This window comes from Ochotona curzoniae, unplaced genomic scaffold (genome assembly GCF_017591425.1).
Source record: "Ochotona curzoniae isolate NIBS_2020 unplaced genomic scaffold, NIBS_Ocur_1.0 scaffold_2453, whole genome shotgun sequence".
Taxonomy (NCBI): domain Eukaryota; kingdom Metazoa; phylum Chordata; class Mammalia; order Lagomorpha; family Ochotonidae; genus Ochotona; species Ochotona curzoniae.
Window position 1 is genome coordinate 10513157 of NW_024467094.1, and position 259128 is coordinate 10772284.

Below are 259128 nucleotides of genomic sequence, written 5' to 3' on the forward strand. Positions count from 1 at the left end.
AAACAAGCAGGGAGCTGGATGGGAAGTGGAGCAGCCAGGACATGAATCAGCTCCTATATGGGATCCCAGTGCTGGCAGATGGAGTATCAGCCTGTTGAACCACTGAATCAGCCCCTCAATCTTTAAAAAAAAAAAAAAGGCTGTGTTTGGGTGGCAGTTGAGTTCTAGGTCTGCCACATGCCGGATGTGTTACCATCGAGTGAATTGAGTGAGTTTCTAAACTTCTCAAGCCCCAGTGTGCTCCTCCAAAACCTGAACCAAACACCAAAGGTGCGTCAGGAAGTTGTCTGGGGGATTAAAGTCAGAAACTGTATGAAAACACAGTAAAATCAGTGATCACCATCTTAACACCATCTTTTTGAGATTGGTTGGTCCCCACTAGGACTTTAAGTGCGTCATTTTGTTTACTTCCGACACTAACCCTAGGTGTTTTCACAGATGAGGCAATTGAAGCTTAGAGGTCAGTCACTGGTTCTAAGTCACATCCATAACAACTGGACGAGCACACTTGCCCCTGGACCATGTCCGTGTAGTCCATAGTACACCAAGCTGCTCTGGGAGAGCATGGAGAGCCGGGACCCCACTGTGAAAGAAGGACAAGGTCTATACTGTGTTGGGCAATTAGGACTTGAGTGGGAGTATGACGTGGAATGGGGGCTGGACGGCCTCTCTCCAAGTTCTGCTTGTGCCTCTTGTCACAGAACCCTCTGTTTCCAAGGACCTGGCCTAGTGTGGTGTGACATCCCTGGGGACCCCACAGGCCCTCCCGCGTCCAAGTGGGCCTTCCACTGCCTCTTGGAAAACCGTGATCGGTCCCCACCAGACGCTCCCAGGAGCTCCCACTAACAAACGCCTGGGAAAACATGCTGTTTCCCTGAAGCCCTCACTAAGAAGCTGAGGTGGAGGAAAGCTGCCCCCACTACTCCTTTTTCCCCTCCAGGCCTGGGCAAGTCTGGGTAAATGTGGACATCTGCTTCTCTCTGCACAGAATTCTTGTTAGGGCCAAGAACGAGGAAGAACGAGGCCCTCGGTTTGGAGCTTGCCATCTCGCCTCGCCGCCACCATGAGCTGCGTGGGCACCCCTGGGGTTCCTCATCTTCAAGTGATAGGTGGGATGAATAACTTCTCCCAGCACCCCCTCCACTCCCTGCACTCCCCATGGGACTAATGTCAAGGTTCAATAATGGGTTGAATGTGAGGCCTTTTAGAGAACCTGGGAAGCAACACAAAGCCATGAAGAATCAGCACTGAGCTCATTAAACTGAAAACGACAATTGCTTATTGGTTTGTGGCTCCCCAAACCCCCACCCGTAAGAGGGCTGATCGTTCAGGTCCCCAGAGGGTGACGCCACTGTGGGCAGGGCCCCACCACAGCACTCTGATCTCATCTCTCCTTCACTCGTGTTCTTATACACCGTATCCCCTGGCTGTCTGGGGCCAGGGCCTGCACAGCTCCTCACCCTCTTCGTTTCTCTTCAACAGAAACCTTGCCAGCTCCTGTATCTGTGGCAAGGTAAGTGGGCATTAGGACCTCCATACTGACTCTCTTCGCGGAGCCATTCATGTCCCCTATTTCCGATGATTCATTAGAGAAGGAGAATCTTGCACAGGGTGACACGTCAAATAGACATAAAACAAGGGCTCTTCTATGTCAGAGTTCGTTGTCAACGGGTGAGTTCTCTAGGGGAAGACTGCCTTCTTTTTCCAATAGAGCAAATGTGAGGCCATACACAGAACCCGACTTGCCAGCCTTGTGCAGTTCCCAGGAAACACCCTCAAACCAGATTCCTACAGAGGGTCTGGCTGGGTCTCCCTGATCAAATTCCTAAAGGGGTCTCATGGGAAGGAGGGACCCAGGAGCTAGCTGTTAACACCCTCAGGAAGGGTAGCCCAGAGCTCATAATGGACGCTGGAGAATGGTCCTTGAGGATAGCGTCTTCAGTTCAGGTCATCGTTGTGACCTGGTGAAAGACACATTTCTTGGCTGTATAGATGGGGGCTCATCCTTAGACTCCAGGTGGAAATTTCTAAGACATCTCTGTGGGGTGGAGTCTTCCCCTAACTTATTTATTCACAGGGTCTACCCCTTCTAATTGCCAAATTCCTCCTAGTTGCTCTGGGAAGACACAGGTCAGAGAATGAGTTGTTTTAACTGGTGTCATTTCTGGTCCCAGGACTGCTCTATAAACACAGAGAGCTGAGATGCTCCCTTGTCTATCCCTTCAAGTCCCATCAGTTTTCATCTTCTTGCACAAATTCCAGCTCTTCCAGAAAACCATTGGCAATATGGTGTTCACTTACCCTGACATCTTGTCCCTGCTCTTGTTATCCTGGCTTCAAGTTCACTTTAAAAAAAAAAAAAAAAACTTCTGGAATAATAAGTAGCTACTGTATGCAAGTTGGGGTGACAAGCATTGAGAACGCAAAGCTGAATCTGCCTCCATCTGTCCTGAAGCCACTGGCAGTGGAGCACGGGAGGTTTGTTCTACAGGGGAGTGAATGTAGGCAGGGATGAGCCAGAGGGAAGTAATGAGGCACACCGTTAAGTTGCTGTAAGGACTGAGCAGGGAGGAGTGTGGGATCCACAAGAACCAGAGAGACTTTCAGAGAGGAGGAACATTCTAGTTGAATCTTTAAGAACTAAAGTCCTTGGAAGTTAGTGAGTGAATGCTGCAGGCAAAATGGCCAGTTTCAGCAAAAATTAGAGAGGTAAAGAGTTGAAGGACGAAAAACCTGATAGCTCAACTTAACACAGACTAGAGCGAGCAGGTAGGGGTAGCCTAAATATTCTATAACTATTTTGCTCCTACTTGAAGGTCAATTCACATAGTGCTTGTCTGTGACTAGACCTAGAGGATGTCACAAGAGAAGTCACTGATGTTCAGAATTTTGGGCAGACACCCCAATTTCCACCCATGTGGGATCCGTCACACAGCCACAGAGACCTGATTTGTGATTCTGGCTTTGAACCTCTCATCAACTACCCCTACATGTCTTTGGTTGCTCCTGCATTTTACTTGCATCCAGAACATGAACCTGTGCAGCAAAGGGAGTTCTACATGATAAAGAGCAGTCACACAAGGGCTGAAGGAGGCGGCTGGACCAACATGCTGGCTTCCAAGTACAATTCAAACAGGAACCTAGGACAGGCACGCCAAAGACTTGCAAGAGAACCTGAAATTGCAGTTTCTGTGTTCGTCGCTATTTCGTGCACAATCTGTGATGGTTAGAAAAACTGTTAAAAGGAGGAGAAACCCGTGTTCTTGTTCTGAGAGATAGGGAAGAAGAGTGAGGATCATGATGGCAGTAGGGAGGAGGGGAGAAAGAGTGCACCACAGGCTGGGGAAAGCCACAAGTTGCAAACTGGCTTCCTGTGGGCACCAGGGAAAGCAGTGGCCCAGAGACACTGAGAAGCAGCTTCAGGGACCTGGAGTCCTGTGATTGTTGGCAAATCTGAATCCAGCAGACAAGTCAGAGGAGGAGAAAATCTGGAGTAAATTCTGTGGCTATTGGGAAGTAGAGCCAAGAGATGCAGGTAACAACTGTAACCATGACCAATTGCAAAGGACCCGCATGCTTTACAAAGGGAGCCACTTAAGACTGGCATGTGGGCAGAGCCACCAAGGCTTCTGCTCAGAGAGCACCCAGAATAGCTCCAGAGAACTGCATAAGGGCCTGGACTGGTTTGCTTTCTTAATATTTAAGAAACATTGACAAGAAAGACTATGTAGGCCAAGGCATCTGCTCAGAGGGCACCCAAGACAGCTACAGAAAGAATTGCAGAAGGACCCAGGCTGGCTTTCTTAATATTTTCTTAATATTTAAGAAACAGTGACAAGGGAGACTGCACAGGATGCAGACATTACAGACAGCGGGTTTCCCAATTCCCTCTTGAGTGTCCAGAAGTGCCCCGTAGCGATTTGCCTGGATAGACACATGAGTTGCTGATGTTATCAGAGGAATTCTTTGATAACTTCATGGTTATTCAGAAGTTAGCACACACGCATGAACACACACACACATACACAATGGAAGACAGGTACGTTTTAAATATATTTAGCAACTTACTTCTGACCCCAACAATGCCATCTTAACAATGTTCCACCTTAGTTTCTCCATGAATAAAGACCTTCTTCAAGATTTCAAGAAACTTGATCCTTCTTTGACTAATGACACTGCGTTCAGGGGATGCCAAATGCAGTTATGAGCTCAGAGACACCCCTAGTGTGGGTAGAGGGTGAAGGTACCAAGCTCACTCGGAATCAATGATTGGCAGTTGATTATTTCCCCGGATGTGGCTTCCCCCGTGGTAACTCACGGTCTGCATTCTAGATGGGAAATTGGCACTGTGCCTTGGGTTTAAAGTATTTTCCATTATTTTGGAAAGATCTTTTAAAATACAGCCGCCTGATTATCACTCATTTGACTTATCTAGATTTTAAAACTGTGTAAATAGAAGCATGCCACATAGTCATAAGCAAAGCTGTGGTCTTTGAATCTGTTCATAATGATCGTAGGGACAGCACATATTCCTAAAGAATGCATCCCTACGCTCTCTGCTTCTGAGGACCATTGCTTTAGACACCATGTGGAGGGATCTTCCACATGTGGGTGGTGCTATTTGTCCTTTTGTGCCTGACTCATTTGAATTCACATAGACACCTCAAGTTTCACCCATGCTGTTGATAGTGATAAATCACTTTCCTTCGAAGGCTCAAGAGTGCTCCCTTGCGTCTGTATACCACCTTTTCCTTGCCTATTAATCTGTCGACGCCACTTGAATTGATTCCATAACTTGGCTCTTGTATACAGTGTTGCAATGATTGTGGGACCAGGGTAATATTCTCAACATAATGATTTGATGGCCGGATCATATAGTGGTTTCTTTTTTGGGGTCTTGAAGACTCAGCAGTTTTCCAGAACAGCTGTGCTAATTGGCATTCCTGGAACAATGTACACCTATCTCCTGTTGGCCACATCTTCAACAACACTTTTTATCTTCTGCCTTGTTAGTAGCTTATTCAGACAGATGTGAGATGACAATTCATATTGATTTTCGTTTGCATTTCCATACTTCTTAGTGATAGAGGGCATTCTCCATGTGTCTGGATTTATGGAGTAAGGCTGCATTTCAATTTTTATGTTCCATTCTGAGTATTCATTTGAACTGTTAGCATGACTTTTTCCAAACTCTGCAGCTATAGGGCCTTGCTAGGAGGGTCTCATGTTGATGCAGGAAGTAAGAGAAGAAAGGATTTATGTACCTTTCATGAGGAGAATGGAAATTAAGGTAGTGGTGACATCAGGCAGCTCCCAGGGGAGTCAGGGAAGGACACTGAAAGGCAGGCAGAGATGGAGTTTAAACTGAGGAGATGCAGCCAGAAATTATCCGCAAGAACACTTAGGAATTTACTCAGGTGTGCATTTGAAAGTGAGTCATGATGTTCTTACTAAACAACTAACTTGGGAGAAAGCTGATCCATTCCCCATGGAATGTCTCACTACAGGGACTAATGGAACCAGCATCTGGGGCCAATGGAACAGCCATTACTGAGTTTGTCCTGCTGGGCTTGGTGGAGACTCCAGACCTGTGGCCACTTGTCTTCGTTCTCTTCCTCCTGGCCTACCTGGTCACAGTGGGGGGCAACCTCAGCATCCTGGCTGCCATCCTGACAGAGCCCAAACTCCACACCCCCATGTACTTCTTCCTGGGCAACCTGTCTGTGCTCGATGTCGGCTGCATCAGTGTCACCGTCCCCTCCATGCTGGGCCGCCTTGTGTCCCACAAGCGCCATGTTCCTTATGGAGCCTGCCTCTCCCAGCTCTTCTTCTTCCACCTGCTGGCTGGTGTGGACTGCTTCCTGTTGACAGCTATGGCTTATGACCGGTTCCTGGCCATCTGTCATCCCCTCACCTATAGCACTCGAATGAGCCAGACTGTCCAGAGGACATTGGTGGCTGTGTCCTGGACCTGCGCCTTTTCCAATGCACTGACCCATACTGTGGCCCTATCCACCCTGAACTTCTGTGGCCCCAATGTGATCAATCACTTCTACTGCGACCTCCCACAGCTCTTCCAGCTCTCCTGTTCCAGCACCCAACTCAACGAGTTGTTGCTCTTCGGTCTGGGCATCCTCATGGCAGGTGCACCTGTGGTTCTCATCATCACCTCCTATGCCCATGTGGTGGCTGCGGTCCTGCGCATCCGTTCTGCTGAGGGCAGGAAGAAGGCCTTCTCCACCTGCGGCTCCCACCTCACCGTCGTAGGCATCTTCTACGGAACAGGTGTCTTCAGCTACATGCGACTAGGTTCAGTGGAGGCTTCAGATAAGGACAAGGGGATTGGCATTCTCAACACTGTCATCAGCCCCATGCTGAATCCCCTGATCTACAGCCTGAGGAACCCTGACGTACAGGGAGCCCTGTGGAGGGTGCTCCCAGGGAGCAAACACTAGCAGGAGGAAGGGAGACAGCATAGCAGGTGGGCCCCAGCCCTCCTACATCCTTGAGCAAAGAGACTCTTGCTCAGAAATAAGATCTTTGCTCCTCAAGGAAGCTCTCTCTAGCCAGGGATGGGCACATTTTATAGACAGAGTCTTGACACTTCCCAGTTCAGAGGGGGGCGAACTAGTACAGTGAAACTAAAGACACTGATTTCTAGTATCCTGTCTACATTGCAAGATTCAATATTTCTTTTTTGAGCAATGGAGAATTGTATTCCCTTTGAGGCATCTTTTTTTTTCCATTTAATGATTTGCTTTTGTTTATTTAAAAAGTGAGAGAGGAGAATCTTCCATTTATTGGTTTGTTCCCCAAGCACCTGCAACCCATGTGGCTTGGCCAGGCTAAAGTCAGGAGTCCAGAACTCTAAGTCTTCTCCACAAGTGGTGGAGACTCCAGTATCTGGTGGTCACTTGCTGCCCCCGCAAGATGGGCGTTAGCAGAAATTGGATCAGAAACCAAGTAGCTGACATTTGACCTGGTACTCTGATGTAAGAGTCTGAGGCTTAACCCACTGAACTACCATCCCTCCTCATCTTCTTTTTTTTTTTAGTATTTATTGATTTTTTTTTTTTTTTTGGAAAGGCAGATTGTAGAGAGAAGGAGAGACAGAGAGAAAGATCTTCCATCCACTGGTTCACTCCCCAAGTAGCCACAATAGCTGGAGCTGAGCCTAGCCAAAGCCAGGAGCCAGGAACTTCTTCTGGGTCTCCCATATTGGTGCAGGGTCCCAAGGCTTTGGGTCATCCTCAACTGCCTCCCCAGGCCACAAGCAGGGAGCTGGTTGGGAAGAGGAGCAGCCTGGATGCCCATATGGGATCCTGGTGCCTGCAAAGTGATGATTTAATCACTAGGCCATGCACTGGACCCTCCTCATCTTCTTTTTTTCCAGCATAAAGAATTCATTAAATTAAAATTATTTAAATTATAAACGTTTATAAAATGCAGCCAAAACAAAATTTTACTAGAAGAAAGTTGAAGTCAAAACTTTCACTCTTGCTGTCTCACTTGCTTCTCCAGAAATAATTACTTTTAAGAGTTTGAAGCTTATCCTTCCAGCTTTTTCATACATCAATCAACACATTATGTTGTTTTTATACTATTCATGTAAGTCAATGTTTCACTATAAATATGTTTACATATCTTTTGTATCAACAGGGCTATGTTATGTATGTGTTTTGTTCATTACAGTACATGGTACGCTCTTGCAGTCATTGTCCAAAAACTTACTCTCCATTTTATTGAATGCCAAGCATTTCTTTATTAGCAGTGCAGAATTTAATGGCCACTTTCCTTTTGATGGAGTTTTATTGTTTTGGATTTGCTATAAATAGAACTTAATAATACTAGAGATTGCCAGCAAACCACTAGGAACTAGAATGGGGTTGGAAGGGCTCCCCTATGGGTTTCAGAGATTCCTCTACATGCTCCTACCAACCCCTTAAGTGCATGGCCCCAGGTCCAGAGCAAAGAGGTAATCCTTTTCCTTTTAAGCCACTAGCTGGTGGTGGGTAACTATGGCAGTCCTAGAACATGAATGTGACTAGTTGGCATAGACTCTGCGCTAGTGAAAAGCACTGTGTGTGTGGTTAATTGCACAGGTCATATGAAATCATCTTGCAAAGAGCACCTGCATCACCAGGATTTGTTTCAGCCAGACCTGTGTTGGCACTGCCTGTCCAACACACCATAATCTGGCTCGAGGCTCACAGATCAGACTATTAAGATGATGCAAGGGGTTTTTAGCAACTTCACAGAAAATGTGCATTATGAAAACCCACGCCTGTACTTATCTTTTAATCCCATTTTTCAAGAACTTTCTTGAATTGTTCTCATTTACACCCAGGTACAAAATCCACTTGAGGCTGGTTTGTTTTGTTTTGATCTCTCTAGTATTGCGGTGCAACTCCATATCAGTTGTTTTCTGCTTCTATCTAAGAATTATCTAGGAATGTATATTTAACTTCCATGTGAATTTTACTGATTTTTAGCTTCTGCTACCATTTTGAATATAGCATTTATATATTTTTATATTTTCAAATGCTACTGAGCAATGAAAGCTCCAACATACATCTAGTATTTCTTTACATGGGAGCCCTAGAGGCCATTAATGTGAGTCTAATACGAAGGAGGGTGGTCAGTTTTCCACAGAGCCAAAGTTATGATTCTTTGCAGTGAGAGCAAGTAGCCGATATAATGGAAGACCAAGAAAATTCCACCGGAGGTTGCAGCTCAAGTTGGTCCTAATGTCATGGACAGAGCTTCAGGGATGGAGCAGAGGTTGCTCTCACTGAGATGTGAATGTCCTGGTCTCATCCTTGGCGCAAAGTCCCTGGTCATCACAGACATTAGAAGCTAAAAAATAAGCCATTCAGATGAAAAGAGGTTAATTGGAAGGTCGTGGAATATTTCTTCTTCTCTCTATAACTCTGAGATAAATAAATAAGTTTTTAAACAAAACAAAATAAAAGCCCATGGTATAGTGTCAAGTATATAACAAACACATGATAATATCATGGTTATTGTGATCATCCTACTAGGAACTTTACGCATGCACCCCATCTAATTGCACCCAGAATCCCTCAGAAGCAGGATTATGCTCATCACATACAAGAGAAAACTAAAGCCGGAAGGATTTGGTGGTTGTTAATGAAGTGAAGGGCAGACACCTCCATGTACAAAGCTCGTGGGCTTCCCCTGGAGACCACACTGCCACTAGGGGGGAACTTCCTGGTGTCAGAAGGACATTTACATCTGAGGATTACACTACCCAACCACTCCAATTTCCTGTTTTTCATCGTCTTTATCACTAGATTTTCAGCTTGCAAGAACCATGCCTGAGACATCACAGTGAGTGGCAATATGCAGCCCCTCCGTCCTGGCTCTTGTTAGCACAGCCTTCTACCCCAACCCTGGAACTCCCTAAACAAGTTTCCTCTGGCCATGGTCCTACAAGGACCTGGTGGGAGAGTCCTTGTGTGAAGTTGGAAAGTGCTTCTCCCAGCTCACCCTCTCCTCCCCAAACCCAACACTGCTTCCCTTACTTGCATTTCTTAGATTGAGGAATCTGATTTTCGCAATCCCTCCACTGCTTGGAGCAGGCATCTACAAGAGCAAAACACTTAGGATCAATTCTAGACTTCACCAAGAGTTCTCTGGGGGACTTTGGAAATGCAGACAGCTCTTCTCCATCCCAACCTCCAAATCAGGGCTGTTTACGTTATCTCCCCTCACTATCCACCTATAGCAATAAGAGGATGGAGATGAGCATGTGGGAAAGCTCTGACATCATTACTGAGGTGTGAGTCCGCTGCCTCACCATCGCAACATTGATTAGGGTTTGTGTTATTTGTCTTTGCCTCTCTCCACCTTCTCCTCCCTCCGCATCCCCAAACACTTTGTGGGACTAATTTCAAGTCCCCAGGAGGATAACACTCCACAGTAAAGCCCCACAACAGAGATAACACTCCACGGTAAAGCCCCACCTGTCTTCACCTGTTTTGCATTTATAGAGCCCCTTTTCACTCCCCATGTAGCTGACTGAGTTAGCACAGCAACGTACAAGCCCTCTCCCATCTCTCTCCAGGAAGCTTTGGCTGGCCTCTGCAGCACGAGAAGGTAAGTCCCTCTCTGGACTCCATGTGTTCCTGTTTAACAGGGAAGGGACTTTAGCTGCTGGTTTCCCAGAGGTGGTGATCAAAGTCTTGCCCCGAGTGACTTGTCAAGTGAGAGGAGGTGCTGAAATCACAGCCCAGGTGCTGAGGCTCCTCCAACCCTCCTTATACCCCTCCCCACCACACAGGCTTTTTAAGAGATTTACTTATTTGTGAATGTCAGAGTTATGGAGGAAGAAGAGAGGCAGAGACAGAAAACAGTCTTCCACCTGCTGCTGGTTCACTCCCCAAACAAACAAACACACTCCACTCCATAACAAAGTCAGGAGTCAAGAACTGCATGCAGGTTTCTCATGCAAGTGCAGGAGTCCGCTTAGGCTCTCCTCTGCTGCTTTCCCAGGGCCACCAATACAGAGCTGGATCCAAGGTGGAACAGATGGGACATGAATTCGTACCCATGCCAATGTGAGGTATAGTTGGTTTTCTGATTCTGTTAGGGGTAAACAGAAGGAGGTTCAGTGTCTGACTTCCCCACCCAGAACCCCATCTTTCCAGGACAGCCTGGCTAGAACCCCAAGACCAGCTGTGGGACAGTAGTCAGTCACAGGGTGATGACAGAAGCCTGGCCTCATCTCGGTTCCCAGGAATGAAGATCTGAAAGAACCACCTTACCAGTGACCATACCTGAGTTCCCACCACACAAAGAACATCCAACTCAGAATGTGGGGGATTTCACATGAGCTTTGCTCCTCGGTTGAGCATGAGATAACAGCAACTGGGAAAGCATGATATTCTGACTACATGACCATGATTTCCTTTTCTATGGCTGGCTTCTTCTGAGTGTAAAGGCCTTTGTGAAGTGTATAGGAAGAGTAATGTGCCAAAGTGTGGGTCACTCCACAGCTGCATTCCATCTCTGCACAAAGGGAAGGAACAGCCATGCTGCACTCAGCTTGCCTGTGGAACTGAGCGCTGCTTCAAATCATATGAATCCTGTCAACCCCAGTGCAAATTCCACTTAGTCACAAAGCTGCTCAGTACTAATGACCTCAGTGATGCCCTGATTATCAGAAATGCTATCAACCATGTATTTATTCATTTCTATATGAAACCATGCATAAAAAATATGGATGCACCCAGACATGAGTCTTGTCCTCCTACAAAGCACTTGCTTTACATACTAATGTTCTTTCTGTAAAACAGGGATTAAATGGAAACACATGCCATGTCCTTGAAACGAAAGGTCCTGTATCATTAAGATTTCATGTATTCCTATTAACTAAAGTTACAGCAATTCTCAACAATTTCTGCTCCTTTTCCAGAAACATGAGCAGGGAGCTGGAGCAAAGCAGCTGGAACTTGAACCAGCACTCCTGTATGGGACGCCAGTATCACAGACAGTGGCTTGACCACTGCACCACAACACAAGCTCCCCAATTTTTTTCTTTTTTGAAGATAGAATTCATAGGTTTATTCATCTGCTTGTCTGGGGAAAGCAATGAATTCTGAGACTCTGTCATGCTCAGATCAGAACCTTTTTTGTTTGTTTCTTTTTTCTGTGCATTATGTCTACCATGATTGCCACAAAGGTTCTTTTAGCTATGAAAGGAAGGATGGCCCAGGATGATCAGCAAAATCTGTCATTTTATCTGAAAATAGAGTACACCATCAGACTTAGAATTGTAGTGCAGCGTAAGGAGTGAAAAAAAAGTCATTACCCAGACAGAAATTAGCAGAGATTTGGGCATATTGGAAATGTTTCTTCTTTGAATAAACAAATTAACTGAAATAACTTCTTATCCTTTGGGAATATAATCTGGCAGGAATTCATGCAATCCAATGGAACAGCCATTGCCGAGTTCGTCCTGCTGGGCTTGGTGGAGACTCCAGACCTGTGGCCACTTGTCTTCGTTCTCTTCCTCCTGGCCTACCTGGTCACAGTGGGGGGCAACCTCAGCATCCTGGCTGCCATCCTGACAGAGCCCAAACTCCACACCCCCATGTACTTCTTCCTGGGCAACCTGTCTGTGCTCGATGTCGGCTGCATCAGTGTCACCGTCCCCTCCATGCTGGGCCGCCTTGTGTCCCACAAGCGCCATGTTCCTTATGGAGCCTGCCTCTCCCAGCTCTTCTTCTTCCACCTGCTGGTTGGTGTGGACTGCTTCCTGTTGACAGCTATGGCCTATGACCGGTTCCTGGCCATCTGTCATCCCCTCACCTATAGCACTCGAATGAGCCAGACTGTCCAGAGGACACTGGTAGCTGTGTCCTGGACCTGTGCCTTTTCGAATGCCCTGACCCATACTGTGGCCCTATCCACCCTGAACTTCTGTGGCCCCAATGTGATCAATCACTTCTACTGCGACCTCCCACAGCTCTTCCAGCTCTCCTGTTCCAGCACCCAACTCAACGAGCACCTGCTCTTTGCTGTGGGTTTCATCATGGCAGGTACCCCCATGGTTCTCATCATCACCTCCTATGCCCATGTGGCGGCTGCGGTCCTGCGCATCCGTTCTGCTGAGGGCAGGAAGAAGGCCTTCTCCACCTGTGGCTCCCACCTCACCGTGGTAGGCATCTTCTATGGTTCAGGTATTTTTAACTACATGCGACTAGGTTCAACCAAGCTTTCAGATAAGGATAAAGCTGTTGGGATTTTCAACACAGTCATCAACCCCATGCTGAACCCACTCATCTACAGCCTCAGGAATCCAGATGTACAAGCTGCCCTCTGGAAGGTGCTTGTGAGGAGGGGCTCTGTGGCTTGAGGGTACATCAGGTGCCCTTTTTTCCCTATGCCTGTATAGACTAAATCCGCAAATGGGCCAGAGCTGCCTCTATCCCTTGAGTATGAGGACTTTCATAACAGGAATCATTTCCCAAACAATATGATCTAGACATTACTTTAAAAGTTCAAAACATGCCAGACCACTGAATATGAAATATCCCTCTAAGTTCTTACTCTTAGTAGCCAGGAATCTGTCAGTTGAGACTATATCTAAGCAAAAATGTAAGTTACATGTGACATTTCACCCAAAACTTCTTGTTACATGAAGAGAAGATGACTCTTCTAGGTTATTGCCTCATCTTGCTTGTCCATTTCCCAGCCTTGTTAATGATCAGTCCTCAGTCAGTTCTCTTTCCTCCAGTTTCCCTTTTCTGTCCCACTGCCCATGCAAATGTGACATTCTCTTTCCTGATTCATTTCCCTAAAACTGTTTTTTTGACTTGGATCTTCCATAAGATTTTGTAAGAATAAAAAAGATTGGAAGAATGAGGTACCAAGACTGAGTAGGACTGAGTAGGAGATGAGAAAGCATGGACCAGCTGGATAAGATGCATTGATGCTGCTCTGAGTGGGAGAGTGGAAATTAGCATATCAGGGACTTTCTTTTTTGCGTTATGCAGCAAGTGCCAGTTGTGGAGCCACCATAGCCAGTTTTGTCATAACAGTAGTCCACCCTCTCTACAGAAAACAGTATTAAAGGCTTTTCTGAAACTGCTGGAAAGTGTGCCTAGGGCGTTTCTTCTGTGGTGTTTCTGGAATGCTGGAAAGAAAAGTCATCACATGGAGAAAGCAGAAGGAAGAATTCTGGGTGCTAGCCAGCTGTGCACCTAAAATGTCATCAGAGTTTGCCCATCCTCCACTCTCTGCCTTCCGAGTCCTGCCTGCTCAAGGTGACAGGACACTGCCCCAGCTAATAAAGCAGCCTCCACCCAGCAGATGCTCAGCCCATTGTCCAGAGGTCTCCACCTGCTGGACATCCTTGACTTCCTGGTCAGAGCTGGATGGACCCGCACCAGAACAAAGCCTGACCATCTACATAACCACCAATTGAATAGACTCATTGTTTTATTTCTAATCCACAATTAATTTCTACTTTGGCTGTCCAAATCACCAAATTGGACAGCAGGGGCCTGATTTTATACATATATATATTTTTTTTTAAATTTTAATTTTATTTCTCTGGTTTTTCTATTTCATCCTTCCTACTAATTTTGGGTTTGGTTTGTCTTTTGTGTTTCCAGGCCGTTGAGATGCATTGTCAGATCATATGGTTGACACCTTCGTAACTTCTTGATGTAGGCGCTGACTTTTATAAACTTCCCTCTTAACACTACTTTTGCTGTATCTCATAAGCTTTGAAATGTTGTGTCATTTTCACTCGTTTCAAGCTATCTTTAAATTTCCATTTTGATTTCTTCTGAGGTCTACTGTGCATTCAAAATATATTGGTCAATTCCTTGTAGTTGCATATTTTCTAAGATTTCTTATTTTATTAATTTCCAGTTTTATTTCATTTAAATCAGAAAATATTCCTGGTGTGATTTTAGTGTTTTAGATTAGTTGACATTATTTTATGGCTTGTACATGGTCTGCCTGATGAGAAGAATGTGTATTTGGCAGCTGGAGATGAAATGTACCATCAACACCAATTAAATTGGTTTAGTCACTAATGAAAATCAGTTCTGTTGTTTCTTCTTAATTATTTGTTTGTCCAGTTGATCTGCCCAGATGTCACAATTCTTGTTATTACCATGGTTCTCATAACAGAATGTACTAGAACTAACCCATCATCCAAAGTTTGGCCTTCCACTTGTGCCTAGCAAGTCCTAGTAATCCTGAGGCTGCCATATGCTAGTGCTTAGCATCAATCCACTTACTCCAAGCAGTTGTAAAGTATCCAGTTTAAGAATCCCACCTAGAAGATACCCTTTCTGGGACTGGTCCCAGGATCAACTTCCTTGGTTGGGTTCTTACCAAAGCATAATCTGAGACAAGAATGTGTGTACGTGGTTTAACAGGGAAGTCACCCAGGGAGAAAGAATGAAGTTACTCATTTTGGAGAAAGACTGATTTATGAAGAGAGTGAGACAGAGAAGGGAGATGGTCCCTTAGCAAGGGGTGGATTACTAAAGTCCTTTCTGGGCAGGCACTTCATTGCAGCAGCTTATAAACAAGTTTTCACACTCATTTCACTTAGAGAAATGTTCAATTCCCAAGTGGTAACATCGTTCCATTAAAACCTAGTTAAAAGATGTGTTTTTGCTGAAGTTAATTCAAAGAAGGGAATAAGTTTCTCCTCCCGAGAGCAACTTCCACCTTCTATTTCCCCCTATGCGCTCAATAACTGACCGTGTTGCCCAGGACCTCATTAAAACACAGCACACGAAAGTAAACAGGGGTCAAATGAGCTCCACTAAAATCCAGTGTTGTATCTGAAGTTCCATCAAGCCATGGAATTCAACCCCATCTGCTATGCATTCGAAACTTCAGGCTTCATTCTGGTCATAACACAACTCTTGCGTTGATGCTAGGCTTCTGAGCACACCATCCATTGTCCATGCTCCAAACATAGCATTGATTTAATCCATCCAAAAACAGGACTTATGCCTGAAATTGTAAGAATAGAGTTCTCTGGAATTAGAACAGGGAGGCAGTGCCTTCTGGAATTGGATGTTCACCAATGGCTTTCATTTTATATGTGTAATATGCATGCAACTTACAAACGTGAGAAAGCACACACATTTGAATGTTACGGAAAGTAGTGTCACTCTGAAGTTATCTCAAGACAAGGTGTTTGTAACTAGCTTAGGCGGAGCTTACAATGTTTGTTTGCAATGGGAACTAAACACCTGGTGCTTCCACACTGGTTTCCTCTCTGAGCTCGTCAACTGACCCTTGAAGAAAGGAGATGGAGCCTTTAGCTAATAGATTCCATCCTCTACTGTTAAATTGCCCACTTCATTTTGGTAATGCAATGGAATTAACTCAGAGGATCCAGAGGAAGGGGCTACACTTTGTTATCTTGCAATGAACAGAGCCCACAGGTAAGTGTCCACCCCAGGAGGGGCTGAAATCAGCAGACAGGCTCAGAATCAGAACACCCATGTCTGTTCCCATGTGTGTAACATGGACACAACAAGCATTCGCATGCTGGTTGTCGAGGGATGGACTGACACATCGCTGAACTGCAGCAATGATGCTGACTTCACAGGTAAGGAGGCTGAACTCCCACAAGACCCAGCACCTCACCCATCAGATCAGCCATGCCTATGATGCTTTCCCTGCTGCACCAGATTTTGGGGAGAACATGGGAGGGGGAGATTAATTATCCAAGGGAATAGGAGGCCACGACACATTCCTCCACTTTCCCACATCTTCTGGGAATCCTTGACCTGCACCAGGGCTTTCAGTTTCTATAGCTCTGATTAGAAAGTCATGTTGGCAGGCAGAAACACTAAGGGAGCCCCAAGACACAGTCCTGGGGGCTTCTCTTAACAAAGCCCCAGGAGGGATAGCATCACCTTCTTGGGGGCTCGTTAGGCGGCTGCTAAAGAAAACATCTTCACCTCATCTCCCATCTGGGACTTCCCCTTCCCCCGAGGCCCATGGAAAATCTGGACAGCAGGTTTATCTCTGATCAGATAATCTGAGTTGACATCTACTTGTCCCCATCAAGAGACCAAGGAGTCCCTGCCCACCTTACATCCAGCACTTATTCCTCCACCTCCTTTAAATGTTTCCAGTCCGTGAAGTTGACTTCCTCTCTGTCCAGGATGTCTTCTGGAACCAGTCATCCTCACACAGATGCTCTTCTCTAAAATTCTGCAGATGTCTGAGCCGCCCTCTTATTTAAGGCATGTTAAGTATTCGTTTGCCATAAGGCAAGTTACTTTTTAAATAGCAATTTAAAAATGAATTTCTTAAATTTATTGTAAAAAGGAATCTAACACATATTCTGTCCTCAGTTTAGAAAAGCAGGGGGCATGAACTTTATGGAGAAATGACATGGACACAAAATAAACAGTCACATGTCAAACAATAATGTCTGGTAGGAGTTTGGGAGGGAGCAGGAGAGATCTGTTTCAGAGAGGAAAAATTTCAAGTCATTTTGAGTCAATTCTACTACCAGCATTTAAGCCGATTCTTGAAATGTAGTTGGAGGGAAGCTCTGCAAGTAGGAAAAAAAAAAAAAAAAGGCAGCACAGGCAGAGACATGGAAAAATCACAGGATTTTAATCTAGTGTTGTTGCTAAAACTGGCCCAAGGGGGAGAATGTGGAGTGTTAACTATGCTTTAAAGTTAAAGAGCTCTTATCTGGCTCCATCGATGTGTCCATTGGCAAAGTATCCAGCGATTGGCAATTTCATCAATGTTCATCAGGCCTGAGGATGATTTCTGCCTTCCCCTGATTCACCTGTTCCTAGAAGTCTAAAGCCATCTTGGAGATCACCCCATCCAAGTTCTCTTTCTTGGTCTGCCCACTGCAGCTTCCCAATGGCCTTAACACACACAAGAGAGACTGCAGAGTGTCGTCCCAGGCACTTGGTCCTCTGGGAAAGCCTCTGGCTAAGGGCAGTGCCATCTCCCCAGCTCCACCCAGAAAGGCAAATTACCTTCCCAAAGAAACCCGTTGGACTGCAGGAAAATTCACCCTGACTCTGAAGACTGGGATAGAAGTGCATGTCCCTGACTGCAGTCGGCTGCCGCTCCCACCCTCTGATGACTCTTGTAACTTCTTCCACCCCCCAGAAATGCCAACTTAATGAGTGGCTTCCCATGACAGAAACCCCATTGGCACCAAGGTCTATGTGCTACCAACAAAATCAGCGCTCTTGCTGGAAGGCCTTGGAACCAGCCTTTCGTCTTTAGTGCTTCCTGGGTAAGTCCAGTGATTATGGGCACTGAGAATTTAATAGGGGGTCAGCCACAACATCTAGCGATAACTTTAATGTCTGTGACTTCTCTGTATGTCAACTTTTAAACCCTTGAAGATTATGCCTTAAACTTGAAGGAACACCAGGAAAGAGCTTGTGGCTACTGGCCCCCATTCAGTGGTGTGGTAGTTAGGTTGGGTGCTTTGAAAAATGCTTAAGTCTGGTCTCCCCTTCATCAGACAGCGGCGGGGAGGGGGGGAGTGTCCAGGCATCACGGTTTTACAGACTCATATTCTAATGTGTAACCAAGTTTGCTACTCACCACGACACTCTTGGTTTCCAGTTGGTGTGTCTCTGCCTCTGCCTCTCTAGTCCATGCTAATTGGCAGCTGTAAAATAGTGTTGACCACCTGTGCCCTTCCATTTTCTGATTCCAGTCTCTTCTATGCCAAGAAGTTACATTACTCTCTCTTAAATCATATTTATTTTAGGGTGTTTTTTTTTAAAGATTTATTTTATTTTTATTGGAAAGGCGGATATACAAAGAGGAGAGACAGAGAGGAAGATCCTCCGGTTGTTTTTTTTTTTTTTTTTATTGGAAAGGCAGATTTACAGAAAGAGGCAGAGATAGAAAGATCTTATACCTGCTGATTTACTTCCCAAGTGGCCACAATGGCCAGAGTTGAGCCAATCCAAAGCCAGGGACCAGGAGCTTCTTCCAGGTATCCCACACAGGTGCAGAATCCCAAGGCTTTATGAAGTCCTTTGCTGCTTTACCAGGCCACAAGCAGGGAGCTGGATGGGAAGCAGAGTGCCCAGGATATGAAAACTGCACCCGTAGGCAAGGATTTAGGCATTAGGCTATTTCACTGGGCCCCATATTTTATTTTTAATTGACATTACAAAAAGCATACATTTTATAGATTGCAATGTGATATTTCAATTCATGTTTAAAATATGTAATGCCTATATCAGGGTAATTCCCATATCTGTTACCTTCAGCATTAATCATTTTTTGTGTTGTAAGCATTCAAAATTTTCCCATACTACCATTTTGAAAACATGAGTATATCAGAAAGTATGTAGAAAATGCAATTAAAAGCTGAGCTCATTTTTGTGCCCCCAAAATTTGAAAATTCACACATACAAGGGGTCTTCAAAAAGTTTTTTTAATTGGCGTTATGACAAACTTACGTTTCAATTAGCAGTAATCGTGCCATAGATAAAGCTCATTGGCTATGATAACTGTCACTGTGCAAAGCTCTAACTTATTTTTTAAATCCGTGTTTCCACAGACTTTCTGAAGAAACTTTTGTACACTCCAGTGTCTGTCTCTGCCGTCACCTTTCTAACCTCCTAACTGTAGCTTTGTGTATGTACCAACCTCCCTACCACAACAGTCCTTTCCGTCTTTAAACTCATTTTTATCTATTTTGAGAGTGATTGAGAGAGCTCCCATCTGCTGTCGCCACCCCCCCCCCCAAAAAAAAATCCATATGGCTGGGATCAAAGCAAGAGCTGGCAAAGCAATCCAGGTCTCGTTCGTGGGAGATAGGAGCCCAGTCGCCTGGGCCATCGCTGCTGCTTCCCGCGGTTTGTATTGGCAAGCTGGAATGCAGAGTTGAAGCCAGCGTGGCACGTCTTACCTACTACACACCCATTCGCTACCTTGCCCTTAGCGAAATTCTAATCCCCTCTTATTCTAGGGGCAATAGAGACATCCATGATGTTTATGCGGAGTTAATATAAAATCTAAAAGAGCCGGTTTCATCTGGCTTTCTCTGTACCCACTTGCTTTCTTGGAAGATGGCTCTTAGATGGCTTCTCCTAGGTCAGTCCTACCAGAGTCAGAAACGAGCGACAGACTCATGGCCAAGCCTCAGAGAATCTGCCTGCGTGGAGCAGCCAGCGCGAGCCATGCCTGGGACTCCAGATTGGATTCTAGGGAGAGGGAGCAGACAGTGCAAATAAAACAAAACAGTTCACTGGCACTGTTACACAAAGTCCAGAGTAACAGTTTAATGACAACAACAAAACAAAGAACTGGCGTCGGAGTGCTCCTTTAGGCAGGGTTCAGGTTCCTGGCTTTGAGCTGGTGTTTCTGATCACAATCCTGAGTACAATTTCTCTGATTCTTACACCTTCCCCTAATCTTTGTTATTTCTAGAAGCCTTTTCGCTTGAGTGATGGCTTGACTATTTTCTAGTTTCACTGAAAATATTAATTTTTCCATATTGGAGCTTGACTGTTGGGCTGAGCTGGCTCTTCACAGAAAAATGAGGAAATTCCATCTAAATCTTACTACAAACAAAATGCTTGCTTTTTCCTTAGTTTCTGCAGCATTCTGATCCTTTGGGTTAGGAGACAATGAGAGGGTGGGAATGGCGGTTGCATTGGGCATTTGAACACAGGGCGAAGACTTTGAGGTGATAGAAACCTCCATGAGTCAAGCACAAAAAGCCAAGTGGAAAAATAGTCACCCAAACATCCGTAAGTTCACACGGCCCTTTGAACACAAACACCTGAAAATGTGTGTGTTGAGTCTGTGAGTGAGACAGCTAACACCCCCTATCCCGGAATGTTTCCTTGCAGGAAGAGCTCATGGGACCAGAAGCCAGAGCCAACAGCTCAGCTCTCACAGAGTTCATCCTCCTGGGCCTAGTGGAACCTGGAAAGCTGGAGTCTCTGCTCTTTGTTCTCTTCCTCCTGATCTACCTGGTCACAGTGGGGGGCAACCTCAGCATCCTGGCTGCCATCCTGGTAGAGCCCAAGCTCCAGACCCCCATGTACTTCTTCCTGGGCAACCTGTCCGTGCTCGATGTCAGCTGCATCAGTGTCACCGTCCCTCCAATGCTGGGCCGCCTTGTATCCCACAAGCGTACAATTTCCTATGATGCCTGCCTCTCCCAGCTCTTCTTCTTCCACTTTCTGGCTGGTGTGGACTGCTTCCTGTTGACAGCTATGGCCTATGACCGGTTCCTGGCCATCTGTCGTCCCCTCACCTACAGCACACACATGAGCCAGACTGTCCAGAGGACACTGGTGGCTGTGTCCTGGACCTGCGCCTTCTCCAATGCACTGATGCACACTATAGTTCTATCCACCCTAAACTTCTGTGGCCCCAATGTGATCAATCACTTCTACTGCGACCTCCCACAGCTCTTCCAGCTCTCCTGCTCCAGCACCCAACTCAACGAGCACCTGCTCTTTAGTATGTGTATCTTCATGGCAGGTGCACCTGTGGTTCTCATCATCACCTCCTACCTAAATGTGGCAGTTGCAGTTCTGCAAATCCGTTCTGCTGAGGGCAGGAAGAAGGCCTTCTCCACCTGCGGCTCTCACCTCACTGTGGTTTGCCTCTTCTATGGGACAGGCATCTTCAATTATGCTCGCTTTGGCTCAGAGGTGGCTTCCGACAAGGACAAAGGGGTTGGGATTTTCAACACAGTCATCAACCCATTGCTGAACCCGCTGATCTACAGCCTCAGGAACTCTGACATTCAGGCCACTCTGAGGAGAGCACTCACAGGGAGACAGTGATAGATGCTTCCTTTTGCATCTTTCCAATGGAGGAAGATTTCTCATGAAGGCAGTGACTAGTTCGGGGAGGGGAGTGGGCAGCAGAGAACCTGTAATCATTTTTCCTATATTCTTTTTTTAAAAAAGATTTTTTTTGTTTATTTGTATTGGAAAGTCAGATATACAGAGAGGAGGAGAGACAGAGAAGATCTTCCATCTGCTGATTCATTCCCCAAGTGAGTGCAACAGCTGGTGCTGAGCCGATCCTAAGCCAGGAGCCCAGAGCTTCTTTCAGGTCTCCCACTCGGGTGCAGAGTCCCAAGGCTTTGGTCCATCCTCAACTGCTTTCCCAGGCCACAAGCAGGGAGCTGGACGGGAAGCAGGGTGGCCAGGAGATGAACCAGTGTCCATATGGGATACCGGCGCATGCAAGGTATGTGAGGACTTAAGCCACTAGGCTACTGTGCTGGGCCCCATTTTCCTATATTCTGAGTCTTGAAGGCAAGTATGACGTATTTGTCCTACAAGAAACCCCTATATAATCCATTCATTTATTCACTCAGAAATGTTTTTGATGGTTTCTTTGATTCAGGAAGTCTCCCAGCACACTGGTGGTACAAAACAAAAGTTCTAGGCAACTCACATGCTACACAAGTAGGGAAGTAAACCAGCAAGTGATTGTTCTGTGACAATGACAAGTACTATAAGAAAGGCAAAAACTTAGGTTTGCCAAGTCAGTACTGCAGAGCAAGCTCCCTGGGGAGTGGCTACTTTGTGTCCCCTTTCTAGATGCGGGGTGTCATTGGCCACCCCGTTTGCCTGAGAGCCAGTGTCGCGTTGGGAAGGGCCGTATGCTTAATCCCAGACTAGTTCCTGAAAACATCAGGGCAATGCTTCCCTCTGGTGTGCATGTGAGAGTCCTTCCAGACCAAAGGGTGTGAACTTTATTTTTAAAAATTATGTATTTGGGCCCAGCGCGATGGCGCAGTGGTTAAGGTCCTCACCTTGCACACCCGGGATCCCATATGGGCGCTGGTTCTAATCCCGGCCACCCTGCTTCCCATCCAGCTCCCTGCCTGTGGCCCAGGAAAACAGTCGAGGACGGCCCAAAGCCTTGGGACCCTGCACCCATGTGGGAGACCTGGGAGAGGCTCCTGGCTTCGGATTGGCATAGCATCGGCCGTTGCGCTCACTTGGGGAGTGAATCAGCAGATGGAAGATCTTCCTCTCTGTCTCTCCTCTCTGTATTTCCACCTTTCCAATAAAAATAAAATAAATCTTTTTAAAGAAAGATTTTTAAAAATTCTGTATTTGTATTTGAAAAGCAGAGTTATAAGAGAAGGAGCGAAACAGAGATCTCTCATTCACGGCTTCACTCCTCAGATGACTACAGCAGCCAGAAACGGACCAGGCTGTTGGGAGTTGGGCACTTGAGAGATGATCTGGGTGCAGGAATCCGAACACCATCTTCCATTGCTTGGGCCATCTTCCATTACTTCCCCCGACACATTCCAGAGTTGAATGGGAAGTGGAGCAGCTGAGTCACGAACCAGCACCCATATGGGATGCCGCCATTGCAGATGGAGACTTAATCTAAGATGATACAACACTGGTCCCGGAAAATTCATTTTTAAACCATGACTGTGATACCATGGATTGTTTTATTCGGCTGTTTGCTTTTCACCTTTAAGACAATTAGCCTCTCCTCTCCACTCCCACAAAAGATTGTGGAATGTTTAGGAGAAAGAGCCACTAAATCAAAGAATCCTTCATGTATGTCCTGCATCTTAACGTCAGAAGGGATCCATCTCCTGCCCTGTCCTCCTCACTTACATGATGTCACTTCCATCACACACATGGCAAAGCCTTTGAAAGAGGAAGTGTCTTCCCCAGGGCTGCCTGCCCTCCGAGAGCAGTGTGCTTCTTCGATGAGCGCACAGGTTGTGCTTCTGTTGGGATTTCCCTCAGTGTGTCCTTAAGTGCAAATATAGATGGTTGTAAAGTATTCACCAGTGTCAGATCTGGTAGTGGAAATGCTCAGGCATTATTTTGCCAAGCACAAAAGCAAGACTCAGGGCCTCTTCCCTGCACCCTAAATCCGATGGTTGAGTGAATCTTTCTTCAAAACGTCACATCTGTTCCTCTGAGACGTTTGCGTGTATGACTGCTCATGTTGGTAGAACCATCCTGTTTTGTGATCTTTGTAATAGAATGCTTTACATGGCATAGATGTTCTGTCTTGTGTGTTTTAAGTGTGGTATAATATCTCACTAAATTAATCAATTCTAACTCATTTAACCAAATCGCTATTGATGCAACTTGGATTTTTTTTTCCAGTGTGGCAATAGTAAATAATGTAGGGACGCATACCCTTACAAAGCTGCTTTTCCAAAGCTATGTCGTTATACAAAACATTCCATTACAGAACTGTGTCAGATCAAAGAAAACTTCAACATAAATTTTGAGGTCCTTAAACACATCTACACACACACACACATACACGTTTGCATTACTTTATGCACTCACTGAGTTGTCATTTGTTATGTTTATCCCCATTGCTTTTATTAAGGATTATAAATAAAAATAAATAAATAAATATCTTTGAGAGGGTACCATAGGGAGTTTATATAAATCGATGTATCATGGGGAGAGGGTTCGGGGAGGAGTGGGAGACATGCTTCCCAGGGCTGCTCCCAGTACCAGCTGCCTTAGTTTGGTTCATACCAAAGCAAAGCTTGAGACAAGACTGTGTGCATGCGGTTTAATCTGGAAATTGTGAGAGCAAGTATCAGCCTGCTGCTTTAGCAGGTGGCCCAGGACAAGACTGATCTATGAAGAGTGGGACACAAAAGGCAGCTAAGTCCCTTACTGAAGTGTGAATTGCTGAAGTCTTCCTGTGCAGAGTAAACAGAATGCCTCCTGGGACAGTGTGAAGAGAAGTGGAGCCTTCACCCCCTGGATCCCATTCCACACTGAGGGGTTGCCATCTTGACTTGAGTCATCTGCCAGAATCAACTTCCCCTTATTCACAATAGCAGAGGATCCCGGGAAAGACGCTATACCTTGTACATTACAAAAACCCACAGGGAAATGTCCACTTCAGTCACTGCTGAAACCAGAAGACAGACCCAGAGTCAATGGCAGTGTCTGCCACCACCTACTAGAAAGAGTCTGGCTTGCTTGGCATGTCATCACAGACACAGAAGAACCCGTCAGTGTGATTGACAGGTAGACTGATATATTGTTGAACCTAGGCTAACAGCCTAAAGATTCTTACTAAAGTGCTCACAGCCATTCTTTCTGGTGGAGTATATGCTCACTTCACAGACAAGGACACTGATACCCCAGTGGGTTTGCTAGCTCACCCACCAGAAGAGCATTTCTGTCCAGAATGTTTTTCCTGATGCAATCAACTTCCCAGGCAGTAGACAGATTCCTCTCTGGGAGAAGGAAAGTTGGGGTGGTAGATATTCATGAGAATAGGACCTAGAGGAAGACATTCCTTAACTCTCCCATATCTTGTGTTCACTAATTTATGACCTTCACAATAACTCCCCATTATTACAGGCCTGACTTTAAAAACAACAACAAAAAAAAAAAAAAAAATGGGACCCCAGCAAGATGGCTCAGTTAGCTAATCCTCCACTTCCAAGCGCCAGGATCGCATATAGGCACTGGTTGGTATCCCGCCTGTTCCATTTCCCATCCAGCTTCCTACTTGTGGCCTGGGAAAGCAGTAGAGGATGGTCCAAAGCCTTAGACCCTGCACTCATTTGGGGAGTAAACCAGCAAGTGGAAGATCTTTCTCTCTCTCCTTCTCTCTGTAAATCTGCCTTCCAACTCAAAATAAATAAATAAGTAAATAAATCTTTTTAAAAAGAAAATCATGTTGGCTGCTGGTGCCATGGCATAGCACACTAAGCCTCTGCCTGTGACACCAGCATCCAATATGGGTGCTTGTTCCTGTCTGCTCCACTTCTCATCCAGCTTCCTGCTTGTGGCCTGGGAAAGCAGCAGAAGGATGGCCCAAGTCCTTGGAACCCTGTACCTGTGTGGGAGACCAGGAAGGAGTTTCTGGCTTCTGGCTTTAGTTCTACTCAGCTCCGGCCATTGTGGCCACTTGGAGTAAACCAGCAGATTGAAGATTCTCTGTCTCTGTCTTTTTGAAATTCTACCTTTCAAATTTTTTTAAATCTTAAAAAAAAGGGGGGGAAAGAAAGAAATCCATGTTGGTCGGCAGGTTCCCACAAATCTTTGTCACAACACAGCTTTCCTACTACTGCTTTCCAGATCACCAGGAGATCCCCAAGACACAGTCCTGGGGGTTCCTTCTAACAAAGCCCCGGGAGGGACAGCATCACCTTCCTCAGGATTCATTAGGCAGCTGCTAAAGAAAACATTTCCATGCCACCTCCCATCTGGGGTTTTCCATTCCCCCGCAGGCCCATGGGAAGTTGGAAGTGGGTTTATCTCTGCTCAGATACCCTGAGTTGACATCGAAGGAAGGAAACCACTCCATGAAGAAGCCCCCATCTAGTCTGCAACTGCACCTGCCACTTCTTAGGGGGCTTAAAGGAGAGGGAGCCACAGTGACGCCATCATTAAAACAGAGCATTAGATCATTGGCCTGTACCGCTGCCCACAGAGCCAGGGCTGGGGCCATCTAAGTACCAGGCTTTGGGGCCATCTGTGTGGAGAACCAGCAACATTTTCTTTCCCTAACCTCTCTCCCCATCCCTCACTTCCTTCCTGGGCTGGCTAATATCCGAGTCCTCCAGAGAAGACTGCAATGAAGATAGCAGCTTGGCCTGCCCTGACTTAGGCCCCTTATTTAGCCCCCTCGGTGCTCTCTGGGTAGACGACTGGTCTCCTAAGCTTCTCATCTTCCTTCTTAGAGACCTCACCTTCCATGTGCATTCCGAGGTGAGTACACTCAGAGACCCATTCTCTGCTCTTGCAAAACAAGGTGCTGCATGGCCATCATCTCCAACATGCCTATATCCAGATGTCCCAGAAAGGGAGTATCCATTTGAGAAAAGATGCTGAGACTGTAACCCACAAGTCCCGGCTCCTTTTTTGGTCCCTTCTGCCCAAGTCTCTCTCTCTCTCTCCTTTCGGATGCGGCCTGCTCTGTCACCTTCAGGAGTGACTAGGAAGGGACTTACCAAGCCCGGTTCTTGACTCTCTCTCCATTGGAGGCATTGTTGAACATTTTCATTGTTGGGAACATAAGGAGTTTGCGTTTCCAGAGTAGGAGGAATCACAGCTCAGTGAAAAGAGCCTCAGAGTGGCTGACTAGGAGGGCTTCTCTTGTGCTCTGGGACAACCCTGTCACACTCTGGATGTCTCTGGGGGAGTCAGATGGCATCCCAGGCTCCCATCACACTTAGCATGTTGCCCTTCTGGCCATCAGGATTAGCCTCAGGCGCTTCTCCTCCTGTCTGTGAGTTACTTGTCTATGGCACCAACCTCCTAAGGGTCTTATGGTTTTGTTGCCATTTACATGAAATCTGTCTGCATTGCACTTGTCCCTCAAGAGACAAAAGACATCTTCAGCACTTGCACTTTGCATCATCAGCACCTCACCATCCAACTCCTTTTCGTCATACTAACCCAAGGCCTCCATTTTCTACTTTTCTGTGTTCACAAGGTCTCCCAGGACCAGTCAGTCTAGCTCACACTGACTGCTCTTCCTCAAAGTCCTGCAGATGTTTGAATCACCCACTTATTTAAAAAATATTAAGGAGTGGTTATGTAAAGTATTATGATAAGTATGACTACTAAAAAATGAATCAAACTTCTGTCGTCAAATTACAGAGAGCAAAGATCTCTCTAGAGAAGGAACTCCCAACAAATAATGTATCCTGGGGGTTTGGGAGGAGGAGGAGAAAAGAGGGATGGGAGATAGAAAGGGAAGGAAGGGAGGAGATCTATTTTAGACAGGAAGGTTTCGGAGAAGAAATTGATTCAGCTGCCAGCATTTGAACCAAGTCTTGAAATTGACAGGCATGTGGAGTTGGAGGGAAGCTATTGCAAGTAGCAAAAAAGCAGTGTGAGCAAAGAGGTAAAAAAAAAAAAAATCACAGGGCTGCAGTCTGACGATGTTGTTAAAAGGGACCCCAAGAGGGAGAATGGGGAGCACTAACCATACTTTATATACGTGTGAACTCATCTATCGCCATTGATTTGTTCATTTGCAAAGCTTCCATCAGTTACCGATTTCATCAATACCAACCAGGCCCAAGGAGGACCTCTTCCTGCTATTAAATCACATGGTTCTTGGATTTAATGATGTCTTAGAGATCACCACATCCGAGTTCTCCTCTAGTTGGTGTCCTTATTGCAATACCCAATGCCCTAAACACACAAGACACACGAATTCTGCGGTACAAGTGCCTTCAAGCACAAGCACACTAGGATTTTACTAGATGAGAGATTGTTAGTTTGTATTCTGGGCTGTGGCCCCTCGTCCTGGGTTCTAACATCACAACCCAGGCTCTACGTCTCTGATTCCTGTCATACCTTCATTTGCTCTTAACCGTTTCTAGAATGCTTCACACCTGAGTTATATTTTTAACTGCTTTCTTGCTTCTCTGAAAATAGAAATGTATCTTTCTTGAAGTCTGCTGATTGGATAGAACTGATTCCTCAGAGGAAAATGTAGGAAATTACATATAAATCTCACTGCATGCAAACAGAAAGTCTACTTTCATCTTAATTCATTTCCTTAAGTATTCTATACCTTGTAGCTAGGAGACAATTAGAGGGCTGGCACAGTGATGGCACTGGGAAGTTAGCTAAGAGCAGGATGAAGGCATTGAGATCATAGAAGAGATCAACAAGAGAGATTTGGTCTGAGTGTGGGAAAACATTCATGAGAATACAGGGACTTCACAATGGGACACAGTGATTGAAGCATTTAAGTTCTTTCATTGAATATGTGGGCTGACACCTCCTCTTCTGGAACATTTCCTTGCAGGAAGAGCTCATGGGACCAGAAGCCAGAGCCAACAGCTCAGCTCTCACAGAGTTCATCCTCCTGGGCCTAGTGGAACCTGGAAAGCTGGAGTCTCTACTCTTTGTTCTTTTCCTCCTGATCTACCTGGTCACAGTCGGGGGCAACCTCAGCATCCTGGCTGCCATCCTGGTAGAGCCCAAGCTCCACACCCCCATGTACTTCTTCCTGGGCAACCTGTCTGTGCTCGATGTCAGCTGCATCAGCGTCACTGTCCCTCCAATGCTGGGCCGCCTTGTGTCCCACAAGCGTACAATTTCCTATGATGCCTGCCTCTCCCAGCTCTTCTTCTTCGACCTGCTGGCTGGTGTGGACTGCTTCCTGTTGACAGCTATGGCTTATGACCGATTCCTGGCCATCTGTCATCCCCTCACCTATAGCACTCGAATGAGCCAGACTGTCCAGAGGACACTGGTGGCTGTGTCCTGGACCTGTGCCTTCTCCAATGCACTGATGCACACTGTGGCCCTATCCACCCTGAACTTCTGTGGCCCCAATGTGATCAATCACTTCTACTGCGACCTCCCACAGCTCTTCCAGCTCTCCTGTTCCAGCACCCAACTCAACGAGTTGCTGCTCTTTGCTGTGGGTTTCATCATGGCGGGTACCCCCATGGTTCTCATCATCACCTCCTACCTAAATGTGGCAGCTGCGGTCCTGCGCATCCGTTCTGCCGAGGGCAGGAAGAAGACCTTCTCCACCTGCGGCTCTCACCTCACTGTGGTTTGCCTCTTCTATGGGACAGGCATCTTCAACTACATGCGACTTGGCTCAGAGGTGGCTTCCGACAAGGACAAAGGGGTTGGGATTTTCAACACAGTCATCAATCCATTGCTGAACCCACTGATCTACAGCCTCAGGAACTCTGACATTCAGGCCATCATAAAGAGGGCCTTTTTGGGCCAGCAATCATCTACCCGATAGGTGACAGAGTTCCTCTTTTCATGCCTTCTCTGGAAGGAATTTTCCCATGAAGATAATAACTGTTTCAAAAATGAGCTATAATCATTCTCCTGTATTCTAATGCTGGAAGGTCAATATTGGGCATGTATTATCTGAGAAAATCTTATCTCATTCATTAATTTGTTCATTCAATAAATGTTTATCAATCATTCCTGTGATCCAAGTATTCTTCTAGGTGGACAACATGCACAATGGTCTCTACACTCATGCAGCGCACATGCAATGCAGGTAGGCAGAGGGAGTGCGCAGTGGTTAGTGCTCCATGTTCCTGCTCAGCTGTGTTAACCTTCCCCAGGGCTGCCTGCCCTCCAAGAGCAGTGTGCTTCTTTGACAAGCGCACAAGTTGTGCTTTGTTAGGATTTTTCTCAATGTGTCCATAAGTGCAAATATGGATGTTTCAAAGTATTCATGAGTGTCAGACCCGGTAGCAGAAGCATGCAGGTATTATTTTGTCAAGTAGAAAAGGAAAGCCCAGCGTCTCTTCCCTGCACCCCAAATCCTACTACTTATGTGAACCTCCTTGGGAAGTCCACATTTGTCCCTCCAGGGATACTTTGCATCTGTGCTATAAACACTTCATGTCAGAAGAACAATCCTGTTTTGTTGTTGTTGTTGTTGATGATGATGATGATGATGATTTCTTTAAAAAATATTTATTTATTTCAAAGTCAGAGTAATACAGAGATATCTTCTATCCACTAATTTTCTGTCAATAGCCACAGCGATCAGAACTGGCCTGATCCAAAGCCAGGAGCTTCTTCCACGTTTCTCATGTGGGTGCAGAGCCCAGGTTCCTGGCCATCTTCTGCTGCTCTCCCAGGTGCATTAGCAGGGAGCTGGATAGGAAGTGGAGCAGCTGGGATTCAAATGAGCACCCATCGTGGATGCCAGCTCACAGGTGATGGCTTTACCCGCTATGCCACAGCCCAGACACCTGTTTTGTACTCTCATTTTCCCTACTCTCAGTGTAATACAATGTTTTACAAGTCAAAGACTAGTGCTTGCTTTGTGTATTTTGAGTGTGGTTATTATAATATGCCATTTAGTATAAAAATTGATGACTTATTTACCAAAACCTCCACTGAAACAATTTAACTTGCTGTCAATTGCTTTGCACCAGTGGATAATGTTATAATGAGCATTTTTATAAGGATGTTGTCATAAATGTGTCTTTTTACAGTCTTAAAGTTGAAACACTGCAGTGTTTCATTAAATATTTTCAGCTTTATGAAAGTAACATTGTTAAAAACTGTTTCCAGGTCTGATGTCCAATCTGCTGTGACGCCTCACAGTTGCCGACTTGTGCACGGGGTGAGAGTAGTTCAGCAAGTTTGCTTTTACATTTTTTAAATGTATTTATTTATTTCAGCAGCACAGAGTGTTCCCCTATGCTGGTTTATCCTCCAAATGCCAAAACCAACTGAGTTAAAGCCCTGAAGCCAGGAGACAGCGACCCAACCCAGGTCTCCCAGGTGGGTGGCAAGACCCAATTGTGTGAACTACCAGCACAGCCTTTTCAAACAAGTGCATTAGCAGGAAGCTCTGTTCCTCATAACACTGAACAGCAGAGCAGCTGAGAATTCAAGTCCAACCTGTATGAAGGTCTAAGTTAATCTACCAGACATCAACATTCATCTGCCTAGGTGAAGGAAATCCAAAACAAGGAATAGAGAATAAAGATATTCATCTCCAGTTATGGATAAGGGGCCACAGTGGGAAATCAATCTTGTTCCACTGGACTTATACCTAAGTCTTTCCAGCTTAGAACTGGCCTCCACATGGGAGGCAATTCTGAATTACAGGATGCTTACTCAATCTGTCTTGAAAAGAATGAAGTGAACTCATTTTAAGGACAATGGCAAATGGAAGTCCCTCATGACAGCATGTGAGTTGGAGAAAATGGGAAGCTAGTGTTGCATTGCAAGGACCGAAGGCCTTCAATCCAAGGTATTGTCGCCTTTCTAAAGGCATTAGCTGTCTCCAGGACATGGCTCTACCACCAAATACTTCATCCCTGCCTGGAGGTGGTCGAGGGATATTATTAAATATAAAGAAATGAAACTCTGGATGTGCTCCACAACCGTCACGGCAAACACCAAGAACAGCTGCACTCCTAAGTGAAGCCCTACGCCTGTGTAGGCTGTAGCAGATACACACAAAACACCCGCATCAGGTACAATGGAACTGATGGACACAAGAGCTACACACTGCTCACCCGTGCTTTAACTTCAAATGTATCTTCTCATTTTAAGTTGTTTGTGGATATTTTTTCCCAAAAGAACATAGACCACCACCATACAATTGAGATCTTTAATGACTATACATATTTTCATAGATCTATTTTTCAATTGGAAAGGGAAATCCTACAGACAGGAGAAGGAAAAGAGAAATCTTTCATCCGCTGGCTCACTCCCCGAATGACCACAATGGCCAGAGCTGAAGCAATCTGAAGCCAAGGACCAGTAACTTCTGAGTTTCACACCCGAGTTCAGGGGCCCAAGTGCTTGAGCCATCCTTCGCTACTTTCCCAGTCCATGGTATGGGCTGGATGAGGAGTGGAGCAGCCAGGAGTAGAACCACCACCCATAGGGGATGTCAGCACTACACGGCAGAGGATTAGCCAGTTGAGCAACCACATTGGCTCCATTAAAAATATTTTTGAATTATAACTTTACTGTGAGAAGTGTTGACTGCACTGACAGTTTCAGGAGTCAGTGGCCCCAAGAGAAAGAACCTTGGCCCCTGAGAAGTCTGCCCAGGGCCTGCTTCATGTCCTTGTTCCTCAGGCTATAGATGAATGGGTTCAGCAGGGGAGTGACCACCGTGTACATGACAGCAGCCGCTGTGTCCTCTTCCACTGAGTTGGAAGAAGAGGATGAGGGACACAGGTAAGCCCTGATCACTGTCCCAAAAAACAGAGCCACAACAGCCAGGTGGGACCCACAGGTGGAGAAAGCCTTGCGCTTCCCCTGGGCAGAGGGGACTCTGAGGATGGTGGCTACGATGCGGCTGTAAGAGGCCAGGATGAGCAGAAATGGGATTAGGATGACAGCACCCCCCAAGAAGAGAAGCACCAGTTCGTTGGCCCGGGTGTCAGAGCAAGCCACCTTCATCAGTGGCCCCAGGTCACAGAAGAAGTCAGGAACGACCTTTGTGGTGCAGAAGGATAGCCGGGAAATGAGAGAGGTATGGGTCGTGGCCACGAGTGTGGTGAGGACCCAGCAGGTTGTCACCAGGAGCACGCAGCGTCGCAGGCTCATGATCACCTTGTAGTGTAGAGGATGGCAAATGGCCACGTAGCGGTCATAGGCCATCGTGGCCAGCAGGAAGATGTCCATGTCCCCAAATGTAAGGAAGAAGTAGAGCTGAGCCAGGCACCCTGCGTAAGAGATGGCCCTGCTGTGGGTGTGGATGCTCGCCAGGGCCTTGGGCACGGTGGTGGAGATGAAGAGGATGTCTGTCCAGGACAAGCTGGCAAGGAAGAAGTACATGGGAGTGTGGAGGCGCTCATCGGTGCTGATGGCCAGGACAATGAGCAGGTTCCCCGCCACGGTGACCACGTACATCCACAGAAACAGCAGGAAGAGGACACGCTGCTGTGCCGGCCGCTCCGAGAGGCCCCAGAGGAGGAACTCAAAGAGGCCAGTCCTGTTCTCTCTCTCCATGGGCCTGGGGTCACAGCAGAAAATCTAAGGTGAGCAGTATGAAACTCTGGGTCAGTGCTTCTCTTTGGGTCTGTTTTGACCACCTGTCATGATGTAGTAAATTTCTATGGAAGCCCACTGAACACATCAGGCTAAGAAGGATGGGAGATGCAATTTAAGAGGATGCAAATGTATTATTTCTTGCCAGAGATCTCAACATTCCTTTCCATCCGAGATATCATTAGCTGAACTCACTGTTTCTTCAGCAGTACTCACTAGGAAATCAAAAATCTTTAATTTATTCCTTCTGCAGAAATTAGAGACCAATTCTGCACCTGATACAGTGCCAGGCAAGCAATACCGTGTGAGCCTTAGCTTCAGAGAGTGTCAAGTCCAAAGGGATTGACAAAACTGCATCTATTATAGTCTAACAAAATTTTTATTCAGATTTCCCCACCTACTCAAATCGCATTCAGATCCCAGGCAAGATATGTTCTGATCCATTTTGTGCTCAAAAGTCAGTTTTCAGAAGATACAAGTTACTATCATCCAGTCTTCTACAAACCAATATTCAAGCAATCCAACACACAAATTCATCAAGATCCACTGTCGACAGACTTCTCCTCTGGGTGAAACAGCAAAGAAGAAATTGTGATCTCAGAATGTGAGAAGCTGGGAAGCGAAGGCCAGCCTGGTCAGACACAGGATCGAAATACAGTGAGAACAGGAATGCTGCTCTACACTTCTGTGCAGCAGGCTGACTGTAGTTGGCAGCAATTTAACTCACATATTGTGTAACAAACTGATAAAGAGGAGATCGAACTTTGAAGTTCCCCAGGAAACGGAAATATTCAAGGAGATGGAAAGGCCAGTTACCTCACTGGATCCTCACACATCATACACACTTAGAGTCCTCACCAGTGTACCCCACACGTATTACAATTAATAAGGGCCAGTTAGAGTTGGAATGAGGAAACAGGCATGGGGGAGTAGCAGGTTAAACGGCTGCTCATGTCTCCCATATCCCAGTTCTGGCTACTGCACTTCTGAACCTGCTTCCTGTTAATCATTGGAGGCCTCACATTACGGCCAAAACACTTAGGTCCCTGCCACCTGTCTGGGAGACCCTGATAGAATTTCAGACTCCTGGCTTGGGCTTGATCCAGCTGTGGCCATTGCAATCATTTGAGGAGTGATCCAGAGGTTGGAAGATCTCTCTTTTTGTATCTCTTGCTCTCTGTCACTCTGCCTTTGAAGTTAATGGAAGCAAATAAATATTAAATAATCATTCAAAAAGCAGAATAATATAAACAGAAGGATGGAGGAGGAAGGAAGAGAGTTCCTCCAGTCACGAATGCATTTCCCAAATGACCAGTCCCGAAAATAAAATAAATCTTTTAGGAGAAAATAAAATATCCGTTAGTTCCATTGTTACTCAACACCTTACTTGGGGACTTACCAGATTAACACCATACAGATCACTCCCGGTCACAGCGGGAAAGGGTTAACATTTTCCAAATCCAGTAGCAAATCCCTGCACCTGGCTGTCACGTCACACAATATAATATGATGCATCTTAACCAGAAACGATTCACTTAAATGTAATCAAACTGCTAGCAACAGAATTCAGTTACTGAAATGCAGGATCTCAAGAATTCACTACGGAGGACAGTGAGTTAAGCAGATGCTTATAATTCCAGCATCCTGCAACAGAGCACCTGTGAGTTCTACATGATGAATCTCCAGTGCAGCTCCCTGTTACTGAACTTGGGAAAGCAGCAGAAGATGGACCTAGTGCTTGAGACACTGCCGCCCATGTGGGGGATTTGGATGGAGTTTCGGGTTTTGGCCTGGCATAGCCCTGGCTTTTGTGGTCATTTGGGGAGTGAACCAGAAGATGGATGGTTTCTGTATGTGTGTCTCCCTCTCTCCCTGTCACTGTCACTTTTCAAATAACTAAAATAAATCTTTCTTTCAAAGAGAGAGAAAAAAGGAAGGAAGGAAGGAAGGAAGGAAGGAAGGAAGGAAGGAAGGAAGGAAGGAAGGAAGAAAGAAAGAAAGAAAGAAAGAAAGAAAGAAAGAAAGAAAGAAAGAAAGAAAGAAAGAAAGAAAGAAAGAAAGAAAGAAAGAAAGAAAGAAAGAAAGAAAGAAAGAAAGAAAGAAAGAAGAGGGAGGAAAAAGAGGAAGGAAGAAAGAGAGAAAGAAAGAAATTCACTATGAGGAAAAGATCAGTCGAGTCCATGGCGGGAGCTCACAGCAGTGCTGTGTGTGGGATCACCAGGGATACAAAACTCAAGGAAAATGAGCTGCTACTGACTAAACAGCAGTCACAGCGGCCAGATGCAATACCAGGTCCTGTAGCCGAGTCCTGCTTTGACAAACCAGATGCTGTGTTTGGTATTAACTGGAGAAATTTGAAAATGGGCCAGTAACAGATAATACTGAAGTTATTAATTGGGCTGATGTAAAAACATACTTTGGATAATGTGCAAAAGTTTTTTTTTAAAGATTTTTTCTTTTTGGAAAGGCAGATATACAGATAGGAGGAGAGACAGAAGGGAAGATCTTCTGTCCGTTGATTCACCCCCAAGTGACCACAATAGTAGGAGCTGAGCCAATCCGATACCAGGAGCCTAGATCCTCTTTTGTGTCTCCCATGCAGGTGCAGGGTCCCAAAGCTTTGAACCATCCTCAACTGCTTTCCCAGGCCACAAGCAGGGAGCTGGATGGCAAGTGGGGCTGCCAGGATTAGAACCAGCGCCCATATAGGATCCTAGCACATTCAAGGTGAGGACTTTAGACACTAGTCTACCACACTGGGCCCAAAAGGGTTTTTTTTTTTTTTTTTAAGAAATATAGGCTGAATATTCAGAGTTGCAATGCCACAGTTATAAGGTATTTTAGCATGAGGAAGCTTGGTCCACTATGTTCTGGCAGCAGGATCTAGTGATCTATTTCAATTCCTAAGCAAGCCTTCCCTCCAACCTGACAGCTACACTTCACATCTGGGAGATCTCTCCCTTCCCTCTGTCCACCGCAATCCACCCCGTCCCTTCTGATCTCTACTCATCTCTGATGTCAACACATCAGAGCCAGCTCCCGAGTCAAGTAAGGCATTGGTCAGTCAGCACCCTGTGCGTACTGCCACCACTGTGACTCCTCAAGGCACCAAACTAAAGGGAAGCACCATGGGGTCTGGTGCTTCGGTTCAGTGGTTAAATCCTCACCTTGTATGTGCTGGGATCCCATATGAGCACCAGTTTGTGTCCCGGCTGCTCCACTTCCCATCCAGTTCCCTGCTTGTGGCCTGGGAAAGCAGTTGAGGACAGCCCAAAGCCTTGGAACCCTGCATTCACATGGGAGGTCTAGAAGAGGGTCCTGGCTCCTGGCTTTGTTTAGGATTCTCTCTGGCCATTGGGGAGTGAATCAACAGATGGGAGATCTTTCCCTCTGTCTCTTCTCCTCTAGGTGAATCTGCCTTTCTAATTAAAATAAATAAATCTTTAAAAAAAGAAAAAGAGAGGCTCCATAAACAGCCCAGGCTTGAGGAACTGCTGGTAGGAACATCACAGGATGCGGCATCTGATATCTCCATTTTATCACCAGAAAACAGAGACCCATGGGAGCGAATGAAGTAGAAAGCAGCTTTCCTGACTTCACAATTGGGTTGAGCCGGGTGGGTGGGGAAGAGCCCTGGAGGGTCCCCAGCGAGGTGCCAAGGGCCGACCACAGGCATGCTCTGACCCAGGGCATGTGGTCAGTAGGCTTCGTCCATTCCTGCTGACCCCTGTGATGCCAACAGGAAAGCACCCGCACCAGAGGAAGGAACTGTGAGGAGAGAAGGCAGTTCTCATTCAATGCCATGATCCCTTCCTGGGAGTACCCGTGTTTCTGAGTTGTCCCTTTCAAGGCGAGAAGATGAAATCCACAGTCACCCGGCATTTCACCTGGGACCTCCTCCATGGGGGAGAGCAGCTGATGAGCTCTGCCACCAGGTAGACCTCCAGCAGAGGGTACCAGACTGCATCCCTCCAGCCATGCTGGTGTGCGATGCCTTCCTTCTCTGTCCACCCCAGCCGGCCAGGATGCCCCACGTACTCTCTGCATCACCTGTTCTTTCTCTGCTCGTCTCTGAAAATGGAGATTCACTAGACATCCTTGAGAATCTTGTCTTTCAGTTGCAACTACTTGTGAAATCTTTTAAAATTCATTTACTTGTCTGTTTATTTGTTTGAATGGCAGAGAGGAGAAGAAAGAGACAAAAAAATCCTCCATCTGTTAGTTCACCCCAAACCCACAAATATCGGCAACAGCCAGGGCTGGGCTCAACGGAAGCCAGGAGTCAGGAGCTTCATCCCTGTCTCCCATGGGGATCTGAGGGACAAGGATGTGCTGCGTCCCGGATGGGCATGAGCAGGATGTTGGGGTCAGAGGCAAAGCCAGCACTCTATGGGCTGCAGGCATTTTAGAGACGCCTTATCCTCTGAGCCAAAGGCTTGCCCTAGAAGGACTTTGAAACTTGCAGCTTTTTCCTCCCAAGCAGTGCAAGTAGCACGACTTCACTAAAAGTTTATTCTCTGCCTGATTCAGGCCCTTCAGAACCAGAGAGCAGTGCTGACTCACCTTAGCATGTGCTCCTCATCCTGCACCTTGACTGTGTGTGGTCTGTGCCTCCTGTCGCGAGCAGGGGTCCCTCAGGGCTGGCGAGAATCCCACCCACCATAAGGCTCACCTTACTGCATCTATCTGCCACAGTCACCATCACCTGTTGCCTCTTCTTTGGTCTTCCGTGCCACTTGATGAAAACCTGCCCAGAACCTCAAAGGTTGCCCTTGCTGGAGCCGAGTAGGACAACAGGTGTGGCCCACCACCCCACCTACAGTCAACGGGCTCTCCCAGCCCCTGCCCCTGCAGCAGCACAGTGGATGGAGGACTGCTGTCCGCTGACATCAGGACACCTGGCCAAATGCCCAAGTCCCGCGACCCCAGATATACGAGAGGACTCAGGCTGTGTATTGATCTCCTGGGGAGCAGGCATCCTGTGGGAAGCTGGGGCTCAGTAATTGCACCATGCTCCATCCACTCTCAGGAGGAGCTTCTTGGAAAGGACATCATCCAGCAGGGTTGGATTCCCTCCAAGGAAAATCAGGAGCTCCCTGTGTCTCGGGCTGAGTTAGTTAGAGAGCTCCCCAACCCCCCCCCCAAAAAAAGCAAATCTTCTTTTGATCCATGAGGCTTGAAATGACCCTCTTTAATGTAAACCACCAAAGGACTCTGCTAATCTTATTTTATTATGTGGATTTCATATGTGAAGGAAAGAACATCTGTAAAATCCTCATCACACTCAGTTCCACTTGGATTTTTTTCCCCTCAGTGTCTTAATGAGGTGATCACTCTAAGCCTGGTTGGGAACTGGGGAAAGGACTGAGCGCAAAACAAGAGACTGAAGAAAATGTGCCAAAGACAGAACATGGGGCTGGGAGGCTGTTGGGGACACTGGGAGCACTGGACACAGCTAAAGGAACAAAGTCAGACTAGGTGCTGCATTGATGGGAATGGACGAGTAAAGGAATTAGCAGTTCAGCTAAAACATGTTGAAGGTGAGATGGAATCAGGAAAAAAAAAAAAGCAGTATTTGGCCAACATTACAATAATCATGGTCGAGAGACGTTCATTACCCCCCACCCGTGTACATCATGCTTTCCAAGTAGTCCGAGCTAGTGTAGCTAGGAAGTGATGTAATAGGAAGAACTGTGACAGACAAAGCTAACTCCTGGGGCATTCCTGGCCCACCTCACAGTGCCCACCCTAGTCCTGGCACTTGGGGGAGTGAACCAGTACCAGGGTGCATTCTCTCCAGCACTCAAAGAAGTCAATAAAATTAATTTGCAGTGCTTCTCCTGTGTTGCTTTCCATTCCTCTCGTTGTGAAATTGTACATGGTAAATTACAGAATATTCATAATATTTAAATTTCCATCAAGAATAAGTGCTTTGAAATATCATCAGTATTTTCATCTAATTTTGCAAATATATATTAAAGAGTAATCTAGTTAAGTATGGCATGTGAAGTTGTACAGTTTTATTCTTATTAAATTTTATTTATCCTTATTGGAAAAGCAGATTTACAGAGAGAAGAGACAGAAAGAGAGATCTTATATCCTCTGATTCCCTCCCCAAGTGGCTGCAACAGCCAGAACTGAACCAATTATAAGCCAGGAGGCAGGAGCTCCTTCCAGGTTACACACGGGTGCAGAGTCCCAAAACTTGATATTATCCCAATCACTCACTAATACTCGAAACTATCAACTAGAGACATTCACAAGTATTCTCTTTTATTTCTTTTGCTTGAAAATCAGAATTAGAAAAAGCAGGGAAGACAGAGCAATCAGCCATCTACTAGTTCACTCCCCAAATGGTCATAATTGTTGGGGGCACTGACAATTTCCTGCCCAGTGATTGGCCCTTTGCCCTGATTGGTGTGACTTGGTGCTGATTGGACAGGTTTGACAGATAAGCGGGGGACTTGGCGGGGGGGAGGGGCTTCAGTGTAACGGACATAACGGTTTTTAATGGAAGATCGGAATAAAGCGCCTTGGAGACTCTCTCTCGAGTGTCGGGTGATTTCTTCCGCGGGACGGGAGACCCCGATACATAATGGCCAGAGCTGACCTGATCCATAGCTAGGAACCAGGAGCTTCTTCTGGGTCTTAAATGTTGGTGCAGGGACTGGCTCAGGCCATTGGCGGGAGCTCATGTACAAGTCGAGCTGGGACCAGAACTTAAGTCCATTTGTGGTAATAGTGTTGCAAATGAAGAACTAGCTTGATATCACAACGTTCCTCCCTACATCCCCCAGCAACCAGATGTTTTCATTAATAACCACCAGGGTACGGTGTGGCGCTTTCAATGTATGATCCATTTGTTTATTCTCAATATTATTATTTCTTTAGGTGTAACCATTTGTTCCCTTAGACTGGTTTCTTTCTGTGAAATTACTAATATTTTGGAACCAGAGCTCCAAGCTCATGCCAACATTTCTCCGTAGTTTTAACTTGCTGGGATTTTTCAAGCTTCAATGCAGAAGGATTTTGAATTCTGTCATAATAGTAATTTATTTTCTGAAATGTCAATGTCACCTAAGTTATCAGCTTGATTCATAATTCTTCGTTTCTTCTTGATTTGTCTATTGTTTCTGGGTCAACTTCATTTCCATCTAAATTTCTCTGTACTCTGCTTTTTATTCGTCACATCTTCAGAACGTGAAGAAAGGACTCTGGGAATGTTTTTGCACCCGTCCTTAACTGGGTCGAGGTTTTTCATCTAATTATTTCAGACAAGGCTGCCGTTCCCTCATTCAGAGAGTATATCACATAGGTCCTTTTGTTTCTAAAAGATATTCAGGCAGAAGGAAATGAGTAGCTGCAAAGAAAGCATCAGATAAAACACCACATCATTTCACAATTTTAGAGAACTTTTAAAAATTTGTATAAACACAGTAGACTTAACCCAATAAAGGTCTTTAAAAAAAGTCAAATTCTGACATACATGACAAAATGCATGAACTGAGGAAGTAAGCCAGACTCAGAAAAACAAACAGCACATGTTGTCTCTAACATCTTGAAGATCATATACAAGGAGAGGGCATTAAAAAACGGGAACAGCTTAGTACTTGGTATGTAATTATAAATATTGCCTTTGCTGAATTATACCACGTATATAAAATGAATGGAATTTAGTTAGAAATTCTGCTAAGTGTTGTTTCAACATATTGATTTTTTGGGGATGAGAAAAAGGTTCTTATAGAAAGATATAGTGATATAGTGAATAAGGACAGGAAATGAGTATCATATGCTTACAATGATACATGTATATGTATGCTTATGTAAAGAAATAATGAGACTTTACCATATCAAATTTGTTGACTTATTTATTTTTATTGAAAAGGCAGATGTACAGAGAGAAAGAAAGACAGAGAGGAAGACTTTCCATTGGCAGATTCATTCCCCAAGTGGCCACAAAGGACAGAGATGAGCTGATTTGCATCAGGAACCAGGAGATTCTTCCAGGTCTCCCACATGGCTGCAGGGTCCCAAGGCTTTGGGATGTCCTCAATGGCTTTCCTAAACCACAAGGGGCAGCTGGAAGGGATCCCATATGTGATCCCATTGCATACAAGGTGAAGACTTTAGCCAAGGCTACTGCACCAGACCCAAATATAGAATTTAAAAATACTCAATAACACCGGGAAAAAATATAAAAGCAACACACACATAAAGCAGGTTACACAAATGTGATGGCCTAGGATCACTAAGAATCCAAAGCAATTTATTCGAGACTTCCTATCTGATTGATAAATTAAAGGAATGTCACAGTACTTGCTATATACTTTTAAGCATGGAGCATGTGTCCAAGCCCTCCTCAGGTCCAACACACATGTCACATCAACCACGCTGGAGCTCAGCCTGCAAGAAGCTCCTGGCACTTGGGTGTACCCACGTCCTGCTAGGTCCCCAGGGTTGGCTCTGAATTGGTGCCAAGCAGCAGGGAGGAAAGAAGGAGCCATGTCCCAACTGAGAGAATGGATCAGGCTGGCCCCGAGCAAAGGCCCTGGAGACTCCCCACAAGCTTCTCGCCCATCCTTCCCTCTGGGAGAGAGATCTCCCCAAAGCTGCCGGCTCTCACAGGGCACTGCTGAGGAGACACGAGCCCCAACGTTTCCTCTGCCTTTGGACACACGCAGCCCTGACAGTGCGCTGTCTCAGCACAGCGCATAACCTGAGGTCTGCTCCCTGCGTGCAGCCGGCCAACACTCACTCGCATCTTCAAGAGCAAGCACGCTGGACGCCTCGTCCTTGGCTCCTGCCCTCCACAGGTTTTACTGGAGAGCTTCTGCTCTGAGGCTCCTAAACTCGGCATTCCTCTTTCCAACACATTCCAGCCCTGCCTTCTCCACCTCAGCAGCAAAGGATCAGGAACCCTCTCTCCAGCACAGCTGTGCCCTGGTGAACGTGAGCACGGCTACACAGGCTGGCTACACACATCACAGCTGTGGCACAGGCATGAAGACCACAGGACACAGACCTCTCTCGGCAGCACTGAGCTGGTTCCACAGGCAGCACTGCACACCCTGAAGAACACTTAGCAACAGCAACAGCATCCTCACCCTGGACCTCCGGGTAAGTAGAAGTACTAGGCTGGTACTTAGCAGGTGCCAGGAACTGCTGAGAGTCACAGAGAGGGATGTTGAGAGAATGAGGATGTTTGCATTGATCAGCCTGCAGAATCTAACATCTCAGGATCTGATGAACAAATACAGACAGAGGGATCGAGAGAGAGAAAGAGAGAGAGAGAGAGAGAGAGAGAGAAAACCTCCCCTCTGTGCATGCTTTGCCTGGAGCTGTGTGCATGCGCACAGGACCAGAGGGAGTAATTCTGATCAGGCTAGCTCAGTCCTCAGCTCTACCTCCTGAAGTCCTCTAGGGTGTGTGACATGTGCTGTGAGCATGTCCATGCAGGCACATTGGCGTAGTGCAGTAACCATCCACTCCCACATTGCATGAGATAACTGCATCAATCTCTGCTCTATATTCTTTGGAAATGCATCATTTAAAAATAATAGGCATAATCACATTTGCACATTATGAAATCATTTTTGGTACAGTAGACAGATATCTTTTTCAGTAAGACTGGTGCCGAGAAGAACAGAGATGAGAGACAGTGTTGCTGGGAAAGCTACACACTGGAGGAAAGTGTGTAGAGTGACTGATCAGTTATTGAATGCTTGTCAGTTCATGGGAAAGAGCTGGTGTCCAGGTAGAGGGTCAAGTGAGACAAGACAGCAGCTGAGGAGGGTGACAGAGAAGGCAGAAGGGAGCGATGAGGCCAGCATAATGCATCCACACCAATCTTCTACCACATCTGGAGGAAAGCAGAGCAAACTAGAGGAGAAGGTCAGGAAGCCAAGGACTGCAAGAGGATGAGGAGGTTCTTCCTCATTGTTGAATTTCTTAGTGAGAAGCAGGTAGCAGCCTGTCTCCTGGACAGAATTCCTGCATAATGTCCAAGCGCCAGCCCACTGACAGACACTATGGAAACAGACAGAGGGAGATGTCGAGTGTTGAGAGTCCCAAACGGAGAGGAGCAACAAGAATTCTAGTTTCCTGTGTGGGTGAACTCTCTGCTTGATCTGGCCCACCCTGAAGAGGGGAGTGAAGGCAGTGACAGACAAGGCATCCAGGAATGTTGCTGGGAGGGTTGGTCTGTGGTCACTGCAAACCAGCACTCCAGTGTCTGAGTTCGCTGTAAATACCTGATACGTGATGGTACAATTACTTGTGCTTCTTTTTCCTTCCTCAACCAGTTCTAATTCTTCTTACCCCTTCATTATCCTAAATGAGTTCTTTCACAATTTGCTAATTCCATGTTTCAAAGAAAACCCTAATATTTCTATGGAGATTACATTGACTTCAGAAACACTTTTGAAGAGAGTATTTTTACAGCATGAAGACTTTCCATTAGCATTATTTAACATTGTTTAATTCTTGCTACTAAAAAACATCTGAATTTTGAAACCAGTTTGAACTTGTTTTGTTAGAATTATGCCTGCATGTAAACAACCAGGGTCACAGGCTTGCTATCTTGTGACCCCACACCCAATATGACCGTGGAAGTTTGTTAGCTAGAGGACACTGCAGCCAATACAACTCCTGCAGATCTCTTGGCTGGAACTTCTACTCACAGAACCTTTAGGTGCAACTACGTTGTCAAAGACTCCAACATGCTCTCCTTTCCTCAGCATGTGTGTGATCCTGCCTTCTCCATCTAAGACTGGAGACTTTGTCTAACTCGTGAATGAATCAATGGATGAAAAAGTATATTTGACATGTAGTTATGATATCGTCAAGAGGCCTCACTAACATCTAGACCATGGAAAGTGGGGTTTAGCCATTTGTTAACTGTTAAATCCTACATGAAGGTTGTGTGTGTGCTGATTGGGGAGCGTGGCCACCTCTGACTCACAGATGGCTCTCTTCTTAGACAAGTCCGTGCCTGGGTGAACCACAGTCTTGTTGCCTCGCAACCTTGAAGACCTCTGCATTTGATATGCTCAGAGGGAGATCTGGCCGATCGCTGGCTGATCACTTGAGTTAAAAGGTGGTGGGTGTGGAAGACAAGAGCAATAACGATCAATTCTGCTTTCATGCTTAAGGAGCCATGAGTAGAGAAAACCAGTCCTCTACCCTGGATTTCATCCTCCTGGGAATCACTGGTCAGCAGGAACAAGAAGACATCTTCTTCATCCTCTTCCTCCTCATTTACCCCATCACATTGATTGGAAACACACTCATCATCCTGGCCATTCGCTCTGACACGCGCCTGCACAACCCCATGTACTTTCTGCTTGCCAACCTCTCCCTTGTTGACATCTTTTTCTCCTCTGTAACCATCCCTAAGATGTTGGCCAATCATCTCCTGGGGAGCAAAGCCATCTCCTTTACAGGATGCCTAACACAGATGTATTTCATGATCGCCCTGGGTAACACCGACAGCTACATCTTGGCTGTGATGGCCTATGACAGGGCTGTAGCCATCAGCCGCCCACTTCATTATACAACAATTATGAGCCCGTGCTCTTGTGTGCTGCTCATTGCTGGGTCTTGGGTGGTTGGAAACACCAATGCTCTCCCTCACACTCTGCTCACAGCACATCTGTCCTTCTGCGGCAACAGGGAAGTGGCCAACTTCTACTGTGACATCACCCCTTTGCTGAAGCTTTCCTGCTCTGACATTAGCTTTAACGTCAAGATGATGTATCTAGGGGTTTGTGTTTTTTCAGCACCATTGCTCTGCATCATTGTCTCCTACATTCGAGTCTTTTCCACAGTCTTATGGGTTCCTTCCACGAAGGGTATCCTGAAAGCTCTCTCGACCTGCGGCTCCCACCTCACAGTCGTCTCTCTGTACTACGGGACAGTCATGGGCATGTATTTCCGCCCCCTGACCACTTACAGCCTGAAGCACGCAGTGATCACTGTGATGTACATGGCAGTGACCCCAATGTTAAATCCTTTCATCTACAGTCTGAGGAACCGGGACATGAAGGCTGCTCTGGGAAAGCTCGTCAGCAAGAGAACCTCGGCCCAGTCACTGTGAGATCACACACGTGACCCTGCAACTGTCCTCAGGAGGCGCCTGGGACTCCTGCTCCAACCTCATCCTTCTGCCAGACGCTGCTGCCTTTGACCGTGCCAGGCTCAAATTCACTTTCTCAGAAAGCTTGTAAGAGTTTGAAATGATTCTAAGAGTATTGATTCTAAGAGTATTCTAAGAGTACTTCTAAGAGTATTGAAATGATCACTAGACTAAAACAACTAACTGAAACTCGCAACAAATACAACCAAAAAACGCACTTCTGGGGAATATATCTAATTATGTGGCACCAAAAAAATGTCATTAAATTGCAATAAAATAAGATAGTGTGTTCCAAGCCTGTTGATGAAGACACCCACATCCCATATCAGAATGCCTGGGCTGATTCTCTCTTCTGCCTTCGAACTTTCATTTCCTGACAGTGTAAACCTGGAGGGGTAATGGTGGTGGCTCATCCATAAGATGGGAGAGCTCTCTCTCCCCCTCTACCACCCTGGTAAATTTAGATTTTTTAAAATATCCAATGGAAGATGATCACAGAATTTAGGACGAGTGTCAATTCAAGAGTTGATAGATCAGAGTAGTTAAACCAAGGATATCATGTGGTTCGATGTAGGTTACAGGTACAGACCTAATTTTTAGGTTAGGGCCTAGCCTGTGAGTGTCTATGCAATTATGATTGCTGGAGACAGAAACACAGCTCAACAGATGCTCCCGAAGGCCAGCTTGACAGGTGGAAGCTCGTCTTGCATCAAGGACTGGATGACAGGGTAAGCTAGAGAATAATAGAGACACACAGGTGGTGCGCAGTAAGGAGCAGGAGAGAGTGTCTAAAGACAGCAGAGAGCATTGGGCAACTTTTGAATTCTTCTGTGAAGTCTTCAGTAGGTGAACGAAGATATGAAGGTCTGTGGTAAAGCTGGCAGGACACAATCCTACTGGAATCAACAAGGACAGTTCTAGACTAGAAGGGACCACCCAGGGGATTCACAGCCTGATTCTAGTCTGAGGAAGAGGCGTCTCGGGGAGAAGGGGGTTCATAGAGGGGGAGGCTCAGCTCCGTGTCTCTCCCGTCATGCATGTCCCCAGTCAAGGCCCCTGGCACCGTGTATTACTGCAGCATTGAAATGGACACTCGACGATTGGTTTTGAAAAACGCGAAACAATGCTCACCACAAGGAAAAAGTGCAAAGCCCTACAAAGGAAATTCAGAAAGGTCACGTAGGTTCGATCTAAGTCACTACAGTTCAAAAATACCTGGGTTGAGTACTTACCACATCATGTATATGATTATTATTTCTTTTAATTTTTAGAATAGTCCTGAAGCATAGAGAGCAATGGTCAACTCTACCATAAATCACAGCTGTCACTTCCCATTTCCTACCTGTGGTTTCCCAGGAAGTCATGGGACGTGGTTGATGATGTGCCATTCACTACAACCTACACAGAAACAAAAAATGATTCTTCCTCTAAAAGCGTGTCTTCTTTCTATCTGAAGAATGGGACAGGAGTGCTGTGTGACCTCTGAGGTCAGCTGCTCACAAAATTCCCAAGGAGCCTAGGGCACGCCGATGGTTCAAGCAAACCTTGGCAGGCCCGCACCTGCTGCGTCAATCGCAGCCGGTTCCTGTCCAAGGGGATAGGAAACGGGCTCCTGTTCCTGAGTGCTCCACTTCTCCCATGCCTGGGACTCAGGTGTTTACACAGACACTGCTGACCTGAGGGTCCAGCACTTCGTAACTCTAACCTCTATTATGTATTAGCTAGTATTGTCACCCCCTTTTCCAGACGGGGAGCCTCAGACCTTGAGAACTCTAAGTTCTGTCCTCAGTTGCACAGTTAGAATCTGTGGTGATGCTGTAATTCAACCTGAGTCAGCTCCAGAACCCAGGCGTTCAGTCCCCTCAGCTCCCACAGAGGCACCGGTTCACACACTGTGGAGTAATGGATAAAGCCATTGTCCACAGCACTGACATCCTAGATGGTTCATGTCCCAGCTGCCCCACTTCCCATCCAGCTCCCTGCTGTGGCCTGGGAAAGCAGTTGAGGACAGGTCAAAACCTTGGGACCCTGCACCCACTTGGGAGACCCAGAAGAAGCTCCTGCCCCCTGGCTTCAGGTCAGCTCAGCTCCAACCATTGCAGCCACGTGAGGAATGACCCAGCAGATGGAAGATATTTCTGTCTCTTCTTCTCTCTATAAATCTGCCTTCCCAATAAAAATAAATAAGTCTTTTTGGGGGGGGCTGGTACTTAAATACTTATGATCCAGGGAGTGAGTTCCCATCTGCTGGTCCACGCCCAACATGTTCACAGCGGCTGAGATCAGCAGCCAAGATCACAACCCAGCCTTGCAGGTGAGTAGCGGCAGCCCAGTTACTTGAGCCATCACCGTCCATGCCTTCCCCAAGCTCTGCATTAGCAGGAGGCGGAGTTAGGAGCCAAACTCAGGCGCTGCGGTATGGGATGCAGGCTTCCCCTCCAGCGTCTCAGCCACAAGACCAGATGCTTTCATTCCCCTTCCCCGGCCGCAGGCTGCTGCAGGTCCTGAACAGCTGTGAATATTCTGAGTGTCCCGTGGCCATGAGCAGTGTCTGGTATCCAGATCCGGGTGATTGGAGAAAGAGGTCAAAACCGCATCCTCCCTAGCCTGGAACCTTACTGTGCTGTACCCATTGGCACATTTTTCATCAGCTTGCTTACCAAACCCAAAGGTTGCAGAATGTAGAGTTAGAAGCAAGGAATCTATGCACTCAGCCACCTGTTGAGTGCAGACTGCTGTGAAAGAACTGCAGAAGTCCCCAGTAGGGACAGGAGCAGGGACACAAGGGAGAACCCTGGCTTCCGTGCGTGACTCCTTACGCGCCCTGCATCTTGTGTGTGTGTTGGGGGAGCAGCGAGGGGCGGACTTGGATGTGGTGACGAACATGCTGGCTGGGACACCTGCCTCCCGGATCTGAGTGCCTGGGATTCAGTTCCAGCTCCACTCCCCAGTTGAGCCTCCTGTTCACGTGCACCCTGGTCGTTGGCAGGCAGAAGCTCAGCACGTCCTTGGGTCCTGCTGCTTGGGTTAAATTCTTAGCTCCTGGGTCATCCTTGGCCATTGTGAGCATTTGGGGAGTGAACAGTGAATGAGAACTCTCTTTCTCTCTGCCTCTCAAATAACTACTTTTAAACATGCTGGCATGTGGTGTAGTGAGTAAAGTTACTGCCTGTGATGCCAGCATCCCATGTGGGCACCAGCTTGACTCCCGGCTGCTCCACTTTGTATCCCAGCTCTTGTGCCTGGGAAAAGCAGCAGAGGACAGCTGGGTTTGAAACCTTCCTGAAGTCAGCTGCTCTGCCCAGCTCTGTTAGCCGGGCACCTGAGACAAAGGGAGGGGAGGAAACTGGACCTTGTCACAGGGTGGGCTCAGAAAACCAAGAGGGGCACCGGCGCCCCACAGCAGAACGCCTGGCTGGCTCCAGCGTCCCAGCAGTGAGGGCTCCTGGCATTGGGCTCCTGCCCCAGGTGGCAGCTGTAATTGAGTTCCTGGCTCCTGGCTTCAGTCACCCCTGAGGGTTGTAACCCACATCTGGGAAGTGAACTCTCCTTGTTTTTACTCTCTCTCTTGTCTATCTCTGGCCTCCCACTCAGACCCACAAATAAATCAGTAAATAAAATCTAAAGCCGCAACAAGACACCCGCCTGAGAGCTCAGTGCGCCACCTCCTGTTTGTTTATTTACTGATTTTGAGAACTCCCGTCCCCTGGTTTGTCCTCCAGATGTCCACCATAACAAAGTCCAGATCTGGAGGCTCAGATCTGGTCTCCTCCCACGTGGGTGGCCATGCCCATGGTCCACCCAACTGCACATGAGCCGGCAGCTGAAAGTGGGAGCGAAACTGGAGCCAGCCCCACAACCTGCCCCATACACCCATTAGAGTCCCCACGCGTCCATCGTTAGGCTAAACGTCCATCCCGGGTCTCCTGTTTGACCAATAACTGATCAATGCTGGAAAATCAAAGCCAGTTTTCGCGCTCCCATCCCAGGAGCAGGCACAAGCCTGGAGACCACGGCGCGCACACACTGCGCTCCGGCAGGTGGCGCGCGCCCTCCAGCGGCGGCCGCGCAGTATTGACACCCCTTCCACACCAGGCTCACCAACCGCACAGGTGTCTCAGGGTATCAACAGAACCAGCTTGCTACAGCCCCTTTTGCTTTCGGTGAACTGGGCTCTGTAGCCCCTCACTGGGGACCTACCAGCTCAACCGTGGACTTATCCACACAGACATACATTAAGAAATACAATAAGAAATGTGTCACCTGGCCTTCTTGAGCCTTAAATGTCTCTGGGACTGAGCGCATTCCTGGTCCTGGACAAACCCCGGTGCATCAGCGAGAGGAAAAGGGAGAAGGCTGGGACACGGTCTGGTACCATCAGAGAGAACCCTCACAGTGACTGATAGAATTATAACCCGTTTCAGCGGCCCGTCATGGAGGGTGGCTCCCAGTCCGCAGGGAGATGGCAAAGTAAGGAACAGTGCTGGCACTGGGAAAAGCCGGTACCCAAGACAGGGCCAGCCCTGAGTGCCCCTGGATCGCGGCATGGCAAGTCGGGGTGCCACGCCGGTGGAGTTTCCTGAGACTCCCTGGGAGTCCCCGACTCTGGGGACAGGAGAGCCACCCGAGGGTGGTGGCGGGAGAAGCCACTGGCCTCCTGGTGCTCCAGGGCCCTGGAGAAGCTGTGTGCACCGGAGAGCGGTGCTGGGAGGGGTGCCCAGGCTGGAGGGGTGCCCAGGCTGGGGGGGTGCCCAGGCTGGAGGGGTGCCCAGGCTGGGGGGTGCCCAGGCTGGGGGGGTGCCCAGGCTGGAGGGGTGCCCAGGCTGGGGGGGGTGCCCAGGCTGGGGGGGTGCTCAGGCTTGGAGGGGTGCCCAGGCTGGAGGGGTGCCCAGGCTGGGGGGGGTGCCCAGGCTGGGGGGGTGCTCAGGCTTGGAGGGGTGCCCAGGCTGGAGGGGTGCCCAGGCTGGGGGGGGATGCCCAGGCTGGAGGGGTGCCCAGGCTGGGGGGGTGCCCAGGCTGGAGGGGTGCCCAGGCTGGGGGGTGCCCAGGCTGGGGGGGTGCCCAGGCTGGGGGGGTGCCCAGGCTGGGGCGGTGCCCAGGCGGGGGGGTGCCCAGGCTGGGGGGGTGCTCAGGCTGGGAGGGGTGCCCAGGCGGGGGGGTGCCCAGGCGGGGAGGTGCCCAGGTTGGGGGGGTGCCTGTGGAGTGCGCACCAAGAGCTCCCAGGACGAGCACACGACCTCCCTCCCACGGTGTCTCGCTGGCGCCCTCTCCTGAAGGCTGAGCGTCATGACAGCCTGCTCTATTCCTCGGAGAGAGGAACTGAAAAGCGAGGTTTGCACCTGCTGCTCTCTCCGATGGTCCAGAACAGCCGGGGCTGGACCGAGACCTGAAGTCAGGAACTCACTGCTGCCCCCCAGGGTGGCTGCCTCAGCAGGAAGCTTGGCTGCCGGTGGGGTCGCCTCTGTCTACTCATGTGAGCTTTTTTGGTACAGGCCTTTCAGCTACTGTTCCTCCACCCCCTCTCTAGCTTCTCGATGGTTTGGCAGGATCATCATTAGCGACTGGGACCGTGTGGCCTGGCAGGGGCGGCCTCAGCTTTGTTCCTCGGGTGCTGGCACGTTGCCCCCAGGCCCACATCACACCTTTCAATGTGATCATTTGCTCTGGTTTGGAGATAGAAGTGGCTCTAAACTTTTATTATTATTATTATTTAATCTTTATTTCCATGTCGTTTTTCATCCCACTCCCCTGTTTCCAGCAGCTTGCTCATTTTCCTCGCAGAGGTCCTGCTGACCCAACACGCCAGTCTAGACAAGCGTCACCCATGTGTATCTTAGGCCTCCTGCATTTAAGCTAGTTCTCTGTTAGTGCTCTCAGGTGTCCCCTTCGTTTTCCCTTGAGATCCTGTGCCTTTCTGGGCCGCGGGTCCCTTCACATCTGTGGTCCTGCAGTGCCCCTAGGTGGGGGGCAGGCATCTCTTGGTCCCCCAGCAGCCTCAGCAGGTGCCAGCCCCCGTCATCCAGCCCAAGTGTACTGGAGGACAGATTTACAAGGAGACTGCAAATGGCGGTTCCCGATCACAGGGCTGCACCAGAACCCACCTCGCTCCCCTGTGCTTACCAAAATCCAGATCTCCAGGCCCATCCATACCAACTGAATTTCCACATCTGGAGTAAGGTCTGAAATCTGCATTTCGCCAGTCTTAATGTCCTTTGTTTTTAAGATGTATCGATTGCAAGGCAGATTATTTTAGAGAGAGACAGAGTGCGTCTTCCATCTGGTTCACTCCCCAAATGGCCGCAATGGCCACAGCAATAGCCTTGGTCATTTCCTGACCACAGACCTGCTGGTGCACCACGAGCCTTTCTGCTTCTCTCCAAAGCTCTTTCTCAACAAAGAATTCCATGTTTATCCACAGCCTTTACAGGTGGGTTATGTTCCCACTGAGATCATTCAAATCACGGGACGTAATTTGTTGTCCCAGATCACAAAAGTCAGTTCCAACAAAGGCTTGTTCTTTGCCTTTAGTTTTTCTTTTTAAGATTTACATATTTATTTGAAAGGTAAAGTTACAGGGAAGGAGAGAAGGACAAAAAAACATCTTCCATCCACTGATTTATTTCCCAAATGGCTATAGCAGCCAAAGCCATGAGTCTGGAACTCCTTATCAGGGTCTTCCACTAGAGCCGTCTTCTGCTGCTTTCTCAGGTACTTTAGCAAGGAGCTGAACTGGATGTGGAACAGCCAGGACTCAAAGATTGGTACCCATCTGGGCTGCTGGCCTTGCAAGCAGTGTCTAAACCCACAGTGCTGGCCCTGCCTTCAAATCTCCTTAGGGGAAAAAAAGCTGGACAAGTATTATTTTAATATTTTTTAATTGGAAAGGTAGATATACAAAGAGAAGAAGATACAGAGAGAAAGATCTCTCATGTGCTGGTTCACCTCCTGTGTGGCCCCAGCGGCTGGAGCTGAGCCGGTCCGAAGCCAGAATCTAGGAGCCTCTTCCAGCCACCCCCCCCGCACACACACACGGGTGAAGGCGAGGACTGAGCCGGTATCCAGCCCAACAGGCATCATTTCTAAACCTTCTTCCAATCAGTGCAAAGCATTCAGCAGAACACGCCCGTCTGGGAGTTCACGGGGGCCAGGAGGAGAGGGCGTTGAGCCATGGGCGTTGAGCCATGGGCATTAGGAACTGAGAAAGTCTGTGAGGAGAAGGAGGAGGCAGGGCTGGCTCATGTCCGTGACCCTGACAGAAGCAGAGGCCAGGCAGTGAAACACTCCAGGGCGTTGTGAGGATGGGGTGGGCTCTGATGGACCCATGCCCAGACCAAAGGGGCGTCGGCAGAGAAAGCAGAGCACGGACAGGTCAATGTCAGGTGTCTAGGGCTTTTGCACAACTCGGAGTAGGTTTCTGAACCTCAATGGCTCATTCAGGAAAAAGGGGAAAAATCACTTTTCAGACCAAAGAAACATCCACAGAGAATATGCAGCCGACCCCTGACCCAACTCCACCCACGCAACCAAGTTCCAACACGGATGAACACAAAATATGTGATTTATTGTCAATTTCTGCAAAGACACATTTAAGCAACAAAATATACATTTGTCAACCTTTTAGAATTTGTTTTATACACTAACAAATACAATGTGCTACCCTAGCAATAAATTAAATGTACACTATTTACATTACATCGACAATAGGGGGTTGTGAGGGGATGCCTACAGATGGCCCCCGCGTGGGCACACAGGGAGGAAAGCCAAGCTGACGGGGTCACCATCACTCCCAAGCCGCAGGGCTCTGCCCCATCCCACAGAGGCAGGTGGTGGACGGCGGGCCCCGGGACCTGGGACAGTTGGCACGCATGCTAAGGGGTGGGCAAGGGACTCTCCCTTCCACGCAGAAAGGTTACGGATACAAAGACAATGGCAAATCATGTCTGGATTTCCAAACAAACATCCCGGACTGAGGCACAGGACTGAACCCCAGCATCCTGCAGCTTTTCACCTTCCTGGGGTTTGTCTCTTTCCGCCCAAGGGGGCCCACAGCCTGGCAGGGCTGGTGGTGAGCCAGGGACCGGCCTTGGGGAAGGATGTCCGTGCCACCACCAGCCAGCCAGCCAGCAGCGGGCATTTGGCTTTGCTAAGCGGTACCTGGAGGCCGTGGGGGGCTTTGGAGGGGCATCGGGCTCAGCCAGTTAGCTTGGTCCCTGCTGCTTTCTGCTAACTTAGACATGAACATGAAAGTAAATGGGCTGGCACCTTATAGGGCTGGGGAAGCGAGAGACACATAAGCTCTTGTTGCCTGAACCCAGGCAATGAACGTGTGAATGGATGAGTCGGCGAGAAAGCAAGTGGGTTCTGTGACCACTTCCCTCGTGGACTTATGCAAAAGGAAGCCGAGGCCCGAGAACGGCACCTTCGCCCCCACCCACGCAACACCTCCTGGGAACCCTCCCACCCCGAGCTTGCTCGGCTCAGGCTGAGTCCCAAACCAATGGCCTCCCTGAAAAACTCCTCCTGGCAAGAAAAAAAAAAAAAAGGAAAAAAGCAGGCACAGAGGCCCCTCCTGCCACCCTTCTCCCTGCCCCAGCATCCTCCCAGCCAGGGCACGAGCCACCAGCTCCACCAGCTGCCCCAAATCCTGGGGACCCCAGGGCGGCAGCGCAGGCATAAACCCTGGGTTGTGGGTCGCTTCCCCTCCATGGAATTGATGCTTCTCGGCTGGATGACGACGTGGCTGTGTGACAGCATGGCTAGATGACGACACGCCAAGGGCGTGGACCCACACGACGGTCCAGAAACATCACCTTCCAACCCTAGCCCAGACACGCCTTCCGGTGCAGGCTCCCGTCTCCAGCTTTTCCGTGGGTGTCTAACCTCAGCGTGGCCGCAGGCACCATGTTGTGGCTTCCCCCATGTGCAGGCAGCCCTCACAGGGGTCACCACAGCAGCTGGGGCACCTCCTGGCTGACTCTGGTCAGCGGGGGCACGGCCTGGGCAAATCTTTGACCCCAGGGCTAGGTGCCATTGTGGACCACAGCAGGCAGGAGAGTGGGGTCCAGAGCGTGGAGGGCACTGCCCTCTAGGACTGCCTGCTCTGGGGCCTGTCCATGACACAGCAGCATGGAGGGACCAGGTTCATCCGTGTTCTGTACCCCCTAGTCTGGGCACTGGACCCCTGGGTGAAGTTACAGGGTGGACTGCCTGGAGGGGATGAGATGACTGAGGGAGGTGGGTGCCCAGAGCAGCCCAGAGGACCCCAATAGCAAACCAGATCTGCAGCCCCCATCGCAGCACTGTTCAGGAGTACACCTGGGCCTTTCAACTCCACCGGGCACAGCCAGTGCTAAGGGGATAGTGGAGGGTACGGGACAGCGTGGGGACAACCTGGAAACCTCTGAGGACCCCAGATCCTGAAGACACTTGGTGCCACCACCAAGCAGCTGTAAATCCACACCACCCAGAGGCCAGTGAGACGGAACTGCTTTAAACACAGCTTGAAAGACCCAGATCCTTGAGAAACCCCACCACCAGGAAGCTGCCGACTCACTCCCAGCAGGGGGCGCCACCGCAGCATGCCGGCGCACCTGCTCAGCTGTCTTGATGAGATGCACCTTCCCCACGTGCAAGCTGTTTCCCAAAAGCCCAAGGCAGAGGCCATTCAGTCACAGACTGGATCCAACAATTTCCATGTGAGCAGGGACACCACCAGCTCTGCTCCCAATGCTTGGGCTAAGAAGCCCTTCCCTGCCCCTAAACTCTCCCACATCAACATTCCGGCTGAGAAGCAGACTCCCAGGCAGCCAGCCCTGCACTTGCTTGGAAATCTTCCTCATCCTCCCATAAAAGCTGGCATCGAGTAGCCTGGGGTGACCCTGAGCGCACTGAGTGTGTCTCCAGGCCCACAGCTGCAGCGGGGAGAGGGGTGGCAGGGATGGACATGTGCAGTGTAGGTGACGGCCCCCCCAGACAGCGAGGGCCCCCATAGATCCACGTGATCCCAACCAGACCTGCCACGCCGTCTCATCCGATGGGTGGGATGAACTAGCCAAGCCCTCCTGCAACTCTCCCTGCCCTGTACCTCAGCTGGCGGAGACCTGTGCTGCAGCCGAGCCCCCAGGCACTGAGGTGCCCTTCTGCCCAGGCACAGGTGCAGCCTGGTCTGTTCTCCCTGAGTTCCTTCTCGCTCCTGGCCTACCAACCCTCCGTGAGAAAAACATCTGCTTGGTGGCAGAGATGACCAGGGGCAGCAGCAGGTGGAGACCGTGGCTGGGCAAGACTGGGAGCTCCCGGCAGCAGGCGAGGACACGCCAGCTCTGCCCACAAGCCCTGCTCCGGGCCATCAGCCTGCACCTGCAGGTGCGTGACAAGTCCTTAGCTGAGAGGCAGATGTGTTTTCTAGAACTCCAGGGAACACAGGAGGGACATGGCTCGTTGTTATCAGGATAGCCTTGAGAGGCTCCTGGGAGAGCAACCCCTCCACTCCCACAGAACGCATCCACAGGGGAGAAAACCCCTGCCCGCCACAGCAAGGCAGGCACTGCCTTGTGCCCACCTCTCACCCAGGGCACGGAACCCTACTGCTGGCCTCTGCTCCGCCTCCCCTGCTACCTCTGTGAGTTCCCCACATTCTGGCTGAGCCTCCGGGCCCCCAACCCCACCTTGCCTAATTCTCTTTTCCTCTGCAGACAGAACAAGATGACAAACAACCTAGACGGATATTGTCCTGGGAGACCAGGAGCAGGGGAGCCCCGAGGAATGAGGCCTTGTTGGGGGCACAGGAAGGCGCTGGCAGGCTGTGCTGGCAAAGGGCCATGGCCGGGTAGGGACACGGGGAACAAGACAGCTAGTCTGGTAGCCAGACCACCAGGGAGGTAGAGGGTCTGAGTTGAGTGGAGTCGTAGACGGCACCCCCAAACTGCTGCACCAGGAGCCTTCCCTGCAAAGACGAGAAGGAGGGAGATGAGGACAATGAGGTTCCCATGCACGGTGCCCATGAAGCCTGAACCTGGGTTCTGTCCACAGAGGCACAGGATGCCACGCAGGGGCTGGAGGAGAAGGCCCATATTTCCACTGCATCCTCAGCCTCTGCCCCACTTGGCTCCAGAGTGGCCTCAGCTGTGGCCACCCCATGGTTGCAACTGTGGCTCAGACCCCTGCATGCCCAGGAGGGGAACAACTAGGGCCTGGCCAGCAGGAGCCCAGGCCTGGATGGTGACAAGGGGACCAGGGCCACCCTCAGGCGGAAGCCACTTGTCCCTTGTCAGGGGCCAAAGGCAGGTGCCGCCCTGGATCTGCCCCTCACAGTAGTTCCCCCTAGCTCTAAGCATGGAGGACGCTGGAGCCTCGGCCAAGGACGAGGACAGAAGGGGCAGCAAGGGGGCATCCCAGGAGCCCCTCTCTGGAGGCCCTGGGCCACTTCCCTGACTGCAGCCAGATCCCACCCGGTGGAAGGGAGACCTGTGCAGTGGGTCTGCCCCTATGCCATCAGGCAGCCTGCTCTGCCAGTACCCAAGGCCGCTGGGCCCTTCTTCCAATCAGCATTGAGGCTTCTGTGTGCACCTGCCCACTGGCAGGGTGTCTCCAGCCACTCTGCGCCCTGTCCCCCAGCTGCCACAGGACACTCTGTCCACCCACCTCGGACAGGCGAAGGACTTCCTCTCTCCCATTAGTGACCCTGTTCCAGAAAAATCCACAAGAGTTGTGAGCACCCAGGCAGCACCGCACTTCCCACAGCAGCCCCTGTGTCCCCGCCCCTCACCAACACCCAGGGGCCAACAGTGTAAGACTCAGACTCGGGCAGGGCCACATCCAAGGGTGTGGCCGTAATGTGGGCCGTGCCACCCCACCCCCAAGTAAATGCCTGCACCACGTGGGGCCCCTCAGCCACCCCAGTCTGACCAGGGCTCTCCTCTCCCTGCCTGCCAATGTGCTGTCCCAGAGCCCAGCAGCTCAGAGCCCTGTTTGGGGGGAAGGAGTGGAATGCAGGCACGGGAAGTCGATGGCGTGCCGTCCATCCCCAGGCCCCGTATCCTTACCGCACTGGAGCTGGCATGGCTGAGCTTATCAAAGCGGAATTTCAGGTTGGATCTTGGGGAGTTTCTGCTTTTGGCATCTGGGGAAAGAAGCCCAAGCACAGGCTAAGAGGGATCTGCCAGCAATGGGGAGCAGGCGGGAGGCGCCCCACTTGTCAGAGCTTGTACATTTCTCGCCATTGGATACAGGCCATTTCTTAAATCTAAGTCATGTAGGCTTCCAAGTAAGTTATAGTCCACAAAAGTAAAAATTCCTAAACTTCATCACTTCCTAGTTGTTTCATTTTGTTTTTCCCTTTCATTTAAGAGGCAGAGAAAGAGAGAGCTCCCACCTGCTGGTTCGTTGCCATGTGGGCACAATGGCTGGGGACGGGCTGGGAACCCAGTGAGGCTCTCCCTCAGGGGTGGCTCGGACCACACGAGCCATCACCACTGCCTCTCGGGGTCTACATTAGCAGGAAGCACAGGTCAGGAGGCAGAGCCAGGCCTCCAGCGTGGGACCCAGGCAGTTCACTGCTAGGTCAAACGCCTCTGCTTATTTTACTACGTATGGCCCCTGGACTGCTGTCCATGTTCCCGTAGCTGCCTGTGCCCGGGACAAGAACACCATGCAATGCTGGCTGCCGCACATACCTCCCCCAGCTCCACTTGCAGAGCCATCACCAGCGAGAGATGGACCAGGATGGGCCGTGACCATGGAAACCAGCAAATACCACTCATCAGGCCTTGGTCCCATGTCTCATAAGCTAGACTTCAGAAACTACTGGGGGAGACAATGTTGCAGATTTCATTTGAAGGCGTGTCAGCAGCCGTCATGCCATGAATAGCACAAAAGTGTGAGCAGTCCCCTGGTGTGTGAAGCTAACAGCCAAGAGGTGACTGAAGCCGGCTGAGTGAATTAAATTCTCTCACCCCCGGGTGTTGGGTGCTCGGAACAGAGAGGGTGTGGCTCAGCAGTTTAGACACCTGCTGGGGACGCCCACGTCAGAGCGCCTGGGGCCCATCACTGCTTCCAGCCACTAGCTCCAGCTTCCTGCCGGCACAGATGCTGAGGCAGCAGGTAACAGTTCCAGAAACAGAGTGCCAGCCACCCACCCGGATTGAGTCCCTGGCTCTCGGTTTCAGCCTTGACCATCGTGGGCATCAGGGGAGCGAATCAGCACATGAGAGCTCCCCCTCCTCGGCCTCTCAAATAAACAAAATGAGTAAGATGCTCAGGAACATAAAAGACACCAGCCTACATTCATGCTGGAACTATTTGTTCTTCACGTGCACCTGACGCTGGCTGCAGTTGATAAAGCTGATTAGGCAGCTATCAATCAAAGCGTTTTGTGAAGATCAGATAAATAGGGTTTAGGCGGCAGAGAATGCTCTGTCACTGGCTCAATGGCACCGTGCCCAGCCACAGCAGGCCCCAGCTGTGGATGCAGGTTCCAGATCCGTGCTTGCCCTCTGCTGGCAGGCGTCTTGACTCCCAACACCCACAACCCTGGCCCACTGTGCCCATCACCCCAGGGGCCATTAGATGGCGCTAGGGAGGGGGAGGCTGGTCCTCCCCCTACACGGGGCAGGTGCCTCCTCCTCTGCGGCTCTGCGGGGGTCACAGAGGTGCCTGGCTGCTGGAACCCTCCCCCCTCCGCCATGGCCTGCTGCCTGATTGCCTCCCCAGCACTCCCCTCACTGCCCCCTTTGTCAGGAATCCCCCCAAGACAGCAGCCGCATCCTCCACTGCATCCGTTCTCAGTTCTGGGCAGCGTTTCTCTCTCCGAACCCTGTCAAGGGGCTGGCTGGCATTGTGGCACAGTGCATTAAGCTAACAGGTTACAACCCTGGCATCCCATGTGAGCACCTGTTCAAGTCTCGGCTGCTCTGCTTCCTATCCAGCTCCTTGCCCATACTCCTGGGAAAGGGGAAGATGATGGCTCAAGTGCTTGGGCCCCTGCCACTCCTGTGGGAGACCTGGTTGGAGATCCAGGTCCCTGGACTGGCCGCGAACAAAGCTCTGCCTGTTGCAATCATTTGGGGAGTGGTACAGCAGTTAGAAGAGCGCTCTCTCTCTCTCTCTCTCTCTCTCTCTCTCTCTCTCTCTCCCTATTGCTCTTTCAAATCAATAAATACACTTTCAAAAAATAAAGAGCCCCTTTGGAGAGTATTCCCAATATTCCCCAGGTCTCCCATGGTCCCGGCCTGTCACTAGCCTGTCCCCTCTCTCTCATGCCTCTCTGTAACTCCAGCTGTACTGGGCCGCTTGCAGTTCCAGAACACCCTGGCCCACACCTCTCCCCAGGCCTTTCCATAGGTTGTTCCCTCCTCCCAGGGTTTGGCCTGTATCACTAGGACCATGAGCAGGTGGTCCTGGCTCATTGATGGGGTACAGACAGAGGACCACCCCAGATCCTCCTCTACCACATTCCCTCTGGCAAATCATTCACCAAATCACTGAACAGGTGCTCAGTTCCCCATGCATAAGGAGAAGGCGAGGACCCGGGTCTCTTGTGATTGACAGATAGAGGGCAAGACCAACGCCTTGGTGCTGAGGCCAGCCCCAGCTGCCCAGGATGACTGCCTGCCAACAGGGGTCAGCGCCCCACCTCGCCCTCCTGACCACCAGACTCCACTGACCCGTGGGACTCCGGCTCATGATGATGGGAATGGTGGCCGACCCCAGGCTGGGGCTCTCGCTGCTCGGGGACGGGCTGTAGACAAACACCTCCTGCTTGAAGGGCGAGGCTGTGGATGGCTGGCTGCTCTGGGGAGAAGAGGCTGGGTGAGCGAAATCAGTCCAGCTACAGCGACCCCTAGAGGATGGCTGTGTCCGGGCAGGTCCATGAGAGGTCCCCACCAGCCCAGGACGACCCCTGCCACCCTGCCCACACCCCTCAGTCTGATGCCTGTGGCTCAGGGAAGAGAGGGGATCTCTCCCAACCACGGACATCAATGGCTAAGCAGCCACCCGTTGCTTCCACCCTGCGCAAGCCGTCTCCACGCCCACCTACCCCACTGTCGCACTCCTCCAGGGCCTCGCCCTCGCCCGCAGCGCTGCTGAAACTGCTGGTGCTGGAGGACGAGCGGGAGATGCTGGCCCGGCCGTTCTCCTTCAACTTGACAAAGGGCCTGTGGGAACGGATGCCGGACCCACAGTCACCCACTGAGACCCCAGGCCCTCCCCGCGCCCTGGGGCAGACAGCAGAGCAGGCCCGGTGCAGGGCCACCCTCCAGCCGGGGTGTTCTAGAAAGCTCTTGGAGTCTAGAGCCGCTCAGTCCCAGCTGGGCTGGTGGGCATCTCGGTCCAGGCCCCAAACGGCTGCAGCCGTCTGCCCCTGCCCTCTTACTTCTCTTTGTTGGGGCAGATTTCTGGAGAGCTGGGGTTGGAGGAGGTTTCAGACTTTATCTCCTGAGAAGAATGTCCGCCGTCCGGGGTCTTAGGGGTGCTGGAGGAGCTGTCACTGGGGAAACACGAATGAGCAATGAGGCCAAGGCGCCAGACCCCAAGCCCCCTTAGACCCACACCCAGGCCCTGGTGGCCACCCACGGGCTCCGCGGGGCACTGTGGGGTCACAGCGCCCCCTTCTGGAGCAAGCCACAGGGACTTCCTTTCCTGCCAGAGCAGTAGATGGGGAAGCGGGGACGGTGGTCTCGAAAGAAGGGGCGGCTCTGAAGTCAGGGGTCAGAGTTCTGGCTTGTCGCTCTGCTGCCCACCACGCAGGCCACCCCTCCCGGCAGCGCTGCAGGGCAGGGCAGCCACGCAAGGAAGGAGCGCAGGCTCCACATGGAAAGGGGACAACGACACCTGCCCTGCAACAGGCGACCACTCCACACACATGGACTCTTGGGCAGTGCCAGGAGGGCCACCCCCATGAGTCAGAGGGTGCTGCAGTAAGATCCCCCTGGACCCATGGGATGAGGTGGCTCTGGCACTACTACTGGAGAAGGAAGCTCCTCGATCCCGTAGGATACACTCGGGCCAGGGTCCAATGCTTCCTCCTCGTGTAATGTATCAAACTTCACTGCCCAGTCCCTTGTCCTGCATGCCACTCAGCTCAGGGCATGGGACCACAGCCCAGGGTCACAGACTGTGAGCTTCTAGAGGTGGGCGTGTTGCTATCATAGCCCTTATCAAAGCGCCCACATCTCATTCACCTGCTCACCAAGCTTAAGAACAAATGGGCTCATCAATTAAAGGATCAGAAAGTAACCAGCCAGAACAGGCAAAACAGACTGCAACATGGGTAGCTGCCTTCCCAAACAGTCCTAGAACATTCTAGAAAGCCAAAGGAAGGTTCCATGCCTGGCAGGCTCTGGGAAGGCTTTTGAAAGTGAGGGCATATGAGTATGTGCTGGGGAATGAGGCAAAGAAAAGCTTTGCTCCTTGCTGGGGAGAAACGCCACGGGGACAGCTTTAGAAACTCCAGGCAGAAAGTGGCCAAGTGGACCTGGGCGAACAAAGAACTGAGCGAGTGGAAAGTGCCTGGAGTAGCAGCTGGGACTGGGGCTGATGTGGGACAGCCATGGCATGGGAGAGCCGGGGGACCCTCGGTTGGGCTGGAGCCGGGGGGCCCTGACATTTACCATCGCGTCCGGCCATCCCCGGGGCCCTCGGAGCCCGTGTGCAGGCGGGGGAAGAGCCCCGAGCGTCGCTTGATGGGGCTCCGCGACTGGTTCTTTGCTGTTGCTGCCACTACTGGAGGCTGCCGAGGAAATGACCAGAGTGAGTGCCTCTGCCCAACCCTTCCCTTCATTCCTGGTCTGCAGATGGCTCCCGGTCTAGAAGGGACCCCCGAAACAGCAAGAGAGCTAGGATAACTGGGAGTAACCCCAGAGGGGTTAAGACCCAAGGCCCCACCACACACAGTCACTTCCTAGCCCAGGTCAGACTCCAGCAGAGATGGATCTGGGGGTGTAGACCTGGCCCATCCAGAAAGCCAGGCTGATTCAGGCAGGGTCTTACAGACTGAGAACCACAAAGCCAGAAAGCCCTTGGAGTGGCCAGGCTCCCCGGAAGAGGACGAGAGGACCACAGAGGCCAGGACACGTTGGCAAGGTAACCCAACAGGCCCCTGGCAGCACGAGGACCAGCCCCAGGGTTCCTACACTGGAATGAGCGAGAAGGGCGGCCACCTACAGGGCCAGGCCCACAGGCGCCGACAGGTGGGGGTCACCAGCTAGAAGGTGTCTGCTGCTCACCAGCACTCGGCTTCACGGTGCGGAGGTGATGGGGACAGCAGGGTGGTGGCAATTCAGGAAGGACAGACGGGACAACCTGACCCTCCTTGCAACCTGCCAGACTGCTAACCTGGGCCCCAGCCATGACCCTGCAACCTGGGACAAAACTCCCTGTGCCCCAACTTCCCTCTGATTCAGAATCCTGTTCATCTTTCAGGACCTCCCAGGAGGAGCAAGGAAATGGTTCTGGAATTATCTGGTGACCGTAAAGAACCATGCGAGGCAAGTCAGAATAGAAATGGTTACCAGGGGACAAGGCCAAAGCCACTTTGCTCCGAACAAGGATCAGTCGCCCAGGCCCTCCTCCTCGCACATACTCCAGGTCAGGCAGACCTTCGCTCATATCCAGCCCCTCGGCAGAGCCGGGGGCCCCACGCAGCAAGTTACTGAACCCCTCGGGTTGCCCGTTTCCTCCCACAGGAGCACCCACTTGGGCAGCTCTCTCGGGAGCAGGGAGGAGCTGGTGCCCAACAGGCTGCATTGGTTACACCTGCTGTGATCAAACACACAGCACGGGTATCCCTCAAGGCCAGAGGCAGCGGGGAGGAGTGGGGAGAGGGAGGGCAGGATGGCACTGCAGCCTTGGCCTCCAGGAAGCTCAGAGGACAGGACAAGTGGGTGCCCAGCCCTGGCCTGGGTATCGCCTACAATGCACACCTCACAAACACCATTTTCACAGGCCAGCAGCTGGGCTCCCTGCAGGCAGCCTAGGTCGTTCTAGCCCAAGGCTGGGAGGGGCTCTCTCTATACCCTGTGAGTTAGTGCCAGGGGGCTTGCTATACTCACCGAGAAGGTGGTCTTGGTGACCTCCATGTTGTTGTGGGTGATGCCCCCGCTGAGGCTGCCCGGGATGCCCCCGCCATGCAGCTTCCTCTGGCTGCCTACCATGGTTTCCATGGAGTGGCTGCGCACCCGGATGGCTCTCTAGGGAGAGATGACCAGGGCCAGGATGACAACCCTGCCCTGTGTGGGGCCTGCACACGCAGGTACTGGCCCATGGAAGAACACACACACACACACACACACACACACACACACACACACACACACACAAAACCATCACTACAGCTTACAGGGTTTCCATTCTCTATCCCATGAGCATGGCCAGAGACCGTGCTCAGATCCATGGACATGGGTTAAGAGTCTGTAAAAATAGATTCAAGTCAGAGTTACACAGAGGCAGGAAGAGTCACAGAAACATCTCTCCGCTGGTTCACACCCTTCAATGCCTGCAACAACTAGAGCCGAGTCAGTCCAAAGCCAGGAGCTTCTTCCAGGTTTCCCACCTGGATGCAAGGAGCCCAGACACTTGGGCCATCTTCCTCTGTTTTTCCAGGCACATTAGCAGGAAACTGGTTCTTAAGCAGAGAAGGCGCTCATAAGGGACTCCAGCATTGTAAGTGGCAGCTTAACCTGCACAGCCACAGCACCGGCGCTAATGGTCATATTCTCATCTTACAGGTGGAACTTGGATAAGCCCAGCAAACCTGTGCAGCTCTGGTCCAGGATCAACACCTTTCTCACCTGTACACTCAGGTGGGATCATGATGGAGATTAAACAGGTGCCTGGGCTTTAACTTTTTTCCAGAAAGTTCTGCTGCCTTCTCTGTGTGTGCATTGGACTGCCCTCTGTTGCCTTCCTAGAGCATGCTCTGTGCAATGCAGATTGCACATGTCTGCAGGGAGCCTGGCCAGGCACCCCTCCCCATCCGTGCACCGAATCATGTGCCCCACTCGTGCTCACGGCAACAAGATGCGCCTCTACCGCCTGCCTCTAGCTGGGCACGGCTGCTGGAGGGAGGGGCTGCTCGCTCTGGCTGGGCACAGGGTCTCCAAGGGCAGGAGCGCCTCTGGCCACACCCCCAGCCTCGTGCTGCCTTAGCCCAGGACAGTGGGGGTCTTTCCCTTGGGTGGGTCCCTGAGCCTGCAGTGGGATGGTCATGGCAGGCAAGTGTTCCTCGGCCCTGAGCAAGTCCCCATGGAGGATGCCCCCAAGCTCCAGGCATCTTCAAAGACAGCACGGGAGTCCTGGGGAAAGGAGTCGTCATCTCTGGTGACCATCAAATCCTTACATCACCCTGAGTGATCCTGGTGGTGCCCATGCAGATGTTACAGTTCCCTATCCCTGAAGGGGGGCTGTGGGATCCCCCCAGGGTCCCTACCAGGCTGCAGCTCCAGGGGTCGCACCACCCCAGATAAGGTGCCCCTGCCCACAGTACCTTGGACCATGCAGAGCCCTTGCCGCCACTAGGGGGCAGGTCAGACCAACACATCACTCTCTAGGCCCTGGGAAGCTGGCAGACAAGGACCCACACAGCTCGCTTCTGCTGTTGCCAGGGCTGTCTGGGTGGCCTCCTCCTCCTCTCTCTCCATTTACCGCTGGAGGGACCGAAGCAGACCTTAGCAGAGTGTGAGGGACAGACGGCACAGCCCAGGGCCAGGTGGTTCCACCTCTGAGCAGAAAAAGGATGCTTGTTCCCTGCCCACCCACCCCCCCCCCCCCCCCCCGCAGGCAGGAAATGAGCAGCTGAGATCTCGTCCAGCCCCGCCTGTGAGGTGAAACTTGGATGAGAAGGAGGAAGTGTGTGCAGCCTGCCTTCCTGTCGTCATCTCAGAACCAGCTCCTCTAACAGGGACCTCAGGGAGGGCTAGGTGGCTGAGGAACCCCAAGAATGCTGACCCCACTCCTCCATCCAGGACCCCCAAAAAGGAATAGCACGGCAGACGGACCCAGACCCGGGGGCCAGACCGAGCATCAGGATCCCTCGAGGGTGGGTGTTGGGCCTAGTGGTGACAACAGCACTTAGCAGTCCCATTCAGGAGGACCTGGGTTCAAGTCCCAGCCTGCCATTCAACTTTGGCCTCCCTGGGAGGCAGCAGTGAGGGCTCCATAAGTAAGGCCTGACCCCAGCTCTGCCTTCTTCCCCGAGCAGTGACGACAGTCCTCCCACAGGACTCGGGGACAGGGCTGCTGTGCCACGCAGCATCAGGGCTGTCTGGCACCCACAGCTGCAAGAACGTAGGGCTGAGAATCCCCCGGGTTACAGGCTCCACCCCAAGCCGTGTGCTTAGGTCTCCAAGCATTTGTGCTCTTAGACATCCCCCTAGGAACCCATCAGACCGTGAGTCAGACACAGGCCAGCAGCCACACCTGTCAGGCCAAGCAGCCTAGGGCACCGCCCTTGAAACCCGCAGGGCTGTGTCCAGCTGCTGGCCTATCCTGACCCGTGGGCACCACAGGCAGCGCCCCCAGCCCACAAGCAAATATTTGAATCAAAAAAAAAAATCACCTCCAAAATGCACTGTGAAGGGGGCAGTGCCATATCAGCATATGTCAGTGGGTGGAGCCTCCCTGTGGCCCCTCGTCAGGCCCAGCCCACTCTCCTGGGTATGGCATCTCGTGGCCTCCCCTCTCCTGGCTGGGCTCCCAGGTCCCTCCCTGGTCCTCTTCTCCATTTCCTATCATGTTCCCCGACCCCCCCACCCACCCCTCTGGCTCACCCCGGCTGTCACTGTCCATGCCTAGGAATCCCGGGCGAGCCTGAACAGGCAGCCCAGAGCTGCCAACCTCCCAACCTCCAGAGAAATCCTGGCAGCTGGCTCCAGCTAGGGCCACCAAGGCCCAGCCCTTGCTGGTGGCAAGCGGCCAACCACAGCCCTGGCCCAGACTTGCGTGGGCGGGGGCTTCCCTGAGTTGGACACTGCTCTCTGTGGGCGTCGAGGGCAGACCCAGACTCAACGTGGCCTCCTGGGTGAGTTGGGACCATTACCAAGTCTTATTTTCCTCCTAGGTAAAACCACCCTTGTCAGCATCAGATGTACAAATGATTATATTCAAACAACTGTGACTTGGCCCTAATAACAGCCTTCCTTCGGGGTGCTGAGGCCACCATGAGGCGCACAGGAGCGTGTGTGTTAACCTCCCGTCTACACAGCAACACTGACCGGGGACACTGCTGAGCTGCTGTGGAATCCCCAGCACCCCACAGTTTTCCAGGCATGACTTCAACCGTGAGAAGCCCTAATCCTTGCCTCCCGAGAACACCCCAGCTCAGAGATAATAAAGACTGTGCTAAGGCCAGGGTCATAGTACACTGGGGTTTTGATTGGATATCAGTAAGGGCTCACACTTCCCTTTCTGAATCATACCTGCCTGTAGCACACCTGGATTGCAACTAGCTTGCTCCCACCCAGGGAGAAGGGTCCCCAGCAGGTCTGATCCCCCGTGTGTAAGGGGCAACCACAGGACCAGCTGGTTCAAATCCCATGCTGAGTGCAAGCGCTGTGTGCAGCAACAAGCACCCAGCCAGCACAGGACAAGGGCCCCAGCTCTGCCCCCAGGCCACTGCAGCAGCTGCCCAGGCCCCCTCTCGAATGCTCCGCGGGACAGAGAGCTCACTGCTCCTCTCAGTAGCTCTTTCTTTCGCAAAGCCAAAAGAGAATGGCCCCGTAGCTGATCAGTGTGTCACTGGTCCAGCCATGTCCTCCAGTGCCAGGCCAGCTGAGCAGTCATCACAGACCCTCCCAAACACACACACACACACACACACACACACACACACACACACACACACACAGTAGCTGCTGAAGATCCCTTGGCCTTGCAACCTGCCTACTGCCCACCTGCCCTGGGCTCCCGGCCACAGAGGGAAGCCGATGGAATCAGTCACATCCCTGCATTGCACCTGCTCCTCTCCCACTGTCCACTCTTGACCCTGCCCTGCCACTCCATCTCCTGGGCCAGCAGAGGATGATCCAGGGCCGAGGACGCGTGTGAAGGATGTTGGAGACAGTGCTGGCTGCATGCCAGCCCCTGGCACTCCTGATGGCCACGGCCTTTGGCTGGCACTGGGCTCTAGGGTTGGGAGTCCAGTGACCTGGGGGCCACTTCCTTTCTCTGCCCACCCCTGTCATGCCTGTGTCCTTACCTTGAAAGACTCCAGGAATCCCCCATGGCCTCCGTTCTCAAACTTGTCCTCCTCAGGGCCCAGCCCCAACATGGCCTGGGTGTGCGTGTGCAGCTCATCATGAAGGTTGTCCAGGAGCGCTGCCCTTGTCCGGTCCTAGGCAGGGGGAGTGGAGGAGCTGGCACCAAAAGCAAGCAGGAGCCTGGGCTTTGTGGGCTCCGGACACTCAGCCAGGGCTACCCACCTTCCAGCTAGCAGACACCAGAAGGAAGGTGCAAGCTCCATGTCCAGACCCTGCTATCACCCCTCTGTCCCTCCTCCATGGCCTCCTGTGACACGCCCCACTCCCCGCCACAGTGCCCCCCTCTGCCCTTTCTCTTCTGCCCTGAGCCCAGCTCTTATGCGCTCTGCTCCAGGTATTCATCCAGGGGCAGGGAGCGCCAATTGACAGAGTCCAGCGGGCACCTCCAGGACAGCTGCCAGACCCCTCAGGGCCAAGTAATGCCCAGCTCTGAATGCATGCAAACGTCCCAGCTGGGACTAACCCTTTCCACACTTCCTTCCTAGTAAAAGGTTCATCAGGAAGCTTGCCTAGAGCCGCCCTTTTGCCCACCAGGTGGCAGCAGTGAGCCTCCTCCGTTCAGGGCTGACCCTCACCACCCACCCAGGACCACCACACTGTACTACCACTGTCGCTTCCGGATCAGCCCCCTGCCCACCAGCCTGGGACACAGGTGCTCAACAGGTGACTGGGGAATGGTGAACCAGGTGGTTTCCGTAAGAAGAAAGGTGAGGCCTGGGGGCTAGGGGGACAAAGACAGAGCTCCCCAGCTTGAACAGCCCCTCGATTAGCTGACCGGCTGGGGAGGCCGAGGGACGCTCACCTCCAGCTTGGCAAACTTGTCTGACTTGCAGCAGGCGTTCTCGGCATTTGTGAGCTTCGTCAGAAGAAACTCCCTAAACTCCGGGCCCTGGAACAGACCAGAGGTGACCAGGTCTCTCCCAGCCTCGGCAGATGCCACCCGGGAATGGGCAAGGCAGACAGGGCTCTGGGCAGAACCCCAGAAGGGTCCCTTCTGACACTGCATTGAGTCACTGCACCAACTTAAAAAGCCGCTCCCCTGCCTGACCTGACCATCCTCCCCACCTCCCCAGTGGCCTCCAGTCATGGGGCCTCTCCTGCCTGCCCAGGCTCCAGGCTGAGCACGGTTTCACAATCCTTCCTTTGGGCCCGTGGACCGGGCCAGACAGCATGAGGTGAGCTGGGAGGAGACCTCCCCGCTAAACCTGGCCAAGGACCTCTCTAAAACCCCCAGCCCCAATTCTACCTGCTCCAACTGCTGCCATGGAACCCTGAAAAGCTGAAGTCCTGGACATGCGGGGCAGAAAAGAAGAGATTCTTACCTTCTGGAAGACAGGCGGGCTGGGCAGAGGCGGGCCAAAGGCAGGGACGTCTTCCCGGGCGGTGACAGACACCTGAACGGAACACAGAATCACACGTGGGTGCAGGCTGGGAGGGAGGGGTAGCAGAGCTTTGGGGGGGGGCCTCTGGGGAACTGTGTTTGTCACTGCTAACCTGTTCATCTTCTGCCTCCTCCCTTCCCCAGAACACAAACACCCAGCGTGCAGCAGGCCCGCAGGCCCCGCCCCAGGAGTGGGGCAGGTAGCAGAGCCCTCTCCATGGTCAACTTGGCCTTCCTGGAGGCCACGAGTAAGTGGAGCAAGATGAACAGACATGAGCTGAGGAGCAGCCTAGGAGCCACTGACAACACACTGCGAGGCCGGTGCAGGGGGTACACCATACCCCGGGCAGTGCAGATGCAAGGCCTGGAAAAGGCATCAGAGTCATGACTATCCCTGTGTACCTGGCAAGGAAATGGGTGCAATAGCCCAGGGCAGTCCCAGCCACACCAATGAGAGGCGCAGACAGAACCTGGGGAGAGGGGAAGTGCAGACTGCACGGGCTCCCCACCCATGCAGGGCGAATGGCAAAGCCAGGAGCCTGGCTCTGGGAGCTGGTCCTCACACAGGCTCCAAGTCGCAGAAGCTCCAGGACCCAGGCTGGAGGGGTAGGGGATGAGGGGACATGGAGGCCCTGGATGGGGTGTAAGTCCCCAGAACAGCAGTGGTATGACAGTTCCTTTATCCCCTTGCTGCAAAGTGCCCTGGTTTCACCTGCTCCCACATTCTGGGAGACTGAGACGCCAACCCCTCCCTTCCCCCAGCGAGTGGCTGCTGTTGATGGCCATGGGGCCCTGGCACGCTGCCAGCCCTCAGCCTGGGAAGGGGGGCAGATGCAGAGTTTGCCAGCCCGGGTGAGCAGGCAGCTGGGAGCCACGCCAAGGAAAAGCCCTGCCAGGGTCCGCAGGGGGAGACAGCGGAGAGTCTGGGTCGGCGCAGGCTTCCGCTCCCCGAGCGCAGCGCTGTCTGCCTGGCCCAATTTGCATTGCCGAGTCAGGACACGCTGAGGTCAGGCACACGTCATCTCGGGCTGGGTTTCAGCTGCAGAACCCAGTTCCCTACCACCCCCCAGTGACTGGTGGCCCACGTCAAGAATTCCAGCCACGAAGCCAGCATCGGGAGCAGGACCCTGGGAGGGCCACAGGGAGACTGCCAACAGTGGCACCTGGGACAAAGGACAGAGGCCAGGCAGTTGCTCCCCTCCCCCACAGTGTGTCTCTGCTGATGGCGGAAGGGACGTTCCAGCTGTCCTTCAGTGCACCTGCGTCCCCCAGCCAGGCAGCCGGGCCTGGGAAACACCAAAGCAGTTCCCCCTCACCATCCCCCATACCCCCTGAACCCATTCCAACAAGGCAACCAGGCTCTGGGGTCCCCTCCTCTTGGGGACGTTGGGGTTGCTTTTGGAAGCAGAGGTTGCCTGCAGACAACCCCACCTTCCTGCTTTGCAAACTGAGCAAGGCCTTAGGGAGCGACAGCAGGGGCATTCAGACTGGGCACGGAAGACGGGAGGGCGCGGAACATGGAGGGCAATGTCCCCTTGCACAAGAGTGGACAGAGTAGTGGGGACTAAATCCCTTCCTGAAAGCACAGCCCGAGCATGGCATCCGGCACACCTGCAGTGAGGACCCCAGGCTGCACAGCACAAACTCCACTGGCTCTGCGGCCTGGCGCCTCACGTGACATCAGTTGGCAGGTGGATTTGCTCACTTATGAAATGGAGCTAAGGAGACCTGGCCTTCCTAGGCCCTTATTAGCCTCAGCTGCCAAGGCCCAGCAGAGCCCCTGGCAGCAGAAAGCATTTTTTCCTGCTGACCGTGCCTTGAAAAGGGCACCTGAGGCAGTTTCCCAAACCATTTCACATGACATCACATTTGCACACACAAGTGCACAGACGCACACACACACACATACCTATGCATGCCCAGGCACACATGTTGTGCACACCCTTTCTAAGCTCCTTCCTTCCTCTCCCACAGCATATCCTGGCTGGAAGGAACTCACAGGTCCTTGACTCAAACTTCCTAGTTTCAAAGAAACCAAGACCCAGAGGAGAAAGGATTTGACCCTGGATCCCACAGCAGTCACAGGCGGACAAGGACCAGAGCCTGAGGCTGCCAAGCCGCCTCTGCGGCCCTACCCTGCACCTTCCGCCTGATCTCTGCCCTTTCCCCATTTCTGACTGCCTGTCTTCCCCAGTGGAAGCTTCCAGATGCCTCACTCAGCCCCTGGGGAAGCCCCACCCTCCTGCAGGGGTCAGCGAAGGTCCTGCATTCACCTGTCCACCCTGGAGATCTAACCAGTCCCCCTTCTAGTCTGCACATTACATGGCCTGCTGCTGGGGGCATGGACAGAGGGCGCTCTGGACAGCGCCTTACGAGGTCCTGGACCCAATCGCAGGCCTTGCCCTCCGACCTGGATGCCTGTTGGGCAGGTGGAGTGCAAGGTTAAAGTCCCACAGCCTGGTAACTCCACATCACCATGGCCCCGCTTCGCTGCTCCTCACCACCTCTCAGGACAGGGCTCAGCCCTGGACTGCAGACTGCAACTTGGGAGACCAGGAAGAAGCTCAGGGCATCACAGCCGGAGCAGGGGATCAGAGTTTCGAGGGTCCCTGCATCCTCTCTGCTCAGCCCTCAGGAGAGTGGGAAAGCCAGTTCTCAGAGGTCTAGTTCCTGGGGGAGTGAAAGCACTCAACGTGACCATCCTTACAGGTGACCCTGAGGGTCTGAGAACCCTGCACCCTCACAGCCCAGGATGACCTTTGCCACCAGCTGCTGAAAGAACCACCTGGTAATTGGCTGCCAGCGCTGCTGCCCCTCCCCTGAGGTTAGAAGGACCTGATGGCCACTGCAGTACACAGCTCCCCTGGCCCTGCCCCAGCCCAGTGCTCTGCACACAGCAGGTGCAGAACCACCTCACACATCGTATTCATCTCTAACAAAGCAGGTGACCCCTCGCCCCATGGCCATCAAGGACACACCCACACCACAGCCACTCAAAACTTCCTCCAGGAAAACGGCCACACAGAGAAACTGGCTCCTTTCAGCAGGGAGGAGCCGTTTTTGCCCTCTAAGTCCCATATTTGACTTTCAGAGTCGATAGGAATGTCAAGCTCAGTATCTCCAGACTGGCCCTCGTCTCCCAAGGACATCCCAGCATCACACATTGCAGCCGTCAGGAGGGGCCCTCGAGGGGCAGCCAGCACACCGCGGCTTGCCTCATCCCCGTCGTGTGTGCTCACTGCCCAGGGACAGTATCCTTGCCTCCCTGTAAGTCTTGGCGTTAAGATCCACCAGCTTGCAGATGGCCGATGGAGACTCACATAAGGACCACGGGGCCAGCCAGGTGCCTCCTGTCACCCTGTACCCCAGGAGCACGCCCCTCACCCTTTCTGCCCTTCCTCCTCTCCCTTCTCCAAGGTCCTGCCACTCTCTTTCACTCCGGCTCTGCTTCCCTTTGGCCAATGGCCCTTCCAGAATCCACACATGGGTGCTCAGGGCTCTCCAGCCCCTGCTCGGAACGGCTGGGAGGCTGTCGAAGGGGCAGCTCTCTCACCAGAGCCCCTGCTTGCTCTGCAACCCCAGAGAGCCCCAGGCCAGAGCACAGCCCGAGGAGGCAGGGAGGATGTGCGAGCGCCAGCGTCATAGCTGAATCTGCACATGCGCGGAGCTGCAGGGGACCCCCTCCAAGCTCTTGTCCTCGGATGAGGTCCTCCTTACCTTGTAGGATGGGATCTCTGTGCCAGAGGCCTCTGCCTGCACAACGATGTAGGCGTGTAAGAAATTGGAGGCGATCATGTCTGGGACAAACGGCGTGTTCTCTTCTTGGAAGATGATGGCCACGATGTCATTCCCAATGTGTCTCTTTCTCTGCAGCTGAACACAAAGCATCCAGGTGGCATAAACCAGCGAGGAACACCCCACAACCAGAACAGACCCACACAGGGAACTCCTCCTCCTGGCTTCACCTCTTACACAGAAACCCTGCGAGCCTGAGACCACACTCTCCAGGCAGCTGTCGTCTTCTCTCTTGGGGAAAGATGCTCACACTTTGCCAAGCTCTGACCCGGGCCCAGACCACTGTACACAGGGGGGCAGCTCTTGCCCTGGCAGAGCAGGTGAAGCCAGGTGGGAACTCTTAGAGGGCCGCCAACTGGCAAGCCCTAATCTGGTTGCTGCACAGACAGTTCTAGATAGCTCTGGGGATGCATAGATTGGTCTAATCAAACAGCAATCCCAGAAGGCTTCCTGGAGGAGGAGATGAGGGTGCTGAGGGTCTTGATGGGAATATGAATGAATAGGGATGAGAAAAGAGCCTCCTACAGGCCACCTGGCTTGGCAGGGGTGGAGCAGAGCTGAGAGGAGGCAGGGTGTAGAGGAGAAACAGCTCTGGGTCAGTGCCCTGTGCTTTGGCACATGATGGCGGCCAGCCACCAAGCACTTCCTGTGGGTCACATGCTGGGCTGCTCACAAACCTACCTTCCAGTGTCCAACCCTCCCTGTGCACCAGTGAGGTGCCCACCCATGTTGCTGCTCCTCCAGGAGGCACGTTGCTGCAGGCAAGCCCTCCACATCAAGTTGCTTGTCCGCCAAGCACCTGCCTAGCACCAAGCATCGCGCCAGGCACTTTTACCAAACCGCCTCACTTCTGCCCCACATGTCCTCCCCTTTTTTAGGGAGAGAAAATTAATATTGACTCAGTCCCCGCCAAGAGCCACGCTTGGTGCCAAGGTATACTTCCCAGCTCAAACACCGAAGACTGAAAAGGCCCTGCAGAAAGGACTTCAGCCTTGGTCGGGCAGCAGGGTAGGGCACCGCAGGGCACAAGACGGCAGGGCATGCACTCTGAGAAAGCCCAGGATGGCACCAGTGGAGTCTGGTCCCACCTGCTTCTGGGCCACACAGGAATGTTTGGGAGGCAGATCAATCACTATTTCCTTCGCCAAGTTCCTACTTTCTTAAGAAGCTGGGCACTATGTTGGCAAGTTTGCATCTGTACTCGGGCCCCAGTCGCAAACACAGAGGTCAGAGTCTGGGCAAAGGCCCAGCTGCCCTTCTGGTTTCCCCAGACACTGGCAAGGGGCAAGTAGTGGGATGGGGCCAGTGGTGTTATAGCCACCAGGAAGTAGCTGCTGCTTGTGGAAGGCTGCATGGCTGTCACAGCCACATGTCCGAGGGACAGCAAGAAAACACTGGAAACCAAGGTCTCATCCAGGCCCTCCCGCCTTGGCTCAGCAAGGACTGGCCAATGGCCCAAAGAGAGGCACGGCTGGAGAGGCGCCTGGGTAAGCTGGGGACAGAGAGGGAGCGGCATTCCTGCAGCCACAGTTTTTACGTAGCAGTGGTTGGAGGGGCTCCACAGTCATCCAGGGGCCTGCACACTCAGGGACTGCCATGAAGGGAGCCTGCCACCTGCCATACACCAGATGAGCCCCGAACTCAGCCCCTGGGGCAGCAGGGGTTGCCATCTCCATCTTACAGACAAGAAAAGTTGAGGGCCCTGGGTCAGCCATCCTGCTTGGAGTCATACCCTGAAGCAGCCTTCTGTGGTCCCATCACCAATTCTAACCCCCATCCTATAGGATCAGGACCCCCAGGCTCTGTTCCCAGCCTGGCCAGGGGAGACCCCCAGGGAGACTCATAACATCGGTTCTCCACCCCTCCCAACCCCGCACCCTAGCCAAGGCCTGGCCTCTGGCCTCTGGCACAGGCCTACTGGGGTGCATCTGGCCTGGGGAAATACAGCAACAGGACAGGTGATTGTTCTATTACAAAAATGGGGAGGGATGCAGCCCCTGGGAGCAGGTTGGGCAGGTCCAGCCTTCACCAGAAGTCCCTGCCAGATGCCCTGAGCTGGTTACCTGCTGGGTGTCTCCCTCAGTAAATGGCAGCTTTGTGGAGACATGAAACATGATTTCTCTGTCCCGGAAGGTTGTATACACCGATTCCACGCCTGTCTGTCCGTGCATCACATCCAGACCTCCACGGAAACTGTGGGTGAAATGGGGCACGAGTGAGGGGAGAAGAGGGTGAGAGGCAGGCAAACTACTCTGACCATCCCTGGGGTTGCACATGGCACAGGTTGGACAGCAGGGGGTCAGCCCATGGGTAAAGCAGCGTCCTCTTGAAGATCTGACCTGGTGTTCTAACCGTGAAGTCATCACTTAATAGGCAAGGGGATGGGTGTCCAATAACTAGACACCCTGTAAGAGATCTATACCCCATAGCCTAGAGCCTGAGTTCAAGTCCCAACTCCTGCTCCTAATTCTAGCTTCCTGCCGGTGCACCCTGTGGCAGGCAGCAGGTGATGGTTCAAGGGGATAGGTCCTTAGATGGAGCACCCAGCTCCTGGATTAAGCCTTACGCAGCCCTAGTATTGCCAGCATTTGGGGAGTAAGCCAGCAGACGGAACACCTCCCTCTGTCTCCGCCTTTCAAATTAAGTAACTTTAATATTAAAAGACAAAGGGCGACTGTCCACATCAAGCCCTGGCTGTGTCCCCTCCACACCGACAGTCACGTGGGAAAGGAGACTGATCACTCACAATCCTGCCTACATGCCATCCCAGGTGCCAGTGTCCTCCCAAGGATGGGCACGGGACTTTGTGCCCTGCAAGACCAAGAGCTGGGACAAGCAGCGGGACCTCCGGAGTCAGCCAGTTCAGGGTGGCAGGTGCTGCATCGCTACACAGCCAGCCCCAGTGGAGATCACGGCGCTCGCGGAAGGCCACTCCTCCAGCCATGTCTCCACAGACAGAAAAGGAGAGAAAGAAGGAACCCCAGGGCTTCTGGGACCTGTCCCCTGCCTTGACAGAAAGCTGGCTGCCCATCCTGCGCCACAGTCGCCAGCAGTGGTGAGCGAAGGCAGGCACAGGATTCTTGGAGAAAACGCAATAGGGGGTGGGCGTGCCAGGGCCTCAACTCTGCCAGGAAACCAGCTCAGCCCAGCGCGACAGCCAGGAGGCCAATCCTGCGCCCTGCTCCAGCCACTGAGTCGGACCAAGACCTCGGGTGTCCACTTCCTCCATCCTCAGAGTCCTTTATCCAAGACAGCAAGAGACAGGATCCAATCTCGGGGCCTCTGGGCCTCATACACTGGACCTTACCTACCCTCAGACCCACACTCTTGCACACTTTAACATCACAGAAGTCAAGCTGTGCCTTCGAACGACGGTGTCTCACCGTCAGTCGGGGTCATCCCCAGTGACAACACCTGTGCCTGTGTGTAGCCGCAGCGGAAGCACCTCCCACCCTCGCTCTGTCTTCACCCTGGTATGATCCTCCTCTCCCTTTGCACAGATGGGGAAACTGAGGTTTACAAAGGCATAGTCACAGAATCACAGAGCTAAAAAAGTGAAGTGGGGTGGCTGGAATTTTAGCCCAGGGATAACTGACTCCACTCAACAGCTATGGCCTTGAAAGGGAGGAAGACTCCACTCAACAGCTACGGCCTTGAAAGGGAGGAAGACGGAGCAAGAGGGAAAAGAAGAATAGATAGGACAGAGGGAAGTAGAGAAAGAGAGCAGACACCGAGCTCCTGCACGCCAGGCCCTGGGCTTGCATGCCGCCATTAGACATTCTTGTTGATCTGGCTGCTGGGCCAGGGGCCAGGGCCGGGGGTGATTCCAGCGCCCTGAGCCACCTGGCTGGCCAAATATGCCCTCTGCCAAGGAAAACCAAGTGCTGAAATTCTCCAGGAAGCAATTCCAATATCCTTTCTGTGCCTCCACAGTATCACAGGCCATCACATGCAGCTTAGGAGATTTGCATCAATGTTAATGACGAGCTGTTCCTTGTGCAGTATCTAAAAATGGGTCATTCTTTCCCCAGAGTTCCGAGGGTTCCTTTCCTTGACTGCCTGGCAGCTAAGTGACAGGGAGGTCAGATTCCTTTCACTCTGTCCGAGCCAAATCTAATCAGGAAGGCACACGGAGAATGCAGAGATGTCCTATCGTGGATCCAAACATCAGTGCCTCCCAAGAGGCCCTGCAGTGGCGGATTATCCGCGGACTTCCGGCTCCCAAGAGGTGCAGGTGAGGGCGTGCCGAGCAGCTACTACAGTCTGGGCTCCCTGGCGCGGGTGGCTCTTCCCAGCTGTCCCAAGGACTCAGCTGTCCACCACCTGCCTTTCCGGAGCCTCATGGACAGAAAGGCAGCTAGGGAGGCGCTGCTGTCATGGAGTGGCATGTGAAGCCGTCACTCACAAGGCCCACATCCCAAAGAGCACTGGTTCAAGTCCCGGCTGCTCCATTTCTAATTCAGCTCCCTGCTAATTGGCCTGAGAAAGCAGCAAACCCTTGGGCCCCTGCCACCTACCTGGTGGAGTTCCAGGCTCCTAGCTTCAGCCCACCACTGGCTATTCCAGCCACTTGGGGGTGAGCCAGTGGATGGAAGATCTCTATCTTTCCCCCTCTCCCCTCCCACCTTTTCTAACGCTCCTGGAGCCAAGGCGGGGCCGCAAACCCACCCTTTGAAGTCCTGCAGCGTGATTGTGTCCCCCAGCAAGTCCAGGAACTCCTTGAAAGCTGGGCTCTCCTCGTTGTTCCCAAAGAGCTCCTCCTCCAGGGTCTGGAAGAGAAACAAATGGGAACAGCAGTCAGGAAAAGCTTACATTTGTCCAGGAATCCCTGACCCCTAGCTTCCTCCGTAACTCCCAAGTTACACTGGCCATAGCGGTCCTCTGCCGAGGAGGGCAGCCACATGGAGGCCACTCAGCAGAGCTGGGTGTTCAAGGCTGCTTATCGAGGTCCTCCTGTTTGAACAAACCTGCTGGTCATTGGAAAAGCCAACTTGAGGCAGAGGTCTCAGCTCCGACGCCAGAACCAGGACCCACACACAGACAACTGAGGAGAGGACTCCCAGCAATGAACTGTCACCAGGAATACAGAGCCCTAGACAGAAGTATGCTGTGATCAGACCACAATGAGATACTGCTTCGCATCCACCAGTGTGGCCGTCACAAAAAGAAAGACACTAGCAAGCATCGTGGAGCTTGGAAAGAATCAGAACTTCGTTTTATACTGGGTGGGAATCACATCAAATGGAATGTTCAGAAGTGGAGGCTTGCCTAGCAGTTAAGGCACCTGCTAGCGGTGTCTGCCCCACTCTGAGTGCGCGGTTCTGGATCCTGACACCAGATCCCTGCTAATGCAGTCCCTGGGAAGCAGCAGGGATGGCTCGATTGGGCTCTTGTCACCCCGTGGGAAAGCCCGGCTCCCACTTTTGGCAGGGCCTGGCACAGCCATTGTAGGCATTTTGTAGGGGGCGCAAACTAGTGAGTGAGGATATGAGGGAACTTTCTCTGCCTCTCAAATAAAATAAATAAATTAATAAACAAATAAAATGGTGCAGCCAGACTGGTTAGTAGTCTAACATAGATTTATCCTACAACCAGTAATTTCAAAATCCACCCAAAAGAGTGCGTGCGACTATAAGCAGCAATGCATTTCAGAACAGCCGAAAAGTGAAGACACGGACACCAAGAGAGCGCTCTCCGTCTGGCCACAAACAGGCCTGAGGTTTTGATCCGTGCTACCACACGGGTGAGCCTTTAAAACCCATCTCAGTGAAAGTGGCCACACAGCAAGGCCGCCCACTAACCACGTGTGATTCCATTGACCAAAGTACACGCTGGAAGTAGATTCGTGGTGACCAAGGAGCCCAGGGCGGAAGAGTTACCGCAGACGGGCACTGCACCGGGTTTCACTGGGGACTGGTGAAATATTCCAGAATTAGACGGCGATGATCACCGACCCACTCGGTGGCCACGTCACAAACCAGCGAGTCGTTCACTTCCTGGGCTATAATTCACATTCTACCGGGAATCACAGATGAGATTCTACATCAATTCAGCTCCTTTAGAAAAAAGGCTGAAATTCAACAGGCAGGACACATTTCCATTAGAAAGAGCCCAAAGACATGGAGGGGCTTTTCGCCCCAGCGGAAACGCAGGTGACAAATAAGTACAGGAAGCCACGTTCCACACCACGAGCCGTGGAGACGTCACGAAGGCCTTAAGGAGAGACCACCAGCATCTATTTGTGTGGCTACAACAGAAACCACATTGGCTGTCGACATGGCACGGAGCGCTGGCTAAGGAAACAGGAGCTTGCACTCCCGCTGAACCCTGCGTAGAAATGTCCCCAGCAGCTTTCCTGGGCTCCTGCCACGCCGACAGCCTCCCAGGCATCCTTCAGTGGGTGCACGGTTACACAGACCCAGGTGCACTTGTGACACAGTGACCACTCAGCAATAAAGAGACCCTGACTATACACCCAAGCACACGGATGGATGTTGCTGAGAAAAAAACAGCCGATCCCAGGGCAGGCGCTCTGTGGCACAGCGCGTGCACCCACCACATGGGAGGCCAGTATCCCACATCAGAGCACGGGTTCAAGTTCTAACGACTTCCCATCCAGCCTCCTGGGAAGGCAGTGGGTAAGGGCCCTTGCCAGCCATGTGGGAAACCCAGATGGAGTTCCAGTCTCCTGGCTTTGGCCAGCTGTTACAGCCATTTGGGGAGTGAACCAGTGAATAAACGATCTCCCTTTCTCTGTCTTTTCCGTCAATAAATGTGTAAAACAGAAACAAAAATAGCCAGTCCCGAAAGGTTAAATGTATACAATGTGTACATGTATATGTAAAGAACATTTTTGATATAACAAAATTACATATAAACAAGTTTTTTCAATAGTAATGCTTTTTGAAATAGGAAAACAGATGAGCAGGCTGCCCATTTAGGGACTGGAAGGGGGAGGAGAGCAGGGAGAGTGTGGGGAGAGCATGCTGCCCCACAGACACAAAGACCCCCTGCAGTGGTAGACTTCCAGCTCTTGACCAGGGAAACTACACTTGCCACAGTCACACAGCAACATGCATAGCCTCCCACACACACGAGCAGGGACAATGTTAGGGAAGCATGTGTCAGGCCTGGACATTGCATCACTGTCCATGCCCTAGCTGTGACATTGTGCACAGCCCAGTGCCAGAGCTTCCTCTGTACCCATCCTTGTGGCCACCTGTGGATCTATAGATGCCTACAAACCAACAGTCTATGGTGGGAAGAGAGCAAAGCTGAAAATAGCAGCGAGCTCTGTACACCGTGTCAGGCTCACAGCACCACCGGCCAGGTCTGATGACCAGCTCGGCCCCCAGCGGCAGGATCCACAGATAGCAGCAGGCTCTGCAGACATCCGTTGAGCCACAGCGACCCACTGCACGCAAGAACATGCCTGTCTGTCCAGGAGCAAGTCCCAGTAGGTGTTTCCGCATTACCTCCCTAACACCTGCCTCACAACAAACAAGACAGACCCCTGGCTTCTGAGCCCTCTTGGGCAGTAGAATCCAGCAGATGCCAACACTTTTATTTCGTTAATTTGTCAGTATTTCTTCTCAGAATCACTCTCCTTTCATAGCAAGTGACACTAGCTTTACAGTTTGAACAGCAATTTATTATTTCTCTTTTTAAATATGTATTGATTTTTATTCGAAAAGCGGCTTTTACAGAGAGGAGAGACAAAGAAGGTCCTTCATCCACTGATTCACCCTCCAAATGGCTGCAAACAGCCAGAGCCGAGCTGATCTGAAGCCAGGAACCAGGAGCTTCTTCTGAATTTCTATCCCACTTCCATTCAAGCTCCCTGATAATGGCCTAGAAAAAAACAATGGAACATGGCCCTGCCTCCCATGCAGAAGACCCAGGTAAAAATCTTAGTGCCTGGCTTCCGCAACCTTGACCATTGCAGCTGGAAGAGTGACCCAACAGACGTCTTTCTCTCTCTTCTTCTCTCTGTAATTCTGCCTTTCAAATAAATAAATAAATATTTTTTTAAAAAATTAAATGAATGCATTAAAGTTTTTCCAAAATCTTTTAAAGTGGCACTCACAGAACACACCCTGTGATAAAGTGCTAAATGTGCTTTACAAATGTATTTGGGGAACACTGCTTCATGATGGGGGTCCACAAACTATGGCCCATGTACCACGCCTGGCCTGCTGCCTCTTGGTTTTTAGGATTTAATTCCTTTTTAAATTATTTGAAAGGCAGAGCGACAGAAAAAGAGGGAGAGAGAGATCTTCCATCAGCGGATGGAATGACCCCCAACCTTTGATAACCAAGACAAAAACAGGAGCCAGGAACTGCCCCCAGATCTGCCACGCTGGTGGCAAGAACTCAGATATTGAGATCTGCCTCCCCTCCCAGGAACATTAGCAGGAACCTGCATCAGAAGCAGGGCACTCCGTCATGTAAGCTGGTATTACACATGGCCACTTAACCCCCTTGCACCCCAGCACCAGCCCCTTTCTACACCTGAAGTTCCACTGGGAAATGTCAGGGTAACCTGTTTACCTGCTACTGGTAGCAGCTTTTACCCTACCAAAGCAGAGCAGAGCTACTGCGATGGACACTCCAAGACCCACCAAGCCTGAAACAAGATGCCATTGGTCCTTTACAGCAAAAGCCAGCTGATCCCTGACCGACAGCACACCAAACCATCCCAACTCTCCGGTAGCATTCCATCTGCCCTGAGTCATGAGGTCTGCATGTGAGTGAGCAGCTGCCTCCCGCCCACACCTGCTATTGGTGAGCCTCGTAATATGAGGGAGATAGTTTGTGTAGCCCATCTGATTATTTTTACTTACTACATTTTAATTTTGCTCAGCACTGCTGACACAATACACTCCCCTCCCTGCCTCCATTAAAGTGTCTTGCTTGTGACATTAGCATTTGTGATAGCCCCAGAACAGTGCGTGTTCTGGGGCCTACATCTCTCTCCCGGGTCATACCCGCTCTGACATCGTGACTGTCATCCACTCTCATTCCGGCCTCAAGCTCCACCGTGAATTCGGGAAAGGCATCGCAGTCCCCTGCAACCCTCATTTGCCATGTCCAGCACACGCGTGGCAGTCAGCAGCACCAAGCAAGCTTATTTATAGCCCAAGGCTGGCACAGGGCTTTTATGCAACACACATTCACATCAAATGCTCTCCAGCTGTAGGTCTGCAAAACCAACAATTTGCCGAATTTTTTTCTTCTAAAAGAAGTTTATCAGAACCCTCAGGACATGCTCCATATTGGGGACCCTGAGATGACATGGAGGGGCATTCCCCATTCCTGGGACTGGGGTGGTTGGGAGGCTTTCCTGCTGTCCCCCTCCCCACCCCCCCAGATATAGGAAGAAGATAAGGAAGGTGTGGAAGTATTGGTCTCACCCACTTTCCCCTAGTCCTCGACCCTTCCCACCCTAATCAACTGTGTAAATATCATCAAAAGTAGAATGGAAAAAAAATTAATGTTTAAGATAAAAGATGTTTGTCTTCCCAGCTTCCTCCTGTCTGCTCCCCACAGCAGCATCAGAAATGTGAACAACATGGATGGTGGATGCTCAGTCGCTGTAATGTTACCAGAACCCAGGATAAGAACATTGCTTTGGCAAATGTTACAAGCAAGAAACTTTAATTGAGTGGTGGTGCTGTGTTCCATCAGCAGTGCTGTGCAAAATGAAAATCTAATATGTGAAAACAATCAGAGTGGCTCCATGAATTGTCTCCCTCATATTATAAGGTTCCCCAGTGCTGGCCTTTCAGATCCCCAACTCTGCCACCTCATTAGAGCATTTTTAAGTGAGCACGTGTCCCCTGTGATCTGACATCTTCAGACACAGAAATCAGTTACCATCTAGCCTAGAAAGATGTCATCCTGCTAAATGTGGCGGATAATACGGGGAAGATGCTACCAACCGGCCACTGGCAGGGACCAACATGCTTCTCCATCAAGAGTTTATGGAATGCGGGGGTAGATACACAAAGAGCAGTGCTGGGCTCTCGGAGCATGTAGAGGCGGGAAGCTATGGAACCTTCTCTCTTGAAAACGAGGTGATATCAGCTTGTGTGGCAGAACAAAGGGAGGCACACAGTGGGAAAGAGGTTGGCATCTCAAGACGCTGAGCTCAGCACACCAGGGTGGGGGATCTTGGAGCTTTCAAGATGCCCCACTCAGGCCACTGGCTCACTGCACCAGTATCTCATGAACACACTCTGAGAAACATCCTCCCAACTGACCGATCCCTAGTCTGTGAGCGCCATGGGATCCAGGGTGAGCAGCTTCAGTAGCAAAACCCAGGAGCCCTGGTACCAGCCAGCTGCCCTGGTGGAAACACTGACAGCATGCCCGATCTCCAGCTGCCGCTATGACATCCCCGCACACACACAGCTGCACAGAGGTGCCCACAGCGGGCTCAGTACACCACTGCGGTTTGGGACAAGAGTAAATCCCCAGCTGGCTCGCCAGGGGTGAGCATGGGAAGAGTGGCCTGTGCTGATCCACTTCTTCCACCTAACCTGATTCTGTAACTGCGAACGCTGCGGCAGCACCCAAGGATGTGCAGGCTGTCTAGTGGGGAGCAGCCTTCCTCCATGAAGACCCTGCCACCTGCGGTCTAGTTCAGACTGTGAGCACTGATGGATATACTGTGCATGTTTAGGAATCTCATTCATGATGCCCACATCATGGCACAGTGGGTTCAGCTGGCAGCCTATCAGAACAGCACCTTGAGCCCCAGCTGCTCCACTTCTCATCCAGCTCCCTGCTAATGTGCCTGAGAAAGCATGTGGGGGTGGAGGAAGGGTTCTTCCTGTAGGTACCAGCATCCCATTCGGGGCCCGGTTTGTGTACAGCTGCTCAACTTCTAATTCAGCTCCCTGGGAAAGCAATGGAAGATGATTCAAGTTCTTGGGCCCCTGCACTCACGTGGGAGACCTGGAAGAGGCTCCTGGCTCCTAACTTCAGATCGGCTCAGCTCTGGCCATTGTGGCCGTTTGAGGAGTGAAATCAGCAGATAGAAGATCCCTCTGTCTCTCCTCTCTAAAATCTGCCTTTCAAATTCAAATAAATACATCATTTTTTTTTAATAAAGAGAAGAAAAAACTGGAAGACAGTGCAAGATAACTGGGTGGGCCTCCACACCCACTTGGGAGACCCAGCTGGAGTTCCAGCCTCCTAGCTTCCAGCCTAGCCCAGCCCTGCTCACTGTCACCACTGGGGAGGTGGAGGATCTCTTTTTCTGCCTCTCTTTCTGCCTTTCAAATAAATAGAATTTGAAAAATAGTTTTAATAATAATAATAAAAAAAAACTTCACTTGGGGTTCCTGTGCTGCAGGTGGAGAGGAAGAGTCCAGGGGAAGGAACCATAGGCTAGAGCTGCCCGGATGGGGTCGTGCACTTACCTGCCTGGCCTTCTGATAAATGACCCCAAATTTAAATGTGTTGTTGACGTCATGCTCATCATAGGACACGATCATCTGGGAGGCCTGGAAAAGGCGGGAAGCAAACCAGGTCAGCGCTGCTGCGGTTCAGGAGCACAAGCAATGCGGGGGGAGCATAACTGCTGGGGCGGAGACCCCAACACACACAGTGGAGGGGAGGGGGAATAACGTGAGATGGTCAGGACGCACCTCCAAGGGGCTCACGCTTCCACCACCCGGGCCTCCCCAACAGCACAACCCCTCAGCATCCATTCCACTCTTGCATTCCAGACATGTGAGCCATGCGTACACTCCTGAGTGGCCCAGCAGGACAAGGGCAGCTGACCTGGGCAAACAGAGCAGCCATACCCCAGGGGTCAGCCACCTGCCTCTGGTCCCACGTTCACCTCTGCCAAGCAGTGTTCATGCAGTTCTGGGGAGTTGCTGTTTCTGCCCAGACTGCAACCCGCATGTTCACAAAAGCCCATTGCACTAAGGAGCACCCCAACACCTGCTTCTCATTCTCTGGGACACTTGCTGGAATTGGAGTCTGGGGCTGGAAACCCCAAACTCCACCTGTGAGTCTCTTGCTTTTTCCCAGGCAGCTCTGAGATAGTGGCTTCCATTCCCTGGGACTGTCTCCTCATCCGTTCAATGGAGCTACATGGTCACAAGGATCCAGTGAGAGCAGGTTAAGAACATGCTTGGCACGGAGCAGCTGTCAGTAACATTGTCACTGAAATCCACACAACGTTCCAGAAAGGCCAGAGCTGAACCAGCGTGTGGGGAGAGAGAAGTTGTGGGTGCCATGCAACCATCCTCTCGGGAGACACAGGGACTTACTTGCAGAAGGGACCAGACAGGACTTACTAACTGGTCACATTGCCACCCACCACACAGGGAAAGGTACTAGGCCATGGCATCCTTCCCAGGAACAATGGTAGCTTTGCAGATTTTAAAAACACATGCATGGGGCCTGGCACAGTAGCCTAGCAGCTAATGTCCTGTCCTTGCACGCGCCGGAATCTGATATGGGCACCGGTTCTAATCCTGGCAGCCCCACTTTCCATCTAGCTCCCTGCTTGAGGTCTGGGAAAGCTGTCAAGTATGGCCCAAAGCCTTAGGACCCTGCACCCGTGTGAGTGAGAGACCCAGAAGAAGCTCCAGGCTCCTGGCTTCAGATTCACTGAGCTCCAGCCATTGCGGCTGTTTGGGGAGCGAATCAACAGACAGAAGATCTTCCTTTCTGTCTCTCCTCCTCTCTGTATATCTGACTTTCCAATATAAATAAATAAATAAATATTTAAAGGCACATGCATGCACCCTCGCCAGATGAGCATCCCAGCTGGACAACCCCGCCTGTCAGCTGTGGAAACCGTGAACACAGAGCTGCTCTTCCTGCAGTACCAGGGCTGGGTCCTTCCAGGTCCCGAGAGAAACACACAAATGAGCATGCCTGGGTGCTATCAGTGGACATGAGTGACCCCGGCTGGGGCAAACCTGCAGTTTCATCAATCCTTCAGCCTTCAGTGTGTGGTTAAGCCTCACTAATTCAGCAGGAACTATGAGGCAGGGAGGTCAGTGTGGATGACAGGGAATGTGCAGGGTAGAGGAGTGGATTACTGGGCAGAATGGACAGGTCTTCAACAGGTGTGGGGGTGGGCAGGGACCGCACAGGAGCAGCACCTGCAGGTGGGTTAGAGCTGCCTCTCAGATGGTCACACCCGGCCGTGATGCTAGCCACAATGAGTCATCATGGGTCTTGGCCAGGCCAGGGCTCTCTCTGCCCCACCAACACATTTTGTTCCTCAGTTCCTGGTTGCCAAAGTCAGGACTCAGAGCAAGCCCAGCAAACCCCAGCCATCCTCAGTTGCTATCCCCAACACTGGTCCCCGCCCCAAGTACAGGAGCACAGTTCAGCCACCATCCCCGCGCCCTGCTGACCCTGCGGCTCCCAGAGAGACAGACAGCACCCTCAGATTTCCTCCCGCAGTGAGCTGCACTGTTCATAGGTGATGGATGTGCTGTCTCCGCCTGATGGCTCTGGAGTGGACTTGTCCTTCCTGCTCCCCTCCCCAACCACTCTGCCAGATCAGAACGAGGGTCAAGTTCAGGTCAGTCCTAAGGAATCAGCTAGTTTGTAAACCAGATGCTGAGCAGGAATGTGGGCGATGTGGAGCTGAGGTCTGGCACCAGCAGCTTAAGGGGCATCAGTCCCTGGCCCCTCACCCGCTCCGTGGTGGGCTGGATCCGCACCTGCCATAGCTGCAGGCAGAATTTGCTGCACCAGCACTGGCCCCAGGGAGTGGCAGCTCCGGCACACCTCCCACTACCACCATCACAGCAGGCCAGAGACCCAGGTCAGACACACGGAGATCTACCACAGAGACTGCATAGGAGCCCACCGTGACACAGACAACCCCTCCCAGAGCCCAGATGTGTGCTGAGCTGCCGAGGATGGGAAGGGCTTTACCTTGGGGTACAGGACAGGGTTGAATTTCAGCCCCACTGCGTCGTCACAGAAGGCCTAGGCAGGGAGAGAACCAAAGGGTCAGGGCCATGATGCAGCACATGACCACAGAGCAGGCTCCCCCACCCACCACCCTGGAAATGCAGCATGGTGGGGGTCCTGGGTTGCAGCAGAAGACACCCAGGGCCCAGCACCTGGCTTCAGATTCTGTCCCTGCTGTTCGCACTCCTCTGCCCAGGGCACTCCGTGGGCCTTTCTGGGTTTCACGATAAAGTGAGGAGAGGGACAAGACAAAGCCTGAGACTTGGCTTCACTCTGACCTAAAGACAAAAAAAAAAAAAAAAAAACACCTCCCCAACCAACTCACCTTCCACCTCCCAGGTGCTCGGCACAGCTCAGCCAGCAACCCTGTTCCCATAGCACTAGGGTCCAACCCAACCCAATCTCAGGAATGACACAGTTCCTAAGCTCTCTGTGTCTTCAGGCAGTGACAGGGTCCCTCCACCTGCAGACAGCTCCTGACTTGAGGGGCTACTCAACTGGCTCAGAGCTCACCTTCTGGTCTTTCTTCCTTCCAGAAGGCTCTCTGGTCAACTGGTCGACCTCAGCCCCTCAGATTCTAACACTTCCTCACCTGGCCCTGTCTTTCCCATTTTCTTTGTCTCCTGCACTAGCAGAGACGAAGGATTATGTCATTTTCAGCAGCCTAGGCAGTAAGGGTGTGTAAGACAGGGTATAGAGACCCCTCTACCACCATCCCATCCATACAAACAAGAATCAAAGATTGTGGTTGCCTCACCCTGCCCAGGACAAGACTGTACCTCGTCCTCTGTGCAGGACAACCCTGGGCAGACCAGGAAGCTGCCAGCTCTCAGGATGGGCATTTTACCTTGGCGATCTGAGGGACGCTGGGTAGCTTGCTCAGTCCAGCCAAGGGGATCCGCTCATGCACTGTCTTCAGCTTGGACCTACACATGTGGACGGGAACACATTAGTGAAGAAGTTGGCTGAGATCACACAAGACAGGAGCACTCGCTTTGGGTCTCCCCAGCACCAGCCCATGTGCTGAGTGGGAGCCAGACCTACTTCCACACCCCCAGGGCCAGGGATATTTAAAGAAGGGGCCTAGATGAGGACTGCCCCCCAAAATACAGGCAATGCAGAAAGCCACCTTCAAGCTCAAGCTCACTGGGAGCTTTGGTTTTTCCACCACAAGTGTGCCATGTTCTCCCAAAGAACTCACTGGGCACCGTTTCTGAATACATTGGGGTTTCACTGGCAAATCGAGCCTTATAAGAAGAAAATCTAACATCTGAAAAATCTGGAATTCCTCCCAAAATAAACGAGACAGGATTGGCTTTATAAAGGATGCACCATGCGACTCTAAAATTAGCCTGTGCCCTGGTTCCCTGAGCACATTATGCAAGTGTGGGATTTTATTGAACATTTTCCTGCCTCTATGAGATCCTGGCTCCCAGTTCTGTGCCTGGGAAGTCAGAGCACTCAGCCCTGTGACGCCACGGCTAAAACCACACTTGCTTATGATGCATTGTTCTTAGTCGCCTATGAAATCTGTGGACATTTTACTCAGACTTCACATTCTCACTCAGATGCAATGCCGGCTTACTCTGTTTTTTTCTCTTTTGTGCTTCTCTGGCCAGGTTTGGGTACTGAGGTGTCATTCCAGCCCCTTTACAGCACTGGGGGACTTCTCAGAAGCAGCTCATCTGACACAGGGCTGCCGGGCCTCCCGGGTGCTGGTGGCACACGGTGGGGTTTTGGCCGGAGGACCTGACTCTCGGGTGGGGAACGCTTGGGCTTTCTCTGGTTCTTGTCTGCATCCGTCATGACAGACACACGGACGCGCTTTCCTGGAGTCCTCGTGGGACGCCTTCATCCCTGCTCCTGGCTGAGTCCCATTCTTCATCGTCGTAATGTTTCCTGCTATCTTTTGTCTGTTTGCCGGAGGAAGTTTTAGCAGAAGACACGTCAGTGTTGCCAGCCTTGCCACGGAGATGGCTTTGTTCAGCTGAGCACCTCCACGTGTTTCAATGTTTGCCCCCGTCTTCCCCAGCTCCTTCTCCAAACCTTAATGTGATTGCTTCCCTCCTTCCAGCTCCTTCAGGGGGTTCTCGGCTCTTCTTTTCCCCACGCCCGGACCTGCGTGCTCACCTACTCGCTTCTTCCTTCCAAGTGAATTTAGAGGTCTCTTTCTTCCTCGCTCGCTCTCTCCCACTTTCTCCGCATCCCACACGTTTTGAGAACTAGCAATTTCGGTGCTGTTAGGTTCTCAACATGTTATTTTTTTTGTAAGATTCTCATGAGTCCATGAGTTCATTAAAACGGCTTTTTATGTTTTCCAAACCTGAAGAGATTTCCTTTTCAGTATTTAAATTGTGGGTTTATAATTGTCTTGTATCCAGGGGTCATAATCGACGTGATATTATTTAAAATGCGTGTATTAAGTGGATGTTAATATTTAAATCACAATCCACGTGTTCTTAACCATGATGTGCTGCTTTCTTTTGTTGAGAGCAGGGATAGACGAAGTGACAATGTGAATTAGGAAAACACTATGCACAAATTTCAAACTTTTTAATTTTATTTCCAATACAATTGGAAAGGCAGATCAGAGAGAGACAGAGAAAAAGATCTTCCACCAAGGCTGAAGCTGAGCCAATCTGAAGCCAGGAACCAGGAGCCATTTCAGAGTCTCCCCCATGGGTGCAGGATCCCAAGGCTTTGGGCCATCCTTCTTTGCTTTCTCAGGCCACCGGCAGGAAGCTGAATAAGAAGTGGGGCAGCCAGGACTTGAATCGGCGCCCATATGGGATCCCGGCACTTACAGGGTAAGGATTTAGCCATTGAGTTATTGCTTCAGGCCTAGATTTCAAAGTTTCATTGCACCAAACTAAACTTACTTTCAATTCCATTTTCCTTGAACTTTGTGAAGGGTTAGAAGGTCAGATTTGTTATCTACATTCTCCGAATCCTCTGCATCCTCACCCTTGGTGTCTGTGTAGCTCTTCGCTTTCTAGGAGAGGTTCCCAAGGTCTCCTGCTAACAGGAGGCTGCTGCCTCTGCTGAAATTCAAGGCCATGTCGCCAAGTACGAGTTCACAACTGTTACAGCAAGGTGAATCACGCTCTTCCCAACGCGTGGTAGCTGAGGCCTCACAAGTCGCCCAGCAAAAGGCTTTTTTTTTTCTAGCCCAGATTCTAAACAAATTTAAAAAAACAACAAGCTCTTATGACTCAAATGACTGTTCCACTGCTGATAGCGATAAACTGGGACTAGATAACGCAATGTGAACTGTGAAGATAAAGTGCTTTCTTTCAACCAATCCCCAGAATTAACCCAACGTAGTTTTCTCTTTCTTCCTCCTCCTATCTTCCTCTTCTTAATTTGAGAGGCAGATTTTTATAGAGAGAGAACAGAGAGAGGGGTTTTCCATCCACTGATTCAGTCTCCAAATGGCCACACCAAGGCTAGGTCAGGCTGAAGCCCAGAGCCAGGGAGCTATCCTGGTTCCCGTGGCTGCAGGGGCCCGAGCCATCCTCTGCTGCTTTCTCAGGTGCATTAGCAGGGTGCTGGATTGGAAGCAGAGTGGCCATAACTCAACTCTGGTGCTCTGAAATGGGATGCAGCTATCCAAAGAGGCAGTTCGCACCACTACACCAACCTTGGAATGATTTTTCATCTATCATTTCATATTTTCTATCCCGTGTTTCCTTTCCTTTTTTGTTTTCTCCTTTCCTGCCTTCAGTTGAACACAGTTGCGAGCTCCTGTTTCGTTCACTATTATTCTTCTTCTTTTCATTTGGTTTGGGAGATTGAGATTGTATATCCAGAGACTGGCATCGTGCACAGTGGATTAAGTCTCTGCCTATGATACCAACATGCCGGAACTTGGTTCCAGTCGTGGCTGCTCTACTTTGGGTCCAGCTCCCTGCTAACACACCTGGGAAAGCAGTGGGGGATGGTCCAAGTGCTTGGGCCCCTGCCACCCACATGAGATGCTTGGATGTTGTTCCAGGATTCTGGCTTCAGCATTGCCCAGCTCTAGCTATTACAGCCATTTGGAGTGTGAACCAACAGACAGAAGACAGATATTCTCTCTCCCTCCCTCTCCTTCCATTTCTCCCTCTCTCTATCACTTTACCTTTGAAATAAATACATCAATGAAAAAAAAATATTGTATTTCTCTTTCAATAGACATTTATGCTTTTTCTCCCAACAAACTCAAATATTGGTAGCAGTCTCCCAAGATGGGTAAAACAGAAATAGTAAGGCATACTTTGCGCACTGAATCATTCCCCTGATCAGGAACTACGCTGCTTTTAGCTCAAACCTGCTCTTAAACATGCCAAAAATTACTTCCTTTCCAGTAAGTCATTAAATGTATCAGCATAATCTACCCATTGCCTCTTCCTTTTCAATCATAATTTCTTTCTGGATTCTCTTCTCTTCTGGCTGAAAAATACCATGCACTGACTCTCTCAGGGACAATCTGTGAGTGCCACACTCTCCCCTCATTAATTTTTTTCAACCTGGAAACCTTTATTTTGCCTTTATACACAGTTCTGGAGATGGAATGTTAGGTTCGTGGGAGGTTTCTTGCTTCCTTGCTGTCCTACTGGTTTCCAGCCCTTACTGAGATTCAGCCCAGAGGTCATGAACACACAAGTAACCTGATTTTCTCCAGTTTCTCAACAGTCTCTGCCATTGGATGCCTCACACAACATGTGTAGCAGTGCTGTCTGGTTTTAGAATTGTGCTTAGGGGCATGGGGTTAAATCCTCACCTCGCATGCGCCAGGTTCCCATATGGGCGCTGGTTCTAATCCGGTAGCCCCACTTCCCATCCAGCTCCCTACTTGAGGCCTGGGAAAGCAGTAGAGGATGGCCCAAAGCCTTGGGACCCTGCACCTACATGGGAAACCCAGAGTAAGCTCCTGGCTTCAGATCGGCTCAGCTCCAGCCACTGCAGCCACTTAGGGAATGAATCAGTAGATGGAAGATCTTTCTCTCTGTCCTTTATCTCTGCACATCTAATTTTCTAATAAAAATAAATAAATTTTTTTAATTGTGTTTAGCAGTATGGGGTGTGTGTGTGTCCAATTCTAACACACCCTCAGCTTTTATCGGGCAATATTTGTCCCCCAGTCTTTCCAGTTTTCCCTTTTGACTCCGGCGAGACAAAAGCTTCAGCCTCTCACTCAGTCACCCACAGATCTTACCTTCTTTCCAGACACTTAATCTCTTTATCTGTGTTGTGTTTCTGGATGAATTCCTTGGGACTGTCTTCCTATTCACAGACTCATGCTTTGACCAGACTAGCCTTTTATCCCCTGCGTTACATTTACTTCAACTACAATCTTTTTAGCATCCAATGATTCCAATAGTCTTTAACAGTTTTTCTTTTATACCCATGCATTCTTGATTCACAACTTATAGATGTCATCATCCTTAATCTCCTGAAGTTCTTACATACATTTACGTCATTTTTGGAGTGTACCAAAATGCATGATTTGCATTTCATCAACAGTGACTCCCTTCTCCCACTTGTTGACATTTTGATCACCTTTCTTAATGTCAGTTTCCACAGGTGTTTTGGAATTTTCCACCTACTCTTTTCTCTATTCTCAGCGCAAGCCACCGTGGTTCGGTTCCCATTGCAGCTGCCAGCTGGCCCAGGAGACTGCACGCTCACCGTTCTGCCTGGTTCGCCACCAGTAACCACCTCCTGGCAGGGCTCACCTTCCTGCTTCCGGCCTGGCCTTTCCTCCAAGCCATTCTCACTCTCTCCAGGGTGATGGTTCTTCAACACACATCTGAGCACAGCCTCCCGCAGACCTCCTGTGACTCGGACAACAAACCCAAGCCCTTGCACACCATCGGCACGTGGCCGGCCTTCTGGTCCTCGCTCCACATGTTGCCCACTCCTCTGAGTGCCTCCTTACCATCTGCCTCTGCAGCAGCTTCATGGACCCTCGATGAGCCATGTCCATTAGATGATGCAGTGTAAGTTTAACCACAGGAATAAGAACATCTGAACCAAGTAGCACGCTTTCTAGGGCCACAGAATGAGATGAGAGCTTCCTCCCCACCAGAGCCCTACCAAAAACTCCAGCATGTGTCAATCCTGCTGGAAAACACCTTGAATGAACAGATCTCCTAAAGTCAAGCAGCCCTGGGCTCTCTGGTGGCTGCGATAACTTGGGTTCCAGTTTCTGGAACTGCTATTTGTTTAGAACACTTACTTCTATATTCATGAGGATATCGGCCCTGAGTCCCCCCCACACTTTGGGGGATCTCATTAGCTTGTTCTTTTCATTTGGATGTTTTCAACATTTGTAAATACACCGGCAATTAGAATAGCAGCTACCAATCATCAGATTGACCAAAATCCAAGTGTTGAATAATACCTTCTATTGGAAGAGGGTTTGCAAAAAATCAGTACTCTCCAACACCACATGTGAAAGTTAAAGATGAGACAGTTCCACAACGGAGAGCCAGCCAGCCATCTCACCTCTGAGAAGCTGTCTGTCCACACAAAGCGACAGTTGGACAAGGTTATTCATTAAGCATTATTTGTGAGAGCAAAAAAATTGACACCTGTCATTAATAGGCAATAACATTTAGTTATCTTACATCCAGGCAATGCCACACTATCCAGCAGTACACACAATTAAGAAACTCCTTGTACACCAACAGGCAAAAATCTCTAACACAGTTTGCCAATGGAAGCAAGTCACAGAACAGCATATTCTATAGACTTCCACGGCCATAAGGAGGAAAGAGAATAGTTACATTATTTAAGCATTTTTTATATTTAGCTTTGTGTGTGAGAAAGTACATGTGTACTTGAGATGATCATGTTGGATCCCAGAATTAAGACTTCTGTTGTTTTTTTTGCTGCATTTTTCTTAACTTTGGTCTGTTAAGATGATTCTGATATAAGCAGGCAACCAAAACCCACTGACCTACTCTGCAGTCCATGTGGGTGAATATTCCACAGGCTCCTAAGCAGAGATCCATTAAAGCATGAAAATTTGATCGTTGGGTATAGAAATAGATACACACAAAGTTGAACAAGCATAATTGATACAAATATTGCTGAGATCATGCATACCTTCTCACTTTTTACCCTAGTCTTCATCTGTCAAGTGATGAAAAGTGTGCTAAGCTCCCCAAGAATTGCATTCTGGGGATTTCTGCACATTTTAATCATTACATACTGTGCATGAGAGTATATGTGTGTGGAATCCTATAATGGATAGTATTTAAAACAGTTCATAAGCCATCTTCCTTGTGAGCTTACACTTTTATGAAAGGACATTAACTCTCTTTATCATCATAATTACTTTATTGTCTTGAATCCTACTAAATTATTACTAATATTATTGCTAATATCATATTACTAAACCTCCATTATTTTTACACTTGCTTGTTATAACTTTTCTAAGCATTCCTTGTTTTTAAAGAATTATGTATTACTATCTACTCAAGAGATTTGTTTATTTGCTCATTTGAAAGGCAATGTTACAGAGAGATAAATTTCTTCCGGCCACTGGTTCACTCCCCAGATGGCTACAGCTGGGGCTGGGACAGGCCAAAACCAGGAGCTTCTTCCAGGTCTCCCACTCGGATGGCAGGGGTCTAAGAACTCGGGCCTTCCTCTGTTGCTTTCCCAGGTACCTTAGCATAGAAAAGAATTGGAAGTGAAGTGCCCATATAGGATATTAGTACTACAGATAGAAACTCAATGTGTTATGCCACAGTGCCATCCTCCCCACCCCCAAGTTACTTCATTAACAAAATACAAATAGAGAGGAGATGGGGAATCTACAAAAGAATACTTACGAGTAGAATTCAGAGGTCAGCATGGTGGCACCCAGGCTAATCCTCCACCTGCAACACCCCCTTCCCATAAAAGCATCAGTGTCCAAGCTGTTTCACTTCTATTTCAGCTCCCTGCTAACAACCTGGGAAAGCAGGGGAAGATGGCCCAGGGCCCTGAGTCCTGGCACCCACGTGGGTGACCCGGAAGAAGCTTCTGGCTCCTGGCTTTGGACCAGATCAATTCCTGCCTTTGTAGTTATTGGGGAGAATGAATTAGCAGGTGAAAGATTTCTCTCTCTCTTTCTCTAACTCAAGTGAAGTAAGTAAATCTTTAAAAAAATAAAATGGCTCATGTACATTTATTTTTATCACACACCTATTTGCACTTCTACCACGTGTCTGTTTATGATTCCTTTCATTTTTGTCTGTTTCTCTATGTGTGTGGAGGTACATTATTCCTTTGTCATTTGGAATGTTTACATCCTACCAGGGTCTGTGAACTGTCAAGTTTTCATCAGCTATGTCTACCCATCAATTTCTTCTCACTGATTTCTCATCACTGAGTGAACCTTTTCATTTGCAGGCTTAAGTCTTCAGTTAGCTTCAGCGTGGGCCCGGCACAATGGCCTAGCAGCTAAAGTCCTCACCTTGAATACACCAGGATCCCATATGGTCACTGGTTCTAATCCCGGCTGCCCCGCTTCCCATTCAGTTCCCTGCTTGTGGCCTGGGAAAGCAGTTAAGGACAGCCCAAAGCCTTGGGATCCTGCACCTGCGTGGAAGGTCTGGAAGAGCTCCTGGCTCCTGGCTTTGGATCAGCACAGCACCAGCCGTCACAGTCACTTGGGGAGCAAATCATCAGATGGAAGAAATTTGTCTTGCCTCCTCTCTATATATATCTGACTTTGCAATAAAAATAAGTAAATCTTAAAAAAAAAAAAAAGAAAGAACCTCAGCGTGCTTCATTCCTGCCCTCCACCCTCCATCATCTCATAATCTCACTCCGAGTTCTGTCTCCCTTCGAATTACGTGACCTCTCCGTGTCAACCTCAACTTTGCACAAAGTGGATTCTTCTCATAGCACTCGAATTCTTTTTGGACAGTTTCAGTTTTCTTATTTTGTCTGTCTTTTCTACCAAAGTGTTTATTTTTTCTAAAGGTTTGCTTAAAAACACACACACACACACACACACACATACACAAAGTTAGAAACCTGCATAGTGATATGACAGGTTAAGCCATTGCTTGCAATGCCACAAGCATCCCGTATCTGTGCTAGTCCCAGCCACTGCACTTCCAAACCAACTCCCTCTTAAGGCAGATGGAAAAACAGCAGAGGATGGCCTAAGTGTGTCTGCCCTCCCACTCTTGTGAGAAGCCTGGATGGATTTCCTGGCCCAGCCCTGGTCATCATAACCATTGGCAAAGTGCACCAGCAGATGGAAGATCTATCCCTCTCTCTCTCTCTTTCTCTCTCTCAAATAAATGAACTATATCTTTAAGGAAAAGAAAAATCACAAAGTTAGTGAATATTTCAATTTGACCTGAATTTCTATAGTAAATCCTATTCAAAATTTTGTGGGTTTTTTTTCTACTTAACTGATTGTTTTTTAGATGTGAAAATTTTCTTTCACAGACATGTGAGGTTTTTTTTTTTTTTCTTCTTTGTATCCAAACTTCAAAAGGAGCTATCTACTCCAACTTGCTATTTGTGGGTGAGTTCTTGGCTACCCCCACAGCCCACACAGCGGCTGCTGGAATCCTCTTCTCAGATCTGGGGCTGGAGAGCTGCTGGTTAGACATGTGTGACTTCAATGAGACAACCCAGAAGTTCACTGGGAATGAGGAAGAAGCAGGATCTGGAGCCGCTGCCAGCGGAGGAATTTTGTCTCAGGATAATTCCTTCTTTGTGTCTGGTCAAGCTGCTAAGCCAGCCAGGGAGCCAGCTTTTCATGCCTGCCTTCCCAGTGTGGCTTGGCAACTGCTCCAAGTACACGATGGGCCTGTCCGGTCTCCCACTGGCCGATGGCTCCTCTCCATCACCCACCTACCCACTGGCTCTCCATGAGGACAGCCACAGCTGAGTGTGCCCTAGGTCTCCCGGGGCAGGGATTTCCAAACAACAAAAGTGGTTCTAGAAAGAAAGACCACCTGCCACTCCAGAAGCTCCAGTTTCATAAACTCCCCCCACACCATCTTGCTTTCTTAAGAGGAACTGGAATTCAACTCTAAGGTAAACCTCACTGCCCCATAAACTACCCCACTTCTCTTCCCCCTCCAAAAAAAAAAAAAATCGGCACATGTTGCATGCCCAGCTTCCCGCTGTGGTGCGGCATTCCAAATCAATCACAAAATTAGAAAAAAGCAGCTTCCATCCTTATGTCCAGAAATCCCTCCCAATCCCAGTCTGACAGTTATTAGGAAAGAAACCAATTTTCTTTTACAGGCTTACCTCGCTAGAAAAGTCTGTTTGGAGATGGGAATCTAAGTATTACCTCCTGGGAAAATTGGCTCCAGCTACTGAATTGACTCCTCTGTGCCTTGTAAATATGATCTCTATCCAGGAGAGCTGCTGTAAAGAAAATTGCTCTCCTGCTTAATAAGAAGCAAAGTGAGACTGGATGTACACCGACCACAGTTCCAGCCCTCTTCATCCATCCTGAGGGAGGATACTGGAACTTTCTGTTCCCTCACATTTTTATAGCCCTCCCACTAAAATATATATATATATTAACATAATATATATATATATTGCTCCTTTCCCCAGATCTCTTCGAAAATGTCTCGTGAGATCCAATAAACCCAAACAGAGCATGACAGGATCCCAAGGCTCCACTAAGCACCTGAACTTGACTTTCTTCCTTGCCTTCTTCGCCACCAGGGCCAGCAATAGTTCAGCCATAAATCCTTTGCGCTCCTGTGCCTATCACCGAAACAACCCTGGTGACACATTTTACAATTCTCCGTTTTCCTCTCTCAGTCAAGCAGAAGAAGCCGTCAGAGAACCAAGACCAACTTTCAGCCACCACTGGCTCCTCAGCACCTGTCACTGCTCCGGGTACGAAGGACATTTGGCAACAGTGCGGGAGTTGAACCAAAGAGAAAGGAGTTCCAGTTCCTGCCATCAAAGAGATCACTATCCAGGAAGGGGGTTCGGCTCTCCACCAGCGCTCCCACTGTGCACCTCGCCCCGTCCCAGGCACACGCCAGCTGCCTTGCGCTCCACCTTCTCTGGGTTGCTGCACTGATGCTACCAGGTACATGTTGGCAAGCCCTCCCCCAGAACATGCAGGCCTGTCTTAGCTTCATGAGCCATGTCCTCGCATTTTGGAAGCCATGGTGCCTTGCAAGACACAGAGAAAGGCAGGGGAGTCAAGGCTTGGTAATCTTGAGAACAGGATGCCATTTTTGGTCGGCTAGCAACCACAACTGGGTCTCCCAGCCTAGCCACATCAGACACAGCCCCGGGACTCCGGCAGGCCTGTCCCCTCTAACACACCCAGATCAGACTTGTCGGACTGGTCCTTCTGCCACCGCCAGCCCCACCTGGAAGAAGCATGGCCTCCCCGTACTGCAGCCCCACCTGAGAATGATGCGAAGGTACTCCATCCCCTCTGCCTCCTCGCACTTGATGGATAGGATGAGGTTCCCCAGGTTGCTGCCTGTGCAGTAGAAGTTCAGGTGATCCTGCAAACCGAAATTAGGGGTGAAGAGGAAGGAGGAGGAGGTCCTCCAGATGTGACCCCCTCTCCTCCACCCACCTTCCTCACCAGGAGAGAAAAGCCCCAACAGTGACATGACCGCTTGCAGTGGCAGCCACCGAGGCCTCAGGCATCATGCTAGGGGCTTAGGATACAAAGACCTCCCTTCATGTGGTTCCGTGCCTAGCACTCCACAAATAAAATTGCCTAGGGTCGCACACCCAGCAAGGGGCAGCTCCAGGCTCAAGCCCCCATCCACCTTGACTTCAGAGCATGAGTCCTTCTTGAGCTCACCTTTCCCAGGGAGTAGCCCCTGGCATTTCAAAGGGCTTCTGAGAGTACAGCGGCCCTGCCACAGGAGGAGCAGCCCTGTGACAGGATTGCATGAGGTCCCGCACCTCATTTTAGCCAAGAGCCAAAAACGCAGCCTCCTGGGGTCCACCCTGACCTGAGGATGCAGCATGGGCTCTGCAGTCTGGGATCTGACCAAGATCCCAGAGGGTTTGGGTGGTGCCGTCTCCTTAGGATACTCCTGCAGAGTTCCAGAAGTGCTCCAGAGGTCTGGCAAAGCTGAAGCTCACTGTTACTTTTAAGCCAGCAAAGACTCACAGCACTTCCCCTGGGCTGAGGACCTGCCACATCTCAGGCTGTGAGGGACCGACTTTGCTTGAGCGGTTAAAACTCCACCCACCCTCCTCATCGCAGACACAAGCCTGTAGGTAACCTCCCTAAAACACAGGCTGGGGCAGGGCCGGCGGAGGCCCCCACTGGGATCCATCACACGGAGCCTCTTGCTTCCCTACAGCTCCTGTGCGCCAGGACAGACACATTCGCCCTCCTCCATGGCTACAACAGAGGCAGAAGGCAAGCAAAGCTAACAGAGGGGAAGATGCCTGCTGCGCCCCCTCCCCTCCCAGGTCCCAATGCCCGGGCCTCACCTTTCCCAGGAAGTGCCTGCGGTAGGCCCTGGCTTCACCTCTGCACTCGAGCTTGTAGCCAAAGGCATTGGGGCTGAGGCTGTCCTCCTCATCCTCCTCGCAGGTGCTGCTGCCCAGGGAGGTCGGGGTGCCCAGATTCTCTGGGTCCTCGATCCAGTAGCCCCCAAACTGGGGCAGGATGATCAGCGGGTACGGGCCTCCCTTCTCCACAACCTGGAGGCAGAGGGAGAGACCCGGCCTGCAACCTGACCTGGGAAACAAAGCTGGGGGTGGGGAGGCAGAGGCCAGCTGTGGGGGTCCCCACTCAAAAAGCTGGGTGCTTGAGGCTAGCATCAGGGATAAGAGCCCCTCTATATCTCTGTGGAAAACCCTGCAGGGTCTGGATAGACACACACTCCCATGTACACCGCCCCCCGCCCCATTTCAACACTGGAAAAGCTGCAATCATGGCGGCAGAGACAGGAAGAGGCCTCAGGTTCCCCAACATGGGTCTGGGCAGGGCCCTGTCCAACCTCACAGCCTCCATTGCCTTCCAGGACCCAGGGCAGAAAGCGGGAGCTCCTACCTCGTCGATGCTGGGGTATGGGATGTAGTCATCCTGCAAGACAAACCAGAAGTCACCCCCATGAGTGCCAGCAGCTCCCAGAGAGTCTGACCACTGTTGGCACACCCCCACCCAGCCTGGGGTAGAGTGCACTGACCGGTCTGGCTGTGGGGGACACATCAGGTGGAAGAACAGCCTGGAGGCAGCTCTGGGACCTGACATCCACTGAGTTCTGAGCTCTTCTTGCTCCAAAATCTCTTTTGGACAGGACCCAGGCAGTGACCTGGCAGTCACCCCTGTCTCACCCAGCACCCTGACCTCCCCATGAACTTGACCTTGAGAGCAGAACCTGAAGTTGAGAGCCTGTTACCCCCAGACACAGGTCAAGTACATGTGCAGGGCAAGATGGGAGGAGCCGGGCCAAGCTACCAAGCCTTGGGTCTCACCCATCTGGCCTGCTCAGCAGCTGCCCAAACAGCACCAAGCCAGAGTCCCTTAAGGTGCAGTCACCAAAAGGCTCTTGGTAATAATAATAATAATAACAACAACAACAACAGATAGGTGTTTAAGCCCAGTGGTTGGCGTGTCCATATCCAACATGGGAGCACTTGGGTCCAGTCCTTGGCTTTAGCTTCCTGCTAATGCAGACCCTGGCAGGTAACAGGCAGTTGCCTGCCAATCATGTGGGAGACCCAGACTGAGTTCTGGCTCCTGGATTTGGCCAAACCTAGCCCTGCCTGGCCACTGTGGGCATTTAAGGAGTGAAGCAGTGGATAAGAAGGTTCTTTTGGGCTCTCGTAAGAAAGAAGACCCCACCTTAGCATGCTGGCAGCCCCTCCACCCTTCCTGCCTTCCTCTCACCAGACGCTGCCCACCCCCATCCCGACCCCTGGCCTCCATCCACCCAGCCAGCCCACCTTATTCTTCTGGGGTCCCGGCTTCTGCTCCTCAAGCTTGATCCCCTGTAGAGACAAGGAGAAGAGGACCATAGGAGAGGCCAAGGCCATCCAAAGGGGCCCATGGTGGCACGAGCTGCCAGCCTGGCCTTGCTGACTGGACCAGGAACAATCCCAGCAATGGCAGCTGGCATCAGCCAGGCCACACCTTGCTGCCATCTGTCTGTCAGTTGCCAGTCCAAGACTGAACATCCAAGCAGCTGGGTGGGTTAGCAGCCATAGCACTAGAGCTCAGCTCTCCAACCGTGCCACGTACCAGCCCTATGATCTTAGGAAAGTCTCAGAAACCTCTAATGAGGCCACGTGCTCATCTGTAAAGTGGACACAAGGCTAAGTGTTGACGATGCTGATGGGCACACATGACAGGCGTGATGGGTAATCACTCTCGAGTACAACGGTCCTCTTGGAGCCTTCCTGTCTTCCACAGGGCCACAGAGCCAGCAGGCTAGGGAAAGACTCAGATCGTTCTGTCACAGCCAGCACTGGGGACCAAGGCCTTTGAACTCCGTCCTCTCCCAGCGTGAGGGGATAGGCCTGGTCCTCACTACACTACAAGCCTCCTTGTGGCGACCTTTAAGATCTTGGAGCCTCCGATGCTGTACCCATCCAGGAGGACTTGAGTACCCACCTCCCATCTCATGGAGCCTGGGGTCAGACACAGCCCCTGGGGCTCAACTACAGGCACAAGCAAGAGTATTCGTTATCCAGCAGCTCTACAGACGGACTCTGCCTGACCTAGGGGGGTGGAAGGAGGTCAGAGATCTTGTTTGCATCAATCAGGCGAAGCTGAGAGAAGCAGCTCCTGTTGCAGAGGGAAACCCAGAAACAGTTGCTGCCTGATTATAACCCAAAGGACTTCCCACTGAGGCCCCAAGAGTCTCCTCCAAAGCTCATGGCACCTTCTCACCAGCAAGGACAATGAAACCCCCAGGAGGAAGGCGTGTGCCTAAGTCACACGGCAAAGGAGCAGCAGGACCTTAGATATGAATCCGGTCACCGCCTACACTGCCTGGTCCCTGGGACCCCTGCCAACAGCTGGGACTGGACACAGCTTCTCTGGAGTTAGCCCGCAGCATCATCCAGAGGGCATGGGAGGGCCCCTCTCCTCGCCCCAACAACAGGTGCTTCTCTCACACCCAGAGGAAGTACCTGGGTGGCCTGGCCAAGTGGGTGGGTGGAGAGGGTCTGATATCAGGAGTTTGTTTTGGGTGTCCTGCGTGAGTCACCCCTGACTGGAACAGCCTCTGAGGCAGAAGAGTAAACGCCATCTCTCCGCCTCCCCCTACACACACACAGCTTCTGCTGGCTCTGCGCCCTCTCCCTTCCTCCTGGGCAACAGGTATCACCACCCTTCTCTCTTCTGCCCCCAGAAAAAACTGAGGCTCAGACCACCCTGGGTGGCCCGGAACCCAGCCTCGTGGGGTCCCTCTTGTTCCATAAGGAGTATGTGCCCTTCTTCCAACTCCCAGATGCCTGAGCTGCGCCTGCCCACACCACACAGCCCTTCCTCCCCACAGGTCTCCACCATGGAAGCTGCCAGGATCCAGAGCCCTGTAAACAGAGGGTAGGGTCCTTGGCACTGGCAAGGCTAGCTTTTCCTGGGATGGCATCGGCAAATCACACGGGTGTTGGGAGACACGGGTGGAGTGACAGCAAGACCTGAGCCCTAGGGAGGCTCCCCATCAGGGTGAGAAGACAATCCCACAGCCTCCAAGTAGCAGAATGCACAAGACTGAGGCCAGACACCAAGGCCTTGAGGAGGAGAGGGAGAGACCAGGAGAGCCGCAAAGACCCCGCAAATGCCAGGACTGTGGAGGAGAGCCCCGGCTGTGCCCTAAGCACTGAGCACTTAATGCTATCCTATTGCCTGCCCCTCCCTGTCCCAGCAACGGTCAGCCTCAGTGGGGCAGCAGGGTTCCTCAGTGCGTGTAGGATGCACTAGGGCCCACACCCCGCCGGGCATGGCAGCAGCTTGTGGTAGTGACACCATCGCTGGAGCATCTGTTCCTGATGCAGCCCCCACCCTCAGGAGATCCATCTCAGCTCTGCCAGGAGTGGCCCCAGTCCCTGGAGCTCCCAGATGATTATTGTATGAACTCCCTCCTCCCCTGAGCCGAGAGCAGCCACTTAGGATGACGGTATCCCGACGCCATAGCCCTGAAGTGGCTGTCTAGCCATTCACTCTTGAGTGTTTTTACTTCCTGGCTTTGTGCCTCAGTATTCTCTCACCTATCTGCCTTACTTCTAAGAGGATAAAAACAAAGACACCTGTCAATCTCCAAGCCCAGAGGAGTGCTGGGAAGAACGACAAGTCCGTGAGAAAATGTGTTTGCATTTCAGTACAAAAAGCTAAAGGCTCACCAATGCCAGTAAAGGTACAAGGCGCCACCTTGAGCATCCCTGAGGCCCTGTGGCTGGGGCCATTTTTTTCAGGCAGTGACCCCATGGGTGGTCCACACATCTCAACGCAGGTTGGCCAGGAGCCTGCTGTTGAGGTGCTACCGTTACGCTCCAACTCCTCCCACCATGTCCCTTAGGCTTTCTGGCACCCTGCACAGGTTTCCCGGGGCTGCATCTCTCACCTGCGAGCCCTGCCCCGCGGTTTGCGCAGGCATCTGTTCCAGGATTGCCCTGGGACACATAACCTTCGGACATTCAAGATTCTTGTAGAAAATGGTAGTCTTTACGTGTACCCTATGATCCTCCCACATGCTTTCATCCTCTCCACATTATTTATAATACCTGGCATACTATGAATGCTGTGCAAAGAGTTGTTACAACGTATTGTTTAGGGAAGGATAAAGAAACAAAGTCCAGAGGGTGTCTAGTATCATGGCTGCTCTGCTGCGGAAGCCCCGCTTTGGCTCTTCCTCTCGCTTTTCTGGGCAGCCTTCCCCCAGGTGCTGCTTTGGGGGCTCAGCGGTGCCATGGCCAGTCTCAGGTGAACCAGGCCCACAACAGCAGCTAGCACTAAGAGCCCAAGGACCAGGGATGTGGCAGCTCTTGCCTTTGGGTGTGCTCACCTGCATTTTCTCCAGCATCTCGAAGAACTCAGCCGACTGAAAGACATAAAAAGGGGTGGGGAGAGAAGCAGACATCAGCCAGGAGGTCCTGCCCACACACACACACACACACACACACACACACACACCAACCCTTCACTGCCTGGAAGCTAGGGGGTGAGGGAGAGGCTTCCCCAGGGACAGCATTCATTTGCATCAAGAGACAGAGCATTGGCTTTTGTCTCTGCTGGACTCTAGGGCCAGAGCACTTCACACCACACAAGCAAAAATGAAACAGATGTGGGCTTGCACGTAAGCCCTGAGGACAGCAGCCCTTTCGTGGCTGTCCAGAGAGACTGTGGCCACCAAGGTCTCCCCAAAGATTTCCAGTCAGATTTGTTATTTGCGAAGTTTTCACCCCCATGGGGGCCAAGAGGTCCAGACGCCTGGGTAGTCAGTCTCCAGCTGCTGCAGCCACACAGCCCTCCACCCCCACCTCGGAAACGTAACTCAGAAGCCAAAGCAGTAGCAAGGAAGGCAGAGCCATGGCTGCAGCACTGCCACCTCTGCCCTTTCCCCTGCACCCCCAGGATACATGGGAGTCTAGAGCTAACGAAGCCTGAAAAACACTCAGTGGAGCCACCAGGGCCCAGGTGCATTATTTTAAAAACCTCCAACTGGAGTCAGGGGTTCAGCCTAGTGGTTAAGACACCACCAGCTGGGGGGCTGGCACAGTAGCCTAGCGGCTAGAGTCCTTGCCTTGCATGCAGCGGGATCCTGTATGGGTGCTAGTTAGTGTCCTGGATGCTCCACCTCCCATCCAGCTCCCTGCTTGTGGTCTGGGAAAGCAGTCGAGGACGGCCCAAAGCCTTGGGGCTCTGCATCCACATGGGAGACCCAGAAGAAGCTCCTGGCTTCAGATTAGTTCAGCTCTGGCCCTTGCGGCCACTTGGGAAGTGAGCCTACAGATGGAAGATCTTTCTGAATCCTTTTCTCTCTGTATAGCTGATTTTTCCAACAAAAGTAATTAAGTCTTAAAAAAAAAAAAAAAGAGCCAGCTGGGACGGCCCTCCAAAGTCCCCAGGCCCCTTCCCATGGTACTCCCTGTACTAACATCGCTGCTCATGTCTGCCCAGACCAGGCAGGCCTCAGGTGAACTTACAAAGAAGGAAGAGCAGCAATGGGTGGGGACACATCCCTACTGATTCTTCCTGCATATGCAAGGCCCACCCCATCTCCAAACACTCTCCAGCCCTCTGCAGGCACCAGGGGGCCAGGACCGTCTGAGGCCCCCACTGCTCTCAGAATTCTTCCAGAGAGACCCTAAGAAGTCACCTGGAGGGATTCATTTCTATTGCAGACCCTGAACAGCCTCTCTCAGGCCAAAGCTGACAGTCCTGCAAGGCAGCCAACAATGGCTCAAGTAGCTGGATTCCACATGGCATCCACATGGCAGAGTATGGAAATCCCAAGTGTGAAGGTATGGGATGGACTTGGAATTCATACAACCCCCTTGACCCTCCTCCCTCCAGCCAGAAACAGCCACCTAACACTCAGACCCCAAATTGCCCTTCCCACCCATTTGCTCAGGGCAGAAGTGGACGGTCCACACTTTGCTTTCTAGCCAATCCAAAAATCTGAGACTGGCAGACAGGAGCAGCCCCACAGGTCAGCCTGGACAACAGCAGCAACAACGAACCCTTTAAAGATGCAGACATCAGACCCAGTAGTTCCTCTCCTAGAAACCCAACCCCTAACACACCAACACACATGCTTGGAGACTCTACGAGAGACACGGCTCAAGGCTGCACTGCCTATGTTAGTAACAAGAGTAAATGCTAAACTATGGGAAACAGGTCAGATTCAGTTACAGACACAGAGTCGTATACAAATACGATAAACATCAGGATGTTAGTAAATCAATAACTTGGATGAAATGGACAGATTCCTAGAAAGCTGCAAATGACCAAAACTGACTCAAAAAGAAACAGAAACTCTAAGAAGACATAACTTGCCAACACATTGAACTAGTGATCAAAAAACTACCCACAAAGAGGTAGACCAGACGGTTTCATTCCTAAGTTTTCCCAAATACTTTAAAGAACTAATACTAATTTCTCACTTATTCTCAATTACGTGAAAAAGACAGCCCAGAGACTGGGAGGAAATGTTCACAACTGATAGATCTGATAAAGGACCTACACCGTGTGTGTGTGTGTGTGTGTGTGTGTGTGTGTGCGCATGCATATACATGTTACATACACACATATATATGCTTTAAGTAATAAAACAAATAAATTATAAAATGAACAAATAATCTGAATACATATTTCCCAGAGAAGATATACAAATGAACAACAAGCATATGAAAATATAGTCAACATCATTCATCACCAGACAATGCAGATTAAAACCACAACCAGATACTAGTCATACCTCACAAATCAAACAATAGAAAACAGCAAATGTTGACAAGGCTGTGGAGTAACTGGAGGCCTCATAGGTTGTTGGTAGGAATCTCAAACAGAGCAGCTGTTGTGAAAAATAATTTGGCGGATCCTCTAAAAGTTAAACATAGGCGCAGTCACTTGGAATGGTCACATACCACATGGGAGGAAGTGGGGCCCATATCCAGCTCTGACTCCCACCTCCAGAGACCTGTGAATGCAGGCTCGGTGAGGAGGCAGGGATGGCCCAAGTGGGAAGTCTACATTGCAGCCCCCTGCTCCTGGCATGGCCCCACAGCCCAGTCTTGGCCATTGAGAACACTGAGCAATGATCCAGAAGATAGGAGCTGTCTCACTTTCTCTATCTTTGCCTTTCAAATAAATAAACACAATGTTAACATCTCTGAGTCTGAAATGCATTCTTGTGGATCTACCCCCAAGAACTGAAAACAGTGCACCCACGTTCATCCCAGCACTGTCCATGCTTGCCAAAGAGTGAAAACAACCCGTGTGACCGTCAGTTAAGTGTATCCTGTCACACAATGGGCTAACACTGACAGAGACAAATGTCATACTGAAGCACGCTACAACCTAGCACAACCCTGAAGACATGACACTACGTGAAAGCAGTAGCAGGAGAGACCACACACATCACACGTTTCCATTTCCATGTAGTGTCCATTAGGAGCAAATTCACAGAGATAACAAGTAGACTAGTGGTTGCCTAGGGTTCAGGGGATTGCAGGAGGATGAGAGCTCAGAGGCACTGGGTTCCTTTCTGAGGCGATGACAATGTTCTAAAATGGGCTGTGGTGACAGTCGCTCGGTTCTGTGAATAGACCAAAAAACCACCGAGTTGTCCACTGTAAATGGGTGGCATATGGTATGTAAATTTCATCTCAGTAAAGCTGCTCAGAAAAACCATGCACCCATTCAAAAAGGAAGCAAGAGACATGTACTGTTACCTAAGATGTTTTCCAAGACGTACCCGGCTGGAAAGAGCAGCAAATCAGAGAACATGGGAGTGTGATCATCCCACTCTTATTTAAAAAAACAATTAAAAACAAAATCTCAAGTTGCATCTGTATATGGAAATGGTCTGGGAGGATTACCTCAAGTGATTCCATGGAGAAAGGAAGATGAGAGTGGAGAAGGAAGGGCTTGATATGTGGCTTCATGCACCAGAATGTAGACCCTTGCTACTTAATACATAAACTTTAAATCAACAAGTTCCATAAAGGTAGCTGAAAAAATGAGCAATGAATGGTTGAAGGAGAAACACACAATGACCAACCAACATGGCAACTTGCCCAATCCCACTACTTATTTAGAAAATGAAGATGGAAAGATAATATCTTTCATCTATCAGATTGGCCGGGTTGACAATGACATAGGAACTGTAGGTCAGCTCACACCTGGTCTAACCCTTTCAAAACAACTCGGCACTATGCGTCCCAAGCACCCTGCAGTCTAATGGCCTCACTCAAAGCATGCTTTCCTAAAGCAATATCAGAGCAACCGCACAAGGACATACACACAAGGGTGCTGCCACGGCATGATCGGAAGAGAAGTTAGTACCTCGTAGCGATGCTAACAACAACACACAGGAATATCCTCACATAAGAAAACATGACAAGACACTTGTGCAAATCATGCTGAAAGATTCACAGCAAGGAGCCAGTGCAGCAAGCTAATCCTCCACCTGCAAGCGCCAGCATCCCACATGGGCTCCAATTCGTGTCCCAGCTGCTCCACTTCTGATCCAGCTCCCTGCTTATAGTCAGCAAAAGCAGTGAAGGATAACTCAAGTCCTTGGGCACCTGCACTGGTGTGGGAGACTCAGAGCAAGCTCCTAGCACCTGGTTTTGAACTGGCTCAACTCCAGCTGTTGCAGCCATTTGGGGAGTGAACCAACAAACGGAAGATCTTCCTGCTCTCTCTTGTCTCTCCTTCGCTGTAAACACTGCCTTTGAAATTAATTAATTAAGTAAAATATTCATAGCAATCATTAAGTGAGAAAGGGTGTAGAATGAGGGAATTCCACTACTTTCAATTCTATGTGGAAAACCTGGAGTGTTTGTGTCTGTCTGTCTGTGTGTTTATTCTGTATACAGGTACACTTATCATCATTCATCTTAAACATACCAAAAAGAAGTAGAGGTAAGGATGGTTTTATTTTTCTTCCTTTTGCCTTGTTGGTATTTTTAGACATCTCTACAACAATTACAACTATTTTTACAACTAATCAATGTGTTTCAGATATTGACACCTGGATGGAGGTTTTGGCAGGCCTACGTTTGCTTCCCCACTCTGGCCACAAGTTCTCCCGCGGCTTCATGGCAAGGCGAATGCCAAAGTGCAGGCACGCAGCCTGCCGGGCCTGTGACAATGCTGGGAACCAGGCCAGCTCATCCCCAAGCACGTCAGCTCTGTGGAGACTAAGCAGCTTTCCTAAATCACCCCCAAACCCAGCTCACTCCCTGTCATCCACGTAAGCTAGCAAAGACCCTGAAGAGAGTGGTCTGTAAATGTGCCAGGATTGCTAACAGGACAGCCTAACCAGACAATGCCCGTGTTAACTGGTCCAACAGTTAACCCCAATGGATTAAACTTCAAAGGCATGGCCTGGATGGTGAGAACACCCAGCAAGGGCCCTGCTTCCAGGACACTTGACCTCAATTGCGAGCCAGCACTGTCCAGAGCTGCACAGATGACCTGCACCACAGGGAGTCTGAGGAGGCAAAAAGCAACTTTGTTGGGAGGTCAAGTTTCATTCCTCATTGTTGTGAAAGAAATGACTCCAAAAAATCTAAGTGTTCAAAATGACTTCTGTGGGTGTAGAATCTGGGAGTTGTTCGGCAGCACAGCCCTGGCTCATGCTTTCTCAAGCGGTTGCAAGCTGGCACGTCAGTGGGGGCTGCAGTCACTTGCAGTCTTCACTCTCACAATGGCACCACAAACATGGCTACTAGAAGGAAGACGCATTGCCTTGTCATCCAGGACTCCTCCACAGGCTGCTTGAGGGTCCTCAAAACATGGCAGCGAACACTCCCCCCCTCCCAAAAAAAGCAGGGGACATGAGAAGCTGCAGCACCATTTATGACCTAGTCCGAGATTATGCACTGCCACTTTACCCCACTCATGAGAGGTCAAAGTTCAAGTCCAGCTGGACTTATGGGAAAGGGTGCTGGGTCCCACCTCATAAACAGGCATCAGGGAACATGTACACAAATCTTAGAACCAAAGCAGCAAGGAAGGCTTCCTAAAACAGCCAGAATTCCAGGCAGACTTTAAAATGCACAGAGAGATTCTACTTGACCACGAAGGGGAGAAGCGGGCAAGGGATGTGGGCAGAGGTGCAAAAGGGACCAACACTATGCCATAGGGCATTAAGCTAAAAACTTGGAACACCAGCATCTCATATCAGATCACTGGTTCAAGTCCCGGCTGCTCCTCTTCCAATCCAGCTCCCTACAGATGAGTCTGGGAAAGAACAGAAAATGGCCCAAATACTTGGGTCCCTGACATCATGTGGGAGATCCCACAGTAGCTCCAGCTCCTGACTTTAGCTTGACCCAGCCCTGGTTGTCACAGCTATTTGAGGAATGAGCCAGTGAATGGAAGTGCATTCTCTCATGCTCTCTCTCTCATCTAGTCTTGCAAATAAATTTTTAAAGAAACTTTAAAAAGGAAAGCACCATGCATATCTGATGGATGCTGAACAGATCAGCCTGGCTGGACCAAGGCCTCTGAGTCCAAGCTTCTGAAGGTCAGATGGGATGGGAACATTTGCCCAAGAGGTGAGACTGACAGCGGGAGCTCAGACACCCACAGAGCAGTGCCCTGCTGCTTGGGCCCACGGGCAGCAGAGCCCAGTGATCAGAGGCCAGGTCCAGAGTGTGGGAGTGAGCTGCCAGTGCACAGCCAGCTGGCACGAGGTATGTGACTTAGAATTTTGAACCCTCTGGAATTTCCTTACCTGGAAACTGCCTCAGACAAAGCCTGACCTTGGGGGCTCTTACATGGATGACATGAGAGTGTGTGCAGGGACCCGGTTCGACATGGGGCACAGTGAGTACTTAGCAAGCACAGCTGTTAGCAAGAACGACTGGAAAGCTCGCTCCAAGAGTACACTTTATCCTAGAGGCTATGGGACACTTGGTTTGCCAAGAATGATGGGATTCCTCTTAGTAGTGGGTGTGTGCTTTTCTGAATGAAGATGCTTGGGGACGTCGGGGCTGGCACCCATGCTGAGAAGAAGGGCTGTGACTCAACCTTGGCCATGAGCCCTGCACCAGGCGGACTGCTCCTGCGTAGACAATGCCCAGGAGCAGACCACAGGCAGTGGCAACTTGGCCCCACTCCTCCACGCCCCACTGAACTTTCGGAGGCGACCAGCCCAACTGGGTAGACGATGAGTCCCCCTTCACCCCCAGGGGCTAGGTGACTCAGACCAGCCCGTCAGACCCACCCACATCCACACACTCTGAGAAAACGCCTCACACTGCCAGAGACCCTCAGCAGTCTCTGAATAAATGCTCTGTGACTCACTGGGGCACCGTCCCCCACGCCTTGCTGGCCAGACTGAAGTCCCGCCTGGGGCACCCGTGGGAAGGGGATCTCCCTCCAGAGAGGAAGCGGCTCTGAGCTTTGGAGGAAGGATGTACTGCCTTCGCGTCCACAGCAGCGGCCTCTCAGCCGCCTGGTTTATTATTAGCAGCAGCTGTTGCCACCCAGCCAGCAATTCCCCCTCGGGCTCTGCCGTCACCACCAGGCAAGTAGGCCGTGAAATCACCACACGGGCCCAGGGTTCAGTCAAAGAAAGCACAGGATCCCTCCTGGCCACCACACCTCCCCATAGGGTAACGTCCCCGGCTTCCTGGGAAGAGTGGGCACTGCCAGGGCACATGTGCACGGGGACTGCCTGGTGCCAGTAAGGTCTAGGGAGTCCCCGAGTGGGTGGCAGGGCATAAGCTGGGGAAGGAATGTGGGATCTGCCAGTCCCTGCGGGGGTGGGAGGTGGGATGCCTCCAGAATTCCCATGGATACCAACGCCCACGTCCCTTAGATAAAACATCTCGGCGTTTGCATACAACCTCTGTACATCCTCCCATAGACTTCATGGTCTTATGGTTTGTTTACTGATTTTATATGACAGAGAAAGAGACAGCGACACAGAGAGAGCAAGTTCCCATCTGTTGGTTCACTCCCTAAACATTCACAATTGCTGGGGCCTGGCCCCAGCTGATAAGCAGGAACTCAAGTCAGGTCTCGCATGTGGGTGTCAGGGTCACAGCTACTTGAGTCATTACCTGCTACCTCCAAGGGGCATGTTTGTGAGAAGCTGAACTTGAGAGCGGACTTGAACCCTGGTACCCTGAAACGCGATGTGGGTGTCCCAACCAGCACCTTAGCCACTAGGCCAAGGGTCATACCTTACATTGTTACTAGGATGCTTATAATCCTCTGCAGAGCGATGTCATGCTGCCTTATTCGGGAAAGAACAAGGGAAGTTTGTATACGCGTGGCACAAGACTAATTGTTTTCAACATCTTGGATCCATGGTTGCGCAGATTTGTGGAGGCATAGGGTCCATTGTATGGGGGAGAGGGTCACCACTCCCAGGTCCAGCACCTGTGCCCTGCCTGACTGCCTGCCCCTCTGGACCAGACAACTCTGCACCTGGATGTGGCTTCTTCATGCAGACCAGCAGCTGACTGTTCTTTCCCTTCTTACTGCACTCCAGCAGCAAGACCCTCACCACCACATCCCCCTCTCCCTTACCCACCCCTAGAATCCCAGCTCTGGGCTCCCCTCTTCTGCTCCAGAAGGTAGGGTCTGTTCACCTCTGGGCAGCGTTGTCCCACACCCTCCTCCCAAGAGGGGCCACAGGCACACGGCTCCCAGCACAGGATGCTGTCTGAGGGGGCTTGTAACCTTGCAGTGCAGCTCACACCAGCACCGACTCCCAGAGCTGTGCTAGGACCGCACCAGCCAGCAGGTGCACGGCCTGGCATGTCCATCACCTAGCACATACCACACACTGACAATGCGGTAGCCATCACCTCATTATCCCTGCCCAGTTCCATCCAAGACACCCGCTGAACAAAGGCACAGTGAAAGCAAGGAGAAACGTGTCAAGGCAAGGACTTTTCTACCCATGTGAACTTCAAGGAAATGGGATGGAGATGCAGGCTGGACAGTCCTTGGGGGAGCAAAAAGATGGGATCAGAGAAAGTCTCACATCCCCCACAGACACAGCAGGTATCAAAGTACAAGGAGATTTCTGGAAAGATGAGGAAGCCAAGCCAAATGTGCCCAACAGCTGCCTGACTCGACTGCTGGTTCAGAAGTCAACCTGGGCAGGACAGGCAGGAATGGCTGTTCCCAGCAGGTGCACAGGGGACGCCTCACCAGGACAAAGGTCCTGAGGGCAGGACTTCATTACCAGGCCTCTTGCTGTGTTCCTGGACCTAGAAGCACCCAGAACTCAAGAGACATTTGCTGGCGGGAGACTGACCACTCCACCGTGCAAGATGAGGATGAGGCAGCCAGTGCAGGCAGAGTCTTAGCTAGGGACTGGGCAGAGTTGGCTTCCAGCATGGTGAGGGCCAGGGTATCTGCTCAGGAGCTGTCAATGTTATCTGGCTGTAGACTACAGCTCTCACGCTGGACAGCCAGTCTCATCTCCTACAGGGACCTCTACAGCAAGCTGCCCTCCACAACCAGGTCCTGTTGCCATCCAAGTTTCTCTCCACCGCCACTGCCACCAAACACCTGCCCACACCCCCTCCCCTCCCACTGCACTAAGCGCTCGGCTGCTCACCTACTCAAGAGTCACTACCTCACAACATCTCCTGGGGCCAGGAGCCTACAACGCCTCCCTATTACCTACAGTACCAGGAATGCAACTGAGTCACCTGCAAGGTTCATGAGAACACAGCTTCCAGGGCCCTGCCCCTGTGGTGTCTGATCACTGAGCAGGGATATTCTAACAAGCTGCTAGGGAGCCACTCTTTGAGAGTCACTGACCTATGGAATCATCATATTTGATATAGGTGGTGGGTCACAGAGGTCTTAGGCTAGCAGAGACGCCAGAGCACAGATGGGAAAGGTGGGGTGGCACCAACAGGATCGCTTGCAAACTAGGTGTGGGGCTGCCATTTGGCTGAGATGCTCACATCTCGTATCGGAGTCCAAGGGTTCCAGCCTGGTTCAGCTCTTAACACTCCTGTTAGCACTCACCTTGGCTGGGGAGTCGGGTCTCTACCACCTACATGGGAGACTGGATAAAGTTCCAGGCTCCTGGCTTCATTCCAGTTCAATTTGGGAAGCCAACCAGTGAATGGAAGATCTCTCTCTCTCTCTCATAAGTACAAATTAAAACATATAAATGAGGCGGTAGACTTAGATTTCAGTTACTAAGACAGGACTTGGGAGTGCAAATGACCACAGATTCCAGGCAAGCAGCATCAAAGAACAAGTAGCACAGGGATTAAGTCAGTAATTTAAAAATTCTCACAGGGCCCAGCACGGTAGTCTAGTGGCTAAAGTCCTCGCCTTGAACACACCAGGATCCCACATGGGCACCAGTTCTAATCCTGCCAGCCCCACTTCCCATCCAGCTCCCTGCTTGTGGCCTGGGAAAGCAGTTGAGGACAGCCCAATGCCTTGGGACACTTCACCCACTTGGGAGACCTGGAGGAAGTTCCTGGCTCCTGGCTTCAGATCGGTGCAACACCAGTCACTGAGGTCACATGGGGAGTGAATCATCGGATGGAAGATATCTTCCTCTCTGTTTTTCCTCCTCTCTGTATATCTGGCTTTGCAATAAAAATAAATAAAAATCTTAAAAAAAAAAAAAAACCTCACAAAGAGAAGCCCAGGACCAAATGGCTTCATAGTGAACTCCACCAACCTCTTGAACTCTTCCAAAACAACAGAAGAGGAGGAAATACTTCCTACTTATTCTGTAAGACCAACATTAACAAAGCCACATAAAGGAACCACAAGAAAACCACAGGCTAATATCCTTTAGAGATACAGAGGCAAAAATTCTCAACAAGGGGCTGGAATGGTGATGTAACAGGCTGATAATCTTCTGCTTTTAGCACCAGCATCCCAGACACCAATTCAAGTCCCACCTGCTCTACTTCCGATTCAGCTCCCTGCTTACGGTCTAGGAAGGCAACAGAGGGTGGCCCAAGATTTGGGACCCTGTAACCATGTAAAAGACCTGGAGAAGCTCCTGACTCCTGGCTTTGGATCAACTCAGCTCTGGCCATTATAGCCATTTGGGGAATGAACCAGTGGATGGAAGACCTCTCATTTTCTTTCCTTCTCTCTCTATTAAATCAGCTCTGCCTTTCCAAATAAAAATAAGCCTTTTTTAAAAAAAAATTCATCAACAAAACACCAGAAAACCAAATCCAACAGCATACTATTATTAGCCATGATCAAGTGGTATTTATTCCAGGAATGCAGGCTTGGTGCAGTGTGAAAAAAATCAAGGGATGAGGGAGGGGGAATGCATGATCAACTCAACCAACTCAGAAGTACTTGATAAAATCTAGTCTCCTTTCAAGAAAAAAAGTTAGCTCACTGAGAATAAAAGGGAACTTCCCTCAGTTATTATCTGCCTAAGGGCAATATTTGCAAACCCACAGCAAACATCATACTTAGTGGTGAACAACAGAAGGCTTTTTCCCTAAGATCAGGAACAAGATAAGCATGCTCTCCTTCCCCATTAATATTGAGTTGAAAGTGCTAGTCAGAGCAAAGCAATGAAAGATACTCGCAATGGAAAGGAAAAGGGACCATTCTGTATTCAGGTAACGTGATTCTGGATTGGAACGCTCAAAGAATCAAAAAATATTACTAGAACACATAAAAGGGGTCAGAAGAACTGCATAGAGCAAGTCAACAGTGTTTCCATGTGTCAGCAAAGACCAATCAGAAAAGCAAAACGAGAAAGCAATTCCACTGGCAGGAGCAGCAAAAAGAATAACATATCATACACTGAAAGGTACAAACGTTGTTCAAAGAAATGAGATCAATGGAATGACATCCCATGTTCATGGACTGGAAGACTTAGTGCTTTGAAGATGGCAGAGTGATCTAGAGATCTTTTTTTCTAAATAATCTTTTTTTTTTTTTTTTTGGCAAAGTCAGATATACAGAGAGGAGGAAAAACAGAGAGGAAGATATCTTCCATCCGATGATTCACTCCCCAAGTGACTACAATGGCTGGTGCTATGCCCGATCCGAAGCCAGGAGCTAGGAACTTCCTCCTGGTCTCCCACGCGGGTGCAGGGTCCCAAGGCTCTGGGCCGTCCTCAACTGCTTTCCCAGGCCACAAGCAGGGAGCTGGATGGGAAGTGGGGCTGCCAGGATTAGAACTGGTGCCCATATGGGATCCTGGTGTGTTCAAGACAAAGACTTAAGCTGCTAGACCACCGTGCTGAGCCCTGATCTAGAGATGTATCACAGTCTTGTATCAGAACTCTAGCTGGCTTGTAGAAACTGAAAAGTTAATCCAAATTATCACATGCAAATTCAAAGAATGCAGAGTAGCCAAAACACTCTTGAAAAAGAACAAATTAAGAAGACTCAGACCTCCTAATTTAAAAACTTACTACAAAGCTACAGTGTTAAAAACAATGTGGGGATGGTGGAAGTACAGACCTCTAGACTGAAGCAACAGAACTGACAGCCCAACACAAACCAACACCTCTGTAGCCAGCTACATTTTTTAAATCATTTTTATTTATTTGGAAGGCAAAATGACAGAGAGGAACAGAAAAAGAAAGAGATCTTCCACCCACTGATTCATTCCCGAAATGGCCTCAAAGCCAGGGCTGTTCCAGTTTAAAGTTAGGAGCTTGGGGACCCAGCGTGGTGGCCTAGTGGCTAAAGTCCTCACCTTGAATGCGCCAGGATCCCATATAGGCGCTGGTTCTAAATCTGGCCGCTCCACTTCCCATCCAGCTCCCTGCTTGTGGCCTGGGAAAGCAGTAGAGAATGGCCCAAAGCCTTGGGACCCTGCACCCGCGTGGAATACCTGGAAGAAGCTCCTGGCTTCAGATTGGCTCAGCTCTGGCCGTTGCAGCCACTTGGGGAAGTAAATCATTGGATGGAAGATTTTTCTCTCTGTTTCTCCTCCTCTTTGTATATCTGACTTCGCAATAAGAATAAAATAATTTTGGGCCTGGCACGATGGCGCAGTGGTTAAGGTCCTCGCCTTGCACACCCGGGATCCCATGTGGACGCCAGTTCTAATCCTGGCAGCCCCACCCCTTCCATCTCCCTGCCTGTGGCCCGGGAAAGCAGTCGAGGACAGCCCAAGGCTTTGGGACCCAGCACCAGCGTGGGAGACTCAGAAGAGGCTCCTGGCTTCGGATCGGCATAGCATCGGCCGTTGCGCTCACTTGGGGAGTGAATCGTTGGACAGAGGATCTTCCTCTCTGTCTCTCCTCTCTGTATATCTGCCTTTCCAATAAAAATAAATAAATAAGTCTTTTTTAAAAAGAATAAAATATATATATATTTTTTAATTAGGAGCTTGAAACTCCCTCTAGGTCTCCTAGATGGGTACCAAGTATTCTGGCCATCATCTTACTACCTTCCTAGGTATGTCAACAGGAAGAATGACCAGAAGCTGAACAACTGGGACTCAAAACAGCACTCAGACATGCATCACAGGTGGCAGTTTACCCTCTGAGCCCAGCACCACCCTCCCTGGCCAGTGGATTTTTGACATGGGTGCTAAGACCTCTGCATAAGAAAGAACAGTCTCTTCAACAACCAGTGCTGGGAAAAATTGAATATCCACACATAAAAGAATAAAGTCAGTTGCTCTATTTTTTTTTTTGATTGGTTGAGTAAATGCTATATTGTTTTTGGTAGTAGCTGCACCATTTTGTGTTCCCAAAAACAGTGTTACAGGATTCCAAACAGGCCACACTCTCACAAAACCACCTCTCGAGTTTCTTAAGCTAAGTCATCCCAACAGATGTGGGTGATGCTCTCCATCGCTGTTTTGATTTGCATTTTCCTGACGATGAACAGTGTCGCACAGATCTTCATATATCTGTTGGCCATTGTCTTCCTTGGAGAAAGGTCTGTTCGAACTTGCAGCCTACTTTTAAATAAGGTTGCTAAGTTTTTTTTAAAAATGTATTTGAGACACAGAGACAGAGAGCTCCCAACCACTGGTTCATTCCCCCAGCAGCCTGCAATGCCATGGCCAGGCCACAGCTGGAAACAGAAACCAAGTCTCCAATGTGGGAGGCAGGAACCCAATTCCTGGAGCCATCACCATTGCCCCCCAGCATCTACATGAGCGGGAAACTAGAATCAGGAACTGAACCTAGTTACTCCCACATGGGAGGCATCGGCCTCAACACCAGCTTCCAGGTAATTGGCTATTTTGCTATCGAGTTTCAGGAGCTCCTCACATTTCTTGGAGAAATCAACTCCTTACTTGATACACAGTTTGCAAATATTTTCTCCCATTTCATAGGGTGTCCTTTAAGCCTGATGACTCTTATTTTTGCCATACAGATGCTTAATGATTTCATGTCTATAAGATATGTAGAAATACAGAAAACAGCAGCAGTTGCTAGGGGGAGGGACAGAAAAAGTAGGGTTTTTTTATGGGGATAATGAAAATATTTTGGAATTACAGGGGTAGCGATAGCACAACACTGTGAATGCATGAAATGCCACTGAACTGTTTACTTTTAGATGATGGATTTTATGTTATCTAAATTTCACCTCAATTAAAAATAAGAAGAGTGTGGGGGTGAAATGATGGTGGATGCCCAGAAGGAGCCACCACCAGTTATCTCTAAAGAAGCTGATGAGAGGAAGCACAAGCTCAACACTGCTGGAATTTCAAGATCAGCCAAAAAGCCAAACGTTCATAGCTTGGTAATCAACTCTATTTAAAAAAAAAAAAAAAAAAAAAAAAAAAAAGAACTCCACAAGGACCAAACACCATAAACCTATAACCCACCTCAGCCCACTAGACATGAATCCCATCTCTGCTCTGGATAACAGGAAGCCACTGAATGTTCCTGCTGTAAAACTGAAATGAGATAAGCCAAGATGTTGGGGACCGCATGATGGGCCAGACACTGGACACTGAGGCTGGCACTTTGCAAATGCTACTCTGGCAAGGCAGGGGGAGAGGCTTGGGGATTAGAGTGCTCAAGCTGTGCCCCCAAAGGAAACATAACAGAGACGGGACCAAGCTCAAGTGCGACTCTGCCAGCGTCTGCCAACACAGCAACATGCCACAGGCATTCCAAACAACTCAGTCATTCCTTCTGGGACAGCGTTTGGAACAGCAGTGAAGACACCACTTGGGACACCCACACCCCACCTCAGAATGCCTGAATTTGAGTCCTGGCTCGGCATTCGATTCCAGCTTCCTGTTAACGCACAGTCTGACAGGCAGCGCATGACAGTTCAAGCACCTGAGTCCCTGCCACCCATGTGAGAGACCTGGACCGAGTTCTTGGATCCCGGCTGTGACCTGGCCCAGCCCTAGCTGTTGTGGGGATTTGGGGGAGTGAGTTGGTGTATGAAAGACTTCCTTTCTTGCTCCCTCTCTCTCTCTCATAAACTAACTAAATAGAATACTTCCTTGGTCTCAGCCAGTCTCCCCATTTCTGGAAGCAGTACCACCACCCACCCACTCATCCCGACACTTGAGACACAACTCATCACTGATGTCTCTCTCTCTCTCCCTCCCGACGGGCAGTCCTCCTGTAAGTCTGCATCCAAATGGGACCCAGGTCTGACCACAAGCAACACCTCCACACCATGTCCCCTCACCTCCACTGAATCATGCAATGGCCTCCTTGCTGGGCTCCCTGCCTTCCCCATCCCCATCTTGGCCAGTTCCCCTCACAACAGTCATGCGTCCTCTGGAAAGGCACACCACATGGCATCAGTGCCCCCAGCTTCAAGCCCTCCAATTCACCACCATCCACCTGCTGCTGAGGGCTAGGGAGGCCAGGTCACTTGTATTTGCTAACAAGGTCACGACCAACCATCTGCACGCCTCCTGCATCAGGTGGTGGCACAGCCCGAGACTGTGACACCCCTAAGCAAGCGTCCTGTCCCTCCCCCACACTCACACCCAGGCTGCTGCCCTTAGTTCCCTTGAAAAAAGAAAAGGAGTGACACCGCCAAAGAGGGGGAAAAAGGCAAGAGCCTGTCCCGACCAGACCCAACCAGACCCAACCAGTCCCAACCAGCAGCCTGCAGGTGTATTGAAGAGGAAGAGCTCAGCAGTTACACTCCAAGCTGTGCCAGCCTGAGGCCACCAGCAGGGTCTTGGGGTCTGACAGAGCTGAACAGGCACCCACCAAACCCTCCAGGGACAACCCAGCGGGGCACATGGGTCTTAACTCTCTCCCTTCCCACTCCAAGCCTCTCAGACCCCATACTCTGAGACCTCATCCACAGCACAAAGGGGAGACAGAGAAGCTGGAGCCACCAGGCTGGCTGGGCAGTGCCAGGTGCTCTGGCCAGGCCAGGGTCCAGGCGAAGAGCCCCTCCTTTCCCCTGGCAGCTCCCACCTGCAGAGTGGCCTGCAACCCACTCCAGAGCTCCTGGGGCCCTGGCAGGTTGGAAGCCAGCCCCATGCCAGCAGCCCTCCCAGAAGCCTGGGCCCTGCCCCCTGCCCTCCCACATCCTCCTGCGCAGTCCCTTTGTGTCTGATCCCTACTCCTCCTTCCCAAGTGACAAGTGGCTCCCACACCCCTTGGTAGGCAAACGGCCACTTGGGGCTCCCAGCCAGATGACGGTCGGAAGGGCTCAGGCCCCAGCTCCTAGGGCAGCAGGGCCTGGATGAGCACTACTCCATTGTCCCAGGACACTCACCAGAAGGTTCTTCAAAAAATCCATCATGTTCCACGGGGCCGTTCCCTGGGCACAGGGACCCAGCCTGCCTGAGCCTTGCTGTTGTCGCAGCGGCAGCTGCCACCACAATTGCTGACGTAGGGCAACTTCCTTAAGATCAAACAAGGAACTGCAGGTCTTGGGTGTCCGCCCGGAGCTGTTACTCCACACTGGCTGGCCCTGACCTTCGACCCCGCCTCTGCTGGGACAGTTCTTCTGGGGAGCCCAGAGCTGGTGGAGCCGCCATGCGGCTCCGAGGGGAGAGGCGTCACGCCCACAGCTCACGAGAGGAGACCCTCCTTCCCACTCCTGGTTCAAGGCGGCTCGCAGCACAGCCAGCGACAGCAATGGGCCTCATGCACTGTGGGACCCAAGACTGGCCCTCTTGGTTGGGGTCTCCATGTTTCCATCTGTGAAATGGGAAGCCCAATGTGCAAGAAGATAAGAATGAAGTGAAAGGAAGATTTGTGGTCTTGCATCTCTCCAGGCATTCCTTAGGACCCCCTCCCCCAGATTCAAAAATCTCAGCGGGCCAGGCACCGCAAGGGGGATTAGGTATTTGGCACAGAAGTTAAGATGCAGCCTGGAGTATCTACACCCCATATCAAAGCACCCAGGTTCTAGTCCCAACTCCCCCCGATCCCAGCTACCAGCTAACGAGGATCACAGGAGACAGCAGGTGACAGCGCAAGGGCCTGGGCCCCTGCCAACTACGTGCAAGATCTGGCTCCCAGCTTTGGCCTGGCCCAGTTGTGACTGTCAACAGGCTCTGAGGAGTGAACAGTGAATAGGAGCGCTGCCCCACCCCCAACCCCTGTCACTCTGCCTTCCAAATAACTTAATCTTATTAAAATGTCCATTGCAGGTATTATCCTAGCCTTTTTTTTTTTTATTGAGAAAAAGAAAAATGACAGCAGTCATCATGTCCTATGATTACTCACTGCCCCACCAATAAGAAACCATAAAACAAAGCGACCAGTTGGGGCAACTCCAGCTGCAGCTACAGTTCTGAGGAGGGGAACCCAAACACTGTGCTGGAGGCAGGGAGCACAGGCCTAGAGCTCAGCCCAGAGCTCCCCTGGGCCTCACAGCCCTTTCCTGGGCCTCACAGCCCTTTCCAGGGACTTACAAAACTGCCACACCCTTTACCCATCCAGGGCCCTCAGTCCCAGTTCAGCTTTAGGAAGAAGGGAATTCACTTTCTCAGCTTGAAAGGAAAAGAATGGATTTTTAAAGAAAGATTTTTTCTTTGAAAGGCATGTTTTTACAGAGAAGAAAATGAAGACACACAGAAAGAGGTCCTCTCTTTGTTGGTTCACTCCCCGAATGGATGTAACTGCTAGAGTTGAGCTCTTCCAAAGCTGGGAGCCAGGAGCCTCTTCCCAGTCTCCCACCTGGGTGCAGGGTCCCAAGACCTTGGGCCGTCCTCTGCTCCTTTACCAGGACACAAGCAGGGAGCTGGATAGAAAGTGGAGCCTATATGAGATGCCAGCACTTGCAAGTGGAGGATTAGCCTGATGTACCACCATGCCATCCCCAAGGAACAAATATTTTAAATCCCTCACAAAAGCAGTGTGGCATGGCCTGTTAACACAGCCTTGGACCCAACAGGCAGCAGGCAAGTTTCTGCCCTGTGGTCTCTGCTGCTAACCGGACATGTGGCTTTCCTATCTGACAAAGGGTCACAGTGACCCACTTGGCAAGGTGGATACAGAACCAGATGCAGCATGTGTACCTGCCCCATGCAAGGGCAGACAGGAAACAGCCCCTGTGAATGCACCCAAGAGGGTCACCCATCTTTCCCCTCAACTCTACCCCCACTCTTCACGACCAGGCTCCCAACACAGAGCAAAGAACAACCAGCCCAAGCAGCCAAGCTTATCTCTGCTGCTCATCACAGACAAAGCCCACTTCCTCCCTCCAGCCCAGCCTTCGCTTCCTCCAGCTCCAGAGCTGCCATCAACATCCCAGGAAATATCATCCCAGGGGCTCCAGGGCGGGGGGTGGAACATGGCTCCGTGGAGGACTGGCAGAAAAGGCCTTGGCTCAGGTCCATCCCTGGGGGTTTACAATGACACTGACCAGCACAGGGCTTGGGAAGGAGAGGGAAGAGGCTGGCATGTGGACGGAGGCCCTGTTCACCCTCCCTGGAGAAGGGGACCAAGGAGGGTAACTCCTGCATCCTCAGTGCCCTCCCTGTGCCCTTCCACACCTGCTACTGACTCTGAAGCAGGGAAGCATCTGTCGGAGCCTCAAACTGCCAAGAACACATTGCTGCAGCCCTGGCTCTGGGGGCATGTCAGGGTTGGGGCTGAGAACACTGGCACGACGCTAACCACACACAGTGGGGATCACAAGCCTGTGGTCCAAGCCCTGACACTGCGCAGGAATGCAGTTAAGGCAGGAGGAAGAACAGAGATGAACATTCACTGATCTCTGGGCCCCAGGCCATTTGAAAAGGTACCCAGGGAAGAGCAGCGTCGGGCCCTCTCCTCCTGCCCACGCCACTGGATTTGGTTCAGTCCTGCTTGTCTTCCTGCGACAGCTGCAGCCCATGTGGGCACTGGCTCCAGTTCTGACTGCTCTGCTTCCAATCCAGCCCCCTGTTATTGTACCTGGAAAAGCAGCAAAAGATGGTCCGTGTGCTTGAGCCCCTGCACCCACATGAGAGACCAGGATGGAGCTTCACAGTCTAGCCCAGACCTGACTGTTCTAATTGGGGAGTGAACCATCAGACAGAAACAGTCTCTCTCTCTCTTTCTCTCTCTCCCTCTCTCGCCTGCCTTCTCTCTCTCTGCCTTTGAAATAAAAGGGAGAAGGGGGAGCAGGGATGGGCCAGGCCCCAACATCCTCTCCAGTGCAGGGTGCCTCAACGACTTAGGGAGAGCAGTTACATTCCTGTAAGGCAAAACTGGCCACTTCCAGCACAGGTGGACAAAGTACAAAGATGAAAGGCTGAGCGAGCCTGCCCTTGGCCAAATTAGCCTGCAGATATGCATGTGAAACACCCGGAATGAAGCCAGGCCATAGGACCAGTAGGGTGACCTCCCTGGCCCGCAGCCCTCCATGAGTGCCCCAGTCCAGGAAAAGCAGCCTTGGGCCAGAGTCAGGCAGACAGGCACCCGCTGTGCCACACAAAACCTCACCGTCCACACCTGTAGAACTGAAGTCGCACTTCCCACCCCCTGCCTGGGTGCTTCCGAAATGGGATGGCAAGCACAGATGCCCCTGCACACAGCGGCAGCAGCTGATCTGTCCACTCAGGATGGGTGGTGGGCTCTCAGTGCACCTGCCAGGCCTGGACTGAGTGAGCACCTGACATGGTTCCCTGCCATCGCTGTGACCACCTGTAGGATGGGCTCTGCTAGAATGCTCACTTTGCAGCTGATATAAGTCAAATCACAAGACCCCACCCCATAGCTAACAGGGCTGGACTGTGATCCTTAGAGCAGCACTGGGTTTAAGAAGAGTGGGAGGTGCTCAGGGCTCCAAGCCCACCCACCTTCTTCATCTCCCGCGGCAGAACCTCCATGGCTCTCAACTTGGTTCTGGCAGATGTCAAATGGTTTTATGTTAATGGACAGGACAGCCTGATGGTGCTGTAAACCATCAGCCTCTGGCGAGCAAAAGCCACGCCCCCATGTGCACCCGATTTCAATCTAAACTGACATCCACTGTCAGGTGCTAACTGCCAGCAACCCCAAAACATGCCGCCCTACTGCTTGTGAGATGCATCCTGGTTCCAGAGCAGTTGGTGTCCAAGAAGCAATGACATACAGTAGCAGTCTGTAACTATTTATACTCAATAATCATTTCTTGGGTTAGGGAAAGAACATTGAACTTGAAATCAAGAGATTCATGGTTGTGTCTTACCAGCTGGTTAAGGAGACTACTTCATTCATCTAAGCTCCACTTTCCTCATATGTAAAATGGGAAGATAAATTTACCTTTTGCTCAATGGCTATAAAAAAAAGTTCAAGAAAGTATTTTATTAGGGCTAGCATTGTGATGTAACAGTTTAAGCTACTACTGCCTACAATACCAGCATCCCATCTGAGCACTGGTTTGAGTCCTGGCTGCTCTACTTCCGATCCAGCTCCCTTTTAATGCACCTGGGAAAGCGGTGAAAAATGGCCCAAGTGCCTGGACCCCTGTCACTCACATGGGAGACCCAGATGGAATTCTGGGCTCCTGGCTTCAGCCTGGCCCAGCTCCAGCCATTGTGGCCATTTGAAGAGTAAATCAGCAGATGGAAGATCTCTCTTTGTCTGTCCCTCTCTGTAATTCTACCTTTCAAATAAATCTTTGGAAAAAATAAGATGTTTGTAAGTTGTAAAGCAGCGATCTATAGTATAAAGCAGATGAAGATGGCCAGTGGGTATCATCAGCTAGGAGCAAAGCTGGGTGACCCCGTGGGTGTCTGCCAGGGCACTGGAAGAGCTACAGCACCATTTGCCAGGACACAGCAGCTCAGAGGCAGGATGTGTGCACCCAGCGGCGGTCAGAGCCAGGCTGGGTGCTGTCCGTGGCCAGGGCTCCTGGTACTGGTCCAGTCTGAAGCTGGAAACTGCCTGACTTCTCCACAGAGCGGAGCTCAGCTTTCAGGTCTCCACTTCCCAGGGCAGGAAATGGAAAAAACAGCCCTGGAACTCTCATCAGGCTCCTTGCTACCATCCCAGCGAGGCCTACCAGGGGTGGGCAGGAGGTCAACCATTCCCAGAGCCACATAGCCCAGGTAAAGACATAGAGGCAGAAATGAGGAGGGGCCAGACTGGGCTTCAGTCAGTGGCCCCAGCCCCCCTGTACGAAGGCAAGAGCCAGGTGGGCTCTCACAAAGTCCCCAGTGAGGCTCCCCAGCCCTGGGAAAGGGGACGAGCTGCTGGGCCCAGTGCTGGTGGCAGGAGGCAGGCACCCTCTGCCACTCCACAGTCTCTGCCCTCTACCCCAGGCAACGTTCCTAAAGAAACCGGGGCACCTTCCAACACACTCGTGCTCAACACACTCAACAAACTTCGGTCCCTCCCTCCTGCCCACTTTCCTGATGGCTCTGAAAATGGAAAGTGCAGCCACCCGTCCTTGCATGCTCACACTCGCCCTGTCCAAGGCTCATGCTTCCGACAGGCCTGGGAGACATCACCTGAGACATCACCACTCAGACCCCCACTCTTCTCCACCCGAGGGAGGCGGGAGCAGCAGGCCAAGGGGCTTCAGCCTCCCTGCATGTGGACGCTTCACTTCATCACCCATTAGGGGTCCCTCCCCATCACTGTCCCATTATGCAGCAGCCCATTATGCATGTACAGCCACACACTCTCCTCTCCATAAACCTCTCATCCCCCTTCTGCCAGCTGCGGCCCGTGAATGGGTGCCGTGGCAATGGAGATCCTGCCCATCCGGATCCAGCTGTCCTGGTTGGGGATCAGGTGCATCCATAGCAAAGGCAGAGGCCCGTGAGACTCATCCCAAATGCATGGATGCTACACAGAGTCACAACCTTCACATTCTTCACCACTCCCCTCCCACCCCACAACATACACACCCCCCACAACACACACACACACACACCATTGAACAGTGCAGAGACACACCCGGTCCCAGCCAGGTCTGGGGCCCCAAAGGCAAAGCCCATTAAGCAGCTGCCCATGGCCTGCTGCTGCTACTCACAGCCAGCACTATGGCTGTTTCTCACTCACATCCGCAGCCACCCTTCCTCAAAGCACACACGGCAACCGAGGCAGCACCCAAAGCAGGGTGAGGTGAGCGAGCTCAGCTCCTCTCCCTACCATACGAAGCACCTTGCCAACCTGGAGCTGTAGCCGCAGGCTGAGCAAGACCGGCACAGCATTGAAACCTGCCAGGTAGGGACAGTGGGTCCCACGGCAGAAACTTTTGGGTTAGGAAGCTACCAGGACTCTGCTGAGGTCCGGTGGAAGAAGGTCCCCAGGGCCAGTGAATGCATGGTTGGTGTTACACACAGTGACAGAGCCCCAGTGCCTGGCAGCCTGATCGCCAGGTCTCCCAGCCCTGCCCAGGCACCACCTGGCATTGGTGGTAGTGGCCACAAGGGGGCCTAGTGAGACAGGAAGGCCCAGTTCAAGCTGGGATACCTGCCAGGTGCAGTGACCAAGGCGGTGATGATGGATCCCCAGGCGACGGTTTCCTTATTGTCCCAGACACACATCCAGGGTCCTTTCAGTCTGTGAGGCTCCACCTTGTTCTCCCTAACTTGGAATGTCCTTTGCCCTCATGATCGTCCAGAGGGGAGGCTGAACTGGAGGCCTGGGAGTGACCAATCAGAATGGACCACTGGGATTAAGGAAGCAAGACCCTGCTGGCCCAGGCCTGAAGGACAGACAGTGTGTGCTCAAAGCAGTGGTCTTGAACCTCCAAGGACTGAACCTCCAAGTCTCAGCTGGGCATTCACCCCCCACAGGGCCCCTCTCCTAGCATTGCCTGGGTCTACCTGCTCTGGGGACCCCTTTTGGAGGCTGGGGGCAGGCTGGTCACAAAGGATTGGTTTTGGCCCTGACCATTGGGCTATGCCCCTTCCAGCTGCAGCAGACAAAGGCTCCATCTTCCAACGGTTGTGCCACCCTGCTCAGCTCTGTAGGAGTCTGCACATCCTAAGAGGCAAGTTCTTCCCACCTCCTTCAGCTGTTCAGTTTGAAACTGCTCTAGTCCAGGTCACCAATGACCCACCTCTTCCCCTCTCCCCCAGGCTGCCCAACCCATAAAGAGCTTCTGCCCTTATCCCAGCAACCTCGTTGAGTGTTCACGGCCGCCCCTCCACTCTCCCTGCCGAAGCCTCCTCCTGTCTGTAACCCTCTCCTCCCCCTGCTCCCCGCCCCGTGGCTCGCCACCACGCACTGACTCCCCCACATGCACTCTCTAACCATGAGCTCTACCTGGAGCTCCACATTAACATCTACAAATGCAAGTTTGATCTACCAAGTTTGATTCTCTCCAGAGCTCCTGGGCACCTTCTTTTCAGAACAATAAGATCAGATCTCACCTAAGGCTCACTCCTCATCGAAAAGGACTAACTACAGAATCTTTCTGCATCCAATGCATCAGCCCAGCACACACTCCCACTCTCCCCAATATAACCTGAGTCTGCCCATCTCTCACTACCCCATCACTACACCACAAATTTCATTCTCAATGTCTCCAGGTCAGAGCTCAGCCTAGCTTCCTGCCTGGGCTCCTGCCTTCACTTCCACTGATCATTCTCCATGTGGCAGCCAGATGTTAATCACACAACCCCAATGATTAAAACTCAACCCTGGGGGCCGATGTTTGGACTCAGGGGTTAAGACGCCTTTGTCTCACATCAGAGTGCCTGGGCTCAATACCCAGGTCTGGCACCTGTCGCCAGCTTCATGCTAATACAGACCATGAGCAGCAGCAAGTGATGGCTCAAGTGGCTGTGTACCTGTCTGTCTCCCACATGGGAGACCTGGATTGAATTCCTGTCTTTTGATTTTAGTCCCATCAAATCCCTGGCAACTGTGAGGATGAAATGTTGGATTCTCTCTCTTTCTCTTTCTCTCTCTCTCTCACACACACACCCTCTCTGTCACTGTCTTTCAAATAAAATTTAGAAAAATGCAAGAAACCCCCTCCAAACCCTTCTGTGGTCCCCGGGGCTGGCACATTCCACCCTTGCACCTGCTGCCGTTCGATGCACCAAGGAACACACATAGGATCCTTCCCATCCCTCCTCAGTGCCTCTGCACCTGCTAGTTCCTGTATCCTGTTGCACACCCCACACTTCACACAACTATTTGTGCTCACCCTTCAGGGTTCGGCTTACACGGCCCCTCCTCCAGGGGTCTTCCCTAGACCCCCATGGGCAGCTTCCCTACCTTCCTTGGACACTAAGTAGGTCTTTGTGTCCCAACGCCATATCTTTCTTACCGAGCGCCTCTCAGAAGCCTCCACTGTCTGTTTTCTGATGGACAGTCCATCTCCCTCACGGGACAGGAAGGTCCACGGGTAGGAGCAGGAATCCAGATGTGCTTATGGCACTATCCCTGGGCTGACCAGGCTGCCGCAGACCCTAATGCATGGTGGGCACAGCAGGCACATCACAGGTCCTCATGAGGCCAAGAGAGGGGCTCTGACACTCCTGGAGGGCAGGTGCTGTGTGTGAATGGGAGAAGTCAGGGAAGGCATCGCAGGGGCGTGTTTGAGGAAGATTTGGAAAGCAGGAGGGAGATGTGGAGGGGCGCGGGGGAGGGGGAAGCCTGCAGGTGCAAGTGTAGAAACAGTCAAGATCCTCCTCGCACCACCCAGGCTGCTGTCAATCCCTCCCTGCGGGAAGGATCGCTCCGCCCAGCGCCCGGAGGCTCCCCAGGCAAACCTCTGCGCACCTCCCACTCCAGGAAAAAGCCTCATTCTCACACCATTCAAATGGATCCTACATCCCCACCAGCCGAGACCCACCAGCCCTGAGGGGAAGGCAGGCTTGCTAGAGCCTCTGGAATTTAAGTGATGTAACTTTCCCTCCAGCAGGACCCAGGCTTGGCCTGTGTGTCAACTAGGGAAAGGTGCCCCAGGGGGGAGTGAGTTAGAAACGGGTGCCCCTTTGCAGCCTTCACTCATTGCTGTGCTGGGGCCCCGTGTCTACCTTCTGGGAGTCCGACCACATCCCCATCCCATGCCTGCAGTCCAAGGCTGGCAGGATCATGTCCTTGATGCTCCAGCCAGCCTGGGTGGCCTGGCCAGCTCAGCGTCTCTGGGGAAGGTGCCCAGCAACAGTCCCCAGGAGGCCAAGGCTGTGACCGATTCACCCCCACCCCCTCCACTTCCCCATCCCTTACAACAGCTGACAGCCAATTCCCAAAGGGGACCATCTGGGTCTGGGTGCAGAGGTACACAAGCATACAGCAGGGGGAATGAGAGATTATCGGGGAGCGGGGCGGAGGGCTTGTTTGCCTGCCAGTGATACTGAATTTTAAACATGTATGCCTGTTTACTCTCCATGCTGGAGCTGTGCTGGCCACTCCGTCGCCAAGCAACGCTATCTGACCTAGGGGACCAGGAGGGGGACTGCCTGTGCCAGTCAGGTCACCCCAGGGAGGGTTATCTATGTGGCCAGTCTGAGCAGAAGGAAGGGCCTCCCTCTCATGCCACACCTTCCACCCTCAGCCCACACTGACCCTGGACTCCATGGCCACTCCACCAGAAGCAGCAGGAAGGAACTGCCAGCCTTCGGACGGGAAGTGGCTACCTGGGGGAACCAGACAGAAACTGATCGTTGGGCTCAGGTGTGGTTATCGACCTGGCAGGAACAGCCGTCCGCTTCCCCTGCCACCCAGAGAGCCATGGGTCAGATCACACGGAGATGACAATGACAGGAGACAGACAAGAAAAGACTAGAGGAGACCAGCTCAGGGCTGAGCGAGCAGCACGTGTTTCCTCCCTTCAGCCTCGGGGAAGGAGAGGTTGCCTTTCTGCCTGGGTGGTGGAACCACAAGGTGCCAGCTGAAAGAACAAAATCAAGGTCAAATCGCAGCTTGAGGCTCACAGTCTGAGGGTGGCATGTAGAAATGGGCCTTCAACTCCTGCCTTTCCAACCCCAAAGTAAGAACCCCTGAACTCACACCCTCAACCAAAGGGTCACAGAGCTGCAAGATCATGCAGGTAGAAAATCGGCTCACAGAACCATGGAAGCCCTCAGAAGAAAATGGAAAATTGCCCATTTCATAGATGGCCAGCCTCCCCCATCAACCACGGAGGGGACCTGACCTTCTGAGGGGCTGAGGGGTGTCCTTCCTCACCCCCAAAATGCTTATATCCTTACCCCACTCCCCAGAAACCGTGAACATGGGAGGGAGAATTAAGGCTGCAGAGAGAATCAAGGTTGCCAAGCCACCAACCTTGCAATGGGAAACATAGCCCAGATGATCCAGAGGGGCTGGTGTAACCCAAAGAGACTCCACCATTAAAGAAGTGGGCAGAAGAGAGAGTAGCAGACAACAGCAGTGTGACACAGGTTTGGCCCAAGACTGTTGGCTCCGATGACACAGGCACGGGGCCAGGACATGCAGAATACAGGTGGCTGTCTCGACGCTGGAGAAGGCAAGGGGCCAGATCCACCACCGCCACTCCTGCCCCCATAGATCCCCTGCAGGGAACGCAGTCCTGTCACCACCTGGCTCTGGCCCACACCAGACTTCTGGCCTGAAGAACCATAAAGTGACACATCGGGATTGTCTTAAGCCACCGGCTTTTGCTAAAAGAGCCACAGAAACAAAGGGAGCCCTTGCACAGGGGTGGGAGGAGCTGTGCCTCTCTGGCACCATGCCTCTGATTCGTGGCCTTTCCCCCACTCCTCAAAACCGAGCCATCAGTTCGGGCACATATGTCCCCTACAGAGCCCAGGTGCACATCCTGGGGGGGCGGCTCAAGCACGAGGGTCCCAACCACCCATGCAGGAAGCCTGGACTAAGTTCTCAGCTCCCGGCTTTGACCTGACCCAGTGTATGTATGTGTGTGTATGTGTGTATGCGCGTGCATGTGTGCCTTCCAGATAAATAAAATTAATTTAAAAAAAAAAAAAAGAGAGAGAGAACTGGCAAAACCCGAAATGCCCTGCAGCATGTGGTCACAGTTTGGGGTGAACTTCACCTTGGTGACTGCCTTGAAGCTCTGACCTGCTCCTCCAGAAACCGGAAGTAGGTCCCCCTGACCTCTTCAGTGGCTGTTGCCACCCAACAGCCCTAGCACCCTCAAAGGACAGAAGTTGTATCTCCCCAGTTCAATTAAGAGTCACCAAGCTGCAGCCTTCTGTCACCCCACTCCACTGATGACCATGCCTGAGGGGCACTTAGATGCACTCCCAGGACCCCTTCTGGACAGCTACAGGGGGTGACATGGGACCAAAAGGGACTCTAACCTGAATCTCAGATCACCCTCATATACAGAGCAGCCCCCGGGGTAAGACGTCATTCCAGTGTCCTCGGAGCCCCAGGACCTAACCTGGAAAGAAAGTCTAGAAGGAAGAACCAACAAGTCATCAGGCAAAAGTCTCCAACACAGGAGGTTCAGACATCCTCTCCCACCCTCGCCCTCTTTGGCCTCCCTCCTCCCCTCTCTCTGCCTCTTCTCCCTGCCTCCTTCCCATTTCCTTTCTCCCAGATTCCAACTCTAGAACGGATGACGTCACCCAGTCATCCACCCCCACCCCCACTCCTGGCTTCCTATTTAGAGCCAGCCAGCCATCATATTAACATCTGACATTTCAGAAACTTCTCAGACCTGCTGCCAAATCAAATCAACTCAGCCCGTGTCGTTTGCGAACCAGCCCTAGCCACTGCCGAAACAGGCTCAGCTTCAGCTCTGCATGTATAACTGAGCCAGAGCTCCGTGATGCGTCCTCCATGGAGCTGGAATGCAGAGCAACAAGGAGAGACAGCAATTTTCCGATCACTCCCTAAATGACAGCAATACCCAGGGCTGAGCCAGAGAAGAAAGCCAGGGTACTAAAACTCCATCCTAGTTCCCAGTGTGAATGCAAGGGACCCAGCACTTGAGCCATCCTCTGTTGCTTTCCCAGGCACCTTATCAGGGAGCTGGATCAGAAGTGGAGCAGCTGGGATCTGAAGGAGCACTCTTAGGAATGCAGCCGCACAAGTAGCAACCTCACCCACTGCACCACCACGTCGGCCCAGCCTCTGTTCTGAGAACAGCAACTGGGTCAAAAGGCAGACACGCTGTGTGGGGCCCAGGCTGTGGATGGCACTGTCTTCTCCCAGAGCTACCTGGGCCTCAAGTCTCAAAGCAAGGAGCCAATCACTATCCAGAGAGTTGAAACGATTTTTTTTTTTAAGTAATCATCTCCACTCTCAAAGGCGTGGTTCTTTTATATAATAATCTTTTTCCTCATCCTCTGAGCACTCTTACGAAAATTACTATCTCTTAGAATATGGGCAATGTTTGCCTAAACTTTACTGGTTCTTCCGAGCAGCTTGACTTTTTTTTCTCACTGATCTAACATGAGAAAAATAGAAATGGAACCCTTTCTTTTACAAAGAAGCATACTTCAACCCAGAGAAGGAAAAGGAGACAGGCCAGACAGAATGCGAGGGGAGAGGAAGATGGTCCTCAGAGAGCCTCTAGAAGCCCAGCACCTTGTCCCCCTCTCGGAGAGTTCAGGATCCAGAGTCCTGGATGCCTAACCAAGGCCCGTGGCTCAGGCTCCATCAGCAATTCCTAGGTGAGGGACCCTCCACAAACTGCAGGTGCTGGGCTTTAAGAGAGGCCCCAGCTATGCATTTCTCAAGGTCAAGAACCACATCTCAATCACCATCATACTCATCGTCAATTACTGAGCACCTATTGTGTGCCAGGCCCTCCCCTGGCTCCTGCACAGGGGACCTCATTTCCACTCACAGCCTGTTATCGGGGTGAGGGAATTGGAGGCCCCAGGATCCAACTTGGTGGTTTTGCTGCAATGCTTTCAGCAAAGCTATCTATTAGGACAGTGCAAACAGAGACACGCAGACAGACTGGCATCCAGTCCCAGCTCTGTCACTCATCAGCAGTGGGACCTGAAGCAGGTAACTCATCTCCAGTGACAGCTCCATGGAACCCACTAGCAGGTGCCAGCATCACTCTGTCGGACAGCATACTAACACGCATCTCACCTCACAGAAACAAAGGACATCGGTGGGTCACTGCACTCTGCTGTGAGGGCCAGAGACTGGAGTGAGCTCCAGCACTGATGTCTCAGATCTCCCTCCCTGACCCAGAGTGGCATCGCTGTGCAGACATGGGGCACTGAGGCACAGGAGCAAAAGATTTCCAAAGCAATTCAAAGGGAGAGTCCTTTCAACAACAGGACTGAAAGCCTGACCTCTCACCGTACCCTGCTAAATGATCAACATCATCACCCACCAGAAAAAAAATGCAGATCACATCCCCTTGAGTGTCCAAACTCAAACAGACCAGGGACAGACACTGTGGCACAGGGGCTAAGCTGTCACTGGAGACAACCTCAGCCCTTATCAGAGCACCAGTTCGAGTCCTGGCTGCTCAGCCTTCCATACAGCTTCTTACTAATGCCCTTGAAAGAGCAGCAGATGGCACAGGTACCTGAGCACCTGCCACCCACCCTCAGGGAGATCCTGATGGAGTTCCTGGCTTCTGGCTTCAACTAGAGCAAGCCTCGACTGTTTGGGGCAGTTAACCAGCACGTAGAAGATCTCTCTGCCACTCTCTCCGTGTGTTACCTTGCCTATTACTTTAAAGATAAATGCATCTTAAAAAAATAATTTAGACAATGACAATGGCAAACATTAGCGAGGGTGTGGCACAGCCAAAGACCGTTGGTGGGAACATAAAGTGGTATGGACCATGTGGCAAATAGGAGGGTATTTCAAAAGGCTCGTGGGAAAATGGCATGAACAGGTAGGTTTATTTTAATACAGAACATTTTAGATCCATGAATCTTCTTTCATAATACACATTTCCCATGAACTGTTTGAAGTCAGTTGCATATAAAGTTAAACATTCACCTATACTTTGACCTAGCAGTGCCACTCCTAGACACTTAAAGAAATTAACACGTAGGCCAGGGCTCTCGGCATAGCATTTTACACACCACCTGGAACACCCACCTCACGCGCCGAGTGCCTCGGTTCAGGCCCTGACTTCTCTGTCCCCATTCAGCCTTCATTCCTACAAACCCTGGGAGACAGCAGCTGGTGGCTGAAGTGCACGGGTCTCTGCCATTCACATGGGAGACCCAGGTGAAGCTCGGGGCTACCACCTTCATCTTGGCTCGGCCCTACCTGTTGCAGACATTTGGGGAGTGAATCAGGAGATGTGTTTCCCCCCCTTCCCCCCCCCCCCACACACACACCGGCCGGTCTCTCTGCCTTTCAGATAGAATGAAAAGTTAATGTTTAAATGCAAACGCATACCAAAACTAAACTGATGTCAAGGTAACCACAGCATCTCGTGATTGGTTACAGCCAAACAGGAAACCATTTAAATACCCCTCAACAGGGAAATAACCCCACTGAATGAAATTTTTTCTAACAAGAAAGAGGAACAAACCATCAAAGACAAATGAGGAAGTCTCAGACAGCACACTGAACAGGACACCAGCAGAGGAATCCAGGTCTTCCATTTAAATTATGCTCTAGGGCAGGCAAAACTAACTTATGGTTTGAAAACCAGAATACCGTCTGCTTCTGACTGGGGAGGTATGCACTAAAGAGGGACATGGGGAACATTCTTGGATGCCGGAATGTCTTATGTCTTCACCAGGGTATGTCACACTCATGCATCCATTAAATAAAAGTAGACCACTGAGATGTATGCATGAGGGGCTGGCACTGTGGGGTAGTGAGTAAAGCCACCATCTGCAGTGCTGGTATCCCCTACAAGTGCCAGACCGAGTTCTGCTGCTGTTCTAACGTGCCTTGGAAAGCGTTTGGGCCTCTGCACCCACATGGGAGACCCAGACATTGTTTCTGATCCCCAGCTTTCAAATCAGCTCAGTTCTGGCATTGTGGCCATTTGGGGAGTGAACCAGCTGATGGAAGACCCCTCTCTCTCTCTCTGTCTCTCCCTCTATATATATAACTCTGCCTTTCAAACAAATAAATCTTTAATATTTATGCATTAATCTTTAAACATCTTAAAATAGTTATTCCTAAAGTAACATGGAGGAAGCACTCCTGTGCCTCTCTCCCTCTCTATTTCTGTCTCTCAAATGGAAACCACACATAGACATTGGGAGGCTTAAGGCCGAGATGGGGAGCACCCCTCATTCAACCCTGAGGGAGGAAGACCGTCTCCTCTCCAGTCCAGGCAGCAGAGCAAAAAGGAGCCAGAGGCAAACTGAGGGCCAGGAATCTAGCCTAGAGCCAGAGGTGAGCTGGAAAGGAAGACCCCACCTGCCTGGCAGACAACAGAAGCAGGGCTCCAGGAGCCACCCCCCCCCCCCCCCCACAGCACGGCTCTGTCCACATTGTCCAAGAGAAGGTACTCAGATCTTCCTGATCTCCTTAGCTCACATACCCACCTCACGGCCTTGGGGCACTCAGAGGGCACAGGGATTGGCTGTGGGGAGCACAGCACTAAGGGGGAGGGGAAACGAGAGTTCCTGCTGGGACACCCCCGGACCTGCTGGCCTCTTTTGTATAGGAGCTGCCCTCAGGCCTGCACCAAGGGGGAAGGAGGAGGCTGAGCAGGGACTCACACCTCCCAGCTGACCCAGCCAACTCAGGGCCTGGTGGGGCTCAGGGTGACAAGGTGGCAAGCCTAGTCACTCCTGCCAGCTTCATCAGTGTGCCCTGGGCACTTGCTGCGAGCTTCAAGAGAACCAGGAGGTAACCAGCTCCTGCCCCCACCTTCCCCAGGGCCACGCCCAGCCTCCCCACTGAGAAGCCACACTGCCCATTGAGCTCCCAGCTGAGTCATCCGGTTTCCTCTTCTCCATCAAGACCCCCTGTAGGCAGCAGCCTCCTAAGGGACCCAGGCCTGAGGCTTTAGCATGACCCTGCAGGAGCTGGCACAAGGCTGGGCACCCTGTTGGCCTCCCTACCGTGTGTTGATTCGTCGGGCATGCAAATCAGAGTCCTGGAAACTGTGCACCTGGAATAACCCACAGCATTCCCGGGAAGACAGCCCACCCTGCCCCGTGAGTTCTGGTGGGGAATTGGGCTCTCATTCAGCCCATCTGCTCAGTATCTCCCCGTTGGCGTTTTCTCTGTTTCCCACTAGCCAAAAAGACAGCATATCCTTGAAAAACACAAACAGCAATGAGTCGGGTGGGGTGGGGAGAGGCATCAAGGACCCGAGGCAGCAGGCCTGCCAGTGGGGTGGTGGCCTTGGGGACCAAGTGGAGACTGGGCTACAGGCAGCTCCTGCTCACAGTGGGAACAACAGCTAGAGAAGGGGCTACCTCTGGGTGGGACACGGGCAGGGGAGAGTGATGAGAAGAACGGCTCCCCAAAGTACCTGGGATCTTCGAATTCACCTGCTTCTACCAACTGCTGGAAGAGCACAACTGCCTCCCCCGACCCACCTCCGGGCCTGATTTCTACACAGAGGAAACAGACCTTCCAGGCATTCATGACTCCCAAGCTAACCAACCACAGGGCTATCCCTTCTGCTCTTGCTCCTGTGCCAGGAGAACCAGCCTAACAACCCTTCCAGGCATTCATGACTCTCAAGCTAACCAACCACACAGCTATCCTTTCTGCTCTTGCCCCCGTGCCAAGAGAACCAGCCAGGGCCTCCCCACGGCCCAGGTACTCAGAGAAAACAGATTCCCACCCCCCTGCCAACCAGGTCTGAGTCCAGACAAGAGGATGCAGCCTCCACCCCTAGAGTGTCCCAGGCCTCAAGGTGCACCAACAACAAACACAGACCTGATCCCAACCTTGTAGGACTTTACAGGTGGGAGCCCAGATGTGCTAGCATGGAAGATTGAGGCAGGATCGGAAGATTGCCCCAGTTCTTCCTCCACGCCCCCTCACCCTCACTCCCATGCCTCACACACTCAGCCACTGGGAACATTGCCAGGGACCCCAAAGCTGCAGGGGCTGTGCTGGAGGAGCTCAGCATAGTGGAAAAGCAGAACAACCAACAAGAGGGAGTAACCCACAGGGCAGGTACAGTCACAAAGTGACACACCCTCTGTGGGGAGCAGGCACAGCAAAGGTGAGGACCATGGTCTCTAATCCCTTAATAGGCAGCTGGCTTTGCACAAAGAGGAAAAAATGCCCCAACCACAAAGAGTCCCCACCGCAGTTAAAGGCCTGCCCCAGCCGCAAAATAATCCCGATGACAGTGACAGAGTCGGAGCCCTTTGTGCAGGTACACCCTTCCACACACAACTGTGACACCTCCCAGGAAGGCTCAGGATGCAGACAGAATCCTGGAGGCCACAGGCCCTGCGACTGTCTTAGTCCCCAGCCAGAACCAAATCCTGCAGTCTGGACAGGAAAATCAGAGGTTAAGAAATTCCCAAGCTGGGTTCCCTGGGGAGGCCAGAGCACCTGGCAGGACAGGAGATGACTTCTGATTCTAGGTCGCAGTGGTCTCCTTGAGGCTGTTGCTGCTCCCTGGGCCTGCCTGGGCACCCCCTGAGAGACCCTGGCACCCAGCAGATGCTCACACGTAACTGATTGAATCAACACGTTAACCAGCAGCCCCCTGCCGTGCTCCAGATCCTGATCTCCAGCTCCCACATCTCTGGTACCCTTGGGGCTCTCTCCCTTCTTTCAAAAACGGAGAGAAAGAGAGACTTTCCACTTGCTGGTTCATTCCCCAAGTGCATGCAACATGCAGGACTGGGTTAGGCTGAAGCCAAGAGCCTGAAACTCCACCCGGGTCTTCCACACAGGTGTTACGGACCCAAGCACTTGGATCAGCATCTGCTGCCTTCTCAGGTGCATTAGCAGGAAGCTGGGTCAGAAACAAACCAGTTGGGACTCAAGCAGGGGAAGCTACCATGGCAAGTGGTGGCTTCACGGGCAGTGCCACAATGTCAGCCCTTCGACTCTCTATCACATCCACACAGCACTCGCCCCTCACAGGCACCGTTCCCTTCCTCCACTCAGCGTACTGCCGTCTGCTGTCCACCACCATATCCCTCCCACAATCTCAGTTACATCCAGCAATGGCCAGGCCATTCTCTGTCCCTCTGTCTACCTTTGTCCCCACCTCACATTCACAGCTCAGAATAAATATCATTTGTCAAAGAAACCTTCAACTGAGTAGCTTAGGGACCTCCCCCTCCAAATCCCGAGCTTTATTTTCTGAGTTACGGAGTGCTTCTCCCTGGAACACTCAGCACACACCGAACTGCAGCCCTCCTTTTTATGTGAAAGGCAAAAAGCAAAAGTAAGCAAGAGACAGAGTGAGCTCCCATTGGATGGTTCACTTCTCAAATGACCGTGACCGGGCCACATCCAAAGCTGGCAGCTGAGAACTTAATCCACATCTCCTCCTGGAGTCACAGAAACCCAAGTACTTGAGCCCTCACGGCCACCTCCCAGGGTCTACCTGGGCAGGAAGCTGCTGCCAGCAGCCGTGGCAAGGCACAGAACCCAGGCACTTCAGTATGAGTTATGGACATCTTAACCAGCGGCTGCACCTCTAGGCCAAATGTCTACCTTCCCTGCCTCATTCTTGATGTTATTTTTATGAACTCCTGGCTCCCCGGCTAGACTATGAGCTCCAAGAGCTGAGGAAATCACATCTTGTTCACTGCCAGAGCTTCTGCAGCCAGCACGGGGCCTGGCACGTGATCAGCACTTACAGTGTTGCTCTTCTCTGTCTCGTATCCATTTCTCCTTCTCAGAGCAGCACCTCTCGATGTTTCCTCGATGTTTCCTCGAGGAGCCAGTACTCCCCAGCTCTCAGTTTAGGTGTAAAGTCATGAGTCCCAGGTCTGGCCAATCATGAGCCTTCCATCTCTCCAGCCACAGTGACTGGCTCAGAGACAGCCATGAGACCTCAGCCAGCCCAATGAGCTTCCTTCCTGGGACTTCCAGGAGTGCTACTACTAGGTGGACAAAAGATCTTATTCTTCCTCTGCAGTTACTCAGTAGATAGAGGAGCTGCTGTCACCACCCTGCCCCCCGCCCTCCGATTCAGAGCTTCAAAAAATGAGATCAACACAGAAGAGAGAAGAAAAGAGACAGATTTCACAGACGCCAGCAGGCCTGGTATCTATATTTAGCATCACAAAGTTAAAAAAAAAAAATGAAAATCCCTTTCATGTCTAAGTCAAAGTGGGTTACATTTCTGTCCTTTGCAACCACGAGTCCTAACACAGCACTCAAATCAACTCAGGGTACTGGCTGAATTGAATGAGCATGTGAGTAAGAAAAGCTTGGCAGGAAAACTTAAGTTTCCCTGCAAAGCCTGCCACCCATGAGCCTCTGCATGACCTGGTCTCCAGCATTCCCCTGCACCTGCTCCCAGATCAGACAGGCTGCTGCAGGCAAGCACAGTGGTTCCCGCCAGCCCTGCCTGGCCTCCCACCCACCGCTGCCATTACTCACACACACCCTGCGTGTATACCACACGGCTCCATGCACAGTAGGTATCCAGTATAGGAGGATAACCACAAGATGGCTTATTCAGGCAAGTTCCTGACGGCTAGTTCACACCCACACATACACACACAAGTGCCTGCAACAGCCACCATAGGGTCAGGGTCAGGATCAGAGGCAGGAATGCAATGCAGGTTTCCCACGTGAATGGCAGCAGGGACCCAGTTACTTGAGCCATCCCCCGCTGCCTTCCAGGCTCTGCTCCAGCAAGAAGCTGGAGCCAGGTATGGGAACCAGGCCCTCTGATGTGGAATGCAGACTTCCAACCCAGAGCCTTAACTGCTAGGCTGAGCCCCAACCCACCCAGATGGTTTTGTCTGCTTCCTCCAGGGGTGCCACCTTGCAACAAGATTAGGTCAGGGAAGTGTGGGGGGGGTGGCACCAAGCGGTCAAGGAGATATGCCTAATTATGTCCCCATGAGTCACCTCAGAGCAAAGCCCCAGGAGGGAGGGAGACAGACGCTGGCCTACATGTCCCCTCAGCTGACTCAGGAGCAGGTGACTTTTCCCTGCAAATCCTCACCTGACCATGTGTGAGGGAGGTGGGGAGAGGGGTAGGGTGCAAGGCAGCCTAGGGGGCAGGAGGCGCTGGGAGCACTGGAAGTCCTGCACAGGGCCAACTCGGGCCAAGGAGGAGGTGGAGGATCCCCTCCTCTTGGTCCTGGACTCCCAATCTCCCCAGGACGGAAGCAAAGCACTCCTGTCCCCTTAGAGGTCCAGGAACCTTCCCCAGAGGCCCATCAAGGGCAGCGAGACTCTCCAAGTTCAAGGAGGGCACAGCCCAGCCCTAGGCAGTCCAGAAAGGCAGCCCAGCTGCTTCTTGTCCCCCCCATCCACTTCCCCCGAAACCCCAGGTTCCCCTCCACAAGACTCCCAGCTCCTCTCCACATCCTCGCCAAGCCCGCCCAGCTCAGCCTGTCTCCTGACAGCCCCATCTCACGGTCACACTTTGTCCTGACAGGCCTCACTGGACACTATTTCCAGAAGTGTTGGAACACCATGTGGGCCCCGCAGGAAAAGAAGCAGCTGGCCTGGTTGAGGTCTCCCTCCCTGCTTCCCCACACCCAGCCGCTTACCTTCATGGTGGGAGGTGCCGTGAGAGGAGGGGACAGCGGCCGGTCTGGGAGGGTCACATCCGAGCTGTTGGCCAGCTCCTGCTTCCTGGGAAGAAACCGGAAGACAGGGCAGGTGAGCAGGGGCCAGCCTGCGCCTTTCCTCCCTGCTCCAAGGGCGACTGGGCTTGGGGGCACCACTGAGGAGACACAGCAGGAAAACCAGAGCTGGATGCCTTTTCTTTACCCTATGCCCAACTGCCACCTACCTAAAGAGCAGTCTCCGTACCACCAGCCTCACCCAGCACCGTGGGACATACAAGGGCTAGAGCCACACCACTCCCTCCAGGGATGACACCCCAGGCCTGCACTGTATCAAGCTTTGCAGGGGACACAGCCCCCACTGAGGCCTGAGAAGGGGCTGGGGAGGACCCCAAAGCATGACAGGATTCAGGTCCCTCAGTCCCTTCACACACAGAGGGTCCAGCCAGAGAGCTGACATCAGTGGGAGTCACAGGCCTGCCTGCTCTGTGAGCCACGAGTAAACCTTATATCAGCAGCTATGGGCTAGGTTGGGAGAGACGCAGAGAAACAGAGTGGTATCTGCTTGGCAACTCACACTCCCCACTTCCCATCTGGCCCTCGTTGGTGGCCCCAGAGCACCTGTTTATGGGCCAATCACCCGGCAGACCGTTTGGAGTGGGAAACACTTTTGGAGTGACAGTCACACGCACAGAGCCAGCTGGATAAAACTTGGGGACTCCTTAGACAAGGGATCCTGGTATCCCGGACTGGCTCAGGCTACTATGGCAATAGGGAAAAGGCCAATAAAAGTAGCATGATTAGGGGCCAGAGGAGATCAAGCTGACCAGCAGCACCCCAAATTGAAGAATACTTTCTTCTTCCATGGCTCAGCCTGACACTGGGATCACACTGAGACCACCCAAGGACCCCCCACTGTCCCAGATACAAATGCTTCTGTGCCTAGCCAATGGGACCAACAGCTTCACCCCCAAACCTTCATGAGAGACACCACCCTCCCTCTACCTTTGCAAAGAAAAGCATAGCCCTGGGGTTAGACATCATTCTCTCCTTGGCCCTCACCCCATGCCACAGTTCAGGCCCTACCTAGGGACATCTCCTGGGAAATCATGCTGAGCCCATAGAGCTGTGGCCACCCTTGTACCACAGCCCCCAGCGCTGCAGTCAGTCTGCTACCCAACCCCCACCCCTCTAAGCAACTAGACCAATGAGTATCAGCCTGGGCCCAACAGCCACACAAGCTGGTAGTCCCAACTCTAGCAAGGTTCCTTCTTTGCCTCCACACTTGCATTCCCCCTCTTTTCTCCCTGAACTGCTGATGCTTGCAAGTGGGCTTCCCTCCCTGCCAATCCAGACTATAACTGGCACGAGAACAGGCAGGACCAAGACTCAGCACTCACACATGCATGTGCCACATACATGAGGTCTACTGACATCTTGGCCACAGCCACCTGCCTCCTCTCCTTTGTATGGCCTTAAAGTGTCTTTTGCCACTTGCCCTCCAACCCCAAGCAACCACAGATTTTTCTCAATGGGTCTGGCCCCTGAGAGCCAGGAGGAGGACAGGAAAGGGAGGAATGGTGATCAAGAACCAAGAAGATCACCCTGGGGTTCCCTCCATGGGGAAGAAGGCAGCTTCCCAGAGGGCTGGCAAGCCTCCTCCCCAGACTAAAGGACTGAGCTGAGCTTAATGAAGGGACTACTCTCCTTCCTGCCCAACCCCCAGCTCCTTAGGAACACAAAACCCAGATCCTAGAGGGCAATGCTGGCAGGTCTCTAATGCAGCTGTACTGTCTAGCTCTCTCCCTAGGAAACAAGCTGTCCTTGCCATGGGACTGAGCAGATGTGTGATGTCCAAGGAACCACGAGTCTTGGGCAAAAGGTTCCTGACTTCCACCTTCTCTGGCCTGAACCAGACAGGGCTACTCCATTCAAAAGGGATTAGGACTATGGTTTGGCAGCACAGGACAGCTTCAAGCCAGAATTTCCTTCCAGGTGACTTCAGTGGGGGAGGTTAAGGGAGTGCAGAGTGTGTGGCTGTTGCCCTCAGAGAATACAAACTGTAACCACCCTGCCTGGCTTAGGGATGGAGCAGACTCCACCCACCTCACCCCACTCCCCACCACCAGCACTATGCGCACTCTGAGAGCTAGCTGCCTGTTAAGAGTTGAACTGTGTGTCCTCCACAAAGATAAGTTGGCATCCCAACCCCTAGACCTGGGAACACATTTGTAGATAGAATTTTCCAGAGTAATCAAGGGTCAAGACGAGGTCATAGGGTAGGCATTAATCCAACACCGCAAAGTGTCCTTATCAAAAAGGGAGGCAGCCATGCACCAAGGCAGACACACAAACGCCACGTGATGACACAGGTCCACAGAGAATGCCATGAGATGACGCAGGTGCACAGATAATGCCCCATGATGACACAGGCGCGTGGAGAATGCCCCATGATGACACTGCTGCATGGAGAATGCCATGAGATGACACAGGTACACAGAGAATGCCGCATGACGACACAAGTGCACAGGGAACACCACCTGATGATGCAGGTGCATGGAGAATGCCACATCATGTGATGACACAGGTGCACAGAGGACACTCGGTGATGACACAGGTGTACACTGAACCCCGTGATGATACAGGTACACGCAGACCCCACGTGATGATGCAGGTACACGGAGAATACCATGTGATAAGACACATGCAACAGAGAACATCACACGATGACGTAGGTGCATGGAGAACACCACACAATCACATAGGGGCATGAACAATGTTGCATGATAATGCATGCAAGGACTTAAGCAATACAACCACCAGTCATGAATGTTAGGGATGGCAACCCCCACCCCATGCTAGGGGCAGCAGGAAAAATTCTTCCCCAAAGCTTCAAGGGAGCACGGCCCTTCTCACACCTTGAGTTTGCACTTCCAGCCTCCAAAATTGAGATAATAATCCTCTGTGGCTTGAAGCGATGCAGTCTGTGGCTCTTGGTGCCCTAGAAAGCCACCACACAGCCCCAAGTCCCGGGTTCCAGCCTCATCCACAGAGATGGTTACAAATGAGCCACCCTCCCAAGGCCAGCCAGGATGGCCCAACCACCAGCTGGTGCAGAGTTCAGATAGAGAAAGAACATGGTACAATTCCAGCCCTGTCTCATCCCAAACGGTAAACGTCACAAACCTGAGCAGATTGAAGTGTTGCCATCACATTAAGGGACCACCCTGAATCTGCTCTCATTTATCACAAGCAACAGACTGAACCACAAGCAAAGGGGATAACATTCTTGTGACCCACAGGGAGCCCGCCTAGGTCGTGACCCTGAGACTGAACACTCCCCTCACTCATGGATCCAGGCCCACCTACAGGGACCTGTCAGAGGAAGGGCTGGGGATGGGGTGAGCTTGGAACAGTTGGACGAGGAAAGGAGGGTGGGAGGAGGTTGCAGGAGGAGTCTACGCTGGGCTGTGATAGTAGGATGGGAAGAGGCAGCGGAGGCTGGCTCAGAAGAGCTGCCTCTTGCTGAGTAAGTGCCAAGGGATTGCATGCCCAGCATCCCTGCTGCCCCTCGGCCATGCGACACTGACTCTCAACACCTGGGGGGCATCAGTTCTCCATAAGCCTGGCAGACGCCGGGGCAAATGGGAGAATTCTGCAAGGCCTACCAGAGCCTCGCCGGCTTTAGCCAAAGACACTCTTGGGAGGACACAGTCAAAAAGTCTGTAGCAGAGGGCCGGCGCAGTGGCCTAGTGGCCAAAGTCCTCCCCTTGCATGTACCAGGATCCCATATGGGCGCTAACCTTCCTACACGAGGAATTGAGAGATTCCTGTGCTTCAGTTTGGCCGTATCTGCTGCTCTGCTGTGTGACTTGGGGTAAGCTCCCTCACTTTCAGTGTCTCTATTCCCTTATCTGCAAAGATAAGGGTAAGAATGTTCTGAGGACTGAAATATAATGACTCCGGGGATGGCACTGTGGCATAGCAGGCAAAGCTGCTGCCTATAACACCCGCATTCCCTGTGGGTGCTAGCTCGTGTTCCCGCTGCTCCAGTTCCAATCTAGTCTTGGGAATGACCTGGGAAAATCAGTGGAAGATGGGACCCTACCACCCATGCAGAAGACCTGAAGAAGCTGCTGGTTCCTGGCTATGGCCTGGCCCAGTGCTGGCTGTTACAACCTTCTGGGGCATGAACCAATAGATAAAACGTGTGTGTGTGTGTGTGTGTGTGTGTGTGTGTGTGTGTCTGTCTGTCTGTCTGTCTTTCTCTATAACTCTTTTACATACAGTGAAATAAATAATAAAGAAAAATAATGACTAGGCAACAGTCCTATACAGATGGAAACCACTTTTATCACTATGATGATGAAAGCAATTCATAAAGTGGTATCTGGTTTCCAAGTAGCATCAGAGAGGCCAGGGTCCAGGGCTGTTAAAGTGTCTTGGAAAAACATTTTCAGCCTCTCAAGCCACCACCTGCTCTAGCCCTGGGGGCCTACTCTCAGGATCTTAATAATCTGGTTAATAATCAGCAGTGAGAAAAACACCCACTTCCCAACAGCTGACTGCTGGGGGGGGGGGTGCAGAGAATTCTTCCAGACCTTCAGGCACCCTTCCCAGCCTCTCTCACCACCCCAGTTCCCCCACTCTACTCCATGCTCATTCCTTACTTTCCAAAGAGCCATAGTGGGGGAACACAGCCAGTGGCTGAGGAGAGGGTCCAATTCAAAACCAAACCAAAGGGAAAGAGAATAGGAAACAAGTGCCCATCAGCCAGCAAATGCATAAACAAAACACAGTTATTCCACACCATGGATCATGATGCAGCCACGAACAGAAGTGAAGCCGGCTGTCTAGATCCTGGAAACCAAACGCTGTGTGTGTGTGTGTGTGTTGAGCAGCGGCCACCAGAGGCTACAGGGAAGCAGCGATGGGGAGCTGACAGTAGGCCTAAGGGTGCTCTCTGAGGTCACAACAGCTGTTCCGGAGTTGCATTGTGGGAACGCTGGCACTCCCTGGGGCTACAGCAAAACCTACTGAATGAGGCATCTTCGTGCCTTCTATGGCATAGGAATTCTCTCTAGATTTCTGGAAGAGGAACAAAAAGGACGGCTGGCTGGGCTCCATTTCTATCACTCCTGCTGCTTTCTGACCTCGGTGGCAAGGGCAGCGAGTGCCCATGGAGCAGCCTGGGGTCCCGCCTCCTCCTTCCTCCTGCTGAAAGTCACCCTTCCGTCCCCATTCCCAGCACTCGAGTCCTTGTGGCATAGTCACTGGGGGAGATTTTCCCAAGTTCTGACTTTCCACATCTTACATAACTAGCTAGACCATAAACAACGGGCTTTCATGCCATCAAATAAAAGGCTATAAGAGAAATCATCATAAGACACGGACACGATGGGGGAAAGGTGACGCCAAGGCCAGGGCTGGCTCCAGCGGCGAGAGCCAGTGCTCTTGAACTAGACCTTCCACCTCTTAGCACCTCTGCTTCACCTTCAGCAGCAGGGGCCGGCTAGGACTCAGTGCTGCCCAACTCCCTGGGGCTACCAGAGCTACCACGGTGACAAAGAACTGCACAATTCCAGAGAAAGCTGGGCCAGGGCAGGGACAGCAGGGACAGGGCTGGGACGAGGCACAGGGTCCATGCCCACAGAAATCTATTGGGTGCTCTGCAAAGATTAAAGCCCAGTAGCATGATCTGCTTGGCCTAGCAGTGGGCAATACAGACAGTGGCTTAAGAGTCCTGCCTTTAGGGTTTAGCGGGTCTTGATTTAAATCCCAACTCAGCTGCAGGGCCAGGTTAGGTCACCTGTCTTGCATCTCAGTGCTCTCATCTTCATAATGGTGCAGTAACACTGTTTCCCTCATGGGCTATTCTGAATATAGCAGGAATGGACACCTGCAAAAGACCGCACCCTTGGCTATTACTGCTGTGGAGTGGTTAGTGCTGCTGCCACGCTTCTGTTGGACCTATTGGAACGCATGGGCATAGCACAGGAGGGGCCATTCAAAGGGCAGAGGCAGACAGGGGCTGAAATGTCTTCCAATCTGGGGTATGTGGGGAGCCCCACGTCCTTTGGACTCTAAGCCTGGGAGGCCAAGAGATGAGCACCAGTGATTGGCGGGTAGGAGAGCCACAGAGTGCTAGGTATATGTCCATGGCTTCATCTCAAGCCCCAAGGGGACAGACACAGAGGTGAAGGCACGGTCTGTGCCAGGGTCAATACGAAAGGTAACAAAGGGCATAAGCTCAGTGGAACTGTGAGGCTGGCAAGGGGTGGGGGACACAGGACACAGAAATGAGGGACCCTGGCAGATGGAGTGAGGGGGCCCCTATTACCCTTAAGGAGGTTGCTGGGCAGCAGCAGCTGCTGTTTTCACACTGGCATCAAGTAGGCTGACCTTAGGGCCCCATCCCATCCCAGTACACAACCTAAGAGGGCTCTGGCCATCAGAGCATAGCTCGTGATCTAAGGTGACTCTGAACTGCCCAGTGAGTGGAAAACAGCAGCACACAGTCAACCCGACATTCTTGGACTTGGAGGCCAGCATCCCTGGGAGAAGTTGTTACACACCACCCCATAGCCCAAGGACATGGAAACCTGAAAGCGAGGGAGCTACCCAAATCCCACACCCCCTTCCTTCTCTCCAAAGAAGGCACAGTCTCCAAACCACCTTGAGCCAGCTGTGCAGGAAGTAGACGGCCACTGCTCCCGGAAGAACCTGTCAGAAAGCACACCTTGTCTACGGGCAAGCGTTGGTGGAGCTCCGCTTGAGTGCCAGGGCTTTGTGCAATGAAGGAAGAAAAGGGAACCCAGGGGTATGTTGGTCTCCCTCAAAAGGAGACTGATGGTAGTGGCCTGGGCTGGGCCAGCGAGAGGCCAGGGGTACACAGGAAGAGTGCCAGGTGTACCACATATGGACTCTGCCACTTGCCATGGCCAGCTACTCATAGGGAGCCAGGGAGCACTGAGCTAGACTCTGGAGGGCAAGGACAGCACTGCCCTTCCCCGGAGTGCCCACGTGGAGCCAGGGCTAGCAGAGGAAGGGTAGGAGCCAGCTAAGAGTGGGACAGGATGAGGCTGCAGCCACAGGGAGCCAGGCACAGCCCCTCAGCCATCCCTGGTGGAAGAGGGCTGAGCCCCCTCCCAAGCCATAGGGTATTACCTCTGAATATAAGTCTTTGCCAAAGCAACACTCTTTAGAGTTGATTGATGCTCTAGAGGTCATTCATGAGCAAGTAGAGACCCCAGGGACTGAGGTCAAAGACAACTCAGACCTCACCTGAGATACCTGCCACCAACTCCTCTGCCCAGAACCTGGGAACAAGGAGCCAGCTCCTCCAGGCCCCTGTGCCCATGTGGGACACGAGGCAATGCAAGTGGGTCCAACAGTCTGCACGACCTTTAAGCCCAACTTATAGGCCACCAAGAGCAACTGTGACCTAGCATGGGCGACAGCTTCTGGACCAGGCAGCTGCAGAATAAATGCAGAAACTATCCCAAAGTCCTGTACAGCCTGGCCCTGTGGAAGGCCTGTGCCCATCCCGTGGGCAGTGAATTAAAGCTGCACAGGATGCAGGGCACAGGGGGCAATCAAGTGTCCTGGAGAAGGTGGCAGCTTCTCCAAGGCTAGAGAACAAGCTCCAGCATCAGCCTGGGAGAGATGCCAGACAGGGAAGGTACCAGCAGAGACACAGGAGAAAGTGGGCACAGGTCCCTGGAGGGAGGCTAGGCTCACAGAGGGAAGGCAGACCCAGCACACGCACAATCCTCCAGGTTGCTCAGGCCCCAAGAGCCGCGTGGAGTGAATCCCTGCTGCTGATTCATTTCATGCTCACCATGGGGCTTTGCAGGAACCAAGCTCTGAGAGGTTGCATAACTTGTGCAAGGTCACGTGACTGGGTGGGCTTGGAGTCAGGCAGTACCCAGACTTAGCCACTGTGCTACATGGCCTTGTAGGGAGACAAGAGGCCAGTTCATGGGGGGCTGTCCTGTGACACTGCGTGGATCCCTACTGGGATGTCCTCCATTATAGGAGTCATTGTCTGACCTCTTAAGTGTTCTCCTACTTGTGGCAGGCCACCCTGATTGTCCTTGGAGGGGAGTGACATAACAGTGGCTGTTGGAACAAGTCCACTGAAGATGTAAAAACAGAGGCAGTTAACCAGAAGAGGCACCACGGACACACTGGAAGCCATGAATGGGGGTTGAGGATACACATGTTGGGAAGTAGGTCCTCAGCCACCTCATCTTCAGGCAAGGTGCTGGGGTAGATTCCACCAGCCGCAGAGAAGAGGGGGAGCACCAGCAGGAGGGATCCCCACCAACACTGATGGCCAGGGCAATGGCAAGAAAGGGGCAAATTCTTTTTTTTTCTTTTTAAGATTTATTTATTTTTATTGAAAAGTTAGATTTACACAGAGATGGAGAAACAGAAAGGTCTTCCATCCACTGGGTCACTCCCTGAATGGTCACAATGGCCAGAGCTGAGCCGACCTGGGGTCAAGAACAAGGAGCTTCTTCCAGGTCTACCATGCAGGTGCAGGGTCCCAAGGCTTGGGCCATCCTCTGCTGCTTTCCCAGACCACAAGCAGGGTGTTAGATGGGAAGTGAAGCAGCCAGGACACAAACCAGTACCCGTATGGGATCCTGGCACATGCAAGGTGAGCATTTAGCCACTAGACTATCGTGCCAGGGCCCAGGGAGAGATTTCTAAGATGTTCTATGGAGGCAAAATGGAGAGGGTTCAACAACTGAAGGAGGAAGAGAACTAAACTCGCCACATGGTTTGGGCTCCAAGCAACTCAGCAACTGATGCTTCAGCCACGGTGCAGACTGTAAGGAGAACCAGGCTGGCAAGAGGCTGATGAAGATATGCTAAATGGGTGGGGGGGTGCTAGGACCCCCAGGTGGTGTAGGGAAAGGAACGATACCTACGCAGAGCAATAGGTGGGAGAGAACCAAACTCGGGATTGAGGCTACAGAAGGAGGGTTCACAGAGGTCCTCAGGGACCCAGAAAGTAACTAGGAACAGATGCCACAGGGGACAGGAAAGGAGAGGAGAGAGGCTGAGGCATGGGTTAACACCAAGGAGCAGGAGGTTGGCCAGCTGCCCATTGATCCCTGAAAAGGGTTTTTCATCATTTGTGTCTTTCCATAAACTTTTGGCAAACCCTTCCTATACCTGAATTTCAATTTTCGTTTCTCATCAACATAAATTCATCATTAAACTCCACTTCCCACAGACTTTCTGAAGTCCCAGTGAGGCTGCATTTTCCCTAAACCCATGAGCCCACGCCACGTAGCCACACCGCAAACCGCCGCAGCATTTGCCAGCTGCTGAGTGAGCAGCTTCACTCATGCGCTCAGACACAACCTGGCCTCCACTGATGGAGCTGCATCACGGTCAGGGCAAAGGCAGCCAGCTCACAAGGTCGCGGACAGCTTCGGGACTGAACTCATCAAACCTGGGAGTCACCAAGGGGCAGGGTATCAGAATTTCCCAGTCTGTTCCCCTGTATCCTACCCCAATGGAAAGGATGGCAGGACTGCTCATTTTGTAATCCATTCAGCTTGGATGCAAAACGTTTATCACAACAAAGCATCATTTTTGAGAGGAATGCATGGGTCTCTCCCTTGCTTTAAGAGATAGAAATATCCGGGCCTGGTACAGTGGCCTAGTGGCTAAAGTCCTCCCCTTGCATGTGCCAGGATCCCATATGGGTGCCTATTCATGTCCCGACAGCCCCACTTCCCATCCAGCTCTCTGTAGTCTGTGAAAGCAGTAAAGGATGACCCAAAGGCTTGGGACCCTGCATCCACATGAGAGACCCAGAAGAGGCTCCTGGCTTTGGATTGGCTCAGCTCTGGCTGTGGCAGTCACTTTGGGAGTAAATCATCAGATGGAAGATCTTCCTCTCTGTCTCTCCTCCACTCTGTGTATCTGACTTTCCAATAAAAATAAATCTTTTTTAAAATAATAGATAAAAAAGAGATATATTTGTAAGCCATTCAACATTTCCATAAGGAACAAGCCAGACAGACCATGTGTATGCATTTCACTTTGCCACACCCCTTAAAATAAGATGGGGGAGACACAGTATGATCTGATGAACCCATGGAGTGGGACAAGAAAATTCCATCCACAGGAAAATGAAGGTTCATGGAGCATGTGACTGTCCCCACAAAGTGATGGAGGCCACAGTCTCTGGGTCTACCCAGGAGAAGTGGGCTGGAAAAGTGAATATTCCACCATACAGAGCCCCAAACAGGCTTCAGAAGGAATTTGAGAGTAGGGACCAGACATTGGAGGGGGCGCGAGAGTTGATATTCAAGACACTGACGCCTGAGACTACTCCCTCACTTCTCCACCAGCCAGAAGATGCCCTGACTCCCACCCCTCAGCACAGTGAGAATCTGAATCGACCTTGAAAACAGATAACACATAGCCCCTCCAACCAGAAGGAACAACTCACTACCAAGTGTCGCCCTGTGGGAAAGCCCCTGGGCACAAGGTGGTCAGCACTGAGCTCCCATCTTCCTCCTCACATCTCCCTCGGGTGCACAAAGGAAGCCACAGATGCCCAGCCACTAGAGGGGTTCTCCAAGGCAGAAGAGAGACACCAAATTAAACCAATGGAAACAGATAAGGCACTATAAGTTAATATCCTCACAGCTATAGTTTTGTAGCCAGGACACAGAGAAAACGCTATAAAAATGGGATGATCAGAGTTCAAGAAAGCAATCATAGCTAAACTATCATTGGAAACCAAGATGAGGAAGGCTCCCAAACAGAAGTAAAACACCAGAGAAGCCAATATCCAGCCAAGGAAGCTTCCAGAAAGAGTAGAGAAGGGAATCGGGACAGCACTTCATACCCACAGCTAAACTCCCAATGAGCCGCCTTGTGGTCCCCTTCCCTGGGAAAGCAGAAGAGAGGAGCAACATTTCACAAGAACTCTCGCAGCTTCCACCTCCAGCTCTAGGAACATTCACTCCAGGGAAAGCTAGCAGCATGCAAAATGCCCAGGGTCACCTCACTGTGGCTGGCCACAGGCAGCAGCGGCATGGAGACAGCCACCCACCCAGTCAACCCCCAATGTTCCAGACATCCTTGTCTATGCACATAGAGAAACCATCATGGGCACTTCAGCCCCAGTAGATGCCACAAGGAGACAGACCCAGGAGTCAAGCCAGAGCCACAGCCCCAGACATACAGCCCCCAGTGAACATCCCGGCCATTTCCAGGTAACCGTGCCAGCCAAGATGAGGTCCCAGGCATTGCAAAAGCAGAAACAAGCCATCCTGTGCTAAATTCCTAACCAGAGAAGTGTAACATGACAATGCAGTGTCTGTTTCATACCCCAGAACCAAATCACCGGAGAAATGGCACAAGAACTGAAGATTGTGAGTCAACAACCCAACTCCCTGAAGGACACAGATCCAGCCCAAACACTGAAAGGAAATTTCAGAACACCTGGGTTAATGAAAATTCCTGAACGCCTCTAGAGAAAAACCAGAAATACATACCACATACAAAGGAATGTGAAATCACATCAACAAACAAATCACATCAAACAAAGCAACTCAAGAATCTATGACACAATGATACAACCTAAAGTTTTATACCCAGGCAAACTATCAACAAAGCGTGAGTGTAGAGCAAGACAAAATTCTGAAATACGCAAGAACTCAAAGAAATTCCTTCTCTTGCACCTTTCTTGAGAGCATACTGTTAAAAAGCAACAGTCCACCAATTGTGAAAAGGCTCTGCAAGTGAAGTGGTTCGTGGAAAGAATGTAATTCATACCATATCTAAAAGATGAAAGCCTCTAAGGAGGGGAGAGACAATTAAAGGCGGCATGGTAGAACTAATAAAAACAGTAAGGAAGAAAAATAAAGGTAAGTACATAGAAAATTATGCTATAGTGGAAACCTAGGAACAAGAGTTAATCATTAACTGAGAAAAATGAAAAGTTATACAAGAAACGGAACATAATTATAGCAGGTCTCATGATTCAACAACAAACAAGATTTACACAAGCATGGCAAGTAAACATTGACTATTGCATAGAACCAAAAAAAAAAAAAAATGGTGCCATGGAGGAATACATTGCTTACTAAGGGGCCCACATCTCGACTGAATACTTGCTAAGCCCAGTGAGGGATGGAACAAAGTGTGTTCAGTCACTCATGCTAAGATACAAGTCAACTGCCCACGGCACTGGGAATCACTACTTCACAGAGCAGATGATCACCCAACTAAGCTACCACTCCACTGTACCCCACTCTAACTCTCCATCTCTGCACTTTGCTTTTTCATGGGTTTTATGTTTATTTGTTTGTTTTTCAGAGAGAAAGAGGGAGAAGGAGAAAAAGAGGGAGGGAGAAAGAAAGAGAGTAAAACGGAGTCTCTATCCACTAGTTCACTTCTCAAGCGCCTACAGTCACTGAGGGAGCAACACCAAGAGCCAAGAATCCAATCCTGGTGTCCCACGAGACTGTCAAGGATCAGGCCACTTCAGCCATCACCTCTGCCTCCCAGAGACTGCAGAATCAAGGGACTGATATCAAGATTCAGGGCTCAAATTCAAGTCCTCCAATGTGGGACAAAGGTGTACTTACCAGTGCTCAGCCACCAGGCTAATGCCCAGCCCTGTCTCTTAACTCTTCAGCATAAGGCATTACTGAGCGCTGTATCAGACTGGGGTTTTCACCCTGGGTTCAAACTGAATTACAGTCTCAGTGGGGACAGGGAGCATTTCAGGCCAAGTTGATCTGGCCTAGTCAACTAATAATGGTGTTCCCTAACTGAAAGCTTCACTCGCCGGGGAGGACAAAAGCTTGGGCAGGTTTCCAGTCTGGAGATAGTGACCAGAGCCCGTCCTCATTCTTGTCCTTTCTCACTTACAACCACGTCACATCATTGGAAAACAGGTACCCAGGACACAGGGTCCCAGCTGTGGCCAAGTAATCCAACATACCTGACTTGGCGCGCAGGGAATAGCCGGTGACCTCCTCTGATCAGTAGCTGCTCTAACCCAACTGACAAATGCCATGTCAGACAAGTCAAACCCAGGGACGGCACACCTGGGGTCTCCTCCCAGCAGTGGCCTCCTTTGAAGGGATGTAAAGAAAGGATAGGCTGGGTAACCATGGGACATGCCGGGATCAGGGCAGTACCCTTGGCTGGAATACTGGGAGGAAGGTTCTGGAAATCAGAGGCACCATCCAATGCCCAAGACCTCCAGGAGACAGCAGAAACCTTTTCCATCTCCTGACCAGCACAAGCAGAAGCCCAGCTCACTGGCTTGCTGCCTCAGTACAGCACCCAGTTCCAAAGCTGAATGAGCAGACAGGAAGCTCAGAGATGCTAAGGGCTGAAGGATCACATCAGATGGGCCCTGGATTGTCCTCAGCCCCACCCACCATTTGGTCCATTCAATGCCACTGCTCGGGTTGGCCTCACCTCTCCCTGCTCAAGAGGTGGTGGGATTCTCAGAGTCTCAGCTAGGAGGTTCCCTCTTGTCGGACTCCCACTATGGAGAAACCCCCGCGGAGGAGCCCATCCTATTCTTGACTCCAGCATCCCAGGTCTGCTGAGGGACTGCAGTCACCCTTTAAGCCCTCTGTTGGGAGTGAGTTCTTAGTCCAGCAGTTAAGATGCTCACCTTCCCCACTGTAACACCTCAGTTCAAGTCTCGGCTCTGGCTCCTAACTCCAGCTTCCTGCTACTATAGATCCTGTGTCTGTCTGCCTATCTCCCCCAACCCAACCTGCCCAACTTTTGAATAAAAAAAAATCCTCTGTTGGGAAAAGGACATTGGGTCTCAGAAGTGCCATCCTAGAAAATATAGCAAGGCTACTTGGAAGAGCATCTGAGATGGGCATTTCTTTTTATTATTTTGTTATTTTTTATATTGTTTATATAGTTGACAAGTATATGCACCCATTGGGATCACTGACTAGGGTGGCGAAGGCCAAGGCATGGGGCAAGGTGGGTGAGGAAAATGCTTCCAAATTTCCTTCACTTCCCTTTTCTTCTGTATCTAGGTAGAGGGAAGGGATTGCTCCCATCTGCCAAACTACATCAGTATCCAAGGATAGGAAATGCCCAGTTGATGTCATCTAAGAAACCCCAATGTGGAGAAGAATGTTCTGAGGATACTGCTGGAGCAGTTTTGATAGTTTGATAGTTGGTTTGGTTGATCCTAGGTCCATCTGCTAACAGAGCCCGGCCCAGTGCATCCACTCATCCAGACACTTGCTGCCAAAGCTCAGCCAGAAGAGCTGTCCAGCCCATTGTGCTCTTTATCCTCCAACACAAACAATCACTCTCCTCTTCACGCCCAAATGAGTTGGCCATCATGGCCCCCTTATGCACCTGGGCACACCATCCACTGCATAGGCATTAGCAATCGAGGAGGCTGAGTCCCACTACATGCATTCCAAGGTTGGACCACAAATTCTATGATCTTCCCTGTGGTCACTCTTGAGTCCAGTGGTCTAGTTTAGGAGTCTCCCAAGAAACCTCACCCGAAGTGACCCCAAACCTGACTCTTGCATAAGCCGGCCAATACAGGTCCAGTTCAGTCCATCACCCATATCAGCCGACTCATATACTGGTGATTGTAGTTGCCTGGTCAATTCTGTCCCCAGTCTCATGTCCCATGCAAACCGATGGGTATTGCAGCCCAGCCCATCCTGCATGCCACAGACCTGGCCCTTGTGCACACCAGCAGGAACTGCAGCCTAGCTGGGGTAGCCCCCACAACCCTCCATCAGGTCTACCCCTAGCCCCAACTCCTGTGTGTGCCAGTATATATAGCAGACTAGTCCAGTATGTGCCATGTCCTAATCGGGCCCTTGCACACACCTATGGGTGCTGCAGTTTATCTCAGCCCACTCCACCACATGACCCAGTCCACACATATGCCAACAGCTACAAAACAGGTATGTCTTTTTTTTTTTAGGAAAGTTGCTATTTCTTTTTGTTAAATGCTTTTTTAAAATTCCCTGCAAAGTAAAAATACCCCACTCTCAAACTATTTCAAAGGATATTACTAAGAGACAGTTTTTCCTTTTTTTTTTTAACAAGAAGGGAGATCTCCCATCTGCTAGTTCACTTTCCAAATGGTCATAATGTCCAGAACTGAGCTAGGGTAAAGTTAAGGACCTTGTAACTCCACTGGGGTCTCATACATAGATGGGTGCCATGGAGGGTCACGTCCTCCTGTTCTCCTAGATACATTAGCAGGATCAAAAGTGGGACATCCAAGACTCAAACCAGTGCTCAAATGGCTGTCACAGGTGGCATCTTAACCCTCTGTGCCACAACGCCACTCCAGGAGATTATGACTATTTCTGACACTTAAGCTTTGGCTATACATATTAACACGCACAGTCACTGGGGGGAGAAATACATCCAAGATTCCAGGGACAAGTAATGAAGTGGACCAGGCGAGGAAAGGGCCCCTGCACATCTGCCTTCGGCTCTTCTGATGCAGTGCTATTAACCCACAGCCCTGGGCCCAGGGAGCAGAGCCGACACCTGCCACAGGGAATCAAGGCTGAGAAAAGATTGGCATCTGGCCCTTCCTGCTGAAGCCTTTCCAGCTGCTCCGGCCTCTTAAGTGACAAGATGATGCATCACCGTCAGAAACACCAGAAGGGTCTGTCCACGGACACGACCTTAGTCTCCCCAGGGGCTGTGAAGTTGGCCTCGACAGGCAGTTGGAACCACCAAGAAGGAGAGAGACAAGAGGCCCAGGCACTCTGTCTTCCCCTCCTGGATCCACTCTCTGCCCTAGTTTGCTTGCCTAAGTGTTGACAAGAAGAGGCTACTCCTGGGCCAGCCAGTAAATAGGCACTGCTGTGTTCCTGCACTCCACACCAGAGGAGCAGCCAAGACGGCGGACACTGCAGGAGCCAGCCACTGGCCACTGCTCCAGGACCTCCTGGGCCACCTGGGCCTGCTTCCAGCAGTTCCCCTGGTCTAACCCTTGCCCATTACCTCCACATGTTGCCTGGCTCCTATGAACACTTGGGGATTATCTGCAAAATGTACTGAAAGCTTGAGGCCTCTGTGGAGTCAGAGCCCCTTCCAGCAAAGTCCTCCAGGAAATGCACCTATAAGAGGTCTCTGGAAATTCATAGAACATATGCATGATGCAACAACAAGATTTCACAATTTCTTGCACCAAAATAAATGTTTCTTTTACTCCAGCTTTCATGAATTTTTGGCAGAACCCTCTTGTTTGCATGCCTGGCTTCCATGGTTATCAGGACAAGGGATCAGACAGCTCCACAGAGTCCCAGAGCAGAGCATCCTTCCCACTACCCAGGCCCTCAGAGAACGCCTGTCCACACAGACCTTACTCCTATACCATCACCCAACCTGCTGGTATCCATGGGAAACTGGTTCCAGGATGCCCCACAGATATCAAACTCTGCAAACACAAATCCCTTATATCAAATGGTGCCTACGGGAGCCAGTATTGTGGCTTAGTAGGCTAAGTTTCCACATCCCAAAAATGGGTGCCAGTTTGGGTTCCAGTTGCTCTACTTCTGATTCGGCTGCCTGCTTATTACCTGGGAAAGCAGCGGAGCACAGTCCAAGTGCTTGACCCCTGCACACATGTGGGATACATGGAAGAAGCTCCTGGCTCCTGGCTTCGGATCATCTCAACTCTGGCTGTTGTGGCCATTTGAGAAGTGAACCAAGAGATGGAAGATCTCTCTCTGTCTCTCCCTTCTCCTCCCTCCCCCCCTTAGTTCAAGTAAATAAATAAATCTTTAAAAAAAAGGTTTTTTTGCACATGATCCATGCAATCCTCCTGTACACGTGAACTCATCTCCTGACAAGTTACAATGCCTAACACAAATGCTATGTAAACATGTTCAGGACAGACTCTTAAGCATTTACAGTCTGTGGCTGGTTGGGTCGTGAACATGGAGCCCATGTACACCAAGGGTTGATCTGCAGTGACTGTGTTTGTAGTCGTCACCTCCAGCAGGCACAGGTCCTGTGAGGGTGATCAGGGCAAGGAGTGTTCATTGTATATACAGAGATGCATTGGCTGGGGCTTGGGAAAGCCTGAGGGTTTGCTAGAGGGAACATGGCTATCAGGACAGAAACCAGACCTCAAATACAAGGATTGCGGGACAAGCTTTTGTACAGCAGTGAGCTCACCACTTAAGATGTCAGCACCCCATATGAGAGCACCTGGGTTTGAGTCCCGACTCTGCTGCCAATCCAGCTTCCTGGTAATGGGCCCCTCAGGAGGCAGCAGGTGATGGCTCAAGGACTTGGGTTCCTGGCTCCTGGTTTTGATCTGCCTCAGGTCTGGTTGTTTCAGGCACTTGCACAGTGAACCAAACAGAAGAGCTCTCTCCCTCTCACTGCCGCTTGCTGCCTTTTAAACAGAAAAATAAGCAAATAAAATATCTTAAATGCAAGAGCTCTGACTCCAAGATCTGACTTGCCCTCTGCATCCCAACAGAACCATGGCAAGGCATGGAATTCGCGACCCTCCATCCAGGGCCCATCATGACAGGATGATCCTCACTTGCCATGTAAGCCAGAATCTTCAGGTCCTGCACCCCTTACAAACCTCACACATGCATGCACGCGGGCACACGTACACACACACACACACACACACACACACACACACACAGAAACCCACCCACAGCAGTACTGAACGACACATCCATGACCTACTGGGTGCAGAACACATCCATGTTGTGCAGACACGGCAGGGCAGGCAGCGGGACACAGCAGGACAGGTAGCCGGAGGCCGGGGCTGACCTGACAGAAGCCCACAGAAGCCACATAGACAAGTACATCTCATATCACTCCTGCTGCTACTCGAAGGCCGTCTGGATTCTCTCAGACCCCTTTCTGGACCATAAGGAGAGCATAGGGACAGAGCAAAAGGGCCGCCTGCTTGCCTACATGGGGCTCAGCCTCTAAGCCCTGCATGGTCCAAGACCGCAGGCCATGCGGTGGCTACCGTGGGGTTCCAGGCCAACAGCCCCGCAGCCCGCAGGAATACAGCCCACAGCTCCAAAGGGAGGACATGGCTTCATCCTGCTCCAAGCTGCAGATGGAAAAGACAGATGAGACTTTTAAAAATATGATTAACAGATTCATCAAGGAGAGGGGGAGAAGGAAAATGAAGGCAGAGGATGAAAGGGGAGAGAAGAGAGGAGAGACAGTCTATGTGAAGAGAGGCAGGAGGCTTTGGGAGCTTTTAGAGGAAGACAGCTCACTCCTGATCAAGGTCAAAATCCACCCAGCTGCAGAAGGCCCAGCAGGCAGGGTGGCCAGCGGAGCAGCAGTATGGGGAGAACAGCCATAGGAATGACCCCGGAGGATGCCCCCCTGAAATACCAAGGCAGCAGGAGACCCCTGAGGGATCTGAGTCACCAACCCCTGCAAAGGCTGCACTTACTATCCCAGGCCCACCTGCAGACAGAAAGCGATTTCATGCCAGCCTAGGGGAGGGGAGCCCGCAGAGCTGCCCCTCTTGCCCAGTGCATACCCCCACCCAAAAGGCCATTCTCTCCAAATGCCACAAAACTGGGGACCTTGAAATCAACAAGGCAGAGATGTCCTTGCCTTGTTCACCATCCCCAGCTCTTACCCCTGGGTAGCCCTGCTATCTCCCTCAAAAGAGGGATGGCCCAAGGTCTCCTAGCTACCCACTCCCCAAGCTGGGAAGCCTTTGTCCAGGGCACAAAAAGTTCAGCCCCCATTTCTTCTCCTCAGGAGTCTGGCATTCATTCAGTGAGCACTGACTATCTCTAAAAGCACCTGCTCTGGGTCCAGAGTGTCAACCACTAGGCACTGGCAACAGATCCATCATGCTTGAGCCCCACGCCCCCCCACCCCCCGCTGAGGCCTCCAGGGCATCACAGAGTACCTGCTATCCCCCTGGTCCATTCTGATCAGTGCCACTGCCACCCCTCAGCTGGACAACACACCCCAAGGCAACAAAACTCTGCCCAGCACACACTCATTCCAAAGCCAAGAGCTGTGACTGCACCCATCAGGAGGGAGAACCAAAACCAAAAACAGAAAACAACAAGTGTTGGAGAGAGCGAAGAGAAATGAGTCGTCCTCCGTCCATCCCCTCCGTCCATCCCCTCCACCCACCCCTCCCTCGCCCACGCACGGCTGCACTGCTATAGCCTTTTTGGAAACTGTTCGGCAGCTCCTCGAAGAGTTGTTGCATGACCAGGTAATTCCACCCAGAGACCCAGAGAGCGGCGGTCTAGCAAAAGTGAAAACACAGCATCCAGGGCAACACTCCTCACCATAGCCAGAAGGTACCCAAATGGCTATAAACGGGTGAAGGAACAGACACAACACAGAGGCCACACCACAGAATGTCAAAAGGAAACAGCCTCACACAGTGGACCCTCAAGCGGGAAACTCAAAGACACAGTAGCACCCAGGAGGTCAGCTCCACGGCTGAGAAATGCCTAAAACAGGCAGACCTACAGAAGGTAAACCGATCAGAGGGGTGGGACCAGTGGAAATGGCCCATAACACACACAGCCTCTGCTTGGATGAGAAAGATCTAGGAAGGACTGTGCGCATGGCATTTGTGCGATGCCATCACACTGCACATTTTTTAATGGTCCATGATCTCACATTCAAGACACCCCACATCCAGTTACGGCTCCAGTTTCCTGTCAATGCAAACCCTGGCAGACAGCAGAGATGGTTCCAGTGGCTGAGTTACTGCTGCTCATGTGGGAGGCCTGGGCTGAACTCAGCGCTGGCTCTGGTGCCAGCTCCCAGCCCTGGCCCAGCCACAGCCCTTCCAGGCATCTGTGCGGAGTGAGCCCAACAGATGGGAGCTTTCTCTTGCATTTCTTTCTCTCTTTCATCTCTCAGCCTCTCAACTGTTTTCACAAATTTCAAATTGGTTAGAAAGGTGAGTTGTGCATTATTCCACAATTTTTTTTAAAGATTTATTTTTATTATTTTTTATTGGAAAGGCGGATATACAGAGAGGAGAGACAGAGAGGAAGATCTTCCGTCCGATGATGCACTCCCCAAGTGAGTGCAATGGCCAATGCCATGCAGATCCGAAGCCAGGAGCCTCTTCTGGGTGTCCCACGCGGGTGCAGGGTCCCAAAGCTTTGGGCCATCCTCTACTGCTTTCCCGGGCCACAGGCAGGGAGCAGGAAGGGAAGCGGAGCTGCCGGGACAGAACTGGCACCCATATGGGATCCCGGGCGTGCAAGGCAAGGACCTTAACCACTTGTGCCACCGTGCCGGGCCCTTATTCCACAATTTTTAAAGATAAGACACAAACATGAATTCAGCCATGTTCCCTCATGATCTTCATGTTCAAACCTGAGTCTAACCCATCTCCCCCTCCAGGACTCTTACCCAGGGACCTCCCAGCTGCCACCCTACCCTCTGCCTGTTCCCCTCACCTGTCTGCATCATAGATGGCTTCCTCCTGTGTCCTCACTCCCTTCCCACACCCCTCCATACTCCAGGCCTTGTCCACCTGTGTCCTCCCTCCCTGCTCTGGCCCCAGTCTCCACCCAAGAGCCCCTTCCTTGAGTCGGCAGGTGCTAGCACCCGTCGCGGATCCGGGCTTCCGGTGCTGGCTGCCACCATGCCCTGGCTGACCTACCCCCAGAACATGAGCTCAAGCCCATCTCAGCTCCTATGGGGTCCCCTGCACCTGTCTAGCCCTTAGGACCTCACAGTTTCACAAGGTCCCTGGTGGTCCACTTTAGCCATGTCCCTCCCAGACTCCACCTTTCTCAGGCAGGGACAGGGCCCACGTGAGGCCTGGAGGAGCTGAATTCTCCCACGAAAGACACCATCACAACTATGCAAATTCAGAACATTTTGTACTGAGCCCGTTCAAAGCCAGGAGCCAGGAAGGTGATCCTGGAGTTCCACACGAGTGGGAGGGACCCAAGCACTGGAATCAGCTTCCGCTGCTTTCTCAGGCACATTAGCAGGGAGCTGGATCAGAAGTGGAGCAGCTGGGACTTGAACCAGTGCTCACGTGGAATGCCGGCATTACAACTTGCAGCTTAACTCACTGTACCACAAGGCTGGTCCTTCCAAACTTTTTCACTAGCCCAGAAGGAAACTGATGCACTGAATATTCTAATGTGGCTCAAAATCTGAAAATTATTAGAAGATATACCAGGGCTCAAGGGCCATGAAATGGTTTTTATCCTGCTTCTTACAGGTTCTTTATGGAAAACACAAGCCAGCACAGAGACAGAGTTTTAATTTCCCAAACTGTTTTACAATAAAGGTGGTACAAGGTGCTGTGCATTCCACCCTACAAGTCATTTTCACAACTTGCCTATCCTGGGGTAGAGGAGGAGTTAAAACTCCACTCGGGCTGTCTGCAGCCCACGCCAGGAGGGTCTGACTCCAGCTGCCTGCTAACATGCTTCCTGAGTGTCAGCAGGTAATGGCTCAAGTATTTGGGTCCCTGCTACTAGTGGGGAAGACCCAGATTAAGTTTTAGGTTTCCTGCTTCAGTTCCTGCCCAGCCTCAGCTGGTGTGGGCATTTGGGAAACAAATCAATAAATATAGATCTCTCTTACTCTTTCTCCCTTTCTCCCTTCTCTCTGAAATGAATAAACATTTTCTGTAATTTATCTCGTCAGCAGCTCTCTATCAGTACACAGTGACAGCATCAGGACTCTTTCTAGGGACAGTCCCTAGGCTGCTATAGTGGTGCAATACGTTAAACCACTGCTATGGACACCAGTGTTCCATGTGGGCGCCAGTTCAAGTCCCAGTTGTTCCACTTCTGATCTGGCTTTACTAACATGCCTGAGAAAGCAGTAGATGACCCAAGTACTTGGACCCCTGCCACCTATGTGGCTGACCCTAAGGGCGTTCCAGGCTCCTGGCTTAAGCCTGGTCCAGTAAGGACATAGCCATTTAGGAAATGAATCAATGATAAAAGAGCTTTCCTTTCTGTCTCAATCTTAAAAAATAAAAAACCACAAGCTCTAGTTCATGGGCTGAACGGGAAATCACTTGTGTAGCCACTTCCCTATGGACAGTCATCTGGCTGCTTCCCATGTCTTGCTGCTTCAGAGAACACCGCCGTAAGTGACCTTTGTCAGCCACATGTGTGGAAACAGGCATGTCTGTGAATTCCCAAAGGAGCTGCACTGCGACAGAGCAGCTCCACGTGTACACGGTGATGGAGGATGTTGGGCTGGATGCTTTCAGGATGGCACAACCGAACGCCACCACGTCCCCATCAGGCCCCAACGGCAAAGCAGCTGTGGGGCAGCTGTGGCCTGTGGCCTTTGCTGTCCAGCTCACTGTTGCCCCCCCTGCCAAGTAGTCAGCTACACACACACACACACACCTTTTCTTTAGGGAGCTGTTCCCCTCCCACCCTTGCCTCCAGGCCCACCTCTGTCTGCAAGTCCCACCCCCTGGATACAGGGATTGGATCAGGATTGGACATGAGGTCCAGCCTCCCTGCAAATCCTACCCCAAAAAAATGAAGCCAATCCAAAGATACAAGAGACAGAGAGAGCCTTGAGCTGGACCTAGACCCATCTCCTGCCACAGAGCGGCTATTCCAGTCATGAAAACTGCCCTATTTCTGTTGGATTTCTGACTTGCCCCCCAGAGTCCTAACAGTGCAATCCCAGTTTTGTCAGAATATAAATGGCTAGAGATGCAAGCGTGAACATACTGTGTGTGGGGGGTACGTGCACGGATGGGGAAAGGTCGGGAGAAGACATATTAAGCATTATTAGTGGGGAGCTGTGTGCAGCCCCATCTGGGGCTGCAGACGGTTCTTGTTTCAGTCTCTGTACTTCCCTGGGCTTTTCAAAGCTTCTACAAGGAACACGGATTTTTAAAACTATAATAGATGTGTCCTTTAGAAATATGAGCTGCAAGAACCCTCTCAGAGCATGCGCAAAGGAAAGCCCACCCGGGGACTGCTCTGTGCAAGTCAGCCCACCCCCACTGGGGGCAGCCCTGCCCGTTCCCTGTGGTCACTAAACCCAAGCCCTCCATTTGTGCAGTCCACAGTCCAGACTCCTCTGGCTGAGCCCCTAGAAGTCCCCACCCAGCACATCCGTCGTCCAGGAGAACTAGGTAAGGTGCTATCAGATGATTGACCTGAGACCAGACCACAGCAAAGAACCATCTTGGCCAACAGGCCACAGTTGGACCCTGGCCAAGTCCCAGTGTCAGAGGACAGGGCAGCCTGTTCCAGGCGCAGACTGTCCACCCAGATACACATCTGACTGCCTCTGCACTCAGGAGGGACTGGGACAATCAGCCCAGGGTTGAAGGCACCCACCAGCTGCATCCACTGACAAGAAAGAGAGGCAGAAGGAGGCATTCCTGGCCCCAGGAGAACATGGCTGAGCCAGGACTGGCACCCACAGACTCATGTGGGCTTGCAGAGCCCAGCTCCCATCCTCTGCTCCTCAAGAGTGACCCACCCCTTCCAGTCTCCCAGGGAACCGACTTTATGCCCAGGACGAGGAGTGGATGTGAGACCCACTGTGTCCGGGGTGAACCAGCCTTGGGACTTTTGCGGGGGGCAGTGGTGGGGGTGTAGCTGGCCCCCAGAAGGACAATCTGGAAAGAGTCGTCCTCCACGCTGGAACACTCAAGGACTGAAACTCAGAAGAGCATGGTCTCTGGATGGGATGATAGGGACAGCACCCAATGATACATCTGAGCCTAGATCCAGCTGTGCCTGAACCCCTCTCCCATGAACTCTCCAGTTACCTGAAAAAAAAAAAATTCCCTGGCTTTCTAAATTGATTTGAGCTGAGGTCTGTCTCATACCCACCCAAAGGTCACTGACTAACTGGCCAAAGTTCCAACTGGAAAAATCAGTTTGAGAATACGCCCAGCCACTCCTCCAACCCAGAGACCGTTGGACCTCAAAGCTCTGTTGTATAGAATTACAGCTCTTAAGCCCCTGCAACAGCACAGCTCTGAGAGTGACCCTACTGACACAGCTGCTCCCTGCTCCCCGGGCACCAGCTGCCGTGTGAGCTCGGGGGCGGCAGCTGCCCTCGTGCTTCCTTCCCTAGCACCCCACTTCGAGCACGAGACGACCAGCAGCCATCCTGATAGCCTCATTTCCACTCTTCCCAAATACAGGAGCCACGTGGCATTCCCCTGGGATCAGAAAGCAAGCTCTACCTCTCCTGGGCGCCGCCCCCCTTCCCTGGGGCACCTCACTGAACGACAGTGCTCCCCTCCTTCACTCCCTAGCGCAGTCTCAGGGGCCCACAGCCAGGCCACCCCTTTCCCGTGACCTCCTGAGGAGCATCCTGCACACCTTCAGCCACCTTCTTCCCGGCCTCCCAGGGCACTGCGGCTCTGAGACAGGCAGAGAGCCAGCCGCCTCCTCTCCAGGGCCTGGGACACACCAGGCACTCCCCAAACAATGGCACAAGTGAAGTGAAACCAGGCAGCAGTCATCATCTGGGATGGGAACCCACTTGGAAGCAGGGCTGTGGCCCACGTTTGTACTCATGGAGGGGGAAGGGCGGGCAGAACAATGCGGAGGGGAGCCTGGCACGGGGCGGGGCGGGGGGGGGGGATGGAGCCATTGACAGCAGCCATTGACAGCAGGTGTATCTGTTCCCATCACAGCCCCGCCCGGCCCGTCGCTGCTTCCACGTGGTCATGCCCTCAGGGGACCTTCCAGCCAGGCCATCGCCACCCTCACTGGCCTTCATTGAAGGGCGCTCTAAACCCTTCCTGGCACCACGGCAGGTGCAGCTCCCAACTGGCCTATTTCAGTTCCCTCTTGCTTCCTTACACTGCTCCAGCCTTTGTCCTGTGGATTAAATCTCTTATGAAAATAAACGTTGTCTTAGAGTACAAATGGCCTGCCATAACCTTCCCGGTCACAGAGAGGCAAGCTGGAATCTCAGATCTAACTGGGGCGGGCAGAGCTCTGAGCAGCCAGGAGACCTTCTGCAGCATCTCGGCAGGCCAACAGGACAGAGCCTTCTGCCATCGGAGACCGCTGCCTCCCCCAGCTCACATCAGGACACCCATGGGGTCCCTTACTTCAAAAACAACAAGCAGGTACTAAGATGCCTGATGCTCCGTGCTCCCAAGGCTCTGCCGCAGTGGCAGCGCAGCCCCAGCACGAGCAGTGATCAGCAAGTGCTCACAGGTGAAGCCTCCCCAGGCACCTTGTAGCTGGTGCTGGACAAAAAGGCACAGACACTGGCATCAGATCTGGAGTTGACGGCCAGTGCCCGCCACGCAGACTGGATGACATAGGTTGTGTGGTCCCTGCCTCAGCCTTCTCTATGAAACACAGAGGTGATGACACAAGCAGAAGTGAGGGTGAGGTGCTGGCCTAGTACATACCCAGAGCAGTACATACCCTTCTCTCACTATCCCCAAGTTCCCCATGATGCACAGTCTCCTGTGATGGCTGTTCCTTTATTTTTGAGAGCAATCAGAGAAGGCATGAAAGAAGGAACATCTATCTGCAGCCCAGCTCCCACAGGGATCCCCGCCTGACGCCCAGTCATTCACCAAGGACTTGCCCCAAACCAAGGGAACCCAAAGGGCATGCTTGGCTGTGCCACACAATGACCTCCCATGCCTGGGGCCTCCCACTTCCACACTGGACATGCTTCAGGGCAAGGCCAGATGTCACAGGTGTGTGGCAAGGTACATGGGGGGATTATGGGAAAATGGAGGTGTCTGGTGGTGAAGGTGCAATGAGCAAAGCCAGGTCCAGCCAAGGTTGCCAGATCTTCCGATTTGCGAAGAGATCAGAAAACAGACTCATACCATGGACCCTTCCCATTTAAACACACCAGCTTCTACAAGAAAGACTCAGTACGTGTGCCCAAGACAGCTCTGGGAGAACGGAAGCTCAACAGGGCTGGGCTTGGTTTCCACACCGCTGTGTCCTGGGACCCAGGTTGAAGGCTCCCTGGAGATCCGAGGCATCCGCCTCGGGGGGAGGTCCGGGCTTCTGTCTCAGATGGCAAGTTCCTGGGGAGAAAGGGATGCTCCAGACCCCAGCCTCTGGAGAGGACAGCGTGGAACATGCAGTGAAAACTAGGCGGTTCCTGCTGCCACTCTCACGAGATGCTGTACCCGTTTTGTGGGACCACTGTGAGTTGCTCACTGCAGGAGGAACCCCTCAGGATAACCACCACAGGCATCCCAGGCCCTGATTCTGCCACCCAGCACTCAGTGTGTTTGTAAAGATCAGCATGGTGAAGAAATAGAGAAACACCAGAGGAAGGGAAAGGGCAGCTCAGATCCACAGTCACCCCTTCAGCCCTCAGAGAAACGATCGAACCCCGTGGCATGGCGGAGTCAGCTGGTCCCAGGATGCACACGGGGCCAACATGTCTCCACGGACATGCCCAGCTGCCAGCCAGGCCAGGCCCCCACCCCTGGAGGGCTCTGGGACGGACTTGGCTGCAGCTCCAGCCTGCGTGAAACACAGTGTTCATAACTGATAAGCTTAAAAGCAAGTGACAATTTTTCAATGCACCCTTGCTCCAAGGGCAGTGAATAAACACAAGCACAGGAAGTGAAGGTGAAATGAAGTTCACATCCCTCCATCACCACCTACGACCTGGAAACCAGTTTGACCCGTTAACGCTTCCAGAAACCCCAGGTTAGGGGAGAAAAAAGCAGCCCTAGGGGCGAGGACAACTGGTCAAGGGCGCTGCGATGTTATCCACACAGGTGTGAAAATTCACACAGCCGCACCCATAAGGTCTGTGCACTCACTGCACAGGGACCTTCAAAAAATCCCATCCAAGAGGCGGGGGTTGGCCCAACAGCTAAGACTCTGCAATATGAAGAGGGTCCCACATCTGGCTCAGGCTCCTGACTCCAACTTCCTGTTATCACAGACCCTGGGGCTCAAGTGGCTGGATTCCCTCCACAGCAGAGGGACAGCACTGAGCGTTGCATGTCAGCCAGGCAACACACACGTGCTTATCTTGGCTCTGAGTCACACAATATAGAAGGGGCACGGCCTCCAGGCCCCGACTGAGGCAGGCTACCAGCCCTGCTCCTCCACCCCCTGCCCCGGCACACCTCTCCTCCTCTCAGCTTCCGTTCTCCAGCAGGACAACAGACAACAACTGGCAGAGCGGGGGCCGGATTTGGGTGCAGCTGGTTAAACTGCTGCCTGCAAGGCTCGCATCCCATATGGGCCCTGAGTCCCAGCTGCTCCACTTCCAATCCAGCTCCTTGTTAACACACCTGGGCAGGTTGAGGCCCCTGGAGCCATGTGGGACACCCAAAGGAAGCTCCTGGCTCCTGGCTCCCGGCTTCAGTCTGAACCAGCCCTGGCCACTGCGGCCATTTGGGGAGTAAGCAAACAGTTGGAAGCTCTCTCTTCCTCCCTCTCTCTAGAACTCTGCCTTTCAAATAAACAAATATTTCTTTCAAGAAACACAGGAGCATGATCAAGCCAACCTCCAAAAACCTGTCACAGCTACACAATCTTCAGCCATTGGGACACAGGTGTGACAAAGTCCTAACATACAACAAGTGGGCGGGTCCTTTCCAGCCAGGTCCCCAAGACCTCGGCTATCTTCAACTCAGCTTTCCAATTCTTCTCAAGTCTCTGAACCACCTATTACTTCTCTCCACACTTTTCTCTAAACTGACTCACCATTTTTTTTACTTCAATTTGCTTTTTTAAAATGTTATGTAACGCTCGTCCACAGAACTCATCTTTTAAAATAGCTATTAAAATCAAAAGCACGGGTCCACCTGAAATCGTCTTGCCCACCTCGCTTGCTTTTTATGGCTTTGGTTGGCAAAGACACTCGGTCTGTTGGGGAAAGAGGGGAGGAGGAGGGGGTGGGGAGGTGCCTCATTGCTCCAAATAACTGAGAAACTTCCTGGGCCCTTCAGTAACCGACCCCACACCCCAGCCCCGCCGCCAACCGCAGCCCCTCACAGAAGCAATTTTCGTTGGTTTAACCGAACAGGCCTGGCAAGCTCTCTATTTGGCAACATCCTGGTAAGCAGCCATCTGTCTGTGCAGCACGCGGGCTCCAAAGAGATAAAACTGCATCTATGGGGGGGTGGGGGGGAATGGATCCTGGCTAATAGCGACTGTTCAGTAATTCAGACGCCCACAGGCCCCTCTTGGGCATAAACGAAGGCAGCTCCAGGACTCGAGATCCGGGAAGCCGGAGCCAGGCACCACCCTGGTGTTTGGCCCCAGAGCCAGGACAGTCAGGGCTGACCCTGGCCTGCCAGGTCCGTCATCCGAAAACCACTCAGAGGCAGGCAGAGGGCAGAGACACAGCAACAGAACTGTGCCAGGGTCGTCTGCGTTTCTCTCCACAATCCCTACAGAGAAGACAGAGTCTGCCCTACCTCAGATGAGAAAGGACATCGTACTGGCTGGTGTGGCACTGCAAGTGAAGGCACCACGTGCAAAGCTGCCATCCCATATCAAGTGCCAATTGCTCCACTTCCCATCCAGCTCCCTGCCGATGTACCTGGGAGGCAGCAGATGGCCCAGGTGCTGGGGTCCCTGCACCCATGGGAGAGACTAGAATGGAGTTTCTGAGTCCTGGCTTTGGCCAGACCCGGCCCTGGCTGTAGCTACTCCCAGTTGTAACTATTTAGGGAGTGAACCGGCAGATGAAAGAGTCTTTCCTTCTCTCTGTAGCTCTGCCTTGCACATACATAATTAAACACTTTTTAAAAGACATGGACACTTTTGGAGCCTGCGTCAGAAGGTGCTGCAGAAGTCAGCAGACCTCAGGGACTCAGGCCACGGGCAGATTCCCTGCGCGCAGCCCACTGGTTTCTTGAACTTCCATTGGTCCATCACTGAGAAAGGACCCCCAAAAAGACAAGGCCCCTGATCCCAGGCAGTCTGCATTCCAGGAGGAGAGTGAGCCCATAAACTGTTTATTCAGTAAACAAGATAATGTCAGCTAACAGATGTCCTGAAGGCAGGAAGTCGAAGTAAAGCTATCACACACGGAGTGAGAGGTTCTGGACAGGATGGCCAGGGGAGTCCGTTAGAAGGAGGGAGGACATCTGAGCTGAGAGTTGAGGGGTGCAGAGGCACCTGCTGATGACATCAATGTGTGTAACAGGTGCAAGGGGCCTGGGGCAGGGACTCCTGTCCATGTGACCGGTGAGTGAGGGCTGGCATGGCAGGAACAAGGCACTGGAGCAGGAGCAGCCACAGAGGGTCTGGACCACATGTGAGGGACGCTGGGAGCCTGCAGAGAGCTGTCCCAGCACAGGCATTCAGTCTCACCGGGATTGCTGAAACTCCACTCCTGTAAGGAGAATGGATGCCAGAGGTGAGGGCTTGGGATCAGAGCAGCAACTGAAGGGGAGTTCAATGCATTCATACCTCAACTCTGCCCCTCAAACTCTAAGGGTAGAACTCTTCAGGCCGCCCAGGGGGGCAGCAGCAGAAACTGACAGGAGGAAGATGTGTGTGTAGTTTAACCCAACAACCGCCAACCGGAAATCATCAAACATCAGACAAGAGGGCAAGAAACAAGCCCTCCCAAAGAGGACATCAGCCTGTACCGCTCAACAAGCATCTACCTGCTCGGGGCCAGGGAAGGGCCACAGCCACCTCATGCTCTCAGGGAGTCAAGGACACGTCCAACAGCAGGACACAGTGGCCCTGCCAACATCAGGTGCAAATCCTAGGGATAAAACATCGCAGCTACCAACATCATGAAGAGCATCGTCTACCCCCAAGACCCAAACACAGGTAACACAAGAGACAATGGGACAACAGGACACCCAGCACAAAATCCTGGCTGCAAAGGGACACACTAGGACCTTTCTTGCCTTCAAGGCACAAACTGAAATACATTTCAGAATGAGGTGATTGAGAGTCTGGGCCTCGCAGCTTGGCACCACACGACAACACCTGAGTCATGTGTGACATGTCCTCAATGGCAGGTAGGACACAGCTCGGGCTGTCTCCCCATCCCACTCTGGAGTCCTGCTGTGACGCCAGTCCCAGCCTAGAGCACGCCCTGGGAGGCAGCAAGTGATGGCCCCAGGATTTGGGTCCCTGCTATCCCATGTGGGAGACCCAGAGTGAATCTTGGGGCTCCTGGCATCAGCCCGGCACAGATTCGACCATTGCAGGTATTTGAGGGGTGAACTAGCTGACAGGAGCTCTCGCTGTCTGTCCATTTGGTCTGTTTCTGGCTTCACATTTTTAGAAAAATAAAGACACTATCCACTAGTGACATCACAGGCATGGAACAAAAGAGTTCAGGCTCTCCTGTCCCCGCAAGGATGAAATCTCAACCCAGCACAGGTCCCAGAACACAACTGGACCAGAGACCACTCCAGCTGCCTGTCACGTGGGCCTCACGGTGTAGCCAATCAATGAGACAGGCTTGCCGGAGAGCTGACAGTGGGGCTGGCCCTAGGTATCAATGTGGCATACACAAATCCTCCCGGCTCTGTGCATAATGGGGGAACTGCACAATAGAATCTGTTCCCAGCAAGGGCTGGGCCTTCCCTCACTGCCACAGGTGTTGCCCGCCACCACTGCTGTCCGGAAGCTCACAGCTCTCCCTGCAAAGCCACAGCAAGCTCTGGCTCAGTGAGAGCCCCCTCCTCGCTCCCCATGTGCCCCATGTGAGAAATGTCCTAGACGGTGGCCTAAGGAGCTGCGTGTCTCTCTCCTCTACGCTATTCTCTCTCTCTCTCTCTCTCTCTCTCTCTCTCTCTCTCTCTCTCTGAAGAGTTATTTACTTATTTGCAAGGCAATGTAACACAGAGAGGTATCTTCCATCTGTTGGTTCAGTCCCCCAAATAGCTGCAACAGCCAGAGTCAAAGCCAGGAGTCAGGAATTTCTTCCAGGTGTCCTACGTGGTCACAGAGGCCCATGCACTTTGGCCATTTTCCATTGCTTTCCCAGGTGCATTAGAAGAGAGCTGGTTCGAACATGGGACTCAAACCTACACCAACATGGGAAGCCCATGTGACAGGTGGCAGGTTAACATGCTGCACCACCAGCCCCTCCACTATGTTAACTGGCCTGCATGTGGCTGAGGTCTGTGTCAAGGCCACAGTGACTTTGCCCACATCTTTCACGTGCACATATTCTGACTGCACCGTTTCTATCTCTGCCCTTCCAATCAAAGGCACCCATTTCCCCACCCTGGGGAGGGCTGAGCTTCCCACCCCCATTTCTGTCCTCCCCACCGGGGGGACGCTGATGCGACATGCTCCTCTGTTGCACATCTGAGAAGGCTGGCTCTGATCATCAGGGCACCGCCAAGGACATGGCCGCTGCCGTGGCCCCACACTGCTGTCTGTGACGAAGCCCCACGTCCTGAGAGGACGACTTCATGCAGACACCTCCTGGCAGCCGTGCTCCCCCCTCATACATGTCACCACTTGTGTAGGATCCTGTGTGACAGAAACTCGGGGAGATGGCCAGAAAGTGGGGCCCACACCTCCTGAAGACCCCGGTCACACCAAGGTTCAGTAATCCCACACCCATTTCTCCAAGAGGCAAACTGAGCCTAATGCCTTGGACATGATACTGGGGATCTAGATGGGAGGCTTCCGGGACACCTGTCTTGTTCCCATATTCCTGGCCACTCTCATCTGCCCCCTGAAACACACCGTTTCTAAGTAACCTGGAGATAGCAAGAAGGTGACAAGAGCCACCAGAACAGACATCTCTGCGAGCCACATGTGACCACCGGAGCCTTTGAGGCAAGACCCCAAGAGTGTTCTCTGCACGTGCCTGTCAATTAGAGATGCTGAAAGAGCGATGGACATATCAGGCCTTGTGGAAGGGAGAACAGGGGCCTGGGTAGGGGCCGCCCCTGCAACGCACAGAGGGAGGGAGGAAGAACTCAGCAAATCGAAGGCCCAGTGTGGCGTTGCAGAGCGCCAAGGGAAGGCTGGCAGCGGCAGCCTGCTCTGGTTCCCCATGACCAGCTGGTGCCTGCAGAGGAGGGTCAAGAGTGCACGGGGTGCATTTCTCCTGCCTGGAGACAAAGCCACTCCCGGCCACAGGAGGGAAACAGCGCCACCACAAAGATGCCAAGACCTCTCCTTCCTCAGGGAGGCGAAGTTCACGACCAAAGCCAGACGGCTGGCGCGAGGGGTGAACAGAATAACACTAGGGGTCAGGACAGCTGCCCACACCTCCCTGCACAGCACACAGCATCCACGGAGAAAGACAAGATGTCAGGGGAAAGGAGGTTGGAGTTCGGGGCATTTTGGCCAGGTCCCTGCTGTCTCCTGGCCAAGTCCTGCTCTGGACCTCAAAACAACATCAACACCAGACCCTGGTCGGGCCGCCTCCTCGGCAGGGGCAGGGCCAGCAATCCTGACCATGGTGAGAGATGTGGTCCCCACCTGTCACCTTGTTCACCAGCGGCCTGACCAAGTACCGGAACCCTCGGGCAGCACTGCACCCAGTGTCACCACCCAGCCTCTCTCTTGAACCTTACAACCCCTTTGCATGAAGGCAAATGTTAAGACTCAAGGAGGAAGGAAAAAAAAAGTCCAGGACACCATGCAGTGGCTGGCTGCCCGAAGTCAGGCAGGGGCCTCTGCACCCACCCTGTTATCAACAGCATTTTCCTTGTCATTCTTGGGTAGGCCCAGTTTGTGTCAGACCACCCACCCCATACAGACCTGTGACTCCGGGGAATCATGCAGAATGTAGTAGAGGACGGAAGGGGGCCAAGGGCAGAGACATGGGGGTCCAGGCCTGGAGCAAGGGCTCTGGAGTTCTTCTGCTGGACACACACGTCCCCCACAGCAGCCATCGCAGCCCCCTTTAGGACACGGTCAGCTCTATTCAATGTCGTTTGTACTACGGGATACCACTATTCAATAGACCCATTCTTGTGACTTCCCTCATTTCATTTAAAGTGACGCTTCATGTCACCACCACAAATGGAAAAATCAATACCACCAGCTGTAACCAAGAGGGAATCCTAAAAACACAAAGAAAACCAAAACAATGGGCCTTCCAAACGGGCCCTGTTCACCCACACACGTGCACACGGGGCTTGAGCCAGGGGGTCTGGTCCATCCTCAGACAACAGAGAGATGAGCAAGTATTTTTATAAGGTGTTAAAGCCCCATCCAAAACGTTCCCACTCAAGAAAGTGCAGGGACTATCAAGCCACTGAAAAGGGAAAAACTTTCTCACTGGGTGACTCAGTGCTGCTTCATGTGTAAGCACCTTAAGTCATTCCACGGAGAGCCACACCAAGCCGTGAGAAACACTTTATGAGGGCAGCATTATGAAGAGGGGACCAGGAGAGGAGACCCCATTGCGAGAACCCATCCACCTCCTCCAAGCCCTTCCTGCCCTGGGGGGCTTACCACCTGCCAGGGCACACCAGGCCCACTGGGCAAACCCAGGGGAGGCTGCGCTCTGCCAGGCGTCATATCTCAGACTGCACTGCCCTTGTGGTAGCCCTTCCCGTGGGCAATGCCAGGCACCTCTGGAAACTGGGGCAAGGCCAATGGACACTACCCCAGCCCCAGCAGCAACTGGGCCGACAGTGTGTGACTTGGACCTACCTAGCAGGAGAGAGAGGTGTGAGCCAACAGCCTCCGTCTGCAGGATTAGAACGCAGCAGGCTAACCCAGGACCACCTTACCTTCTCGCACTCTAATCACCCTTCCAACACACACACACACCCTTCTCCTCCCAGAAACGATTTTTCACATCCAGAAGCAAACCCGCGCAAGGTGAACAGGTAATGACCCGGGACCCCAAGACGGGTCAAGGCGGTGGGGCGGGAGAGGGGGCCGCCTTCCAGGCTCGCTCCGCGACTTGCAGAGCACGCGGGCCCAATCCCAAACCCAGAGCACGCGGACCTCGGGGCCAGGCAGGTTGCTAGCACCTCATTCAAGTTGCTGGAGAAAGCGAAGAGGCGACTCTGGCGCGCTGAGCCACGGCCACCCTGGTTGGGGCGCTGCGCCCCGCGCCGCAGGCTGCAGGGAGGTCGCCCCGCCAGCGGCCAGTCTGCGGGCGAAAGCCTGGAGTCCCTGGATCGGGGCTGAACCCCGACGCGTCCTCCCCACCGCCCTCCGACTCGGCCAACGTCCCGCCTGGGGCTTGAGAGCAGCGGCCAGGCGACGCTCTGGACTCGCTGCCAGTGAAGGCACCCGCAGAGAAGGGTTTTCCCCCCTGCGCCCCGACTCCACCCCCTAGCCAAGAACGCCCGCTCCGAAAGTCCGTCCCGGGGAGGCAGCCGGGGGAGTCGCGGGAAGGGGAGGTGGCGCTGCCGGCTTTACCTTTTCTCTTTATTCTGCTTTCGGGATTTGTGCAGGAGTCCGATGAGCACCACGGCGGCGCGGATCCCCGCCTTTCGGCAATGCATCCTCTCCGTCGGCTGGGACATGGCGAGGCCACCGGCCGAGTCCGGCCGCGCCCTCGCCCGCCAGTCCGTCCGCCGCGCGTCCTCGCCGCCCGCGCCGGTCCCTGCGCCCGCGCCCCGGCCGCCTGCCTGGCATGGGCCCCGCCCCGCCTAGGTGCGCCCCGGAGGGGTCAGGTGACCCGGCGCTCACTTCCTGACGACCTTCAGCGTCTGCTCCCTGCCCGCCGGGCGGCCGGAGAACGCTCCCCGGGCGCGAGCATGTCCGAGGCTCGCTCCGGGGCGCGGCCCGGCCCGCAGCTCCCGGGCTCTGGCTCTGATGCGCCGCCCGCGCCCGGACCCCGCCCCGGTCCCGCCTCCTGCACCTTGGCAGCGAACGTCCCCGGCCGGCCCCGACCGCGGCTGCCCGGCAGCTCGGTGCCCGGTGCCCGTGCGGCTCCTTCCTCCGCGCTCGCCCGCTAGGGCAGCGACTCCCTCCCGAGCAGAAGCGTCCGCCCGCCGGGATACTTCCCCGATGCGGTCACTGCCTTGAAAACAGAGGGCGCGAGGACCGGCCAGGAGCCGAGACGCGCGCCGGGCGTCCCTGCGCGCCACCACCGCCTCGAGCCTCCCTGCCCCGGACCGGGCCGAGATACGGGGGCGCCGGGGTGGGCAGGCGCTGCCTCCCACGTTCCCCCAGAGCCTGGCAGGGGTCGGCTCCTCGCTGGCATACGTTTCGCCGGCTCTCCCTGGGAGTTGGGCACAACCTAGGGTCGGTGACCAACTTCTCCGCGACCGCCCTGTTGCCAGGGAGACGCAAATCGGGCGCCCCCACCCGACTGCATCAGCTCGGGAGCCCCGCGCGGGCTGTGGCACACACGACGCCCCCGGCGCACCGCGTGCAAGCTCCGTCCTCGCCCGGGAAGGAAGGACACGGCTCCAAGACGGGGGACCGCAGCCCCATCAGTCCCTTTTTGCTCAGCCGCTTTTGGCGCTCCCCTCCCCAGAGGGGGGCTGTGCGAGGATTCGGGCAAGGGGCTGGAGGGAATTAAATCGAGCCAATTAGTCCGTCTTTGGAAACAGCCCTGTCGGGGCTGGAGAGGTCCCAGAAGCAATATGCCTTGTTGTTAATTCAGCCTGGTGCTCAGGCAAACAGACCATCCAGGCAGAGAAGGGGGCCGTGCTGGAGTGGGGGAGGAGCCCGGACCTCTGTCTCTCCAGTGGGCCAAGCTTCTTGCCGGCCCTGAAGCTGCAATGGACGCAAGGGAACACTGAGCGATTCCAAAATGCACCTGCTGTATTTATGAAACATCCATTAGCAATGGCCGTGGACTCCCCTGAGCAAGGGTGGTGGGGGAATCAGACACAGCCCTGGACATCTATTTATAGCAAGAGATGTGAATGCCCGGGCCTCACCCCTGGGAGGGGCAGTGGGCAGGCTGCAAGGATAACGGAGGAGGGGGACAGACAGAGCCTCAGCCACCGCCCAGGACTCCTGGAGGCATTCCGACTGACCCCTCCTGCCTCATGCCAGGGAGGGTACTGGGGACCACCCTCCATCCAGCCCAGAAGGGGCTGCAGCGCCCCTCACCCTCACCAGCAGCTGAGGGAGGGGCTCCCCACCCCACCCCGCTCAGCCCCCACTGCGGAGGAGGGGTTGAGTTCAAGTCCAGTGGACGCTCCACCCTGAAACGAAGGTACAGAATTTCCCCCATGTTCATTCTTGCTCTGAAGTCCCAGGCCCTCAATGAGTGTCTCACCAAGGCGCTAGGTGCTAGAAGATTCTGGAACCCTGCCTTCTGGTCCTGCACCCACCGTCAGAGTGCAGATGGGATCCCGCACTTACCTCCTGCCACAGCCCTTCTCACCCAGACCCAGCAGAGGAAGCCCCCCAGGGGCTTTACGAGATCTACCCACTCCACCAGCATTGATGAAACAGCTGCAGGGCTGCCAGGCCTGTGCCAGGGGCCAGGAGGCCACGGACCCGTACCCTTGTCCAGAACAGAGCTGCCCCACCCACAACCACCAGACACCTGCAGCTCCTGCTGGTGCGGCCCGACAGAGCCTGCCATCCGCATAGCACCTTCACCACGCTTTGTCTTCCAGCCCTGGTGCTCAGCCATTTACATATTATTTTGCCATAATCAAATCAACTCGCTTTTTTTTTTTACTTAATTTTAAAAGAACATTATCAGCACCCTAAATGAAAGTCCTTTATCACTTGCCATTTATACCATGAGAACAAATACACATTTATTAAATTCCAGCTCCGTGCTATTGTCACGAAAGCTGTGAACCCTTGGGCCAGGCAATCGGCATAGCAGTTAAGATCCCACTGGGGGCACCCACGTCCTACATCCCAGTGCCAGAGTTTGAATCCTGGCTCTGTTCCTGATCCCTGCTTCCTACTAAAGCCTGCCCTGGGAAGTGGCAGGTGATGGCCAAGGAGCCAGGTCCCTGCCACCCTTGGGAAACCTGGCTCCTGGCTTCCAGCAGGTCCACCTCTGGACGTGCTGGGTATCTGGAGAGTGAACCAGTGGATGGCAGGACTCTCTCTTCCCCTCTCACTCTGCCTATATGTTTTCTTTTTATAAAAGTGTCTGAACCTGAGATATCTTTGTGGGGAAAAAAAAAAGGTAAGTGTGAGGTGTTGTTAACACTAGCACTAACTCAGGCATTGTCCTTGGAGAACTCACAGTGTGAAAGAATGGGAGCCATCTTCCCACCCATCACTGGCCAGGACACGCGCTCAGGACACTGTGGGATGGATGGGTAAGGCCAGACAGGTCAGGACACAGGGAGGAAGTGCAGTGGCAGTATCCCCACCCACAGTAGCTCACAGGTTCATCCAGTCCCTGAGAAGCCAGCACCAGGAGAGATTCAAAGATGGGGTGGCCTGGATGGGAGCCCAGCAACAAAGTGGGCAAGGGAAGCTGAATGTGCACACGGGGCAAACAGCCTCACAGCCCCCGGGGACCAGCGGACTGAGACTTCCAGACACGCATGCCTGGTCCTGCAGGGGCCTCCTGGGGCCTGGGAAACAGAGGACACACCCCTGTGCTGCGGGGGGCTCAGCCCCATGCCGCTGCCTCCCGCCTGCACCCACCTCCCGCTCCCAGGGGCTCCGTGGCTGTGCAAAACCACCGCCACCGTGCTTGGGGACGGAAAGGCACAGGAGGCGTCGTGTATGAAAACTGGGTCAGGTGCACAGCCCTCCACCTGCCCTGGAAAGCACAACCCCCGCCCGCCCTCCCCAACACCTCAGCGTGGTCCTCCCCACCTGCCACGAGAATCAGCACCCCGCTCTGAGCCCCACAACCTCTACATCAACGCAAGAGCTACAAACGCAGAAGTATAGAGGGGACCCCGGGCTTTTGGGGGCGCACGCCCCGAGCTGCCTCTCCGACCTCAGCCCTGCACGGAGCTCGCACACCTGGACCTGACCCGGTGGATGCAGGTACACGGACGCCCCCTGCTGGGCCCCAGCAGAGCTGCGGCTCTGGGAACATCACCCTGTGAGGATGAGCAGGAGGGACAGGAGCTCACGGAGGTCACTGCAGGCAATTCCGAAGCGGGCATAGCAAGAATCTTTGCCAAACGCACAGCCTTTGTCCCCAGCGCCAAACACCTCCCAGGATCCAGGACAAGCCCCAAAGGAATCCACCCCACAGTGAGAGCAACAGGGCCAGCTCCAGGCAGGACTGGGGAGACACCAATAGACCTGCCCATTCCTTAAGCTGTGGACCTGACGCCTGGCTCAGATTTTGGAAACTAGGTCGGTGACTCTATGGCATTTCCGAGCAGTGGCATCCAGCCCCGGGCGGGTGTGTGTGTGTGTGTGTGTGTGTGTGTACATTCTGAGGTGCCCAAAGTTTCCCGGGGGGAAAGTCTGCTGATTTCCTGTTGGGACTACAAAAAGGCGGAGAAGTTCTTGGGTAACTGAAACCATTTAAAATATTTTTTTTGTTCAATTACAGTGGTTTTTAAAATTTTTGCTAAACTATAACTCTGTCTGTGTGTGTGTGTGTGTGTGTGTGTGTGTGTGTGTAACTTCCAATGAAAAGGAAGAGGTACCTCAGACATGGGGGGGCTGCCCAGCGTCGTCAATCTGGACAGTCAGGAGGCCAGGTGACCAGTGGCACGAGGCCCTCTCCCACCTGGGACCTCCCAGCTCCCTCTCTTCCCCCAAAGCTGCTTCCAATTCCAGGACTTCTGGGGCTGACTGGAAAAAAAAAAAAGCAAGAGGGAAGATGTCTTTCCATAATATTAGCAACACTGCTTAGCAACATCTTGCAAAGCAAGCACCAGCAGACTCCCCAAAAGCCTCTTGTTTAGTTGTGCACAAAGCCTGGGTATCTCATGCATGGGTTATTTACGCAGTCTGTGATGGCCCTGGCACCTGACTCCCGAGTGGGAAATGACGGATGACACCTAGGTGCGATTTCCCGACAGCCAGCGCGTTGGGTGGCACAACTTTTGGCTCACACGCTGCCTGGCTGAGACTGCTATGTCCTTGGCTAGAAATGCCTTGGACATAGCTTCTGGACTGCCGTCCTTGTCAAAGACAGCAATAACCCTCTCTGGGGACACAGAGCAGAGAGTACCCATGTCAACTGCTGGAACGGGCTAAACAGTTAGGAACTGTTGGACAAAGAGGCCCCATTTACCCCTATCCAGACAGCCAGGGGAGCAGACAGGGACCAGGGACTAGAAACCCAGACTCCACAGTCAGACAGACCCCATCTGCAATCTGAGCCTTAAGCCTGCGTGCCTTGATTCCCTCATCTGTCAACTGGGCAGAATTATGTGGACCCCAAGAGCCACTGCAAGAATTAAATGCACCCACATGGTCTCACACAAAGGCACATGAAGAAGGCACGTGGAAGTTTCATTCAAGATCTCAAGAATCTAGAAAAGTCCAGGTGTGCACCAGCCAACCAGGGGACACCCACACCGTGCAGTGTCCCAGAAGGCGATCATAGGAGCGAAAGCAGTGGAAAAGGATGGCCCAAATGCTTAGGCATCTGCATTCATGTGGGAGACCCCGAGGGAGCGCCTGGCTCCTGACTTTGTCCTGGTCCAGCCCTGACTGTCACAGCCATTTGGGCAGTCAATCAATGGATGAAATCTCTATCTCTCTCTCTCTCTCCCCCATCAACTAAACAAATGAAAAAAAAAAAAAGCAAAAAACTACCAAGGTCATTCAAAGCAAAGTCTGAGGAACTAGAGGGACCTGAAGAGGTCTAACAGTAAATGTGTGTGGGAACCCGGGATGGAAGCAGGTCATTAGGGAAAAGCTAAGAAAACCAGAGTGAACTGCAAGCCTCCTGATGACAGTCACCAAGCCTCCATTCATTAATCACAGCAGGTGCACCCAGCCAAGGGTGCTCCCAGGGGAGGTGGGGAGCCCTCCCTGCCATCTCTCACTTTCCCTGTCAATATAAAACCACCCCCAAATGCATGCTACTTGCATCCCAAGCTTCCAGCCCTCGCCAGCCCTCGCCAGCCCTCGCCAGCCCTGCCCAGGACTTGGGTCCCAGAGCCTGCCTCGCTGGGAGGGAACAAGAGCAGTCAAGCCCTGTGCTCTCCCGGGCACCACCTCCTTCCCTGGTTGGGCAGAGGGGCAGGGTCCACAGCCAGCCTGCACGCCAGGAGCTTGGATCCTTAGTGGGTGGGCAGAGGGGCAGGGTCCACAGCCAGCCTGCACAGGAGCTTGGATCCTTAGTGGGTGGGCAGAACTCCAGGTCAGTACTCCACCCCACTGCAAGACTGGACTTGGAAAGACCTGGCTGGAGAACTCATGCACTCCTTGGTGCAGGGACCAAGGATTGATCAGAAAAGGGGGAAGGGGGATTGTGGGAGGGAGGACAGAGGAGGGAGTATGTTGCAAGTGAGTAATGACTTCTGGGGGACTTCCACTGACAAGACCACTGTACTGGCAGGGAAGCGAGGAGGTTGAGACCAAGCAGTTTGCAGGAGGGAAGCTGGAGGACTTTTCTGCATCAGAACAAGGCACCTGCCCACATGGGAGACCTGAGCTGGGCTGGATAGCATTGGCCACCGCCAATCACCACCTACCGGTGTATACTAAAGCTACGGCTGGGGCCTACCTGGCAGGACTAGATCTCACAGTACCCGCCAGTGAGAGTTGGAACAGGGGTTGGGTAATGTTAGACTGGGCCATGACACTGAGAGAACCAGGTCACGGGGCAGGTTCTGTGGGGGATATCTGGGCTCACCCCTGGGAAACTGCACTGTCGGCTAGTTTGCTCAAGCACTGAGGATAGTGACAGGCCAAGCTAGGTATGACCATGGAACCCCAAGACACTCATGGGTACTGGGGTTGGGAACAGGCTGGGCTGGTCTAGACTACAACATCTGTAAGCACACCAAAAAACAGGGAGTGGGGCAGGCTAGGCAGCAACACCTACTAGCACACACAAAGGCCAAGGCAGAGGGGCAGACTATGCTGGGTAAAGGTTTAGCACGTGCTGCCACAGGTGAGATTTGGTCTGGGAGGGGGCTTGGGGGGGAAATATGGGAAATTCCCCTGAGGGGGCCATAGCTCCCACTGTTGAGCGTGTCATTCAGGACTGGGATGCTCCACTTGTCAGCAAGTGTATGGAATGGTTTGGGGGGACAAGAGATGGCAAACCAAGCCAAACCTTAGCACACTGGCATGTGCAGGATCCAGGATGGAGTACAGACCATGCTGGGCCTGGCTATCCCAGGAATAGAGGTAGACTGGTAGGACTAGGCTGTAGCACCTACTAGCAAGAGTTGAGACTGAGGCCAGGCCGGGACAGGCTAGGCTGCAGCACCCAAAGGCAAAGGTCAAGATGGAGACTGGTTCCAAGCTGAGTCAGAGCAAACACAGGCATGTGCAAGCTCTTTGGCTGGGAGCAGGGCTGGCCAGTGGGCTTGACTCTGGTTCCCACTGGCGAGTGCAAAGCTGGAACGGGGGCGGCAATCTGGACTGAACACGGCTGCAGTATCCCTTGGCATGGGTATGGATTGGATCTGGGATGTGCCAGACCAGGCTAGGCTCCGGCACTCTCTGGTGCTCGCGAGAGCCAGAGTGGGTATAGGATAGGCTGGTATAGGTCTCTGCACCTGCTGAACCACGCAAGAGCTGGGTCTGGAGGTAGACCAGGCATGGCTGAGCTGTAGTACCCAAAAGCAGGAGCTGGGATGTGTGTGGGCTCATCAGACAAGGCCACAACTTGCCAGGACAGGAGACGACCAAGTCAGGCTGGGCCAAAGACCCATTGGTGTGCGTAAGATCCGCCACGGGGAGGAGACCTGATAGAGGAGCTTGAGAAATTCCTCCATCAGGATGCAGTCCCTGCAGGTGAGCACAATAACTGAGGCAGGGAGCAGTCCAGACCATGCCAGGTTACAGTACCCACCAGGCATACATATGGGTCAGGTCCGAGGGCAGACCAGGCTGGGCCAGTTCATAGCACCTACTGACAGATGTGAGAACCAGGACAGGTTGCAGGGCAGGCCAGGTTGGGCCACAACACCAGCCAGTTCACATTAGGGCTGGGACTGGGGGCTGGCTGGGCTGGGCTACACCCACCAGCACGAGCTGGAACTAGGGGCAGACCAGGCTGGGTCCGGTTGTAGCACCTTCCAGTGAATGCCAAAGTGAGTCAGACCGTGACAGAATGGACACACCACACACCAGAAAATGTAAGACTAGGGCAGGGGGGTGAGCCTAGTAGGGGGACAGCAGGGACTCCCCTGCTGGGCCACTGCTCCAACTGGTGAGTATGAGAACTGTGACTACAGCAGATCAGGCTGGGCAGGCCTACAACGCACACTGGCCTGCGTGTGAGCTGGTTTGGGGAAGGGCCAGGCCAGGCTAAGCAAAAGCATTCACTGGTGCATGCATGAGCCGGAGTAAGATGCAGGCAGATCAGGCTTTGCTGCATCATCACCTGGTAAGTGCTGGGATGGAGCGGGGGTGCAAGTCTTGTCAAGTCAGACTGCAGAACCACCTGGGAAGTGCAAGATCTGGGGCCGGGAGTGGGCCTAGTAAGGAAATCGCGGCACCCCTCTGATAGGCTGCAGCTCCCAATGATGAGCATGAGAGCCAGGGCTGGGGATGGACCGGCTAGATGGGTGGTAGCGCCCACCAGGTTAAGTGTGGGCTGGAGAGTGGAGTTAGTAAGACTGAGCTAGGCTCTAAAGCACATTGATATGTACGAGAGTTAAATGAGATGTGGGACAAACTGGATCATTCTGCTGCACATACCATCATGTACAGGAACTAAGACTGGTGTGGACTTGGTGGGAATTATTAGGGTCGCTCCAACCACTCCAACTGCAGTTCCTGCTGGTGTATGTGAGGGATGAGTGGGCAGAGGTAGGCTGGGCCACAGCATCCATTCGTTTGTATATGAGATGGGACTGGAAACAGAATTGACCCAGCAATGGCAACCACCAGTGTGCGTGTGTGTGTGTGTGTGTGTAAGCTGGTGTGTATGACAGAGTGAGCCAACCCTGTACTGGCTAGCACACCCAAGAATCAGGTCAAGGTTTCTTTGGGGATTCCCCAACTGAACCACTGCATTCAGAACTCTAACCATGGGGAGAATCAGGATCTGTGGTCTGACCATGGAGTGCATGAGTCAGACCTGGGCCTCCTCAGTGGCTAAAGACCGTGCAATAGACGATATGCCCAGATGCACACAGGGGACATGACAGCTCATTGTGGCTTACAGAGGTTGTCTAGTACCGTGGTAGAGAATGGAGGGTAGAACAAATTGGACAGTTCTCCCAGCCAAGTGTTGACAGCATCTGGGCAAACAGACAACGTCAGCCATTGGACCTTAGAAGGATTTCCTCATCCTTGGAGCAACAAAATCAACAGCATTTCAGAACTGTTGAAATCACTTGAGCACAACCCTCAGATGATGGTCATCATCTGGGACCTGGGATGACATCAGGTGGCTGTCCCTCATCCCTGGGTACGGAGGCGGTTGGGATGTCGGGTGCAGCTTCTCCCCTTCCCTCTCCCCTCCCCCCAGGATATGGAAAGAAGAAAAAGAAAATTGGAAACTTTCCCCTAATCCTCGACCCTTCACACCCTAATCAGTGATTCACACGGGCATGCATCCTTCTCAACTACATAAGCATCATCAAAAATAAAATTTTAAAAAAAATTGTTAAGATGTCTCTCTGTAATAATTACTGTAAACTGAGCAAAAACAAATTTAAAAATAAGCAAAATACAAAAAAAATTTGAATGAACCTTAAAAAGAAAAAAGAGGAAGGAAGGAAAAGCAAGTCTGTCTCCTCCCCACGGGCCTGGGGCAGTCCCTGTGGTAAGATGCACAGGGCCTCAGACAGCAGGTGCACCTGCCGTGGCCGTGCCCGCACAGCAGGCAGAGCAGAGCCACAGAGTCTCCCACCATGCAGCCCCCTGGGTCAGGTGCCAGAGAAGCAGCCTACACACTCCCACCAGCGCTGGGCCTAGAAACGAGAAGGCCATGTGGCAGCATTGCTCAAATCAGAGTGGGCACTGGGCCTAGCAGTCGAGCCATGGGTTGGGAGGCTGGCATCCCATACCAGCAACAGGCGATGGCTCAAGAAGCTGGGTCTCTGGTACCCAGGTGGGAAACCTGGATTAAATTCTCAGCCTTGGCCCAGCCCAGCTCTTCCCAGCCACTGAGGGCACTACCCAATGAGCCAGCAAATGGGGCACTCTCACATACATGGGCTCTCTCCTTTTCTCTCAAAATTTTAAAATCTATTTAAAAGGAAATAATTTCCTATATTCCTTGCATACCACAAATTACTTAAAAGAATCATCAGTCCCTAAAAGTAAGCCACAACAGGGCTGTCATTGTGGCATTGCTGGTTAAGCAGCCTCCTGCAATTCTGGTTTTCCAAGTGAATACCACATCCAAGCTGCTCCACTTCCAGCTCCCTGCTGGTGCACCTAGGAAAGTGACAGAGAATGGCCCAGGTCCTTGGGCCCCTGCACCCAAAGGGGAGATCAGGATAGAATTCCAGGCTCCTGGCTTCAGCTTGGTTCAGTTCTGGCCATCATGGAACCAATGGGTGGAAGATTCTCACACCCTGTGTGATACTACACAATTGTTCTAAAATGAGGAGGGAAAGCAGAAGGAGAGATTTGCGAAGATCTGCAAGATACATGAGGGCACTTCAGAAAGTTCATGGACATGGAATGAAAATATATTTGTTTGGGTGCAACAAAAATCTAAATGCATGCCTACACTCTGTGCAATACGTACTCCCATGGACGCTCCAAGGACCCTCCAGTATGCATGAATTTCCACTTTGAGACAGCACCACGGAAATGTTCCCTAATAGTCATAAACACAGAATCCCCATGCTTTGGACCAGCTAGCCACCACTGGAGCAAACTCTAAGTAAGTAAAGGGGTGCAAGAAGGGATGTATACCAAGGTGCCTGTTGCCATGGACTTTCTGGGAGTGGAGACCCTGCCCTGCTATCCTTTGAGCTCCACCAGGAAGTCAGTCCTTGGAAACAGACACCACCCACCCCAGGGGGCAATGGGCGAGGGAAGCACTGAGACTGAGAGCAAGAAAGAAAAGCAGAGGAGAAAGGCAGGGCTGAGCAAAGAAGCTCCAGCAAATCCCAACGATGGCCGCTGATCAGGAAACTACCGTAGGCCTCTCTACCCCAGGCTGCCGAGAGCTGGAAGCGCCCACAGGCCCCAGCCAAGCCTGAGCTCAAGGCACCTGTTGTCCCATCGGCCGTCAAGAAGCCAGGTCCGAGCCGACGGCGCCACCTGCCGACACAGAGCAGCATTGACCGCGGTGGCACCCACTGCCCGCAGCCACGCCCCACCCCTCCTGTGCCCAGCAGGACTGGCCGCCCCTTACACCTATGTCCACCTACAGGCCACTGGAACTGCTCTTCCCACTGACTGGAGTGCTCTCCCCCCAGGAGACCTCTCTTCCTGCCAGACTCTTCTCAACTTTACTTCTGAGTAGGGATCATTGCCCACCGCCCACCTAAAGGCGCCCTGGCCCATTTCCTTCGCAGGACTGGCCACTACCCAGAGCCACGAGGCTCGACCAGGCCTCAGCCAGCCCTGGGGTCCAAGCGGTGCTCAGAACAGGCTCGGGAGTGAGTGTTACTGGGTGGGTGATTCCACAAACCCCTCAAGCTCACAAAGGCCAAAGCCACTGTGTGCCTCACAAGCCAGGTCTCCCTCCCATGCGACCCCGGTGACAGCTGGGCCACCCTCCAAGAAACTCCAGCTTCCAAAGGAACCTCCCCTCAACTTCCAGATCTGCCTGCACACACACAGCTGCCTCCCCGCCCCACCTGCAGGTTCAGGCTCCGGCCGGCGTGAACAACACAGCAACGGCTTCCTCGTTTCCCTGCTCCATCCCAAAGCCTGCCTGAGCTGCCTCCTCCAGCCCCACGCCGACCCTGCACCCCACCCTGTACCACTTCTGCCCCTTCTCAGTTCTGGAACTGATTTGCCTCTTCAACAGCTCCACACATGTCCTCATCCCGAGCCCCTGCTGGTCCCTCCACCTGCAGTGTCTCCACCTCCCCACCTCTACTAGGAGATTCCTGACCAATGTCCCAGTGCCACCGCCTTCCTTGCTTTCATCAAGAGCTCGCTGCTTCTCCCACATCCTCGCCGTCGTGTGATTGTTCAGGATTCATCTCTTCCGTGGGTTCCGAGTTTCCTGGATGAAGGGATCAGCTCTTCCCACACCTGCCCACTCCTGGTGTCTTCAGCATCAGCTGCCATTCCTGTGTTCACACTGTGCCCAGGGCTGGACTGAGCTGTACACCTGCCAGCTCATCCCATCCCTGCCCAGCCCTGGGGGGCACACGGATCGTCATCCAGCAGTTCAGGGACCTGCCTGGGGACCTTCCCTGCCAGGAGCCAGCAAAGGGATCCCCTAGAACAGCTGTAGCTTGAGGCTCCGGGTGCATGTGTTAAGGAAAGAGACAGCTTCATTTCTCCTGTTGTTGCTGCTTCTCAGTCAAGGCACGAACGCCTGTGTCCTTGCTTTCCCATGCCAGTTCTGACCCAACAAAGCTCTTCTCCTCCCGTCCCCCCATCTCCTCCTGTGCAAACTGCAAGCAAACACAGCCAGCTTGACAGATCAGAGACATGCTGCTGCCAGGCCTATCATGCAGAGAGTGGCAGGATATGCTGAGGGTGAGGGATATATATATATATATATATATTTTTTTTTTTTTTTGTAATTTGTAAAGAGAGAGAGAGAGAGAGATCTTCCATCTGCTTCGTCTCTACCCAAATGCCTACCACAGCCAGGCCAAAGCCAGGAGCCAAGAACACCATCCAAGTCTGCTACGCGGGTGGCAGTGGCCCCAGCACCCGGATCTTCCCGTGCTGCCCGCCAGGGTGTGAGCTCACGGGAAGCTAGAACCAGACGGGCGGGGAGACCGAAAATGTGATGTGAGCAATGCAAGCCTCTGACCCACGGACCAAGCCCCCATCCCTGGATGCTTCCCATTTAAAACAAGAAGATGGCAGGCGCTCCTGGGACTTGTCGCTCTCAGGACAGTGGAGGGGAGGTGGCACGGCTGTGACTGTGCCTTTTCAAGGAGACACTGTGACCCATGTCCCTACTGTGTGCACGTGTGCACATATGGAGAAATCAGTGCAAATGCAGAAGGAATAAAGGAGGGCCGCTACCTGGACGTCCACCAGGGCTGGGGACCTTTTGGGGAACAGTTCTGTGTGCTCCCCAAGAAAGCAGAAGCTGTGGGCACCAACATCCACCAGCCAGACCACCTTGTAGCTGTCTCCTCAGCGCCACCTGGTGGCCCTGTGTTTTGCTGCAACCAAGACCTCCCTCCCAGCTCTATCACTTCCACAAGGAGTCTGGGTGGGCCAGAGTGACCAGCTGACTCATCCGGGCCTCTTCCAGGGTGTATGGACACAAGACTCACCAAGGAAAAGCAACAGGGGCGGTCAACATTCGCTGCTGCCAGAGTGGTCAGAATCCCCCTCCACTGCCAGAGAGTGTTCTTTGGGGATGGTACGACCCAGGCCTGCAAGAGCTGGGGCCCAGAGGGAGCAAAGAGCCCCTGGGGACATCTGCACATATTCTTCTTGCAGTCTCAGCCCAGGTATAGGGTCTGACAAAGCTGCCGCAGGCATTAGCCAGGGGCCACAAGAGCCTCGGCCAGGTGCAATGCCAACTCTGTGAAGTAGGAACTGGGGCGGCAGACTCCTCAGAGGGGTGGGAGAGGACCCAGGTAGCACATCAGAAGGCACTCATTGATGCTGAGCGGTGCCAAGCAAGCACCTTGTGTTTGCCACAACCACCGTGTCTCTCATGGAGCTTTATGTCACACCACCATCAGGGCGTGTAACTGGCACTTACTGCTTGAGTTGTTCACCTCCCTTGGGGGCGCACCTGACCTCAAGGCCCAGTGCCTCCATGTCCAGCTTCCTGCTGGAGGCAGCAGGTGACACAGCAAGGACCTGGGCCCCTGGTCAGGGGGAGACCTGGCTTGAGGTGCAGGCTCCTGGCTTCAGCCTGGTGTGGCCTTGGCAGTTGTGGGTATTTCAGAAGTGAACCAACACATGGGAGCTCTCTCTCTCTGTCTCTGCTTTTCATAAACACAAAAACAGGAAGTTTTCAAAAGAAGTGAAAGCATCCAAGTGGTCGTGTTGAGGGTGGACAGGGTCCTGGCTGACGCTGAATTCTCAGCTCAGTGTTTGTGTGTGTTTTCTACTTCTTCCACAGTCAGCACTGCTATTTTTATAAGCACGAAAATGTGCTATTTTTAAAGCAAGAGAAAAGCAACCGTGCCAACATGAGCCGGTGAGCCACAGCAAGAGATGAGAGCAGACCAGCCCACACCCCCAGCCGGGGGTCAGGGACACCCAGGAGGCTCCGACGCCCAGCCGGGGGTCAGGGATGCCCAGTAGGCTCCAGTGCCCAGCCAGGGGACAGGGAATGCCCAGGAGGCTCGGGCCACTCAGCTGGGGGACAGGGACGCCCAGGAGACTCCAGTGTGGAGGTCCAAGGGTCAGGACATGGGTGTTTTCTATTGCTGATGTATTATTATAACAATGTTTGAATAATAAAGTATAAAATAAAACATGGTCTCTCTCTCCCTTTCAAACACATCAAAAATTTTAACTTAAATTAAAAATCTCTTAGGGCAGTGTTGTGGCATACTAAGTCAAGCCGTACTCCATGAGGGTGCCGGTTCATGTCTCAGCTGCTCCACTTCCCATCCAGCTCCCTGCTTGTGGCCTGGGAAAGCAATAAAGGATGACCCAAAGCCCTGGGACCCTGTACCTATGTGGGAGACCCAGAAGAAGCTGACACACACAGGGGACATGACAGCCAGCTCATCTAGGCCGGCAGAGGATGTCGAGTGCCTCGTCAGAGGATGGAAAGCAGAACGGGTTGGACAGTTCTCCTGGCCAAGCTTTGCAGCATGTTCCTGGGCCTGTGGATACGTAAGGTGGACTTGGTCAGCCAAATAACAGACCTCGGAAAAGTTCTCTCCAAACCTGAAGCAACGAAACTGACATAATCTCAGGGCTATGAAAACCACTCGAGTAACACCCTCAAGGACAGTCCCCCACAACTCAGTGTCTCTAAGGCGTCATCAAATAACCGCCCCCCACCCCCAGGTGCTGATGTAGTTTTGACAGCAAGAAGGAAACCCATCCCTTCCCCTACTGTGGATACGCAGGAAAAAAAGAACTGAAACATTTATCCCACACACCTTCCTCTATACCTCAACCCTCCCAAACCCAAATTTTTTTAAAAAGATTTATCTATTTCTATTGAAAAGTCAGATATACAAAGAGGAGGAGAGACAGAGAGGAAGATCTTCCATCTGATGATTCACTCCCCAAGTGACCACACAGCTGGTGCTGTGCCGATCCGAAGCCAGGAGCCAGGAACTTCCTCCAGGTTTCCCATGCAGGTGCAGGCTCCCAAGGCTTTGGGCCGTCCTCGACTGCTTTCCCAGGCCACAAGCAGGGAGCTGGATGGGAAGTGGAGCTGCCAGGGTTAGAACTGGCACCCATATGGGATCCTGACGCGTTCAAGGCAAGGACTTTAGCCATTAGGCCACTGCACTGAGCTCCCAAACCTAATTTTTTTTTTTAAATTGCTCAGGCTAGCACCTTGGTCTATTCTTGCACCCTGTTGTGTTGGCATACAATATGGGTGCTAGTTTGTGTCCCACTTCCCATCCAGCTCCTTGCTTATGGCCTAACAAAGCAGTAGAGGATGGCCCAAGAACTTGGGACCCTGCACCCATGTGGGAGACCTGGAAGAAGCTCCTAGCTTCGGATCAGCTCAGTTCCAGTCTTCACAGCCCTTTAGGGAGTAAACCAATGGGTAGAAGATCTTTCTCTCCTTTCAAAGTAAAAAATACCTTATTTAAAATACACTGACCTTTTAAAAAAAATGCTTTAAAAAATGTCCAAAGGGTAGACATTTGTTATAGTAGTGAAGACATCACTTGAGAGACCTGCATCCCATCAGAGTGCCTGGTTCAAGTCCAGGTTCTCGGCTTGTGATGCAGCCTGCTGCTAACATGCATTGGGGGGTAGCAGATAATGGCCTGTGTATGTGAGGACCCCTGCCACCGCACGACAGACCTGGGTGGAGTCCCTGGCTCCTGGCTTTGACCTAGCCCAATTCTGGTTTTTGCAGGCATTTGAGAAGTGAGCCAGTGGATGTTAAAAGTTCTTTCTCTCCCCATAAAATGAAAATAAATAACTTATTACAAATTCAGCAAGCTAAACACAGTGTTACTATATGACCCAAGCACTCCATTGCCTGTGCTCACAACAGCATAAGCCACAACAGCCGGAAGGTAGAAACCACCCACGTGCTTGTTGGTGGCCGAGTGGACGGATGACACATGGCACACACGTGCAGCCAGACACCGCCCCGCCTGAGAAAGGAAGCAGATTCTGACCCAGGTAACAAGGCCAATGACTCCAGCAGACACCGCTCCCAATAAAACAAGCAGGCTCAAAAGGGCAAATATTCTAGGATTCCACGCCTGTGAGGCTTACAGAGCAGTCAAAAGTGGAGTGGTGACGGCCAAGGGCTGGCAGGAAGGGGACTGGCCGCTAAGAAGCTTCTGGAGCTGGCCAGGAACGATGCTATGTATGGACGTACTGCCATGCAAAGCAGCCTGATGTACGGTCAAAAGGAAGCACTAGGAAAGATGTGGCAGGGATGCTCGGGTGAGGGGTTGACCCGCCGCCTGGGATGCCCACATCCCAGACCACAGAGCCTGGCTTCCAGTCTCCTCTCCACTGCCCCAGTTCCAGCTTCCTGCAGATGCTGACCCCGAGAAGCAGCGCAGCACGGCTCAAGGGCTCAAGTGTATGGGGCCCTGCCACCCATGTGGGAGACCCAGCTGGAGTTCTGGGCTCCTGAATTTGGCCTGGCCCAGCCCCAGCAGATACAGGAACTTGGGAAGTGAACCAGCTGACAGAAGATCTCTGCTTGTCAAATAAGTAACACATAAATAAATTCTTCAAAACGCTTCAAGGAGTCTTGATGAAAATAAAATACTGTGTGAACAGTGTGGGTCAGGAGTACTCAGTATAGCGTCTCGGCCTTTTGGCTAAGATCAAGTGTAAGAGCACCCGGTGTTTTGTCGTGTCAGGGTCCTCGGGAAAGAAAAAGAGACAAGAGCCTTGGCGTGAGTAATGGGCAGACGGCCCCTGGAAGCCGCTGGGCTCGGGCCTTTCCGGCTCTCCCCTCCTTTCTCGGTTCTTACTGCATCTGGTTGCTATGGAAACAAGGGGCCTCTTGGGCTCCTGGAGCTCAGCTCAGGTGCTGATAACTCTAGGGATAAAATCAAACCCGTTCATCTGGGTCCTGTGCACACATGCCCGCCCTGTCTGACCCGGGACCGTGTTACATGTGTGTCTAAGCACACACCAGGCTGGAGTCTGGACACCCACAGGGCTCCAGGGTGCCCAAGTGAGTCTGTGTAAATGGGATTTCCACACACAGATGGGTGCGTGTGCCACACAGTTCAGGACCACGAGTAACCACAGCAGAAATGTTAAGGCAGGAGGCAGGCACTGGGGAGCAGTCACACACTGCTGGTGACCCGGTGTCTGGGTTCACGGCCCGGCTCCACCTCTTACTATTCCAGCTTCCCATCAACGTGCATGCTGGGAAACAGCACTGATGGCTCACGTGCCTGGATCCCTGCCACCCATGTGGGAAACCTAGCTGGCGTTCCCGGCTCCCGTTTGGCGTCACCCGATCCTAGCTGGTGCGGGTATTCCTGGAGTGAACCATCCAATGGAAGGGTTGTGTGTGTGAGCACATGTGCCTTTCAAACAAACACATTTTCTAAAAGATTTATTTTTTATGTTCTTTGAAAGACACAGTTATAGAGAAAGGGAGAGACACAGAGAGATCTTCCATCTGCTCATTCATATCCCCCCATCCTTCCCCCAGCAGGCTTCATAGTGCCAGACCAGAAAATGACTGAAAACAAAAAAATAAAACCTATTCACTCAAGCCCCGTGGACCAGGCACAGTGCTCCACAGCCACACTTCACAGGTGATCTTGCTTTGTGGTCCCAACACCACAGCCGCCACCACCACCATGGGCGGCTACTATTATTAACCCCAAGTGAAGAAACTGGGCACGGGGAGGGTGTGGCTTGCCCAAGGTCACCGGAGCGCAGGCACCTAGCCACTGACTCGGCATCTTCAGGACTGCATCTTCAGCGGCTCAGTTCCCAAACAACTGCAACCGGAGCTGGTGCAAGCGCCCAGGGGCCCCACCCAGGCCTGAGGAAGCGGGGGCCCAGGTGGGGCCCCAGAAGCTGCACTTTCACATAGTCCCTGAGGTGGGTTGCACTGCAGCCAGGGTCCAGGGCAGCCAATCCTGAGTTCTCAGGGGCCTGACAGGATTGCATAGGGCATGGCAAGACAGGGACAAGGGGCTGTCCTTCCTGAATCCCGCTCCTGTGCCCAGAAACGAGGCTGGAGAAATCCGCAACCCAGAGATTCCAGATGGCATCTGTTGGCGGCAAAACACCAGCGCAAGAGGCAACAGGTGTCCCTGCCCCACACTCACACCCCAGGGCAGGGCTCCAAAAGTCAGTTATGTGGCTTTGTGGCCTGCCAGCCACGGATTTCCGCCCACTCCACCCTCTCAGAATGAGCTGGGCGGAAGCTGAGGTTCTCACTGCAGTAAGCCCCGCCCAACGCAGGGAAAGCACCTCCCTCCTCTCCCCCTCCCCACCCTGAGCTTAGACCTCTCTCCAGGGGCGCAGTACTGGACAGCAAACCACCCACCCCTAGCGGACAGGAAGAGCCACAAGTGACCCCTACCAACGCAGCCTCCCAGGGAGGGGCATGGGTTCACTTGAGCATCACGGGGACAGGCCAGGGTGTGGAGGAAACCTGGCTAGCCTGTTGGTCCTGGAAGCTGGGAAGCAGAGCCACACTGCCTGGCCCACGTGCCTGGGGAGGAGGGCACATGGGGTGTGGTGCAGGATTCTAAGGGGGCCGCCCAGCTCGCGAGCCCACACAGGACCCTCCAAGGTGAGCTGACTCGTATGAGAATCCTGTTAAAAGGAGCCTGGGAAGGCCAGAGCAGCGGTCACTAGGGTGGGAGGGGTCACACCTCAGAGCACAGTCCAGTGTGGAGACCAAGGACATCAAGGTAGCACCTGCTGTCACACCCTTCACAAGGACCTAGGACGGCCCTGGCTAGCAGGACAACTCAGACCAGAGCGTCCACAGGAACCCACCTGCTCAAAGCCCATCCGAAGCCCACCGAAACATCAGTGCCGCTGGTCCTGGCACCTGCGGTGCCCAGATGCCGCTGCACATGGCAGTGACCAGGCCGGAGGAAAGGGGCAGGTGACCATGGACAACCCTGGAGTTATTTACAACCTAGACATGGGCACTTTCAAAGCCCCCCATCTCATCTCACCCCCAACCCTGGTGATTCCAAAACACAAAAAGTATAGGAGCCACAGCCATGGGGGAGATGGGACAAAGCAAATTATCGTGGGTGCCCAAGCCACTTGCAGAAGTCCCTAAGGGGGTGGGAGAAGGAGCCACAACTAGTGGCTGCCCAGCCCCCTGCTCCCCCACCACCACTACCACCCCCAGCTGGGGTCCACAGGCTGGTGCAGAACCAGCACCAGTGAGGCCTGCGGGATCTGCAAGACCAGCTCTGAGGGAGTCCTCGAGGGCAGGGCCCGCAGGGATGCCCACAGCAGAGCCTGTGTCCTTGTCTGGAAAGGCAGGGATGATAGGGATGATGGGGCTGAACTGGGAGGCAGAAACTCCCCCTCCCACCCCCTTCTCATCCTGTGACTCAAACAACTGGATCTGCAGAGGGGAAGATTAATAATTGAGAGAGAATTCAGCCAGAAATGAGTAGTCTGTGGCCACGCTGGGGGCCTAGCCAGGGCTGGGAGGGGGAGAGAGAACGGGATGATCAGGACGGTCCCGGGATGTGAAGGGCTAGTACCTCAGGGTGAGGCAAGCGTGGCACACTGGTGACCCCAGAGACTCCACACAGCTGTTTCTGAAATTGAGTTCATTATCAAGGTTTCACCTGCAACTTCCAGCTGCTCTGTCACCTGGGCCATCTAGGGAGCTGGCTCAGCAGCCTTCCTGGCTAGCCCATGGGCTGGGCTGAAGAGGGGCCAGCAGACCCCTCTGCAGGCTCCCGTTCAGCCCTGTGTGGTCCCTGCAGACCAAGGGGTCTGTCTCCAGCAAGTACTGCTGAGGCCCTGGGTCAGGAAGTGCTAGAGGCACCAGGGGTCAGCCACTCGTGCCCCATCCAGCATCCTCTCGAACTGGGAGCCTTCCCAGTCAGGGGCTCAGCTTCTGGACTGGCACCCCAGCCTAGTGTCTGTGCGGTTTCAGCACGTTGCCTTTCACATACAGCCAGACACCAGGGGAACAGAATCCTCGGGGCTGAGGGCTCTCGGGACTTAGGGGGATTCACACAGTCTAGGGCTGGGAATTTGGGGTGGGGGAGGCACATGGCATGAGAATGGTAATCGTGAGGATCACAAGTAGAGCCACACTGCCATAGAACAGCTGCCTTCCATGGTCACGAGCTCCCCATCACTGGAGGTAACCAAGCCACAGCTGAGCACAGGAAACACACATAGGGGCTAATTACATTTTACTTTTTTATTTCAAGGATTTCAGAGACCTGGCCGTCTCTCTCCTGAAGGTCCCCTCTCTCGACATACTCCCAAGGGAAGCTGTCAAGATTCAGTCTCTGAACACCACATTCCAGAAAGGGAAGGCTAAGATGTTCCAAGCATGTCCACTTCCTTCTCCCTGTGACCTTCACCAAGACCCTTCAACAGGCCCAGCACCTCCTGCATGACCCCTCCCACCCCCAGGCTGGGCAAACAGCTGGCAGAAGGGGCTCCCAGCACCAGCCAGAGGCCATCCCCACCCTGCCCGACACCCCCACCGCCTGGACCCTGCCCCCACAGAAGCCTCTCCTACAGTGGTGGGGGACAGGATGTCCTGACACTCCTGGAGTCCACAGTGCAAAAGGGGGGTGACTCTTTCCAACTCCCCATGAGCCACGCTGAGCCTCCCACCTCTTCTGTGAGACCCCAAGTCTCCCACCCAGGACTGGGCAGGGCTCTGGGACTAGGGAGACCGGCAGGGAAGTCCAAGAGCGCGGTCATAAACCTCAATGTCCACAAGGATTCAGGGCGCTGCCTTTACGGCACCCCGTTCCCTGCACCCACACAGCCCTGTCCCCTGGGATCAACAAGGCCTCCAGGGCTCCACCCATGGAAAGCGCCTGCAGCGCGGGGGGGAGAGGGGGGCTTGCGCCTGCTTGCCCAGCTTGCCCAGCTTCCCACACCCACCGAGAAAGACTCCTAATTTCTAGGACCCCTCCGCCTGGCCACTGCCAGCACTACCAGCCACTCCATGCCTGCCCATCACAAACAGATGACCAGACCTGGTCAAGTTCCTCCAAGAAATTCAAGCTGGGACTCACCAGAGTTTCCTGGGCATCGTGGGGACTGGCCAGTGTGAGGGCCAGAAGCGCCCAGGTCCCCGAGATGCACAGACCTTGCTGCCTGGCAAACTGTACCTTCAAGTTCGTTCCCAGTGCCTGGGAAGGAAATCAGGCCACAGCCCAATTGCCAGCTAAGCGCCCGCCCGCCCGCCTAGCTTCTCCCTGCAGCCACGCACACCCTGAGACTCTAGATCCCAAAACAGACATGTTGGTGGTTACCATAGGAACCTGCGAAAGCCAGGCAAGGCAGCATGCAAGCACCCACATGGGCCCTCGAAGCTCATGTCCACCTGCACAGGCAAGCACACGCACACCCCTACACTCAGTGTGCTGTGAGGTCGAATGCTCACCCAGGAAAAACGAATGAGCCAGGATCTGCGGGGCTGGGGAGCAGTGGGACTCCCCAGCCTGGAGCTGGTTTGGAAGTGAAAGCTGAGGGCGATGGAGGGGTCAAGGTGAGCACTCAGTTTCCAGGTGAGCCCTGGGTGGACATTGGTCCCATTTTTGGAGATGGGAAAATAGGCAGAATTCCCTTGGCCACACTTGCAGCAGCACATCTAAAATAGAGTTCCCCACTGGGCAGGGCTGGGCCAAGCTGGGCCACGCCTGGGCTGAGCAGGGCTGGGCAGGACTGGGCTGGGCTGGGCAGGACTGGGCAGGACTGGGCTGGGCTGGGCAGGGCTGGACGAGCAGGGCAGGGCTGGGCAGGGCTGGGCAGGACTGGGCAGGGCTGGACTGGGCTGAACTGGGCTGAGCTGGGCAGGGCAGGGCAGGGCAGGGCTGGGCTGGGCTGGACAGGGCAGGGCAGGGCAGGGCAGGGCAGGGCTGGGCAGGACTGGGCTGGGCTGGGCTGGGCAGGGCAGGGCAGGGCTGGGCAGGGCAGGGCTGGACAGGGCTGGGCAGGGCAGGGCAGGGCTGGGCTGGGCAGGTCTGGGCTGGGCAGGACTGGGCTGGGCAGGTCTGGGCTGGGCTGGGCTGGGCTGAGCTGGGCAGGGCAGGGCAGGGCTGGGCTGGGCTAGACTGGGCTGGGCTGGGCTGGGCAGGGCAGGGCTGGGCAGGACTGGGCTGGGCAGGACTGGGCTGGTCTGGGCTGGGCTGGGCAGGGCTGGGCTGGGCTGGGCTGAGCTGGGCAGGGCAGGGCTGGGCTGGGCAGGGCTGGGCTGGGCAGGGCTGGGCTGGGCAGGGCTGGGCTGAGCAGGGCTGGGCTGGGCAGGGCTGGGCAGGGCAGGGCAGGGCTGGGCAGGACTGGGCTGGGCTGGGCTGGGCAGGGCTGGGCAGGACTGGGCAGGGCTGGACTGGGCTGAACTGGGCTGAGCTGGGCAGGGCAGGGCAGGGCTGGGCAGGACTGGGCTGGGCAGGACTGGGCTGGGCTGGGCTGGGCTGGGCAGGGCTGGGCTGGGCAGGATGGGGCTGGGCAGGACTGGGCTGGGCTGGGCTGGGCAGGGCAGGGCAGGGCTGGGCTGGGCAGGGCTGGGCTGGGCTGGGCCCATTTCAGGCTGCATCTGGAGTGCACCTGCTCACTGCCACTGCCTGAAACGGAGTGGCACCCTTGTCTCCTTTCACAGACTACTCTGTCTTCTCTGTCCCCACCCCTTCTCTGGCCCCACCAGCCTACCAGCCTCTAACCTGGCCCTGGGTTGGAGGGCAGGTGCTCGGTTGATGTGAAACTGGCTCAGGCTTCTCCTCACTCCCTCCTCAAAAACATCTAACTCCCCCTACCCTGGACAGCCCAACATGCCCCCAGCAAATGCCCCAGGTGGGTAGAAGAGGAGCTGACAAAGGAGAGTCAGTCCCAGAAGGTTCTAGATTATGGTAATTCACAGAAAGCAAAGCCAAGAGCCAGGAACTTTTTCCAGGTTTCCCATATGTGGGTTCAGGGTCCAAACATATGGTCCATCTTCTGCTGTTTTGTCAGGCTATTAGAGGAAGCTGGATCAGAAGCAGAGCAGCCAAGACTCGAACCGGTACCAATGTAAGATGCTGGGATCGCAGCTGGAAGCTTAACCCACTGTGCCACAATGCCAGGCTCCCAGAGATACTGCTTCTGGGCACCAAAGGCAGGGGTTGTCAGTTTAAAAAACTAGATTCTCAAGGCCAGCATGGGAAGCAGTGGGCTAAGTCATTGCTTGTGACAATGGTATCCCATAGCAAAATGCAGGTTGGAGCCCCGGCTGTTCCACTTCCGATCCAGCACCTTGCCAATGTGCCTGGGAAAGCAGCAGGAGGCCCTACACTCATGTGGAAGACCGGATGTGTGAAATGGAATCACAAAATGGAGTCACTTCGGTTCAGGCCTGCATAAGTTTGTTAACCGGTTCTTCATGCTTCTGTACAAAATTCTTTGCCAGTTTCCTGTTTGTTTGTTTTTTTGGGGGCTAACATGCCCTGCCAGTAACCCTTGGTTCCCGGAATGAATACTGTACGATTTATTTGCCCATTGTTTCTAAGACTGCCTCCTATGGCTGCTCGAGCCCACCTGTAGCCCCCATGGCCGCCTTCTGCAGCTGTGACAGCCCACCCATTGTCCACCCACAGTTCCCATGGCAGCCTCCTGTGGCTGCCCAACTCACCTGGTTCCCATGGGTGTATAACCCACTCTTTCTATAAAAACCCATCTAGCTCTCACCTCACGGTCACTCTCTGCAGGAAAGGAATGCTGACCCGACCTGTTGGTCTGTTTGCCCGCCTCCTCAAAAGACTTTGCTGCTTTGCCGAGTTGTCCAGGCTGCACTTCTTGGGGACAGATTCAGGCTGGAAGCAACAGCCTGGCTCCTGCCTTAGGCCTGGCTCACTTCTGGCCCAATCCTGCCCACTGTGGCCATTTGCGGAGTGAACCAGCAGATGTAAGACCTCTCTCTGTCTCACTCTGTCTTTCAAATACATGAAATAGATCCTAAGAGACACAGCCAGGAGCACAGGCTAGACTCGAGTTCCACAGACACAGAGATTACCAGCCTGACCCTTTGCCAGCCTGGGGCTTTCACTCAGGCCTGCCAATTCACACGCCCTGCATGATACTGACAGCACCACCATCTCCATTGCTCCTGCACAGAGGGCCACCTCCTGCAGCCCACGCAGCTGAGCAAGTCCATATCCCTGGGGTCCTCCTCTTTCCCAGCTCCACCGGAAGGCCTCCAGTCTGGGGTTTGCCCTGGAAGCCAATGTAGGAGGCTGGGATGCTCCAGTCCTCTCCATGGATCGCGTCCTTGAGCCCATCAGGAAGAGTGGGACAGCAGGTGCTGGGAACTACACAGCAGCATCCTAGGTACAGCACTAAGAACGGAACCACCTCCGAGTCCAAGCTCCGTAAGCCTCGAGCGAACGATCCTGAGTGGGCATGTGAGTGCTGCACCAGGTACCCAGCAGCACTCAGGCATGGAGGGGTGGGGGAGCCAAGCACACTTCCTCCTCTCCGAGCCTCATGTCTCAGAGGTGCCTCCAGAAGCGGCACGGCTCACCAACTTAGCATCAAGGACACCAGGTCCCTGGGGAGGGCCCATGTCAGTCAGGGAAGATGGGCCACAACCCGGCCCTGTGGCAGAGGAAGGAAAGCAGCCTTAATCTGCAGAGGCAAGGGTAGGAGGCATCTGGGAGTCCCAGGGAGCCAAGCCACACACACCTTACGGCCTCACTGACCTGCCAGGGAGCAGAACCACACCCTGTGCAATCACATAGGATGAGATCCTGGCTGGGTGCCGCCTCTTACAGTGTCTGCCTCCCTTACCACGCACCTCTCTTCTCCACAGCCCCATGGTTAAACCACTGGACTGGCCAGCACATGCCGGACCAGCCTCTCTCCCTTCATAACAGGCTTATTGAAATGCTGTTTATGCTCCATTTTCAAGCACGCAGCTTCTTGGGTTTTTTTTTTTTTCCTTTTTGCATTTTTGCAAGGTTGTATAAGCATCACTGCTATCATTGCCTCACCACCTAGTTCCAGGACATTCTCATGACCTCAAAAGAGAAGCCTGCATGCTTTGGAATTCACTAGCCTTCCTTCCCTCCCCCAACAAGCCCTCAGGCCCTATGCACCCATTCATCTACTTTATGTCTATGGATTTCCCATTCTATACATCTCATACACATGGGATCCAGCGGTTTTTCTCATGGCTGGCTCCCTTCACTTACAATGCTTTCAGGATCCATCTGTATTACAGTGTGTCTTGAGGACCTGAAGCCCTTTTGTGGTCAGTCACATACCATGGTGTGGTCAAATGACTTTCCATTTAGCCGCTCCTCTGCAAATGCACAGTTGGGCTGCTTGAACTCGGGGCTATTATTAATAACACTGCCATGAACATTCCTGTAAGTTTTTATGTGGGTGAAGCCTTCATTTTTTTTAGATGTCTACCTAAGACTGGAATTATTTTGGGGACACAGTGTAATGGCTCATCACAGTGTAATGACAGATCCTCCCTTTGCAAGCAGAGGAATCCCATGCGAGTGCCAGTTTGTGTCCCAGGTGCTCCACTTCCCGTCCAGCTCCCTGTTGGTTGCCTGGGAAAGCAGTGGAGGATGGTCCAAAGTCTTGGAACACTGTGGGAAACCCTGAGGGGGCCTCTGACTCCTGACTTCAGATTGGCTCAGCTCCAACCATGGCAGCCATTTGGGGAATGAACCAGCAGATGAAAGATTTTAATCTCTCCTTTTCTCTGTAAATCTGCCTTTACAATAAAATAAATAAATCTTTACAATATTTTTTTATTAATTTGAAAGGCATCTTCTATCCACTGGATGCTTCCTCCACATGCCTGCAACATCCTGGGCTGTACCTGGTCAAACATCCGAGGCTGGGCCAGGCCAGACCCCAACCCTGGTCTCCCTGCGGGCTAGCGGGATCCACATCATTGGGCTGCTACCTCCTAGGGTGCGTACTCTCAGGAGGCCGGCATTGGAAGCAACGCCACAACTCCCACATGGGACACAGCTGCCCACACAGAGTCTTAACTGCTCTGCCCATCACCCAAGGGTGGAATTGTAGTCCCATCACCACATGACCTATGTCCCAGCCTTTTGAGGAACGCCCAGACTGTTTTGTAAAGCAGCTGCGCCATTTCCCAATCCCTCCACCATCTCAACAAACCTGGGCATTGTCCGTCCTTTAGGAGAGCCAGCCTAGTGGCCACGGAGTGCCAGCTCATGGTGGTGCTGATGGATGCTACTGGCAATCCTTCTTGTGATGTCTGCCCATTGGTTCATCTTCTCTGAACAATATCCAGTAGCTCCTCCACCGTGTTTTAATTGTGTTCCATGTCTTTGCATTGCTGGGTTATAGGGTTCTTTGTAGGTTCAGATAGGAGTCCTTTATCAAGGGAATAATTTATTCTCTTCCATTTCCCCTGAGGGCTGTGCTTTGCCCACCCAAAGTTTTGATTTTGATGCAGTTGAGTTTATTTTTCTTGCTGTGGTTTGTGTTTTTCATATCATGTCTAAGAAAACAATTGCCTGATTCAAAATGAGAACGATTCATATCTGGCTTTTCTTCTAAGACTTTCACAGCTTCAGCTTTAGGTCATTGATCCGTCTTACAGGATTGTACAGGACGTGAAAGAGGGACCCAAAGTCACCCTTGGGTGCGTGGCTAGGCTGCTGCCCCTGCACCATTTGTTGGAAGACCACTCCTCACCAGTAGGTTATTTTGGGACCGCAGTTGAAAACCATTTGACCACGGACACGAGGGTTTATTTCTGAACGCAGGACTCTATGTCATGGATCTATGTATCTGCCTTCAGCTTTGTAGTAAATGTCCAAGTCCCTGCAAGTCCAAAGATCACCCTTGTATTTCAAAAGGACGTTCCACCTCCTTTTACTGAGTTCTGCCCGGACGCAGACTGAGTTAGGACAAGGCAGGGGTCTGCAGCTTCTGTACCAGACTCGACCTGAGCCCTAAGCCCCTATCTCGCACCATGGGTGCCCAAGGAACTCGGGGTCTTTCCCACAAAGTCCGCTTTCTCTTAAGCAAATTACACTGGGGTTTTTGTTGCTCACAATGCAGAGACAGGCAATACGGTTAGGAACAAGGCCTACATCTTGTCTGTGCCACCTCCCCAGGGCCTGACCACCCCAGGGGGCCCTCATCTTGACACTGGCCCATGCCTCCAGCCCTCCCTCTCTAACTATTTGCCTTCCAGATTACGCACAGTATACAGTCAACACATCAGCATCCCCCTCCCCCACCACATCCATGGTTTCTGCATTCACAGATCCAACCAACTACAAGCTGAAAATACTGGGGAAAAAAAGAACAAGGTCTTGTAAGGTAGTGGGTTAAACCTTCACTTGAGATGCCCCCATTCCTTATGGAAACACCAATTTGAATCCTGGCTACTTAGCTTCCAACCCAGCTCTACGATAACACATCTGGAAAGGCAGCAGCTGAGGGCTGAAGTGACTAAGTCTGTGCCTCTCACATGGGAGACCTGGCTAAAGTTCCTGACTCCTGGCTTCAGCCTGGCCTAGCCCCTTGGCTATTGTGGCCATTTGAACAGTAAACCAACAGAAGAGAGATTTCTTTCTCCCTCTCCACCGCCCCCCAATAAATAAAAACAGGCAAGCCTTATAAACAAAGAACTATGAGCCAGCCATGACGGCTCAACGGCTAAATCCTCACCTTGCAGGTGCTGGGATCCCATATGGGCGCAGTTCATGTTCCTGCTGCTCTACTTTCCACCCACCTTCCTGCTTATGGTCTGAGAAAGCAGTTGAGGATGGCACAAACCCTTGGGACCCTGCATCCACGTGGTAGACCCGGAGGAGGCTCCTGGTTCCTGACTTAAAAATCGGCTCAGCTCTGGCTATTGCGGTAATTTGGGGAGTGAACCAATGGATGAAAAATCTTTCTCTCTGCCTCTCCTTTTCTCTGTAAATCTGATCTGCTTTTCCAATAAAAACAAATACAAATCTTAAAAAAAAAGGACTGCATCGCTACAGAATACATACAGACACACCTTGCCATCATCACCTAACTAACATATTTTTTAACAGATTTTCACAACATTTTTATTGCCTCGGATAGGTTAAGTAACGTAGAATAAATGCAAAGTCTAGAGCAAGAAATGTGTGGGTCCCCTGCAAGCACTGCACCATTTTATAGAAGAGACTTGAGCATCTGTGGAGTTCAGTGACCACAGGGAGTCACAGAACCACATAAACACCAAGGGACCCCTAAGTTCCAGGATAAACTCCCACAAAATCAAAACTAGGGATTCCAGGACAGCCCCAGCAGACACACTGCCCCCCTAACCCTCAGCCCTGGGAACTCCGCCTCCTGCCAGCACCACAGGCAAGGTGCACACAGGTGTGAACTTGGGGGGCGGGGGGCCAGACTTCATGCCCACTGTGCTACCAACCTGGATGCAAAGTCCAGTGTGGGACCCAAGGAGACTTGTCCTGAATTCCAGGCCACACTCATGGCCACCCAGCACAGAGACCACTGTCCTGCCCCCGCTTAAAGAACTACCTGCTCCTCGGCCCTTCCGCTGTCAGCTCTGCAGAGGGATTGAAACTCTGAGAAGGGACGGTATGACCCTGTCGTAGCCCTGCCCACCCACTGCTCTGTGAGAACTACTCTTGTTTGGACCCCCAGCCTCTGCCCAGCGACCCATATCCCACAGAGTCCCGCTGGCAACTGAACGGCAGGACAGCAGCAGGAAAAACCAACCCAGAAGACCTGGAGAGGGTGATGCTGGGGAACCGTCCCTGCACACCTGTCTGTGCCCTGAAGACCCCTCCTTTTCATCAGAACAGGCGGTCTAGAACATCCCCCTTGTGAGGGGGCAAGGATGCAGGCGGAACCAGGCTGAGACTTAGGGAGGTCTCCAAAGACCTGTGAACAGCATGACGACAAAACAGTCCAACCAGTAACCCAGGAGGGAGCAGAATACAAGTAGTGATGGGGAGCTACAGAAAGGGGAGCGGGCCTACTGTGGGTTTCCCCAGGCACGCCCCAGGGCGCGCAAACAAACCAGGTCACACCAGGCCCAAGGTGCGAGACATCCCTCGTGGAAGGCTCATCCAAGAGGCCCAGGACAACATGAGTCTGACAGTGAGGATGCCACACCGGCACTCACAACCAGGAAGGGGCAACAAAGACACTGGGAAGGCAGCCCGAGGGGACCGGCCTCACCATAAAAAGGAAAGCGACAGAACACACAGACATCTCCGTCACCTTCCCAGGTCGCACCTGTAACATATACCCCCACCTCCCTCCCAACACCCGACACTCCAGCAATCACCCACGTGGTCAGTCCCCGCCCCTGGCCCACCCAAGGACCTTCACAGGACACACAGGGGCTACTTACTTGACCTTCAGGCCCGCCAGCATGGTCTTGTCAATCCTGCCAAGAGAAAAGCAAGTGCTGTCAGAGCGGGGGCTGAGGGCTCCCACGTGCCACCTGCCCCATCAGGAGGCAGGCACTGACAAGCCATCACCCGCCCGAGCACTTGGTAACGGGCTTCTCCCTGGATAACTCCTGCCCCAGCAGAGGTCTCTGCAGCCCAGCTTCAGTGACCCAGGACAGGCGGAAAGTCAGTCCAGCCAGCCTTTGGCCTCTGCTTTGAGAAAACACCAGCACCCAGCACCAGGGGCCCTCCTGCTCCGGAGCTGCCAGTCCACCCTGGGAAGCAGGTCCCACCCCGGGGCAGCTCTGACCGCAGACCCCGGTGGGGACGGGCAGGGGTCCTGTGCCGCCCGGACATCCGATGCGTTCATGCTTGCTCCAGACAGTCCTGGCAGTCCTATAGTTTACCTGTCCTCCCTACACACACGTGCAAGGAGGCAGTGCTGGCAGCCTGTAGCTCTAGTGCCTCGTGTGCCAGCCCTTAGGACTGTGAAGAGGCCCACCCTCCTTGACAGGCAGGTGGGCACGACTCCCACTGCCCGTGCTTCCTCTGTGCACCGGCCACAGCCACCAGGGTCACCGGTACTGTCAGTGTGACACTATCTGTGGCACCATCACTGTAGTGTCACCACCATTCTCAGGGTCACTAGAATCCAGCTCCCACCCTCTCACCTCCAGCTTGCCTGAGAGCCCAGAAAGTCCTTTGCAGAAACCCTGTTTATCTCAGCTCCAGCCCCAGCTTCACACACACACACATACATACATGCACTCAGACACGCGCGCGTGCACACACACACAGGGCTGATGGAGAGGACCTGGGCCTTCCCTTTGAAGAACCCTCAGACCTCAGCTGCCAACAGCAAATAGGCAGCACTGAGTCCTGGCCCAGTCCTCCCAGCATCTTCCCCACACCAGCCCTGTGCCTTCCTCAGGGCTACTCGTAGTCTCCAACAAGGGTAACCCCTGGGTCCCTCACCCTCTCCCACCCTAACATCAGACCAAGGGGCCAGCTAGGAATCAGGGACCCAATTCTGCAGGCGCATTGGCCACCAGAGTGACCCCCATTACAACCCCTGGTAACCAACCCACTCAGCTCACTTGTGCCCAAGGAGTCTGAACTCTCACCATGGGGCAAGAACCTTCCCCAAACCCCCCAACATCTAGGGAAACTAAAGCTCGGGAAAGATTTGCCCAGCCAAGCCTAGATCGGAGCCTTAGGGGAGCCCTTTTGATTGCTGGTCAGTCTCCCTCTGGGTCACAGGGGCCCTGCTCCCAAACCCACAACCACGCCTGCCCACAGGGTTCCCACGCCGAGGTGTGGCTCTGGGAGGGCGGGGCCTGTGGTTTTCGCAAGTGGCAAGACAGGCAGCGGCTATGGAGCCGGGTCTCTGCTTTCGCGGGTCCTTCCCTCCTATATTGTCCCCACCCTGGGAAATTCTGCAGCTACTCAAGCATAGCCCAGGCAGCCTCTTCCCTGCCTAGGGACTTATAGCCCCAGGACTGTCACCACCAACTCTCCCCTCACCAACTGTGATGGCCCCGCCCAGCTGGTAGGTACCACCAAGGGTGCCCACACTCAGTTACACCTCCCTTTCTTGCCACCCTACCTTCTAACGCCCTCAGACTTAATGGGCCACATCAAACACCTGCTGAGTGCAAAACCTCCCAACATCTGAGCTTGCCTAGAGCACCACAGTGATTAGAACAGTGCAAAGCTGCCCTCCTGGACCCCATGAACAAAACACTGGGGTCTCCCTCTGCTTCATCTTGGCAGCCCTGGGCAGCCCCACCCATCTCCTGCCTCTCACCTGGCCAGGTGCTCCCTGGGCTGGGGGATCTCAGGCACAGCCCAGCTCCCTGGGTGTCGTCACCTGGGCTGGCAGCAAACTGAGACCCAAACCTTACGTCCTGATGTGTTACCCCATCGGCGCCACGCCTCCCCGACTACCTGAGCCCTGCACCGGCCACACATGTCCATCCCTGAGACAGAATGATGTTTTGTGATTCAAACTCAGGCCCCCAGCCTCAGAAGAGCAGCCACGGGCCCAGGCATCCGGGGTACAGGTGGGCAGGGACAAAGCCTTGCAACGCCTCCCAGGCATCGTCCTACCTTCACTAACCCAGCTCCGGTGAGAGCTGTTCACCAGAGGAACCCAGCACGTTCCCTATCAATCCTTCCTGCTACTCCCACCAGCCCAGCACCTTCCCCGCCAGGAACCCTCAATGCCCCCTGTGTGTCAGGGCCCCAAAGCCCAGGAATTGAAAGGAAACTGATAGTGGAACCCACTACTTCTGCCCCAGCTGCAGGGCTGCAGCACCCGTCAGGAGCCAGAGGGGAGTCTTGGGCCTCAGCGGCCCCACCGCCTGGAACTGCCATCCTGGATGGAAGCTTAGAGGCCGGAGGAGGAGACCAGCAGGAGACTGGAGCTCAAAGCCAGCTGGGTCAGAGAGCCACCTATGGACAGTCCTTCCCCTCCTGCTGCTTCCCAACAGGAGGCGCCCAAGGGGGATCCTTGTACCTTCAGGTCACAGCACTGGCTCAGACAACAGCACCCAGGAGTGCACAGGTGGTCCCACGCAGGGGCACACCCCACACACATGGTCACCAGACCAGCAGCTGCAGTCCCATGCATGCACGCACACGCACACACATACACACAGGTTCAGGGGGGTATCACAGCCTTGCCACCATACAACACACAGGCTCACATGTTCACCCACAGTGACAAACAAGCACGCCCACACTGGTGGCCAGCTCTGGTCTCTCAGGTCCCGGGCAGCCACTCGCCACAGAGGTGCCACTCGCAGTCCCAACGCCCCCCATGCTCCCTGTCTATGGGCATTGGCATCTGAAAGTGTCCCTGTAGGCTAAGGCCACTGCCTGTGTCCCTTCCGTCCTCCATGGCAGCTGTGGAGCCCAGTAGGACTCTACCTCTAGGTCGGCTCCCACCCACGCACCCCTCTCCCATCTGTCACCCACCATCCAAAGCCTCCAAAGGAGACGCTGCGCCTTCTGCCAAACATGGTGTGGCCGTGGGGCCCTGGTCTCAGCAATGGCCCCGGCCGGCCGGCTGCAGTGCAGCCAGCAGGGTGTGTGGGCCAGGGCGCAGGGCGGGGCGCCCAGCGGCTCCTCCTCCGCGCCTGCCCCCAGTGTAGCTTCCTGTGGGTGAGGCTGCAGAGCCTGGGAGGTGCGCCCTGCTGGGGTATGGGGGAGCGGGGGAGGCAGCATGACGGACGCCACCATGGGCAAGCAAGGTCGCACAGCCAGCAGCTTCCCCACGCCCAGAGGAACCCGCAGCTCCGGAAGGGGTTCAGCATGTGAATTGCACCACAGCCTCCAGCAACAGCTGGGTCCACACAGCCCTGGCTTTCCCGGAACCCGCTGGAGGCCCACGGATTCTCCCATTTGCTGCCTAAGCTGGAAAGACAGAGCCTGCTGGAAATCTCAGGGAGCCCTGGGGATGGGGCCCTCACACCCACTTCCTGGGAAGGCCTGAGACAGGGACCCTTCGCTCCCCCCCTCTCAAGAGCCCAGCATACAACAAACACATGCAATCGCACCAGCATGGACACGGACATACGTGTGGGCACGGAGCACATAGGTATGCAAACCCCAATGTGTACACACAGGACGCACTGGCACACATGTGCTCACCTATCAGCAGACAGCAGCACACACAAGTTCATTATGCCAGGCACTAGCAGATCCTGCACACACCCCTGAAACACTCAGACACGCCCACACTGACCCATGGGTGCAGACACATGTGCACACATGCCTGCGAGGTGCTTTCACATGTACCTACTCACACAAGGACACAGATCTGCACTTCTCAGGAACCCTCAAGTATCCCGGAAAGGCAAGCCTTTGTACTGTCACATCCCTTTGCAGGCTGCACAAGATTATCCACTTAAAATCGGCCTCTCTACAGTGGTGGAATTTTGAGTCCCACCTGAGGTGGCCTCAGCAGAGCTAGGCCAGACAATCTCCTGGTCTGGACATTTCCCATCCCTGGCTCCGTGCCAGCAGCACGGGGAGCAGGGGAGACACCTGCAAACCCGCATGTTTAGGGCTCCAGCTAGAACCAGGCAGGGACACAGCAGGTGCACGTTATGGACAGTCCCAGCCCACACTGAGACAGACACAGAGGGGACACATGGCCCATACCTGGCAGCTGCTCAGCAGGGAGTGTGGACACCTTGGGTCCTGCCTACCTGCCCCGCTGCCACTTGGCCTCCCTTGGAGCAAAACTCAGCCGCACTCAACCCACCACAAGAGTCCGATGTGAACACCTGGCCAGGCCTGGACGCCTGGGACATCCATTTCCCTAGCCCCAGCAATGAGCTCATGAGACTTCATAGGACCCAAGGAGAATCAGCCCCAGGACACTGCTGCTCTCTTCCCCCAGGGTCATGGCCAGGTGGGAAAGTAAAGGCTAGCCACAGAAAGGGGAGAGTGGACAGACCCAGAGACACAGGAAAAAGACCTAGCTTTCAAAATATCCAGCAACACATCCTTCCATTTGCAAAGCCAATTGGAGTTAACTTCCTCTCCCTCCCCACTGAAAAGTAGCAACAAGGGGTCCAGCACTGGAACACAGCAGGCCAAGTCCCTGCAGCCCACAGCCGAGCGTGGCTCAAATCTGCGTGGGGTGCTCTGCTGCACCCCAGCTCCCTGCTAACATGCCTAGGAAGGCAGTCAAGTATGGAGCACGTGTTTGAACCCCCACCACCCACATGGGAGGCCCAGATGGCGTTCCAGGCTCCTGGCTTCACCCAGGCCTAGCCCCGACTGTGGCCACTGAGAGAAGTGAGCCAGAAGCTGGCAGATCTTTGTCTGTCTGCTGCTCTGCCTTACAAATAAATAAGTCAGTTCAAAAATAAAAAGTCCTGAGTAGTAAGAACTTGAATAGGAGCACACAGCCCACCCAGCCGCTCCCTGCCTGTCACCTCACCACCACCTCCACCAACATCACCCCCTCCTCCAGGCCAGGCACAGGACAGAGTGCAAAAGACACAGCTCACAGCATCAGCTGGGTGCGGGTGGGGGTGGGCAGAGTCAGGATGAACACCCCAAGGAACACCTCCTCTTCATCATTTGGAGGGCAGTGGGCATCCCTTAGGCACGTGGGAAAGCAGCAGGTCGCTCCCCACTCCCATACTGACCAGCATGAGATCTGGGTTCTGAGGGAGGCACATCGGATTCCCACGGCCCTCACAGGCTCTGGGGACATTCAGGTTGACTCCGAGGCAGGAGACCACCCGGGCCTGGAAGGACCCAGGCTGAAGGCCACACGTCCAAGGCCAGCACCTCAAGGCCTCAGCCATGCCACCCTGAGGCTGGCTTCTCCCACCCAGGTGGGAAAGATGGTCCCAGAGGATGCTCCTGGGAGTCACTGGAGTAGGATCCACAGCATCGGGGGGTCACCTCAGTGTCACCCAGGACAGGACTCCTGGACGCCCAGGGCGAGAGATTTCCCGTGGGCCTGCATTCTACCCCATGAACTCTGGAGGGCGCCAGAGTATCCACAGTCCTCCCCTGGCTCCCCTTCCCCCAGCTCAGCTCCGAGCTGTGTGGCCTGGGGCCAGTTGGGTAACCTCTCTGGATCTCAGCTTTCGCCTCCCTGCCCTGGCCTGGCAGTTTAACAAGCCGTGATTATCACCTGCCCAGTCTCTCTCAGCTTCCTGGGGCCTCCCCTTAGTCCCCCCCACAAGCCCTGGCGGTAACCTCAGTTCCTCTTCTGAGCAAGAGGCCCCAGGCTCTCTGGGAAGCAGGGTGAACCCAGAGAAAGGGGAAGCACTGTGAGGACCCAGCACAGCCCTCCTGCATGCCTTCCACCACAAAGCACAGCCCGCCCCCCACCCCCCAACCCCACCCCCCACCCCCGACGGCTTCAGGCCCCAGGGCCTCCTCTTTGACTCAGCAGGCAGTCAGTCGGTCAGCATGGAGGTGAGGACAAACCCTGGGAAGAAGGGGGCAGGGCAGCCCCTGTGTCAACCAGTGTGGACCTGACCCGTGGCTCCTCTCCGACATTGCCGTGGGTGACTTGGGAGGTGCAGGCAGCCGGCCCGCACTACACAAGACAACACGGAGACCCAGAAAGGTGCCCTGACAGCTTCCCAGCCCGGGAGAGGCAGTGCTGATAGGGTGGGGGACAGTGGAGTGGGCCCTGACTGGCTCTCACGTCCTCCAGGGCCCAGGCAGGCTGCAGGACTGTGTTCCCATTTTAAAAGCGGGGAGAAGGACACGGAGGTGCCTGGCTGGGTAGCGGTAACGCAGGGTCCGACTGCAGACCCAGCTCCCAGGCACTGCCCTGCTGCACCATTCATGGGGAGGCAGCAAGCACCAGCAGCAGAAGTGCCACCCCCAGGACCCCCTGCATGGATGGGAAGACTGAGGCTCTGCCTGTGACGCAAACTCAAGTGCAGAGAGAGAACTGTGAGAACTTCCTCCAACCTCCTGCCCCCAGGAGCTTTCTTTGAATGAGGGCAGGCAGGGTCCCCTCCAGCCACAGCCCGGTCTCAGAGACTTCAGAAACAGGCAGAACTGAGAAAGTTGGCTGGGCCCAGCTCCTGCCAGCAGCAGCCTCAGCTCCTAGGTGACCCCTGGCCCGCAGGGCAGGGGGAAAGGCTGGGACAGCGCAGTTTCCTCTGCTCGGGTAACTCAGACCTCACAGCCCCCAGTGGAGGTGAAGATGAGACAAGCTGACCGGCCAGCCACAGGAAGCCGAGGAAACAGATGCCTGAGAAGGGCAAGGGCCCTGGATGGCACAGAGTCGCTGAGCCCAGCTCCTCCCTCCCCCAAGCTCCTGCCCCCAACCCATCACCCTCATCAGACAAGAGACTACAATGGGCCTCTGCTCTTCCTGAGCCAGCAGAGAGAGAGAGAGAGAGAGAGACATGCCAGGGAGCTGGGGGCAGTTTGGTGGGTGCTGGGCACAACCATGAATCCATACCTCAGGGTCACAAATAGCTCCTGGCATCTGCATGACGAGGGGTAGTCTGTGGAGCCCCCTGCTCTCCCAGGAGCCCAGCTGGATCCCCATTGCACGAGGTCTGAAAAGCAAGACGGTGGCAAGAAAAGCAATGCAGGAAGATGGCTTGTGAAAACAGGTTTGGAGGTATGCCCTGGCCACACAATTGATACTGACTTGTTCATGAAGGCCAGGCTACCCAGAGCCTCTAGCAATGCATGGCCATGGGCCACACAAGCCACAAAGATTACCCCTGAAGAAGGCAATAATAGGAGGCTGGCCTTGTGGCAGAGCAGGTAAAGCTGCCGCTTGGGATACCAGCATCCCACATGGGTACCGGTTCAAGTCCTGACTGCTCCATTTCCAGCGCAGCTGCCTGCTCACGGCCTGGCAAAAGCAGCAGAGGATGTCTCAAGGACACCTGCACCAACACGGGAGACATGTTACAGGCTCCAAGCTCCTGGCATCAGGCCGACCCCTCCCTTGCCTCTGCAGCCATCTTGGAAGTGAACCAGTGGATGGAAGAGCTCCCTCTCTGTAACTCTGCCTTTCGAATGAACAGAAAATAAATAATCAAGATAAATAAAATAGATCAGGAATGTACCAGGCATGAGACCTAGTTGGGGTATATGATGAAAGCCCACTCTGCTGGGGTGACCTTGGGAGACCGGGCCTCAGGCTCTACATCTGTAACATGGGAATAACAGTGGCACCTCCTCTGTGCGCCGTGGGAGAAGTGAAGGGGTTAACCACGTGTGGGGCCAGGCCCAGACCTTCAGGTGGCTAGCGAGTATGACCGCTAAAGTCCTCATCGCACCTTTCCAGGTGGGGCCAGGTCACCTGCAGCTCTAACATGTTCCCCAGAGAGTCTGGCTGGGTAAGGAACTCGAGAAGGAAGATACGGCAGTTTCCCCTCATCAACGACAGCCCTGGAGCTGCCTGTACGAAGGCTTGGGCACTCGGGGCTGTCTGAGGGGCTTCTCACTAGAGGGGCTCACATAGCTCACACCTCCCTCCAGCAGCCCACCCACCCCGCACCCTGCATGAGCCTCGGGGTGGGCACTGGCACCCTCTACAGGCAAGCTTGGATAGTGCAGGGAGGAAACTTGGCAGCCTGGCTGTCCTCTGGCAGAAGGATTGAGGGATGGGGTAAGTTCTCTGTGGGGCAAAGGACAAACAATGTCCTCCTGACCACAGACCACACGGACTCCAGCCCTGGTTCTGACTTGAAGTGCAACTGTGGCAAACCATTTAAACTCCCTCCACTGGGGATTTCTGATTTGCCTGTATTTAGGCATGTAAACATATATGTATTTACTCATACATTCATTTGCCCAGGGCCAAGACCTTTTGGATCACTTGTCAAATTCCCACAACAGCTAGGGCTGGGCCTGGCTGAAGCCAGGAGGCAGCAATTCCCTAGGGGGAACCCCATCTGGGCAGCAGGGACCCAAGAACTTGAGCTATCATTGCCTCCTGCCTCCCAGGGCACACATGAACAGGAAGCTGGAAACAGAAAAGGCAAAGTTGGACTTGAACCCAGGCATTCCTGGTGGCCCCCCTTGGCAGCCTGCTAAGCACTCTGCCACACAGCTATGCCCACTCAGGAATTCCATCTGTGTGGAAACCAGATTGGCCATACTCTGCACTGCACTCCCTCTTCACCACAACAGGACTCTTTCCTGGCACAAACTCGGGGTGCACAGCATGAAGACGGAGGTCAAAGACTTGGCCTGGTGGGGGGTTGGGGGGATCGCTTCTACTAGGCTGAAGTTCCCGCAGATGTGTGTGAGAGCTGAGTGTGTGGTGGGCAGGGACGGGTTGGGCCATAAGCATCCATTGGTTTGCAATAGGAGATGGAGCTGGAGACAGAACTAACCAGGCAACTGCAGCCACCAGTCTGCGTGCAGGCTGAAATGCGTGAGGGATGGAGCCAGACCCTGCACTAGCTGAACACACAAGTGTCAGGTCTGGAGTCACTTCTAGCAAGGTTTCTTTGGGGAAATTCCTCCCTCCAAAATGGACTGATGGTCTCCAAACTCCACCACAGGATCTGCGGTCTGACCATGGAGTGCATGTGTCAGAGCTGGGCCTCCTCAGTGGCTAAAGTCTGTGCAGTGGACAGCATGACCAGAGGCACACAGGGGACATGACAGATCACTGAGGCCTGCAGAGAACATCTGGTACCATGGATGACAGAACAAATGGGACAGCTCCCCCAACCAAGTGCTGAAAGCAACTGGGCAGGTGAAGACTCCAAAGTGGACCATGTCAGTCAATGCAAGGACTTCCTCAACCTTGGAGCAAAATGAAATACACAACACCTCAGAACTGCTGAAACCACTTGGGCAGTACCCTCAGAACACGCTCCACACTGGGGACCCTCGGGTGACATTGAGTGGCCATCCCACATCCCCGGGTACCGATCAGGTTAGGCTGCTGGGAGCAGCCCTCTCCCATTCTCTCCACCCTTCCTCCAGATACAGGAAAAAAATTTTTTTTTGGAAATATTTTTCTCATCCGCTTTCCCCATTCTTCAACCCGTCCCTGATTAGACCTGTGTCTGCCAGGCCACGGACACTCATTAAGTGCCACTGACACCGCTCCAAGGGAAGGCGGGGTCTGTGTCCCCAGCCCGTGGGTGGGTGCAGGTCTGGGGCCTGGCCCCATTTCATCATTTCCAAGGCTGGGCTAGAAGGCATGAAGTGGCTTCTGCCAGGCCTAGCTCAAGGACTTTCACCTTTTAAAGAAATTATTAATTATTATTTATTTATTTATATTACAAAGGCAAATTTACCAAAAGAAGGAGAGACAAAAAGAAAGATCTCCTGTCCACTGGTTTACTCCCCAAGTGGCCACAATGGCTGGAACTGAGCTGACCCAAAGTCAGGAGCCAGGAGCTTCTTCCAAGTCTCCCATGAGAGTGCAGGGTCCCAAGGCTTTGGGCCATTCTCGACTACTTTCCCAGGCCACAACCAGGGAGCTGGATGGGAAGTGTAGCAGCTGGGACATGAAACAGCAGCCATATGGGATCCCAGTGCTTTCAAGGTCAGGATTTAGCCACTGAGCCATTGTGCCAGGTCAAAAGCCTTTCAGCTTAGCACAGCCACCTGCTGTGACAAAGTCCACGCAGCACAAGCAGAGAGCACATAGAGAGGTTCCTAGGGAAGCAGCTGAACCCCACACCTACAGTCATCAGCCAGTGCCAGACTAGGGCAATCAGGCCTCTGGGCCATTGCAGCACTGAGGCCATGGTCTGCCCCCAGATGATGCCCCGTGGGAAGGACAGGAGTTGGCCCTGCTGGGCCCTGTCAAGACCACAGGTCCATTGACAAAACACACTTTGCACACCATAAGCTTTGGGTGGTTTAGTACACAGCATTAGATCAGCCCAACAACGGCAGGACTTATATTGCTGGCCGCTCCACCATGGTCCCTGCTGTATGACAGACTGCATAGGGATGAGGCATCTAGTGGGGTCCCCGGAGCCCCAGAGACTAATAAGAAACAGAGTCAGCAAAAGGGAAGGGCATATAAACAGAGAGGCATCAGGAAGCCTTCTCACAGCTACCCTGGAGCCCAGGCCACTGGGATTGGGAGGTGGGGCACATCCTCCCCAGAGCTGACTGGCACACAAGTTGCCTCCACCCCTGACTCAGCTCTTCAACTCAGGGTACACGCGCATCACCCACGAACAGCTCAGCAAGGGTCCTGAACCCCCAGCAGCCAGAGATTAGAACACTTTCCTCAAAGAAGAGGGCAAGCCAGGGGCAGAGAGCCTGGAGGGAGAAGTGGGCAGAGTGGAAGATTCATGGGGCCTGGGGAAGCCAGAAACTCTACAGAGAGCAACTGAGCAGCACCCGCTCACCGGACAGACTCCCACTCTGGCACCAGGAGAGCAGCCAGTAGGTGGCCCATGCCCTGCTCAGAGCGACTCTGGACTCCCAGGCAGAGCTATGCAGCACCGCAGACAGCAACAAACCACGCACAGACCAAGCATGGGTGCCCACAGAGGCATACCTCTGTCTGCTTGCCTACCTGTCACTCGTTCCTGCTCTTGCTCAATGCCAGTCATTGAACCCTATCTGCTGCCATCTGCTGCCCAGGTTGAGCAGGGCCCAGTCAGCACAGGCCCAACCTGGTGCAGGAAGGAGACTGGTATGCTAAACTAAGAAAGAAGGTAGATACCAGCTGGCCCTGAGAACAAGATGCAGGCCCAGAACCAGACCCTGGCAGGGACCAGGGGCTCAACACAACCTCCAGTTCAGGCCTTAAGCCTGGTCTCGACATCCTTCGACGTCCCTGCAGCTGTTTTGTGTTGTGAGCAGGTGGACAGCAGTGCCCATCTGGAAAGCCTGAAAGATAACAGCAAACAGAAAAACAAAGACACAGAATGCTAGGTGCAGCACAGCTGGTGGAGATCAAACACTGCTGGGGTCCGTGTGATGGGTGTGGAAGACAGGAAGGTGTGAAGAGTATCGTTCCATTGCAGGTAGGGTCGCAAGGAACTTTCCGCTGTGTGGCAAGGCCTGGTCTCTACAACACCTGAATGCAGCTCTGCCTCCCTTTGCATGGACACCGGACAACCCCGCTGAGTATTCTGTAATCTATGTAGGCATTGCCTGCCTCTGCGGAGTTATTGTTAAATATCAATAGGAACTTAGAAGCTAATGTTGCTGGTTTTTAGCCAAAGAGCTATTATCTCTGTTAGGGCTGCATCCTGTGGCAATATGCTAATCAAGGGTGCTAACTCCCCTTTTGATCCTATGCTAATCAAAGGTGTTCTGTCTTCAGGTGTAGTGGGAATCTATTCTTTCCCTCTTTCTTTGATCTTTTAGGTCCCTTCCTTCCTTGACTATCTCAAGACCAAGCTGTAAAGTAATTGTGGTAGGAATGTGTTAGTGATTGATATGCACCATCTATTGAGAACCTTTTCCTAGCCAGGCGCCAGGTGCCAGGCACCAGGTGGTTAACATTCTAGCCTTAGGTGAAACAAATGGCAGAGTTATCTTTGGAAACACCCACTTGACCATGACGTAAAAAGTCTGAGCCAGAGTTTGATTTTGTATAAATAAAGCGGACAGCTTTTGTGCGTGGTCCATTATGATGATGAAGAGTTACTAGTGGTCCGTCTCTTTCTCTTTCTTTCTTTGGGCCTCATCCACGCACCCTTCACGAGTTCCGAACTCAGCTGGAGCTGGACTCCGGCAAAACACAACATAGGACTGCCCACCAGACAGGCATCAAAGCCCTGACACAAGGTGTGGGCCGGAGATCAAGACAGACCCTTTCGCAAAGGTGAGCACGGGGGCCAGTAAAGCTGCTGCCTGCGGCGCTGACCTTCTATATGTATGCCAGTTGCTCCACTTCAGACCCAGCTCCCTGCCAAGGCACCTGGGAAAACAGCGAAGCATGATCCAAGCGGTTTAGCCCCCCTGTACCCACGTGGGAGCCCTGGAAGAAGTTCCTGGCTCCTGGCTTTGGCTCAGCCCAGTTCTGGCTATTGCAACCATCTGAGGAGTGAACCAGCAGATGAAAGATTCTCTCTGTAGCTCCGTCTTTCAAATAAATAAATATTTCTTTGTTAAGTGAGCTGATGAAGAGAATGACACTACAGTTTAACTGATGGATTGAATTTAAAGACAGAGAGAGACAAATAGAGACCTCCCATCCATGGCTCACTCCCTAAATGCTGGAGCTCAGCTGGGTCCAAATCAGGAACTAAAGTAGGTCTGTCTCGTGGGTAGCACACTCCAGTGTGCCGTGTGCTGCAGCCATCATCACTGCCTCCCAGGGGGTGCATGAGTGGGGAGCTGGAATGGAAAGCAATGCCAGGACCGGAAGCTGGCACCCTGACATGGATCCTAACCACTGCATGAAATGCCTCCATGCCTGTCTGCTTTTATGTTTTACTAAACTAATTAAGAACCACGCACACACAGTCGCAGAGGTCTTCAAATGACTGAAGGGGGACAGCAGTTACTACAGCCCCCAGCCTAGGCTGGGTGTAACCTTGCCCATAGGCACAGCGGTGGACATGGCGGCGACCTTTGCAATGCCAGCCGGAGCAGCCTGTGCGCCAGCAGGAGGCAGCTGGGCACCTTCCCTGCTGTGTGACCTCCCCCGGAAAGGGCGGCACGTTGCTCAGAGATAGAGGAGGGCAGGAAGACAAGGGCTGCCTGGTGCCATGGCAACAGGCCTTGGCAGAGGCACGGCACACCTTCTCCCATCAACACTCATGGCAGGACCTAAGAGTCTGCCGACAACACGCCTGCTGCCAGAGACAGCTGGAGGCCCAGGAGGAACTGGTGGATACGCTGGGCAGACCAGGGAGTGGGGAGGCTTGTGGATCTGGACTTCAGCCCCAGCCAATGCTCATCCCTGCCTTCCCTTCCTGTCGCTGCCCCTGGCACCCATGCTGCGTGACTCACCCGCCAGCCCTGGTACCTCTAGCATTCCCAGCCAGCTCCTGCCACCTGCTCCCCCTCCCTCCCTGCTCTGGGTTTTCTCTATCCTTGCCTGCCCACTGCCCTGCCCTCCCCACTCTGTGGCCCAGACCAGTGCCCACGACCATCTGCCAGCCCTAAACACCACATGCACTCTCTCCTCACTCTTCCCTCAAGCTGCTGCTCCCCGCGGCATCCTCTGCCCACTGCTGGGTTCCCATGTCCTCCAGTAGATAGAGCCCCAGGCAAAGAACACCTGAGCGGCAGACACAGGGTAGGGCATCGCTGGTCCGCAGAACCAGGAAACAGGGTCATGGCCACAGGGGGACTGGCCAGTTTCAGAGTCGGCCCTTGAGCCCAGTTTCCACAACCAGGAGGATGGGGCTGTTTGCAGCTGGGTGAATGACTATCCAAGTCCCCAGAATGCACGATCTTCCTAGCTGTACAAAATCAGCCCAAGCGGGGAGTCCTTGAAACTAAGGAAACTAAGGCTCCAGCTAGCCCGACCCCATACCCCAAGCCACGCACATGGCACAGTGGACACCTCAGCACCTGGGTGGCCCCATCTGTGCAGTGTGGGAAGCCCACAGGAGCACATGTCTACACAGTCATCAGACGCGCCCAGCAAGGACACACTTAAGGGATAAATGCTGCCTTATTTTGGCCCCTGGCAGAGCAGCTCCGGAGCTCCCACCAGTAGGCTCGTCGGAACACCACTCTGGATGGCACAGGGCGGAATCGGAAGCACAATAGCCGGGGATGCCCCTCTCCCCAACCTCCTCATTCCTCCTGCAGCCAGTAAGCCATCCTTGCCATCCTTGCTTGGGTTCAGCTCTGCGGGGAACCCAGCATGTGGGTAGCAGGGCTGTGATTCGCATCCAGGTCTAAGGGACGGTGCAAGTGTGAGCTCCATGCTGACCCACTGTCTGCCCTGTAGCTGCTGCCACCCACGCCCAGGGTCCTCTCCCTTGAGATCCAGGGCACTGTGAGTCACTGAGGCTCTGTCACACTTGATGAACAGACCACAGGAGAAGGAGGAAGCGGGCTATGAGGCTGAGATGCCAGCTCCTGCCGAATTTCAGCCCCGGGTGACCCAAGGACACCTACTTGAAGCAGCTGCTTTGGCCCAGAAGCACCAACCTCAGGGGCCAAGAGTGGCTGCTAAAGCTCTTTTATTCCAGCTTCCCATCCACCTGACATAGGCCGCTCAAGCCCCACCTACCCTCACCAAAATCTGGAAAAGGAGGTTGCCTGGAGGTGAGAACGCAGCCTCCCCCAATACCTGCCCAGGTCACAGAGAAGCACCACCCAAGCCACCCCAGGTCCTCAGGGCGACTGGGCTTCCCAGCCCTGGGCAGCTGGATGAGCTGCACCCTCAACCAGCAGCAGGAAGAAGCATGGGGGGACATCAACTCCTCCCTCATCCTCCCCTTGGGAAACCCGAGGCATACGGGCTTTAAGGGATGGGGTTTCAGGGTCCCAAAGGATGCGAAGAACCCAAACCCTGGAGCCAGGCTAGAACAGCTCTGTCATTCCCTGGAGAAGCTACTCCCATGGGGGCCCAGGACTCAGACAGACACTGACTGCCACGCCCGGATCCCACGCACATGCGAATGCCCAAAATGCGAATGCCCTTGGGGTTTGACAGGAAGGGGAGGGCACTACAGAAAACAGGGAGTGAAGAAGGGGATCCCCGGCCAGCATCCAGGGACAAGCACCAGCGGCAGGTGGCAAAGTCGGAGTGCAGTCCACCGCGATTCCAGAGACACCCTCCCCCAGCCCCGCGTGCACCTCCCTGCCACCCCTGCCAGGAACCTACCAGCAGCCTCTGACTGGAAGGTGGTGGAGGCCCCCCTGCCAGCAGCAGTCAACGACAACAGTAGAGTGCCTCTCCCTGCCATTAGACACTTTGGGAATGAGGATAAGGTGGGGTTGATGCCTTTCCAAGGGAGTGAGAGGGTGAGGAAATGAACCGACCCTGAGGACAGGTCCCCTGGGAATTCTGGCGCTCTTCCTTGCACGACCACCTGTAAGCATCCCACCATCTGGGTCGGTGTCTCGTGCCAGACTTTGCCCAAAACCTAACAACATCTCTTTCGCCCTCCAGCAAACAAGCACGCACGCATTCACGCACACCCCGAGCAGAGACACGCTGGGTGCAGGGCCCCACCCCGCACGGATTTCTGAGGACAGTCGCCCTCCTCCCAGACAGAGCCCGGGGCGCCCAGAGCGGCGCTCACCCGCTCCCTGCGCACATCCGCACTCCAAACTGCGCACTCCCATGCCACGATTCCTCGCCTGGGATTCGCGTCCCGACACAGGCTGGCTGGTTGGGATGACAGCTCAACCCGGAGCCACTGACCTTTTTACTCCCCGGCGTGGAGGTAACGTCAGCGGGCGGCCCTCCTCGGCTCACCCTGCTAGCTGGTTGAGAATCACGAGTCCAGCCCTCTCCCTCCGCACCAAAGCCCCCTCCTGCTCGGCGACGCCGGGGTCCCCCGCAGCCCGCCCAGTCGCGTGCACCGTCACCGCGGCGCGCACACGCGCACGCCGGCCCGGCGGCTCGGAGCGCACAAAGCTGAACCCCTCGCTCGCCCGCAGCCGCCCGCACACCTGACAAACGCGCCCGTAGCGGCCAGAGTGGCGCACACGCAGCACGAAGCCCGGGGCCCGCCCGAGGCACGGTCCTCCGGCCGCCGCCCGCACCTACCTCGCTCTCCCGCCCCTCGCCTCGCCGCCGGCGCGTCTGCCACCCGGCCCGCACCCTGATCCCGACGGCGTACGCCCTGGGTTGCCCGGCGCTGCTGCTGCCGCGCAGCCGCCCGGGAGGCGGGAGCCGGGGGCGGGAAGGCGCCGAGGGCGGGGGTTCAGCGGGTCCTGAGCCCTCGCCCGCCCGCCGTGGGGACGCCGGCGTGTCCGCTGCCAGAGACCTGCTCGGGGCGGCTGCTCCGGAACAAAGGCGCGGGGCGGGGCAGGCGCGCCCAGGGTCCCCCGGGGAGACCGAGACTGAGCAGCCCACCTGCTCACCGGGGTTCCTGGAGGATGAACCAGGGCAGTAGGGAACGGAGATGCAGAAAGACCCTCGGGCTTCTGGATATTTTGGGGAGTTCTGGGGCGCCCTCCAGCTCTCTTCCAGAGGGGACACTGTGAGGCCCAGGACTTGGCCGAGGGGAGGCTCAAGGGCTGCCCTCTGCCTTGGCCCTGCAGCCTGGAGCTGCCCTCCCAGCTTCTGCCAAACGGGGGGGGGGGGGTGGCCTCCAAACTTAAAGGCGTGGGGGGGTCCTCTGGCCAATATTTGGGAGGCTGGCCTCGGACCACTGCTCCCACACACACACCCGGCCCGGGGCTGGGAGACTCCCTCCCTCTAGGGACAGCCTCGCCCAGCTCTGAGTGCTAGAGAGCCGTTGAACACTTGCACCAGTGCAAATCTTCCTCACCACGGCCTGACCGGATGGCTCCTTGCTTCTAGAATACACTGAGGACTTGATGCTGGCAGTCCTTCCCTAACCCCACAGAAAGATCCCTTCTCCCCATGTTCTATGCCTTGTCCCCTCAACAACCTCACCAGCTGGCCGCTGTACTTCCAGGACTCCAAAGTCGCTTTCTCAGAGAAGCCAGAGTCCCCACACAGTGCCTCGATAGGGGCAGGTGCCCAAAGCCCCCTACTCCCATCCTCTAGATGGACACTGGGAGGGATCTGGGAATGCCAGGCCTTCCCATGGTCTCACTTCAGACCCTCTCCAACCTCTTGCAGCCCCAAGATGTCAGCACTATCCTTGGTAAACACCCAAACCACACGGCCCCGCCCCAGCCTACACAGAATCCCCTACACAGCTGGGATTCCCTCTGCGCGCTGCCCCAAAGCAGAGTCAGAGGTCAACACCAACTTCTCTGGCCTGGCAGTTACGACTCTGTGTCCTGTATCAGAGTCCTGGCTTCAATTCCCAGCGCCAGGAATGACTCTTTTTAAATTTTTATATATTTTTTTAAATTCATGTCTCCTTTATCCCCATTAAACTGTATCTATCTGGGAGATGGCAAACCAGAGATGGCACCAAGTCGTCCGCCATCCGCTTCTTCCTAAAAAGATTAGCCCCAAGGCCAGTGTGGCGGCAAAACCTCCCCTGTGGGAGTGGCTGCTCAGCCTCCAGCTCTGCTTCCCGGAGGTGTACTTGAGAGGGCAAGGGGGCTGGCTCAGGTACACTGGCTTAGGACACTTCCATCCATGTGGGAAACCCTTACGGAGTCCCAGGCTGTTGGCTTCAGCCTGGACAAGCCCTGGCCAATGGAGCCATTTAAATTATTAGGCCATGCCACCAGCCACTATCAAATAAATCTTTTTGAAAATAAAGCAAATTAACATGTTCTTGGATCTATGGCTGGATCTTGTCAATCAGTAGACCTTGGAAAGATTTTTCTCATTCCTAAAGCAACGAAACCAACAACTTCTCAGAACTATCAAAAGTGTCACTCAAGTGACACCCTTGGAATATTCTTCCCCACGTTGTGGTCTCTAACGCTTCATCAGATGACCGTCCCCCGTGCTTGGGTGTTGATGTAGTTTGACAGCAAGGACACCTTCTGTACCTGATCCTCCCAACCCTAATCAGATGTCCACACCTATGTCAACCATTAAACAATATTAAAAAGAAATGTTTAAAAAAAATTTAAGGGATCTGGCACAGTAGCCTGGTGGTTAAAGTCTTCACCTTACATGCATAGGGATCCCAAATGGGTGCCGGTTCCTGTGCAGGCTGCTACACTTCCCATCCAGCTCCCTGCTTGTGGCCTGGGAAAGCAGTCGAGGACGGCCCAAAGCCTTGGGACCCTGTACCCGTATGGCAGATGCAGAAGCTCCTGGCTTCAGATCAGCTCAGCTCTGACTGCTGTGGCCACTTGGGGAGTGAATGAAGGGATGGAAGGAAGATCTTTCTTTCTCTTTCCAATACTGCTTTCCAATAAAAATAAATACCTCTTTAAAATAACTTTTTAAAAATCAAAGTGTTTATTTCTGGAATCTTCCGTTTACTATTCAGTGGTTGGCTGCATGTCACTGAGACTGCAGAAATATGCAGATCTGTGAGGATGACTGTTCTAGACTTCAGACATGGACCTGGAACCCAGCCCCCAAGGCATCTTAGGTCTCGGTTCTGCCATCTCCCCTGCTGGGGCGAACACCCACGTTCCTGCAGTGTCACCAGCAGGCTATGCACGCCCTTCCTCAAGTCACTGACACACAGTGAGCACTGACTCAGTGAGTCGGCTCCCAGCAGCCCCACTCCTCAACTGCCCCAGCTGTGCCCTCCCCCCGTCCACACCCCCCTGTGTCTACCTGCAAGGAACCTGACGGAAGGACAAGACAATTGCTTGCTGAAATTCAGAATCCTCATCTCCTGTTCCACCACCCCCAATGTAACTAGTCATCCAAAATATCAACCAGAACAGCGACCGAGCTTCCCCAGGCAGGGCAGGTTCTCACCAGCTCTCACCCTCTCGGCTCATCATTCCGGTGCTTCTTGCTCAGAAACCCTGTCTCCCATAACCAACTCTAACCTTGACTGTGCTGTTGCCACATGCACATAGTTACGGCTTGTGGATGTCATCTCCTTCCTGTCTGGGAAGGTAAAAAGTCCCAGCCAGCCTTTGGACACATGCCTTATTCTTTGAGAGGCGCTGTGTTTGTTGCTTGCCACTTATGGTCACGTAACCTCTGCCTCAGTTTCACCATCCGGGGAGAACAAGAGTATCTAGGTGGTAGCGCTGCTGGGAGCATGAAACTCATTTATTCCTGCAAAGCATTTACACCACGACACATACTAAGCACTGCAAATAATAATAACTACTGTGAAGGCTGGCGTTGTGGCACAGCACATTAAGTGCCACCTAAAAGGCCAGCATTCCATATCAGAGAGTCAGTTTGAATCCTAGCCACTCCACTTCTGATTCAGCTCGTTGCTAACACACCTGGGAAGGCAGCAGATAATAGACCAAGTGGTTAGACCCTTGTGTCCACAAGGGAGAGCTGGATGGAGTTCCAGGCGCCTGGCTTCAGCTATTGCAGCTAATTGAACCAACAGATGGAATGCAATCTCTCTTTCTATCTCTCCTCCTCTGTGTGTAACTCTGATGTTTATGCACTTATTCACTCATTCACTTACTTCTAAAATAAATTTCACTCTTGCCTCAAGTTTTCAGAGTTCTTCTCTTTTCTTTCCACTACCTAAAACCCTATCCCTGTCATTCTGGCACTTTGTCTGATCACTTGTCCCTCAACACCAAGAATGCCCACACGGCCATGGTCACCCCTCACTGGGCAGAACTGGAACCACAGCAGCCGTCTACCTTGCTGCTTCTCGTACATTCTCAGACGACCAGTGAGAGATGCTCCTCCCTGCTGTCGGCTCAGCAGGACCCCTGGCAGAAGCTGGTGAAGCTGAGAAGACAGACCCAAGGTCAAGTCTGGCAGAGACTTTGGGAGGGGTCATGGCTGATGCTGGGCTGTCCAGAATGGCCCTGTGGGTCCTGCTGACACGTTCACACCTATCCACGGTGCACCAGGAATCTGCTCACCCCCCATGCACTCCTACCCTACCCCACGCCATCCCCAGGATCCCAGGCAAGGATGGCAAGGATGGCTCCACCCAGGTCAAAGCAGGGCTGCCCAGAAAGCTGGCAGTGCCCGTTCCCTCTTAAAGGGGAGCCAGCTGGTCTCCAGGTGAGGGGCGTCTCTGCAGGCACCACTCATTGGAGACTGCAACTCCTGATGAAAGGCAGGATAAACACCAGGGTTTCTGCAAAGTTCGTGGAAAGCGCAAATTGTGAAAAACCATACATGAACTTCAATTTTTTTTTTTCTTGCATCAAAATATACATATTTTAGTTGCATTTTTCCCACAAACTTCTCAGACTATCCTCATAGAATTATATACATTTTACAGAGGGAAAAGCAGGGGTTCAGTGCACTCTTGGCTGGACAAGCTGACCAACTATCCAGACCCTGACCGGCCTCTCACTTTCCTGAGAGTTCCCCAGGTTAGGTCTACAGAGCAGCGAGAGGGAGCGGGGCAGGCTGCGGAGGGAGCAGCAGGAGGAGGCGCACTTACCTGGAGGGAGCCTCGAGGTCAGCTCGGCTGAGGATGCGGTGCTGCTGAGGGCTGTAGAGCCAATGGAAGGCTGTCAAGGTCCGCTCCTCAAGGCGGAAGCGCCCCTCCTGCACGTACCTGTGGGCGGGAGAGCAGAGGGTGAGTGGTGGGTGAATGAGGAGGAGGAGCAACCAAGGATATTTATCCCGCGGTGCCTCTCCTGCGAGCCGCCCTCTTAAACTCTCCTGAAGGGCAAGCAGTCACAAGAAGCAGACCCCAGCTCAATAGATGAAGAAGCTTTCAAAAGTCTGCCAGGCTTTAGTGGGTGGTGGGGTAAACCAAGGCCTGCAGAACCATCGTCCTATACAGGTGGCCGAACAGTTCAAGTCCTGAGTTCTGAGATCTCCGCTTCTGATCCAGCTCCCTGCTAATGCACCTGGGAAAGCAGCGGAAGGCGGTCCAAGTACCTGGGCCTCTGCATCCAGGTGGAAGATCAGGAAGCGCCTGGTTCCTGGGTCTTGGTTTTTGGCTTCAGCCTGGCCCAGCCATTTGAGCATTAAGCAGGTAGATGTAAGATCTCTCTGTAACCCTGTCTCTCAAATAAGTAAATAAATAAATCTTTTTTAAAAATAAATAGAGGGCCCGGTGTGATGGCATAGTGGTTAAGGCCCTCACCTTACACATGCCAGGATCCCATATGGGCACCGGTTCTAATCCTGGTGGCCCTGCTACACTTCCCATCCAGCTACCTGTTTGTGACCTGGGAAAGCAGTCAAGGATGGCCCAAAGCCTTGGGACCCTGCACCCGCGTGGGAGACCCAGAAGATCTCCTGGCTCCTGGCTTCGGATTGGCTCGGCTCCAGCTGTTGCATCACTTGGGGAGTGAAACATCAGACAGAAGATCTTCCTCTCTGTCTCTCCTCTTATCTGTATATCTGACTTTCCAATAAAAATAAATAAATGTTTAAAGATAAGGAAGGAAGGAAAGAAAGAGAGAGAGGGAGAGAGAGAGAGAGAAAGAAAGAAAGAAAGAAAGAAAGAAAGAAAGAAAGAAAGAAAGAAAGAAAGAAAGAAAGAAAGAAAGAAAGAAAGGGAGGGAATCAAGCTGGCAGAATAGGGTAAGGACACGTTTAAAGATGGAGAAACATTATCCAGTGTGAAGCAGAGAGGGCACATTCCAGGAAATAGGAGAGGACAGAATGACAGCAGAGGGGCACCTGGAGACTGACAGACACGGGAAAGCAGCGGACACAACCGTGTGGTACTGCAGTGACCCCTATCCCAGCAGCATTCAGCGAGTAGAGATCTGAATTGCACTGACAGCTGGAACTCCATCAGCAACAAGGTGGGAAGGGGCGTTCACCGGGAGCTCAGGAGGTGAACCCAGACAAAGAACTGTCCGTCCTGCTGGTCTGTTTGATTTGACCAGGAGTGATGCAGGAACAAGTGGATTCCACAGCCCAGTCTGCCCCTTAAAGCCAAATCGGGCACCCTTTTGTCTGAGACAAAGGCTATGGGACAGGACTATGCATGCACAGAGCTGGGAGTGAACTCATTTCTGGCTCAGTGAAGTGCAACAACGTGGCATCCTACAGGTTCCACCCAAGACAGGTCTGGGTAGCCCTCAGACCTGATGGCCAGCAGATCAAGAACTCTAGTAGTGGCACATCAGGTGCCATTTTATACAGTGTGGAAAAACTTTAAGACTGCAGGGACACCAGCTGCACATGCACTGAACTGGGAGCAAACTCACTGATCTCAGTGCACTGCACTGGTCCCACAGGGAAAATAATACCAACTATGGCATCGTACAGGTCAAAACAGGTCTGTGTGGCCCCCAGACCTAATGGCCAATAGGTTCTGTTGGGATCAGCGCTACCAACAACCTAGCTATATAGGACACCTGGTGTCTCCCTAATCCTGGGAACTGTTCAAACTGGAAGAGGGAGAAAGGTTGTACAGACAACAGTGCAGCCTCTGCATAGGATCACAGGAGGTGAAGAGTGGTGAGCCAGGAGCTGGGGCTACGGAGACCATGGTGGATTGGCTCAGCTCTGGCTGTTGCAGTCACCTGGGGAGTGAATCATCGGATGGGAGAGCTTCCTCTCTGTCCTTCCTCCTCTATATATCTGACTTTGCAATAAAAATAAAATAAAACAAGTCTTTGAAAAAATTGGAAGATATTTCCTGTCACCAGGGGGAAACAAACATAAAGCTGGAAGCAGAGCTGGGTCAAACTAAAAAAAAAGTGTTCAATAACTGAAAGACACTATTAAAAGGCCAAATATAAGAGTTATGGGAGTCCCAGAAAGTGCAGAAAGAGAAGCTGAAATTAAAGGTGTATTCAATGAAACAATAAGGGAAACAATCCCTAATCTAGAGAAAGAATTGGGAAACAATATCCAGGAAGGGGACAGAACTCCCAACAGGCTTGACCAAAAACGATATTCACCGTGACACGACAATCAAGCTCTCAAAATCAATTGACATATAGAGGAATGGCAATCAGACCCACATAAAAGACCTCACAGGAAACTTTATAGGCCAGAAGAGAACGGAGCGACTTATTCCAGATTCTAAAAGCAAGATGCACCATTAGAGAAGAAACCACCAGGGGCCCAGCAGTGTGCAACAATATCCAAAGTAGGGAACAAATCCAGGGGGTGCAGGCTGCCTGGGAGACACAACAGGTAACAGAAGCCATTTCCTAGGCGGAGAGCTGGGACGTAGCTGGATGAGGCCGCAGGGAAGGGATGTGTGTGTGTGTGTGTGTGTGTGTCTGGGAAAAACACAGCAGGAGCAGGCGTTTGGCACAGCAGTTAAATTGCTGCTTGGGACACTTTCAGCCTCTATCTGAGTACCTGGGTTCGAGTCCCTGCTCCAATTCCAATCTAGCTTCCTGCTGAGGCAGCAGCTGATGGTGACAGTTCAAGTATTGGGGTCCCTGCCCCCCACAAGGGAGGCCGCAACTGTGTTCCAGGCTCTTGGTTTTAACTGGCACAGCCCCAGCTGTTTCAGGCGTCTGAGAACTTGGGGAATGAGTCAGTAAGTGGATGTTTCTCTATAGATAGATAGATAGATAGATAGATAGATAGATAGATAGATAGATAGATAGATAGATATAGATAGATATACACAAGTAATTCTTAAAATAATTTTTAAGCTTAAAAAAGGAAATGTTCTCCCGCCAGCAAACAAAATGTGCCAGTGCTCTACGAGCACCTCTGCATCTCCTCTCACAGCCCCAGCCTCCCTCGTCCACCAACTGCCCATCCTGCACTCCAAGCTCCCTCTGTCAGACACGAACCGGAGCTCAGCACAGGCCCTGAGCCATGCCAGGCATGCCAAAACAGCACACCACTTTAGTAATATGGTGGTGGCCCCCGGCAACTTCTAATTTGGTTCCTGCTACTTTACAGAGAGGTTAGAGTACGAAAAATCCAAAGGAAGGGGCTGTTCAGAAAGGGACAGTGGATATCAACTCCTGTTACCCAGGGACCACTCACTGCCCTCTTCTGCCCAAATGCTGTGGTTTGGGTGGAGCGACCAATCAGAGCAGCCCATCCCTCCGCCCCCTGTGATTGACTCAAAGAGGGTCACATGACCCAGGTAGGCCAATGAAGTAAGCTCTGCAGAGTTGGGCCAGTGTCTCCAGGAAAAGCAGCTGTCTTGCCTTGGAGGTTTACCGGTCCCCAGGTATGCCAGTTGGTGAGTTACAGGGAGCAAGTGGGGCATTAAGCAGCGGCATCACTGGCACACCTGAAACACTAAGAGTGCCTGGAGTGTTCAGTTCTGGGAGCCCAGCGATTCCTTTCTTTAAAATCAGATGCACTTCAGAAGTGAAGGACTCCTGACTTATGGGAGGGAAACCGCACAGACTGAGTGTGAAGTCCTCGGGCCAGGGACGAGGGACCACCAGGCTGTGGCTGCAGCGTGGCACGGGTTCGGGGGTCCAGGGTCCCTGCAGACTGCCTGACCGCTCAGACCACATGCTCAAGGCTCCTCAGAAACATAGACTTTTCTTGGGTGCGGGGGGAGGGAGGAGGCACGAAGTCCTCTTAGGGCATTAACGGTGATTCATGCATCACCAGGTCCAGCCCAGCCCACCCAACCAGAGAGCGACAGGGGCAGGACTATGATGAGGTGGAGTGAGGCAGAACAGGCGTCTAAGTTCTACCTGCCTCTTCCATCTTTTAAAAAAGAGGATTCATTTATTTGAAAGGCAGAGTTGGAGAGATATCTTCCATCTCTGTCTCACTCCCCAAATGGCCACAACGGTCAGGGCTGGACCAGGTTGAAGTCAGGAGCTTCTTCCATCTCCCAAGTAGATGACAGAGAACCAAGCACTTTAATCATCCTTTGCTGCTTTCCCAGGCACATTAACAGGGAGCTGGATTGGAAGTGGAGGCTTAACACACTGTGCCACAGCACTGCCCCCAAAGTTGTACCCCTTTAACATCCTCCTCTTCTGTGAAATGAGAACTCCCTGCTTGGGTCCTGGGGTGCTTGCTGTTTCAAGGAAGAGAGCATTGAGTAATTGCCTATCCCTCCCCTACTCTCCAATCGGATGAATTCCACTTCCGTATGATTTACATTCAGGAGTTTTGTTGGAAGACGGCTCCTGGGCTCAGTAATAAACTTGGGGAACAGCTGACTCTTCCTGCTCTGACATGCTGGAACTTTTAGGCAGTGTGAACTTGGATGTGTGACTGTACCATCCAGGACACAAGCAAAACAGAGGAAGAGTAAGCCCTGAGTTAGTGCATGGTTCAAATCCCAACTATGCCACCTGTGGGCTGAATGACCTCGAATAATCATGGTTCCTCTCTCACCCTCAATTTCCTCATCCATAAAGTGGGCATGCTGGAACCTTCCTCCCAGTATTCTTGGGAAAAGAAACTGAGTCAGTGCCTGAATCTCAAGTGCTGCACAGTTCTATCCAGCGCCCAGAAAGCCTGGCTTGCTGTTGTTGGTTCTCAGTGTTGGCATTGGGTACTGGGCTAGGGCCGTGTGTCCCCTGACCCTGACTGGGTGGGAAGATTTGGGATGGGAGAGTCCCACCCTGGTGGTCCTCCCCAATGCTCCTTCCAGAACCGAGTGGGCTGCCTGGTATTCTGAGTCCACCCAAGAAGAGGTCAGGCGCCTGCAATCCCCGGCGCCAGAGACCCAGTCCAAGTGATGGGGCATCGCTAAGACCATAGCCCTCTGCAGCTGCAGTCCAGTAACCCGACGCCTGGGCCACTGATTTCCCAGCTTGGGCGGGGCTGCGGCGGGGCAGGCGCGGCCACCTACTGGCGCAGAGCCCCCTGCCCCTGCCCTGACCTCCGAAGCCCCTTCAGTGAGCAGTGAGCCTAGGGACGCGCTGTGCAGGTAAGCTGGGGCAGGTCTTTGAGGGGGCCCGGGTTCTGTGAGCTCTTGGCTCGACTACCGCCAGCGGAGGTGCAGAGGAAGGCGGGGAGCCCCATTGTACAAACGGGAGAAGGGGGAAAGACATCCGCCAGTGCGCCTGTGGACGGAGCACGGGGGTCCCTCCACGGCCTTACGTCGCTGACAGGGTCCTCGTCCCAGCGCTATCTCCTTGAAGAGCTTGCATTAGACCCGACTCAGGGACGCGAGGTCAAGGCAAGACCCGCGGCACTCGGTGCATCCGGCCCCTCAGCCTCCGCTCGTGAAGAAAGTTTGGTCCGGCGCCCCCAGCTCCTTCCCCCGCAGGACCGGGCCTCGGGACGCGCGGCACTGCGCCCGCACCAGGCCTCGCGGCTGCCCGGCGCCCACTCACCAGCGCACCAGCTGCCAGCGCTTCTCCCCCGGCGCCCGGCGGCCCGCCATGCCTCACCCGGCCCGCCGCTCGCTGGTCGCGCGGCTGCCGCAGGGCCGGTGCCGAGGGCGCGCTCGCCGGAGCCCAGGCGGTGCGCAGGGCGCCGCGCACATCCCCGCGTCCGCCGCGGGCCCCGCCCCGCAGCCCGCTGGCCAGGGTCGCCCGCCGCGCTCCGCCCAGCTGCGCGCAGGACCGGAGCGGTCCCCCAGCACGGCCTTCCCGCCCAGCAGTGAGAAGTTAAGACTCCAAGTTCTGCTGAGGGGGGAAATGCGACTGGCTGAGTGACAAGGCAATTCCCTTTATCCATCTGAAGTTAGAGGGAAAGGGGGGAGGGGAACTAAACTCTCAATGGCTGAGGTAAAAACTGATGTGCCTGCCCTACAAATGATGAAAGCATTTGCTTACTAATATTTAATTCGTTTTAAAAGGCAAAGAGAGATATCCCATCCATTGGTCCACTTCCCCAAAGGATCCCAGCATAGCCTGGAGTAACAGGGACCCAAATTCTTGCACCATTACCCATGTAAGATGCAGGGAGCTGAAATCAAGAGAGAATCCCAGATACTCCCATATGGACTGCAGGTGTCCCAAGCCAAACACTTGACCCAATTGATTAATCCTATTAACTCGGCAATCATTACAGTCATATGGCAATGGCCTAACCCCAGAACCAGCTCCATGCCCCCACTCCAGGATCTGCTCATCCGAGGAGTGTGCAAGAAACCAGCCCGGTCCAAGCATTTCCTGGGAGCATGCATCCTAGCCCTGGCTTGAAGCAGTGGCATTTTGCAAGTGCTGGGCTTGTCCTGCAGGTTACATGGGACCCTCCCAGTTCACCTGCCTCCCTTAGTAGGACAACCCACCTATGTCCTTTGCAAGATGGAAACTTAAATGAGGGAAAGCAACAAACCTGATTCCCAGGCCGGGGACCCCGAGTGCTTGCCTCCTTCTGGGGATTGCGGAGAGAGGAGCTGGGAGCGAGGAAACTGAAAAGTTACTGACTGTCCACAGGCCCCCTTCCCCAGTGTCTAATAAAAATCAAGGTCACAGATTTTTGTGATCCCAGAGATCCGTCCCCAGACTTTTCACTAAAGGGGACCAGAAGCCATTGGCACAGAGGCACCCTGCCAGGCACGGAGGAGGGGACATGGACACGTGTTGGGGGAGGCAGCTCTTCTGTGACCATGAAGTGGAGGTCACGAGGCTAGCATGGGGCTGGCAATTCCCTCTGAGCTTAAGCTTCCCCCATAGAATTCACATGGAGATCAAGGGAAGAGAAAGCCCTGGAATGTTCCCAAGGGTGCCTGGACTCGTGTGTGTGTGTGTGTGTGTGTGTGTGTGTGTGTGTGTAATATAGATGAGTACTTCAAAACATCCAGGGAAAAATGGAATTATTTTGGTGCCAAAAAAAAATAACCCTTTGAAAGTTATGCACATAAAAGGTTGTCAAAATTTCATGGAAAAACATGTATTATGAAAGAAAACTTGAAAGGCAGAGGAACAGAGACTTTCCATCTGCTAGCTTACTCTCCCAGATGCCTGCACACCCACGGTTGGGCCAGACCAAAGCCAGGAGGCTGGAGCTCCAACCGGGTTCCTCACATGGGTGACAAGGGCTCAAGTGCCTTGAAGGTACCATGCTAAAGGAAATAAGTCAGTCACACAAGGACAAATGCTACCTGATTCCTCTTGCATGAATACTTACACTAATAGAGACGGAGTAAGAGGGCACTGGAGCAGCGGAGAGGGAGAACTGCAGCTATTTAACGGATATAGAGTTTCCGTTTTGCAAGTTGGAGAGAATTCTGGAGATGAGAAGTGGTGACTGTTGCACAATAACATAAATGTTCTCATTGTCCCTGAATGGTACACTAAAAAGCAGTTAAAAGTATATTCCAAAACCAGGGGCGTTGTGGGCTTGGGGCAGTAACCTAGTGGCTAAAGTCCTCACCTTGAATGCACTGGGATCCCAAGTAGGCACCAGTTCTAATCCTGGAAGCCCCGCTTCCCATCCAGCTCCCTGCCTGTGGCCTGGGAAAGCAGTTGAGGACGGCCCAAAGTCTTGGGACCCTGCCCCCACGTGGGAGACCTGAGACTCCAGGTTCCTGGTTTCAGATCGGTGCAGCTCTGGCCATTGCAGCCGCTTGGGGAGTGAAACATTGGACGGAGGATCTTCCTTTCTGTCTCTCCTCTGTATATTCGCCTTTCTAGTAAAAATGAAATAAAATCATTTAAAAAAAAAAACCTAGGGCATTGACACAGTGAACATCAGCATCCCATATTGGCCAACCACCCTTCTTTCCATCTGTCTCCCTGCAAATGCACTTGGGAAAGCACTAGAAGATAGCCCAAATCCTCCGGCACTGCCACACATGTGGGAGACCCAGCCTGAGTTCCAGGCTCCTATCTTCAGCCTGGGTTACCCTTCACTGTGACAGGCATTTGGGGAGTGAGCTGGAGCGTAGAATACTGATCTCTCTATCAGATAAAATATAAAATAATATATTTTTAAAATTAGGATCTGGGAGGCCAACGTTTTGATCAGCAAGTCAAACCACTGCTCCCAAAGCCAGTATCCTGTATCAGAGTGTGGGTTTGAGTCCAGGCTGTTCTATTTCTGATCCCGCCCCTAACTAGTGTGTCTGGGAAGGCAACAGATGATGACCCAAATGCCGGTCCCCTCCCACCCATGTGAATACTCAGCCAGGAGCTCCAGACTCAACTTTGCCCTGGAACAGCCAAGGCCACTACAGCCATTTGGGGGAGTGAACCAGTGGGTAGACTAGAAGACCTCTCTCTCTCACTCTAGCTTTCAAATATGCCCAAGTCTGACATAGGAGTTCCTAGCATCAATGTTCAGTTTGAGCTTGACTCCAGCTTCCTACTAATGCAGGCCCTGAGAGATAGCAGCGATGGGCCAAGCATTTGGGGTCTGCCATCCGCATAGGAGACCCAGTTCCTGGCTTCACCTGAGCCCAGTCCAGACCACTGTGGGCATTTGGAGAACGAACTGGCAGATAGAAGCACTCGCTTCTCTCTGTGTGTGTCTGTCTCTCTCTAGTAAATACATTTTTTTAAATATTTAAGAGTAAAACAGCACATTGCAAGACAGAGTGTATTGCTGTCAGTGGTTAAGAATTATGAAATAGGGCCTAGCCCGTTAGCCTAGTAGCTAAATCCTTGCCCTGTATGCACGCATCCCATATGGGTGTCATTTCTAATCCAGGCTGCTACACTTCCCATCCAGCTCCCTGCTTGTGGCCTGGGAAAGTAGTCGAGGACGGCCCAAAGCCTTGGGATCCTGACCCCACATGGGAGACCCAGAAAAAGCTCCTGACTCCTGACTTCAGATTAGTATAGCTCCAGCAGTTGCGGCCACTTGGGGAGTGAACCAATGGATGGAAGATCTTTCTCTCTGTCTCTCCTTCTCTCTGTAAATTTGCCTTTCCAATAAAAATAAATAATTTTTTTAAAAAAATATAACATAATGGTGTATGTCCACATATCTTTTCCCCTAGAAGACAAGATCTTTTAAAATTTCCTTACAGTTAGTTGAAAGGCAGATATACAGCGAGAGGGGAAAAGACAAAGATCCTCCATCTGCTGGCTCACTCACCAAATGGCTGCAACAGTCAGAGCTGAACCAGTCTGAAGCCAGGAGCCTCCTCCAGATCTGCCACATGGATGCAGAGGCCCAACTTGAGCCATCTTCTACTGTTTTTCCAGGCCATAGGCAGGGAACTGAATCGAAAGTGGAGCAGCTGGAACAAAAGCCAGTGTCCCTATGGGGTAACAGTGCTACAGGTGGAAGATTAGCCTGTTGAGCTACTGCACTGGCCCAGGAAAGACAAGAATATTTTAACTATGAAAAACTTCTCTCGCAGGGTTATAGAATACATCTTCAGTGTATTAAACATGAGCATCTCCTATGTTTGTTTTTTACGTTCATTTGAGTTCTTTTTACATGTTAAACATACTCATGTGCAAAGGAGAGAGACAAAGAGAGTTCCCAGGCACAGGATAACTCCTCAGGTGCCTGAAATGGCAGCGGGGAAGGAAAGCCAGAAGCCAGGAACTCAATCTGGGTGGATAGAAGGAACTCAGGTACTTAAATTATCATTTTTGCTTCCCAGGGCCCCAGTTGCAGGAAGGTGGGCTCAGGGGCCATAGCCAGAGCTGGGAACGCAACTGAGATACCCCCACATGGGATGCAGGCTTCATAAGCAGTGTCTTCAATTCTGACCTCCCCAAACCTGCCCCTTATAGGAAAATTTAAAAATTGTCTAGATATAGTATATATCGTTCTAGTTTAGCTACATGGTAAGGGGTGGTTTTTTTTCAGTTTTTTTTTATTAGAAATTTTAAATAACTTTAAAAATAGAATATATTTCATACAAACAAAAGACAAAAATCAACACAAACAATGGATTATCTTCAAGACAGTACAAAAATTGTGAAGACTACTTAAGAAACATGAGGGCTGGGAAAGTGGCACAGCAGACTGAGCCATTGCCTATAAGGCTGATGTCCTGGAAGAAGCAGAGATTCCAGTCGCAATTGCTGCCCTTCCAATACTGCTCCCTGCTAATTTACTCTGGAAAACAACAGAAGATGGACCAAGTCCTTCGGCCACTGCACCCACCTGGAAGACCTGGATGAGGTGCCAGGCTCCTGGTTTTGCTTTGGCCCAACCCTGGCCTTTGCAGGCATTTGAGATGTGAACAGCAGACAGCTCCATCACTTTCAGTGGGTCTTAAATGTTTGTGTGGCATTTGTTGTTTCACTGGTGGCTTTTCTCCAGCTAAACATATGGCAAGGTTCTCAAGGGCAGCCTTACAGGTCTGCCATGCCCAGCTGGGAGCGAGGTCGGGTGCAGGAGTTGTCAAGAAGCATGTCTTGTGACAAAGCTGGGGCCCACAGGAACAGGCAAAATCAGGCGCAGGGTCACACCCCAGACAGCTGTCTGGAACTGTTGGCTTTGCCTGGATCCATCTCTGTACAAAAGTGGAGAAAAACAACCAATGGCATGTCTAAGCACTCACCTTGCCAGCCCCTGGCCTCAGGGGATCCTGTTGGCAGTCAATGTTGCCCTTCCCCCGGTGAGGGGGGCCTGGAGCTCAGCGAGGTCAAGAGTGGCCCAGGAGTACCCAGCTAGGAAGCAACTGGACCAGAGTCAGAGCCCAGGTTTAAGGGTTCCTTCCCACTTTTCTTCCTGATGGTTCCTGAAACTAAGGGAATCAGCATGGCTCACCAGAATGCACACCCTTGCTGGAGACACTCAGGCAGGGCCTGGGGAGTTGTCCTCAGCAATGCCACTTTCCAGAAAGTACCACAAGTGGCCAGGAAGTAGGACTGGGTCAGCCTTTCCACTCATCTTCTAGCGATCTCTTCAGACAAAATGAAGGGAGGCACACACTACCACACACACACACACACACAGTGTAGCTGGATGCTACACTTCCTACAGGTGGGCTTTGAGAGATTCTAGAACAAATAAGCACCCCACTGCCTGCGAGTCACCAGAGACTCCTTCCTTCAACTCTCAGAGCAGTTTAGAATTTGCCAGAGCAATTGAAGCTTTTATTCATTGACAACAAAATTCCAGTAGGGCCTTGCAGACTGACCTGGGAGGACAGGGAGGGAGCCTGGGGGTTAGGACAGAGGTTCCATAGTCCAATGAGTGGCTAGGACCCTCCCCAAGACCCTCAGTCAATACTGGGTGAAGAACTTCTCTGGGAATATGGCTTTGTGAAGAAGGGACGGGGTACATTTGGCTGATAGTGGAGTGGGACAAGTCAGACCAGACCAGCCTTTTAATGACTCCTCGGAGCCCCTTCTTAACTTGCTTCCAAAGAGCTCTGAGCCACCTGCCGCTCACACAATGCGCCAAGTCCCTGACTGCCACCAGCTCCCAAAGAGCTTGTGTCATCATGCCATCCCCTGTTACAGATGGGATCCGGGTCCAGGGGGAGGAAGTAGATGCTGGTGGAATCAGAAACCCTAGAAGCCTTCCATACGCGGTCAGCTGGAGTGAATGCCAAGGCTGCGCACTCCTTCTGGACTTGAGAGTTTACAAAGGATGTCTCAGCTCTCGCCACCCTCGCAGAGAGTCAGCGTGGGGTGTCTCCTCCTCTGGGAGGCCCAGTTAGGTGATGCGACTGGCCCAAGGTCACACAGCCACTGAAAGGTCTGGGGTGGCTTTGCGGTCCCCCAGGCACGCCCTGTCCTCCCCGGGCCGGCGCTGCGCGGCCTCTCCTTCCAGGGCCCGGGGCGCTCGCAGGGCGGAGCGCACGGCGGCCTGCGGGCCTTGGCGCTGTCCGCGGTGCTGATACGCCGCCGCGCCCTCCTCGCCGGGTCGCCCGCGGGATCTCCGCCAAGGCCCGCTTGGAGAGGTCGGCGGCGCGTCGGGGCGCCAGGGCACGGCGCCTGGGGCTCCCGGGGCTGGCGGGACTGGCAGGGCTCCCTGTCCCCTCCCGGTAGCCTCCCCTCCCCCCCGCCCCGCCCACGGCCCCTCCCCGCCGGCCCCGGGCCCTCCCCTCCCCCCCTTATCTCGTCCGCCCCCTCCATCTCGTTCGCCAGTTCCGGTCACGTTGCTGGGTGTTTACGCCCGGAGCCCGCCCCAGACCCCCTGCCTTGGCGCCCCGGAGCCCCCACCTCCGGAGCCCCGGCGCGACGGCCCCGCAACCTCGCAGCAGCTGATGGCGCCGCAGCCGGGCCGGGCGCTGCGGCAGCCAGGGCGCAGCTAGCGCGGGGGCAGAGAGCCTCCAGCAGCTAGCCCGGCCCGCACCCGGGCCCCGCCGGCGGTCGCTGCCCTGGTCCCGAAGGTGAGGAGGCCTGTCTGGGGGCCGAAGGGTGGGCGCGGGCGGCTCGCGGTGGGGAGCAGCGCGGCTGGCCCACCCGGCTTCCCTCCCCACCCCCAAGAGGGCTGGCGCGGGCCGGGCGCCGCAGCGCGCGGGAGGCGGACTGGACCGAGGATGATGGCAGAAGTTGTCTTCTGCCAGCCCGACCCGGGCCCTGCCTGGTGCTGGCATGGAACCAGAGCCGCCCCGGGTCGACCCCCACCACCTCGCGTCATGCACGCCGTCCGCTCTGGGACCTCTCTTCCAGTCTCAGTCTCCACAGCCCTCCCCCCGCCAACTCCTGCTTCTTCCGGAGTCGAGTTCCCAGCATCATTAGGGGCAAAACATTAAGACTGAAGAGGATTTGGGGGGTGTTGGATTCCTGCTGCCCCACACACCCCACTCTTGCATGTTTGAGTCCGTGTTTTGGGGGAGGGTCCTGAGGATCTTGAGCGGAGGGTGGGAGCTGGTGCTGAGGAGCCCTGGAGTGGAGGGACCTGAGAGTGGAGGGTCTCAGGCCCCTGGGGAGTAGGGCTCCACTGCTGACAAAGAGGCCCCACCTTGTTGTCAGACAGTCCCAGCTGCTTGTCAAAGTCTGAGCTCTTGTTGCAGACACAGGTTCCCAGCAGAACAGGGACTTGGAGGGGAAGGGCAGGGTGATTATTTTTAGTACGGTGTAGCTCCTTGCTTTGCGATTCCTAGGAGGAATCCACTCTTTTTTTTTTCTCCCTGTTTCCCCTGCCTTCATTTGTGTGTTTATTCCTTGCAAGGGATTCCCAGAGACAGAGCCCTGCCCGCAGGAAGCTTCTGACTCAGAGAGGAAGCCAGGCGTGCCTGCTGCCAGCACACACACACACACACACCTAAGACAGAGTGATCAAAGGCAGGTGTCACCTGCCACCTCACTCTACCCAACAGCAGAGGCAAGGAGAGAGTCCTCCAAGCTTGGTGGGGGATCAGAACTTCTTCTGGGCAAGGTGGTGCTGCAGCAGGTGGGAGAGAGAGAGGTTGGGCTGCAGATGGCAGAGGTGAGGGGATGCCCACGGGAGAGCGGCAGTGCTAAGAGATCAGCCTGCAGATGTGGGCTGCTTGCAGATGAGAAAGAGCTCTGAATGCTGGACTGAGCCCCCAGCAGGGAGCGCCTAGCAGCCAGGGACAGTGGTTGCATATATTGGGGAAGCTATCTTATGATCCTCTATTTTCTTCACCTACAGAGTATAGACTAATACACTGTCGGGACCTTCTGTGTCAGGTCGTTGTTGAGTTAGAAATGTTGTGTCCAAGGCTGGAAGGCATACTAGCCCTGTGCTGTGGCTGTTGACATTATAGTGTGGCCTGGGCCTCTGCTATGTTCAAGTAGTACTTGAGTTCTTGCACCCCTCTGGCCCCCAACCTCTGAGTAATGAAAGGGAGTAATGACTAAGAAAAATAAAAAAAGTATTGATTCATGGATTTAGTCATTTCCCATCATGCCGAGCCCAATTAATGTTTGTTGGTTTTTTTTTTTTTTTTTCTGCCCTGGCTATGAGAATAAAAAATAAGTTTGATGTCCAACAAGCAAGGCAGCCCTACTTAAACAACCTTAACAACACAAAACATTGAGCGTTCACATGGTACAAAGATATTTGTTGACTCAATAAATCTTGGTCCCGAAGAGAAAAGGAACACAGGCATAACACGAAACTGGGGCAAGGGAATCAGTTGGAGAGGGAGGGAGGCAAACTCCGTGCACACAGACAGCAAGCAGCCCAGCTTTCAGTTCCTCTCCCACATCGGCTAACTGTGCGAAGAGCTGGCAATGGCAGAGCTTTGGGGGATGGCGGGCAGTGGGCAAGACCCCCACCCAGGTGGGAGCAGGTGGGGTTCGAATACCAAGAAAGGACCAGATTATGAAAGTGACTTCCTAGCTTTGGCTTAGGTGACAGACTCATGTGGTGCAAGTTCACTGTGTGAAAGGGGTGACAGATGAAACCTCGAGCCCTGCCCGTGACCACCCCCCTCCAGCTCTGATATGGCAGCTGAAACCCCTCTGCGCAGTTCTGTGGAGTCCAGTTTGAAAATTATAATCTGAGATGAATCTGAAGGCTCTCCAAGCCCGGGCCCTGACTCTGTTTCTGGTAATTCTTTCAACTCAATGGTTGGTAGGCACCAAAGGAAGGACAAGGACCAAGACTTCCCATCAACCACGGCAGCGGTCAGCATATGGCTGGGAAGCTCGGAAGAGACAAGCTGGAGACATTCCTCAGGGCGTCCTGTGCCCCACACTTGCTGTGCAGTAGGGGCCTGAGAAGGGAGGCTTGTCTGGCCTTCTCCCCTTCAGATGCACAAGAGACAGGTGAAAAGCAATCAGGAGTTAGCACTGTAGGTAGTGAATCTGTATGTTAGATCTTTTCTTATTCTTGGTGGAGGATTTTTTTGGTTGTTTTAATGGACATTATTTTGTTAAAGCTAGAAAATTCACATGAAAAAGAGCAAGGAGCCCCTGCCAGGCAGGAGCAATGATAATGGTGCAAGCTCAGAGGTAGGAGAATGGCAGAGGTTGGCAGTTGGGGAAGCTGGGCCCCGAAGGGTGGAGATGAGGGCATGTGGAGCCCTTAGCTTGTACTTCAGCCGCTGCCACCAGCCTAGGTTAAGGTCTCAGGCATGAGTTTTTGAAGCCCCGAGATTCCTGGGCTGCAGTCGTGATGTGCCAATCTGACATCCTGGGCTTGGGGCCTTCTGCCATACTTGTGATGCCCCAGCCACGCAGGCGAATTCGTGTTGTCCCCGGCCCTCCTTCCCCACTCCATCTCCCACCCTTCTTCCAAACAAACTAAACACAGTAACAGCGAAGAAGGAGTCCCTGCCAAGCTGGCTCACGACCCACATGTCTGCCCTGAGCAGAGTAGCCTGCCTCATTGGAAGCCAGCATTCAAGTCCTCCAGGAAAATACAGGAGCAGCTGATCGGCACAGTCCCTCTCTGCAGCCTGGGTCCAATCTCCGGGGCGGTCCAGGCAGAGCTTGCATTCGTCAGAAGTATTGGTGTTCCTGTGGTTGGGACTAGACACTTTCTGTCTTCTACTCCAGCACAGGCCCTCACACCTTCACATCTTCATTTTCCGTGTGTGCATGTAGCGCACACACAGAGGCTGGCTGAAGAATTAGAACACACGCGTGTAGGCCTGCCCAAACGTGCACTTGTGGAGGCACAGGTGCAGACACACCCAGACGGGCACAGACGCCACACATTGGCCAGAGTGTGTACCCACTGCATGCCTTCTGGTTGGAAGCTACTTGAGTTCATCAAACCGTCTCCTCTTGGTCCCGCCTTCTCTGTGAACCTGCACTCCACCAGTCTACCCCACCCCCCACCCTCCACAAATGTCCTCACCTGTGCGTGCTACAGACGCGTGCAGACTAATCTATCTGCCAAATGCTGTGCTAGGTGTGAGGGAACAGAAGGAAGAAAAACATCCTTCTTCTGGTGCTAACAGGCTGGCAGTGGAAGCAGACAGTCAACAAAACATCATAGAATCACGCGATAATAACTTCATGGAAGAAGAGCAAGACAGATTGAGGAAGTGAAGAGTGACAGACACTTTAAAAACTTTTCATTTGATAGGCCAACAAGACAGACGGAACTCCTATCCTTCCATGCACTCCCCCAAATACCCAAAACAACTAGAGCTAGGCCAGGCCAGAGCCAGGAGCTGGGAAAATAATCCAGGCCTCCCCAGTGGGTGGCAGGGACCCAGCAACATGAGCCCTTACCGCTGCCTCTCAGGCTCTGCCATTACTAGGCACCTGGGGTCCAGAGCTTGAACTGGCACGACTCCCACTCGGGCACCACAGTGTGGGCTGCCGCCAACCCAAACCTGCCAAAGACCCTGCCGGAAGGTTCTATTTTCAATGGGGTAATTCCAAAGTTGGTACAGGAAACAGCAGTGAGGCCAGGACAGCTGCCGTAAGAGCCAACAGCAGGGAGGGCAGTGGGTTGGGAGGCAAGCTGGAGCAGGGACAGAAAGCACCTGACAGTGTAGGGTGTGGTGAGGGCAGAGAGTTTGGCTGTGAGTTATCAGGGAAGCTGCTGGCAGATTTGGAGTTGGAGTCAGGGAGGCATGCCTAGAACTTTGCTTGCTAAAAGGATTCCATGTGGCAAAGAAAGGATGAGAGACCACGGAGGAGGGGGCTGCGATGACACAGAGAGAGTGCCTGTGGGGTGGGAGTTACCAGGCTGGTAGCCATGGAAGCCAGAAGTCATTCCAAGGGGCATTTTCTTGTTTTGGCTTTACTTGTTTCAATTGCTATTTGTTTCCTGTCATTTAGTTGCAAAGCAGAGAAAGACAAGCAAACAGAGAGATCTTCCATCTGCTGGTTCCCTCTTCCATAACAGTCAGGGCAGGGTCAAGCTGAAGCCACGAGTTAGGAACTTCATCTGGGTCTCCAACATGAGTAGCAGAGACCCAAATATTTGAAGCATTCTCAGCATCTCCCAGGTGCGTGTTAGGAAGAGAATAGAATTGCAAGTGGAATAGCTACCACTTGAACCCATCCAGTGGGGGTCTTAACCATGTGCCAGATGCTTGCCTTGAGGTAACTTTTAAAGATGGAGCAAGCAGAATTTGCAGGTGGATTGGCTGTAGGGTGTAAAGATGAGAGAGATCAAAGATGACTCCAAATAACAGGCATAGAAGTGCGGTAGGTCAAGCTGCCATTTGCACCACCAACATCCATGTCAAAATGCCGTTTGAATTATAACTGCTCTTCTTCTAATCCAACTCCCTGCTGGTATAACTGGGAAGGTAATAGATGGAGCCTCAAGGACCTGGGCCCTTGCCATTCCGAAGATCTGGGTGAAGCTCTTAGCCTTGCCCTGGCCCAGCCCCAGCTCTTATGTCTGCTAGGAGGAGTGAACCAGCAGGTGGAAGGTCTCTGTTTCCGTCTTTCCCTCTCTCTATCACTCTGCCTTTTAAATATATATTATACATACATATAATATATATTTAAGATTTAGTTATTTTTATTGAAAAGTCAGATATACAGAGAGGATGAGAGGCAGAGAGGAAGATCTCTCATCTGCTGATTCACTCCCCAAGTGGCCGCAATGGGCAGAAGCTGAGCCAATCTGAAGGCAGGAGTCAGGAGCCTCTTACGGGTCTTGCATGTGGGTAGAGGGTCCCAAGGCTTTGGGCCGTCCTCGTCTAATCCCATATGGGATTAGAACCGGCACCCATATGGGATCCCGGCGTGTTCTAGGAGAGGACTTTAACCACTGCGCTATTGCACTGGGCCCCAAGTGATATATCTTTTTCTTTCAAGTGGTGTATCTTAATCACCATGCCAAATGCCCACCTCAGGGTGAGTCACTGTTAAAAACACAAGGTATCTCACTTCCCTTCTTGGCTTAATCCTTTGCAACATCCACCATCACTCAATATTAATCTAAAATTCTTGGGGTGGGTGTTTGGTGTAGTGTGACAGTGCTTGTGGTGTCTCATCCAGTATCCCAGTGCCCCATTTGAGTCCCAGTCCTCTGCTTGCAGCCTAGTTTCTCACTAATGTGTGCCCCTGGGAAGGGACAGGTGATGGGCTCTGCCACCCATGAGGGAGACCAAATTAAGTCCAAAACTCCTAACCGTGATCTGGCCCTCCCAGCCGTTTCGGGTATTCATTTAAATGGAATGTGTGTGTCTGCCTCCCTCCCTCCATTTCCAGTAAAAATAATGATTATTTTTTTGAAAAAGAGAACCCCTTACCTTGATGTATAAGAGCCTGTGGTCCCTCTCTTGCTCATCTCCCCTCCTGGATGCCCGCAGTACCTTACGCTTCATTCAGCCCTCGCCAGCCGTGGCCGTTTGTCAGCGCCTCAGACACACCAAGCACAGCACCTCATGTTACACATGGGAGGCACTCAACAAACGGACGCTGTCTTCACCACCTTTGGTTCTGTTCCGTCTCTGGACCTTAACAGATGCAGTTCCCTGTTTGGGATGCTCTTATCTTTACTTGTCTAAGGAGCACACAGCCCTCCTTCAAACTGTACTATACATGGCCATCTGACAAGATTGCGAACACGGTGGGCTTACAACAATGGAAACATGGGAGTGGACTCCCCCTCAGCAGGGGGCCTCAGCGTGAGTAACTTTGAGTGGCTCCTGGCCAGGCCAAGGGGGTCAGGCCTAGCCGGAATGCAAAGGCAGCCGAGTCTGAGGGCATGCACCTTTGCCTGTGGCCTAGTGATCCATTTCTGCTGAAACTCCCACCCACATTCCAGAGGAAGGGCTGGTCCAGTGGTCCTGAACCTTAGGACCCTCGAAATGCTAACTACCACAAGGCTGCAGCCTCAGAGCCACCAGCACAAAGAGCCCTTCCCTGGCCCTCCACTGTAGGTCCTGCCTTGTGTCTTTTGATAATGATGCTCTGTGGGTTTCTTGCAGGGAAGTTATCACAGATGGTAATGATACATGTCCATACTTTTTAAAAGATTTATTTATTTTATTTGGAAGGCAGAGCTACAGAGAGGGAGAGCATGAGAGATTAGCAGGAGGTTCCATCAGAAGCAGAGTAGGGGGCACTTAAACCAGGGGTGTGGATATCCCAAGGAGCAACTTAACTTGCCGTATCACAATTCTCATCCCTTTGTAATTCCCATCCCCCTTGTAATTCCCATTCCTATTGTAAATATTAGGAAACTACTTTAGGCTAAAGAACATGGTTGGAGACTGAAGGGGCTGCCACCACTTCCCCAGCGTGTGACTTGCAAGGTCACTGAGCTGTGAGTCTTAGCTCGTTTGTTTGTGAAGCAGGAGTGCAAGCTGAGTGCCTGCCAGAAGGGAGGCCATAGTACCGAGTTCCTATCGGTCACTATGGCCCCATGAGCCACCCCCACCCGGGGGCAGAGGGCCACTCCCAGCTGACATGAAAGTCAGAGGGGACAAGAAAGAATGAGGGAAGGGTCCCAGAGTGACTGGGAAGCTCTCAGGTAGGTGCTCCACAGGACCCAGTGTTCAGGTTCCCCTGGAAGCCTGCCTGGAGGCGGCCAGCAGAGAGACCCAGCTCTTAGTCTTGCTGGCCTCCCTCTCCCAGAAAATCCTTCAGGAGCTGGGGAAGTCCCAGGCAAGAAAGGCAGGTGCCCTGGGTCTCTTGTGCTTTCTGTCTGCTTCCCCGGGACCCCGATAATCAGAGAAGAGGCCAGCTGGAGCCCCGTGTGGGTGGCCAGAGAGGGAGGGCTGGAGATTCCAGCTGCACCTGGAACTGGGGTGCTGTCCCCTCCATCTCGTTTCAGGGATGCATCCTCCTCCCACCTCAGACCCAGAGCCCAGGCGTAGGGGTGGATTGGGCTGGGGGTGGAGCTGGGAGCTGCCACCTGCTGGGTGCTCACCCTGGAGCCTACATACTACAAGACGTCCAAACTGGAAGTCACCTGGACCCCTGCTACCCTGCGAGACACCTAGACTGAGTTCCTGTTTCTTAACTTCAAGCCCACTCTTTAAAGTCATTTGGGGGAGTGAATCTACAGACGGAAGAGCTGTTTAGCTCTCCTCTATCCCTCAAGTAGTAAATACATTAAAAAACAAAACAATACAAAAAAAAAAAAAGCATTGGACTTCCAACCAGTGCCCCCTACTGAGTTGCTTGTGAAGTCTGAGTGAGCAAATGGAGGGGAAGTGCCCGCCGTGACAGCCTCCCTGGTGGCAGGAGAACACCAACAAGCATGTGGGGAGATGATGAGACATGGAAGGGCAGAGCAGGGCAGCTGGCCTCAGAAACGGGAGTGGGGCTCACGCTGTTGTCCTTCTCAGGTGGGGCCCAGGCCTGGTTGCCATGGACACCGTGTCCCTAGAGCACCAGATCCAGAGCGCACAACGCCACATCAGCTTCCTGAAGAAGGAACAGATGGCCCTGCTGCGGGACCTGCACCTGGAGATCCTGAGGCTGCAGAAACGCTGCTCAGGTGAGAGGAGCGTGGGGCAAGGCGGAGAGGAGGCAGGGACAGCAGGGGTGGAGGACGGGACCTCACCTAGCCATCCATCGTGGCACCCTTGCTGCGTGCCCACACTGTCACTTCTTTTCCTGGATGATGAACCCAAGCCTTGGGGACAGGAGATGAGAGTGTGAGGACAGTGGGCTCCAGTTGGGGAGCGGGGCAGAGCCTGGGCATCAGATCCTTCCAGGCGCTGTTGGCTGAGCAGCTCCCAGCCCTCTGGAGCCCCTGGGCCTGGGCGGGGGAGATACACGCATGCACGTGGGGCAGATAATGTTAAGATACAACCAGAAACAAGAAAGCCAGCCAGCAGGAGCTCAAGAGAAGCCAGGGGAAGTCAAGCTCCTGGAAGGCTGTGACAGGAGATGGGTGAGGAAGAAACAGCAGGGCTGGTGAGCAGATCCGTTAGTGAGATGCCTCCAGCCAGAGCCAAGTATCCACAGAAGTGCTGAGTGTTTGCTGCCACCTCCTTCTGGAGCTGGTGGGAGAGTGGAGGGGTCCCTCTCAGGTTATGCAGCCACAGAGTGCTGCTAGCTCTGCACCACAAGACATCCAGAAGCTCCACCCAGCAGGTGTATACAGGATAAGTGGGTGTGGAGGGTCAGAGATGACCACCTGGTCCAGGGGTGCAGCTCAGAGCGATGAGGGATAGAGCAAAGAGGGAAGTAGGTTGAAGGGACAGACTTGGCAACTCCTTGGATCTGTGAGAAGAGCAGAGGGAGGTACTGAGGCTATCCCAGGCCTGGCCTCGCTCTTGGACCTGGGGCCTCCCTCCGCTGCTTGTGTTTTGGGGGGATGGGAGGTGCTTGGCCAGGGCTCCCAGACTGTCTTGGGTGGCAAGAACTGGCCTCTTTTTGGTACCAGCAGGTACACTGAGGCCCAGAGAGTGTGTCAGTCACACATACTGTGCTGCTGGGCCAGCCAGGCTGAGCCCCCCCGAGCCCCCCAGGCCCCCCCAGAGCCCCCAGACTCCCCCAGACCGAGCCCCCTGCTCCCTGGCTGCTCACACTCTGGCGCAAGGGGCAGGTAGTCCTGACTTACAGCTGCACAGGCAGCTCCAACAGCCACGTTCCAAAGCCAGCTCTTCATGGTCATCCCCTGAGACCTGACAGCCCTCTGAGGGCAGCCCTGGGTGGCTACACAGGCTCACCCAGCCAGAGGCCACTGCTTCCCTCAATGGCAACATTGTCACAGGAAACTGGGGAACTCGGAGACCAGAATCTCTGCTTGCATTGCCCCCAGGTTGAGGCCTTGGATCCATTCCCCTCTCTAGGTTCCAAGAAAATGTCACCGGAGGGACAGAGTGGTGGCCCCCTCCCACCCTTCCTATTCTCTTCAGGCAGGTGCAGGCCTGCAGCCTCTTGTTATTGATTAGGGAGCTAAAAATAACTGTGCTGGACTGGCACAGCCACCCTTGGGGCTGAAATGACTGATAAGGTCCTGCCTCCTGGGGGAGGTGGAGAAGAGAGAAGAGCCAAGGAGAAGAGGAGATGCTGGGAGCAGCCCAGGAGATGGAGAAGAGGCCCTAGGAGCCGGTGTCTGGAGGGGCTCAGGAAGAAGGGGCCCTGCTGGCCGTGGGTTGGGGCTGGGTCCCCTGTTGACAATGCTAATTCGGCCCTCCATCTGTTGTCTCACACTCCACCCTACAGCAGGCAGCTGCTGCTTTGCCCCCCTGTGCAGATGAGATCATGGAGGCTCAGAAAGGTCCCATTACTGGTCCAAGGTCATAGAGTGCACCTGACCTCATGGCAAGCTCAGCTGAATCATGGTGACTCTGGCCAGGAGATGACCCAGTTGGGTGGAGGTGGGGTGCAGGCTGATAGGGAGTCTGTCTCCCTACACCCTTATGCTAAAGAGAAAGAGCCCCTATGGGGAATTCACGGCAGAACCAAGATTTCTTGGACTACAGTCCCTGAACCTATGCAGGGTCCCCTGGGCTATATCGCAGGGACCTGGAGAAGTGGCCAGGTTGATGCCAGGAAGGCCCTGGGGATGGAAGCCTTAGAGTCTTAGAGTCTTCCTCTGGGGAAAGGGTTCAGGCTGCGGTCACTGCCAAGGCTCTCTGTCTCCCAGCAACGAGTGGGTTCCCCAGAGAGGCCACCTATAGTGACACCTTGAGCTCTTGAGGAGCCCAACATGGGCAGGAAGGAGGTGTGGGCAGTGGGGCCACCGGGATGCACCCTGCAGGCAGACACAGGTGCTCCTGAGCAGGCCTCCACCCTGACAGACAACGGTGGCTTCTGGCCTGTCCTTTCCCAGTTCCCGAACTCTAGAGGAGTTGGGGGAGTGGAAGTGGGGCTGGGAGGACAGATGGGGCATTTAGGGTGCTAAGCAATTGACAAGCAGGTGGCTGGACTCCCAGCACCAAGGAGGAAGAGGAAGCTGCACTTGAGTATCAACACCCTTGGGTGGCTTCTAGCCACCCAGTGCCTGCTCAGTGCCTGCTCAGTGCCAAGCACAGTTTCCCAACACTGGGTGGCGCTGTCTGCCTTGTAGCCCATCTCCCTGTCCTGTGGAATCTGGCAGTGCTGCTGTCTGGAAAACAATGGGGGCCGGGAGGGGGTGGGGTGGCCCAGCAGCGCTAGCTACAAAACTGAATGAATGGGTGTGTGTTGGGCGACTAAACAGCCACTACCCTAAGCCCTCTGCCACTGCCCCCAGCAGCTCCAGCTGCTGCAGTGTCGGTCAGCTAAACAGGCAAGGGTCCTATGTCTGCATGTCTCTCCCCAGGAAGGAACCAATATGCACCCCCAGGACCCCAAAGCAAGCTGGGCTTCTCAGTCCCAAATCCAGGCCCCAAGCTTGAGCTGGAAAGCTCTCTCAGCCTGTCACCGCCTCCAAGCTCAGGGTGGGCTTTGGGTGTGTTTCTTCACGTGTCCTCTCTGGGCTGCAGTAAAATGGGTCTGGGGGCATAGGGAGAATCCACAGGTTCCCAAGTATCCCTCCTGCCACTCCTGCCTGATTACCTGCTACTACGTGTGCATGTACACACACACAGCTGCCTTTTCTCTTCTCCCCCCAGAACTGACCCACGACCTGGAGATGAGAGAAGCGCAATCCCACCAGCAAGGTAAGAGAAGGAGTGGGGTTCAAGGCTTCCAAGCTGTCAGTGAGACCCAGTCTAGACTCTGCCACAGCCCCATCTTGGCCTGCTGAGCAGAGTGCAGGATGGCTTCCCCCTGCCCATTCACCTGGGTGACCTTGGGCAGTGAACAGCCCGTGCCATCCCCACAGCCTAGTGCCCATGTCTGACTCCTCACTGGAGTGGGAGAGCGGAGAGGAGATGCCTGTGTCCGTCCCTTCCCCGACCCATCTCTCAGGTCCTACAAGTCCACCCCAACTTGAGTGGAGGTGGGGACTAGGGAGCCCTTGACCCCAAGGGACTTCCTTGGTCTAGATCAAGAGGAATATATGCAATTAACAAAGTTTTCATTTTGCCGAAGGAGCACACTCCTTGCCATTTAGCAGTTGTCATATGTTTACAGAGTATTATGTCTTCCATAATAGGGTGATGGGTGGGGAGCCCTAGATGTTCACTAAGGCTGGTTTCAGTTTTGCAAGGTGAAAGAGTGCTAGAGGTCTGACACACCTAACACTATGGAAATATTAAAATAATCAAGTTGTACATTGTCTTTGATATGTATTTTACCACCATGAACTTTTAAATGAGGTGTGGGGGAGGGCAGCAATTACACCCCTGCGGTCTTTTATTTTTATTTATATATTTGCATCGTATTTGAAAGTCAGAGAGAGTCGGGCATTTAGCCAAAGATCTCACATCCACAGGTTCACTTCCCCAACTGCCTATAACGGCCAGGGCTAGGCTGCAGCCAGGAGCCCAGAATTCCAGCCAGGTTTGCCGTGCAGGTGGCGGAGGCCCAAGGACTGGAGCCTTCGCCTGCTGTCTCCCAGGGTGTGCATTCACAGGAAGCGGGAAAGAAAAAGTGCCTGGACTCAAACCCAGGACCTCGGATAGGAGCCCTTCCATCTGCAGGTGGCTGAGCAGCCGCTGCTGGGAAGAGAATTGCCAGTACCTAGGGTCTCTGAGCTCAGAAGTAGGGGCCACACTGCCTGAGTCAGGAGCTGCTTAATGGAAAAACAGAGAGCTCCCCAGCCTCCCCACTCTAGTGTTGTCTTGCTTGAAGGCCACAGGCTCTGTCACCGGTAATTGGGGATTCCAAGCTACAAATATCAGAAGTGCTGCAAATGGATTGGTGTGTTCAGGCAGAATGGTCAGTGTGGAAACTTGAACTGATTCTGCCTGTTTCTTGAGATGGGTGGCAAGGGGACAGGCTCTTGGTACCTGGAGAAAGCGGACAAGTATCTGAGACATTGGATGAAGACAGTCCTGTGAATGCAGCAGCTGGCACCTGTTGCCGCCTTCTCCAAGGGCTCCAGCTGCGGTTTTGACATCTTTTTATCTTCTCTCGATGGGATTCAGGTTTCTCTGAAACCAGAGCTTGAGATACCAGCATCCTATATCTAAGTGTCCAGTTTCAAGTTCCAACTCCATTTCCCGTGCAATGTCCTTCTAATGAGGATCCTGGGAGGTAGCAGGTAATGATTCAAGTCCTCGGGTCCATGCCTTCCACGTAGGAGGTTGGCACTGAGTCCTGGGCTCCTGGTTTCAGGCTGGCCCGGCCCTGGCTATTGTGGACATTAGGAGAGTGAATCTCTTTCTCGCTCTCGCTTTCACTCTCTCTGTTTTAAATAAATGAAAGACTTTAAGAGAGGGAGGATCTTCTTTGTCTTCCTGTCATTTGGTGATTTTCTTCCTTATGCCTCACTTTTTAATTGAATGTGTATTAAAGGAGGTCTCCGGAGCTGAGGCACTGTTGGACTCTGGGGAGAAAACAAATTAAATCCAAAGAGGGACAGTGGGGGAGAGAAAGGGGGCTCGATCCCCCTTTGAACATCAGCTGGAGGCCTCTGGGGGAAATTAAAGGGTTGATCTGTCCCCTGGCCTAGTCAGGCCGCACCCATGCTGCCCCCTGTTTCCCACAAACCAGGGCCGGCCTTAGCACCAGGAATGGACAGATCATGGGGGTGAGCCAAGAGGAAGGAGGGGTCAGCAGGAAGCCTCCCCAGCCCAGCCCCCCAGTACTGCTTCTCCTCTGGCCGGAGGCAGACAGGAAGGAGACACAGCAAAAATCTTGCACAAGCAGAAAAAGACTTGGCGGTTTCCAGGTGCCTCGCGGAGCCACCTCTGGGCCACGCTCACTCTGTTGTGCCAGGTCCCAGCTGCGCTCCTGCAGAGTCGGGGCTTGGGACCTAAGAGTTAGTGTCCTCAGCTCCAGCACATTCCCTGGGGTGGAGGGGGCGTGGGGGTGTAGTTTGGACCATTTCCCCAGCAGTTCTGATCCAAGTGGTCTTTGGCAGGGTCCAGGAAATGCTGTTGTTTTCAAGCTCTCTGGATGGTCTCAGTGTGATTTCAGGGTTGAAGCCCACCCCAGTGGCAAAGGCAAAGGGTAGACAAGTAGACATAGAAGAAAGATAGCACTTTAGAAAGACAATCTTGAGGCCAGCTCCTCCCCCCGCTGTGTGCCGACCCAGCTCGTCCTACCAGGGAACTTCTGCTCAAGCTGGTCCCTCTGGAGCATTCGTCTGCACACACACTCGCCACTGAAGTCCCATCCGCCCTTCAGATGCTAGTCCAAGCATCTTTTCTGCAGGAGAACCTTCCCTGAGTAGGTCATATTCTCCAGTTACCGTTACAGCATTGATCTCGTTCTTCCTGTCACCGTAGCTATTAGGGTTAAGATGCCCATCCTGCTTCATGTCACCCACCGTATCCCCAGCACCTTGCACTACAGTATGAGCTGAGGAACGAAAGGACAGAACAAAAGCAGGGGTTAAGACAGGCTCCTGGACTACCTGGGGACTATTGGAGAATGCGGCGGGATGTGTAATGGGGCCGGGGGGGGGGGGGCGAGCGAGTGAATGTTCACCTCTTGCCTCCACGTCCTCTTGGCAGAGGAGGCGTCCCGGGAGCTGGAGAGCAAATGCCGGGCCCTGGAGTCGCAGCTGGCGGCGCGGGCAGCAGCCAACGCCGAGCTGCGGAGGGAGGTGGCCCAGCGCGAGGCCCTGGTGTCGGCACTGCGCTGCAGCCTGCGCGCCGAGGAGCGCCGCTTCCTAGAGGAGCTGCGGCGCCGCAGCCACCGCGCCACCGTGCTGGGCACCGAGCTGCAGAAGCACACCGAGGCGGCCGCCTACCTCTCCTGCCAGCTGCACGCAGCGCGCCAGAGACTGCAGGCTCCGCGCGCGGGCCCCACCGCCGTCAGCGCAGCCTCCGCCGCGGCCGCCGAGCCCCGACCCCGCAGGCGCGCACAGCGAGCCCGTCGCCCGCCCACCGACGCCGCCGTCGCCAAGGGCCCCAGCCGGGACTGGGCCACCTGGGACCGCGAGGCCGGTGCCCTGGACGACGCCGAGCCCATGCCCGACCCCGCGGTCTTCCTCTACGCCCGGAGACCCCTGCGGCCCAGCGGACGCAGCCCGCGCCAGCCGCCTCCCCGGGAGCCCTCGGACCAAGCAGGCCCGCAGCCGGGGCCCTGCCGGAGCCCACCCGCCGCGCCCGGCCCGCCCAGTGCACCCGGGGACCCGGAGTAGGCGTGCGGCTGGGGGACAGTAGGGTGGAGAGGGCCTGCCCAGCAGTCAGGTCCCGGGGCTGAAGACAGCCATCCTTCCACTGGGGAAGGGGTCTCAGCGACCCCAGCTCCCCGCCCCTTCCAGCAGCCCCTGTCTTTTTTTGTAATCCCGGACGCGGCCGAAGCTTCAAGCTGTGCCCTCCCGCGAAGGGGCTCCCCCGCGGGCCTGGGCGATCGCACCTCGTTGGCAGCGAGGACTGCAGAGCTAGACTGGGAGCCTGCTCCGGTCTGCATCTTGCCCCTAGGAGGGAAGGGGGATGCATCCGGCCGCGGGGAGAGCCGACAATCCTTAGCCCGGAAGGGAAGACTGGCCTGGGACAAAGTGCGGCTTTTGGCACCCGTGGCCACCCTTCCTGCCCAGCCTTCTTCCTCCCATCCGACGGGGCTGATCTTTTAACCCTGAAGCCACTGCCCCAACCCCTGCCCGGTGGGTCCATACACCAGTAGCAGGTGAGCATGGAACACTTTAGCAGGCACAGTTTTCCGGAGGCCCCAGAGGTGGGGGTGGCACCTACAGACACTAGGCTTGTGCTTGTCACTGCCTCGGGTTTGGCTTGGAGCAGACTGGGAGCAGGGCAACTGTTACTCAAGCCTGTAACCTGGCAGAAGCCTGGTTCACCTGCACTGAGTTACACGTGCCAGTTTTGCCCAGGGCCTGGCTTACTGGCCACTGTGGTGGGGGCGGTTGCTGGAGAGGGAAGTGGCAGGCACTTTAGTCCCATGGCAGCTCTTCCAGGGAGCCCCTGACCTCTAGGCCCCTCTGTGCAAGTTAAGGAGTGGGGAGGTGGAAAGCAGAATGTCCTCTCTTGACTCACCTCCCCACTCACCCACTCACTCCTCATCTCCACCACCAAAGGCACCTCACTTCCCCCCCGCCCCCCGCCCCTTGTGTTGGTCTTGCATCGAGTCCTAAGTGCCTATGAGGTCTTCTAGGCGCAGGGGCAGGCCTGTCCCTCACTCAGACACTGTGGGTCCTGACCCTCGTGGAGGCCACACACCCTGTGGGTCACCCAGGGTTCCAGGAGGTGAGCAGTTCATCCCTAGGAACAGGACACCCCTCTCCATCACCCTGGAATGAGCAGGAGGCCCATCCCCAACCCTGACATTGGCGAAAGGGGGAAGCCAGCGAGCCCGCCTCTGAAGCCAACATGCAGCCCCCTCCCAGTGGGCCTCCCACTCAGGGTGGTCTAGTTCGAGGGATTTCCGTGGTAGCTTTGGGGTGGGGGGCACCCCTGAGACAGACAATGCTTGCTGATTGCACCTGGACTGGAGGTAACCTAGGTCCTTGCTCTGCCTGCTCCACCCCCTGCCTGTGTGTGCAGAAATTAGTGTACCCGGATTCTGTCAGCGTCTAGAACCTGTCTGTGTGGCTGGATGGCCTGACTCCTCCCTTAAAGGTGCCTGCAGGGCTGTGGGTGGGAGGGAGGAAGCCACTCTGGTGGAGCTCCCCTAGACCCTGCCCCCCGTCTCCTACAGCCACGCTTCTGGGGTAAAAACAGGGTGACTTTGTAATGTGGATATTGTGCACAGATGGGAAAGTCCTTAATTTTCCACCCCATGCCCCACTAAAAGCCATAGCTTCCCTCCCCGCCCCTGCCCAGATCTACAGCAATAGCCCTCCTCTCCACGCCCCCTCGTGGATGCCCAGGGTGTCCAGCTCAGGCCCCCTCCATCCCCATCGCATGCCGGCCCTCACCTCGTGATCTTCTGCGGGGCCTGCCTGCCTCTTGCCAGGTGAATCCCTCAACCTTTCCCAACTCCCTCTTCCAACATGCAGAGATCATGACTAGTAATTGTGGGTTGCTTAAAGATCCCCCAGATGAAAGGTTCTGAGTGTTGGGGTGGCTGACTCACTGACTGGCAGCTGAGGTGTTGAGGTGCCTGAGAAAGGAAGTAGGCCAACCCCCCCTCCACCAGCAAGTAGGGGGGTGGGGCAGATGTAGGTTGAAATAGTAACAGGACTTTCCCTTTCGTTATTAAAAAAAATAAATCACAAAATTGCAATGTCTATACCTGCTTTCCCCTAATGGAGACCAGAACCCTCCTTCTGACAGAATGGAACTTGAGCTGCATTGGTGGTCTGTCCTTGGCCTCAGCTTCCAGAGCCCCCTCTCCAGCCCCCTGGACTTGTCTTAAGGACCCTCACCTGGCCAAAGGAAAGCCTTCCAGCCCTGCCCCTGGAGTGGGTGGGGACCAAGATGGGAAGGAATTGCTTCTTTTTGCCCTGTCTGCTGCAGGAGGACGAAGCTGATGGGAGACTCAGGGTCCCTAGGGAAGGCTTCTACCGCATCCCAAAGCACAGTCAAACCTAGGCAAAAAAAGCAGAGGAGGGGGACACCAGCTGCAGCCAGTGGGGTGGAGGGCAGTGACCCTGCAGAGTGAAGCTCTGTGCCCCTGCCCCTTGCCCATCTCATCTGTTGTGACCTGGAGTTGGAGGGTCAGGTCCAGGGATGAGACAGTCCCCTCCCAGACAAGCACCAGGATGGGATCTTCCCTGGGAAAACAGAAGGAAGTTCAAGAGTATGGAGCTGTACCTGTCCTATGGGGACTTGGGCTCCAGGCCCCTCCCCGTGACATTGCCAGCCTTGGGTGGAGGGCGGGCAGGGCAGAGGGATGCTGCTCCAAATCCTGTTGGCTGCGCTTTTTTAATCCAATGCTTTTCAGAGTGTATTCACTCACCCACAGAAATAGGGCCCTGTGCTTTAGGGGTGACTGTCATATGCCTTATTGTTAATAAAATATCCGACAGAAACATGCCTCGGGTGTCTTCCTGTGGGCCCTGGCCCTGCCCCACTTTGGTGCCTCTAAGGGTGGAGAATGGAAGGAGCTACAGCAGAGGTCTGGGCATCTCACTGAGCCTCGAGTCCATTTCTAACTCCATCAGCAGGACCTGCCTCCTCTGGGGGCTCAGGGATGGGATCAGTCCCCAAGCACACAGACTGAGATGGGTAGAGGGAGACCCCCAAAAGGAAGACACAGATTCTAAAACCAGCAGGTTCCTGTTGTCCCATGCCTTGGAACCCAGAGCTGTTGTCTCTCCTCCCTGGCTGCTGCAGCACAGATCTACTTAAAACACATTAGCTTGTGAGTGGGCGCTTGGTGCAGCAAGGTCAGTCCCCTCTTGGGATGCCTGTGGTCCATATGGGTCACAGAGCCTGGTTCAAGTGTCTGCTCAGCTTCCCCTCTCGCTCTCTGCCAATGTGCTCCCTGGGAAGCCAAATATGTGGGCCACTGCCATCCTTGTGGGAGACTCAGATTGAGTTACCAGCCTGGCCCAGCTCTGGCTGTTGTGGGCATTTGGGGGAGTGAACCAGCAAATGGGGATTCTTTTCTGTTGTTGTTTTTTTCTATTTCTACTTTTCAAATGAAAATTATAAATATTTCTATTAAGTATCTACATTTGATGCTAAAATCTTGTATCAGAATACTCGGGTTTCATTCCTTAACTCCACTTCCCATTCCAGTGTTCTGATAATGCACACCCTGGGAGGCAGCAGGGGCTCCAGTGCTGGGGTCTCTGCCACCTACTTAAGAGACCAGACCTGGATCGAGTTACCAGCTCCTGGCGTCAGCTTGGCCCAGGTACAGTTCCTGCAGGCATTTGGCGAATGAGTCAGTAGATAGAAGATCTCTCTGTCTCTTTGGCTTTGAAACAAAACAAAACAAACAAAAAAGTAAAGTTTTATTTAGAAAAGAAAAATGTACTGGCCTGGATTCTTGTGGGTGCTGGGCTGCTAAAGCAACAGTCCCAGGTTGACATTCAGCGGGCAGATAGAGCATCTGCTACTGCTTTCCCCAAGTGCACTAACGGGGAGCTGGCCTGGAAGTGCAGCAGCTGGGATTTGAACCCAAGTTCTGAATTGGGAAACTGACATTGCAAGGGGTGGTTTAATGTGCTGGACCATGATGCCTGCCCTGGCCACTGTGTGTCATAAAAATCTAGGGAACACAATGGTTTTGCTGCCGCCCATTTGGTAACAAGAGCTTTCTCTTCCTCCTCTCTCAGTCCTTGGGTTGGGAGCCAGCCCTGTTGCTGTGAGCCAGGTAAGGTTCATTCAAGGTGAACACATGGTGCTCTCTCTGAAACTTTGGCTGAAACCAGGCATCGTATACCCATGTTAGGTGCTAGTGGTTCAACCATGAAGCAAAACAGGATTGAGAAGGACCAGTTCCTGGGTGAGTAAAATGGTAACACTGCAGCTTATAGTCTGGCAAGGAATAAGACTGCCTGAGTGTGAAGCCACATAAAAGAACTAGACCCTGGATAGGTGGAGACAGTTCCTAATAATTCAGCTGTCTGCATCCAGCTGTGGCCGGGGGCCTCATGTTCCTCCTATCCTCTTGCAATGGTGTCCTCACCCACAAGGTTGTCTATAAGTGGTCATCGTTCATTTGTGGTTTCCCTCCTGTCTTTGGATTTGAACTCATTACTCCCTTGTGGCAGCCTCTGGGAGTCTGATTCTGAGTGTAGGATGGGCTAGGACCAGAACTACGTCATGTGCAAGGCCCTTCATGTCCTGGGGCAGCTAGAGGAAGGAAGGTTCAGCTCTGGATACGTGTCTGTCCATGACTGCTGGGTCCCTTGAAAACGCCTGGAGTTGCTTGGCTGAGCCGGTCCCGGGTCATAGCTGGGAGTGCAGATGGGAAGTGCTATCCACAGACCTTCTCAGAGGCCATCTGTGTAAGCCCTCCATGTCACCATTTCACAGATGGGATGACTGAGGCTGTGTTGTGTGGGTGAATCCCACAGGACACAATTAGGGAGGTGGGAAGTCTGAAGCAGGCTAATGAGACTGGCCAGTCTCGGCCCAGATAAAATATGTAGCATCTCGTTTTTTAGTTATTATTTTTTAAAGATTTATTTATTTTTATTGCAAAGTCAGAGATATACAGAGAGGAGGAGAGACAGAGAGCAAGATCTTCCATCCGATAACTTACTCCCCAAGTGACCGCGACGGCCGGCACTGAGCCGATCCGAAGCCAGGAGCCAGGAACTTCTTCCAGGTCTCCCACGCAGGTGCAGGATCCCAAGGCTTTGGGCCGTCCTCGACTGCTTTCCCAGGCCACAAGCAGGGAACTGGATGGGAAGTGGAGCTGCCAGGATTAGAACCAGCAACCATATGGGATCCTGGTGCATTCAAGGCAAAGGCTTTAGCCACTAGGCCATCATGCCAGGCCCTATTTTATTATTTTTAAAACTGTAGTGAGAAGATGGAAGTGAGATCTTCCATCCACTGGTTCACTTCCCAAATAATGGCTAGAGCTGGGAGGATTCGAGCTGGAAGCCAGGAGCTTCTTCCAGATCTCCCACATGGGTGTAGGGGCCCAAGGACTGGTCTGTCCTCTGTTGCTTTCCCAGGCACAGTAACACATTGCAAGTAAAGCAGCTGAGACTCAAACTACCATTTACTCGGGTGTTGACATCACAGGCAGCAACTTAGCCTGAAGTGACACTGTACTGGACTCGATAATTAAATCTTAAAGAGGAAATGAAAAAGAAATCACAGTAGGGGGTCAAAGGACAGCTTGGCACTCCCTCCACCCAGATCCGACCTCAGCAACAAGTGTGCGGAAAGCACTGACCACGCCTCGGACTCTGGGAAGACCAGGAGCGGGGGTAACCTGGGTAAGTCAACCAAAATCTGGGTGAAGAGCAGCAGGAGAAATGTGCAAACAGAAGAGGAAGTCAGGTGTGTGTGGACTCACACCTGTGTGTCATTAACAATCTATGGAGGGTTGACACTTTGTCCTAGTGGTTAAGACACCTTTTGAGGCACCTGCAGCCCACATCCAAGTACCTGAGTTTAAGCCCCAGCTCACGTTCAGCTGCAGCATCCTGCTAATGTGCAAGGAAGGAAAGAAAAGAAATATTACAGATCTGGTGCTGTGGCAAAACAAGATAAGCCTCTACCTGGGCTTTTTATGGGCTTATGTGGGCATTCCATATGGGTACCGGTTCATGTCCTGGCTGCTCCTTTTCTGATTCAGCTCCCTACTAATGAATGCCCTGGCAGAATAGTGGAGGATGGCTTAAGTCCTTGGGCCCCTGCATCCACGTGGGAGACCCAGAAGAGATTCCTGGCTCCTGACTTCATACCAGCCCACTTCCAGCTGTTGCAGTTATTTGGGGAGTGTATTTCCTTCTCTATATATAATTATTTAGTTTCTTTCTTTTTTAAAATTTTTTTTTATTGGAAAGTTAGGTATACAGAGAGGAGGAGAGACAGAGAGCAAGATCTTCTGTCTGCTGATTCACTCCCCAAGTGGCCACAACAGCTGGAGCTGAGCCGATCCAAAGCCATGAGTCAGGATCCTCTTCTGGGTCTCCCACGTGGGTCCAGGGTCCCAGGGCTTTGGGCCGTCCTCAACTGCTTTCCCAGGCCACAAAGCAGGGAACTGGATGGGAAGTGGGGCCACCAGGATTAGAACCAGCAGCCATATGGGATCCTGGCACAATCAAGGCAAGGATTATAGTTGCTAGGCCACTGTGCCAGGCCCTCTTTCTTTTCAAGTAACTCTGCCTTTCAAATAAAAATACATAAAAATGAGGACGTTGAAAAACTATGCATAGATTTCATTTTTTGCACTTAAATCAGCTTATTTTTTAATTCCATTTTCCATAGTCTTCTGGAATTACCCTTATACACACACTGCATGTGCAGAAAGTGTCTCCAGAACGGTGTGAAGGGGACGGGTAAATTCTCATGGTTGGCTGGAGGTCAGTGACAGACTGTTCATTGTATGCCCTTTTGTACTTTTTGGAGTTTGAACTATGTAAATCCATTATCTATTTAAAATTGGGAAAACTAGAGCCAGTGGTGTAGCAAGTTAAGCCTCTACTTGTGATGCTGGCATCCCATCGGGTGCTACTTTGAGTCCTAGCTGCTCTACTTCTGATCCAGCTCTTGGCTAATGTGCCTGGAAAAGCAGCAAGAGGATAGCCCAAGTGCTTAGGCACCTGCACCCATGTGGGGGACCCAAAAGAAGCTCCAGGCTCTTGGCTTTAGAGAGACTCAGCTCTGGCTATTGTGGCCATTTGAGGAGTAAATTAGATGGAAAATCTCACTCTCCTTTCCTTCCATAACTTTACCTTTCCAGTAAAATAAATAAATCTTACAAAAACCCTACAGCAGTGACTGAATTTCTGCAGTGGGTCTGTCCACACTTGCCTGCCTATCTCCTCTGACTCATTCAGTAGCAAACTTGTTACCCTTCCAAGTTCAGTTCAGAGGTGGGCATGTGGCCCAGCAGTTAAGACCCCAGCTGAGAAGGCCATGTCCCACAGTGTCGTACATGGGTTCAATTCCCAGCTCTGGCTGCTGGCTTCAGCTTCCTATGAATGCTGGGAGGCAGAGTCCTGGCTCCCGTGATTGGCTTCCTCCCACGTGGGAGATCCAGATTCGAGTTCCTGGTTCCTGGCCTTAGGCACAGCTATAGCTGTGGGCATTTGGGATGTGAGCCAGTGGATGGGGCACTGTGTATGTTTGTCACCAATAAACCAATCAATGAAATTCAGTTCAGACCAGCCTCTTCCCAGGGGACTTTCCTAACTGCCTCCTCCCAACTCTCCTCACAGCCAGGTTTAAAATGTTATGGGGGAGGATAGATAGGAGGATGGGGGTGGGGGGGGGCGAAGGCCTAGAGCCCTAGTGCAATGATGGCTCAGTAGCTAAA

The 259128-nt window shown here is 52.8% G+C and overlaps 8 protein-coding genes and 1 long non-coding RNA gene across 13 annotated transcripts; 6 read left to right on the forward strand and 3 right to left on the reverse strand.

Moving 5' to 3' along the window:
- Positions 1-5501: 5501 nt before the first annotated feature.
- Positions 5502-6455, forward strand: LOC121169993 (olfactory receptor 3A2-like). The gene has a single exon (XM_041000848.1). The coding sequence runs from the start codon at positions 5514-5516 to the stop codon at positions 6453-6455; it is 942 nt and encodes a 313-aa protein (XP_040856782.1). The 5' UTR covers positions 5502-5513.
- Positions 6456-11944: 5489 nt separating this feature from the next.
- On the forward strand, positions 11945-12880 carry LOC121170120 (olfactory receptor 3A1). The gene has a single exon (XM_041001070.1). The coding sequence runs from the start codon at positions 11945-11947 to the stop codon at positions 12878-12880; it is 936 nt and encodes a 311-aa protein (XP_040857004.1).
- Positions 12881-20360: 7480 nt separating this feature from the next.
- LOC121170119 (olfactory receptor 3A2-like) lies at positions 20361-21314 on the forward strand. The gene has a single exon (XM_041001069.1). It carries the CDS (start codon positions 20376-20378, stop codon positions 21312-21314), a length of 939 nt encoding a protein of 312 aa, XP_040857003.1. The 5' UTR covers positions 20361-20375.
- Positions 21315-28266: 6952 nt separating this feature from the next.
- On the forward strand, positions 28267-29232 carry LOC121169994 (olfactory receptor 3A2-like). The gene has a single exon (XM_041000850.1). It carries the CDS (start codon positions 28282-28284, stop codon positions 29230-29232), a length of 951 nt encoding a protein of 316 aa, XP_040856784.1. The 5' UTR covers positions 28267-28281.
- A 2750-nt stretch (positions 29233-31982) lies between these two features.
- Positions 31983-32936, reverse strand: LOC121169996 (olfactory receptor 1P1-like). Its single transcript, XM_041000856.1, has one exon. The coding sequence runs from the start codon at positions 32934-32936 to the stop codon at positions 31983-31985; it is 954 nt and encodes a 317-aa protein (XP_040856790.1).
- An 11194-nt stretch (positions 32937-44130) lies between these two features.
- LOC121169997 (olfactory receptor 1A1) lies at positions 44131-45069 on the forward strand. Its single transcript, XM_041000857.1, has one exon. The coding sequence runs from the start codon at positions 44131-44133 to the stop codon at positions 45067-45069; it is 939 nt and encodes a 312-aa protein (XP_040856791.1).
- Positions 45070-52648: 7579 nt separating this feature from the next.
- Positions 52649-206791, reverse strand: RAP1GAP2 (RAP1 GTPase activating protein 2). 5 transcript variants are annotated; one of them, XM_041000300.1, is made up of 24 exons: positions 174260-174439; positions 139950-140034; positions 103455-103490; positions 100393-100437; positions 99497-99529; positions 98932-99144; positions 97876-97979; positions 87338-87416; positions 86452-86505; positions 83961-84044; positions 77203-77303; positions 74598-74727; positions 72457-72612; positions 68681-68752; positions 68161-68247; positions 67298-67432; positions 63156-63293; positions 61716-61834; positions 60479-60592; positions 60143-60260; positions 59769-59895; positions 57150-57226; positions 56749-56788; positions 52649-56050 (listed from the first exon to the last, which is right to left on the reverse strand). In XM_041000300.1, the coding sequence occupies exons 1-23, from the start codon at positions 174364-174366 to the stop codon at positions 56780-56782; spliced, it is 2223 nt and encodes a 740-aa protein (XP_040856234.1). In that variant the 5' UTR covers positions 174367-174439; the 3' UTR covers positions 52649-56050; positions 56749-56779. The 5 variants fall into 5 exon arrangements, with proteins under 5 accessions (XP_040856234.1, XP_040856233.1, XP_040856237.1 ...); XM_041000299.1 differs by lacking the exons at positions 52649-56050; positions 56749-56788; positions 174260-174439 and adding exons at positions 203649-203684; positions 206668-206791 and having other exon boundaries at positions 56844-57226; XM_041000303.1 differs by lacking the exons at positions 52649-56050; positions 56749-56788; positions 98932-99144; positions 174260-174439 and adding exons at positions 203649-203684; positions 206668-206791 and having other exon boundaries at positions 56844-57226.
- LOC121169688 lies at positions 87701-88013 on the reverse strand. The gene is made up of 2 exons (XR_005885908.1): positions 87965-88013; positions 87701-87849 (listed from the first exon to the last, which is right to left on the reverse strand). It is a non-coding gene; the product is annotated as an uncharacterized LOC121169688 (long non-coding RNA).
- A 37859-nt stretch (positions 206792-244650) lies between the features above and the next one.
- Positions 244651-251416, forward strand: CCDC92B (coiled-coil domain containing 92B). Its single transcript, XM_041000859.1, has 3 exons — positions 244651-244780; positions 247833-247880; positions 250785-251416. Exons 1-3 carry the CDS (start codon positions 244651-244653, stop codon positions 251414-251416), a joined length of 810 nt encoding a protein of 269 aa, XP_040856793.1.
- The last annotated feature ends 7712 nt before the right edge of the window (positions 251417-259128 follow it).

Bases quoted from the DNA above. Each gene is read 5' to 3' on its own strand.
- LOC121169993 (XM_041000848.1), top strand. From the start codon at position 5,514: ATGGAACCAGCATCTGGGGCCAATGGAACAGCCATTACTGAGTTTGTC.
- LOC121170120 (XM_041001070.1), top strand. From the start codon at position 11,945: ATGCAATCCAATGGAACAGCCATTGCCGAGTTCGTCCTGCTGGGCTTG.
- LOC121170119 (XM_041001069.1), top strand. From the start codon at position 20,376: ATGGGACCAGAAGCCAGAGCCAACAGCTCAGCTCTCACAGAGTTCATC.
- LOC121169994 (XM_041000850.1), top strand. From the start codon at position 28,282: ATGGGACCAGAAGCCAGAGCCAACAGCTCAGCTCTCACAGAGTTCATC.
- LOC121169996 (XM_041000856.1), bottom strand. From the start codon at position 32,936: ATGGAGAGAGAGAACAGGACTGGCCTCTTTGAGTTCCTCCTCTGGGGC.
- LOC121169997 (XM_041000857.1), top strand. From the start codon at position 44,131: ATGAGTAGAGAAAACCAGTCCTCTACCCTGGATTTCATCCTCCTGGGA.
- RAP1GAP2 (XM_041000298.1), bottom strand. From the start codon at position 174,366: ATGTCCCAGCCGACGGAGAGGATGCATTGCCGAAAGGCGGGGATCCGC. The intron at 84,045-86,451 runs GTAAAGCCCTTC...CGCCTTTTCCAG, and splicing joins ACCCTGTCCTGTACCCCAAG to GCCTCCCAGATGATCGTGTC. The intron at 60,593-61,715 runs GTAAATGTCAGG...GTGTTTCCCCAG, and splicing joins GGGGATGGCCGGACGCGATG to TGACAGCTCCTCCAGCACCC.
- CCDC92B (XM_041000859.1), top strand. From the start codon at position 244,651: ATGGACACCGTGTCCCTAGAGCACCAGATCCAGAGCGCACAACGCCAC. The intron at 244,781-247,832 runs GTGAGAGGAGCG...TTCTCCCCCCAG, and splicing joins GCTGCAGAAACGCTGCTCAG to AACTGACCCACGACCTGGAG. The intron at 247,881-250,784 runs GTAAGAGAAGGA...TCCTCTTGGCAG, and splicing joins AGCGCAATCCCACCAGCAAG to AGGAGGCGTCCCGGGAGCTG.